Below are 288,358 nucleotides of genomic sequence, written 5' to 3' on the forward strand. Positions count from 1 at the left end.
AAAACTCCCTAATGTGATATTGAGGATCAGATTTTCCATCGTATTTGTCATATTTAGGAATCTCACAATGTTGCGGAAATGGTATCATATTCAGATTTTTATCAAACGGATGTGGGCATATATCTTCTAATGAATACTTCTTGGAGCTTGTCCCATTTTGCATGTCTTGCATTTGTTGTTGTAGAGTTTGTATTTGTTGAGTAAGGTTTGACAATGGATTATCCACATAGTTTCTCCTTGTTTCTTCGTGAGTTCTCTTATCACTACGTTCTTTTCTTATGTCATCCCTTTCTTTCCTTGTTTCTTCATGACTTTCTTTGTTCATGTCCTCATTATTTGGATCATATGTGTTTTGGGTGTTACTTGTCTCAGCATCTTGTTTCAAGCTTTCTATGTTAAAGTCTTGTGGTAGTTTAGCTCCAGATTTTGCCAACATCAAGAGATATTTTTCTTTTTGTTTTGCCAACAATTTTTCCATCAGCCTATCAAATTTGAAATCTTGCTCAAGGTCTCTAATGGTGCTATTGACTGCTTCTTCGTTAACAATGGTAAATCCAAAAGTGTGGAATACAAGAGTATCTTCTTCCTCCATTTGTTGTTGTTTTCTAAGTTGTTCGTGTTGGGCTCTAGTCCAAACTGGCATGTGATTATTTCAAAGTTGTTGAAAGTTCCAAAGGATAAAGTCAATAAGTGATTATTGGTTTAGGAAGATATGCCTTGTTGATTTTACCGCTATTGTTTGTCCACTGGGATAAAGCGTCTCTTTGTTGAAAAGCACGTCTTTGCAAAATTTCACCGTCAAATTCTGTACCGCAGCCACGTAGGTAGTGACGAAAATGGTGTAGGAATGTCCTATGTTTCAATAAGATCTTGCGATTGATATACAAGAATCTTATCCTTTTCTGAGTAGCTTTATAACCAGGTTTTCTTTTCTTAATGTGATACTTAAAAGTCATATAAGCATTAGGCAATTCACAAGTTTGTTTGATTCCAATGTTGGTGCGATTGTGGTTTTGATATAACCTAGGTTCAAAATAGGAAAGATATATCCAAGATTAGGAACCTAGTTTAGATTGATCAAGCTTCGTGATAGAGGATTTGATTATCCTGATGAGAAACTTGACAAGGATGTTGATTTTTGTGCACTTAAGATGTTTGAATCAATAGCTTGTTGAATATTGATGTTTGTAGAACCTTTTGGATATAACCTGTTGGATTAGTGACCTAGTTGTTTAAGCTAGTTTGAAAATACGTGATGGTTTAGAGACAAATCTGTTTCAAGAATTATTTTGATATTGATGTTTTGACACTTTGATTTTGATCTGGTGTTTCAAGTGTTGGAATGCCTTTTGCATTACCCTTTTGATCACACTTTTTCAGTAATTTGTTGGATTTTTTCTCTCTTGTAGATGATAATTTTCTTCAATTTTTGACCATTTGGAAAATGTTACAGACACAGAAGACACAATGTTTAATAAACAAAATGCACAAGCAAGTAAAATCCCTATGGCAGACCGAGACAATAGTTGTTGACACATGGGGTTTCCCCCGAGGCTACGCTATTCAAAGTGGATATTTAGATGTTTGACCGCATTGGCTCCACCCTCAACACTCACTTCTTCGAGGCAACCAAGCACCAGTTTCCATGAAAACTCCCCATGGCAAACTTTATATCTCTACTAGAAACCGTATGTATGTGAGCCGCTTCAGAGGTCCGACCTCCTGCGCCAACAACTAGAAGGATTTTGGCAACTAGTACAAGTGGTTTTTAGTAAAGGCTTTCGGTCATGTGGCCATACATGCAGCACTTTTAGCTCTGTAAATACATAAGGTTCCCAACCTATAGAGGTTACGCTCCATAGGGTTTATGGGGAAACATAGTATCGTTATGAACTTATCAACACATGTTGTTTGGGACTTTCGTCACAAACACGATTTATTTATAGTAGATCGGAAGGACTCGGTATTAGCCCGTTTCTACTTTAGGTCGTTCTCTTCTCACTGGCCCCCTCAAGCCAGCTCGGGAAGGCATGCCCTCTAAAGGATTTTAATTGCTTGAAAGTAAAGAAGGCGTAAAAGAGTGGGTTTGGCTTTTTGGTCACCCAATTAAGGGGAGATCATATACCTACCACTTTCGAGACACGAGATACAAGTGTTCTTTTTAACGTTTTTAAAGCAATTGTTGGCTAAGTCCTATTTGGAGATGTTGCTCCAACAAGCATGGTGTTTATTTTAGCCCTCTTAAAAGTCTATGTGCAACTATTTTAGAGAAAATATTAAAAATGCAAGTTGCATGCTATCAATTTGTCCTTTTAGTTAGATTAAATGAATAAAATATGATATATTACTTCCCAAAATAAGACTTTTAATTAACTAGATGAGGAAATGCATAAAATTTGCCTTAAACACCATCCTGCACATGCATGTTAGTAGTTTGAAAAATCTGATTTCTTGGACATTTAGACCTGCAAGGAATTTTGTTAGTTTGTAAATAGAAGCGCTAATTTAACACATGCACTATCTTTTTGCTCAAAATCGCTAACCTGTAGGTCAAAAGTGTTAACCTAGGCTGCAAAAGCGTTGCTCTGTGGATACAAAAGCGTGATTTCTTTGACAAATGTGCTAACCTAGGATACAAATGCATGAACCTATAATGCAAATGCGCAGACTTTAAGACAAAAGCGCTAACCTAAAATGCTCATGCACTAACCTATGGTGCAAATGCGCTAACCTAGAAGGCAAATGAGCTAACCTAGGATGCAAATGCACTAACCTGTGGAACAAAAGCGCTGTTAGAATTCACACATGCGTGAATCAGCATTACAAATGCGTTAATTTTACTATTTGCGAGATTTTTAAAGGTATATGCGAGGTCTATGTGCCCCACGGTGGGTGCCAAAATGTGTCGACTTGAATTTCATCCTCAGAATGCTACTTGCAACAAGTTAGTTTCACAAAATACAAATAGAAATGCTATAGGAAATCCAAACTCAACCAATGAAACTACATGAAATACATATGAAATAAAAATACTAATATTACCTTCATGGTTTATGTCTCATTGTGTCCTAACTCCATTGTTCCGGGTTGCAGATGGTGTGCTCTCAGACAATGCATTGATGGCTTCCAAGATGGCATATGAAGAATGGACTGATAACTTGTAGTTAATTGATACTATGATATGCAAATACTACATGATTATGCTAAAATGATTATGCTATATGATAATTTCTATATGATAGTTGGTATTACTATTACTATTTGCTTCGAAAACTCACGGATGCATATGATTGATTTGAAGACTAACTCTCTCTCAACTAAAGCTCTTGATTTTATAGACCTTTAGAGGATTAGATGATGTGGCTCAGATCAATAGTCTTGATCAGATCTGCAGTTTTGGATGGTTGTGAGCAAAGGTGAAGGTTGAGAGAAAGGGAGAAGGAGAAGACAAGTGTCACTCATCTCACCTTGACTGGGTTGCTGACTGAGAGAATCTAGGGATGGTTGGAGAATATTTAGGTATGATAGGACAAGTGGACTCAAGTCCTTCCTAATATGTAGGGGGTGTTGGAGAGAATATAGGAAATGGTTATGAAATATGTGTATGTACACAATATTCATTAATTTTGGAAGTTGGAGATAAATGATGAATTAATATTTAAGAAATATTAATTTCCTTAGCCACATGTTGGATGAGTTGGCAAAGGTAAGATGAAGTGGAGATGGAAGGTGAGTTGGAAAAGGGATTAAATAATTTAGGAAATTATTTAATATTTGGGACTATAGGATAGGAGAATAATCATTAAATATTAGATATTTAATCAACTAGAGGAATAGTATAAATGAATGAAGTAATAAAATATTAATTAATAGAAAGATACGAAAATGAATTAAATTAATTAATCTTTTCAAATTAACTATTTAATAGAAGAATAATCATTAAATAAATATAAAATATTTATTTAATTGCTCATAACCATTTTTATGTGTATACAAAAAGCACACATCATCCATGAACTATCAATAGCAAAGCTACGAGCTCATGAAAAGAAGGAAAGAGAGACCAGAGATACACACCAAGTGATCTACAAGAAGAATGATGAGAAAGGACATGGATACCTTGCCCCTAGATGTGTTTTTCTAGGTGATCCATGTTGGGGAGCAGAATAGGAATAGTCAATCTTTTTTTTAGCTAGTTCCAATCATCCTCGTGCATGTGTGCAAGTGATGTCTAGTTTCAAGTATATAGAACCTCGTATTGAGTGTGCATCAACCTATTTAAGACATGCAGTGTAAATACAAATGCCAAGTGGTGAATGTGTAAATACAAAGGGGCGATTGTCTGGCTTCAGGAATATCTCGCTCTAACAATTTCCTCAGGTTCCGAGAATGTGTAACCCCAATTTCAAAAGCTACATGTTTGATTTCAAGGACATTCCAAGTAACAATTTTCTCTAGTTTCGGTGATGTATTACCCCACTTAAGACATATATCAATGTCGTGCTTGGTTTCGGGTGTGAAGCATCTCGCTCTAAGAGTTTATTTATTTTGGTTCCAAGGATGAACACCCTGTTTAAGACATGCAAAGATATGGTACAATATGGTACAAAGGGAGCGATATGGGTCCCTTCCGCTTAAGATGTCAACATAGCCCTATGTTTATGTCTTAAGGAAGCTTAAAGACAAGGATACCTAACCTTCAACACCAAGGAGATATCTTTTAGGCAACAATGTCATAAATCCAAGATAAAGAAGAAATACTCTTATAAGAAAGGATAAGATAGTTGAAAAAGAGATATCTTACAACAAGTGTAAAGGATATCCTTGGAGGAGAAGAGATATTTTCTCAAAAGACATATGCCTCCAAGAGGAGTTTCTTGAACAAATATAGCATCTTCTACCAAAAGAAAGGAAGGAGAACAAAAATGCATACCTTCCTCCTATTTCTAGGTGAAAATAGATTCTTGATGAAGGATGATACACTTTTGACCCAATGTGAAGGGGTAAGTTTATAATAAGATATACATTGCCAAGTGAAGAAGAGGTTGTAGCCAAGGACTTATACCTCTTGCATAAGAGATAATCCTTGAGAAAAAAACAACTTCACACAAGGAATGACATCAAATCATAATCCAACACTACTCACAAAGGAAAAGTAGATCCTTAGAAAGGAGAGAGAAATAATTGCCCCCCGTGTAAGGACAATGATAATAATTACACAACCTCTAAGAAGAGATAAGAAAATGCACATTATAGTCACATGAATAAATATCCAGTGCAAGAAAAGACATTGGTAACGTAAAATAGAACTCCAAAGAAGTGGTAATATTCAAAAAGAAAGAGAGAGAAAAAAAGATCACAGATTCCCTTAAGGAGGGCTTACTCATACTAGATATTTTGTTCCATGCAAGAAACGATATCAACACATGAAAAATGAAACCCCTAAAGGGAATAGTGATACCTTAGATAGAAAGAGAGAGAGGGAAAAATCCTTCCTTTCCCCCCAATCAAGAGGACAAGGAAGAATTAGGGAGAAGGATCACACATTCCTTAAGGAGAGATTATTCATAAGAGACATGTTGTTCCAAACAAAGGATAAGTCTTAACCAAGGAATACACATGCATTCACATGAAGGATAATTCTACGCAAGAAAGGACATCAAGTTATGAAGAATGCAATCCATGAAGGAAATGGTGAAACCTTAAAGATGAGAGATAGGATTGAGGTAAAAGAGAATCATGTTGCTACCCCAAGATGTTTGAAATTGAAAAAGAACCACCTCTAATGAAAAATAGATCCCAATTAAGTTAACTAATTGTGTCATACAGTGAGGAGAAAAATAAGGGTAAGAGGAGTGCTAAGGCACTACCTTTTCACCAAGAACGAGAGCAAGATCTATTGAAAGACATATATGAGCAAGATCGTATTGTTCTTGAACAAATTCCTTAAATGCTTTACACTTTACAAGAGAATGAGAACCACCGTGATGAAAAAGGAAATACCCACTACCTTCTTTATGCTTAGTGCTAAACTTCACAAAGTGAAAAACAACATTCTTCTCATACTTCAATTTCCAAAAGATTCTAGTAGCTAATTGTTCTTGATCAATAGTAGGTGTATACTCTTTATTTTGAGATGTAGGATTATGATTGTTAGAAAAACAAGGTTTGTCATCCATGATTTTAAATTTTCCACTGTCAAAATATTCTTTCATTGCATTATAAAAATCAGGACAATCATTAGCATGATGATCATGAGTTTAATGAAATGAACAAAAATGAATCTTTGAAGAAGAAGCACTTTTACAAGAGTGAATGACTTTTTGTCTTGCAAGATGGTCTTTGAAGTCTTGAATCCTAAGGAGGTCATCCATAGGAGATTTATTATAATGTCCTAGGCCTTTTGTACTAATTTGTTCAAGAGGGTTTATAGGGATGCTAATTCCTTGTTCAAATTTTCCAAGTCCTTGTCCTCTAACACCTTGTTTTGATATCATGTTAAAGCCACTCCTATAAGAATATTTTAATTAATAAGGCAGAGGAACATTATAATAAATTTCTTGTAAGTTTATAGTGTAAGGATGTTTAGAAGGAACAAAAATTTTAGTAGATGAAGAAGGAATATCTTGTGAAGGAAGATTTTCCTTTCTTTCATCATGCATATCCTCTTTGGTAAATTGGGAAGGAAGATCCTTATCATCTAAGGCCTCATATTTACTTAATGTTATGTGGAGAGAGAGAACATGAATGAAATGCATAACATCATCTTCTCTACAAATTTTTTCATGATTAAGATAGGCTCTAGGAGACTAAGGAGGATCTAGAGAGATGGAAACACATAAATTTTCATCTTGGTCCCCTTGCACTAGGGTATGTGTATGAGAAGAAGATGGGGCCATGTTGATATTCAATTCCTTCTTTCCATTAGAGATATAATTGATAGGAGTATTATCTCTTTCTTCATTCACTTTAGATACCCTAGGAGAGGTACAAGTATTAGGTTTTCCATTAGCATATCTAGGATTGGGATCTACATATGAAATGCACTTTCCTAAAACCATTACCATAAAACAACAGGAACTATAAATGAAAGCTTTGAGATCAAATTGATTGAAAGGAAGAAATTTTGAAACTCTAAAAACATAATATGCCAAAGTGATATGAATGAAAACAAGCAAGGTGAAATGAAAGAAGCTATAAACATCTAAAATTAATTTAAGCCTTTCCGCATAATTAATTAATTTATTTGTGTTATTCCTGTTCTTCTTAAAATCAATTAAATCAAATTTAATTAATTTTATCACTATAGTTAATTTACCAAAATTAATTATTCCCCATTTTTCTAAAGTCATCTCAATCATTCTTTTTTCTAAATCTCTATTAGTTAATTAACTTCAATTAACTAAGCTAACCATGTGATTCCTATAAATCACCTTTCCTAATCCTATCATCTAGCCTAATTAATCACCCTCAAACCATGCTTGCCATTATCCCCCAATTTTATATTCCTCCACTCAGTATCTCTCCTCATGCCACATCCTCCTAACTTTCCCACATGTACTCTAATCCTTCATTAAGCCACCTAATTAGTACCCTTAATCATTTGCACATTCCTAATCACCTTGATTAGGGATGGGTAAACTCTTTGCTATAAATGGATTTCCCATCTCATCCTCCAGCCTTAAATGCTACCCAATTTGATACTTAGAAGGAAATTAAAATTCTTTGAATCTCCCCATGCATCCTCTTCTCAAGGAATTTTTAATTCCTTTTCTCATTTAGTCTTCCCACACATCCTCTTATTTTTGACTTTTAATTCCTCTCCCCTTTCTCCAAAGAATTTTTAATTCTATTTTCTCTTCCCAATGTACTTGGGAGCTCTTCCCCATGTACCTTGAGGGGCGTGGAGACAAGAAATTAATTTATACCATATCCCACACCTTGTCCTCTCAATCCTCTCTCCCACTTTCTTTTAATCCTATCCCTTCACTTTGAATCAATCTTGGCCCTCCATTTTGGCCTCCTCTAATCTGTAAATTGGAGTCTCCTCCATTTATAAATCATCCACTTCCATCATATTCTTATCCTGACCATTTGATCCCTCTATCCACCTTTCATACCTTGTCTTGCCGTCTATTTGAGAATCAAAATCCATCCATTACACACTCATAATGCCAAAATCATGCCATAGCAAATCCCTCATCAAATCTTGTTGTGTAGTGGAGAGAAATCTACATATCATCCATCAAAGGAGCAAATCAAGTGGAGAACATGGTCGCTTCTACTTCATCAAGCTCAATCAAAGGAAGAAGTGAGAAATAAAGGTATAGTGGTTGATTTGTGTATTTGAATGCATTGTTTCTATGTTTTATTTGATAATACACTAACCATTAGGCCCAATTTTTTTCCCTCTTCAGAAACCATTATCCAACACATGATTTTGATAAATATAAGTGAAAATAAAGGTAATCATATATAAAATATAAAATAAATCAGACCTACTAAGTGCCATAATGAGTGTTTTAAAATTAGATCTGAAAATTGATGTGAAAAATGAAGCAAGCCAAAAATCAAATTAACCAAAATAAATTAGGGTTTTTCTAAATTAAACCTCTAAATTTATATAATTTGATTAAAATGAGATCTATGAATTTGAAATAGAATTCTGCAATGTTTCCAAATTAAATCTGGAATAATTAATCCAAATTAGGGAAATCACAAGCTCAATTTTAGAATTTAAAAATTGGGTTTTTTTTGTGAAATTAACCTCTAAATTTTTTAAGTTCAATTGGAAATTAAATTTGTTAATGCAAATTTGAATTTTAAATTGCATAAACACTCAGATCTGAGAACATAAATTATAATTAAAGGTGTAAGGAGTCAGGTTCACCATAATGTAATGGGTGAAAGAATTAGGGTTTCCACCACAAGAAGGATGAAAACCACTATTTTTGCTTCGGTACCTATTACATTCAAAAGAGGGTTGAATCCAATACATTTACTCACAAAATAGCAAAGATAAGGACTGAATATACTAATTGGATTCAAGGGGTGGATTTGTTTGCCCTCTTTTGTAAGTTGAATTGTTGAAATTAGGGTGAAGTATTGAAAATGAAGTATGGAAACGCAGAAACAATGAACTACAGTCGTCGGATTGAGGCACACACCTGGATTTGAGAAATATAAGAAGATTCAAATTTGATCCTCGAAAGAGATCCTAAAATGTTGGGACCGTGGTAAACTTCACCCTGGTCCTCTGAACTTTTCGCACACTAAAGGGGGATTGATTCATCTATGTAATTAATGTTGATTGTGAAGATCGTAACTTCGTACTTGTTTCCTCAAATCTACAATGACTGATAATGATACTTTGCTTCTTGAATGTAGTCACATATGATGTAGGAAATGGTATGAACATGACAAAACCCTAATCACGCACACATGCTTGCATATGGATGATGTAATGTTGCTCCACAATTGATGAATGAGGAATGCAGCCTTGAAGACCTGTAGAAATGTTAGATGTTAAATACTTCAATGATTGAAGGGAAATATTACTTGAATGAGCACCTTGATCTCCTATTATACTTCTTGTTATCCAAAATGAGAGGGGAAAGCCTACTTATATACTTGGCCATCAAAAAACATGTTAATTTTTTTACATAGGCCAACACGGGGTTGGGTTTTCTGGCTCAAATTTGAAATAGCAAAAAGGGGTTTGAAGAGGGGCTCAAATAGGGAGGACTAAAGCGCAACTCCCTGGTCCCAATGAGGACCAAGGCACCACACCCTAGTCTTACCCCATTTCAAGGCTAGGATGAGGGGGCTATGACTTCTTCTTATTACTAAAATCAAATATTACAAGGCCTTGTTTACAAAATCAAAGCAATTTTCTAATTCTCCAATTCACACACAACATAAGAGAAGAGCATACAATTGCTTAGACACATTAAGGCTTAGGATGTTGATTGAATCCTTTGAAGTCTTATCTATATATCCTAAATGACCTATTGATCCAGTGACTCCGATTCTTACCTAGAATATCAGGTAAACTAGTGAATGTGAATGGTGGAGTATCATACAATAATGGTCAATATTGTTAGTCAATCACATGTTGCAAGTTTATTTTAATTATTTACTATAGAGATGATATTCATCATTACTACTGGAAGATAAAGATTTCATATAAGTGTATGGGAATGAACACATAGTTAAATTCGACAAGTTTTGAAGGAAAGAGGAGATGATACATGTTTAATGCTAGCATGTGGTCAACCTTCCAAACAAACACAAAATGATCTAGCTCTTGCTCTCCTCGTCGTTCACATGACAAATTAGTTGAACACTTGTCAAAACATTTTTTTTATCATGTTGGAGTTTTTTTTATGGTGTTAGGAAAGGAAATCACTTGTTTAAGTAGAAATGTTCAGTAGTAGTCGTCCATACACCTATTTTATTATTATATGTATCAAAAAACCACCTTAAAAAAAAGTTGCTAAAATGCTTAAACACCCGTCTGAATTAATTGTTATATAAAAGATTGAAGATGATGTGGGTGTCTAAACTGGTCAAGACAACTCTCCCTACAACCATGTTCGCACCTATGTTAACTTGCCAATAAATGTCTTGAACAACACTACCTCCTAGAAACCTTTAAATACAATGTGTTGAAAGGTAAACAGAGCAAGACAAAGCACATAAATGATCTTGGCTGATGTTTTCAAGAAATTGGTTTGAGTTTTTACTGTTATTTTCCCTCTCCTTTGTGAACATCTCACTTGGTATGCCACCTACTAGAAATTTTGGTGCTTGTTTTTACATTTTTATTTTTAAATTGTCATTTTTCCTAATGCAAATTTGAGATTCTCTCTTATTTAATTTCTTTGAATATGTGCAACAACAATAATGGAGGACACTGTAAATTTGGACAAACAATTATCTCCAATTTTTATTGTGCTCGATTCTTGTTCAAGTTTTCCTTACGTTTCCTTAATAGATTTTTTTTCTATGTTTGATTTTTGTTTTCATCTGAAAAAATTAGCTCTTTTTTGGGGAATTTTTCTTTGAATTCACCAAAAAATTGTTGTTTTGGCTATGGATAAAATAAATTACCAGCCATGACAACTATAGAAGTTTCAAATTTAAACTCCTTCCCATTATGAAATTGTAATGGTGAAAAATTAGGGTTTCCACCATAGAAGGAGAAAACTGCTAATTTTTACTTGGCGACCATTAAATTCAAAAGAGGGAAAGAGATCCAATAGATTTAGTCAAACCAAAAATGATAAGGATTAAAAAACTAATTGGATTCAAGGGGTGGATTTTGTTTTCCCTCTTTTGTAAGTTGAATTGCTGAAATTAGGGTAAAGTGCTGAAAATGAAGGATGGAAACACAAAAACAGTGAGATATAGTCGTTGGATTGAAGCACACACCCAGATCTAATAAATATAAGAAGATTCAGATCTGATCCCCAAAAGAGCTCCTAAAATGTTGAGATCATGGTGAGCTTCACCCTAAACCTCTGAACTTTTCACACACCAAAGGGGGATCAATTTATCTCTGTAAATAATGTCAATTCTGAATATCACATCTCTATACCTATTTCATCAGATCTCTAATGATTGATAATGATTCTTTACTTCTTGAATTTAGTCACATATGTTGTATGAAATGGTATGAACATGACGGAACCCTAATCACGCACACATGCTTGCATATGAATGATGTAATGTTGCTCCATAATTGATGAATGAATAATGCAACCTTGAAGACCTATAGAAATGGTTGATGATGAATAATATAATGCTTGAATGAAAATATTGCTTGAATGAGTGCCTTATGATATCCTATTGTCCTCCTTGTTATCCAAAATGAGAGGGGAAAGCCTCTTTATATACTTGCCTGTCGAAAAACATATTAATTTTCCAACATAGGCCGACATGGGGTTGGGTTCCCCACTCAAATTTGAAATAACAAAAAGGGTTTGAAGAGGGGCCCAAATAGGGAAGACCAAGGCACGGTGTCTTGGTCCCAATGAGCTTTTTGGTTCCATACCTTGGTCCTACCCCATTTTAGGGTCATGACAAGGGGGCCATGTGGTGTATAAAGTGAAAACAAGACCATATTTGCATGATGTAAGCATAATCGGGTTGTAATTAAGAATTTGGAGATGAACACTAAGGCAAGGGACCAAAATGTGGACTAAATTGTAAGGGAGTACAATTTAGGATGCTACATTTAGCTCCCACTTTAGCGGGAGTATGAGCCTATGCAAATACTCATGGTAGAGTAGACAAAAGAGAGATGAAAAAGAGGAGCAATGAGGAGAAAAATCACAAGGACTATAAGACATCACTAATTTTGAGGAACATACCCCCTAGATTAGGATCTTAACTTGCTCAAATATATGTAAGGGCACACAAAAACAAGACAAAAACAAAAATCCAAACAAATATAAAAAGACAAATGAAAGCAAAAGACACACACAAAAGCTAAAGACCAAAAACAAGACCTTAAGTCATCTAGTTGAAGAGACCTCGATATCAAAATGTCTCAACCACTAATATCATTCCTGAAAAAAGCCATCTCAAGAACCTAAGCAATCACATAAAAGAGAAAAGCACACATCATCCATGAACTATCAATAGAAAAGCTATGAGTTCATGAGAAGAAGGAAAGAGGGAGCACAGATACACGCCAAGTGATCCACAAGAAGAATGATGAGAAAGGACATGGATACCTTGCCCCTAGATGATTTTTTCTAGGCGATCCATGTTGGGGAGGAGAATAGGAATAGTCTATCTTTTTTAATTAGTTCAAATCATCCTCGTGCATGAGTGCAAGTTATGTCTAGTTTCAAGTATATAGCACCTCCTATTGAGTGTACATCAACCTATTTAAGACGTGTAGTGTAAATACAAATGCCCAATGTGTAAATACGAAGGGACGAATGTCTGGCTTCAGGAACATCTCGCTCTAAGAGTTTCCTCGAGTTTCAAGAATGTGTAACCCCAATTTCAAAAGATACATGTCTGGTTCCAAGGACATCTCATGTAAGAGTTTTCTCTAGTTTCGGTGATGTATTACCCCACTTAAGATATATATCAATGTTGTGCTTGCTTTCGGGTATGAAGCATTTCGCTCTAAGAGTTTATTTATTTTGGTTCCAAGGATGAACACCCTCTTTTTGACATACAAAGATATGGCACAATATGGTACAAAGGGAGCGATATGGGTGCATTCCGCTTAAGATGTCAATATAGCCCTATGTTTATGTCTTAAGGAAGCTTAAAGACAATGATACCTAACATTTGAAATACCAAGGAGATATCTTTTCGGCAATAATGTCATAAATCCAAGCTAAAGAAGAAATACTCTTATAAGAAAAGATAAGATAGTTGAAAAAGAGATATCTTGCAACAAGTTTAAAGCATATCCTTGGAGGAGAAGAGATATTTGCTCAAAAGACATATGCCTCCAAGAGGAGTTTCTTGAAAAAATATAGCATCTTCTACCAAAAGAAAGGAAGGAGAACAAGAATGTGTACCATCCTCCTATTGCTAGGTGAAAATAGATTCTTGATGAATTATGACATACTTTTGACCCAATGTGAAGGGGTAAGTTTATAATAAGATATACATTGCCAAGTGAAGAAGAGGTTGTAGCCAGGGACTTACACCTCTTGCATAAGAGATAATCCTTGAGTAAACAACAAATTCACACAAGGAATGACATCAAATCATAAGCCAACTCTACTCACAAAGGAAAAGTAGATCCTTAGAAAGGAGAGAGAAAAATTGCCCCCCAAGTGTAAGGACAATGAGAATAATTACACAACCTATAAGGAGAGACAAAACATAAGAAAATTCACATTATAGTCACATGAATAAATATCCAATGCAAGAAAAGATATTGGTTATGTAAAATAGAACTCTAAAGAAGTGGTAATCTTCAAAGAGAAAGAGAGAGAAAAAAAGATCACAAATTCCCCTAAGGAGGGATTACTCATAATATAAATTTTGTTCCATGCAAGAAAAGATATCAAAACATGAAAAATGCAATGCCTAAAGGGAATAGTGATACCTTAGATAGAAAGAGAGAGAGTAAAAAATCCTTCCTTGCCCCCCAAGCAATAAGACCAGGAAGAATTAGGGAGAAGGATCACACATTCCCTAAGGAGAGATTATTCATAAGAGACATGTCATTCCAAATGAAGGATAAGTCCTAACCAAGGAACACACATGAATTCACATGAAGGATAAATCTACGCAAGAAAGGACATCAAGTTATGAAGAATGCAATCCATGGAGGAAATGGTGAAACCTTAAAGATGAGAGATAGGATTGAGGTAAAAGAGAATCATGTTGCTACCCCAAGATGTTTGAAATTGAAAAAGAACCACCTCTAATGAAAAAGAGATCCCAATTAAGTTAACTAATTCTGTCATACAGTGAGGAGAAAAATAAGGGTGAGAGGAGTGCTAAGCCACTACCTTTTCAACAAGAAAGAGAGCAAGATCTATTGAAAGACATATGTGAGCAAGATCATATTGTTCTTGAACAAATTCCTTAAATGCTTTACACTTTCCAAGAGAATGAGAACCACCATGATGAAAAAGGCAATGCCCAGTACCTTATTTATACTTAGTGCTAAACTTCACAAAGTGAAAAACAACATTCTTGTCATACTTCAATTTCCAAAAGATTCTAGTAGCTAATTGTTCTTGATCATTAGTAGGTGTATGCTTTTTCTTTTGAGATGCAGGATTAGGATTGTTAGAAGAAGAATTTTTTTCATCCATGATTTTAACTTTGCCACTATCAAAATGTTCATTCATTGCATTATAAAAATTAGGACAATCATTAGCATGATGATCATGAGTTTAATGAAATGAGCAAAAAGGATTTTTTGAAGAAGAAGCACTTTTACAAGAGCGAATGACTTTTGTCTTGCAAGATGGTCTTTGAAGTCTTGAATCCCCAGGAGGTCATCCTTAGAAGATTTATTATCATGTCCTAGGCCTTTTTTACTAATTTTTTCAAGAGGGTTTATAGGGATGTTGATTCCTTGTTCAAATTTTCCAAGTTCTTGTCCTCTAACACCTTGTTTTGATATCATGTTAAAGCCACTCCTATAAGAATCTTTTAATTGATAAGGTAGAGGAACATTATAATAAATTTATTTTAGGTTTATAGTGTAAGGATGTTTAGAAGTAACAAAGGGATTGGCAGATGAAGAAGGAATACCTTGTGAAGGAAGAATTTCCTTTCTTTCATCATGCATATCCTCTTTGGTAAATTGGGAAGGAAGATCCTTATCATCTAAGGCCTCATCTTTACTTAATGTTATGTGAGGAGAGAGATCATGAGGGAAATGCATAACATCATCTTTTCTACAAATGTTTTGATGATTAAGATAGGCTCTAGGAGTATAAGGAGGATCTAGAGAGATGGAAACACCAAAATTTTCATCTTGCTCCCCTTGCGCTAGGATATGTGTATGAGGAGAAGATGGGGCCATGTTTCTCTTCAATTCCTTCTTTCCATTAGAGATATAATTGATAGGAGTATTATCTCTTTCTTCATTCACTTTAGATACCCTAGGAGAGGTACAAGTATTAGGTTTTCCATTAACATCTCTAGGATTGGGGTCTACATATGAAATGCACTTTCCTAAAACCATTACCATAAAACAACATGCACTATAAATGAAAGATTTGAGATCAAATTGATTGAAAGGAAGGAATTTTGAAACTCTAAAAACACAATATGCCAAAGTGATATGAATGAAAACGATCAAGGTGAAATGAAAGAAGATGTAAACATCTAAAATTAATTAAATTAATATTTAATTAATTTAAGCCTTTCCGCATAATTAATTAATTTAATTGTGTTATTCCTGTTCTTCTTGAAATTAATTAAATCAAATTTAATTAATTTTATCACTATATTTAATTTACCAAAATTAATTATTCCCCATTCTTCTAAAGTCATCTCAATCATTATTTTTTCTAAATCTCTATTAGTTAATTAACTTCAATTAACTAAGCTAACCATGTGATTCCTACAAATCACCTTTCCTAATGCTATCATCTAGCCTAATTAATCACCCTCAAACCATGCTTGCCATTATCCCCCAATTTTATATTCCTCCACTTAGTATCTCTCCTCATGTCACATCCTCCTAACTTTCCCACTTGCACTCTAATCCCTCATTAAGCCACCTAAGCAGTACCCTTAATCACTTGCACATTCCTAATCACCTTGATTAGGGATGTGTCAACTCTTTGCCATAAATGGCTTTCCCATCTCATCGTCCAACCTTAAATGCTACCCACTTTGATCCTTTGAAGGAAATTCAAATTCTTTGAATCTCCCCATGCATCCTCTTCTCAAGGAATTTTTAATTCCTTTTCTCATTTAGTCTTCCCACACATCCTCTTATTTTGGAATTTTAATTCCTCTCCACATTCTCCAAAGAATTTTTAATTCCATTTGCTCTTCCCAATGTACTTGGGAGGTCTTCCCCATGTACCTTGAGGGGCGTGGAGACAAGAACTTTCTTTATAGCATATCTCTTGAATCCCACACCTTGTCCTCTCAATCCTCTCTCCCAGTTTCTTTCAATCCTATCCCTTCACTTCGAATCAATCTTGGCCCTCCATTTTGGCCTCCTCTAATCTATAAATTGGAGTCTCCTCCTGTCATAAATCATCCACTTCCATCATATTCTTATCCTTTCCATTTGATCCCTTGATCCACCTTTCATACATTGTCTTGTTGTCCATTTGAGAATCAAAATCCATCCATCACACATTCATAATGCCAAAATCATGCCATAGCAAATCCCTCATCCATCACTCTTAACTAATATCCCTCATCAAATCTTGTTGTGTAGTGGAGAGAAATATACATATCATTCATCAAAGGAGAAAAGCAAGTGGAGCACGTCGGCACTTCTACTTCTTCAAGCTCAATTAGAGGAAGAAGTGAGAAATAAAGGTATAGTGGTTGATTTGTGTATTTGAATGCATTGTTTCTATGTTTTATTTGATATTACACTAACCATTAGGCCCAATTTTTTCCCCCTCTTCAGAAACCATTATCCAAAAAATGAATTTGATAAATATAAGTGAAAATAAAGGTAATAATATATAAAATAGCAAATAAATCAGATCTACTAAGTGACATAATGAGTGTTTTGAAATCAGATCTGAAAATCGATGTGAAAAATGAAGCAATCCAAAAATCAAATTAGGTTTTTTATGAATTAAACCTCTAAATTTATATAATTTGATTAAAATGAGATCTATGAATTTGAAATTGAATTGTGCTATGTTTCCAAATCAAATCTGAAACAATTAATCCAAATTAGGGAAATCACAAGCTCAATTTTAGAATTTAAAAATTAGGGTTTTTGTGAAATTAACGTCTAAATTTTTTAAGTTCAATTGAAAATTAAACTTGTAAATGAAATTTTGAATTTTAAATTACATAAACACTCAGATCTGAGAACATAAATAATAAATAAAGGTGTAAGGAGATGGGTTCACCATAATGTAATGGGTGAAAAAATTAGGGTTTCCACCACGAGAAGGATGAAAACTGCTAATTTTTGCTTAGGGACCTATTAGATTCAAAAGAGGGTCGAATCCAATAGATTTACTCACAAAATAGCAAACATAAGGACTAAATATACTGATTGGATTCAAGGGGTGGATTTGTTTTCCCTCTTTTGTAAGTTGAATTATTGAAATTAGGGTAAAGTACTGAAAATGAAGGATGGAAACACAGAAACAATGAACTACAGTTGTCAGATTGAGGCACACACCTGGATTTGAGAAATATAAGAAGATTCAAGTTTGATCCTCAAAAGAGATCCTAAAATGTTGGTACCATGGGAAACTTTGCCTTGGTCCTCTGAACTTTTCGCACACAAAAGGGGTATTGATTCTTCTCTATAAATAATGTTGATTATGAATATCGCAACTTCGTACTTGTTTCCTCAAATCTACAATGTCTGATAATAATACTTTGCTTCTTGAATGTAGTCAAATATGTTGTAGGAAATGGTATGAACATGACAAAATCCTAATCACACACACATGCTTGCATATGGATGATGTAATGTTGCTCCACAATTGATGAATGAGGAATGCAACCTTGAAGACCTCTAGAAATGTTAGATGTTAAATACTTCAATGATTGAATGCAAATATTGCTGGAAACCTTGATCTCCTATTATACTTCTTATTATTCTAAATGAGAGGGGAAAGCCTCCTTATATACTTTCCCATCAAAAAACATGTTAATTTTTTTAGATAGGCCAACACGGGGCTAGGTTTTCTGGCTCAAAATTGAAATAGTAAAAACGGTTTGAAGAGGCGCCCAAATAGGGAGGACTAAGGTGCAATGCCTTGGTCCCAATGAGGACCAAGGCACCACACCTTATTCCTACCCCATTTCAAGGCTAGGACGAGGGGGCCATGTGGTGTATAAAGTGAAAATAAGGCCATATTTGTATGATGTAAGCATAATCATGTCTTAATTAAGCATTGGGAGATGAACACTAAGGCAAGGACTCAGAATTTGGAATAAACTGTAAGGGAGTACATTTTAGGATGCTATAGGAATATATGAATTTAACATATGAGTTTGAAGAGGTGACCTATAATTGAGTATAGTGAGTAAAACTTCTTTTTTTAAAAGGGGGTAAAAATTTATTTTGAGAAAACAAGAATACAAAGCCAAGGGCACCCAACCCAAACCAACAACCAATGACTAAAAGGAAAAGGGGTCCAGAGGGACAAATCTTTCCAAATAAACACTAAATCCTCCATCATACCTAATTAAGCTTACAAGAAAGGCAGAATAATCTAGGGTTAAAGAACCCAATCCTCAACATCCAACCTACCAGGATTCTTTGAGGCCCACTTTGCCATGTAATCCGCAACTCTATTCCATTCCAGAGGGATATGCCTAAGGAAATATACTCCAGAGACAGGATTAAGTTTAAAATATACCTAATTACAAAGGCTAGTTGCTAGTTAAAATCTCCCCAATCACTTTAACATATCAATAACAACCAGTGAGTCCGACTCATAGATATAATCTTCTTCCACCCTAGAGAAAGACCTTTTTCAATAGCATGGAAAATAGCAAGAGCCTCAATAAGATTATTAGAGTGAAGCTCTTGAAAAGAAGAGAAAAATAACACAACTCTACCATCAATATCTTTGCCAATACCTCTGATTCCTACCTATCTAGGATTACCTCTCAAAGATCCATCCATGTTTACTTTTAAAACTCCCTCTGGAGGAGGGAGCCTTCTCCCTTCTCACTAGATTTTTTTCCTAGTCCTTCCCCTCCTTCTACCAATAAGATTTTTCAAACCATTATCAACAAGATTCAACTTCTTTAAAATATCCATATCAGCTGGATCCACCTCAACCAAAAGATCACACTTGGCCACTATAGTTTCCTTAAGCTTTTGAATGATTTTATGCCACAAGAGTCTATTCTCAAGATCCATCCCTTAAAATATTATTTGATTTCTTTCCAACCAAAGATTCCAAATGATGAGAGAGGAACCAATACAACTCGCAATATGGAGAGAGGGATTTAGGGCTGGAGGTCTACCCAAGCTTTCCCAAAACTCCACTAAAGAGGTGGCAAAAATACAAGACCGGTTCCATAATCTCCACCAAAAATGCCAAATAGCCTTTTAATAGGGGCATTGAAAGAAAATATGAGACACCTCCTCAACATTATTTTTATAAAGGACACACATAGAAGGTCCCTAAAACCCTTGATTACTAAGATTATCCCAAGTCAGACACTTGTTCTGGGTTACCAACCATAGAAAAAAATTGCACTTGGGCCAAGAAAATATATTCCAAACTTGTTTTCACCAAGAGATGTCTCTGTTGCCATAACACTTCCTATACAACTCAAGATATCTTGAGGATGCCGAAAATCTTCCTTTTGGATTAGGACTCTAGGCCAAAGTATCACTCTTCCTAAGGGAACTGCATAGTCTTTCAACAAGAATACCAACCAATTCTTGTCAATCCTCTTCAGAACCACCCAACGACCATTCCTAGGGATCTTTCCAGCAACAAACCCCCATTTGATCCTAGGAATTAACTTTCTTGAAATCCTAAACCTTACACCACTCACTTTCAACAAAGATGTTGCATAGAGTCTAGAGATAAGGGTACTGAGACAAAATTGGGGGATGCCCATCCCAAGAGTCATACAAAAAAAAGGCATCAAAACCACTATTACATATCCAAAAAAGGCCATCTTTAATAAGCTTGGCCCATTTCTTCAGCGTCCCAAATAATTGACCCCTTCCCCTCAAGAGGACATCTAGGCACCTCACCACCACTCACTCCCCTCAGATACTTATGGGAAAGAATCTTGGCCAGTATAGTGTGTAAAACTAAAGAGAAGAAGTGGATAGCATTTACAATAATACAAACCTTGTTAGTTAACTAGCCTTTTTCAATAGATTTTTTTTTTTTAATTTCAAAATTTAGTGAGTATGTTATTCAAACTTTGATAAAGTGAAATTGTAGTGAAGTGCATAATGCTCTTTTAAGTAACGATTTACGATAGGCTAATAAAAGTTATAAGGGAAAAGGGCTAGAACTATGCATTATTATTAAGGACAACATGATCGAATAAATTAGAGAACAAGATGATCGAATAAAATGAGTCTTTCAATTTTACCTTATTTTTCTTGCTTTTTTTCCAATCTTTTTTGTTTCCTTAGTAATGAAATTCAATACAAAATAAAAATTTTTAATTTAGCATGGACAACCTTGAACAATAGAGGGGTTTGATTTTATTCATAATTTATTGCATAGAGCAAAAGGCAAAGTAATTATTCCTATTTATTTTATACTTTATATTTGAAACAGATAATATCTACTTCAAAACTAAAGTAATTTTTTGAAAATTTTATCAACATTATCTATTAAAGTTAATTAAACTGTAAATTATTTTAACAATAAATTTTTAAGTAAATTATTATGCTCAAAATTAATTATTATTTTTCATTCTTTAACGATAAAAATATTTTTGCATAATTTTTTTCAAAAATCAAGCAAAATACATAGTATGAATGAAGGATTGGTTTAAAATATCAAATCATAAAATTTTACATTCCTTGTTGACATATTAAACATTTTTACTATTGATAATAATTTAATTTAGTGAAAAAAAAATTTTTAAAAATTAATTTAGTTTTACAAATTATTAATACTTATTCAAAATAAAAAATTAATTAATTTAGTTTTACAAATTATTAATACTTATTCACTATTTATTTTTTACTTTTAATTTGAAAACATATAATATCTACTTCAAAATTAAAACAATTTAAAAAAAATTAATCAACATTATTTATTAAAGTTAATTAAGTCGTAAATTATTTTTAATCAATTTAAAGTAAATTATTATGTTCAAAATTAATTAATAATTTGTATTCTTTAATGATGAAAACATTTTTGCATAAAAAAATCTAAAATTAACAGAATGCATAGGATAAACAAAGGATTGGTTTAAAATATCAAATCATAACAATTTATATTCCTTGTTGACATATTAAACATTTTTAAGATTAGTTTCATTGAAAAAATATTTTTAAAACATATTTCTCACTTTCAATTATTAACAACTTGAGAAATTTATAAATACATCAGTAAGAATAAAGTAACAAATAATGACTTTAGAAACTGTTGACTACTAATTTTGCATTAAACGCTAATAACCTTATGAGAAATTCAGTGATGGGGGACCTTTGCGCGAAGTTCACTGAATAACCTCCAGGTTTAAGAAGTTGACTCTTCATACAATGGGGGGAGAAAAGGGAGAAAGAAAAACGTAAAAGCTACACTAATTAGGCAATGCGACAAAATATTTTTAAGACATTTGCAACACAAAAAAACCCAAGAATGTGCAGTTTTAAGGCACGTTCAACAATCTACATGCCCAATACAATTTGAAAAGATAATTAAACAAGGCTCATTTAATATAATATGACAGACACCATTCATCTGACAAATAACAAGTCACATAACATAGTTTAATCTGTAGAGTCTCACAACGCATATCATAGAAGTTACTCATTTAAAACATAGCACAAAAGTTCATCTATTAAGCTTCAAACAAACAACCATAAAGGCCATAGTCACAGTCTGATATATTTATCATTCAAAAAATATAATTAACATAAAGGCTTGCTTCACAAAACCTAAGTCTAATAATCTTTTCTCAAAGTTTGAACCTCTAAAACAATAGAGGGAAGGCCAATAAATAGCCCAACAACAGGAAAGCACAAGAAAAATCCTAGTAACTGCTCTCTGTTAGGAAAATTCTTGTGTGGCGTCCATAGAGACACATGCAATCAAAAAGGCAAAAAATCGTCTTTTGATATGATTATGCAAACTTCATCATGGCAATCTCTACACTTGCCAAAACAAGAAAATCATGATGCCAACAACATTCTGGTTCATGAATCATCGAAGGGACATGCAACAACTCGGAGGAGACCCAAAGTCGAATGCAAAATGAGGACCAGGACATCGAACGCGAAGATGCCAAGTGTCACTATTATCATACAAAGAATGGTGGGGCTGAGAGAATGTACGCCGAGGAAAAACCTATGCCACGCGGCAGCTCCGCGCTTTCTCAACGCAAGGCGAGAAAGGTGAGTTGCTTAACGCAACGTCGTGGCACCATGCTACATGCACGAATGAATAGAAGAGCGGTCCAAGGAGAAAAGGAGGATACTAAACACTCGACCAAAATGTTGCTTGTGAACGATTTTGAAAGAATATTAACATTTCTTGGCAACTAAATGGGGAATTATGCCTATGGAATGCTAGGACCCAAAACTGCTGGTTCAGAGACCAGACTTTAAGCTTGAATTGGGAAAAGCAAATCAAAGACCTACTGCAACAAAATCCAATCATCTTCAGAGGGCAATACCCGAGCTTCTAGGATCTGGCAACTCTGGTCCAAACAGATAACTTCATCAAATGGCAAGATCATTGGTTCTTCATGGACCATCTTCATAAGCGCATAGAGATGAGCTAGGGGATGTAAAAGCTAGTCAACTTCCTCTGCTGAAATAGGACTACTGAGGCGCTATTAGGAAGTTTGATCTTGCTGCAGCTACTTGATTTGACTCATAATTTGTTCAATCCCCAAAATAACATCATCTGCAAGAAAAGGTGAAGGCAGAGCAAGGTACACAAATTTCTCCACATGTTTCTTGATATCTAGGACCGAAATCCTTAAGGAATTAAGTGTTACCGATGCTTGCGTGGCTGCCTTGTGATGATTGATAAAACGATTGGCCCTTCTGATCAACTGCTTATGATCTGCAACTCCCTTTTCTATCAAATCCTCATCGGAAGTGACATACTGCCACTTAATCAACCTCTGGGCTATGGGGATCTTAGGACCAATTAAGAGCGTAACTTTGTCAGTAAGAACGCTCACTTCAACACAAAGAGATTGTGCTTCACCTAGGAACCTCAACATGAGCTACAACAAAGGGCAATACTACTTAATCTTCTCCCAATGAGAAACATACAACTCTTCCACAATCGGGGAGAGATCTTGAAAAGCTTCCAAAGGGGGGGAAGCTGAAATAAGCATGCTATTTCATCATCCTTCGCTCTTATCTCATTTTGTAGATCTTTATTTTTATATTGTTCATGAGTGGCTTGATGCTCCAAAGCGAGGATCTTGGTGCCTCAATCCTGAAAAGCTTCTTGAAGTCGCGCTATGCGATCTTGCTCTTGCTGTAATAATCCCCTGGCATTCTAGAGTTCCTTCTTAGCTTGCTCCAGGCTATTCTGCATTTCGCATGTGGTTGTTTCAAACTTCTCTCTTTCCTTAGAATGAGTGATCTGCACATTGCTCAAATATTTAGAGTATTCTTCTTTTAGGCAACCTCTTCTCGCAGCTAAGCTTGAATCTGGGTAGCATCTCTGGAAGCTTCTTTCAGTTGTTGCACCTCTTGTTCTTTCTCTTGCAATTCCTTCAGTGCTACATTCCTTGTCGCCTCTTGCCCCTTCAATTGGGAACTCACATTATTCAAGGTGGATTGCAACTTCTCTTTTTCAGAATTTGCTTGAGCTAACAAGCCTTGCAAACAGTTGATTTCAGCACTTCTAGCTTTGTCCTCCTTCCTCTGATGGACTGAGGCGAATGAGCTCTTCTTGCATCTTGTCTAGGCGGCATCTTTTCTTGATGAAATCTAAAGACACGACCTTCGAAGTTTCTTCCATCATTTCCACCTTATCCATTATGGTAGCGTTCATTAGATCAACCCTGACAACATGCAGAGAGTAGTTATCTGGCTTCATTTGGGCCTCCGTCTTGTTGACTTTTGGGAACATGGTTGCAAAGAAGAGACTTTGATTCTCCTCGTTGAAATGTGTCTACACATGTGGTCCGGCGGGCTTCAGTCCATCCTTTTCCTTCCTCTCATGAGCCCGGTTAAGATGCACAATCTTAGAGTAGGAGACTTTTTGATGATAAGTATCTGGGCTGAAATAACTTGACCCACAAACGCTGAACCAGGTGGAACAACATAGGGAAAAGAAGAAATGGAGCCACCAAAAATTGTTTGAATGGGTTGGGCAAGCGTGGTCGGGGAGAACAACGATACAAAGGGAGATGCTCCTAAAAAAGCTGGATCAGTGGAGGCTGAGCAGACATTGGGGGGGAGGAGTGGAATCTCCAAAACCTAGCATACATGCAACGGAGGTTGTAGTAGAAGTCTACAAGAAGAACGTTGCAGGGAAAATGACATTAGGGGTGGGGAATGAGGAAGCGACCTACAACAACATAACCTGAGGCTCAACCAGATGTGTGGTAGGTGCTAATGTAAGAGTAGGGAGTTGGGTGGACATAGGTGTAACTTGGGGAACTGAGGAAACTAAAGACTGAGAAGAGAGGAAGGAAGGAGTAGTGCATACCTGAACCGTAGAAGTCACCGCTTGCTGGGAGGCTAAAAGAACCATAGGAACTCGATAAGATGGACCCTTCTTTGTAGAACCTATGTGATGCTCTGCAAAAAGGATTAGAAAATCTATTTGATGGCAACACACACAAGAGCACAAGAAACAAACGTTAGTGTTAGCAACAAAAGATTATCCTAAACAGGCATATCAAGAGAGATATTAAGCATGAAATAGAAAGCATATAAACATAGAATAAAATAGCTAATCAAGATGCTCATAGTTGCTCCTCCCTTGTTCCTCTCCTCTCCAAGTCCCAAATGAGTGCAGCTCTCAGCTTTTAGCACTAGCCATGGATGCCATATGGAGATTCAAGATGGTTGAATATGATAAGCAAATGCTATGCAAGTGTAGATAGTGATGCTATGAAAAAGCTCTATGCTAATGCCAGTATAACAACAATACTCTAATGCTTCCTTTTTTGCTTGAGGAGAAGGGTTCTATTTATAGAAGAAATGGGGAAATGAAGGGTTAAGATTGAATGGTTTAATCAAGGGCCAAGTTTGAAAGTTGGGGATCCATGTGCACAATTGACACCAATAAAATGGTGACAAGTGTCAACATAGGATTGGGTTGAGAGAAGAGGTTGGAGGCATTAAAGGCCTGAGAAGACCTCATGGTTATCTAGAGGCTAAGGGGTTAGGTTATTTAGAAGTGATTAGAAAATTCTAGAAGGGGTTTAGGCATGCAAGTGGATTTTGTAGGAAAATGCAAGTGGGAGAAATTTTGGTATTTTCAATTAAAATAAAATCATTTATTTCAATTAAATGGTGTAATTTGCATTTGGATAAATATTCAAATAAATATTAATTAATTTAAATGAGAAAAATGAAGATAAAGCATTAAAATGCTTGAAGACTTTGAGGGAAACCATTAAAGGCTTGAAGACTTTAAGGAAAACCATTAAAGTCTTAAGAAGACTATAGAAGGAAGCCATCAAGTTTGAAGACTTTAAAGCCATCAAGTTTGAATACTTTAAGGGAAACCATTAAAGGTTTCAAGTGGGTGAGGATAAATAGGATTTTAAATAAATAATTTATTTAAAATAGTTGTGCAACTTGCTTTTGTAGGAAAATACAAGTGGGTGGAGGATAAAGGTGATTTAAATAAATTATTTATTTAAAATAATTGTGCAACTTGCTTTTGTAGGAAAATACAAGTGGGTAGAGGATAAAGGTGATTTAAATAAATGTTAATTTATTTAAATGTGAGAGGTGGGATTTTGGGGGATTTAAATAAATATTAATTTATTTAAATGTGAGAGAAGATTTAATTAAACAAATATGATTTATTTATTTAATTAATGGTCTGAATTTGGTTAAGTGAATTAAATCAAATAAATTGAATAATTTATTTAATTAATAGGAGAAGAGGGTTAAAATGAATTAATTAAATATTAATTTAATTAATTATTAATTGATGGTTAAATAATCAAATAAATACTAAGTATTCATTTAATTAAGTGGATAGATTTATGTGACTACATTTGCCCCTCTTTGAGATGGTGCGGTTTATCGCGTCGTTTCAAAGAAAGAAAAATAGGTGTGAAGAAATGCCCCATAAAATGTAAATTTAATGGGTGGTATGCCCCCTCGAGAGATGGACTGAATTTTTTTGAAAAATCGGGCGATCTCTCGAAAAAGAATGAAAAGTGGAGGGGAGGTAGAATAGAAGAAATTAGAACTAATGATGAAAGAATGGGAGAAAATGGAGTGAATATGAAGAAACAACAAGCCAGTGGGTACCTTGAGGTCATGCAAGAGATACATAGCAAATGTAGTGTGGGGTTTGGATTGATGCTATACAATTGATCAAAATTGGTTAGACAATCTGGTGCAATCGGTTTAATTGCCCCGGTCAAGTCAAAGCGTGACAGTTGATGTCAGTTGGTCGCTTGGACATGATAAAGTCTGAGTAAGTGAATCAAAGTGACCTGATGTGACTTAGACAATTGATGTAATTGCCCGATGAAGTCAAAGTATATGAAGCAAAATACTCGTTGAGACGTAGACAATTGATGTAATTGTCCGATGTGATTGTGTTTGATTGGTTTGATCAATTGATAATGTGTGTGTGTGATGGATGGTTGTGGGGAATCATGGCAGCCCTGTTGAGACTAGGTCATTATGATAAATGCCTGATGTAGTCTAGGATTACCATGATCGATTACCTGTTGAGACCCGAAGATACTTGATCAGAGTATCTGTTGATAGTCTAGGTGTGTGGGAGTCGATGTATCTGTGTAGACAGAGTAACTGGCTTAATTTTTTTGGATGAGTGAGGATGGGAAGCGATGAAGGGATTAGGATGATGTTGATGATCAAGATAGGGAGGGTGAGGGGGGGGTTCGATGTTAGATAGAAGAAATGGAGGACCTATTACATTCCTATGGAAGAAGAGGAAAATAGAGTATCCATTGTCATTACTATGTATGAATGATATGCAGCTATTTATGAATGTATGGATGGATGGAATGCAATATATACAAATGAGATGGAATGATGATCCATGGTGCTTTATTTTTCATCATTGAGCTTTAAAATGTTGTAAGAAAATACAAGCAACTTGACATAAAGATTCAAGATGACCAGAGTATTTCTTACATGGATTTTGATATAGCAAGTTAATACAAGCAACTTGATATAATGGATCAAGTTGACCAGAGTATTGCTTGTGGAACAGACAAGGATTATCTCCTTTCATGCATGACTTGGAACGTCCTCCTTGATCTTAGACTGATCATATCCTGAGACAAGTGCATACCGTAATAAGAGATAAAACCTTTATCCAGTTTGGATGAGGTAGGAGGAACCAAAGAAAGAGCATTGTACCTGCAAACAAACAATATATACATAAAGAATAAAGAATATGGATCCTTGGTAATAGTTCATGCTCATATGGTCGAGGTATACGCTGTAGTCAGCAAGCCGTAGTGATCTATGACTGCATTTTGCATAAGATCACGTAGCTTGGTGAACTTCCCACATAGACACCATTAGTACATGCCCTAGTACTTCATCGGAAATAATGCGCAAACGATACAAAACAATGCTGCAAGATCCTGATACAGATAAACAAACGATTGTACTCACAAATCAACCAAGTATTTGATAGCTTAACATAATTTTCTTGTCAAAGAAAACGTCACTTTTGTCTTTGTTTTGGTAAGGAAGGATGCATCCTTGTTGAAGACAGTTTGATTGTTGATGTTGATTGTGTGGTTCATTGGTAAATGGTCATTGTGTGAGTAGTTTGTCAATGTTTATTTTGGTATCTGCATGGATGGGTATGTACAAGGTGTTGCCATGTTTTTGTGTGATTTTTCAATGGTTTTGTCGATGTTTTTGGATTTTGAATTATTTTGAATGTTTTTGGTATTTTTGTGAGATATTTTTGAATGTTTTTGGATTTTTGATGATTGTTTGAATGAAGAACTTAATGAATCATAAGACAATGTAGAATCCACTTCCATCAATAGGTTAAAGGCATTGCCCCCAGTTTTAGACATGACTATGAAAAAGCGGGATGCAAGATGTATGGAGTACTATCATAATTGCAGAGGAATAAAAAGCCATGTTTTTTGGATGGATGGATGTATGTATGTATGAAGTAGATGTGATCGCAACAAGTCTGAAAGACAATGGAGCCATAGCCTTTACGAGTGGTGCCTGTTTGCCAGGTTTTCACCACCGTACTTACCCAAGGTGCCACCGGAGTGGTTGTTCACCGTTTGGATGCATGATTTTTCTTTACTTTTTTTGAATGTTTTTTTATTTTCTTCAGGACATTTTTCTGAATGTTTTTGGTATTTTCTGGTATGTAGGGGAGCCTGATGCTCTGTACAGCTTAGGTATAAAACTGTTTGAGGTGCATGCTGTTGATTGGATCTGCAAGCGGTTCTCCTTCTGATGTAGCCAACTGATATGCCCCGGACCCGAACACAGTAGTGACAACATATGGGCCCAGCCAGTTTGATTCAAACTTGCCCTGATGTTCTCGGTTTGGTTGGTTGCGAGGATTCTCTCATAGAACAAGATCACCTACCTCAAATGTACGAGGTCTAACTCGGTGATTGTAGCTTCTGCTCATGCGCTGCTGATAGGCTTTGAGATGGTTGTATGCAGTTTGTCGCTTCTCATCAAGTAACTCTAAGTCCTGAAGATGGGATACTCTGTAGGCTTCGTCATCGATGAGATTGTGCAAGGAAACCCGTAATGATGGTATCTCGACCTCAATAGGCAAGATAGCTTCTGCACCATAGACCAATGAATAAGGAGTTGCACTTATAGGGTTCGAATGCTAGTTCGATATGCCCATAGTGCCAGATTTAGTTGAACATGCCAATCACGACCGGCATCATTGACTGTCTTTTTGAGGATTCTTAATATGTTTTTATTGGATGCTTCGGCCTGACCATTGCCTTGTGGGTAATAGGGGGTGGAAAAGCAGTGTTGGATATGAAATTTCTCACAAAGTTCACGGACATCCTGATTTTTGAAAGGGAGACCGTTATCTGTGATGATGGACATGGGCACACCATATCGACAGATGATGTAGTTGAGGATGAATGAGGCGATCTGCTTGTCGGTGACTTGGGTAAGTGGAACAGCTTCGATCCACTTTGTGAAATATTCGGTGGCGGTAATAATGAATTTATGGCCATTGGATGAAGATGGATGGATTTTACCCACAAGATCAAGGCCCCATTGACAGAAAGGCCATGGTGTTGTGATTGGTTGCAGTTCCTGGGCTGGTGCATGTATCAGGTCACCATGAACTTGACATTTCTTGCATTTTCTGACAAAGTAGTAGGAATCCTTTTCCATAGATGGCCAATAATATCCAGCTCGCATGAGTTTCTTGGCTAGTGACGGACCACTTGAATGATTCCCACAAATTCCTTCATGTACCTCTTCCAAAGCCTTTGTTATCTCACCTTGTTCCAGACATCAAAGGAGAGTACCATCAAGACCGCGTCGGTATAGGGTTTCGGCAATAATGGTATATCGAGCAGTTTGGGGAATGAAGGTTTTTCGTTGGTTATTCGATTGGTTGGGAGGAAGGGTGTGATCGCAGAGATAGGTGTAGAACTCACCATACCATGGGGATTCAGAACCGACAAGGCGACATATCGTTTCGGATTCAGGGATATCATAAGCGGGGATCCAAAGCTGTTCGACCAAGAACTCGTAGCGTGTTGAATTCTATGGAAGATCTAGTAGAGATGCGATGGTAGCCATGGCGTCAGCAGCTCGATTCTGATCTCTTGGTATCTGCTCAAAAGTGATAGTAGTAAATGATGTCTTTAGAGTGTCCACCATTTGCTTATATGGCATGAGTTTATCATCTTTGGTCTGATATTCATCTGTTGCTTGTTGAATGACTAGTTGGGAATCACCATATACTTGCAGTTCTTGTAATTTCCATTGGATGGCTAACCTAAGTCCTGTGATCAAGGCCTCATAATCTGCTATGTTGTTTGTGCATGGAAATGTGAGCCTGTAAGACTTCGGGATGCTATCACCCTGAGGTGTGATAAACAGAATGCTTGCCCCCGAGCCGTGCCTAGTGTATGAACCATCAAAATATAGTTTCCATGGTTGTGTTGTTGTGATCATGAATATCTCTTCATCTGGAAAATTGGAAATGAGAGGATGATTGCCTATGAGTGGTGCATCGGCCAATTGATCTGCAATAACTTGCCCTTTGATAGCTTTACAGTCCACATACTCGATGTCAAATTCACTTAGAATCATCACCCATTTGGCTAAGCGACCTGTCAATGCTGCTTTGCTAAGTAAATACTTGAGTGGATCAATCTTTGCAATGAGTTGTACTTTGTGTGTTAACAGATAGTGCCTTAGTTTAGTGGCTGCTAAGATTACTGTTAGGCAAGCTCGCTCAATAGGCGTATAATTGAGTTCATAGCCCACTTGTGTGTGAGAGATGTAGTAAACAGTACACTCTTTTCCTTCTGCATTATGTTGTGCCAGTAATACACCCAATGCTGTACTTGTTGCTGAGATATAAAGTAACAATGGTCTACTTGGATCTGGTGGCATCAACAATGGTGGATTCATGAGATAGTTTTTAAGCGTCTAAAATGCTTGCTGGCATCGGGCATCCCACTGAAAGCGGATGTTCTCGTGTAGCAGATGTGTGAATGGGTGACACTTATCAGCCAATTATGCAATGAATCTTCGGATGGATTGAAGTCGGCCTTGTAATGTCCTTAGCTGGCTGATATTCTTTGGTGGTGGCATATCCATGACTGCCTTAACCTTTGCTGGATCGACCTCAATACCTTTGCTTGAGACAATGTATCCTAGAAGTTTCCCAGAGGTTACTCCTAAGACACATTTCTTTGGGTTGAGTCAAACATGGTATTGTTCCAGTCTATCAAAGATTTTATCTAAGATGTGGAGATGCCCTTCTCTGGTGAGTGATTTTGCTAGTAAGTCATCCACATAATCTTCCATCATAGTATGCATCATGTCATGGAAGATGGTGGTCATTGCTCTTTGATAGGTTGCTCCTGCATTTTTGAGACCGAAGGGCATTACATTCCAGCAATATGTGCCCCATGGACATGTGAAGGTTGTCTTATGTTGATCTTCTGGTGCGATCTTTATCTGATTGTATCCTGAAAAGCCATCCATGAGTGAAAGCATGGCATGTCCCGCTGTTAGATCCACTATGATGTCGATATTTGGTAGGGGGAAGTCATCCTTAGGACAGGCCTTATTTAGATCTCTGAAGTCAGTACAAATGTGGATGCCCCCTTTTGGTTTGCCAACTAGCACAATATTGGAGATCCATTCTGCATAATCAATTGGTCTAATGAAACCAACATCTAGGAGTTTCTTGAGTTTTGTTTTGACTAGAACTGCAATCTTGGGATGCATCTTACGAAGCTTCTGCTTGACAGGTTTGGCTCCTTCTGCGACGGTGAGGTGATGCATGACTAAATCAGGATCAAGCCCAGGCATGTCTGCATATGACCATGCAAAGTTGATTTGACGCTTCTGGAAGAACTCTATAAATTTAGGTTGTTCCTCTGGAGTGAGAAGAGATGCCAGATGTATGATATGAGGATTTTCAGGAGTCCCCACATTGTACTCTTTGGTTTCCTCGATGAGAATTGTTGATCGTTCCTGTTGTGTATTATCAGGGAGAATGTCAAACCCTTCATCCTCAGGCGCCTCAGAGAGGTTTTCACCATTGGATACACTCTTTCTTTTTACTTTTGTCGGATCAAACAGTGCCACAGTGTGGTTTTCACTGGAAGATCCATGTTTTAGTGTTATATTTTTGCAGCTGAAAGGTTTGGCATCCGCCCCGAAGTATGCTGCGCTATTAAGTTCAATGGCGAATCCAGCTTTGTGATCCCCGCTTGGTAGGTTATCCCTTAATTCCAAAAAGTCAATGACAACCTCATCGTTTTGGAAGAAGTCAAGACATGGGGGATTTGGTTGGTTCCATTCGATGAGTTCAGGGTGGATAATGGGCATTACTTCATCGATTAGGTTAAGTGTGTTAGATGTATCAGTGAGGGTTAAGACATTATGGTGAAGGTCATTAATGGTACTCTCCCTGTCAGAATCAGGCGTAGGATGAAACGTAGGGTCTGTGGAAGACGTTTCTAGCTCAGGAACCCAAGTGGTCTTTATCTGTGCTTCTCCGTAAACAGGGATATCTTTGTGTGGTGGAGGTGGTGATGTGTCTTCCTCATCTGAAGTGTTAAGCTGTACAGAATCAAATTCCCACTCATGTGAGTCAGTCTCTGAATCACTTTCTAGCATCCGATTACTATACCATACTGGGATGTCCTTTGAGTTAAATACCACAGGTGTGATTGGTTGATGTACCTTTGTAATGATCGGTGTTGCAGGGCGATTGAGGGGGATCAAGGAATCTATTATAGGGAGTATTGGTAATATTGATTCCGTTGCTTCTGCTAGGACTGCTGGTGTTATAGATGTTGCTGCGGGTGCTGATACAGTTACTGCTGCTAATGGTGCGACTGATGAGATGACGAGTTCGTTTGATGGGATGAGTGGCATTGGTGATAGTTGTGTTGGGGTTTTGAGCCTCAGTGGGGTTGTTGGGATGGTGCTTGAGGGTGCTTTGATTATGAAAGGTTCCCGCTTTGCAGTAGGTGGACAAAATGGTTTGCTGGGTTTTCCTTTGAACTTGAGTTTAGGAAAGATCTCTTTTTCAAAGCCAAGGCCTGTATTACCTTTGGGCTTGAATTCCGGCAGCAGGGGTTCATGTCGTCCTTGTTTGCAATATCCCAAAGCACTTTGACCATCATACCCCATTCTTTGCATAATGAGGAGACCTTTGCCATACTGTTCTATAGGAAGTGTAACTCGTGGTTTATCAGTGGTGATGGGATCTTTATAGATCCATTCCGCCAAGTCCTCATCTTGTGTTTCTTCCTCTTGACTCTTTCCAAGAACGAAAGGTGTCAAAGCACATGCTGGTATGTTTAGTGGTTGCTGGAGTACCTGTTGTGGTTTACCATGAGTTCTAGGAGAAGTGGGCATTTGTCCCACACAAAAGAGTTGACTCAAGTTGTATTCCCCAGGACCTTCCTCTGCTATCTTCATCTTAAGCTTTTCTTGCTTGGGTATAATGGTGTTTGAACGGGCAAGAGAGGTGGGACTTATATATGATGTGGAGGAAATGGCTTCTCTATTATTAGGAACGGTAATCTCTAGTTGATGGTTGATATTATGGCAAAATGCAAAGGGATTTGCATCACCCAGGATTGTGATCTCTACACCATTATGTGGGAACTTGATACATTGATGGTAGGTAGATGGAATGGCTTGCATGGCATGTATCCAAGGTCTTCCTAACAATAGATTGTATGGCAGAGGAAGGTCCAGAACCTGACAAATGATGTGCTTTACCACGGGGCCCACTCGGATTGGTAGTACCATAGCTCCTTTGGATGAACGCTCTGCATCGTCATAGGCTTTGATTGTGATCTTCTGATGAGGATCCACTGATTCGACCGCATATCCCAATGCTGTGACCAACTGTAGTGTGCAAATATTCAGGCCGGCTCCATTATCGATCAAGACTCGCTTGATCCTATGCTAGTTAATAAATCCTTCGATGTGGAGTGAGGCATTATGTGGTTGTTGGAAGGAAGAGTTGTCACTTTCAGAAAAAGTGAGACAAGGTGATGACTTTAGACTTCCAACCATGGCTTGAAATTGGTCCGTATTTAGATTTGCGGGGACTGACGCTTCTTGGAGTGCTTGATCCAAGATAGTTTTATGAGATGGCGATAGACGCAAAAGCTCTAAAATGGATATAAGTGCAGGGGTTTTGTCTAATTGTTCCACAAGATTGTACTGCTTTGGGATGGAGGTGGTGCCTTGTGGAGCTGCCTTTATGGTAACTTTGCCGCGGCGTGTAACAACATTGCAATTTGAGTTGGGATTTTTGAAGGTTATAGTTGCAACTTGTTCATTGGCATCATACAGATGATTTACAGCGTAATTATACGCAGCCTGTGTATAATCAGTGGTATCAGTGCCTCGCCTAGAAGTGGAAGGACCCCTTTGATCTTGTGATGGAAGTGGATTAGAAAATCTGTTTGATGGAAACACACACAAGAGCACAAGAAACAAACGTTAGTGTTAGCAACAAAAGATTATCCTAAACAGGCATATCAAGAGAGATATTAAGCATGAAATAGAAAGCATATAAACATAGAATAAAATAGCTAATCAAGATGCTCATAGTTGCTCCTCCCTTTTTCCTCTCCTCTCCAAGTCCCAAATGAGTGTAGCTCTCAGCTTTTAGCACTAGCCATGGATGCCATATGGAGATTCAAGATGGTTGAATATGATAAGCAAATGCTATGCAAGTGTAGATAGTGATGCTATGAAAAAGCTCTATGCTAATGCCAGTATAACAACAATACTCTAATGCTTCCTTTTTTGCTTGAGGAGAAGGGTTCTATTTATAGAAGAAATGGGGAAATGAAGGGTTAAGATTGAATGGTTTAATCAAGGGCCAAGTTTGAAAGTTGGGGATCCATGTGCACAATTGACACCAATAAAATGGTGACAAGTGTCAACATAGGATTGGGTTGAGAGAAGAGGTTGGAGGCATTAAAGGCCTGAGAAGACCTCATGGTTATCTAGAGGCTAAGGGGTTAGGTTATTTAGAAGTGATTAGAAAATTCTAGAAGGGGTTTAGGCATGCAAGTGGATTTTGTAGGAAAATGCAAGTGGGAGAAATTTTGGTATTTTCAATTAAAATAAAATCATTTATTTCAATTAAATGGTGTAATTTGCATTTGGATAAATATTCAAATAAATATTAATTAATTTAAATGAGAAAAATGAAGATAAAGCATTAAAATGCTTGAAGACTTTGAGGGAAACCATTAAAGGCTTGAAGACTTTAAGGAAAACCATTAAAGTCTTAAGAAGACTATAGAAGGAAGCCATCAAGTTTGAAGACTTTAAAGCCATCAAGTTTGAATACTTTAAGGGAAACCATTAAAGGTTTCAAGTGGGTGAGGATAAATAGGATTTTAAATAAATAATTTATTTAAAATAGTTGTGCAACTTGCTTTTGTAGGAAAATACAAGTGGGTGGAGGATAAAGGTGATTTAAATAAATTATTTATTTAAAATAATTGTGCAACTTGCTTTTGTAGGAAAATACAAGTGGGTAGAGGATAAAGGTGATTTAAATAAATGTTAATTTATTTAAATGTGAGAGGTGGGATTTTGGGGGATTTAAATAAATATTAATTTATTTAAATGTGAGAGAAGATTTAATTAAACAAATATGATTTATTTATTTAATTAATGGTCTGAATTTGGTTAAGTGAATTAAATCAAATAAATTGAATAATTTATTTAATTAATAGGAGAAGAGGGTTAAAATGAATTAATTAAATATTAATTTAATTAATTATTAATTGATGGTTAAATAATCAAATAAATACTAAGTATTCATTTAATTAAGTGGACAGATTTATGTGACTACACTATGTATTGTTTCTTTCTGGATGGGGGGTCAGAGATCTTCTTATCAGTTGGTCTTTTTGAAGATTGGGAGCGTAATTCTCGAGTTGGGATGGCGAAAGGAACCGAAATGTCAGCTTCAATACCTTTCTCTTCTACACTTATAATTTCTACTTCTTGTTGTTAAGCCTCCTCGGGAGATGAGTCATCATGTGGGGATTCATCACTCGCCTCTTCCTCATCATCATTGTGCTTTTTCCATTCATCCTCAAAATACCTGTCCAAGGGAGAGTTGCCCAAGTTAGCCCTGGGTTGTTGAGTTTCTTGACGGTAGATCCATAAATGCTCTCTCTTCTTTCTAGCTGACAAAAATCATCCTTCATGGCCTGCAACATATTTTGAGGAAACTCAATCATGGGGGGCTCTCAACTAAGGGAAAATCACCAAGATCAATATAGAGGCTTGGGTCATTTACTGGAGGATTGGTGCAGCCTTCCCATGAGCTCCGTGGAACATGCTTAATAGCATTTCTTCTATATTTATTGGACAAGAACCCATCTAGGTAATAACTCCATACATCATCAATTACTACCAATCTGAGTTGCACCAGCTTGGAGGTCAAGAACTTCTTCATGATACTCTTCCACTCAAGAATGATGGGGCCAATAGCCCTATGGTCCTTAGTTATTGGTGTGTCATGCTTCCCTAACCCTATAGCCTTCTCAATTTCCACCAACTGCCTGAATATTTCAAGGGCCAAGGTTCTTTCAGTGACATATGTAGGTAGGCGGAATGGTTCTTTAGAAAAACCATGTATCCGAATAAAAGAAAAATCTCTACCCAAGAACCAGCCACAATGAGGGCATTCATTACTCATCCAATTTACATGAATCTGGGAAAATCGGGCAAGTGGCTCTTGAGGAATAATACCAAAATCTTGAAAGATGGGAGCTAGAAAATAGTCTGAAAGCTGATATGCGTCATAAGTGGCTGACAAGATAGCCATCCAGGCATATACAGACATCCTGCTTCCTTGCTCATCATGGGTAGCAAATCGCATGAATTGATTAAAGAAAGAGCAATTCTGGTGTACAAATAGATGAACTAGGAACGAGGCAAACCTGAATCATCGCGATTTATCAAACTCAGCCAACTGCCTTATCATTTATTTGGCTATCAATACAAAGAAGTAAAAATGAAATGTCTCTTTTTGTTTTTGGCACTTGAAAAGAAACCTCATCATGGGAGCTGAGATCTCCCAGTCATCTTGCTTTAGGTCATTGTAGGGCACTGGAAGCTTGGGAGGCTCAACCAACGAACTCCGATTTAGCACGGTTTGATAAAAGGGGATGATGTCTCACCTGGAGTACCAATAATCTTCCATAGCATCTTTGTCAAAAACCTTTGTGATGTCAATCTTAGGGAAACAGAACATGTCCCGAATAGCATATGGGGTTATGAGAACCTGCAAAGAAAAGCCTTGTATTGAAGGAGGTTCGTGCACACTGCAACAAATTTTGGACAATGTGGAACCATTGGGACCAAGAATTGGGGAATGCCACTATTCTAGAATTTGAATTTCGTAGATTGCGACTCATTCCTATGGTTTTAGATCCTTGCGCATGTGGCCTCCCTAAGACCCTTTGGTTGTTTGTGCAGGTTCGGCTCCATGACATCTTCAAATGGGTCGATTACTACCATGGGGTCGCAGGTGTGTGTCTTTGACTTGGGCTTAGTCTTGGGGTACTCTGGCTTCGGAGGCATAGCATGAGATGCATATGATATTTCTCCATACACATCCACCCACATCTCGCCCTAGGAAGGGTTAGAGGTCTTTGCTACTATCTCCATTTCTCTGCAGACAAGCTTCCTGACACTTCTGGAGGATTTTGGCTCTTGAAATGCAAAATGAAAATGTTGCATGCACTTTTGAGGTTTAAATGCATCACATACCTAGACTTGTGTGTGAAAAGGGAGCATTTATGATAGGTGTTTGTCAACACGTATGCCACCTCATTTTCCAAGCAACATTAATGCTAAAATGTGAAGAAGCGCCACCATCTGCATTTTTTTTCAAAATATATCAACTCACTGCACCATCATTCCAATCCACTTGGAATGATTTGCTTGTCAGGACAGATCTCCTCATTAAAGAGAATGTTCACGTCCAGCAAAGCTAACACGAACCAAAAATGTCTTGTGATTTACTGGGTTTGGGTAGGACGTACTTGAAGATACACGTGGTGTTTGAGAATGCTGCTACTCCTTTCGAGGCTCTAAACATGACATATGCAATTCTCAGGCCCAACTTCATCCACTTGCGCGAGTAATGAGAAAGGACAACCACATCAAAGATTGAGGGCATTGGCTATTAATTTTTATTTATTACTCAAGGCTAGAAATCAACTATAAATATGTCTTTTCAAACATTATTTTGCACAGTAGCTAGCTTAATGATAGAGTTTCTAGAGTTATGGATACTCTTATTAGGCTTACCAGCAGCAAAGCACAAGTCGCTTTCCTAGGAAATATTTCAAACCGGAGGTTGCAGAGTATGACGCAACAAAAAAACCCTTTGATTATTGTTGCTATTAAATGGGTGCTAGGGGAGGACTTAATTGATGATGTAGATAGATACCATGTCAACACAAAAATCTTCTCCTGCTTCATGGCCTCATTGTTGGACGTTGAGATGAATGATTATCTAGCGATGGAGCTGACTCAGATACTCTCCTCATTAGAGTATTTAGGTGGTCTTGAGGACATTGTGGAATATTTTGTTCCTTTCAGAGGTTTGCCCTTGGGCTCAGACCTACAACGCTTCATAGCCTTCAGAGAAGATGTGGACTGGCATCCGCTTATATGTGGTTTAAAGACTATGTCATTGTCTGCTCATTGCTTCCGTGTAGAGCATGCCGCTGAATTTCTCCTCTGAGTCCATTTGATAGTGCCTACTCCGGCTGACACAACTAATTTTTGGGACTATATCTTCCCGTGGATCTTAACACCAGACATTCTTCCACATCTAGTGCTTGTATCAATATTCGAGGAGTCAGACATTGACTCAAGCCGTGAATGGATGGAGGAAGAAGATGATGAGGATGACGACTCTGAGTTCCTTATGGAAGAGGAAGAGGATGAAGAGAATGACTGAAGAACTACACATCCTACCTCAAAAACCTGCCACCCTATTTTGACAAACCCACATGCTACAAGCCTTTTCAGTGCATTGTAAAAAAGATACTACTATATAATATAATGACTCTCTTTTTCTTGTTCATAGCGTATCTTATGGTTTAATTTTTTTTCCTTAAAATGTGTGAAGAATCATAATTAAATAATTAAAGGCACACTAAAAATACATTATTTACATGGGAATACAAATGCTTAATAGAAAGGTTTAAAGTGAGACTCGTTAACTGGGATTTCAAGGGACTCTCCTTGCATGTTTTCGAGGTCGAATGCATTAACCCCCTTGAAATTGGTTATGCGGAATGGTCCCTCTCATAAGCCATCAAATTTTTCATGCTGACCTGGCCTAGCTATTCTCATTATATTTCAAGACAAGATCTCCCTGCTTGAATCCTAGGTCAGAACTCGTCTTATTGTCAAACAATCTCTTGATAGTTTGCTGATAGTTTTGAAGTGATTTGAACACTGCTTCTCTTGCCTCCTATAATTCCGTGAGTTTCACTAACCTTACTTCCATAGGCTCATTTTACTCCACTTCGATGGATTTGAGGAGTTAGAAGGCAGGGATCTCCATTGATATGGGGAATAAGGTGTGCTTGCCATAAACCAGCTTGTACAGAGAGTTCTTGAGGACTTGATTAGGTGTGATCCGGTCCGCCCATAATGCACTTCTCAGGTGATGATGACACTCCCTTTTGTATTCAGACCCGATCCTTTTGCTGAGTTTTATCAAGTTCTTGTTAGTGGACTAAGCCAGGCCATTCCCCTGTGGATAATAGTTTGAGGAAGTTTTTAGGTACAAACCTTGGCTAAGAGAAAATTGAGTTACCTAGGAACCTGTGAATGCTCATGCATTATCTAATATTATGGTCTTCAGCGAGCCATACCGGCATACTAGCTCCTCGAGAATTGCCAGGATTTCCGTTTCTGTTGCATTTCTTAGGGGTATAGCTTCAGACCATTTGGTAAAGTAATCGGTGGTAGTGAGGATCCACTTGTGTTCAACTCAACTTGGTGGATTAACCATCCCTATGAATTCCAAACCCCATTGAGCGAAGGGCTCTTCGACCATTATTGGTCTAAGCGGCATTGTTGCATTCCTGCGTCTGCCACTGTAATATTGACATTCCTTGCATTTCATTACCAGAGCATGCACATCTTTAAACATCAAGGGCCAAAAATACCCAGCATGGGTAATCTTAATGATAGTGGTTTGTGCTGAGTAGCGGCCTCCCAAGAGTCCATGATGAAATTAGTGCAATATCTTATGGGCTTGATCTTTGTCTACACAACGGAGTAGAATCCCATCAAAATTTCTTTTGAAAAGCACCCCTTTGACCAAGCGGTATATGCTATTTTGCATGTTGTAGAACCTCCTCTTTTCAGGGGAGATGTGTGTTGGGAAGATCCTAGTCATCATGAAATGCTTTTGGTCTGTGACCCAACATGCTTTCATCAGCTCGGAGGTGACTATCATGACTTCCTCCGCAGTAGTCTCGACTTCTTGAGGGCTTGAGTCCTGAGCTATGTACTCAAAAAGGCCCTTTTCATGGATTATCTTAGTAGGTATGACATCAATGTCATACTCTAGGATTTTGGTAATTTAGTTGGCTGTTTTTTCCGTAATGTCACCTTCCATTGTATACTCTTAGACTGAAGGATGAGAGACATATACAATAGTTTTATTACAGGCAATAAAATGCTGAAATTTTTTAAGGCCTTTGACAATGTCCAAGGCTTGCTTCTCAACAAAGTTGTACTTAGCCTCATATTCTTTTAGTGTTTTGGAATGGAAGTATATCGGGTGTTCACTCTTTTGATCTGCATCCTTCTAGGTTAAAACCACGACAATGTTGTAATTGTTGGAGAAGACATACATTATGAAATCCCTAGACATGTCAGGATTTGAAAGGACTGGGGCTAATGAAATGGCATCTTTGATTTTCTCAAACGCTTCTTTTGCTTCAGGGGTCCATTTAAAATGTGTGTCCTTTTTGAGAATAAGCGTGATACGCCTTACCATTATGGTGAAGTCAGAGATGAAACGGCTAACAAAATTAACCTTGCCCAAGAACGACTGAATGCCCTTCTTGTTGATAGGAAGAGGGAGCTCATTTATTGCTTTCACATGATCGAGATCAATTGAGACTCCTTCTTTAGACACTACATGCCCCAACGATTTCCCTTGTGGGACTCCAAAGATACATTTATTTGGGTTGAAAGAAATATCGAATTCCAAGCACTTTTGGAAGACTAGCTCAAGATGATCAAAATGATCTTCTTTGTGTTTTGAGAACACAGTCAAATCATCCAAGTAGATCAGGATAATTTTGTTGATCAACTCTTTAGAAGCCAAGTCCATGGCCCTCTGAAAGGCTGCAGCCACGTTTGACAATCCAAACAACATTTTATGGTGAGCAAATGTCCTCCATTTGGTGGTGAACATGGTCTTATGTTGGTCTTCTAGCTTGACTAACACTTGGTTATCTCCCAAGAATCCATCCAACATTGAAAACATTTCAGACCTATCTACAGTTCTTAACAACAATTCCATTGGTGGAAAAGGGTAGTGATCTTTTAGAGAGGCTTGATTTAAGTCATGAAAATCCACACAGCTAGATATCCCCATTCTTCTTCCTGATCGGTACCAAATTTGATACCCATGTACTGTGCTTGATGGGATAAACAATCTTAGAATCTATTAACTTTTTCAATTCTTGTGCCATGAGATTCTTAATCTTTGGATTAACTGGCTTTTGTTTCTGTCAGACTGGCTTAACACCATCAACAAGCTCAATGGTATGTTGGATGATGCTGAAGTTGTAACCTTTCTGTAGCATCATAAATTTTCAACCCTTGCAATTTTGACCGCATTTTAGGCCCTCACCTTTGTGACTGCATCTTCCTATCCAATTGGGACCCCTCTCTGCATCATCATTCCAGGTTTCCTCCTATTTTAGCCCTGGTATCACCTTGTGACCTTGTTAAGGCCACAAAATAGGGTAGGACAGGGGCATGGTGCCCCTGTCCTCCCTCTTAGGTGGCCCTAAGATGGGTCAATCTAGCCCTTGAACCTAGTTTTCTCTTTGGGATTCAAATCTCTCTATGTCTGCCTTCGGTGAGATGAAAACTAATTCTCCCAGGCTAGTATAAAAAGGGATTTCATCCTCTCATTTTGATATACAAGAACAAGCGAAGATAAGAAAAAATCAAGAGGAGGACTTCATTATCATCATCAAGCGTTCAAGTCTTCAAGTCTTCAAACATCTCCTTCTTCATGTGTCTTCTTAATTCATCCATTGGAGCAATATTACAACATTCATTTGCAAGCATGTGTGTGTTAGGGTTTTTTCATGTTACATGCCATTTCATGCAACACTTGTGATTACATTCAAGAAGAAAAGAAACTATCATCGACAAATTGAAGATCTACAAGGTATACATTTCCATTATTCACATTTAAACATTTTCTATTACTTTCTTTCAAGGTTGATTCCTCAATTGGGGTTTGACTACGGGAAACCCCTATCCCCAACCATTCTTCCCTTATTTTTTGTGTGTAGGTTGCAGGTGCGCGACTATAATTGCAGGTTTGGGCTTCATTTTCAGAGATGGATAAACCCTTTTCGATGTGCAGATTTTTCAGAGGACCAGGTGTAACTTCAACCTAGTCCTGATGACTTTTCCCTAAATTTATAGGGCAGATCTATATCAGTCTAAATATCTCATATTCAAAGTTACAGCGTGATCCCAAATCGGTAGCTCCTTATTTCACCCATTTTGTCTTCATTTTCTGCATAGTCAACAAGTCAACATTTCTCTTTACAAAAGAGGGCAAATTGCATCCCAATCCTTGCAATTCACTTGGCATTTACATCCTTATTCCCCTTGGATATGGATCTAGTAGATTCAAGCCCCTCTTTTGATTGTAAAGTATCTCCCAAGTGAAAATCATCCTAGTTGTTTCCTTTCTCTCTCCTAGGTGGGGAACCACTAGGATCCAATTTTACACTTTACATTTTGGTAAAACCAACGTCTTACATCTTAATGTTGGTTCCTTATTGTTAGATTTGAATAATTGCAAGTTGAATTTCAAATTTTCATTTTCAAGTTTGATCTTTTTGCCAATTTTAGAGGTTAATTTAAAAACCCTAATTTTTTTATTTTAAGGAAATTAAGCTTGTGAAGTGTAGCATTTTAATTGCTTATTTCAGATCTGATTTCTATTTCAAAATCGCAATTCAAATCTGTCTTTTCACTCTGCAAATTAAGTGGTTAAAAAGCAAAACCCTAATTTTTAAGAATCTCCTATTTTGACCTTTGATTGCTAATTTGACCAATCTAGACATTTCCAAATCAACTATTTTTTTGGATTTTGTAATAAAATCATAATTTCAATAATCTCTGAAAATTTCAGAAAAAGTTGGTCGAACCAGGTACACTTTGCACTCGGTCCCTATCTTTTTTCCTAAAATTTTTAGAGTCGGAATTGACTGTATTTTTTTTCTTAAATCCAGGAAATTGGCATACTTTATCAATTTTAACACCTCTTAAGGTCAAAAACAAGTTCAAATTTCAATAAAAAGGTCCTAATTTTAGATCTTCTTTTTTAATATTTTAATTAAGAGACTTTCAATGGCAATCAATGGACTAGATTTATTTGCTATTTCACATATGAATACATTGTTTTCAACATATATTTATTACAATCATTTGTTGGATAATGGCTTCTTTCATTTCTTGTTGCTTCTTTTCATTTATAACACTTGGTCATATTGTGTTGTTAGGATTTCAAGTTCATTTTATTTTCAATTAGATCTCAAAGCTTTCATGTATCATTTATGTTGCATTATGGGGATGTTATTAACAAAATGTATTTCATATGTTAATAACCTTAAGGCTTTTGTAGATCCCAATCTTAGAGATCGTAATCCTGGTACTTCTCCTAGTAATAAGATGAGAGATAATGTTTCAACCAATGATCTTTTTAAAAGGGAACAAGCATTGGAAAGCAACATGAGCCCATCGTCTTCTCATATAGACAACCTTGAGCAAGGGGGGCAACATCAAACTATTAACATTCTTACATCTTTAGACCTTCCTTATTCTCCTAGGGCCTATCTTCAACATCAAAATATATGTAAAGAGGATGATGTTATGCATTTTATTCATGATCTTTCCCCTCATATAGAAATAAGTAAAAATGAGCCTTTAGATGATGAAGATGTTCATTCCCAATCTCCCAAAAAGGATAAGCCTGATAAAGGAAAGAAGACTATCCTTTCACACGATATTCCATCTTCATCTACAAATCCTTTTATTCCTCCTTACACATCTGATTTCAAAGAAATTAATGATCTTATTCCCCCACCTACTCATTTGCAACATTCTTATAGTCTTGGCTTTCATATAATAACAAAACAAGGTCTTAGAGGACAAGGACTTAGAAAGTTTTTACAAGGAATTTGTGTCCCTATAAACCATCCCACACAACCTACTATAGAAGGCCTAGGAAATGAGACTCCTCTCCCCATGGATGAACTCCTTAGGCTCCAAAAATTTCAAAATCATCTCCAAAGGCAACAAATAAAAAATGCCCGCAAGAATGCTTCTTCTTCAAAACGTCCTTTTTGCTCATTTCATCAAACACATGATCATAATGCTAACGATTGCCCTAATTTTTAAAAATCTATTCAAGAAGGCATAAACAATGGAAAAATTAGAATCGTCGATAATGATCCTTCTTCTTCTAATAATTCTTCTCCTCCATGTCAAGAAAATAAAATAAAACATATTTATCATCCTCAAAGGCTAGCTACAAGAATCTATTGGAGATTGAAATATGATAAGAACATTTCCTTTCCTCCTGGAACACCAATCTTAAGCAAGTGAAAGGTGATCAATATTGTGTTTTTCATGATTCATATTCACATTCTCTTGGAAACTGTCATGCATTTAATAAATTTGTTCAAAAGAAATATAGTCTTGCACGAATTTGTCTTACAATAGATATAGTTGTCTTTCTTGGAAAAAACATAGTGCCTTAGCACTTCTTTTCCCTTTATGTTGCTCTTCATCCTATGACATAACTAGCCAACTTAATTGGGGGCTCTCTATCATTTGTGGTGGTACTATTTAAATTTTAAACACCTTAGGGTAGCAACATGAAGTTCACTTTTCTTCTTCTTTTCATGGATTTATCTCTATCTTTGTGCATTTTTAATATCTCCTTTCTTGCATAGAGTTATTCTTATGTGATCATATAATTGTTCTTTGGTTTTCCTCTTTTCTTGAATGGGAGCATCTTTAATGAGTAATCCACTTCTTCTCTTGCCTTCAGTCCATTGGAAAACTTACCTTTTCTATGGTTTCAGTTATTAACAAGTATGACATGCCTCCTAGAATGGAATGATCTCTTGTGAAGTACATGTCCCTTCCTTGAGAGAATTTGTTCCATTAGGAAGGTATATCACTTGAAAATAATTACCATTAGAAGATGTGTAACACTTCTCCTCGTTCTTCTCACTTGGGGGGCAAGGATTTTGCTCCTTTCTCTTTCTTTCTATCTCATTTCTCATTATTTCCTTTAGGGGCTGCATTTTTAATATGTGATTATCATTTCTTACAATGGTATGTTCTTATGACTAATACCCCTTGGGGAATATGTGATGCTCTTTATCTCTTCTCTTAGAAGATTATCACTTCTTGAGACGTGTTTTTTACATATACTAATGTCTTTTCTTGTATGCGTTCATTGTGCATTTCCTTGTGTTCTCTCTAGAAGATTGTGTAATCTCTTCTCATTGTCCCTACACTTGGGGGAAATGATCTCTCTCTCTCTTTCTCTAAGGATCCACTCTTTACTATTTTGTGGACGGTGTGAGTTTTATTACTTGATGTCATTCCTTGTGTGAAATTATTGTTGTTTGCTCAAGGGTTCTCTCTTATACAAGAGGTGTAAGTCCTTGAATACAACCTCTTTCACACTTGGTTATTTACATCTATAATAAATTCACCCATCCCCATTGGGATAAAAGTGAGACATCCTTCCTCAAGAATCCCTTTCACCTAGCAATAGGAGGAAGGATTGAATTCTTGTTCTCTTATGCGTGTTCTAGAAGATGTTATATGTGTCTAAGACAACTCCTCTTGGGGGGTAGATGTCTTTTGAACAAAGATATCTTCTCCTCCAAGGATCTCCTTTACACTTACAACACGATATCTCTTTTCAACTATCTTATACTTGCTTGATGAGTATTCCCTCTCTTGTTTGGATTTATGACATTGTTGCATAATGGGTATCTTCTTTGTGTTGAAGGTAGGTATCCTTGTTCTACTTTCCTTAAGATATCAACATTAAAATATGTTGACATCTTAAGGGGGGGCACCCACACTGCTCATTTTGTATTATATTTCTTTCGTGCATTGTGTCTCTTGTACAGTGGGTCATTATCAAAACAAGATGTTGATAACTCAATGATGAACAGATAGTACGAACCCAGTACTGAGAGGGGGGCGTGAATCAGTACAGGCAAAAATACAGTCCTAAACCGGTTTGACAGCAGACACTTCAAATGACTAGCAAACAGTGACACCGGTTTGAAACAGAGTGCAACCGGTAAAGCTAAGAATGACTGAGACAAGCATTAACCGGTTACTCACTTATCTTTTCACTCAACTCAAGACTACACTGCCAATTCACCCTTATGCATAAACAGGTAATCTATCATCAGATTATAATAACAGCTAGTTCAACATGTTTTATTGACAAGCATAAAACACGGAACCATCATATGCTTGAGAGACAATAGGAAAGCATCACAAGATAAAAGCATCACACATGACACACATATTTTTCATGTGGAAACCCAACTAGGAAAAACCACGATGGGGATGAATACCCACAAGCTGTTTTTGAACTCTTTAGAAGTCCGCTCTGTTAGGAGCCTTGTCCGGTTAGAGACATTACAATAGGTTTTGCTAGGAACCGATCCTGTTAAAGATCGCCGCCCGGTTAAGGGATGGCTACAATATCCGGTTAAGGGTTAAACCATGTTAAAGGTTACCTTGTTAGAGGATTTCAAGAACTCAATAGCTAAAGCATTTCAAACTCAATAGCTTTGAATTACCCTGTTAAAGGATTTACAGCAAGCCGGTTAAGGCTACCCTGTTAAGGGATTTTCCAACTATTGAGGTGGTTAGAGATCAACAAGTATTACAATGATCTGGTAACAACACTCAATGCCAATGCAGATCCGCTTAAGCTCCTCTTCACCTTCTGCACTTACACTCTGCAGGTATCACTTCTCTTCTTTTGGTCTGGCAAGAATCACGTATCCCTTCTCTTGGATACACACACACAACTTTTGCCAACAACCTCAGAAAGAGACACAACATCGACCTTATAGGAAAATAGATAGGTCGATAGCATAAACCCTAAACCCTAAACCTATTAGGTTAAGGAATTTAAACGATTCAATCATGATCGTTGAGAACACTCCATTAATTGCAACAGTCTTGATCCAATCTCAAGATATTCTCCATCATCCATTTTCACCGATTTCATGGCAGCTGATAACCCATCACACGTTATCACCATTTTACAGACTTCGCACATTCCCAAGGTAGATAGGAACAATTTCCTTAATGCAAGATCCTTCACGCACACAAGGCTAACGTGGCAACATGATATGTTCTTCATTACAATGCTAACTCATCACACAATGTCACCAGTTGAGCCACATAGGCTTGAAGCACTTAAACCAGAAACCTTGAAGTTGAGACTACCAACCGGTAGTCATACAACGCTTTCATGTGCCATTTCCCATTACCATATGCTGGTTCACCTTGAACAAGCACACCGCTTCACTTTGGCACTAGTGTCGGTTCACAGTGTTCTACTAGTTCTCTCATATGCTGGTTCTCACTTCTTCAGCATATTGACATCAATGACAACATACAATATCATTATGTCCACATACCGGTTCACATAATGCCAGCAATCTCCCCCTTTGGCATTGATGGCAATAAACAAAGATATCTTCTCCACTTCACATCTTCTCCCCATTCTCTGTAGATATCTTCTCCACTTCACATCTTCTCCCCCTTTGACAACAATGCCAAAGTGGAGGCACAAGCTTCCTTGTTCCATTATGTTGCTCCCCCTGAGGAGTAGCATCCTTCAACACATCAATCCAAAATAAATTTGACAGTGCACTACCTGACTGATGCGGAGCATATGCTTTTAGTTTACCTCCTGAAGGGGCAACACCCCTAATACACCTCTTAAGTACATAAATGTAGTCTTTGGGAGAGGCTTGGTGAATATGTCTGCTAACTGCTCCTTACTGGAAACATGTTCTAGTGCAATCTCTTTGTTTTGAACCTTTTCCCTTAAGAAATGATACTTAAGCTCAAAGTGCTTGGTTCTAGAATGTAAAACTGGATTTGGAGATGTTAATTGCACTAGTATTGTCACAAAATATACTTACTGGTTTAGATACAGGAACTTTGAAGCCATTTAATACATGCTTCATCCAAATTGTCTGAGTGAAGTTCATGAAAGCTGCAACATACTCTGCTTCCACTATAGACTGAGAGATACAACTCTACTTCTTACTCATCCATGAGACTAGTCTACCACCGAGGAAGAATGCACCACCGGTTGTACTCTTCCGGTCATCTATATTACCAGTCCAATCAGCATCTGTGAACACTTTCAAGTTGAAATCCTTGCTATATGGATACCACAATCCATAGTCAACAGTTCCCTTCAAATACCTATGAATTCGCTTGACTACAACCAAGTGGGATTCTCTTGGGCTTTTTTGGAACCTTGCAGTAATGCCAACTACATGTGCAATATCCGGTCTGCTATGCACTACATAATGCAATTTACCAATCATTGATCGGTATTCCTTCTCATCAACCAATGATGAGTCATCCTCTTTGGATAGTTTACAACCGGTCACCATCGGTGTACCAACTAGTTTTATATTCTCCATGCCAAAGGTCTTCAACACCTCTTTGGCATACTTGGACTGAGTGATAAAGATTCCATCCTTCATCCGCTGGATCTGTAGTCCAATGAAGAATTTAATCTCCCCTATGAGTGACATTTCAAACTCTTTCTTCATCTCATCTGCAACTCATGACTCATCTTTTCATCTCCACCAAAGATAATGTCATCAACAAATACCTCATAGATCAGGATCTGATCTCCTTCAGACTTCAAGTAGATATTGCTATCTTCACTTGTTCTCTCAAATCCAATCTTCACAAGATGGAATTGCAGACGTTCATACCATGCCCTAGGTGCCTTCTTTAGTCCATATAGGGCTTTATGTAGCCTACATACCATGTCACTATCTTCAGATAGGGCAAACCCATTTGGTTGCTCAATATACACCTCCTCTTCAAGTACACCATTTAGGAATGCAGATTTTACATCCATTTGATATACTTTGAAACCTTTAAAAGTTGCATATGCAAGAAGCATACGGACCCCTTCCAATCTGGCTACAGGAGAAAAGGTTTCTCCATAGTCTTCTCCTTCTTCTTGAGCATATCCTTTGCATACCAATCTGGTTTTAATCACTGTGCCATCCTCATTCAGCTTATTTCTAAAGACCCATTTGGTACCAATGACATTTTTATGCTCCGGTCTGGGTACCAAAGACCATGTACCATTTTTCTCTATCTGGTCAAGTTCCTCTTCCATTGCCTTGATCTAGTCTTCATCTTTATGTGCCTCTTTGAATGATTTAGGCTCAAATTTAGAGATCGTACATGAGTTTTCTCTGACCTTTCTTCTTGTAAGGATTCCTACATCCTTATCTCCTATGATCTGATTAGGATCATGATTCAGCTTGACATACCGAGGAATGGTCTTGATGGATTCCTCTTGCTTTTCTTCTTCATCCTCATCTCCATCAGTATCAGCATCTATATTTGCCGGTGTAGGAACATTGTTACTAGTACTCGGTTGGCTGTCAACCGGTTCCCAGAAGGTTGCAACCGGTTCATTCACCGCTTGCTCACTGCAGGTTTCCTCAATTTTCTCAGAGGTTTCATCAACTCTTACATTGATGCTTTCCATAATTCTCTCAGTCTTATTGTTGAAACACTTGAGAGCTTTGCTCTTGGTGGAATATCCTAGGAATATTCCCTCATCACATTTCGCATCAAATTTGCTCTGGTGTTCACTCCTCTTAATGTAACATTTGCTACCAAACACTCTAAAGTAGCTGACCACAAGTGTCTTACCGGTCCAATACTCATAAGGAGTTTTATCCTTACCTTTCTTGATGAGTACCCGGTTCATTGTGTAGACTGCAGTGCTCACCGCTTCTCTAAAAAAGGTGTGAGCTACCTTTCCTTGAATCAACATGGTTCTAGCTGCTTCAACCATAGTCTGGTTATTCCTCTCTGCTAGGCCATTCTATTGTGGAGTCCGAGGGGCAGACAATTGCCTCTTGATGCCATGTTCTTCACAGTACTTTTTGAATTCACTGGAAGTGAATTCCCCTCCTTGATCAGTTCTCAGGCACTTGATCCTCTTACCACTTTCCTTCTCCACTAATGCTCTAAAAGCTTTGAACTTTACAAAGGCTTCAGACTTGTCTTTCAAGAATGTGACCCACATCATTCTTGAGCAGTCATCAGTGAGAATCATGAAGTACCCATCACCCTGCACACTTCTAGTTTTCATAGGACCACACAAATCAGTATGCACAAGGTCAAGTAAGTTGTCAGCAGTGAAAGATTTACCTTTAAAGGTTGAGGAAGACATTTTACCCAATTGACACTCTCTGCACAAGGTATTATCCAGTTTTCTTAGCACTGGCAGCCCTCTAACTGCCTTGATCTTACTAGCTTTCACAATGTTATCAAATTTTACATGGCAAATTCTCCTATGCCATATCTAGCTATCATCAAATTTAGCCATAAAACATGTACTTATATTTGCATTCAGATGAAATAGGTTACCTTTGGTCTACATGCTGGTGGCCACCAATTCACCATTCTTTCCTTTGATTCTGCAAACTCCATTCTTGAATTCCAGAGTGAGGCCACTGTCATTTAGCTGGGCAACACTCAGAAGGTTGTGTCTAAGACCATCAACCCAATACACATTGTCAGCACTACTCTTTCCACTCAGAGAGATGGACCCTCTGCCTTTGATCATGCATGGTGTATCATTTCCAAAGCGAACCACACCACCATCATACTCCTCCAATGATAGAAACTTGCTCCAGTCACCAGTCATATGGTGAGAACAGCCACTGTCAATGGTCCACTCATTGGAATTATCAAACTGGGAGACAAGAGCCTTCTTGTCTGACACATCTTCCTTGACAACAACAAACACAATATCTTTATTTTCTTCATCCTCTGATTCTTCATTTGTGACACCTTCATCAACTACCACAAAACAGTTTCTCTGGTTTCCTCCTTTGAATTTCTTGAACCTTTCTGGTTTGTCCTTGTTGTCGCCATTAGGATAGTTTATAGCAATATGTCCTATCCGATTACAAGAGAAGCATTTCAAAGGTAGCTTACCTCTGTATTTGCCGGTTCCTTTTGGAAGTTTCCTGGAAAGGAGAGCTTCAAATGCCCTTAGAATCTCCTCATCATCCATTTCTCTGCCATGTCTTGGTTCACCACTAGTGCTAGCTTCTTTTCCTTTTCTGGATGGTACTGCAGAATCTTTAAAAGCTGATTCAGGCTTTTGAACACTGCCATCGAAAATATTTAGCTCATAGGTTGTCAACTTTGCAATGATGGAGTCTAGGGATACCTTAGTCTTGTCTATTGATCTTAGCTCTTGAATAGCAGCAACCCTTATTGCATAGACCGGCAATAGGGATCTCAGGACTTTGCTTACCACAGTGACATCTTCTATTTTACCACCTGCACTCTTGATATCTCCAACAACAGTTTTGATTCTTATTCCATACTGTTGAATGGTCTCACCTTCAACCATCCGCATATCTTCAAACTTCCCTCTAAGGCTTTCTTCCTTAGCCTGTTTTACATGTTCATCACCGCCATAGATATTTTCAAGAGTATCCCATACCTCTTTGGGATTTACCTTATCCTGAACATCAATAAACTCAATGTCAAATAAACTACTAATTAGGGCTTCCATGACTTGCCCATTCTCCTACATCTCTCTCTTTTGGTCATCGGTAAGGGTACCGGTAGGAGCAACATAGACAGTCTCAACATAGCTCCAGCATTGAGCACCCATGCTTCTGATGAATATCTCCATTTTGTCTTTCCATATACTAAAATTTTCTCTTTTAAACTTTGGACCTTCCCTCTTCATCATTAGATTGGGATCTTTACCTCAAGCGGTTAAGCTTATAGCACAGAGGACCTGGAGGATGCTCTGATACCAATTGATAACTCAATGATGAACGAATAGTACTAACCCGATACTGAGAGGGGGGGGTGAATCAGTACAAGCAAAAATACAGTCCTAAACCAGTTTGACAATAGACACTTCAAATGATTGGCAAACAGTGACACCAGTTTGAAACAGAGTGCAACCAGTAAAGCTAAGAATGACTCAGACAAGCATTAACCGGTTACTCACTTAGCTTTTCACTCAACTCAAGACTACACTACCATTTCACCCTTATGCATAAACAGGTAATCTATCATCAGATTATAATAACAACTAGTTCAACATGTTTTATTGACAGGAATAAAACATAGAACCATCATATGCTTGACAGACAATAGGAAAGCATCACAAGATAAAAGCATCACACATGACACACATATTTTTCATGTGGAAACCCAACTAGGAAAAACCACGGTGGGGATGAATACCCACAAGCTGTTTTTGAACTCTTTAGAAGTCTGCTCTGTTAGGAGGCTTGTCCGGTTAGAGACATTACAATAGGTTCTCCTAGGAACCGATCTTGTTAAAGATCACCTGATTAAGGGATGGCTACAATACCTGGTTAAGGGTTAAACCCTATTAAAGGTTACCTTGTTAGAGGATTTCAAGAACTCAATAGCTAAAAGATTTCGAACTCAGTAGCTTTGAATTACCCTGTTAAAGGATTTACAGCAAGTCGGTTAAGGCTACCCTGTTAAGGGATTTTCCAATTGTTGAGGTGGTTAGAGATCAACAGGTATTACAATGATCTAGTAATAGCACTTAATGCCAATGCAGATCCACTTAAGCTCCTCTTCACCTTCTGCACTTACACTCTGCAGGTATCACTTCTCTTCTTCTGGTCTGGCGAGAATCATGTATCCCTTCTCTTGGATACACACACACAACTTTTGCCAACAACCTCAGAAAGAGACACAACATCGACCTTATAGGAAAATAGATAGGTCGATAGCATAAACCCTAAACCCTAAACATGTTAGGTTAATGAATTCAAACGGTTCAATCTTGACCATTGAGAACACTCCATTAATTGCAACAGTCTTGATCCAATCTCAATATATTCTCCATCGTCCATTTTCACCGATTTCATGGCAGCTGATAACCCATCACACGTTATCACCATTTTACAGACTTCACACATTCCTAAGGTAGATAGGAACAATCTCCTTCATGCAAGATCCTTCACGCGCACAAGGCTAACATGGCAACATGATCTGTTCTTCATTATAATGCTAACTCATCACACAATATCATTAGTTGAGCCACACAGGCTTGAAGCACTTAAACCGGAAACCCTAAATTTGAGACTACCAATTGGAAGTCATACCACACTTCCATGTGCCAGTTCCCATAACCATATGTCGGTTCACCTTGAACAAGCACACTGCTTCACTTTGGCACTAGTGTCGGTTCACAGTGTTCTACCGGTTCTCTCATATGCCAGTTCTCACTTCTTCAACATATTGACATCAATCACAACATACAATATTATTATGTCCACATATTGGTTCACATAATGCCAACAGATGTTGCCACTTTTCTCTTATACAGTAGGTCATTCTCAGAACGAGAAGTTGTCACTTTTCTCTTATACAGTGGGATATTCTCGGAATCAGAGGGAAGCCTCTTAGAGCAAAATGTCTCTAGTTTTCTCTTATATAGTGGGATATTTTCAAAACTAGAGGGGAACCTCTTAGAGTGAGATGACGTCACTTTTCTCTTATACAGTGGGCTATTCTCGAAATCAAAGAGCAACCTCTTAGAGAGAGATGTTGCCACTTTTCTCTTATACAGTGGGATATTCTCGGAACCAGAGGGAAGCCTCTTAAAGCAAGATGTCACCACTTTTATTTTATACAGTAGGTTATTCTCAGAACTAGATGGCAACCTCTTAGAGCGAGATGTTGCCACTTTTCTTTTATACAGTGGTTCATTCTCAGAACCAAAGGGCAACCTCTTAGAGTGAGATGCCACCACTTTCTTGACATTTGTACTATACAAGTTGTATCATACTCAAGCATAGACTCCTATGAGGTGCTTATAGCCTCACTTACACACACACGCACGAGGCTGAGTGGAACTAACGGTGTTCTCATCCTCCTCCCTTACATGGATCACCTAGACAAAATCTGGGGGCTAGTTTTCCATGTCCCGTTTTCTCCATGGATCACCTAATTCTAGGGGTGAGATGTCCATGGTTCCTTTTGGTCACCTTTCTTCTCATGAATCACCAAAGTGTGTATTCATGTTCTTTCTCTTCTTCCTCTCATGAACTCATAGTGTTACAATTGGTGGTTCATGGATGATGTCAGCTTTTCTCTTTTATGTGATTATTGGTGTTTATGTGATGACATTTGTCTTTGTGTTTCAATTAGTTGATGAGACATTTGAGTATCGAGGTCTCTTCGGCTAGTTGATTTGTGGTCTCATGTTTTGTTTTAGTCATGTGTCTCTTGTGCTTGGTCTTGTTTTTGTTTGGCTTGTTCTTTTTGTTTTGTGTGCTCTTGCATATGTTCAAGCGAGTCAAGATCCTAAGATTGGGGGCTTTGTTCCTCAAGATTAGTGATGTCTTATACTCCTTGTGGTATTTCTTTGCATGTCTCATCTTTATCTCTCTCTCTCTCTCTTCTACTTTACTGGAAGTATTGGCATAACCCATACTCCCGCTAAAGTGGGGGCTAAATGTACCTTTGTGACTGCATCTTCCTATCCAATTGGGACCCCTATTTGCATCATCATTCAAAATTTTCTCGGCTGTAATATCTGGTCAAACAACCACATGGACCGCCTGAGGGTTGGTAAGCAAATCCGCAGCAGGGTCAAATTGTGACCCAATAGTGGCCATCCGATCAGCGGTTGCATTTTCCTTGTGGGGAATCCTTTGGATGTTGAAAGCATCAAAGCTCTCTATCAAATCCCATGTCCTGTGGCGATATGACCTCATGCGGACATGCTTAGCACTTGAGATCCCTCGGACTTGGTGCACTATTAGCTCAGAATCTCCTAAGACTTTCAACTATTTAATCCCCATCCGTTCTACTAAGCTTAGGCCTTGAATTAGTACCTCAAACTATGCTTCATTGTTTGAACAAGCAAACTGCAAGCAAAAAGTTCTCATGACTTGTTCGCCAGAGGGAGACGTAAGGCAAACTCCAGCGCCTAAACCTATTTTGCATATGACACCATCAAAGTGCAAGGTATAGAGCGCATAAGACAATTCCTCCTTGGTTAGTGGTTCTTTAGTCAATTTTGGAATAATATGATTGTCATAAAAAATACAATAGGTACCAAGACCTGTAGCATGGTAATCGACATATGGGTTAGAATTTATGAAATCGTTAAGGAAGACCTCTTGTTCTGGTGTAATGTCACCAGTCACTTCTTCATCCTCTAGAAGCTCTACATTTTTTCTCTCCTCATTAGAGATGTAGGTATGGGTTGGCTCAAATTTGATCATAGCTTGATCAACTACATGCTCGGTATGTAGGGGCTCTGAAAGAATTTTGAGTTTGGCACCATGTTGGGTCTGGAGGATGAGATGGGACCAATCTAGGGATAGGTAACCTCCTATCTTAGCAGTAAAGTCGTGAGAGAGGAATAGGCCGAAAACATGGGGATATCAATAATCACTACCTCCTGGGATATGGTGATGCTAGGACTTGTGAACAGTGTCAACGAAAGACTTTTAATGAGACCCACGGTCTGAACTTTGTTTCCATCTAGCTGCATAATGCCCCTACTAAGAGGTTCATATTTGATGTTCAAAACATTGGCTATCTGCTTTGGCATGATGGTGGTGCTAGCACCAGAGTCTATCATGGAATTATGCAAAAGCTTGTCTCCTATGATGAGAGTCAAATAAAATGGATTTGGTTTAGGCTTACCCTCTATTGGGGACCTGGGTGGTTCGACCTCATTTGTTAGTACATCTGGCAAGCACTGTTGCATTGCGAGGGTCAGAAATATTTCTTCATTAGCTTGCTAATAATTTTCCGCATTCCTGTTGGCAGGTCTCTTTGTTGGATATCATTGGCATATGATGAATCAACATGTTGATATGATGATAATGTATGTTGTCATTGATGTCAATAAGTGTAAGTGAACCGGTATGCAGATTGAAAGAAGTTGGTGAACCAGTATGAAGAGGCATGAAGAGATGTAGTGAATCGGTGTCAGGGTTTCACTAAGTGTGACAACTAGTTGGTAGTCTCATCTCTATGGTTATCAGTTTGGCAACCCAGCTTGTGCGATGCAACCGATGATACTCTGTGATGAGTTAGCTAAAAGATGTGAATGAGATCGAGGTGCCACATTAGCCTTATGCGCTTGAAGGATTGAGGTATGAAGAAGATCGACTGCGTTTGAAGTTTACCTCGGGAATGATCATTCTTCTTAGTGGTATGAGAAGAAAGAGTGTTGGTTTACTGATTCCCATGTGCGGTGATGAATGAACGATGCAGATTGTCTTGTGAATTGTTTGAAATTGTAATACTCTATGCAATGTGTTTGGATGGTCACGAATGGACCACCTGTGTTGTAAACCTAAGATGCTTAGGGTTTAGGGTTTATGCTACCGACCTGACTGATGTCTATAAGGTTGATGATGTTGTTATTGTAAGTTGTTGGTAAATGTTGTTTGTATCCGAGTGATGATATACTTTCCAGACCAATAAGAGGAAAACTGCAGAGTGTGATTGCAGAGTAGAGGAAATGAAAAGGATCTGCCTTGGCATGTAGTGTTGTTATCAGATCAAAAGTTTTTCCTATTGTCTTCTAATCATTTCAACAGATGGAAAATCCCTTTACCGGGTAGCTTTAACAGGCTTATTATAAAACTTGTAACCAGGTGACTCAAGATCATTGAGTTCTTCAAATCCTCTAGCGAGGTAACCCCTAACAGGGTTTCAACCTTTAACAGGGTATATAGCCATCCCTTAACTGGGTGATCTCTAACAGGATTGGTTCCTGGCAGAACCTTATTGTAAAGTCTTTAACCGGACTAGGCTCCTAACAGGGCAAGCTTCAAAAGAGTTCAAAAACAAGCTTGTGGGTATTCATCCCCACCGTGGTTTTTCCCATTTGGGTTTCCACGTAAAAAAATTGTGTGTTATGTGTTATGCATTTTTCATGTGATCTTTATGAAGTATTTGATTGAGAGATTATGCATGCAGAGTTAATAGGTTATGTAATTTCTAGTATACCACATGCATATGTTTATGGGTGAAGTTGTTATCAAGTATTGATCGTATTTGAAATGTTCAAACTTATCAGTTTATGGTATCTGATGTCTTACCATGTTTAACTGGTTTGCCATGGTTAAGTTCAGTAATAGTGACAACCAGTCGGTATTGCGTTAACTAGATAAGTTGTTGAGAAAGTTTTTGTTTTCCCTATACTGATTCACCCCCCCCCCTCTCAGTACCGATTGGGGTATCTATTGTTCATCATTACTCATCACTCTCCACCTCTACTAGAGCTTCTTTTAATCAATTTTTTTCTCTCGGATGCTAAGGATGTCCCATAAAGAGACATTAGTCGGGGCTTTCTTCAACTGTTCCAGCACGTCTAATACTGATGGCATGAACACTTTTGTTTCTCTTGGCTTATAGGGGATACACTGTTTCCTTTGGTATGCGGTAGCAACCGCGGGTTGTTCAGGAGTATTTTCTGAGATGAACCTCCATTGCGTGCCTACAAGCTCTCCTGTGAACCATCTTTTTGACCGAAGGTTGTAATCTGACTATGCTTGGGGAGCTCCCGAACTCAATGCAATTGCATCATTTGTGAGTACGACATCTTCATCTTTCATCCAAGAGAATAAAGCATGATTTGGGGCTATCTCAGTTTCTTGCTCCATTGACATGTCTTGCATCTGAACAATGAGGGTTGCATTGTCCATGCCAGGGGAAGTATAAACCTTTGTATCTGAGGTAGCACCTTGACTTCGTTGATCTGCAATTTTTTGTTGCAAATTACCTCTCAAATAATTTCTTGGTGTTGAAATGTGGCAACTGATCAACAAAGTACTATACACTCAGCACGTATCCTCGTCGGGGTCCAGGGCCAGGCCGGGCCTCGGGTAGGGGTTCGGAGGCGATAGCCCCCGAGAAAAAAAATTTTGGGTATTTTTTTTGGATGAAAACCGACATTGTAATAAAACCCTAAAAAGGCCGACTTTGTTTTTGCCCTAAAAACACATGTTATAAGCGGCTGGGATGCTTAAGGCATTGTAAGGTTGATGTACTGTTTTTGCTGGATAATAAGAAAGATTGGATGACTGTGTATGGTGGATGTAACCCATTCTGGGTGAACCACGTTAAATCTCTGTGTTATTTGTGTCCTGTTTTATTTCTTTATCTTTTGTATTTAAATCTGCATATAATTGTTAGTTCATATTTGCTTCGAATCTACTTAAAACCCTAACAATTGGTATCAGAGCGAGGTATTCTGTAAATTGGTAGGACTCTCAGATTTGAGTGGGAGCAATGGAGGATTCCAAATTCAAGGTCGAAAAGTTTAATGGCCAGAATTATCAGTTATGGAAAATGCAGATGGAGGATTACCTGTATCAAAAGGATTTGTGGCGGCCATTGGAAGGAAAGGCAAAGAAACCAACCATAATGTCAGATGAAGAGTGGGACATTTTAGATAGAAAGGCACTGGGATCCATTTGATTGTGCCTTATGCCGTCTGTAGCATTCAATATAACAGAAGCAAAAATGGCTGTAAATTTGATGGCAACATTGGCTAAGTTGTATGAGAAACCCTCGGCTTCGAATAAGGTATTTCTTATGAAGCGTTTGTTTAATTTGAAAATGAGTGAGGGAAGATTTGTAGCGGAGCACTTAAATGAATTTAATACAATTACCAGTCAATTGTCTTCAGTAAAAATTACCTTTTCAGAAGAGGTTAGGGCTCTCTTGATTTTATGTTCTTTGTCAGAAAGTTGGAATAGCTTGGTCATGGCTGTAAGTAACTCTGTCTTTGGTAAAAATACTTTGGTATTTGATGATATTGTTGGTGTTATCCTAAGCGAGGAAATGCGAAGGAAAAGCACAGGTGAGACTCCAACATCATCGGGTAGTGTTTTGAATGTGAAGAACAAAGGAAGATCAAAGGAAAGAGGAAAAGGCCCTTGGAATGAAAAGTCATGAGGAAAGTCAAAGAAAGGACGCTCTCAAGATAGAGGAAAGAAAGATTGTTGGTACTGCAGAAAGCCTGGTCATCTAAAGAAAGACTGTTGGTCTCGAAAAAATAAAGAAGGAGACAAAAATGAAAATAATAGTAAGGAAGCTAATATTGCAAGTAATACTTTACAAGATGCTTTAATCTTATGTTTGGATAATGTTAATGATTCCTGGATAATAGATTCTAGGGCTTCATTTCATGCTACACCCCATAGAAAATATTTTCTAGATTATGTTCAAGGTGATTTTGGATAGGTATATTTGGGTGATGATGAGCCCTATCAAATTGTTGGAAAAGGAAAGATAAAGATCAAGTTGCAGAATGGAAATGACTGGTTTCTACAGGAGGTAAGACATGTTCCTAATTTAAGAAGAAATTTAATTTCTGCAGGGCAACTAGGTAGTGAAGGTTGCGTAGTTACCCTCTCAGACAGTATGTGGAAGGTCACTAAAGGATCATTAGTAATAGCTAAAGGTGTGAAGGTAGGCACATTATATCTGTGTATAGGTAACACTTACTCTACCCTAGCTACAGATAAAGTTACTGCAGGGACAACAACAATAAATGTTGCAAGAATAGATTCGATAATGTGGCACCATAGGCTTGGGCACATGAGTGAGAAAGGGATGAAAACCCTTCACTCCAAAAATCTATTGCTAGGACTAAACAAGGTTGATTTAGAGTTCTGTGAAAACTGTGTTTATAGTAAACAGAAAAGAGTTAGATTTCTCAAGGTTGGGAAAGAGAAGAAGAGTGAGAAGTTAGAGCTTGTACATTCAGATGTATGGGGACCGACTCAGGTATCATCTCTTGGTGTCTCTTGTTATTATGTTATTTTTATTGATGAATCAAATAGAAAAACATGGGTATATTTCCTAAAACAAAAATCAGATGTTTTTGAAACTTTTAAGAAATGGAAAGCTTTGGTTGAGAATGAGACAGGAAAAAAGTTGAAGTGTCTCAGATCGGATAATGGAGGTGAGTATTGCAGCAAAGCATTTGAAGATTACTGCTCCTTAAATGGGATTCGAAAGTAGAAGACAGTTCCAGGAACTCCACAGGAAAATGGTGTGTCAGAGAGAATGAATAGGACTATCATGGAACGCGCGAGGAGCATGAGATTGCATGCTGGATTGCCCTTAAATTTTTGGGCAGATGTTGTACATACTGCTGTCTATTTGATAAATAGAGGACCTTCAACCCCTTTGGATGGTGGTATTCCAGAGGAGGCATGGACTGGTAAAAAGGTAAATTATCCTTTTCTAAAAACTTTTGGTTGCAAAGCTTTTGTCCATGTTGATAAAGAAAACATAACCAAGCTTGATGCTAAATCTCATAAATGTACCTTCATTGGATATGGGATAGATGAATATGGCTATCGGTTATGGGATTTTGAAAATAAGAAAATAACTAGAAGTAGAGATGTTATATTCAATGAGAAGGTTATGTATAAAAAGCAGATGTAGGAAAAGAAGCATGAACAGGACAAACAAGAATATGTGGTGTTGGATGAGATTCCTGAAAATGAAATGCCATAGGTACCTGATGCTCAGCAACAACATATTGTCCCACAAACTCCTGCAAGTGTTAGATGTTCTACGAGGACAAGTAGACCCCTTGAAAGATTTTCTCCTTCTTTGTATTCTATTTTATTAACGGATTCTGGTGAACCAGAAGAATATGAAGAAGCAATGCAGGTAGATGCCAAACAACAATGGGAGCTACGCATGATAGAGGAGATGGACTCCTTGATGAAAAATAAGACTTGGGACTTAGTCCCTTTACCTGTAGAAAAAAAGAGCCTTGCCTAACAAATGGGTTTATCAGCTAAAGGAGGAGGAAGGAGGTCAGAAAAGATATAAGGCCAGACTTGTGGTAAAAGGTTTTGCATAGAAAAAGGGTATAGATTATGATGAAATATTTTCTCCAGTTGTAAAAATGACTTCAATTAGAACTGTACTTAGTCTTGTGGCTGCAAATGATTTACATCTTGAACAATTAGATGTCAAAACAGCTTTTCTCCATGGAGATTTGGAGGAGGAAATTTACATGTTGCAACCACAGGGATATGAGGTCAAAGGTAAGGAGAACTTGGTGTGCAGGTTGAAGAAAAGTCTATACGACCTAAAGCAAGCACCCCGACAATGGTATTTAAAATTTGATAGTTTCATGGCTGAACACGGTTATCATAGATGTCATTCTGATCATTGTGTATATTTTAAGAGGTTTGATAATGGCAGTTATATTATCCTGTTGCTTTATGTTGATGACATGCTTGTTGTTGGGTCTAACATGCAACATATAAATGATCTTAAATAGAAATTAGCCAGGTCATTTGCTATGAAGGATTTGGGTGTAGCTAAGCAAATTCTTGGTATGAGGATTACACGGGACAGGAAAAATAGAACCTTGAATTTGTCCCAAAGTGAGTATATAAAGAAGGTGTTGAAAAGATTTAACATGCAGGATGCAAAAGCAGTTAGTACACCTTTGGCTAGTCATTTCAAATTGACTAAGGAGATGTGCCCAAAGGCACAGGAAGAGGTTAATAAAATGTTTAAGATCCCGTATTCATCATTTATTGGCAGTCTGATGTATGCAATGGTATGCACAAGGCCAGATATTGCACATACAGTGGGAGTTGTGAGCAGGTTTATGAGTAATTCGACTATGGAACATTGGAATGTTGTGAAATGGATTCTTCGGTATTTGAAAGGAACTACTACGAAGGCATTATGTTTCAAAGGATCTAATGCTGCTCTGAGTGGATTTGTTGACTCTGATCTGGCAGGTGATATTGATTCACGGAGGAGTACTACAGGGTATGTTTTTACTATAGGGGGAACTGCAGTCAGTTGGATTTCTAGGCTGCAAAAGGTTGTTGCACTTTCAACCACTAAAGTTGAGTATGTTGCTGCTATAGAAGCCAACAAGGAGATGATTTGGTTGCAATGTTTTCCGGAGGAATTGGGTCAGACACAAGAGGATAGCCCATTGCATACTGATAGCTAGAGTGCCATTCATCTTGCGAAGAACTCTGTTTTTCATTCAAGGACAAAGCACATTCAGCTCAGGTACCACTTCATCCGGACTGTTTTGGAGGAGGGTCAGTTATGGCTTGAGAAGATTCACACAAGTGAGAATCTTGCTGATGTGTTCATGAAGGCAGTTCCACAGGAGAAGCTGATTTCTTCATCAATTTCTATTGGTCTTCTTGATTGATAATTGTGGAATTTATACCAGTCAAGTCCTAGTGTTTTATCCTGTGGATGTTGCATGTACAGTGGTGTCATGTAGTATAAGTCTCCAAGTGGGAGATTGTTCGGTGTGGAGCCTGATCAGTCTCCAAGTGGGAGATTGTTGAAATGTGGCGATTGATCAACAAAGTACTGTACACTCAGCACGTATCCTCGCCTTTTTGGGGGTATTTTTTTTTATGAAAACCGACATTGTAATAAAACCCTAAAAAGGCCGACTTTGTTTTTGCCCTAAAAATGCATGTTATAAGCAGCTAGGATGCTTACGACATTGTAAGGTTGATGTACTATTTTTGCGGGATAATAAGAAAGATTGGACAGTTGTGTATGGTGGACGTAACCCATTCTGGGTGAACCACATTAAATCTCTATGTTATCTGTCTTGTTTTATTTCTTTATCTTTTGTATTTAAATCTGCATATAATTGTTAGTTCATATTTGCTTCGGATCTGCTTAAAACCCTAACACTTGGGGCATGCGCATTGTTACATGGGAAACACCAATAATTGGTGTCATCTGCTAGATTATTCTATCCTACAGTCAATTCTTTGTTGGTACTAGGATAAACGATTTGTAGCGGATTAGGTACTGGAACTATCTGGCAATTTGTTTAACTTGAGGAAGCTCGGTTATTCACATATTCATTTTGTTGATATGGGGGTCTATTTCCTTGGAAATTTTGTTGGAAAGAAGTCTAGCAGAGGGGATTTGGGATCTTTTCAAGTTAATGATCTCATTGGAAGAAAGTCTCAGCAAATTTTTAATATCATTGACTTCCGCAGCCATAGTTGAAGAAGAGGATGTGTTGGCTTGTTGGGATCTGGGGTATACATACATGGATTGGGGTGTAGAAGTACTAGGTGTGACAAGCTCAGGAACTTAATTTGATATTTCAGGGAAGACCGATATGAGCGGTCGTGGTGCAAGCTTCCCGACATTAATTAGATTAATCTCTACTCAGACTTCCAAATCATATGCATCTGGAAGAGTGCTGCCTCTAAGAGATTGGATCATCACAGATATATCTAAATTGAAAGCTTTCAAATAAAAGATGAATGCCATATCTGCGGGTGGACGAGCGGATAAAGGTATCCTTTGCCAGATTATTTGAAACCTCATATTGAAGTTTGTCACTGCCTCATGAGGAGCTCTCTTGATAGTAATCAGATGCTGCATTAGAGATGATCTATCCGCCTTACCAGAAAATCTGTCAAAGAAGCGATCACCAAGCTGATCCCAATCAGCTATTGAGTTAGGTGCAAGAGATCTATACCAATCTAAAGCTCTTCCTTTAAATGAAGTTGCAAGCAATCTCAGAGCTACATTTTACTCCATGACATTATGGACTATGCAAACATCCACAGCTTGTAGGTGTTCCCTCGACATCTTGGAATCTTCTCCAATGAATTTAGGGACAAATTTTAGCGCAAAAGTAGGAATAGGGCCCCATACTGCAGGTGGAACAAGAGGAATAAGGGGATTGCCATTGTTCCAAGTCACAAAATTTATGGGAGGAACTTGAGCCATCACTACGAGAACAGTTGTCGCAGGGATAACAGGTGGATTTTTTGAGGAAGCAGCTACAGATGACTAGATGTTTACCAGGGATGGCAGAAGCAAACTGGGATATGAAGTTGTTTGACTCCTGGTAACAGGTCTGTGGTTCATAAACCTGCTTAGGCTTTAAGCACCAATTAGGTCCCACCAAGCGTGCCATAAAAATAACTATTGAGTACTAATTTTGCATTAAATGTTAATAGCCCTATGGGAAATTCCGTGATGGGGGACCTTTGCACGAAGTTCACTGAATAATCTTCGGGTTTAAGAAGCTAACTCTTCATACAATGGGGGGAGAAAAGGGAGAAAAAAAGTGTAAAAGCTACACTAATTAGGCGATGCACTAAAATATTTTAAGACATTTGTAGCACATAAAACCCAAAAATTTGTAGTTTTAAGGCCCGTTCAACAATCTACATGCCCAATACAATTTGAAAAGATAATTAAACAAGGCTCATTTAATATAATATGATAGACACCATTCATCTAATAGATAACATGTCATATAACATAGTTTAATCTGTAGAGTCTCACAACGCATATCATAGAAGTTACTCATTTAAAACATAGCACAAAAGTTCATCTATTAAGCTTCAAAGAAAACAACCATAAAGGCCACAGGCATAGTCTGATATGTATATCATTCAGAAAATTGTAGTGTCATAAAATTGTGACCCTAGCAATTTTCGACTGCATTAGGGTCCTCACATGTGCGAGTTCGAATCCTCTAGCCTGATCAGAGATTGGAGATTGCTCATCCTGCAGAAACAACTTCTTCCTTGGCCTCTGCATCACCCTGTCCACACTCTACCCTAAAGAAAGGGGTAGGGTAGGGGCATGGCACCACTGTCCCCCCTTGGATAGGGTTGTGGCACTCATGTCCTCCTAGGATAGGGGCATGACACACCTATCCCTACCCTATTTTGGGGTAGGACCCTTCCTAGGGTTGCATTGTTGGTTTTGCATCAGGCGGAAAACTCCCTCGATGTCGGCCCATGACAAAATTCAAATCCACTGACATGTATTTAAGGGGAAATTCTTACTCTCATTTGTAGGGATAAGTGGGATAGGTTGAAGTTGGATATGTTCAAGTTGCATAAGTGATCAAGAATTCAAGCATTCTTTTCTAGCATTGAACATTCTCAAGTCTCCCTTCAAGGCTAGGTGTTGCATTCAAGTCAAGGATTCAACCATTGAAGAGGAGATTGATTTCAACATTCAATTCCACACAATAAATTATATCAACATTGCTACTACAACCTCCCTTGAGGTGATCTACAATTCAACCTTCAATTTACATCTACTTGCAAGTACTTTCTTTCATTACTTGGTTAATTCCAAAACTGGGGTTTGACCTAAAGGAAACCCCCAATCCCAACCCATTTTTCTCTCTTTTTTGTGTGTAGGTTGTAGGTGTGCAACTGTACTTTCAGATTTGGGCTTCATTTGCAGAGGTGGAAAAACCCTTTTCGTTTCGTGGCTTTTTCAGAGGACTGTGTACATTCCCGCCACGGTCCAAGTAACTTTTCCTCAAATTCGCAAAGCAACTTCATCTCGACATATTTCTGCTAGAGCCAGGTGCACAACTTCATCCCATATTCCGATCTCAAGTTATAATCCATTCTTTGTCACTTTTGGACTACATAATTCAATCAATTTCCTTTCCATTTCAAACAAGGAAGAGGGGATCAACTTAACATTCCCAATTCATTCAGAATTCAATCTACCATCTTCATGTGGAGATATTGAATCTAGTGAATTATCCTCTCCTCTTCCTAATGTAACATGGTGAAAAGTGTTTTAAGGGTAATTAATATCGAAACTCTCATCTCTCTTTAAGGGAAAGGGTAGTTTCCTTCTTGATCTATCATTCACCATTTTTCCACCATTACAAAAATACAATTAACATAAAGGCTTGCTTCACAAAACCAAAGTATAATAATCTTTTCTCAAAGTTTGAACCTCTAAAACAACAAAGGGAAGACCAATAAATAGCCCAACAACATGAAAGCACAATAAAAATATCAGCAACCGCTTCCTATCAGGAAAATCCTTGTGTGGCGTCCATAGAGACGCATGCAATCAAAAAGGCAAAAATGACCTTTTGATATCATTATGAAAACTTCATCATGGTGATCTCTACACCTGCCAAAACAAGAAAATCATGATGCCAATAGCATTCTGGTTCATGATCATCGAAGGAACACATAGAAACTCAAAGGATACCCAAAGTCGAACACAAAATGGGGACCAGGACATGGAATGCGGAGACGCCAAGTGTCACTGCCAGCACACAAAGAATGATGGGGTCGGGAGAATGTACACCAAGGAAAAACCTGCGCCATGTGGCAGCTCCGTGCTTTCTCAATGTAAGGTGAGAAAGGCGAGCTGCTTAACACAACGTGGCACACACAAACGAACAAAAGAGGGGGCCGAAGAGCAAAGGGAGATGCTAAACACTCAACCAAAATGTCGCTTGTGAACAATTTCAAAAGAAATTAACAGAAATATTTATTAGAAAAAAAAGTAACTTTAGAAACACTCACAATAAAACAAAATATGTTATTTAGACAAGTGGGTCAATCAATTAAGATTTCAGGGTTAAGTTTAAATAAAAAGAATTGAAAAATAACCCACTTTACAATTTTGTCATGAAATGTGTAATTTACTTCTTTCAATATTTAATGATCATTTATATCATATTTGTGTCGAGTACATCTGATTAGAAGAATAGTAACAAATGTATATGTTTATTTACATCCATCTCTTCCAACATTGCATATTTCAATTATATTTTATTAATCTCATATACATTTTTGTTTTAGTACTTTATTCTTATGATTATCAATAATTTAACCTAACATTTCAAAAATATAGATGATGGACTATTGCAATAAGAAAAGTCAATATGATCCCCAAGAAATAGATCTCGAAAGACTACAAAGCCAAAAAAGAAGTTGGGCTTACTATGCCCACCATAAAGACGAAATAGTTGTCCATAACCATATTAAAAAAATAGAACAAAGTCAAACTGACCCTCAACAAATAGAATCCTAAAGGTTACAAAATCATATAACATGCCAAGACTATCATGATCACCATAGAGAGGAAATAAAAACATAGATTCACATTAGAAACTTATAAAAACAAACATGTCAGGCTCAATGTACCCAAAAACTACAATAGACAAAACCTGCAACACCATTCAATGATAATGCTAACTTCATGACAACATTGAAAATATTTCGACAAAGAATTGACACATTATCCAACCTACAAACATGCAATATATGCAAGGAATGTTACCCAAGCATGCTCATAAGAACATGATTAACTCACACTATTGGAGGTCAACACAAATACAATGGTCACATGCTTAACTTTCCACAAGACATAAAGAACATTGCAAAAGTGCTTTCATGTAGAATAGATGACTTAGATATGTTCATAATTTGAATACTACATACACAAGGACAATATTATAAATGTTATGTAATTAGAAGTAATGTTAGAGATGCATTGAAATACAAAGTCAAATATGACCCATAATATAGTGATGTTGCCATAAATGTTGACTACTTAACACAAATCCGTGAAACAATATCATACATTTCAAACATGCTTCGCACCATTGAAACTTATGAAGAAATAATGGTACCAGATAACGAAGCAGACACTGATTTTTAGACCTGACCAAAAATAGCACAACAAACACATCATCATTTATGGCTAAGTTGCCGAATAAATATCTTTAACTAGGAATTATTAAAGAAACACTAGAACTTAAGGACAACAAAAAATAACATTATTGACTAGCCTGAAATTAATTCGTCTCCAATAAATGAATACAATATTCAAGGCCTACTTGATATGAAATTTACCACTTTGTTTTCAAATGGAATTGCACTACAAATACAACCACAAACTAGGTAAGTACAAATGCATGAGTATGCATTGCACTTGATGAAATTTCGTGACCAAATATTCAAGAGTTTGAGATTTCAATATTTTATTTTTAATCTTATGATGCATCATCGTAGTCAAGGAATTGAAAGGTTTTCATTAAAAAAATATAGAGGAAAATGTTCCAACCACTATTAAAAACCTTCATGCACACCTAAAAAATCTTTTCAACACACAATTAGCTGAGGATCTTATGTACTTTGGATCTTCCATGAGAGGTAAAAGACCATATTGGAATAAGTGTCATGCTAAACTATCAAACATGACCAACCAAACATGGTTGTCCACTCTTTTTTTCACTTTAAGTGTGCAATAGACACAAAGTAGCCAGATCTACAACAACTACTCCCAAATAACATGACACTAGGTAAGCAAAAAAATAAACATTGGTCAAATAATGTGATTAATAACCTCCATACCACATCATTATACATACATCAATGATTCACAACTTCTATGAGGAAGTCATTGGGAAACTCCTTGGTGCAAAAGATTACTAGTATAGATATGAGTGATAACATAGATGAATTGCACATGTACATGTATTCCTTTGGCTCCAAAATGCACCAGACATGGAGAAAATTGATTGGAAAAACAATGTAGAAGTCGAGATAGAAAGAAAATTATTTGATATGTATGTCAACGTTTGGAACCTCCATGATGCATCATGCAAAAACAAACAATACATTTGATCTCCACTCGATGATCATGCTTACTAAACACGACTGAGATATTCACCACAAATCCCTCTAATGACTATGAAGACATAATCAATTTTGTCCAAAGCCATACAAATTGCAAAGAGGGAGCATACTTACGTAAGAAGAGGAAAAAAATAGCATCGATACAAAGCTCCATGGAAAGAAAAAATTATATCCACCTTATCATGTGATAATACTGGTAAGATGATGTATGAACTTGTAATAAATGTCGATAGATTAAACATACACAACCCATAAATAATTTCAATATAGAGATCCAAAATAGATTGCCAACTTGTCTCATGAGCACTTATTCTGAAATGCATTGCCAAGTATGCATTGAAAGCGGAGAGAACATCTGAGAGTTGTATTGATATGCTAACAACAATATCTACAACAACAAAAATATGACCCAACCTTGACAATACATTAAAAATCCATGACATAAATTATGGTAGGATGTGAAATAGGAGCACAAGAAACATGTCGTATGCTCTAAAAATTGCACCTTGTTATTTGTAATAGACATTTTACATATTGGAATGTTGGAGAAAACATTTTCCATTGACTAACAAGAACAAAAGGTGAAAGCAAACTCCAATCTAGCTATTTACATTCCTACGTTAAATGACCTATAGAGATAGAAACAATAACATTACTTGAATCTACAAGATATTTCTCATATGTTGTAGGTCATAAAGGATTCAAATGGAAAGAGACAAAGGTAAAATCCATTGTCAATGTTTACCTAAAATTCTACAATATCCCAAAGGAAGACTCAAAACACTTTGAAACATTTTGTTGAAGTGAGCTACTCTTATATAAATATTTTTGAAACATTGAAATCAACATAGGAATTACTAAAGATATAAAAATCACAAATTGGAATCAAATGAACACAAACAAATGTGATGTATGGCATGTTAATCGCAGCACCAAAGTGGAGGCTAACTCCAAAGAGGAAGAAGATAGTAATAAGAATTGAACAAGGGACACAATATAAATGAACAAATGAAAATTATTTTCACAAATGAGACTTTCAAGCAATGTCAACCTAGATGAAACTCAAAATGCTTGGTAGGTGTAATTTTGATAATAATAATAGATGGGATCAACTTACAATACCCAAAATTTACATGACACTACCACATAATTCATAAACATGGAAGAAACATGCAACCAAGATGAACATGTGCCAATTAACCTCGACGTCACAATCCATACACTCACCAAAATAAAAATAACACTTATAATAATTATAAACCATAACAAAGGTCTCTCAGATAAATTGTTGCACATGAACATTCAAGGAACAAGAAAATTCTACCTAATCACTTGCATAAAGAATGGACTTCAGAGTAATACATTGCAACAAAAGAGCCAAATACTCACATTGGATCCTACAAGAATTTTTGCATTTAATAGACATGCATCAATTATACATTCAACTCTTAGGATTCCTATCAAATAAATGCAACTACTGCAGGGACAAACACTAACAATATTCCAAGAAGACATGAAACACACAAGATACATCCTCATTGATGAGATGAGCTTCATAGGACTGAAAATATTGGTTAAAATATACACTAAGCTAAGTGAAGCCTTTCGCCATCAACGACATGTATACTTCGAAGGAGTACTTATAATTCTAATTGGTGACCTTGCACAATTGACACCTATCATGGACAAACCTATCTACACATCACTTTCGAACGGTAAAACATTGTGGAACCGATTTATGATAGTTTGTCACCTTGCAAACAATGTTTTGTCAACAAGGTGAAATTCCAACACAAACACAATTTCGTCAAATATTACAAAATATACACAATGTTGAACCACCACAAGAAGATTGACAATTGTTAATGACACACACAAACAAACAACTTATAACAAGTGAAAACAAACAATTTGACAATTCAATGCACTTGTTTGCAACTAATGATTTAGTATGACTAAACAATATAAGAAAGTTAAAACTATTGAACTGCCTAATTGTGATAACTACTGCAACAAGCACCAAAAGAAAAATAGATATCAGAGCTAATGATGACCAACTTGAAAAACATGTCCTACTATGTAGAGGCCACTGAATCATGCTAACAACCAACATATAAACACGAGGTCTTGTAATTGGAGGTCTTAGTGAAGTTGTTGGTATTGTTTACAATCATGGTTCCAAACCACCATATGTTCCAATGTATGATGGAGTAAAGATTGATAATTACAATGAAGCACTATGGAACCAAGATGACACAAAAACTATACCAATAATACCTATATCACTAGGTAATCATAGGCAAATAACACTCACAATGAGCTATTACCATACACAAATCCCAAGGTCTAACACTGCAAAAAACAATAATTGATGTTGGAAAAATAGAAGGACAAGGGTTGGCATTTACAACTATATCTTGAGTCAAATCATTAGATGGCCTTTACATTCAATCAACATTCTCCTTTAAGCGGTGCTTTAAAAATAAAAACAATCCATCCTCGATTATAAGAAAAGAAGAGGAAGCCCAATTACAACAAATGTCCTTCTAAAATAAAAGGTAGACAATTTTGACCCCAATCTCTGTCACACTTTTTTCAATTATTCATGAAGCATGAATTTCACTTTTACAAATTTTTATTTTGTAGACATTTACTCCAAGGTACTACAAACTCATCTACAAGAAGTTGATGTGAAAAATGAAAAATACATATCAATGGCCAACATCAACTGCAATCTGCTCCTTATCTAAACTATTTTTACTTCAAACGATTTTTAATACAAAAGTTTCAATTATATACAATACATAAATTTAACTCTTTTAAACTTTAATTTTGCAAATACCAAACAGGGTCATGTTCAAAATATCGACATCAACAACAAAGAAGATATCTCAGCAACCAACAAAAAATATATCCAAAGCAATAAATTTCTTGAGTTAATTATTTTCATAGAATTCAAAAACATTTTGTACAACTTAGAGATTTAAATCAATTCACTAACAACGATAATTTCTACATTCTATGATTTTGTACCCTCTCAAAATACATTCCAAAATATATTTTACTATACCTGTGACCATTGCACTTCCTTTTGATGCAAATACTAATTCTAGAATCATATGACACTCAACAAAAACCTCAAAGCTAGCTAGTTCCAATATAAGACTCTCTGCCCTATGTAGACATTATCTCATATATTTTCATTTTTACCTTACCATTTTCTGCAAAAGCATTATCTCATACATTGACAAATTAGAGGAGTGGATGGATAAGTTTGATGGTGGAGGGGTTTACTTGACCAACTATGTTATAAAGCTACTTTTGTATGCTAATGGTCTTATTCTAACGATAAAAACAATACAAGATTTGAAGGTGTATGCCAGAAAAGTGGTTTTCCACCTGCGAGAGGGAAAACACTTCAAACAATGAAGCATTGCATTAGATGTTAGAAATCAAAACACATGAATAGATTAAAAACTCTAAAATCACCTCATTATCCTCTATCTCTAAAGATCTCTAAGATTCAAGGTGGCCCTCATTTAGAAGAACACTCGTTCCTCTAGATGACAACCTAGAGAATGAGTTATATGAAAAATGCTACTAGAAATGAAATGGATGCAACTAGGATTCTAGTGAGTGCCAAGAGCTGAAGATGAAAATGAAGGATGCGAGCTAGGTGATTAGGAGGAAAAGTATATTCCAAATTGAAAGATAAGTATTCTATGTGAGTTAATTAAACTAAGATGAGAATGCAAAACTTATAAAAGAAGTGAAATTAAGCTAGGATGGAAGATTAAAATGCAACTAAATGAAGCTAAACTATGTGCTATGGATTCTTGAGGATGACATTGATGTTTGGTGATGACAAAGAGAGCTCCTTAACCTACGATGTGACTATAATTTTGATGCACAAAAGACTTGATGAATTGAAGAAGGAATGGGCTCTATTTATAGGGAAAATAGAGAAATGGATGGTTGAGATTAAGTAATCTGAACAAGGCTAAGATTGAAAGTTATCAATCCATGGGAGAGATTCAATCCAATATCAAGTTGACAAATGTCACCTTGAGAGGGCTTGAGAGGATGCTAAACACACATTAGATGCTAAGCAAGCAATTAGGGTTAACCTCAAGGAGTGACATCATTGGATAATGTCATTAACTAGGGAGGCATGATATTACCCAAGAGGTAAACTCAATAGATAAATGGATGGTTGAGATTGAATAATCTCAACAAGGGCTAGGATTGAAAGTTCTCAATCCATGTGAGAGATTCAATCCAATCCCAAGTTGATAAATGTCACCTAGAGAGGGCTTGAGAGGATGCTAACCAAGCATTAGAAGCTAAGCAAGCAATTAGGGATAACCTCAAGGAGTGATATCATTGGATAATGTCATTAACTAGGGACGCATGCTATTACCCAAGAGGTAAACTCTTGTGCAACATGGGAAAATGGTTAAAGGGACAACCATCATGGCTAAGGGGTGTGGGTTTGTAAGAGGCATTAAATTCCTTTTGAAGACTTTGGAGTCTAACTTGCCCAAAGAGGAAAACCATTAGTGGTTTATGTAAGAGCCTTACATGTTTGGAAGACTCAACAAGTTAACTTGTTGAAATAGACAAAGTCTTAAATGCATTTGGAAGACTTTCTTCCAAATTTGGAGAAGTGACTCCCCCAAATTTAGGGAAAGGACATGATTAGAATATTTAGGCATGATTAAGGTGGATTAGGAGGTTTTTAGAAGGAATTAGGATGCAAGTGGGAGATGTAGGAGAATGCAAGTGGGTGAGGAAAATAGGTATATTTAATTAAAATAAAATGATTTAATTTAGCCAAAAGGGATGCAACTTGCATTTGTAAGATTTTGCAAGTGGGGGGGGGGACTATTCACAAATAAATAATTTTTTATTTATTTGCAAAGTGGATTTTCAATTAAATGTGAATTTAATCAAAAGGGGAAAAGGGATTTTAATCAAATAAATAAGATTTATTCAATTAGATGGCTAAGGGTGCTTAATCAAACCTTAGTTTAATTAATAGATTAGCTAGAAGAAGGAGATAAAATCAAATCTTTAATTTGATTAAAAGGTCAATTAGAAGAATAGGGATATTAATTAAATCATAATTTAATTAATTGGAAGAATTAGGGATAATAAGTTTCACTTAATTCATTGTGCAAGTTTTAGGTGTCTACATTTTGCCCCTCTTTGATGTGATGTGTGACCACAAGTTGATTCAAAGAAAAAAGCTCAATTTGTCGTCAAATTTTTTCGATATGATGTTGTCGCCAAAATTGTCGATATGATTTACTAGATATGAAAAATTGATTTTGATATGATACACTGATATGATTCTGATCGGTTGATATGATATTGATGTAAGACTGATAGAATTTTGATATGATACAATGATATGAAATTGATTGGTCGATATGGAGCTAATATGCGACCGATATGGAGATTCGATATGATACGCTGATATGGAATTCGATATGATATGCTGATATGGAATTGATTGGTCGATATGGAGCTGATATGAGACTAATATGGAGATCCGATATGATATGTTGATATAAAATTCGATATAATAATGTTGTCGGTAAAATTGTCAATATGATGTCACATATATGAAAAATTGATTCGATATGAAAAGTCGATATGATTTTATCGCTATGAAGCTGATATGAGACTGATATGAAATTGATATGGAGATTCGATATGAAAAGTTGATATGATTTTGTCGCTATGAATTTTATATGAGACTGATATGTAATTGATATGGAGATTCGATGTGATAATGCCCCCTTGAGAGGTCATTCGTGCACTAAAGGCATGAATGATCTCTTGAAAGAAGAAGAATGTTATCTGAAAGATAGAAGAGTGGATAGTTGATGACATGCATGGGTTTGATAAGATTGATTAGATTGATTGGATTGAGAAGAATGAGACTAAGTCTGGTTTTAGGAACGACACCTCCTGTATAAGACAAAGATGATCAAAACGTCTGGTTTCAAGAACGATATATTATGTATAAGACTTGATCAAAATGTTTGGTTTCAGGAAAGATACATCCCGTATAAGACATGTCGAATGGATCATATGAAATGGATTGATAGAATTGATAAGATTGAGATCAAGTCTGGTTTCAGGAATGACACCTCCTGTATAGGACAAAGATGATCAAAACGTCTGGTTTCATGAACGATATATCCTGTATAAGACTTGATCAAAACATCTGGTTTTAGGAAAGATACATCCTGTATAAGACATGATGGATGAGAGTTGGATGAATGATGAAGATATGAAAGTGAAGAAAGATTCCATGATGATGTGATAGATATGCATGCGAGGGATGCAATGATGAATATGACTAGATGATGATGATGAGATGTATCTTGAAAATGAGATGTATGATGTGAGATGTATCTTGAAAAAGTGATGTATGATGTATGATATGAGATGTATGATGATAATGATATGTATGATGCAAGATGTAAGATTTTAAAATGATGTGACGATGATAATAATAATGATATGAAACCTAATGCGATCTTAATATGATATGACAATGATAGTGAGAATGCACCTACATGCATGATTAATATGATAATGATGTGCAACCTAATGCATTTTTAAGATGACAATGATAATGAAATGATACTAATGCAAAAATGATATGCAACCTTATGCAAGATTTATAATGATAATGAAATGATACTAATGCATTCTCATTCCCAAATGTTTCCATCTGTTTTGATCAAAGTGCCAGTGCTTCCTTTGTTTTCATCATTGGGCCTTGGTTTGTTGAAAGTTGATACAAGCATCATGGTGTAATTAAACCATAATGACCGAAGTATAACTTACATGGATTTTGATATTGCAAGATGACACAAGCATGACGACCTACGTGTTGCTTGCATAAAATAGACAAGAGTTAACCTTTGTCCCATACAAATCCGAAATGTCTTTAGTGATATTCTACCCGATCACATTGTAAGACAAATTGGTATAGTAGAAGGCTTCACTTCCAAACAACAAATAAAGAAAACATCACATTCCTTCCTTGCTTCTCTAGTCGTTGAGACGTTCTTGAGTCACTTAGGAGATATAATAAAAAAAATTAACAACCATAAGTGAGCATGTATGCTATCAGAAATGTATTCTTGTCAAATAAAATATCTTGCAAATAGATCTTTTGTTCAGTTCAAGTCAGTTCAATTCCTTGATGTCTAGCCTCTTGCATTGTCGTTGTGGTCACTGTTGGTTGATCTAATACTTGTTGTCTTGCTACGGGTTCGGTCTGATGTCTAAAACCCTCAAGGCAAAATGCCTCCAGCGAGGTCAAGATTTTGCCCCTTGCCATGGATACTACCTTGATATGGATATTTACACTCATCACCAAGCCATGATGGGATATGAGTCGGATAACTGATTCAGATAATCAAGGACAGTGACTACGCTAAGTATGTCCAGGATAATGATGCGTGTATAAGTGTTTTGTAATTGCTATTGGCTTAGAAAAGATGGAGCCAAAGATATGATATAAGTAGTAATAGATAGAGGAGATTATCTCTCACAAATAGCGCCCATTGCCAGGTTTTCACCACTTGTTTTTATTGCACTTTTTGATTTGTTTTTCATTTTTATTTTTTTGTGTCACAGCGCGCCCGTTTGCCAGGTTTTCACCCTAGTGATGATTTTTTATACTTCTTTTTTTTATTTTTTTTGTTTTTTTGCTTGATCCGTACATTGGATGACTCAAAGTGTAGAATTTCTTTAGATGGATGTTGTTGGTTGGCTCATCAAGCATGTCCCCTTCCAAAGTTGATAACTGATATGCTCCCGATCAATAAACTGATATGATGACAAAGGGTCCCAACCGGTTGGGTTCAAATTTCCCTTTCTTTTCTTGATCTTGCTGATTCTAGGGATTTTTCTTTAGGATTAGGTCACCAATTTTGAAGGCCCTTGGGATGACCTTGTGGTTGTAGCTTCTGCAAATTCTTTGTTGATATGCCTTGACATGATCAAAGGCACATTGGCGATGTTCATCTAGCAGCTCAAGTTCTTGCAACCTGTTGACTCAACATTCCTCATCTGGAATGAGGCATTTTAATGACACCTGGAGTGATGGAATCTCTACCTCAATAGGCAGGATAGCTTCTGATCCATACACCAATGAGTATGGTGTAGCTCCCATAGGTGTGCAGATACTCATTTTGTAGGTCCAAAGTGCAGGATTAAACTGGACATGCCAGTCTTTACGAGCATCATTTACTATCTTTTTGAGGATTTTCAAGATTGTCGTGTTTGAGGCCTCTTCTTGGCCATTCCCTTGTGGATAATAAGGTGTCAAAAAGCGATGTTGGATATGGAATCGCTCACAAAGCTCTTGAACATCTTTATTTTTGAGCTAAGGATGTCGTACCGACAAATAAGGTAATTTAGAATGAAGGAAGCTATCTGTTTGATGGTCACTGTAGTCAATGGAACTGCCTTAATCCATTTGGTGAAGTACTCGGTGGCTGTGGTCATGAACTTGTGTCCATTCAACGATGAAGGATGAATCTTTCCCACTAGGTCAAGTCCCCATTGACAGAAAGGCCAAGATGTAGTGAATGGTTGAACTCTTGTGTCGTCACATGTATGAGATTGCCATGAATTTGGCACTTAGGGCATTTCTGAGCAAACTGATAGGACTCTTTCTCCATTGTCAGCCAATAATATCTCATCCTTAGTAGTTTCTTGGCAAGATTAGGACCACTTGAATGCATACCACAAATACCTTTGTGAAGCTCATGTGAGGTGGAGTCAGATTCGTTATGATCGAGGCATCGAGGAAGAGTACCATCAAGACCTCGACGACAAAGTGTATCAGCGGTTAAGGTATAGCGGGCTTCTTGTCGGATAAATTTTCATTTTTGGTTATAAGATAGGTCTGGTGGGAGGGTATTGTCTTTGAGGTATGCATAAATCTTCTCGTATAGGGGTGAACCAGAACCGTTTAGGGCACAAATGACTTGGGATTCTGAATTGTCATAAGTGGGGGAAAGCAATTGCTCCACCAAGAATTCATAGCAATTTTGTTTATCTAGAATTTGTAGAAGTGAGGCAATAGTGGCCATTGCATCAAAAACTCTATTGTTTAGCCTTGAAATCTGTTCAAATGTGATGTGTACAAAGTATTTCTTATAATCCCCCACCATGAATTTGTACGACATCAACTTATCATCTTGTGTCTGATAGTCATCATTGATCTGATTGATAACTAATTGAGAGTCCCCATAGACTCTCAATTCTCTGATTTTTCATTCCACAACTTCTTTGATACCTGTCACTAGAGATTCATACTTAATGATATTATTGGTGCATGGGAACATCAGTCTATAGGATCACAGAATTGTGTGTCCTTCTGGAGTGATGGCACCCGATCCATGCTGTGCATAAGATCCATTAAAGTATAGGGTCCATTGCTTTGCCGCAACAGTGAGCACATCTATATCTAGAAATTCCACCTGTAGTGGGTGTTTGTCTGGTAGAGGTGCTTCTACCAATTGATCTACTATTGCTTGTCCTTTGATAGCCCGTCGTTCTGTGTACTAAATGTTGAAATCACTTGGGATCATGACCCATTTTTCTAACCTCCCTATGAGAGTGGCTTTGCTAAGGAGATATTTTAGTGAGTCGATCTTTGCCACTAGCTTGATAGTATGAGCTAACATATAGTGTCGCAGCTTTTGGGAAGCGAACACTATAACTAAGAAAGACTTTTTGATGAAAGTGTAATTGAGTTCATAGCCATTCAGTGTCCTACTAATATAATAGATGGATTTTTCCTTTCATGTTGAGTCCTCTTGTGCTAGTAATGCCCACAGTGACACTTACATTGCTGATATGTAGAGGATGAGGAACTTTCCCGCTATTAGTGGTACTAAAATAGGTGGATTCATGAGATATTGCTTCAGCTGATGGAATGATTTTGTACAGTTGTCCTCCCATCTGAAAGGTACATTTTTATGAAGTAGATGGTTGAATGGGAGACATTTGTCTGCTAATTGAGAGATGAACCTTCTGATAGATTATATCCTACCTTGAAGAGATCATAGCTGACTAATGTTCCTGGGAGGTGGAATTTTCATGATAGCTTGAACCTTTGCGGGGTCCACCTCGATGCCTTTTTTATGATATAATGTAGCCCAAGAGTTTTCCGGATGTGACCCCGAAAACACACTTTTTAGGATTCAATCTGACATTGAATTTCTCTAGTCTTTGAAAGATTTTATCCAGGATGTCTAGTTGTTTTACTCTTGTGAATGATTTGGCTAGCAATTCATCCACATAATCTTCCATAAAAGTATGCATCATGTCATGGAAGATAGTTGTCATTGCTCTCTGATAGGTTGCACCAGCATTTTTCAAGCCAAAAGGCATGATGTTCCAGCAGTATGTACCCCATGGATATGTGAATGCAGTTTTATCTTGATCTTCTGGAGCTATCTTGATTTGGTTATAGCCAGAAAAACCATCCATGAGGGATAACATTGCATGCCTTTTTCGTTAGATCAACAATGGTGTCGATGCTTGGTAAAGGAATGTCATCCTTCGGACAAGCCTTTTTGAGATCCCTTAAGTCTGTACAAATCCTAAAGCTTTTATCTGGTTTATAGACTGGCAAAATATTAGAAATCCATTCCGCATAATCAATGGGTTGGATGAATCCTACATCAAGTAACTTATTCAATGCTGCTTTGACCAATATGGCGACATGTGGGTTCATCATCCTTAATTTTTGTTTGACCGGTTTAGCTCCAGGAGCAATGGCCAAGTGATGCATGATGAGATTTGGATCTATCCCTGGCATGTCTGCATAAGACCAAACAAAGTTGATTTTCTTCTACTTGAAGAATTTGACAAAGTTAAGTTTTTCTTTCTCCATTAGTGATTCCGCCAGATGTATGGTTCTTGCTCCTGCTTCAGTGTTGATATTTATTGATTGATTTGGCTCAATAAAAATGGGTGATCTCTCCTGGTAATGTTTAGGAAGAGTGTCAAGTCTCCCATCTTTAGGTGCCTCAAAGAGGTTTTCACCATTAGATGCGTCCTTTGTTTTTGCTTTTTTGTGATCTAATACTGCCATTAGATGGTTTTCACCATTAGATCTATTATTCATTTTGTTCATTTTGTGCCTAAGAGACTTGGCACTCCATTGATTGCAGATATCGTTATGTGATTCGCTGGTGGAGCATGTTTACGGGTTGACTGAGCAAAGGTATTGAACAATGGCCTCATCATTTTGGAATATTGGTATGTTGTGCTCAGGTTCTTCCCAGTCTATAAGGTCAGGATATATGAGAGGTAGGGAATCATTTGGCATGAATCATTTGGCGGGTCAGGATATCCATGGTTACCCCACTGAATCGGACATGAATGTTGTATGGCAAAAAGAGTTCATTGATAATCGATACCAGTTGGGTAGCTTGTTCTGATTTAGGATCTGTACTTGTTTGTACTCTTTGGATTTGCTCATACACAGTTTCCCTTCTTTGAATAGCAATCTCATCAAGTTGTGGCTCGCATTCAGTTTGATCAGGTGCTTGTACATGATGTACTTTTTTTATAAGAAGGCTCCTCTCTTTGGATAGCGAGTTCTTCTTGTCACTTCTCATTTTCTTTATGCTCTTGTTCTTTTCTTGTCTTTTCTGTTTCTTGGTGTATCACCTCTTGCCATGAGTCGTCGTTATGTGTTATCTTTTCTCTCCATTGGGGTTTTTGATGGTGATCTTGATTTTGTACAAGTTGAAAATGTTGGCCATACCAAGTCCTATTTTATCTTTTGCAAGTTGTGAATGGGGTTGTATGGGTTCTAGGATTCCCTCTTGATGCTTGCCAATAGGTACTTTTCCTTTTTATCCCATTATTTTGAACCCATTTCCATACTTTTCTGTGGGAACAACTACTTCTAAGGTAGTAGCTCTTATTTCTTCCTCATCCTTGTATAGCCAGCTGAGGATATCCTTGTCGTCCGATTCTTCAGCTAGTGTGCCCATTTGGATAAATTTACCATCAAACTTCTTGATGGGTTGTGCTTCTTGATGTCTTGATGTGGAAGGTTGTCCATAAGATTTTGGCAAAGTTGGCAACTTAGATAGACACAGGGGTTCAAAAGAGTATTCCCCCATACCTTGGTCCTTTATCTTCATCTTTTGCTCAAAGTTCATGGACAACGACTTGAGTTTTTCTTGATTGTTGAATGATGAGGAATATTGGGCCTCCTTGTTGTGCAGAACCAGAACATCTTGTGTTTCCCTCATAGCGTTGCAGTACTAAAAGGGGTTAGTGTCTACTGGTATTGAAATCTCTTGTCCATTGTAGGGGAATTTGAGACATTGATGGTACATGGAAGGTACTGCTTGCATTTCATGGATCCAAGGACGACCCAATAGTATGTTGTATGTCAAGTCTATGTCCAAGACTTGGCACAATGTGTCTCTTTGCATAGGTCCTACCTGAATGGGTAGTACCACTGTTCCTTTGGATGACCTTTCTTCAGCATCATAGGCTTTGATAGTGATCTTCTTTTTAGGGTCAATAACTTGCTTGGAGAATCCCAATGCACAGATAAGCTTTAAGGTAAATATATTGAGACCGACTCCTCCATCTATTAGCACTCATTTCGCTCGATGTTTGTAGACCAGGACTTCGATATGGAGTGGGGTGTTATGCGGATGACTCAAGGTGACATCATCGTGTTTTGAAAAGGATATGTTATGTGGCACCATCATATGTGCCACCATGGCTCGGAACAAATTGATATTCAGATTATTTGGAACTATTATTTCTACAAGAGCTTGCTCTAAGATATCCTTATGATTCGATGAGAGTTTAAGCAATTCAAGTATTCATATCTGAGCAGGTGTCCTTTGTAGTTGATCGACCAAGTTATATTGAGTCTTCGGGATAGTTCTTGCTTTATATGTGTTCCCCTTCAAGACATATTTCTGAGCCCTCGTTGTCATGTTTACTGACACATGCTCTTGTTTATCTTTGATCTTTATGATATTTACTTGATTGTCGCATGTCAATATGTGATTTATGGTATTTTCGTATATGTGATTGATGCGGGATCCTCTGTTGTTGTTTGACGTTGATGCTTCTCCCTTGTCATAATTGGGAAGAGGATTTTTGAAAGCCTCATGATCACCATTGGTTTTATGATCATCGACTGTTATGTCTACCTTATCTATCATATCTTGAACTAGGTTTTTCAACCTCATGCAATCGTTTATTCTATGCCCCTTGTTTCGATGATAATCACAATAATTTGAGTCATTCCACCATGGTAGTTTGACTTGGGGTTCAAAGTTTCTTATGAATGGAAATGTGATAACCTTGTTTGCCAATAGCTCTCAAAATGTAGATTCTAGGGTTTGTCCCAATGGTGTATATGTTCTTCGATACGGGGGAGGTGGAGTGTTAGCGTTACCTCCTTGGTTGTTGTTGTTCCCTTGATTGTTGTTGTTATTCCCTCGGTAGTTATTGTTTCCTTGGTTGTTGTTGTTGTTGTTTTCTTGGTTGGGAGTGTGTTGATAATTGTTGGTGCCTTGATTGGCACTTCTTTGATCATTGTTGGATGGTGTATTACTTGATAAAGTCAGCACTAGTTTTTTAGACTTTACATTGTTGGCATCGACGATACCATCATTAACGACATTTTTGTTTCTAGTCCAAAACTTGGACTTGTCTGAGATGTTATTATTTTGATTGCTATAGTTGTTATTGCTTGACTAACTAACACCTTCCTTGGAGAACTTTAAGGTCCCTTTCTTGATTGAGGCTTCTTCTACTTGGATGCCATCCTCGATCAACTTTGCAAAAGTAGGTAGACATTGTAGTTTGAGTTGATAACTCATTTCATCATTCAAATTGTCTATGAAGATTTTCATCTTTTCCTTTTCGGGTACATCTCGTGGGTACCTTGAGACCATACGTCTCCATCATTGTAAGAATACCATGAAGGTTTCATTGTTCTTTTTCTTCGTATTGCATATGTCAAGCATGGTGATCTCATGTTGGATATTGTAGGAATATTGCGTGATGAATTTTTCACCAACTCATCAAATGATCTGATGGGAGGTGTGACTTTTGACAACCACTCCATTGTTTGCCCTCCCAGACTTCTTGGGAATAGCCTCATCATGTATGCATTGTTATGAGCAAACTCCAAGATCATAATATAGAATTCCCTGGCGTGATCATGGGGATCACTCTTACCATCGTATTTATCATACTTTGGTATATTTGAATTTGGCGGGGAAGGTATCATGTTTAGCCTCCTATCAAAAGGGTAAGGACAAATTTCCTCCAAAGAATGCCTCGTTGTAGACCCTTGTTGTAGATCTTGCATTTGTCGTTGGAGTGCTCGAAGTTGTTGCGTAATGTTAGCTAAGGGAACATTTTCTTCATTGGACCTTCGATGACAAATATCTCCTTGTTCACTAACATTGTCATAATTATGGGTATCATCTCGGTTGCGGGTGTTGTCTTGGTCATGTGTGTCCTTTCCTCTCAAATTCTCTTGATTCTGAGTATTATATGTGTAGGTCCTTGCCCTTGTTCGTGAGATTCTTTCATCAATATTCCTTAATTTTCCTATGTCAAAATCTTTAGGAATCCTGACTCCTTTACTAGTTAGCATGAGGAGATATTTTTGTTTATTTGTGTCTATAAGCCTTTCCATGAGTTTTTGGAAAGCGACATTTTATTGAAATTGTTGGATAAGCTCCTCAGTGATCTCTTCTTCTTCCATGTTTGTATTAAAAGGATTTAACTCCATTTGACTCATACTTGATTCTAGTTGTGGATCCTTTCCTTTGTTTTTCTGAGATTGAGTGACAATGGGCATCAATAGATTTCTATAGTAGTGAATTCCTCCTCTTCTAACGGGGTTCTTGGTGGAGTTGGTGGCTCAGGGCGAGTGTCATGGTAGGTGATGTAATTTATTGGAAACAAAGCGGGATTGATCCTTCCCACACTGTTAAGGCGTTGAGTGAATGCTGCTTTCTGAATGTAAGCTTCAAAATCGTTAGATTTTCCTTGGAGATATAATTACATATGACACAAGAAAACACGATGTGATTTAAAGAGTTGACAGTTGATGTGGATAAATTTACTCCTCTTGATAAGTACCTTAGGACTAGGTTGTCTCTTCTTCAACTTAGTCTTTTGATGAAGACTTCTTCTCAAAATATGAGGAGTGGTCATACAAATGATCAAAGAATGTTGATATTGATGGTTGATATGGATACTTTATTTCGAATACTCAAGCTTACTAAGTCGAATAGAGGGTTTGTTTGATAGGCACCTATGACAAAGTGCTTCAAATAATATGGATAAAGTCTCTTGATATAGAAACTTGATTTGACTAACTTGAATACCTAGCTAGGTATTGTTGCTAAGATAGTTGGATGATAAACTCTTGACCACTTGCTTTTGATACTCCTCTATGTTGATTGGATGAAAATATTACCTAAAGATATTTGAAATGTTGATAACCACCTCCAAAGGTGATTGGTTGGATTCAAAAAATTCTCACCTATGATTTTTCCTTGTTTTTGAACTGATTTTTGAGTTTGATTTTGGATGTTTTTGCAAGATATTTTAGCATTTGTGACAAGAATAAATGACACACATGAAGACAATGGTCATCCTAATGCTAAACATTGAGTGTATGTGTCTTTTGAGGATGTGTTCAAATCCCTGATGTTTTCACTACTTTGGATCGCAATAAATACACATCGGGTAGACTCTTTATTCAAGGGTTATTGACAATATCATAGCCCACTAGTCTCGATACTCCGTCAGCTCAAACAACCTTGTCACCCCTTAGAGGGCGCCTGTTTTTTTGCCTTTTTTCAAAAATTAACCCAAAGTAAATTGCTTCACAATTGGGTAGTTATCTTGGGAGATATATGGTGAGTAATCTTGGGGGCGGATTCTTCCCCACGTTTGCACTATGATATTGTCAATGTTTGACAACTAACTCGGCTCAAAGTCTCTATCGCTATGTCTTTTAGTAAAGGCTTATGTTCGAAGATACCCTTTGAAGTCGTGCAAATGCAATTGAGACCTATAGCCCAACAAAGTACCAAACAAGATGTAATCACATAAACGTGATTGAGACCTCATGGCCCTACAAAGTGCTCGATATGAGATAACTCAAATATGTTTCATCCCCCAAGATTTTTGTCTCAAAAGATGATTTGATTATAGTGAGTTAGAATACTTAGCTTTAGCCGTACTCACTTGGGTCGTTCTCTTCTCAGTAGCCCCCTCAAGGCTTCAGGAAGGCAGACCCTCTAAAGGATTTAATTGCTTGAAAAACATAAATAGAGTGGGTTTGGCTTTTTGGTCACCCAATTAAGGGGAGAGCATATAACTACCACTTTCGAGACACGAAATACAATTGTTCTTTTTAACCTTCAAAGCAATGATTTTCTAACTTCTATTTGGAGATGTTGCTTCAAACAAGCACAATGTGGATTGTTCTCTTTAATCTTGCAAGTAAATGTTGATTGTGAAATTTAACCTTTACAAGAAAATAGAAGGTTTGTCTTGTTCTTTTTAGAACCCAAATTGAAATGTGAACTTTAACTTGCAAAATAAATGTTTGAAGTTTGTTGTAAATTTTATCTTTGTAAGTGTGGTTCTTTTTAATTTCCCAAATGAAAAGATGTGGTTCTTTTTAGAGCACCAATTGAAGGTTGTGAGGTTCTTTTTACCTTGAAAAAAAAATGAGTTCAATTTTAACCAACTTTAGAAAAAATGGTAGAAAAACTAAAATTAAATCCTAATTTAACTCCTTCAAACCTATATCAAATTGTTAAAACCTGCAAGAAGAAAAAGTTAGCGAAATATCAAATCTTTTGGTGGGATTCCGCAAGCCTAATTTCAAACTCGGGTTACAATTTTCTGTCTTTGTCTCATATGCATGAAAACAAAGATCATATGCGCCATTTCAGATGCACAAAAATACATGTCAAATGTGCTAAAATAACAATTAAATGTGCGACATAAACAATCATATGCATGAAAACATATATGAAATGGGCTAAAATAACAGTCAAATGTGCTAAAATAACAGTCAAATGTGTGATAGCAATAGTCAGATGCGCGAAAAGAACAGTCAGATGCATGATAAAAAACGTCAAAGGCACAAGACTGTGGTGAAATTTTTCTGGGCGTGAACCTGCAAAAAAAATTAGAAATTTTGAATTTCCAGGGATCTAGCCCCATGATGGGCGCCAATTTATGTATGCTATAAATGTGGTCTTCCACCTGCAAGAGGGAAAACAATTCAAACACACCAATAAATCATTTCATTAGATGTTAGAAATCAAAACACGTGAATAGATTAAAAACTCTAAAATCGCCTCATTGTCCTCTATCTCTAAAGATCTTTAAGATTCAAGGTGGCCCTCACTTGGAAGAGCACTTGATCCTCAAGATGACAACCTAGAGAACGAGTTAAATGAAAAATGCTACTAGAATCGAAATGGATGCAACTAGGATTCTAGCGAGTGCTAAGAGATGAAGATGAAGATGAAGATGAAGGATGCAAGCTAGGTGAGTAGGAGGCAAAGTATATTTCAAATTGAAAGCTAAGTCTGCTATGTGAGTTAATTTAAACTAAGATGAGAATGCAAAACTTATAAAAGAAGTGAAATTAAGCCAAGATGGAAGATTAAAATGCAACTAAATGAAGCTAAACTATGTGCTATGGATGCTTGAGGATGATGTTGATGCTTGGTGATGACAAAGATAGCTCCTTAACCTGCAATGTGACTATAATTTTGATGCACAAAAGACTTGATGAATTGAAGAAGGAATGGACTTTATTTATAGGGAAAATAGAGAAATAGATGGTTGAGATTGAATTATCTCAACAAGGGCTAGGATTGAAAGTTATCAATCCATGTGAGAGATTCAATCCAATCCCAAGTTGATAAATGTCACTTGGAGAGGGCTTGAGAGGATGCTAACTAAGCATTAGAAGCTAAGAAAACAATTAGGGATAACCTCAAGGAGTGACATCATTGGATAATGTCATTAACTAGGGACACATGCTATTACCCAAGAGGTAAACTCTTGTGCAACATGGGAAAATGGTTAAAGGGACAACCATCATGGCTAAGGGGTGTGGGTTTGTAAGAGACATTAAATGCCTTTTGAAGACTTTGGAGGCTAACTTGCCCAAAGAGGAAAACCACTAGTGGTTTATGTAAGAGCCTTACATGTTTGGAAGACTCAACAAGTTAACTTATTGAAATAGATAAAGTCTTAAATGCATTTGGAAGACTTTCTTCCAAATTTGGAGAAGTGACTCCCCCAAATTTAGGGAAAGGACATGATTAGAAGATTTAGGCATGATTAAGGTGGATTAGGAGGTTTCTAGAAGGAATTAGGATGCAAGTGGGAGATGTAAGAGAATGCAAGTGGGTGAGGAAAATAGGTATTTTTAGTTAAATTGAAATGATTTAATTTAGTCAAAAGGGATGCAACTTGCATTTGTAGGATTTTGCAAGTGAGGGGGGCTATTCACAAATAAATAATGATTTATTTATTTTTAAAGGAGATTTTCAATTAAATGTGAATTTAATCAAAAGGGGAAAAATTGATTGTAATCAAATAAATAAGATTTATTCAATCAAATAGCTAAGAGTACTTAATCAAACCTTAGTTTAATTAATATGTTAGGTTAGAAGAAGGAGATTTAATCAAATATTTAATTTGATTAAAAGGTCAATTAGAAGAGTAAGGATATTAATTAAATTTTAATTTAATTAATTGAAATAATTAGGGATAATAAGTTTCACTTAATTCATTGTGCAACTTTTAGGTGTCTATAGAAGGAACAGTTAAAAACTCTATAGCTTTTTAGTCATCAGGTGGGGATGCAGGTGAACACTGGCAAAACTAAGGTCATGGTTTTTACCTTGAAGAGAAAGAAGGTTCATAGGGAATTCGTTTTTGAAAGCAAATCCTTGCAGGTGGTGAATGAATATAAGTACCTAGGACTTGATTTACAAAACAACCTCAACTGAGAAACATGTAGAGCTAAAAGGATACAAGGGGGATGAAAAAAAATATACGCATTGCAAAATAGATGCAGAAGAGCTAAGCTATGGGATTGGAAGACAAAGAAAACTCTTTTTGGGCTTTTAGTAGTTCCATTGGTACTATACAGATGCAAAGTCTTGGGTAGCAACACCTCAACAAGAAAGTGGAGACAAATAGAGAGATTACAAAAACATTTAATTACAAATAGCCTTAAAGGTTAAATCTATTATTCCATATGAGATTGTCCTGATAGAGGCCGAGGCTTTCCCCGTTGAAGCATCAACTATGTTTCAGTTGTTAAGCTATCTAAGAAGATTAGATAACATGGAGACTCATCGTTGGCAAAAAATGGAAGCTAGTGAAAAATTAGATAGAAGGAAGAGCACATCGATGAAACAAACATCAAATGGATGAACAAGTGGGGTATTAGCATAAGTGAATATCTAAATAACAATGGAGAAATAAAAAAGTATGTGCAAGGAAAATTCAAAGAAAGCATGTGGAAATGACCACTTGGGAGGAAAGAGGAATACTATATCAAATATTTTAATTCTACATATGACCATACACAAAAGACCTACATAGGGATGAAAATGAGATGGAAAGCAAAAATGCTAATCGCTCAAATAAGAACAAATTCGCACCAACTTAGATGTGAGACTGGAAGATGGATGATACCTAAAGAGAGGGTGTAGATATTGTATTCAAGAAGTGGTTGAGATAGAATGACATTACATTGTGGAATGTTCAACTTACAAGGATAACCAAATCAATTATATTGAGACATTAAAAATGGACAGGCTTGATTAATTTGTTTGAAGAAAAGAAGATAATAAGGATTGCAGATTTTTTGGTCAAGATACACAATAGAATATCCAAGATGTAGAAAGAAAAGGAAATATAGGTGTCGTATTTTGGGTGTACAATTTTTTCTTTGCTGACTATCTTAGGTCCGATAGACTGCTTGACCTTGTAGACGTGATTAAAAATATTCATTCATTCATTCAACCTTATGATCACATAAAAAAACGTTTAATCCACAAACCCATTGAATCATCATAACGGGCTACAACTATTCTAGCTCCAACTGAAAAAATCACAGCCATAAATCGCGAAATTAAAGGTCAAAAACGTGCATATATCCTTTGTGTTATTGACAAAATGTATTTTTAATTTTTTTTTTTAAAGCCAAAATAGCTGCGTCCTAACCAATGACGACAAATTGCCCTGATACTATCGGGGTCCCTTTAATGTTAACAAATGTTGAAGACTAACAGCTCGTACCCAAAACCGTATCACACATCTTTTCTATAAATATACACCACACTACCCGAAGAAGGGTACCTCATTATCTCTTGACTTCTATCCACTCAAACACCTGAAAAACACAAAAAAGTCAGAAAAAAGAGGACCATCCAGTACTTACAATGGTGTTGTCAGTCTAATCTTACTCAACTGCAGGGAACCAGAAAAGCTTTAGAAAAGCTGCCCATTAGCAATTGAGTATACGTGTACATTTTCTCTTTTCCTGCAGATTGAGTATCAGCCTACATCTTTATCTCTGTCTAGCTGCGGTGTCAGAAATGGGTGTTCTCAAAACCAGATTGTGAGACTCAAAGTTCTTTAGTTCATGGTGAATAAAAAGAAGGAAGATCTAGATCCATTTCATTGTAGATAGGAAACACAGGGAAACGATGCATCAGGATCAGCGCAGAAAAGTAAGTTTGTCTTAAGTTTCTTCCTTTCTGATTCATTGAATTTCAAATTGTTTGTTAGGCATAACTCATACGTCTTATTAACCTTGGCGGGTAGCTTTCCATTTGGGATCAAAGTTGGAAACTTTGAATTGATAACACTTATAAGAATTGAGTTAGCTTAACCGGTATGCCTCAAATCACTTAATAGGTATGTGCTAACTTTGGTGGGCAGGTCCCTGTTCAGAATTCAAGTTAAACAATCTGTTTTTCTTTTCTTAAGAAATGTGTGTTTTATTCATCTGGGATTAAAAGTATTATGTCAGCAAGACAAAAACAGATATATAGTTTAAAAAGAAGAAGATCAGAACATCAGCTGAACAACATGACTAAGGGAAATCCTTCCCTAGAATGCCAAGGAAATAGAACACTTGGGCGTGAGTGCCAATTGGCAATGATTCAGCTTTCTAGACGACTTAGTTGATCTGACTTCGACAAGTAGAGCTACTTCCTGCTTAAACAATCTCGAATCCGCTGAACTTTTTTGGGGGTTATGCCCCGCTGCAAAGTTGCTTTAGACTTTGTTTTCCACCAAAAAGAAAAATTTAATAGCAATCAATCTTAATTTTACGTCAGAATATGTAGAGCTGTCCTTAGTCGTGCAGGTGTTATCCAAAATGGAAAAATATCCTTCACCAAGCAAGAGGAGAAACAAATAAAGTTGAATTAAGCATAGAATCCCTTCAGCAAGATTTGGCAGCAGAACACGTGACTGATTTATTCCTCTCTACCACAAACATTGCATAAAGAATTGGCAATACTTGCTTTATGAAGTTTTGACTAGACTGTTAAACCTTATTGTTTAGGCATCCATTTCACTGATTGATTGAAATATTGCATTAAATTTTGATTTACTATGTGTTGGTTGAAAATTTTGTACACTTGGGGAAATATACAAAATTGTGGTTTCAACCACAGTGTGTGAGTAAAACTCAATTAAGGGAAGGCTCCCCCTATCTAACTACAACTTTAAAAATAAAATAGGATGGGACAACAATCTTTCTTCTTCTTTCAAGAAAGACAATATCCTTTTCTCTTCACAGAAAAGTGATAGCGATTTGATATAAAACAATAGTAACAACTTTCAAAATGAAATGAGAGAAAGGAAATGAAGTTTCCTAAAAGCTCAAAGACTTCCGTCACTTCCTTTGGGATGAGACAACAATATCAAGCTCAAAGACTTGATTATGTGAAGTCCTATCTACCCTTTTCTATACTAATTTGATTAAGAACAAATTATAACATCACAAAGACTGAAATATCTTATTCTTTCTACATAAAACAATGGGAAGTAGTATAAGCTCAAAGACTCTCAGCTATTTCTCACAAAATCTACTTACTTCTAAATTCTGTTAAGAACAAGTGTAAGAACAAAGTCTTACAACTTTTTCCCAATAGAACTTCTACTTTAACTAAATTAATTTCCAATACTTGCAGCTCAAAGACTGCAAATCAGATTCGATTAAGTTCTCAAAGAAACACTTACAAGAAAGGAAATATGGAACACAAACTCAAGAATGTAGCACAAAGACTCAAAGATTGAGCAATTTTCTTCTTATTCCTTTCAATTCTTCAATTTACACATAAAAGCTCAAAAACTTCTTTGCTGCAAATTTGACAGAGTTTTTACTTGCTTTCAAAAAGATAAAGATTAAAATAGACCCCTCAAGAATTTATAGAAGAGGAGCCTTGAGAAAAAGGTGGGAGGATCCTAACTAACTTGACAGAGTCTCTCAACCACCAAGACTTATTCAATAACCAACTAAGACTTATTCCAACTACAGTCCTAACTGAACTGAATTTGTAGTTGCTTTGCATGTAATTACAAAAGTGCAAGTAATGACTTATCTTGCAATTTACAGAAAGGCTTTTACATGTAACTTGTCAAAAGAAAAAATACAGCTAAAAGATTACAAAGCAGGAAAAATACAACTAAGTGTTGAAAAACACTTAAGCTGCAGTATGTGAAGACATGAATCCTTCAAACTTCTGGATGATCATTCGTCGTTCATCAGGATCCGGTTCATGGGTGTTCTTGCCCACAATCATGGTTTTCACGACAATATCGCTACAACGAGGGATTGTGGCATTATTTCTCTCAAAGGAAGACTAAATTTCCCGCAAGTAACCTTGATAAGTCACTAAGGCTTGAATGGATGATGCTGAAAATGGTTCACTTTTCCACTCTTGACGGATCTTCAACTGTAGATCAGAAAGAATCTTTTCTTCTATCAACAATTCTCCATCATGACCCATGATGGTGCAAGAAGCTTTCTGACAATGAGAGACCATATCCTGAAAAACTTCCATTCGCAGCCTCATAGAATCATCAATGTCTTCAATAAGTGACTTAAGAACAAGGGCTTTGTTCTCCAAGAGCTCCTGATATTCCAAGTACACAACTCTTGAAGGAATTACCTGACATTCTAGAAGAACGCTTAACTTTTGCTGAGAAATTTTAAGCCAAATAGTCAAGCTGTCTTCTACCTTTTCCAAGTTCCGTTTGAAAGTATCAAAAACTTGGTTCAATTGTTCTTCAATGGTTTTCAACTTGGCCATCATTTGGAAAACCTCCTTCAAGACTTGTGCAGATAGATTATGAAGCTGATCAACCCAAGATTCCAGTGCTTGTATCTTTTGAGCAGCTCTCTCAACTCCCTGGATTGATTCTTGTGCCTCGGAAGAACTTGTAGGATTACTCACTTCACCAGTCGGTTTTGTGATTTTACGAACAGCTGCAACAAGTTGCCGGTTGTCCTCTTCTAGCTTATCTTTCTTAGCTAGAAGTTCATCATATCGTTGCACTAGTGAGGCTACATAATATTGGACATCATGTTTAACCACTTCATGCTTTTGCTTGCCCAATTCTACCCTTGTGACTTTGTAATCAACAATTAATATCTCTTCAAGTGGCTTATCTGCTAGAGGTTCAACAATTTCAGCCACTTTCATCTTGTTGCTATCAACAGTTACTCTTGAGATAGTCTTGGCCTTTTTAGCAACCTTGAGTCTAGACTGTTTAAGTTGCTGATAATCAAAGGCATCAGGCGAAATTTCTTGCTTCTTCCTCTTTGGGGTAAAAGAACTAAGCGATGGAGGTAAAGCCATCAACTCTCCTTCAGTAGCAACTGTGAGTAAAGGAGAAGCAGTTTCTGTTTGAACAGTCATGGTCACCCTGGGAGGAGTATCTGTTTGGATGGCGACCATGGTTTTCTCAGTAACCAATGGGCATGAAGATTGCATCATAAATTTTTCAAAACTAGAAGTGGAGGTATCAATCTCTGACAACTGAATACATGCAGGAGTATCCTCAGGAATTTCCAGCACACCCTCTTGTTGATGATCAGGAGGCGGCTCGTATGCTGAAATAGGAACGACATTCTGAGGAGACTCTTCCACCATTATGTCAAGAGGAGAAAGAGGCGACTCAATGGAATTGAGGAAGGAATCTCATGAGGTGAGTCCGAAGCTAGAGACTTAGGAGCATCAGCAGATTGCTGTCCTTCTTCTGGATTATCAAGATCGATCACCTGAACATGAAACCGTGACTTTTCCTTTCTACGAACTGTCACCTCCTCAGGAGAAAGCACTACTGCCCGACTAACTCGCAATTTGATCTTGGTGCCAGAAGATGATGCACCTTCCTTATTGTCAATCTGAATCTCAGACTTACATCCAAGAGGCCCCGTAGAGTCATCTTCTTTCCCAACCTTGATCTTGATGAGTCTAACACCATTACTTTTGAGCCAAGTATTGGTGTTAGCCAAGATAGGCTGAAATATTTCAAGAATGGACGTGCATTCTTTATGCGACCATTGGATTAAAGGAAGTGGAGCTTCCTCAACCCTTTGTGAAATATATTCAGGATCATGTACATGCCCATCATCAATCATCCCTTGTGGAATATCCACCAAGTTCAAATCAATAACCTGCTCAACAGTAAGTCTTCTGTAATCCATCTTGAGAATCTCCACTTTTGTGCGGAGATCTACCTAGATATCCTCAATACGATGCACGTGCACGAAGGACTTTTTGATCTTTTCCTTCATACCCCGGTAATCAAAGTCAGCTCTGGACTTAAACCTTTTGAGTTTAATTTCCTGCATCTCAGTCTCCATAGCTTTGGCTTTGACGGAAGTGACAAGAGAATACCGACCAATTTTCAATGGGTTTGTTGTAGAAATCCCCATTCCGACCTTATGTCTGACAGACTGATGAACGTGCACAACCATGATCTGTCTTTCCAACTCCATAAGTATGATTTTATCAGTCGGGTATCTAGGGAGCATATATGGCTGCCCACTATAGCATCCGACTCTCATATAGGTAAAGGTTGGGAATTGAAGAAACAAGCACCCATATTCATTTACTCTTTCCCATGCCTCATCTGACACCCTTTTGTTCTTTAGAGTTCTGTCAAATTGGCACATGAAGTAACTGAAGATGCATCTTGAATTCTTCTAAAATGCAATCTGCTAGGTCTCAAAGGCAGCTGATCATAATATTCCTATACAGGTATAAGCGAGCGGTCACCCTTGGTAGAAAGACCAGGGAAATGTCTGAGTGACGCTGCCAAATACACTAAGTCTGAATTCATGTAGAAAGTCATGGTGGAAGGAACTGTTGCAAGTTGCTCACACAAAGCATCGCTGATAATCTCTCCCCATGATACATGATGGGATTGCCTTATGAACATGGTAAACTAATACATCCAGGGTTCAAAAACATTGGAGTGTTCAAGACCCAGCATCCCGCTGAGGAGAGTTATGATGTCTCCAATTTCCCACTTGAAGTCACAGCGGTACAACTTATCCCATCTTGAGAAGGCGGCTCATGGCTCATGAATCCACCTGTTAATACGACGTTTGCAGTCCTTTTCCCTTTTGACATAGTACTCAACTGCACTATCTTTGGAAATCTCCATATAAACAGGTGCTGGTGGTATTTTGAAGACTTTCTCAATTGTATCTGCATCAAGGCAGATTATTGCTTCACCATCATCATTTTTAATGGTTCTTGTCTCCTTGTCAAAGCGATGGGCGCAAATGAGAACAAATTCAGGTTTTAGGGCAGCCATTGGAAAAGAAGATGCGTGATGGATATGGCTGTCCAACAGCTGCTGCATATTTCTATCCTGCGGATCCTCCATCCTCTTGACAAATTTTGACATGTCCACATGCCCTATCTCCGTATCTTTTATGTGATCCAAAGGAGAGGAAACTTGAGAAGGTGAAAAATCATTTTGGTACTTGTCATATTTATACTTCATCTTCTTTGGAATTGGAGATGACGACAAATCTGACATTGAAGGACAACTTGGTATATTGAGATGAAGACTTAAAAGTGTTAAAGCAACATCATAATCAGTTGCAACTAACATTTTTCCTTCTTCAAATGGGAAGAACTCCAACCCTTGCACTTCACATTTTTGTGAGAGAAAGATGGGAAATAAATGGGAAATGCTAGGAATCTTGACTTTGACCAATTTCGGATCTTGGGGAAAATTTTACAAGTATACAAGTTTGGGAAAAATGCACATGCAATCGGATTTTTAAAACCCGAATGCAAGTATACTTGTAAAATGGAAAATGGAGAAATGAGTGAAAAATAAGAATTAGACTTGCAGGAAATGATGTGAACGGAAAGTATGGATATAGGCGATATGGATGAATAAAAATGGAAAGATTTTGGGAATGACATTTTCATGAAAATGGGAAGAACTTTGAACATGCAATCCGGTTCTAAAAACCCGATTTTGGAAGGATGGGTATTTTTCATCTTTGCAACTTGGAATTTCAATAAAAGATGGTTAAATTTTTTTAACTGGAAGGGAAGAACAATGATTTTCATCCAACTTGTAATCGGGATTTAAAATCCCAAATACAAGTAAAGAGGGAAAATGGGGAAGAACAATGCAATTCAAAAATTGCTTTACAAAGGGGAAAATCTCTCTCACAAAACCGATTTTTGGGGCAAAATATATACACAAATTTACAACTAGAAAGGAAAAACAAGAAAACAAGAAAACAAGAAAATGAAACAAAGAAAGGAAAGAAACCATACCTTGCTTCAAACTGAAAATGCCTCTTCAAAAGATGATTAGTCTTTGTAAGAAGAAATGATAGCTCTTAAATAGAGACTAAACCGCATTCAAAAACCCTTGCCACGTTTTTACTAAAACGCCATAAGCAACAAAACATGGCACCAAATGTAAGTTAAATGGCACAAGAAGTGGGCCAAATCTCCCTCCAACTTCAACGCCTTGGTGAAGGAAGGCAAAACGACCTAGGAGATTGCCACTTTGTATAGTTTGAATCCCCCAAAACGTGGGTTTTAGGAATCACGTGGAAACGGTTTTTGCAGAAACAAGGGTTGAATCATTCACCAAAACAAATGCAACGTGTTCTTCAACTCACATAAATTGCCTTGCAACAATATCGCCTCCTTGCTCCTTGAATTTCTCCACAAAAAATTGGGAAGAATTTGTGGCAAAATTGGCTTAGGAGAGGAAAATCGGGTTTTTGGAAGAAAAATGCAAGTTTTAATTTACATGCAATAGAGAAAATTGGGTTTTATTTCCCATATAGCAAGTTTTAAATGTCACTTTTCTCTCAACAAGGCAAAATCGGGTTTTAGAAATGAAATTACAAGTTGAAAATTCCCCAATTTGCACTTTATGGAGAAAATCGGATTTTTTGGGCAAAATAGCAAGTTTAAAATGTCACTTTATTTCATTTCTAGGCAAAATAGGGTTTTGGAGAGAGATGTGCAAGTTACAAAGTTACTTGTAAAGGGAAAATAAAATCCCTACAACACGTTTTAATAACTTGCACATATGTAATAGGGGTTTAAAATCCCTATTACAAGCAAAAGACATTAAAATAGGGGTTTTAAAAAAGAATTACAAGTTATTTATAAATATGCAATTTAAAATTAACTTGTAACTTATCCAAAAAGTCCCTATCATAACTTAAAAAGCCAAAAGGATCAAGGGGGAAATAAAAGGTAAGTTACAAGTTCTTTTTTCAATAAAGTGCACTTGTAATTAGCCAAAAATTTCCTTACAAAGACCAAAACAAAAGAAATCATGAAACTTGCAATTCAAGGAAAATTTCCCACCCGCAGTCAGGGAGAAAAAACCTGAAATTGAAGGAAAGACATAGCAAACGAACCTAGAATGTGACGAAATTTGAAACGTGGTTTGAGGATGGATTGAGGATTAAGCCAGTCCAAGGATTAGGTGAAATTATGCCTCGAGAAGCGTGCCATAGAGAATTTTTATCATTTTTTGACAAAAATTTAATGTAATGGTTCTTCATTTTTGAAAACAAAAATGAGGACAACACTATGTAACTCAGACTCGAGACTCTCCAAAAACTTGGAAAATAAAAAATTACATAAATACACAAAACAAACTTAAATGCATGAGACACATACAAAGTGAATTTAGATAAATGGATTTCAATTACTTGGGAGAATAAGAACAGCCAAAAATCTCGTAAAAATAGGGCAAAAATGCAGTTTTTGTTATTTCAATCTAAATAAAGGGAAAAACTATGCTTTTCCTTTCGGCACAGCCAGAAACAATTTTTGTGATTTGCTTTTCAAAACCAGATCAGGGGTCTGGGGGTGGCAGCCCCCAGTGGGTTTGAGTTGTAGCATCTCTTATAGGGTTCATGGCAGTGCCCTTGGCTCAATCCTTGTCACTACATAGGTTGGGGTTGAGAGGCAGAGTCTGTGCCACCAGGCCCAAATTAAGGCCTTTTAGGCCACTAGATCTTGATGGCGCACATATTTTTTTCATAATATTATCACTTTTAGACCTTTAGTTTTAAGTATTTAACCAACTGTTGATAAATCCTATCAATCACTCGGCAATCAATTCACATTGCAGAGAATGTAATCACTGATGATGAAAATGACAATAAAACACAAAAAATCAATGTTTTATAAGGTTCTGGAATTTGTTTTGGTAGTCGAGACTGCATATAAAACTTGTGAGAATCTACAAGTTTCTCTGCAAGTCTTGATGCTTGAGTCTCTAGCGAGTTACTCAATGAGTAGGAAAGCTTGTGAGTTCAGTGAGAGCTTGCTGATTGCAAACTATGCTTTCAAGTTTCAACAAATTATATGTATGCATTAATGTTGATGGGCAGGCCTTCATTTCATTTATTGTGATTAAAATTGAAATATATTTACTTTTTTTGATAAAATATCTGGGGAAATCTATAGTGGCTCCTGCCTGAGAAATATATAAGAAAGTACAATGAAACAATGACTAAGTCGAAGTCAAAAATAGAGTAGAAATACAAAGAAAGGCAGAAACTGCCAACACCCATTAAAATGCCTCACCTCCTTCACGACCAAAGTTTAAAATCATCAATCCTACTACCACAACAAAATAGATAGCTTTGCCAAACTGAAAGTTTTCATGCACAATAGTGCTGCAGTGCACCAAAAACAAACCAAAACCCTATTTTTCTGGTTCTTCACAAAAGCCCCTTAAATCAGGCTACAATCGGCTCTTGGTTCTGATCTGGGTGCAGTTCAGCAACAAAGTGGGCTAGGGCTCTACTTTTTTCTTTTGGGTTCCTCTTTGATGACCAGGGTGAACCCACTTTGATCCCGATTGTTTTTTTTTTTTAGAATCCCCAACAAACCTGACAGAAATTTGATCCTTCTAAAATTCTTTTGATTATTTTCTCCTTGCACTATTTTTTCTAACAAAATGTCAAAAACCAATAGTGATTTTGTTGCAATTCTGATGGTAAAGAACACTGGTGAGAACATCAAATAACTCAACAAAAAAGTGGTTGCTTACTAAGAAAACTGCCTTCCAGTGTGGGCTTTGAGGAAACATTCACTTCATTTTCCAGATTGTAATCATCTTTGGCTGAGATAGAAACCAATCGTTTAAACTTGGGTTGCAAAGTGAATGTAATCTCAGAAATTGAATAAACCATAAACAAATACTGAAGCACATGCATACTTATTCTTGCAACCACCTGTATGTAAGCCATTCACTTATCATCTATGCCTTGTTCAAGCTGCTCACCCGACTGCTCAGTCTAGGATTTGCCATTCCAAGGTCAATCTGCCCATCGTACTATTAGTATATACTATAAACAAGTCTATCTGTGGTTGATCTCTTGCCATAGCTATTCCATGGATGTGTTTTTATTTATAGGTTTGGAATCATAATATACTTAAATTTGAATAATTTAAATTTTGAAATAGTATGCTTAAATTTTAATAATTTTAATTTAAAAAAATAAAGATTATATGTCTATTACTAAGAAGAAGAAAACAGGTACTATATATGGTGAAAGATTCACAAGTCTAGTTGAAAGAGTTTGCTAAGGGGCTCAAACCCAAAAAGTTACAAACCATCACTACCAACAAAATTCAAAAAACAAAATACCAAAGCTTATCCCATCAGTATAAAAGATTAAAGATTATCCCAGCAGCACTTTGTTGCTGCTGTAATGTCCCCTTTTGTAAATGCCCTAGTTTTTGCCCTAAAATCACAATTCCAAGTAAAACAAGAAATGGAATAGAGCTAGCGATATCATTTACCCGGTTGAGATTCTGCAAGCATGTTAAGTAATCATTGAAACATAATCCATAAAATAGATCTTCCCTACTAGAAACATTTTTTTAAATCAAAAGCAGAGTTCTTACTAGGGTTTAGGAACATTAATTAACCATAAGGTATATCTAATTCGTTAACAGAATTCAATCATAGGAGAGTTAGGATAAGGAGGCATGATAGGGTGTGTTAAACCATTTGTAATGTCCCCAAACGAATAAATTAAGAAAATGACATAATAATAACATAATATTAATTAATTTTCTATATTAATATTCTAATTGGAAGATTAATATAAATAATTAATAATATTCTAATTGGAAGATTAATATAAATAATTAATATTGTTAAGTCTTAATGAATAAAAGTAGTTTAGAAAACTACTTCGACGGTGAATAAAAGGGCATGACGGAAGATTTTGAACGGAAGCTGGAAAAAAGAATTATATTCATGAGTGACAGAATTTGAGCTGGAACAATTCCCCTTTTCGTCAGGATAATCTGACCTATTGGAGGAGACGTGAGGCATAAAACAGTAGGATGGAGTCTGGTTGGTGTACGTCGTGAATTACTGCTTTGTGAGTCCCAGAATTTATGCATAAACTTTATGATCATGATAGGATATGTATTTCCGAGCATAGTGAATTTCAGAACGTAGGGCAGGTATTATTACCGGGCGCTATATTGGGTATAAGTCGGAGCGCAGTGCTGGTGTGACAGAGCGCAATGCTGGTGTGACTCCCGAGTGTAATGACGGGGTGCCTTCTGATCGCAGAGTGAAGACACAAGTACAATACGAACCCGTGGCAAAAGATCGATATCTGGAAATGATAAAAATCGCGTGAAGTGACCAGACTCGTGTTTGTTGACTTTACCATAAAGGATTAGTGAAGACGAAGTTCGGGAGGGATAACAACAGCTCTTTGGCATCACAAGAGTCTTCACGTTGCCCACCACGATAACAACAACACATTGGCATCACAGGAGTCTTCATGTTGCCTACCACGATAACGTTGGAAGACCACAGCAACAAGTTTGGCACTACACTACTGCGTATTACAGGTGCACCTTGAAAACAATAATCATACAATATTGAATATGTGTAAAAATGATTGCTAAATTAATGCAATGTTGGTCAGTAAGCTTGAAGGTTAATTCTGGAATGCATGAATTTTACTATTGAATGAAAGTCATAATCAATCAATTAAATTCAATGCCATTTCTCTGCAAATCTGGAAATACACATTTATCTATGCTCAGTCCTAGACAGGAAATTTACAGTTTACACATTTATTTACAATCAGTCCTAGTCAGGAATTTTACAGTGGTATCAGAGCTCTGAATCCTGCCAGCCTGTAGGGTATTGAAACCTTATGAAAACTTAATGCACAGTTGAGTATGGACCAGGGAAATTATAATTTCCGAAGTACTAGGGCCCATCAAAACAGATTTCCAAACTCTCCTTTAGCACAGAGTAGTTCATCTATTCTGTTTGAAATTGAGAATAGCCACACAGAAACTGACGAGGAATTTATTTTTGAAAACAACATGGGAGACCCGGATAATAATAGGGACCTATTGGCTGCATTGATCAGAAGTCAGCAAGATATGCAAGATAATGTTAACAGAATGACCAACTTGATGACCCAGTTTATGGCTAATAATATAAATTAGCACCAAAATAATGGAAGACAGAATAATCAACATCAAAATAATGGGGGAAACAATGGGGGTAGAGATGAATTGTCAGTCAACAATTAGCCAGAAAGAACAGGAACAACCAGACCATTTATGCCCACATTTACTGCTAGAAACCAGCCACCTAAACATGAACCTACAATAAGAGAAATACAGGAAGAAATACATCAGGATTGGTTAGGTTCAAGAGAAGAATTCAGGTCAACAATGACATTTAGGGAATATTTAGATGTCAGAATGAAACATAGGCCAAGAGGACAGTGAGGAAACAACAGTGAATTGCAAAGGAAAATTGGAAAAATGTCTATTCCTTATTTTGATGGTTCAGGAAGACAACTGCTCGGGCTTGGGTGCAAAAACTAGACACATACTTCCAATTAAACCCTATGATTGAAGAGGAGGCAATTAAATATGCTGCGTTACATCTTGACGGTGTAGTACATGAATGGTGGCATCATGGGCAAAAAACCTTGGGTCATAATTTGATAGGTACTTATGTTGAGTTCACTGAGAAACTTATTGATAGGTTTGATTCTAAAGATCCTGAATTACATCTTAAAGATTTGACTCAGCTTAAGCAAACTAGAACTGTTGAGCAGTATATTTCTGAATTTGAAAAATTGGCAATCTTAGTTACTGAAATTTAAAAAAGACATAAGATTGTAATATTTATAGGTGGATTGTCTGATTCTCTTAAAGGTTGGGTTAAGTCCTTAAACCCCCTTACTTTACAAACAACTGTCAAAAGAGCAAGAGAATTAGAACCATCTTCAAAAGGGAAAATTTTTAATAAAGGACCACCTCCTAAACCAGAAAAGGACAAACAACCTTTCAACAAAGATAATCTCCCTAAAAACAGGTTAGATAAGGAGGAGAGGGAAGAACTCCGAAGGAAAAAACTATGTTTCAGTTGTAGGGAAGCATGGCAGCCTGGACATAGATGTTCAGGGAAGGGAAAAATTCATTATATTGAGGTTATGTCTAACAGTGAGGATGAAGAGAATGTTGATCCTAATATAGAACGAGCATCACAGAACACAGAGTCAGAAACAAGTACTAAACAAGGAGAAGGAGTAATAGCATCCATGACAGGAACTCCACATTATAATATCTTCAGAGTTAGAGGAGTTTGGAATGGACAACGTGTAATTGTTATGCTTGATAGTGGTTCTACTCATAATTTTATAGATGCAGCACTTGTGGAAAAACGTGGTTTGCAGACTGAAAAACATGAGGGATTTGATGTTAGAGTAGTAGGTGGAACTAATTTATCTAGTACTCATAAAGTTCCTAAGTTGAATATTACTCTTGGCAATTATACTATTACTGATGATTTTTATGTGATTGATTTGGCTAACACTAATGTTGTCCTGGGCATACAGTGGATGGAAACACTAGATGAATATACACAGAGTTTTAAAAGAATGGAATTCTCTTTTAAAATTGATGATAAAAAGGTAGTCCTTCGTGGTATGTCTAACAATGGTCCCAGGATCGTCAGTGCTAAAAGAATGGAGGCCATTTTCAAACATGGAGATGTGGCATGGTCAGCACAATGTTTAATCTCCAACAAGGTATCGGGCTTTGAATCTAAATCTTATCAAAATGATTTGTTAACAATATTAGATTCACATCATGTGGTTTTTAGTGATAACCCTCCAGGAGTCCCACCTGATAGAGGATTTGAACATACTATTGAATTAGAAGAGGGTGCTAAACCAGTTATCACTACTCCTTATAGACACCCTAAAACATTCAGGGATGAAATAGAAAAAACAATTAAAGAATTATTGGATATGGGGCACATCAGACCTAGTTCTAGTCCTTTTGCATCATCTGTAGTGTTGGTCAAAAAGAAGGATGGAACTCTTCGTATGTGTATTGATTACAAAGCTCTTAACAAGAAAACAATCAAAAACAGGTATCCAATTCCTTGAATTGATGAATTGTTAGATGAATTGCACGGTGCTGTTTATTTTTCTTAAATTGATTTGAGATCAGGGTATCATCAGATTAAGTTAAGAGAACAAGACATTCATAAAACTGCTTTCCGCTGTCATTATGGTCATTATGAATTATTGGTTATGCCGTTTGGTCTAACAAATGCTCTGGCAACATTTCAGTCCTGTATGAATCCTATTTTTAAACAGTTAAGGAAATTTTTGCTAGTATTCTTTGATGATATATTGATTTATAGCAAAATTTGGGAAGAGCATTTAAAACATATTGATATAGTTCTTGGTATTATGGAAACACAATCATTGTATGCAAAGGCGTCTAAATGTAAATTCGGAATGACTGAAATTTTGTATTTAGGGCATATGATCAGTGCAACAGGGGTACAGGTTCATCAAGAAAAGATAAGAGCCATCTTGGACTGGCCACCACCACGGAATCTTATAGAATTAAGAGGGTTCTTTGGTCTATGCAGTTATTACAGGAGGTTTGTCAGAGGTTTTTCACAGCTTGGGGCACCCTTGACAGATCTTACCAAAAAAGGTGCTTTTCAATGGACTGAGGAAACGCAACAGGTATTTGAGAAACTCAAAGAGGTAATGAGTTCTTGCCCAGTACTTGCTCTTCCAGATTTTAATCGGCCTTTTGTGTTGGAATGTGATGCTTCGGGTGATGGAATAGGGGCAATTTTAATGCAAAACAAACACCCTATAGTTTATAAAAGTAGGAAACTTAATCACCATGAGAAATTGTATTCTATCTATGATAAGGAAATGTTGGCAATCATGCATGCATTGACAAAATTTAGACAATATTTCGTTGGTAGCAGATTTGTAGTGAAAACTGACCATAACAGTTTGAGATATTTCTTGGGACAAAAAGATTTAAATGACAGCCAACAGAAATGGGTCAGTAAGATCCAAGCTTATGACTTTGAAATTGAATATGTGAAAGGTAAAAACAATGTTGTCGCGGATGCACTATCTAGAAGGCCTGAAATAAATGCATTCTCTGAAGTAGCAACTGATTGGAAATCTTTATTGCTAGTCGAATATTCAAAGGATTCTTTTGCTTGTGATTTGCTAGATGATAATATACAAGATGACAAATATAAGGTGGTAAATGATGTTATCTATTACAAAGACAAAATTTATTTGATTCCAGGATCGAAGTTGAAAGAGAAAATCCTCCAATCAGTGCATGATGTTCCTTTAGTAGGACATCCAGGCTACTTCAAAACTTACCGGCAGATAAGAGAAAGATTCACTTGGAAAGGACTAAAGAATGATGTCCTTCGCTATGTCAAAGAATGCATCACTTGTCAACAAAATAAAGCAGAGCATACTTATCCTGCAAGTTTATTGCAACCTTTGCCTATACCGGAACGGAAATGGGAAAGTATATCTATGGATTTCATTATAGGCTTACCACGATCTCAAGGTAAAGATTGCATTTTTGTCGTGGTTGATAGATTAACTAAATTTGCACATTTCTTATCTATCACTACAGAATTCACAACTGTCCAGCTTGCAGAACTATTCTTTCGAGAGGTGTTCCGTCTACATGGTTTACCAAAAAATATCATCAGTGACCGTGATAGCAGATTTTTTAGTATTTTTTGGGGGGAACTTTTCAAGTTGGCAGGTACTGAGTTAAACCACAACACGAGTTATCACCCGCAATCCGATGGATAGACTGAAATAGTAAATAAGTGGATTGAGGGTTATCTTCGTAATTATGTGTTTGGTCATCAGAAAGCTTGGGTCTGTTGGTTGTATTTGGGTGAATACTGCTATAATACTACATATCATATATCTATCGATATGACTCCTTTCAAAGCTCTATATGGGTATGATGCACTTTCTTTTATTGATCTAGTTTTTGATTAGAGCAATGTTCCCAAATCTCATGACATGCTTCAGGAAAGTCAAGATATATTGAAAGCACTTAAGGAAAATTTGCAATGTGCTCAAAATCAACAAAAAATTTATGCAGACAAGAAGCGTATTGAACGCCATTTTGAAATTGGGGAATTGGTGTACCTCAGACTACAACCCTGTAGGCAGTCATCTCTCAAGCGGAGCGGGGCCGAAAAAATGAAGCATCGATTTTATGGGCCATACCTGGTGATTCGGAAAGTTGGCGCAATAGCATATGAATTGAATTTACCTGAAGGAAGCAGAATACATAATGTATTCCATGTATCATGTCTCAAAAAGGCTCTGGGTCAGCAGGTGACAGTATCAGAGAACCTCCCACCACTGAATGAAGAAGGCAAATTAGAAATGATACCCGAAGTGATTCTGGACACTCGAGACAGGCATTTGCGGAATAGGACAATCAGGGAATATCTCATTAAATGGCAGAATTTACCATTGGATGATGCTACTTGGGAAAATGAGCAAGTTCTTCAATATCCTGGATTGCAGTTGCTTGTGGGCAAGCAACATTGGGCAGGGGAGACTGTAATGTCCCCAAATGAATAAATTAAGAAAATAACATAATAATAACATAATATTAATTAATTTTTTATATTAATATTCTAATTGGAAGATTAATATAAATAATTAAGATTGTTAAGTCTTAATGAATAAAAGTAGTTTAGAAAACTACTTCGACGGTGAATAAAAGGGCATGGCGGAAGCTGGAAAAAAGAATTATATTCATGAGTGACAGATTTTGAATTGGAACAATTCCCCTTTCGTCAGGATAATCTGACCTATTGGAGGAGACGTGAGGCGTAAAATAGTAGGATGGAGTCTAGCTGGTGTACATCGTGAATTACTGCTTTGTGAGTCCCAAAATTTATGCATAAACTTTATGATCATTATGGGATATGTATTTCCGAGCATAGTGAATTTCAGAATGTAGGGCGGGTATTATTACCGGGCGCTATATTGGGTATAAGTCGGAGCACAGTGCTGGTGTGACGGAGCGCAATGCTGGTGTGACTCCCGAGTGCAATGACGGGGTACCTTCCGATCGCAGAGTGAAGACACAAGTACAATACGAACCCGTGGCAAAAGACCGATATCTGGAAATGATAAAAATCGCGTGAAGTGACCAGACCCGTGTTTGTTGACTATACCATAAAGGATCAGTGAAGACGAAGTTCAAGAGGGATAACAACAACACTTTGGCATCACAAGAGTCTTCACGTTGCCTACCACTATAACAACAACACATTGGCATCACAGGAGTCTTCACGCTGCCCACCACGATAACAACAACACATTGGCATCACAAGAGTCTTCACGCTGCCTACCACGATAACGTTGGAAGACCACAGCAATGAGTTTGGCACTACACTACTGCGCATTACAGGTGCACCTTGAAAACATTAATCATACAATATTGAATATGTGTAAAAATGACTGCTAAATTAATGCAATGTTGGTTAGTAAGCTTGAAGGTTAATTCTGGAATGCATGAATTTTACTATTGAATGAAAGTCATAATCAATCAATTAAATTCAATGCCATTTCTCTGCAAATCTGGAAATACACATTTATCTATGCTCAGTCCTAGACAGGAAATTTACAGTTTACACATTTATTTACAATCAGTCCTAGTCAAGAATTTTACACCATCCTCTACCCAAGGCCCAAGAGCGGGTATACCACCATCTTGGCCTCATGTGGCCCTTTGCCATCTATATGAGAGGGTGTACCTAGTGAGGAATCCTATGCTTGTTCCCCCTCTTCTTGCCACCATTATTCTCCTCACTAAGATTGGGATTCCCTAATCCAATAGTCAACCATGGTAGAGGTTTGGGAGAAACTACAATAGGGTGTCTGGAACATCCTTCCTTTCTAAGCTCAAGGGCGGGGCACTCCTTGCACCCCCTTGGCCTCATGGGACTATTAGTCGCCACCATGAGGTGGTGTGCTTAAAAGAGGACCTCATAGCTGTTTCCCCTCCTTGTATTTTCTCACTCACCTTGTCTTGATTGGTTGTTGCTTATTTGAAATCATATTACTACTCATTTCAAATATACATGGTGTTAAATGCATAGATATATTAGTATATTGCTGTAATCATCAGGTATATATAAGGGTATCACTGACTGTTGATTAATACGGTTCAGATCTGGTTGATTTCTATATTAAAAACTGCCGATGTCCTTCGATGCCTTTTCTGATTTGATCTTCCTTGCAGGTTATATGTATCTGTACATAGGGGTTTCTGATTTATTCCATCTGCTATTTCTGCTTCTATTTAATGTGATCTGATTCTACTTCCTATTCTTACGGTCTGATCCTCAAGTCTGTTCTGATTGAAAGGATCTCTTATTTTTTTCCTCCTTTGATGATCCTCAAAGACTTTTCTTTTATACTATACAATGTGCCCTTTCACCTAATGGTTGCCTTACTTCAAGTGCAGGTCGGCCAGGTATAGAGAGTTGTTAATTAATTATTAATTCTTTCTTGTAATCCTGATTTAGGTTTTTGCTCCTACATCTTCTTTTAATGGCCCATATATTTCTCTTTTTTTCTTTTCTGATCCCCTTTACAAAATTGAATTGATCTCTCTTTATATCCCTCATGATGGAGTGGATAGTCACAACCTTATTAACATCCCACCCTTTCAAAGGGATGCACCTCCTCTCAACACAAGCTCTGCTTGGCTTAAAATAAATTACATGCCAAAAAGTTGACTTTGTTTAGTTCCAAGTCGGTCCATTTTTATTAATTATATTCCTTAATTTTCAGTCGGCCTCTGTTTGCTGATAAATGTAATCTTAACCCTAGTTTGGCCCCCTATATAGAATGCTGGAATATATCCTTTGCCTGAGTTTGGTATAAAAAGGGCTGCGATTGCTTTCAGATTGGTGGGGCATGACAGCGGCTGTTCTTGTATGTATCAACTTCAATGTTACCAAGAGCTGGGTGAGCCATGTCATTCGGATTTAAATCTTTAACCATTGGTTCACAATTTGGATTATTAACCACATTCAACTTCTCAACTTTGTTAGGTTTGCCAATATTATGCGCTTTCATATAGACATTCGAGGCACAAATTGATCATATCCCAAATCTATTGCCCTCCTTATCAGTAATCACCCAAACCACCTTGTTACAAGGAGAAGAACCACTATCAACAACTAGGGAATCCCATTTAACCTTAATTAAAATAACAGCCCCTCCTTTGCCTTTAACCATGCCAAGCAGAGAAAAACTTGGATCCTTTCTAGAGAAAATTCAATATAGATTCTAGATAGAAACCAACAGCTTTAGTATCTTGTAGATAAAGAAGATTCAACTTAGTACAATAGGACCTAAGGATACATTTCTCGTCAAGTACCTAAGGATACATTTCTTGTTAAGGGTTTCCAACCCTTTGACATTCTAGCTAGAGCAATTTAGAATTAAAATAGCAGCCCCTCCTTGCTATTGCTAATTGGTTGGTGATGATATGCCCTTTTGATTGCTTTTTGGTAAACATAGTCAATTTCAAATTCACTTAGGAGTACCATCCATTTTGCCATACGACTTGTTAATGGTGTTTTAGAGAGAAGATATTTTAGAGGATTGATCTTTTGAAATGAACTGAGTAGAATGTGAGAGCATGTAGTGTTTGAATTTTTGTGAAGCAAATACCATATCTAGACAAACCCTTTCAGTGGGGTGTATTGACATTCATGGCCAACTAGAGTTTGGCTAAGATAGTACATGGCACATTGCTTACCCTGTTCATCATGTTGTGCAAAGAGTGCCCTGATATATAGTGTTGTGCTTTGCATTGCACACCTCGTCGTTGATAGGGGACCCCCGTTTTTGTGTCGTCTGCCCGTAAGAGAGAGAGAGAGGGTCGTTGAGAGGTTCAGGCTTTCAAAGCCACCAAAAATCCCGAGTTTGCCCAAAGCAATCTTCTGATAGCCCCAACTTTGCAAAAGGGAAGAAGGCCTGAGTTTTCCAAATTGTTTAAGAGCCTGAGTTTGGGCATAAAAGCAAACCCTGCAACTTTGTAATGAAGGCGAAGTTTGCATCTCGCCTCACATAGCCAAAGCTCCTGAATTCGGCTTGGAAGGCCAAAATGCGAAATTTCATTTTAGAGGGGCAAAATTTCAAAATGCCTCTCAAAGCTGTGAAAATACCCCCCTTTCCTTCTCCATTCCCTAAAAATTGCGAATTCAGCCCATTAGCCGAAAATTGTTCACTGGTCATATTCGCACAAAAGGCTTCTTTTAATCGACAATGTCACCCAAACAACTCTCAAATCGCATTTGAAGGCCAAATTTCGAAGATAAAAAAACTCTCAGATAAGTCGAAAATGAACAAAGGAGTTTAAATTTGCACAAAACTTCTCATTTGGCCGAACTTCTTAAAACAAGAAATTGTGCAAAACAACCGATATTGCCGAATTTGCAGGTGAGAACGAAACAAAGGTTCTAAAGGCCGAAAATGCCAAAATGGTTAAAATCGCACATTTTAATCATTTCGCCCGAAGTTTGCAAATGAAGAGCTAGTCGTTTACAATAAACCCTAAGTCGTGCAATACCACCAAATCACTCGAAAAGTTGAACTCCAAAATCGTGCAAATAGGCTTTCTGAGCCGAAATTAGAAGTCAAAAACTCCTTAAGTCTAAAATCGCGCAAATAACACTCATTTGCCCGAAAATCTTAAAGAAAGAAGAAATTGTGCAAAGGACCCCATTAAGGCTGAAGTTGGAAAACAATGAAATCTCACATTTCGGTCTGGAGACCCGATATTTAGAAAGGGCATTCAAACATTGAAATCGTGCGAAATCTCCTTGGAGGCCGAAAACCAAATTGTTAAAGGGCATTTGAACCAAGTTTGAAAATTGCACAAACACTCTTTCTAGGCCGAAAATCAAAACTCCACATTCAAAACTGCATTATTTCCCATTTTAGGCTGAAAATCAATAAGTATAAAATCGCACAAAATGGGCTCATAAGCCGAAATAGATGGAGAACGGCTAAAACTCACATAACATTGTTTTAGGCCGAAAAGGAAGCAAGCAACAAAAGTTTGTAAAATCGCTCTCCAACACAAATTTCGCATTTTGACCATTCTGGCCGAAGTTGGCCAAATCTCCCAAAATCAGCTTGTAAGCCGAAAAGTGGCAAAATGGTTTCAATTCGCCCAAGAGTCCGAATTTCATTTTAGAGGGGCATTTTAACTTTTAAAAGGTTAAATTCAAGATCGCGAAAGAAGGGCGAAATAGCCAAAGTTCTTTCAAAATATAAATCGCACCATCTTCCAATTTTGACCGAGTTCTTTCCTAACGTGGACTCAGCATAGGCGTATAAGAAAGTCGGTGATTTTAATCATTTTGTAGAGGGCAAACAATAGAAGTTCTAAATCGCGCAATTCCTTCCAAAGGCCTGAATTTCTTGCAAAGGGTGGTTTTGGCGAAAATCTCTCAAAATGGAGTAGTTGGCCGAAAGTGAAGGCGAAGACATTTTATAAATTTAGAAACATCTCGCAGTTTACCTCTCAGGCCTGAATTTTGTCTAAGTTGGAGAGCGAATCAAGACGAAGGCCCAAATTTCACGAGAAGCATTTAAAAAATACATTTCACAAAGACCTTCTCAAGCCCAAACTCCACCGAGACGAAGCTTGACATCGCGTAAAATTTAATGTTTGTTAAATTAATTTAATTAATTTTTCAAATTGATTTATTAAAGTGAAATTGATTGTTTGTAGGACGTCATCGGAATGAATCAGGAGAAAGCTTGAAACGCCAAGGAGATAGAGTGACGACTTAACACAAGATCAAAGCCAAGCGCTAGAAGCTGGAGAAGAGGATGTAGGAGCGTGAGTTCGGAACCAGACATTGGGAAGCATGCCGTCGGACCTCAAGTTGAAGTCCACCACCGAGACCAAAGACCGAAGAACATTCAGATTGCAGCAAGTATGCATTCTCAGAAATGCACAGCTAAAAGATATTCCAGAAATTTAGTTTTTGAAAATTGAAGTTGTTTATTGTAAAAGAACTGCCTATGGGCCTGTTGTGACGTTTTCACACATCGCCCCATTGCAAATGGGGACCCCTGTTTTTTGCTTTTTAGGGTTTTTTTTTTTAGGTCTTTTAGGGTTTTGTCAGTTGGCTTTTGCATTTTTGAGTGCTGTCGGGGAGATCAATAGGATAGCAGGTCCTGCTGGAGTGAAGTCCTGATCCTGAAAATTTGGCTAAGTTTGAAAGTCCTGATCCTCAAATTTGTCTAAGTCTGGAATGTCCTGATCCTGAAATTTGACTAAGTTTGGAAACTGAAAAACCTCAAAAAAACTAGATTTTGCAATATAACTCCTGGAGGTCTGAAACCACTCTCAAACATCCTGAAAGTATATATGGAATATAACTTAAAGTATAAGTTTCTTATACTTAAATGTTATATTCCATAAAAATTATCCTGATAGAGAGTTCAAAAAGTCAAATTTCGCTCCTGTCCTTCACTGAGGATCCAGAGCGAATTTCGCTCCTATCCCTCTCCAAGGGACCAAGGCAAAGCGCTCCTGTCCCTCACCAAGGGACCAGGGCGAAAGGGGCTTATTTGAGTCATTCCTGGCCTTGTTTGGTCAGATTGAAACATCAAAGGCATGGTGAAGGACGAAATGAGCATGATAGAGCATCTAGACTTGATCAAAGACAATGAAATGATGGAGTTTTTGTCTACAAAGGTAAAAGCGCTCCTGTCCCTCACCAAGGGACCAGAGCGATTTTCTTTATATACACATTTTTAGACCTTTCTTAGACTTGAACTCTTATTCATGGCGTGTAACAAGATGATATCTTCCTTAGCCAAGACATTTCATGGTGAAAAGTGAAGCATTTTGGCCTAGAAGACAAAATTCGCTCCTGTCCCTCACTGAAGGACCGGAGCTTGAATTTCAAATTTGCACTGTTCTTGCAGGATCAAGACAATTTTATGATTTGAAGAGACCAAGGAAAACATGATTTATCCATTGAATATAATTTGGAAGGCTAACAAAGGACAGATAAGCTTGGATTTGCAAAATCGCTCCTGTCCCTCTCCAAGGGACCAGGGCGAAAAACCTAATATCCAGTCCTTCTCGCCAAGTTTGGACAAATCTAAGCCAAGGCGCGAATTTGAAATGATGTTTAAAATGCCTTGAGGTTGATATGATCAAGAATTTGCGCAATGGATGCAAAAGGCGCTCTTGTCCCTCACTAAAGGACCAGGGCGATTTTTATAAAATCAACAATTTCCCTCCGAGATTATGCTAAGGCAAAGTTGAGCAAGATTGGAAAGGTCTTCTAAATCATGATGAACATAGGTTTGACTCCAAAAACTTGATGATCCTAGGCCAAATGCAAAAGGCGCTCCTGTCCCTCACTGAAGGACCAGGGCGAAAATCTCTAGAACATCAATTTTGCCTTGAAAAAAATGAGTTGAACATGCACTGAAGGGACGAAAGGGATCATTGCTAGCCCCACAACGTGAATTGGCAATTAAAAAATGAAGGATTGAGGACAAAAGTGAAAAGGCGCTCCTGTCCCTCTCCAAGGGACCAGAGCGAAGTTATTGGCATTTACTATTTTCTACTTGGGCGTTAATATCCTCCAAATCGCATGAAATGCCAAAATCATCAACTTCGAAATATTTGAAAAAATTAAATTAAATTGGCATTTAATAAATTGATTTTAGGCCTTAAAAAAATCGAACTTTTATTGTGAAGGCATTTAAAATTAATTTTTATTAAATTAAAATTGAAAATGGGGCGCTTGAGGTATCATGTTTTATTATTTTATTAGGTTGGCCTCTTGTTTTTGCAAATTTATTTATTTTTTGGCCTATTTTGCCAAGTCGGCCTATGGAGAGATGTAGAAGGTGAGCGCTCTATATATTGGAGGTGTTGTTTCACAATTCAAATCATTCAATCATCCTTTCAAGTGTGAAATTGGAGAGCAATTTGAGGAGCGAAATCCAGAGGAGTGGAGCGAATTTCTACTAAGTGTGGAGAAGCTAGTAGAGGGCGAAATTCATCTTGAAAGCTATTGGAGAGGAGAATTTCTTGCTAGATTGGAGGATAAATTCCAGATGTTTTGAAGGTATTTGAAGACGAATTTCCAGATTTTTGAAGAGGAAGGTGGAGTTCTTTTCGAAGCTAAAGGAGGCGCATTTTGCTAAAGGGAGTCTTGATCTACCTTTTGCCTAGCAAATTCACCTTATTTTTGCATCATTTTTTAGAATTAATTCTCAAGTGGAGGTATGGCGAGATCATCCTAGTCCCAATGTTGAAATTTTGAATTTTGAACTTCAAGTTTTGAAAATTGCGTAGTTAATTAGGAAATGATAACTCAAGATTTATCATGAAGTTTCCTAATTAAAATCTTGAGTCTTCCTTTTAAAGTTTAATTTTTAGATTTCAAGATATATTACTAATTTTGAAATGTTGTGTAGGTATCAAGATGGCGACTCCAAAGCCCGGAGGATCTACAAGTCGGCAGGTTCTCATCAAGGACGATCAAGCAAGGACAAGGGCGACCTCCTCCAGCCTAGCATCGACAAGGACGGCCTTCTTTGGACTAACGTCATCAAGGGCGACTTCTCCAATCCAGTATTCCTAGGCGAGGTACATCAATCATCCTGCACATCAAGGACACAAGAAGTTAGAACAAGGGTTCGTTGAAGAAGCAGATAGTTCCAGATGAATTAATTAAAGCTAGCTTCTCAACAACATCAAGTTGAATATTTACTAAGTTACAAGTGTCAGACGAGGTGGCATCCTAGTCATCACTTCTCCAGTCAGTGTGGTCCACCTCAACATTTTCAGATTCAATGTACCTAACTCATGGAAGGTGGCACAAACTCCGATGTACCTACCCCAGCTATCCATTGGTGGAATTTTCTAGAGAGGACATGTGTCCAAGCAATACAATTTTATCATTGGTCAAGCATTAAATGTTATGTAATGGTTGTAACAAACCCTAATTAGGGTTTTCATTGTTGAATCTTGGCCATTGATCTTGAATTGATCTAAGCCATCGAATTGTATTGAGGGCACTCTATAAGCCCTGGCATTTCATTTTGTAAAGGCAGCAGTTAGAATATAGTTAGAAAGCAATAGAAAGGAGTTAGTGAATAGAGAGTAGTTAGAAGGTGATTAGAATAGCAATTAGAGTAGAGTAGAGAGAGAAGGCAAAGATTGTTGCCAAGATGTTGTTGTAAAAGACTTGTAACTTCATTGAAGAAATGGTGAAATTTATGGGTCGATTCGACAATTTGCATGGTCTCTATACTTCTCGTATTTGATTTCATGTTATTAGATGAGTGGAAGAAATGTGCTTGATTGATGGTGGAATTCGTATATCCATACTACTAGCAGTTTGTTGATTGCAGACTTGCCTTGTGTAGTCAACTGGAATCATTCAGCTTAAGCTTAACTTCAATTGTCGCTTCTTCATTGATATGCATCAACCTGATGGTGTCTATGCCTGCAGTGATGATTTGAACATCATAAAGCTTTCCTTCGAAGATCGCACTAACCTTGTGGAGATGGTCCTGGGATGTCAAAACAAGATTTAGTTAGAATTTCATCAAAGATCAATCATTGCTCCTACATTCCTTAGTATTAGGATTAGATTCTTTCCTCGCCCTCATCTTTTTTCCTTTTTCAAGTCAAAGCTAGTAAAATCCTGTGTTCCAGCAATATTCAAAGCAAATCAGGAAGTTCAGTCATCAAATGTAAGTCCCCTTGTGATTCCAGCAAATAACATCATACCACAGATAGCTTATCCACACGTAGAGACCCTACATACAAGAACCTTGAAGTCATCCCGATTGATCCTTTTCGCGACATCTTCAGCAGTCAGAGGCTTTATTCAAGAGAGGATAAGGTACCCTTGGGTATTTTATTCTGTGTTTGATTGTGTACAAAATACACATCAACAGGGCCCTACCTAATAAATTCAAAGTGGAACACAGATCAGTTATTTCCAACTACCGGATAGACCCAAATTGAAGCCAAACAATGATAGGTAGTTGAGAACTTGAGATAGTGGTTGGGTGGATAGCTGAGAATTGAGTGGGCATGGGTTAAAGCTGCCAACTTCTGGAAGGCAGATTGCAACCCTTGGATGTAGTCCATCCTGGCCAGTGGTTCGAATTGTAAAATCTATAAAAGGCAGAGGCCTTTCTTTTGTATAGGGTTAGACTCTAGTTAGATTATTGTTAGATTTTTATGCAGTTAGGCTGCTAGATTTCAGTTAGAATAGGTTAGTGTTTTGTAGATGGTTAAATTTTAGTAGTAGCATAGAGATGTTGCAGAAATTGTTGAAATGGAAGCTGAAGCAAATATATGAACATTGAAATATGGTGTTTATTGTCTTTGTATTCTTCTGTTTGCATGGTTTCCTTCAGCAATTTAGATAGATCTTTCTTTTTTGGGTGTGCAGGTATCTGATGGATTTAGGCTCATACCATTGAGGATATGCTGATTGTGTATCCTTGTGTATGGTTAGCTTGAGCCTTTAAATTGTGCTTAGTTCAATTATAGGTGTCTGTCTGAGCTGCGCTAGAATTGGGTGCTTAGCCATGCTCCTGCAGTCTGAAAATCTTCCAAGTCCCCTTGATGATTGCACCGTTCCTGCGAGGTTGTGAGCTATTCTGGCCAATCAGGGATTGTTTATGTTGAATTTGTCTACCCGCATACCAGCTTGGCTAATCTTAGGTCTCTTAACCCTTCTCTTTTTCTTTTATTTCCCAGTTCGAGAATCGCAGCAGACCAACTTGTTGTAAAACGTAAGTCCCCTTGTACTCCCAGCAAAACACATCGACTGTTGAGTTATCCCGCAGTCAAGAACTGACATTTGGAACCTTGAGGTTGTCCCCACATGATCAAACCAAATAGCATTAGGGCTTCCTTATACAAGAGAGGATAGGATACTCGGTGAGATTATTTTATTCTGCGTTGGCCGGATAGAGTTGTAGCAATGCGACTTAGCCACGTCAACATATAGGAGTAGTGGTCGATCAACTTTAGGTCATATAAGCATTGGTCGGTTGGCAAGTTATTGTCTAATGCTATCAAAAGATTTTTCACACAAATCCCCAATTGAATTTTTTATATGCTTTTTGAGAAGATGAGTGAATGGTTGACACTTGTTTGCAAGCTAAGTAATTAATTGTCTGCTAGACTACAATTTGCCCTTGTGAGGTTTTCTGGTGAAGGCATCACTAAGGGAAAACTTTTGAGGTTTTGGGCTTTTCACTTTGGTGGTTGTAATCTTTGGTGAAAATTTTGATTGAACCCTTAGCGAGTAATGCCTTCTCAATTTGAACACCCTTTTTGATGATCTCATCAAAGGTAGACATAAAGTGGATTTGCAAATGGAAGGCCATTTCAGCATTAAGGTTCATAACAAAAACATGCACAAGTTGCTTTTGATGTGCAAATGCAAGGCCATTTCAGCATTAAGTCTCATAACAAAAAACATACACAAGGTGCTTTTGAGGTATAGGACACGTAAACCTAGTAGCTAGGCTTTGACATCATTCAAGGAAAGTAGAAAAAACCTTGTCATACTTTTGTTTTGCATTGCAGAGATTGAGCATCATTTGTTCATGCTTGACATTGTACAAAATTTGTTTTAACTTGTCCCCCTAGGCTGTGAGGGAAGAAGCAACATGGATATTCATCATTGTATGACACCCATTGGAATGGAGAATCAAATGATGATGTAATGATAGTCTACACAACCATAGTGATAATACTGGCAAGAACTCAATTGCTTAGTCCAGAATGACAAATCTCCCTTCCATTGGGCGAGTCTTTTGATTCTTCCCAAAATTTATATACCCTGCCAAAACATGAGGGTCTGGGTTGTTCTATTAGGTCATGAAATCCTAGTATTGGCTGGCTAAAAATTAAAAAATTTAAAAAAGAGTGAATTAGATCACATTTGATCCTCAAGATCACCTAAAAAGAACAAGAGGAGAGCATACATGAATCCAATCACTAAAAAAGCACACTAATCTAGCCAAAGAAAACACAACAAATATGTTCAACTGGAGCACCAAAATAAAGTGTGAAAGATTCGTTCTAAATTAACCAAAAAAAAATGAGATTTTGGTTTGAAATTTATGTGTTTGACTATTGAACCGGCACAAAGATTGTTAGTAGTTTGCAAAAAGGGATTCTTCAAACTCCATCTTGTAGATGAAAATTGTCAATATTCTTTGAAATTTATGTGTTTGACTATTGAACCTGCACAAAGATTGTTAGTAGTTTGCAAAAAGGGATTCTTCAAACTCCATCTTGTAGATGAAAATTGTCAGTATTCTTATGAAAAAGTCTTCAAATTCTACTTACAAAAAGGAAAAAGAAAAGGACTTGCACAAAACATGACGAGCTCAAATAAAAAAAAGTGAAATGTTAGACAATTTTTTTTAGTTTGTCCAATTTTCAAAATTTTAAACTTTTTAATTTTTAATTTTTTAAAGGTTTGCCACATTAGATTCAGCAATAAATAACTAAAACAAAATTCACAATGGACAAGGAGATAGTCAACATGCATGATACATAAAACAACTTGAACTAAACTTTCGGCATATAGAGTTTGAATTCTCTACCATATTGGACAAACAATTTTGATAGGTTATTGACTCAAGAGGCTGAATGTTTTGGGATGGTGAATAAAATAACTATAGATTCAGAAGAAACTACATCAATAGTTCAGCATGCACTAATAAGCAAAAGCAATGAAAATTACATACAAAATGATAACTTGGGAGATGGTTCAGTTTTTAGTCAATGTCATATTCTTATACTTAAAGGCTATGGATAAAGTGATATGAATCAGATTATACAAGATGCATTTCATGAACAGAGAAAAACATTCATGCCTTAACACCTATGCTTAGATGGAAGCTTTGGATCATGTATAAACATCCATTAAAGTGTTTTGATTAGGAATGGTAAAAAATGCGAAATACTGAGTAAAATGCTGTAGGAAAACTTGAAGACTAACAAAACTTGTAGATATGAGCCAAAATCCCTGAAACAATTGTGAAATGAGCATGATGAGCAGAAAATTCATCATAATGCCTCAAAAGAATGATGTTTAAGGAAAAATGCATAGCAATTCATCGAAATGCCCTTGGGAATACCCTAACAAGAAAAAAATGTGAATTTTTGATTAAAACGCCTTAATGGAATCTAAATGTGTAGTAATGCCACACCAATTTTTTTTAATTTTTCAATATAGAAAATGCAAATACAAGTCTGCATTTTCTAATCACGAAGTTCTTAGTGTGGGCAAGGTGAGAGCATATGGTGTTTGCACAACACACACTCTATCAAGATGAATGCATTGCTGAAATGTAAGGATGGCAAGAAAACCAAAGCATGTAGGTGGCAAAGCTGACCCAAATCAACACCGCTTTGGCGGACAAGCATGTGTAGAGAATGCAAAGCTATAGGCAGATTACAACGGAATATGATCAAGCAAAAATGGCTGATTACATGTGGATCCAATCAATGCCAAAATGGGCTTGAAAAGCAGAGGGGTTTAGCAATAATTGACCAAGATTTTCAATGATAAATGCATTAATTGGTGGTATACCATTTGGTTTTACAATATATTGATCATGAAATGCACAACCCTTGTGGTACTACTATCCAAAGTTACAATAATATGAGCATGGAATGCACTAGGTACAATTGAGAATGATATTGATAAGAGAAACTAGTTGCACACACTAATTATGTTATTCAAAGTAATGAATAGATTTCTGCATATACATAAGTTAACTCATAAAATCATAGGTTGATGTTATACCATTCATGTGGACTCAATAAACTAAAGTGCATTACCAAAGAGGGCAGAAGGATGATGTAGAATTTTGATTGTAGACTTCCACATTCATTGAACATTACTCATAACTGTGATATTGGACTTTTTGGGTCTGAAAAATGCCTTCAATCAACTAAAGTGCATTACCAAAGAGGGCAGAAGGATGATGTAGAATTTTGATTGTAGACTTCCACATTCATTGAACATTACTCATAACTGTGATATTGGACTGTTTGGGTCTGAAAAATGCCTTCAATCCACCATACTTAATACCCCAAATCACTGTATAACAACTATTTAACTGTAGGATAACCACACTGCTGTACAACCCAATATGAAGACAAAAATCTCTTTGAAATGATTGTAATTATTGCTGTAGCCAAAAACATAACATGAAAGTTACTCCTAAATTCAAACCAGACTTAGGACAGTAAACACCAATGAAACTTGCATACCAAAATCTCTTAAAACACACAACAAATATTCATTATCAACAACAAATTGGAAAGACTTAACATTTAGCACAATGGTGATTTCATCCAAATTGGAAAGAGTATTCCTCTCCAAAATTGGATTCACCAAAGGGTTTTCGTTCTTAGGCAAATAGGGATAACTCATGTTTTTTCACCAGAGCAAATGAAATGAATAAGCAGTAACCCTTATTCTCAAGACCCAACCTCCTTTCATAACCTTTTTAGAGTTATTTTAGGAAAGAATTGTTTTTTTCTTTTTCATTGCCTTTTTTTGAATAAGTGCTTTCATACTTTTTCATTGCTTTTTCAAAAAATGTATTTTTTGTTTTTCCATTGCTTTTCTAAAAAATGTTTTTTGCTTTTTCATTGCTTTTTTTGGAAAAAGGTGATTTTCCTTGATAAAACAATATAAAGTGTCCTCATGAATACTTTTCAGCACCTTGAGCCTAGTGACACTTTATTTGTACACTTAAAACACCTTTTCAAATAATAAAAAATGAGCTGTCATTTAATTTTTCTTTTTCAACAATTTTAATATTTAATTAATTTTTCCCTTTTAAATCTTCCAAGGTCTCAAAAAAATAAATAAAATAAGCCTATTAAATTGTCTTGATAATTCCACCAGCTCCTTAAGTGCATAGGACTTTAATCCAGAGAAAGTTGGCGTTATTTAAGGATGATGGACTTCTTCGAGAAGTTTGGAGTGCTGCCAAAATGTTGGATTCACACATGAAAAGTACTGTTGTGCTCGTCTTGGCTCTAGGAACTTGTTGCTACAATTCAAATTTCTTTCCAAAAAAGATGACACTTTCCAAGAAAGTTGGAGTTTCCAAGAATGTTGGAATGGATCAGAAAATGAGACATTACAGAAAGCAATAAGAAAACATGATTAGTCTATCAAAATGTGTCATATAAATTTGGAAATAAGTGAAAAGCCTGAAATATAAAGCAAAAAAGAAGAAGAATGAAATAAAAATGTGAGCTAAGAGTTCAAAATGCCATTTGTTATTTATTGTTTGAAATCTCACTTAGCTGTGTACAGCTGAACTCCAAGATATTAGTGACAAACACATAAATGTCTATCTACCTTGTTGGAAGAAAACAAACCACACTTCAAACCGGAAAGAAGCTAGGAACCATTACAAACATCTGATGTAGACGCTACAGTAGAGGCTGATCCTATTGAGTAAGCTGATCAAAAAGTTAGGAGTTTAAAAAGGAGGGTTAAAGGAAATAAAAGTTTAGTGCCTTTAATTACTCTGAAACTTTTGCTTTCAAACCTTTAAACTCGAGTAAATTCAATCCTAAATGTGAATCAAACTTCGAATATCAGTAGCACAAAGGATTAAAAAGCCTAAAATCTCCACCTTCTGGAAAATGCTTTGAACCTAAAAATTCCATCCTACAAACGAAAGATCAGCTTGGAATAGAGTCCCAGCTCAGAATAAAGTCCCACTGGGTGTGCCAACGTGAGGATGCAAAATCAGAACAAGACAAATAATTAACAAACAAAGATTTTATAACTACTTATTCCAAGTCAACTCACAACCTCCGCTAGAGCGATATGAATATGCTCTTGATTTTAATGTATGTTTGTTGCTTGTTTCAGCAACATCTGTTTGCTCAAACTGGGATCTTGATTGTGTAAAATGAAGGATTTAATCTCAATTTATAGGGCTTTGAGGATTATGGATCAATGGCTAGGATTTGATCTCAGATTGAGAGCTTATCCCATGAAAGGTGGAGTGGATGAGGATAAATGATTACCATTATTAGTCAATTAACTAATTTAATGATTTGATGGATTTTATTTACTTATTTTTCTCAAACATTTAACTAATTTGATTTATTAACCCTTTTGATCAATCAGTTAATCGATTGATTTATTTTGTTTGATTTATCATGATTTATTAAATTAGTTGTCAATATTTCTGAGGAAAATGAATTACTTAAATTAATTAAATAATAAAGATTATTTAATCAATTTAATTTTAATAAAGCGGAGTGAGGATTATTTTGTGGGTTAATTAATGTGAGATGAACTGTTTTAATGAATAGATGTTGTTAGGCATTGAGATGGAGGTGATTGTATGAAATTAGTGTTGGAAAGATTTCAGTGTCTACAATATGCATAAAAATATTCTTAGCAATATGATGTCTGAAGAACTAGAGATTGCATCCTTTGCAAAAATGAAAGCTATGATCTTTTTCTTATCCTTTTGTATTTGAGTTTTAGAATTAGACACAAATGTCTAGTATAAACAGAAAACCCTGTTGGAAGATATGAATAAATCTTGAAGATAAAACATAAAACAATAAATTGACATATGTTAAATAAAGACACAGTATATGCAAATTCACAAATGAGGTTAAAGTGAAATAACTGATCTAATTTAGAGAACTTGGAAAACTGAAAATGAGTATGAACTTTATCCTATTTACATGTGTGATTGTATACAATAAATGGAAAATAAAGTAAAAATATATGTTGACGTGGGTAAAGTTTAAACAAATTAGTATGATGAATCCTTTTTAAGAAAACCTAAGCTATTTGGGAACATGGGATGATTTAAATCTATTTCTTCAGTACTTGGCTATCTTCCATTTGAACCCCATCTGGCTTACTGGAATAAATTATTGAGTAAATGCAGGGATTATTTGCCTGCCACATATGATAAATATTTTAAGTTGTGGGTTATGTTCTTTTTCAACAGAAAATTGCAGTATGAGTTTAGTCTTATTGTGTAAGCCACATGAATGTTCAACAATTGTTTCATCATTTTTTTGTTAGCAATATTGATCATATTTGTTTTTAACTTTTTTGAGATTCCTTACTAAATGACATATTCTGATTAAAATAGCGGTGTACAATTTTCATTCTTTGTTTTACCCCATTAACTTTTTAGTTTTACTGCTAAGCTCTTTAACCTTTTTCTGTTTTTTCTCCCTTCAGCTTACAAATGAAGTGGAAGATTTTGAACTGATTGATATGTTATGATTCTGATGCAGACTGCCGTTGAAGCGGATTTTTTCACAGAATATGGGGAAGCTAATCGTTATAAAATACAGGAAGTCATAGGAAAAGGAAGCTATGGTGTTGTCTGCTCTGCAATCGATACTCATACTGGGGAGAAAGTGGCAATAAAGAAAATAAATGACATTTTTGAGCATGTGTCTGATGCAACTCGAATCCTTCGCGAGATAAAACTTCTCAGGCTTTTACGACATCCTGATATTGTGGAAATCAAGCACATTATGTTACCACCCTCTAGAAGGGAATTCAAAGATATTTATGTAGTATTTGAACTTATGGAGTCCGACTTACACCAAGTTATAAAGGCCAATGATGACTTGACACTAGAACATTATCAATTTTTCTTATACCAGCTTCTTCGAGCTTTGAAATACATTCACACAGGTAATTATATCATCCATTTGTCACTGAGCAGTTAAAGTTGATAAGGTCCAGGGAAAAGTTTATACATAGGATCTATTAAATTCAGTTGTCCTCATTCGATTTTGTCTGTACATACTGAATTTCTTCTCAGAACAAATATTGTGTTTTGTATCAATGTCTTATAAAGTTTTATACCTATTCCCCATTAGTTTGCCAGTCAGTTTGTTCTTTCTTAAAAGTTATGCACCCAATCCAAAGTTCATATGTGCGTTCCACATCAACTTTGTTTCTCTGTGTTTTCTTGAGAGACAAATGCAAATATAAATTCCTCAGTGAGTTCATAGATTTGTACCTGACTTTGTTTTTTAGCAATCTGATCGAGCTTGCAACTGAAACCTGTGTGTTCAAAGGCTAATTAAAGCGTAACATGCACTGGTAAGGTTATATTAACCTGGTATCTTCATCCATTTCTTGACTTTGATTTGATTAAAATTTTAATTAGATAACTGATGGGGTGTATCTAACATCAAAAGTCATCCACAGTAGCATGATTGTTTCTACTTTATGTGCCTTTAACTATTTGAAATATATGTATGTGAGCTTTTAATCTTGGACTTCTATTGTCATCCATACATTTTAAAATTCAGGTGTTATCTGGTTGTTTTAGTACTGCCATTCACAATCCTGTACAAAAACATGATTATGATGTAGATTCTGTTATTCTGGATCCAAATAACATTTTCCACAAATGTGGTGACCAGAATTAATTTGTTTCTAAACTACTTTATAATCCATTTTCATATTGATTGTGTAGCAAATGTCTTTCATCGGGATCTAAAGCCAAAGAATGTCCTTGCAAATTCAGACTGCAAACTTAAAATTTGTGACTTTGGCTTAGCAAGAGCAGCCTTCAATGATACACCCACAGCAATCTTCTGGACGGTATGGTCCTTGATTAGCATTGTTTTTTAGAATATGCATTATGCATGGAAGCATTTTTCAGTAAATTACAATATTACTTTTCCAAGATAGTATAATGCTGACTTTACACCTAAGGCATATATTCTCTTGTTTTCAGGATTATGTTGCTACAAGATGGTATAGGGCTCCTGAATTGTGTGGATCCTTCTTCTCCAAGGTATGCTATAAGCTACGTTTGTGTGGCTACAATGATGAGATTCTCTCTCATATATTTATGTAAATAGGCCTTAAGCTTCTAGGTTTGCTTTCTACTTTTTGCTTGACCTTATGCAGCAAGTACACATGCTTGTCATTGTATATCTTATTTATGCATGAATAGTGTAAACATACATATTTGGAGGCAATCTCTGTCTTTATGTGTGTCCTTTACTTTTTGTTTTGGTTCTGCAACATGTATCAATTGGTATCAAAGTTTGACAATTGGGCGCTGTTGACATATTGGGTTCTGATTTTGCTTCTCATAAATGTCCCGCTGATGGATTTTTCCCTGAGCAGAAGTTTTCAGCTTGTAGGCTGACCTAATTATGCTGGTTTTGGATCCTGTTCTGGTGAGGGATTAATAGGTCCACTTAGCTGCTTGATGTTTTTGTTTGCTTGGATTATATCTCTCTGTAGACCGAGCAAGGGATACTGCTGAAACAATTAGAAAGATTATCTTAGTATCAGGTTCTGCTAGACATTGCAAATGATCAAAACTGACAGTATTTCCACAGGCTTCAATCCTTGTCACTCTGCTGTCTAATTTCTTCTTGTGGTTTGTAAACTGTTGTTGTTTAAAGGTCATTTATTTCCTGTAGACCTTCAGCGAATCTGTAATGTCCTATGCCTTGTAGCAGTTTTATGCTTTTCCCACTCTCACCTGCTTCTTGTGCTTTCCTGCTTTCCCTGCTTTCCCTGTTTTTCTTCTTTTTCTCTGTACTTTTAAAAGCTAATTCAAGTCTCTTTTCTTGTATAGGAGATCACTCTCTTAAATCTTAGGGGACATGTGCCTATGAGCGCTTCGCTAATATTTTTTTCTTCATGATAAATAAGAAAAAAAGTGAAGAGAATTTACCCTCACGTGTGAGAAGACCTTGGCATGGTCCAGCTCATTGCACGCAAATTACATGGTCAACAACCAGCAATAGAATGAATTTCAACTCAAGCTCATGCAATTGATGATGAACTTGTTTCAAAAACTTAGGGGACAACAAGAAGCCACCAACACCGTGCTGTCACCCATCTTGATTGCCCAACCTGATTTCAAGCTGGACACCGAGATATCCATTGCCCATTTTGAAGATACAATCAACAGGGACAAGGTGGATATTTAAATTTGTAGTTTGGAGGTGTATTTCAATACTTAGGAAACCCTCTATGAGCCACAATGCATTACGGTCAATGAGATTTATGTTAATGATCTTGCTCTTGCCTTGTGACAATCTCATGTTAAATTTATAGGCTCGATAAAGCAGCCCACCAAAGACAGTCAGAGTGCTTTTACTCCCTCAGGTATAAAGAGGAGTTATTGGAACTTTGGTTGCATCTTCATCAGGCATCTGGATGCTTTGTTCAACAACACATTGACCATTTTCTGATTTCATTGCCTCTCCATCAAATTAGAGTTACTAGACAATGATGTGGTTCTTCATGTGTTTTTCTCTCATTTACTTGTAATGTTAGATATTTTCACATGCACTTTATAGAAGCATCCTTTCCAACAGGTGGAAACCAAATACCACAAGTTGCTTTTGAAGCTTAACCAATCTTTTCCATCTACAATTTCCAACATAATAAAATTTATATTTTAATTATCAACCAATCATTGTATTAAAGTTTAGTATTACTATTTAGTTTTGTAAACAACATTATTTATTCTACTTAAATAGGCACAATTTTGTTAATGATAATGTAGCTATGGTCGGATTCCTTCAGGCCGACATAGACTACATAAATGTCTAATTGGCCTAATCAGCCTTAGACATTTATATTTTATATAAACCAATTCATTAAACATATGATGCCGACTTTACACATTTATATTTGCAAATAGATAAAACGCTTTGTTAAGGAAATATAACTACTTGTTAAGTTCGCCACCTTTGGGAAGATTGTCTTGTTTGCAAATAAACCCGACCCTTAATGAAGACGTGTTATTTGGCATTAACTCGATCCTTGGAGAAGTCGTGATGATTGGAGTAGAGCCGACTTTTGGTATAAGTCATGTTGCTTGGAATAGACGTGTTGGTTGGATGCACACATGTATGGATATATATATAGTTTGTCTCCCTCTCTCCATAAGCATCGAATGAATACATAGTGAAGCAGATCGAATCATCTACAGCTGTCCGTGTTTACCTTCAGCAGTTTGATATCCATCTACAGCAGATCAAATACCATTCATAGCAGTTTGGATACACACAAGCAGATTGAATACTATCTCCAGCAGATCGAACATATCTTCTGCAATTCGTGGTTTGTATTGTGATCATCAATCAACACTTTCAGATCGGGTTGTGTTATCAAGTGTTTGAGTCTAGCTTCAAGGAGTGAAGCGAACCTATTGTAAAGACAACTTGTAAATATAATAAGAAACATTTATTGCTGGGTTTTTCACCTTCAAGTTGGAGGTGTTTGAATTATCTTATATCTGCTTTCTCCTAATCTGATCTTAAATTTAACAAATTTAGGGATACTTAATTTGTTGACACATTGAGAGGATTACTCATAATTTTTTTCAATATAATTTTTTACTATAATTAATAAATTTTGAAATAATTATTGTACATAATTTTAATAATTTAAACTCTCATTGTGATCGAATAACAGTATAAAGTTAAATCTTATATCCACTACAATGTCTCCCTTTGTTGGCATGCAAAAACAATTCGCTTCTTCTCAATGACCTACCTCCCTTGTGGATTTCATCATTTTGAAGGGATTGAGACATTCATTGGCGCCTGAAGGGGTTTTCACTCTTAATAATAAATATCCTAGCTCCTTGGTTGTGTGGGTAGTGGGAAGCTTTCACAGCCATGTCTTGGAATACTAGTGATGTAGGGGATTTGGCTCCATTGAAGGAGGCTTTCATAGGCATTAAGAAGGATTTATCTTGCAAGGTTCTTTCTGTCTTGTTTGCCCTTCTCCAAATTCCACCGTTGTCTATGGGCTATATAGGCTTCCTAGTGGGGACATAGTTTTCAACTTGTGACCCTTCCCCCTTGACCAAGTTGGAAAACAGATTGGGATTCAACCAATATTTTTCTTGCTCTATCAATAGTGGTGCAACCACTAAAGCCTCCTTTTTTTTAAGATGTGCTCCTCGTTGTAGGGCACGACACTAAGTATTCCAATTTGAAATCTAAAAAAATTGGCAAAGATTTGGTAGTGAAATGAGATTCTCATTCTCTAGAAGTTATAATGTATTCAAGTGTGGCGGAGGAGTATTTTTAGCTGCAAAATCCCCAATGTTTGGCCCAAAATAGTTGATCTTCATGAGTGGATATCCATGTCCTAGAAAGCATCCTTGGAGAGTGAGATGTATATATATCCATGTGCCAAAGGTTATTTTATCCTTGAGTTTGAATTTGGTAAGGGTAGAGGATTTATTTTGCACTTATGCCCATGGGTTATGAAAGTGTATGAAAACCTTGCTCTCCTTCTTTGATAACGTAAGGATTCTTGCATTGCATATATTTGGGTTTGATTGCCATATTTTCTTTGGAATGTTAATGACCTTTTGGTTTGATAGCTATTGGGGATGCCCTTGATAAGTTTGTGAGGATTGTAGATTAGGCAAACAATAAAACTTGTACCACTTTGATTGACCATAGAAATGGAGCTCTTGAAGAAATATCTTGAAGAAATTTCTTAAGATTGGTGATATATATTGGAGACAATTTGTAAATTATGAGAAAATCACCTTCAGATGTAGAAGATATTATGCTTGTGGTCATATTGCTTCTCAATGTAGTTAAAATGTTATGAAAAATTAGGATCTGACCTTGATTCTAAAGGTTTTAAGACTCCTCTTAAAATCATTTTGTGGGCTGGGAAAAATCCTTGGAGAGATATATATATTTATCCATGTGCCGAAGGTTATTTTATCCTTGAGTTTGAATTTGGTAAGGGTAGGGGTTTATTTTGTACTCATGTCCATGAGAAACAAAAGAGAATCTTTTGTGTATCAAACCTTGCTCTCCTTTCTTTGATCCTCGTAAGGACTCCTGCATTACATATATTTGGGTTAGATTTCCATATGTGTCATTGTGATATTAATGACCTTTTGGCTTGATAGCTATTGGGGATGCCCTTGATAAGTTTGTAAGGATTGTAGAATAGGCAAACGATAATACTTGTACCACTTTGACTGACCATAGAAATGGGTCTTTTGAAGGTATATCTCGAAGAAATTATTCTTAAGATTGGTGATAAATATCGGAGACAAATTTGAAATTATGAGAAAGTCACCTTCAAATGTAGAAGATGTTATGCTTGTGGTCATATTGGTTCTCAATGTAGTTGAAATGTTATGAAAAACTAGGAACTAACCTTGATTCTAAAGGTTTGAAGGATCCCTTTAAACTCATTTGGTGGGCTAGTCTAGAACCTCACCATCATTTAATTGATAGAAATGAATTGGTTGGTGATGTTTCTGCCTCCTCTTCTATATTTCAAGAATTCATGGATTCTCATCTAGAAGCTTTTGCCTCCTTTTCAATGGTGCCAAATGCTCAAGGTGCCCCTGATCTTTCTTTGAATAAGGCTTCACCTATTTTTGAGGTTGGTAAAAAAAGGATTGAAGGCAATGGATTCGTTTAAGCATGATGAAAAAATCAATTCATGTGAGGGAGACTCTTTGAGGGGAGACAATGCCTTCGATAGTCTCTAAGAATAAAACCTTAAACACTTAAAAGGAACAATGGATTGAGGTTAAAAGGAAGAAGGATTCTTCTTAAAATAGGCATCAAATATTCCCTAGATCTTCCAATTTAAAGAACTCTCCGACACTTTAGTGAAGTTAAGAAAGTTTTCTTTAATTTGCTAGGATCAAGATGAGAAATTTTGGTTTTTTGCATTATTGATGAGGTTGTTTAGTAGGATAATCTGTTGGGAATTAGTTTGAATTTGGTGAACTTTGGTTTACCAAAATCCATGTTGTGACAACTTTCTTTGGTGGTTTGCAGCCCTTGGGTACCCAACCTAGGTATATGAAGCAAAAAAAACCTTATAACTAGTATAGCAATTATGAAAAATTCAAAAATAAATTAATATTACTTTTAGTTTTTAACTTAATTATTATGTTATTTATTATTTTGTTTTTGAATACTCAATAAGTAGTTTTAGAATTAATCACCATTAACCTTTCAAATCCATGTTGACAAGCTTCCTAGGTCTTTTTCTTCTCTTAATCATTTATCTACTGAATTAGTTCCCATCCTCTTCCTTCTTTGTAGGTTTGTATATCATCCTTGGCATCGTTTGACTTTTTATTTATGACCACTTCTACATTCCTATAATCATTTTCTTTCATCCAGAAGATGGATCATAGAGTGTGATCTGAAATGTTGATGTAAACAAAACATTTATGGATCCATGTACAATATGATAGAAGTTACAATAGATCCATGTACAATATGATTGTATCAAGACAAATTTATGCCAAGATTCATGGCCCTTTCTAATGTTTGATCTTGAATTTGCTTTATCTCTTGCTCTACTAACTTCTTTCTACTTATTTGCCATCCTTTTATAGGGATATCTTGATGTAAAAGGGTGGCATCAACCACAACTTGGTATTATGCCTTATTAACCTCCTTAGGACCGATATACAATTAGGTGGCCTTGCAATTGACATTAAATTAAAATACATTGGTTCATTGGCCATAGAATAAATCTCTACGAGGTAACATTGTATTGTGCCAAGGGGGTCCTCAGCATCTAGTCAACTAGTCTCAATAGAAATCCCCTCCGACTCATCCTCACTTGACCCCTCCTCTCTTGAGGGGTCAGCCTAAGGTAGCTATGGGCCCCCCAAAGGTGGTCACGAGTCTGTCTTTCGTATCGTCTCCATGACAACCTTTGAAGGTGGCTATGGGACCATCTCTGGTGTCACCTCTTTGACAATCTTCAAAGGTGTTTGGATTGATTGTGAGGGCTCTGAAGGGCCGGATTGAGTGTCAACTACCAGGGCGGCAACCTTTGTCTCTTGTGGCTTAAGTCCCTTGGTCAAGAGCCTTGGTGGGGGTACATCCATTGGTAAACCCAACATGCCAAGCCAATCATCAATCTTGGTGGCTTCTTCAGTAACCATAGTGTCTTCAATTGAAGGTTGGCATTGTGATGGGTTATGGAACTATGGCCGATAGTGGTATTGTTGCTAGTGGTGGTGGTGGGACTACGACCGATGGTGGTAACGAAGCATTATGCATAGGGATGTCCTCCTCAACATCCACTTGGGAATAGGCATTTTCTGCAAGTGATATCTCCTTTGTAGTCGCCTCCATCGATGAAGATAGTTCAATGGGATCGTAGTCATCTCCACTCTTTGAATCATCTCTCTGCTTCCTCTTCTTCTTGGCAGGTGGTACCCCTAACTGTGTTGTCTCCTCCTCGATTGCTTGTATGTGTAAGTTTGCCCAATAAAATGTGGTTGGCCAAGAAGTGTCTAATTGGCCTACTGGCTGAAATCTTCTCCACTTATTAGGGGGTACTTGTGTGTATAGCATCCAATAGAAGCTTGATGGCATGCTGTATCATATGGAATGCTTTATGCTTAATGCACAAGAACTCTCAAATCCTTTCAAACAACATACTTACCGAATCATTGACCTTCCCTATTCTTAACTTGATCATAAAGTTGATCATCCATATCACTATGTCAAATGCATTGCTTGCTCTAGTCAATCGACACTTGATCAAATCTAAAATGCACTCCCATTCAAGGGTGGCAAGGAAATTCTTTCGGAGTCCTCTATTGCTTGCACTCCAAATGTTGTCCCTCTATTGTTGGGTAAGGTCTGATTAACAAAATCGCTTCAAAATGGATTCCTTGTGTTGGTGTGTAATCTTTCCTGTTGCCTTACTGATGCTCCCTTGGAGGATATCACCCTAGTAAATTCTGTTGGCTAGAAGGATACTGTCACTTGGCAACCCTTGTAGTCAATAATCAACTTGTGAGAGTGTTGGTTGTTGTGCACTATCATGGCTCATAGATAGGGTTCAAAGTCTCGTGAGCTGAAAAATGGAAGCTAGGCGGCCTTGTCCACTTACGCATGTTGAAGTGCTATTTTCAGCATATGATCATCTTGCATTCCATGCCACCATGTCTACATTCGTTTTCAGTGAGACTCTCCCAAGTGATTGTATCCGCTATAATGTTATCATCTTTTCCTTTAGCCGTCTTCCCTGTTGCAATACGAGGTCTGTAAGATGCTGGCCTCTTCCCCTTATTACTGTTGGTATCCATGAATAGAAAATGTGCTTGCAGGAAGTATAGTTTTGGAATTATATGATAAACTTTAAATATAAAACACCTTACAGGAAAGTGGTTTTGATAATGGTCTCGGGATGAATTGCCAGAAGATTGATGCACAAGACGCTAAGAATGAAATCTAGACTCACACCATCCACCCCGTACATTTAGTATAAATCTTGCCCATCGTCAGATTTGAATGACTATGCAATGTATAGGCTATATGCTAGAGGTTTGGAGGATTGACTGTATGGTGGATAAACTACTGAATGAGGTTTGATGTATAATGAAATTGTTTCTAGGTCGTACAATGTAGTAGAGGGAAGGTCATATGCTTGAAGCAAGAGAACACCGTATGATTGAAGTAAGAGAACACCACATGATTGAAGCGAGAGATCACCATACAATAGTTGTCCGTAGGATGGGCCATATGGTGGGGTTTGATTGTCGTACACTAGAGGATGGAGTTGACTTTATGATGGATGAAGGGTGTCATGTGTTGTAGGAAGGATGTGCTCATGCCAATAATGGCCGTACAACCAAGGGTCTTGTGTGAATAAAATGTGATCATTGTTCCTCTTGGTAAAATACCTTGATGGTTGTATGATGATAAGTCTCCTTGATTTTTCTTTATAGTCGGTGATTTCATAACATTTTGGTGGTTTTTCCTTTATAAGGTTCACTTTGTAATTTATTCTTCCCTTATGTCATACCATAGAACAAATATGTTGTCATACTAAATGCTTTTTAAAGGCCAAATTTTTAATAGTTGCCACCTTTAATATTTTCATAATCCTCATCTTTGTTTTTTCCTTTAATTTTTTAATACTTATCAGCTTAATACTCCTATGTCTTGGCCTTGATGGTTTAATAATTTTCCTCTTAAATAATTTAATATTTTTTATTCCTTAATTTTTAAATATTTTCTGCTTCCATTACTTTTTTCTTTTTCTTTTCATTTTGCATCCCACCTAATTTTCTCTTTTGCCCTTGTATACTTTTATCTTTTATTTTTGTGTCGTGCCTCCACAAACACCACTTATATAGCCATTTGCAACATTTGTTTTTGCAAGTACCCATATGTTCCAATTCTTTTTATTTACGATTATACTTTTTTCATGTTCTTTCAACCGCCTAGTAATCTTTCACCTCGTCGTTGATACCATGTAACAATTTATCCTTGTACGACTATGTTGACGTGTATTTTGTACACAATCATACACAGAATAAAATACCGACAGGCATCTTATCCTCTCTTGAGAAAATAGTCTCTAACTGCTGAAGATCTGCAAAAAGGATCAGTTAGATGGACTCCAAGGTTCTTTTAGTGGGGTCTCCACGTGTGGACAAGCTTTTAGTGGTATGATGTGATTTGCTGTTTCCTTCAAGGCTTCTCACGGATTCAATAGTTCGAAGATTTCACTAATCTAAAAAGAACTTTCAAAAAATGGAAAAAGATAGGGTTTAAGGGGTCTAATCTAGCCTAACCCTATGAACGACTTAGCATGAATGAGATTTGGCAAGACTCAACCAACTTCAATTTTGCCATAAGACAACAACTCAACTGAAATTAGTGCGATCTTCTAAGGTAATAATGATGTTCAATGCATCAAAGACCAAGGACACTACTACGAAGGTACATATCCTAGATACGAAAATGCTTGAAGGTTAAGGACTCAAGGTGTTTTCCAGTCGACCACACAAGGCGTTCCTACAATCAGCAAGAAGCTAGTGGTTTGGATTGCGAATCCTACCAAATATCAAATCTCACACTTAGTCTTTCTAATTAACAAACTACTTTGATTGAGCGAGATTCAAGTACATCCAACAACCATGAAGATAACTTAAGAAATTTGCAACAAAACACCATAACTTCAATATTTTATTGATTTCCAAGTCATCATATACAACAATTGCTTGAACTTCTCTCTTCAAGACTCAATCTTGCTACAAAATAAAAATTGCTTACAACTCTAATTTCTCAACTCTATTCTCTATTTCTCTATTGACTATTCTGTTACAAATGAAATGAAAAAATGGGGGTATAAATAGCATCCCTAGTTACAATGAAAGGTCCAGATTGAAAGTAAATCAATGGACAAGATCATGACACCTAAACCCTAATTAGGGTTTGTTACAAATGACCTCCCTTTTACTGAACAATATTAAATACATAGCCAAATATTAAATTTGGCACAAAAATCTAGGAGGTATCAGCCAATGAGAAATAAGATGTCATGTCATCTGTAACAACCTTTCATCTAGAATCTTATTCCCTTTCCAATTCTCTTTCTTAGCATATGCAATGAATTTTGTCACGATTCCTTCGATTTCTGTGCTTGGAATCTCGGGAAGATTCTTGATACTCTCTTCTAAGTGGATAACCTGATCAAATGCATCTAGAAGAGCTGTGTCCCAGGTAGGTTCAAGTTCCTTTGTTCTATCAATTAGGAGCATGGTGGCATACATTTGATCATACTGCTCATCTGTAACATCTGCGTCCTTGCGGAAGATGATCTTGATTCTATCTTCAAATTCTTGTAAATCCACATCTGTCTCGACCTCGATCCTTCTGCCAAGAATGGTACGAAGTACCTCAAATACTCTGTCCTGGATCGGATTGATCACCTCCTCAACTTGACCACATCTAATACTGATGTCCTCAAAGAGAACACTCTTTATATGGAGTAAGGTTGACCACTGAAACAAACTGTGAGAATCGCCTTCCAAGATCTTCTCTTGTGCTAAAATTCTTCTGGATGTATGTCTTATAACTTTCAAGACAGGAATGACAACGTCCTTGGTATGGGCAAATGCAGCTACTGTTGCCATCAATCTGTGGATTATCTCAAGAACTTGGATAGCCTGGTGGGTGATCTTCGACATCCTTGTAATAAACTCAATGGCCACCGTGTGAGATCTATCCATCCAATTACATGTACGCTGGACCATATTCCTGAATCTTTCTGCTTCATTGATTGATTGAAGGGGCAATGCCTGCAATGGTGATCTAACTGGATCCTGACGTCCCAAAGGTTCATTGATGTGACTGAAATATGTTCTCCATGCACCGACCTCTTTCTCAAGCTTTCTATTCTTCTCTACTTCTTCTCTAAATTTATCCTTCAATGCCTCAAATGTGTCGGTGGCATCATCTAAAGTCTGCTCTGCTGTGGATGGTCCTAACTCAACAGTCTGTATATGATAGTCTTCTGCTAGGATCTCACCCTCATATTTGTCTGCCGCCGGTGTAGCTATCTGCAGTTTTCTAGATCCAGTCTCATCTCGAATCATCTTGGACATCTTTGTAGCCTTCTTCTTCTCTGTTGTCATATGTGAGCGTCCAACAAGGCTCTCTAGATCGATTGCACTGTCCTCGTCCTCAATTACGATCACCTTAGTCAATCTTTCCTTCAACCAATCTGGGATATTTGATCTTGTCTCTTGAACTTGAATTTCTTTGTGTACTACTTCTTCTTGTCTGGGAGGAGATGTTACTTCATTATCATTATCTAAATCATAGTCTTGGAGAGATCCATCGGATGAAACATGCTGTGCCTGTTCTTCCTCTTGTCTATCATTCTGTACCATCGATTCCATGGATTCTTCCACTCGAACTGTTCTATCTTCTGGCCTGGAAGAAGTACCTGGTGTTTGATCTTTGTTAGCACCTTGCTTTTTCTTGGAAGGCTCTTTCTTTTCTGATCTTTCCTTTCTCTTTGAACCTCTCGGATGGAGATTGCCCTCACTGGCACATCGAAGGTTACCTTCTCCTGAATTCCTAGGATTAGGATTGCCTTCACTAACACTGGCTCCACCTTCGGCTGGCTTTTCTTCCAAAGTAAAAGACATGGCTATGCCTTGTTCTCTCAACTTCTGATGTTGAATGTCTACCCATCTGCGAGTACAAGACAAGACTGGTGCCATCAATTCATCTAAATCCACGGCCTCGGGCTCATTCCAATTCAAACTAATTGTTTTGCTCTCTCTATCATATGAAGATTGGATGTGCCTGCCGTTGTCCTGAGCTTGGTCGGCCACTCTGTAAATCTTACATTTCCTGATGAAATCCAAAGGCAATCTAGAATGTATCTTTCGTTTCACTTCGAGATCATCTAGGAGATTCATCATAAAATCTTCAATCTGGTACTCATGTCTAAATCTTCTACCGACTGTCTCCTCTAAATGTCCATGAGGATCAAAACTATTCCTCCAAGCAAAAGATGAAAAAGGATACAAGGCTAACTCCCTCTCTGCGTCATCCATGGCTGAGACATTGGGACATACCTCAACTGAATTACCCAAAATAATAGGTACCTGAACTCCATTCTGATGTCTGTGTCTGAATGCCTTCACATATGCTGCCAACTGCCTTGTTACTTCAAGTAACACAATCCTGTCTGTCGGGTATCTCGGCAACATATATGGAGGTAAAGGACATCCATACACTCTAATGTAAGTGAACTTGGGAAACTGAATGAACCAAGCACCGTACCTCTTGATTAATTCCTGGGCATCCTGAGATAATCTATTGTGAATCCCTCCTTGCAACGTCCTTGTGATGTTCATCGTGAAAGTATCATTGATTAACTTGTAGTTCTTCCCTGGTGGATGATGCAAGTGGGTATAGGATTCACAAACTCTGACCTCGCCGGGTCCTCTTCCAATCACTCCTCTGTGAGGTAGTCCTGCGTACTCAACGCTCCTGATTAAGGCATAGATGACATATGAACTCATGTGGAAGGACTTAGTAGCCCTGAGTCTTCTCAACTGTACGTCTAAGCAATGGCTAATTATCCTAGCCCAATGTATTGTACCCTTTCCTTGAACAATCACCTGGATGAAATAAAACATCCATTTCTCAAAATAGAAGGCATGAGGTGCTCCTGTAACTCTGTTGAGCATGGTAATCAAATCTCTGTACTCCTCTTGGAAATCGATCCGGTGTGGTGTGTTCGGTACTTTGCTCAGACGGGGACGACTCTTGAGTAGCCAGTTCTTGTTGATTATGCTTAGACAAGCATCTGGATCGTCATCGTACATTGATCTGGCTCCTTCAATGCTCTTGTATATCATGTCCCTGTGCTCTGGAAGATGGAAGGCTTCACTTATGGCCTCCTCTGAAAGGTACGCCAAAATGTTTCCCTCATTGGACACAATTGTCCTGGACTGTGGATTGTAATGACGGGCACACTCGATCATCAACTCGTGGCACTGAATAGCTGGAGGAAAACCGGCCGCCTTGATAATGCCACTCTCTATTATTCTCCGGGCGACAGGTGATGGCTTGCCGATGTAAGGGACCTCTCGGAACTTCTTCGTACTAAAGTTCCCCAAGTTTGTATCTCCAATGTTGCTCCACTTGGACACGATCTTGGTCTCCACTTCTTCAGTCTTCTGATCTTCTTTCATGAGAGCCGAGCGACTGGTGGATGCTCCCGCCTTTGGGGTCGCCATACCTACACAACATTTCATTATAAGAAATAGATTTTGCAATAAATAACGTAGATAAGAGAGATAGATTTTAGGAAACCTCATGATAAGTCCCTAGAGTTATCATTTCCTAAAATACAACGATTGAGCTAAGAGATTTTAAAATTCAAAATTTGAAATATGACGATGAATGAATAAAACAATAATAATTAAATCGCCATACCTCGATAGAGAGCTAACTCTAGAATGCAAAAACAAAATTTGCCTAAGCAAAATTGAGGTATAAAGATAATCTTCAATATGATCCCCTCAAATTTGATTTCGCCACCTCTGGAGAGAATGTGATCTTCAATTTCGCACAAATAAATCACCAAGTCCTTAGCAAATTCGCCTTAGGCGTGGTCTTGGATGGATCTTCAAATTCGCTCTACCTTTGATCTTCAATGCAATTCACACCTCTTCCAACACACTTCGCACGCCTCACACCACCTTGGGAATGTCTACGCCACCTTTGGTTTGAAGTCGCACCACCTTTGGTTTGAAGTCGCACCACCTTTGGAATGTCTAAGCGCGCCACCCTTGGTCTTCAATGCAATTCGCACCACCTTTGGAGTGTCTTTGCCACCTTGGATAAATAAAACTCGCACTATATTCGCCTCTTGTCAACTCGCATAAAGGAAGGTAAAAATAATGATGTAGAAAATGATAATTCTACCCCCCTTATATAGCGCTTGCATCCTTTACCCCTTAGGCCGACTTAATAAAAACAAAACCATTTTTTAAATGATTTGCAATGAAATAACAAGGCCGACCTCCATATATGAGCGCTCAAATCGATTTTTTTTTTTTATTAATTAATTAATTAATTACTAATGCCTTGCGTTTTTTAATTGCAAATTTCGATTTTTAAATAAGGCAAAAATAATTAATAAATGTTAACGCCACATTAAATGCCAATAAAAATGGATTTTTTTAATTTTTAAATTGATTTAGCATTTAAAGTAAATTCGAATTGTTTAATTTGGCGCCAAAAAATATGTAAATAGAGGGACGTACCTCATCGCTCTGGTCCCTTGATGAGGGACAGGAGCGATTCACCATCTTTGGCATGATTCTTGCGTTTTCGACGTTAAATTCCTTCATTTCCACGTCCCAAATCGATCATCTGGTGGTCTTTCGAACTTGAATTTCTTCCTTGTGCGAGCAAGTGCATCCTATGACCATTATCGCCCTGGTCCCTTGGAGAGGGACAGGAGCGATCTCCATGTTTTTATGTTCATCTTGTATCTTTGACCTTCGAAAAATCATTGCTTGTGTCCTTTGCGCTTATTCCCATTCGCTTCATTATGTGTTTGGACGTATTTAAAGGGACCATCGCCCTTGTCCCTTGGAGAGGGACAGGAGCGATCCATGTTTTCTCCTTGACCTTGGCAACTTTACACTTTGATCTCCTTTGCAATGTCCTCCAAATGTCGTCCTTCGCATTTCCTATCCTCATGTCGCCTTGATCTTTGAAGGAACGTGAGTGTTTTTAATGATATCGCCCTGGTCCTTGTCCAAAGGACAGGAGCGATGGGAGACTTTTACCTCGATTAGCAATGTTTGGACGTTAAAAACTCTTGCAAATTGTCTTCAAACGATGCCTTGGACCATATGCTATCTTAAGACGTCTTGACTTAGCTTGATCTTGAAGCAAAACAAGGAATCCAAAGCAAATCGCCCTGGTCCCTTGGAGAGGGACAGGAGCGATCTAGTCTCCATGCTCAAAATGATGCTCATTTCACGTTCAAAACTCTTGTTTATCATCTTTTTACCATATCATGGACCTTCCAAAACATTGCAATGTCTTGTCCTTACGTAAATTTTGCATGGATTAATCTAATATATCAATATCGCTCTAGTCCCTTCCTGAGGGACAGGAGCGAAGTTCATCATAACATGCTTGTTCTTGTTTGTACCGACTTGCAATCATCTTCATTGCGTGGAATGATGTCCTTTCGACCCTCTTGGTAGCTTGAAACTTGCTTGTCTTTTGAAATCGATGCTTTAATAGAAATATCGCTCTGGTCCCTTGGAGAGGGACAGGAGCGATCTAGGTCTTTATAGTGCAAATCCTTCCATGTGATGACCTTTGCAACGTTGCGCTTGATGGAAATGCCTTGAAATGTCCTCGCCACCCTTCGTCCTAACTTGGATCGGCCTTGAACCTTGGAGGGACGACCTTGAACTCTGGAGGGACGCATCATTACCATTGTATCGCCCTGGTCCCTTGGAGAGGGACAGGAGCGATCCTTCCTTTGTGGCCTTCATCTTACTTTGCCAGGTTCCAAGTTTATATTCAACGGAGTCGTCCTTCTTCACTCTATCCGCCCATGCCTTGACATTGTTTGTAATTTTGCAACAAAGGCAATTATATCAAAAATCGCTCTGGTCCCTTGGAGAGGGACAGGAGCGAACTAGGCATTTAATGCTGGTATGGACGTCCAAAAAATCTTCAATTTATATTCAATGCATTCATCTCATGTTCTCCTTCGTTTTTGAACGTAAACTTGCCTTGACCCTTGTCTGGATTTTGCAAAATGGAGGAAATCGCTCTGGTCCCTGGGAGAGGGACGAGAGCTACAAGGTACCTCGCCCTGGTCCCTTGGAGAGGGACAGGAGCGATTTAGTCAATATAGGTCATTTTCCTTCGTTTTTTGCATCTCAAATTATATTCATTTGGCAAAGTATCTTCCTTCGGACGTCCTCAAATCATTAAGTTTTCAAAATCTTGCAAGGACAAGGCGAAATTTGAATTGTAGCTCCGGTCCTTCACTGAGGGACAGGGGCGATTTTCCTCCTGGAGGCATTTCTGTGCTCATGAAAATCTTCAATTTATATTCAAATGAAAGATCTTGTCGTTCTTTATCATTTCAAACGTAAAATTTGTCTGGACTCTGTAGGGACGATGAGATATTTGAAATTGAGCTCCCGTCCTTCACTGAGGGACAGGAGCGATTTTGCTCCTACAGGCCAAAATAACAAGATTTTTCACATTTTAACACTTCACGAGGCAAAAACAAATCAATTCCGATGCCCAGGATCAAACTTCAAAAAAGTCAAAATTTGGTCAAAATATTCAGTCAGACAAAAATTCATATTGACGGTCAACACTTAGACAAGTTTAAGCTCTGCATGAACATTCCAATTGAAAATTAGACCATTTTGGCGAAATCATTGCATTCAAAATTTGCATTCTAGAAAAGAAGCTCAAAAAAAACTCTCAAAAGTGACTGGATTTTGGCTTGAAAAGGCAATATTTACAACCCTAAGGCTTAGCCCTAAATCCAGACAACTAACGGACTAACAAAACCCTAAAAACGAAAGCGAAAACAAGCGAAAAACAAGCAAAAAGAGGGGGTCCCCATTTGCGATGGGGCGATGTGTGAAATGGTCACAACATCTGGCGACACCACTAAGAAATGTTGCAAAACATTTGGGAATCAATCTTTCTCAAGGAAGATCCAGAAAACCTCCCTCAACAAATCCAGGAGTTAAGAAACACTTACAAGAAGAGACCATCACATTGAGACAAAGTATCAAGTCCACAGTTACCCATGTGTGTGCAAATGCGTTAATTCCCCTCAACAAGACAATCATGATCTCCAGGTTCCCCTGTGATAAGCTACATAGTTTGTCTAAACTCCAAAAGCATCCTGGATAGAGCCTCGCTGCCAGTCAGACGTCCATAGTCCCGACGAGGTTATCGCCGCAAGCTCACGAACATTGCTCCATTGCCAGCCAGGCGTCTATAGCCCCGATGGAGTTACTCGCATATTCCCTTTAGCCAATTTGATATTTCCTCTTAGCTCATTTCTTTTCTTTTGATTTTTCTCATTTTTTCATCTTTTCTTTTGATACTGCTTTTCAGTTCTGTCAATTCTTTGGCTCGTGAGTAGTGAAACCCACTAGGGTTTGAGGATTGCGGTGGCGCTGAAGCTAGACTTTAGATTTTTCACTGATCACAGCTTCGCCTGTAAACCATAATGACTCGGAGATTATAAGTGTGTGAAAATATAATAACTGAAGGACAAAAATACGTGAGTTCAATAAGCTAATCTACTTCAATGCAAATATGTCCTGACTCAAAGCTTCATTAAAAGAAACTCCCTTAGTAATTCCAAAAGACCTCATGATTTTCCAAATGCATCCAACAATCCGGCAGGAAGTCAGAGCGTTATATAACAGAATCACCCAATGTCAAATGGATACCCCTCAGGACAAAAACAACTAACCTAAAAAAAACAAAAGCACCTAAACTAAGAAAAACAAAAGGCAAATCAACGCGAGAAAAACAAACAAACGGAAAACGACGAAAGCAAACTAAACTAGCTATGTACAAGGGAAGGCCTTGGCATTTTAGGATTGGAAATAGTGTTTGAGATATCTCCCATTGACAGGCAACGGGATGTCTTCTCCAGTTAAAGTCTGCAATCTAAATGCGTTTTCTCCCAATATCTCTGAAATTTGATAAGGGCCTTTCCAAAGCTTATCAAACTTATCATGTTCTCCTCTTTTCTCATGTGCTTTGTCCCAATACAGGACGAGATCTGAAATTCGGAACGCCTTGACTCTTGCTTGTCGATCAAACCATCTCTTCACCACTCCTTGGTGTTTAGCAAAGGTCTCTAGTGCTTGATCTCGTTTCTCTTCTAAATTCATCAATTGTGTCAACCTGGCTTGCACTGCATCAGTGTCTTCCATGTACTCCTGAATGAATCTCAAGGTTGGAATCCTGAGTTGCATGGGGAAGACTGGGTCTTGGCCATAAACTAGAAAATAAGGCGAAATGCCTAATGCGTTCTTTGTTCTGATTCTGTCTGCCCATAAAGCAAATCTCAACTGGGTGTGCCATTCTCTTGGACTTCTCTCTAATAATTTCTTGATAACACTGAGCAAATTTTTGTTGGTGGATTCTGCTAATCCATTACCCTGAGGATAATAATTCGATGAGAATTTGAGGGTTATTCCGTACTCAAAAGCCCAATTTGAGAATCTCAATGATGTGAATGCCGATCCATTGTCGCAAACCAACGCATAAGGGCATCCAAACCTCGTGATTATGTTCTCCTCTAGAAACTTGATTACAACTTCAGTAGAACAAACCTTAAGTGCCTGTGCCTCTGACCATCTGGTACAATAATCTGTAGCTGTAATGATGTACTTGTGTTGTGCTGAGGATGCGGGGTTAATAACACCAATAAAGTCCATTCCCCATTTAGCAAATGGTCTGGCTTCAATCACTGGATTTAGTGGCATGGCAGGATTTCTTTCTCTAATAGCTGCGACTTGACATGTGTGGCATGTCTTAATGTGAATGAATGTATCTTTAAAAAGCGTAGGCCAGTAATATCCTGCTCTTAGGATCTGGTGAGCTGTGGCGAGGTTGGCTCCATGTCCGGTTCCAAACTTGGAATGGAAATGTTCAATTATCTGCTTTGCTTCGTCTTTGCCAACACATCTCAGGTACACTCCTTCATAATTTTTCCGGTATAGGACAGATCCTTGAAGCACGTAATGTTGACACTTTAGTCTTAATGCTCTCTTTTGTGTGGGTGCCATATGAGCGGGACATCTGTGATTAAGCAAATATGTCACAATGTCTTTGTACCATTCATCAGGCGTGACATCTTCTAATTCATAAATTTGTTGGACTAATCCTGGCCCATCTATTGCTAATGTCTGTGCCAAAGCTTGTCCTCGAACAAGTTTCATGGGCTGAATCTCAATGTCAAATTCTTGGATAATGGCGACCCACTTTCCTCTTCTTTCACCTAATTCATTTTGCATGAGAAGAGTCTTGACTGCCGCATCAGGCACTATTGCATAAATCTTGGCTCTCAGGAGGTAATGTCTGAACTTCTTTACTGCCTTTACTAATGCGTATGCTTGCTTTTCAATGTTTGGATATCTCAATTCTGCATCCTTCAATGGGGTACTCATGAAAGCAATGGGATTTTCATCCCTCTCTTCACTTCTTTGGGTGAGAATGGCGGCACAAGTGTAATCAGAAGCGAAGGAATATAAATAAAATGGTTTGAGATAATCAGGGCTAATCAAAACTGGTGCCTCCATGATTGCGGTCTTTATTTCTTCAAATGCCCTTCTGGCTTGTGGAGTCCACTCAACCTTTGCATCTTTCTTTAACATCTCATTCAATGGTCTGACAATCTCGGCAAATCCAGTAATGAATTTTTGGACGAAGTTGATCTTTCCGAAAAATGATTTGAGCTCTTTCTTGCTTGCTGGCAAATTGATAGTAGATATGGCCCTCACCCTTTCAGGATCAATAGATATTCCTTTCTCTGAAATGACATGTCCTAAAAGCTTTCCTTCTGTGACTCCAAATATGCATTTCTTCGGATTAAGGGAGACACCGTATCTTCTACATCTTTGGAAGACTCTTCTCAAATCGTCCACATGATCTTCTCTCTGCCTAGAGAAAACTGTGATATCATCCATATATATAATAATGCTTTTACCAATTAAATCTCTGAAAGCGATATCCATAGCTCTCTGGAATGTGGCCCCGGCGTTTATGAGTCCAAAAGACATTCTCTTATAGGCAAATGTTCCCCATTTGGTGGTGAAAGCAGTCTTTATTCGATCTTCAGGTTCGACTAGGACTTGATTGTATCCTGAATATCCGTCTAGGAAGGACATCATCTGCGATCCATTGACGATCTGCAGTACTTCATCCAATGATGGGAGCGGATAGTTATCTTTCTCTGACGCTCTATTAAGATTTCTGAAATCCACACACAATCTGATCTCTCCGTTTTTCTTTCTAACAGGCACCAGGTTGGCGACCCACGTCGAATGTCTTACTGGGAAGATGATTTTAGCAGTGAGTAACTTCTTCACTTCTTGGTATATCAGCGGTTCTAACAAAGGATTGACGGGTCTTTGTCTTTGCCTGAATGGCTTGCTTCCTGGTTTCAACGGGATTGTGTGAGTGATAATCGTAGTGTCGTAGGTCTTGAGATCTTCATAGCTCCATGCAATGACATCTGGGAAGTCCCTCATGTTTTTTAGGATTCCTTCTTTTTCAATTGCTGTGCAGGACTTTCCAATGAAAACATTTTTAACTTGTGTCTCATCACCTAGATTGATCGCGTCACACATATTGCCTTCTACACTGTGATTCTTCTTTTCTTTCAACTTGTCAGGATCAAAAATCCTTTCTAATTCAACCATTCCTTTCGGAATAGTGTTTGTCTTTAAGTTCAGAACTCCTTCGGCATCGAACTCAGCTTCACCTACTTCATCTTCATCTATGATCTGTGTTAAGAAAACGTCCGTGCTGGTTAGGAAGTCTAGAATGTGCTTGTCGTCTTCGAAAACTTGGAAATTGGTAATGTTATCTGGGACTGAAGGGACTGATATTAACTCGATTGTAAACTTCTTTAATCCTTCCATTGCTAATGGAATCAATGAGCTCGCGGCCTGTGCAAGTGAATTGGCCACTTGATTCTGATGTCTATAAATTGAATTGATATTGAAAGCATCAAAACTTTCAATTAGATCCCAGACTCGATTTCTATACTTGGTTGGCCTTTTGTCATGACAGACATATTGCTTCCTGATTTGCCTTATTGCGATTTCTGAGTCTCCGTATACTTGCAGTATCTTTGCCCCCTTTTGGATGGCCAACAGTAATCCATGAACCAAAGATTCATATTCTGCTACGTTGTTGGTGCAAGGGAACTGTAATCTGTGAGCGGCAAGGTATGTTTCTCCTTTAGGACTAATTAATTCATATCCGGCTCCGGATCCTTGTTTGGACTTAGATCCGTCGAACCTTAGCGTCCATATCTGATTTTCTTGATTGTCTGTTTCTGGACTTTCATGACTTTCATCTGTTGTATCGGACGAAACTTCATCTTCTACAGAACTCTCGGTGTCTGTAGAGCTTTCATTCTCTGAATCTTGAGCTTCCTCTACAATTAGTGTCTGCGGGATTCTTTTGTTTACTTGCTCCAATGCGGTCTGGCATAAAGCACAAGATAATTCTGAGTGGACGGCATTGTGAATTCTACACCAATTCGGAAGGAGCAACTCTCGAACAGATGCTAGATTGCCAAGTTGCACACTTTGCTGGATGTTTCTTTGTACAAATCTTCTGAAGTTTTCAAACATCCCTTCGTCCTCTTGGTCGGATCCTTGATCGCTTTCAATGACGATCTCAGTTGACTCCATGACCTCTTGTTGGGTATTCTCATCTTGTATATCTTGTATCATCAAGATCTCCTCTACTTTTGGTTTATATGTTCCTAGGTCGGACTCTAAAAATAGGACTTCATTGTCCTCTCCATATTCAGTTATCATCAATCTCAACCTTGGGGTGCTATCAATTTTAATCTGGTTTGGAACTCCTCTCCATGGTAGCCACATGTGTGCGAAATCGGTCGATACATATCCATTCAACTTTCGGGACCAATCTCGACTCAGGAGCATTCCATATGAATCTGGAATATCCACTACTGATATATCTATAAAATTCTGGACTCTTGGGTCTGCGGCCAATTGCATGTGAATGTTGTTCAATTCTCCCATGACTGGAACTTCTGTCTTGTCAAGCTGAGTGACTTTCCTCTTGGTAGGTGCGGGAGTTATTCCAAGTCTTTGACAAACGGCTAAAGGCATGACATTGCTTGAGGCTCCGGAATCATAAAGGCAATTGTGCAATAATTTTCCAAATATTCTGACTGATAGCAGGAACGGGGCCGGTTCGTCCTTTCCTTGAGAAGGTACTGAATTCTCTTCACTTGGTTCTTGATGTTTAATTTGATTGATCTTTGAGTGATCTTCCTTCGCTGGGCTCTCCTCTTTTGATTGACTGGCTTGGCTTGCAGATTTTCCTTTTTTAACCACCTCTTTCTTGATTGTAACTTCCTTCTCGGGTAGAACCAAGTTAGTGGTGAGGTTCTCTTTGACTGTAGGCTGAGCTTTCTTTGCTTCGCCTCTTTTGAGTAATACTTTTCCTTCCAACATATCTTCCTTTTTAGCTGGGAAGGTTATAGTTTGAACCATGCACTCATTTTGCTCGAGTTGTTCTTGAGAATCGGCTTCCTCTTGAGTCACATTGATAGTGGCTTGAACATTTGTCCTTGTTGCACTAGGTTCACTCAAACTATTGATCACTGCCTCTTTAATTTCAGACACTTTGAGCAACTCATAGAGTGGTAAACTTACCTTGACTTTCTTGAGTTCATCTAACACCAAGGCGGCCAATCTTTTCATTTCATTTCCCGCAGGAGGTGAAATATTTCTTTGTCTGTATTCTTGAGTGTTTTGTGGATATTCAGGGACGTTGCTGGCTTGGGGATCCGGCGGAGTTGAAAAATTGTTTGGAGGAATCGATGTTGTTAATGGTTCAGGATTTCTCTGATTCCTGTGATAAACTCTTTGGTTTGCACCTCCTGATGATTGGTGGAACACTTCCTTGATTCCCTCTACTAGGACACTGTCGTTTAATGGTGGGAAATAGTATTCTAAATCCTCTACAGGTCCATTTGCAGATGCTGGCGGAAATTGAGATCCTGGTGGTACCATCGGTCCATTGGCCGATTCTGGAGGAAATCTCCCATTTTGTTCTTGACTAGTTTCTTCTTGTGAATACCTGCAGGTTTCAACGATCATGGCTTGACCATACTGCGTGGTTGGAACAATTTCGTACCCTGTGGTGGGAGGGTTTTCAGGCGGATTGGTAGTACGCATCTCTTGTTGGAAAATGTCGGCCGCAATCTTGAACTCAGGACACTGCAACTCGGAATGTTGGTTCGTGTTGTGGAGTCTGCACCAACTGGACAAGGCCGCTTCGGCTAAAAACACTTTGCCCGAAGAGGGGTTCTCTTGACTTTGCGCATTTGGTGGATTGTCCAAAGGCGTCACCACATTTCCATTGTTCGGAGCTGTATTCCATGGTCTTCTTTGGAAGCCTTGATTGTTATTTCCTTGATAATTGTTTCTGAATCCTTGATTATTATTGCCTTGGAAATTCTGGTTGTTCGCGTGTTGGCCGTGGTTGGCCCTCTGCATGCTCTGGAGTTGATTATTCTGGTTCCTCAGGTGGGTGACCTCAGTTGATAACTTCTTGACTTGCTCAATCAGCTCTTTCATTTCATCTTTCTCTTCTTGTGTCCTTGACGAATTTGTAGCATTTTGCAGGTACACAGGTTGAGCGGGTGGGGCTTGAGAAATTGGAGCTCCTGGGTGAAGGACCAACTGATTCGCTGGCTGTACATTGGGATATGTCGCTTGCGGAATTGGATTCATGACTGGAGTTTGGTTGGCCAAAGCGGTGCCAACTGCCTGCATCTGGTTAGGTGCTGCGACGGGTCCCATATGTAGTAGTGGTCCAGTGATGTTTTGTCCCATGTGCTTACTCACTTCAATGGCTCTTGTATATGCCGCATTTAGATCATTCGGAGTTGGATGTGTCCTTACGAACATCGCTGTGAGATGATCTAAGGCTCCATAGTAAATTTCCCTTGGATCTGCAATAAGATAAGGAGGACGTAGCATTGTGTATGCTCGGTGAAATCTGTCGTTGAAAGAAGTAATAGGTTCATGTTCTCTCCTTCGAACCTCAACAAATTGTCTATATAACTCTGCTGGCGTAGTTGGGATGCCAAATTTAGCAATGAACGCGTCTTTCATCGCATCCCAAGTCCTGATGGATCCTGTAGGCAAATGAATAAACCAAAAGTATGCCTCTTCTCCCAATGAGTAGGGAAAAAGCCTACATGCCACATCTCCATATTCAATTTGTCTGTTACGAAGAAGGTCCTCGAACATCTTGATGTGATCTTCTGCCGTGCGATGGAAATCACTAACATTGAACTTGGAACAAAAGTGTTCTGGATTCTTCAGCATATCATGATAAACTGCAAATTCCAACGGTGATGGATTGTTGACTAGCCACGTCGCACCATTAAGTACATGAGGAGGAGGAGGTGGTGGTGGAGCACGATGAGCCATTGTATTCCTTGAAACTGAACTTGATGAACTAGCTTGGCTCTTTGTTTGTGAAATTGCTTGGATACTAGATTGGATCGCTGCTTGGACTTGTTCTTGGAGAACTTGTGATGACTCAGGAGATCCTTCCAATCTTAGTTCGAACTCTTTGGGGGTGTCCTCTCTCTTAACTCGCTTTGCTTTGGAAGTGAACTGAAGTTCGCTTAGATCTTTGATGCCTGGTGTAGACCTTAACAACCTTTGATGTTTCTCGGGCGAGAATGAACCAATGCGATCCAGCGTGAAGTCTCTGCAGGGATTATTGTGGATTCCTTTGATTGCGAAGATTCCTAGCTATGACCCTTTGATGTTCTTCGGCTATATCTTCCTCTTGCTCTAAGATGATTCTGACTCTGTTATATTCGACTTGACTTCTCCTTGCGTTCCAAGCTACTTGATTCAATTCGGAAATGATGTCTTCTTGGGTATTGCCTATTTGCAAATTGGGTTGCACCACTTGATTCCGTCCTTCATCTGGCAACACCATCGTACTTCATGATCATGTTCGCAATGTTTTTCTCTTTTCAAAATCTTCGGACTTCGAACTTTGAAACTAAAGAGAGCCCTCCTTCTAGCGCCAATTCTGTTGACGTGTATTTTGTACACAATCATACACAGAATAAAATACCGACAGGCATCTTATCCTCTCTTGAGAAAATAGTCTCTAACTGCTGAAGATCTGCAAAAAGGATCAGTTAGATGGACTCCAAGGTTCTTTTAGTGGGGTCTCCACGTGTGGACAAGCTTTTAGTGGTATGATGTGATTTGCTGTTTCCTTCAAGGCTTCTTACGGATTCAATAGTTCGAAGATTTCACTAATCTAAAAAGAACTTTCAAAAAATGGAAAAAGATAGGGTTTAAGGGGTCTAATCTAGCCTAACCCTATGAACGACTTAGCATGAATGAGATTTGGCAAGACTCAACCAACTTCAATTTTGCCATAAGACAACAACTCAACTGAAATTAGTGCGATCTTCTAAGGTAATAATGATGTTCAATGCATCAAAGACCAAGGACACTACTACGAAGGTACATATCCTAGATACGAAAATGCTTGAAGGTTAAGGACTCAAGGTGTTTTCCAGTCGACCACACAAGGCGTTCCTACAATCAGCAAGAAGCTAGTGGTTTGGATTGCGAATCCTACCAAATATCAAATCTCACACTTAGTCTTTCTAATTAACAAACTACTTTGATTGAGCGAGATTCAAGTACATCCAACAACCATGAAGATAACTTAAGAAATTTGCAACAAAACACCATAACTTCAATATTTTATTGATTTCCAAGTCATCATATACAACAATTGCTTGAACTTCTCTCTTCAAGACTCAATCTTGCTACAAAATAAAAATTGCTTACAACTCTAATTTCTCAACTCTATTCTCTATTTCTCTATTGACTATTCTGTTACAAATGAAATGAAAAAATGGGGGTATAAATAGCATCCCTAGTTACAATGAAAGGTCCAGATTGAAAGTAAATCAATGGACAAGATCATGACACCTAAACCCTAATTAGGGTTTGTTACAAATGACCTCCCTTTTACTGAACAATATTAAATACATAGCCAAATATTAAATTTGGCACAAAAATCTAGGAGGTATCAGCCAATGAGAAATAAGATGTCATGTCATCTGTAACAACCTTTCATCTAGAATCTTATTCCCTTTCCAATTCTCTTTCTTAGCATATGCAATGAATTTTGTCACGATTCCTTCGATTTCTGTGCTTGGAATCTCGGGAAGATTCTTGATACTCTCTTCTAAGTGGATAACCTGATCAAATGCATCTAGAAGAGCTGTGTCCCAGGTAGGTTCAAGTTCCTTTGTTCTATCAATTAGGAGCATGGTGGCATACATTTGATCATACTGCTCATCTGTAACATCTGCGTCCTTGCGGAAGATGATCTTGATTCTATCTTCAAATTCTTGTAAATCCACATCTGTCTCGACCTCGATCCTTCTGCCAAGAATGGTACGAAGTACCTCAAATACTCTGTCCTGGATCGGATTGATCACCTCCTCAACTTGACCACATCTAATACTGATGTCCTCAAAGAGAACACTCTTTATATGGAGTAAGGTTGACCACTGAAACAAACTGTGAGAATCGCCTTCCAAGATCTTCTCTTGTGCTAAAATTCTTCTGGATGTATGTCTTATAACTTTCAAGACAGGAATGACAACGTCCTTGGTATGGGCAAATGCAGCTACTGTTGCCATCAATCTGTGGATTATCTCAAGAACTTGGATAGCCTGGTGGGTGATCTTCGACATCCTTGTAATAAACTCAATGGCCACCGTGTGAGATCTATCCATCCAATTACATGTACGCTGGACCATATTCCTGAATCTTTCTGCTTCATTGATTGATTGAAGGGGCAATGCCTGCAATGGTGATCTAACTGGATCCTGACGTCCCAAAGGTTCATTGATGTGACTGAAATATGTTCTCCATGCACCGACCTCTTTCTCAAGCTTTCTATTCTTCTCTACTTCTTCTCTAAATTTATCCTTCAATGCCTCAAATGTGTCGGTGGCATCATCTAAAGTCTGCTCTGCTGTGGATGGTCCTAACTCAACAGTCTGTATATGATAGTCTTCTGCTAGGATCTCACCCTCATATTTGTCTGCCGCCGGTGTAGCTATCTGCAGTTTTCTAGATCCAGTCTCATCTCGAATCATCTTGGACATCTTTGTAGCCTTCTTCTTCTCTGTTGTCATATGTGAGCGTCCAACAAGGCTCTCTAGATCGATTGCACTGTCCTCGTCCTCAATTACGATCACCTTAGTCAATCTTTCCTTCAACCAATCTGGGATATTTGATCTTGTCTCTTGAACTTGAATTTCTTTGTGTACTACTTCTTCTTGTCTGGGAGGAGATGTTACTTCATTATCATTATCTAAATCATAGTCTTGGAGAGATCCATCGGATGAAACATGCTGTGCCTGTTCTTCCTCTTGTCTATCATTCTGTACCATCGATTCCATGGATTCTTCCACTCGAACTGTTCTATCTTCTGGCCTGGAAGAAGTACCTGGTGTTTGATCTTTGTTAGCACCTTGCTTTTTCTTGGAAGGCTCTTTCTTTTCTGATCTTTCCTTTCTCTTTGAACCTCTCGGATGGAGATTGCCCTCACTGGCACATCGAAGGTTACCTTCTCCTGAATTCCTAGGATTAGGATTGCCTTCACTAACACTGGCTCCACCTTCGGCTGGCTTTTCTTCCAAAGTAAAAGACATGGCTATGCCTTGTTCTCTCAACTTCTGATGTTGAATGTCTACCCATCTGCGAGTACAAGACAAGACTGGTGCCATCAATTCATCTAAATCCACGGCCTCGGGCTCATTCCAATTCAAACTAATTGTTTTGCTCTCTCTATCATATGAAGATTGGATGTGCCTGCCGTTGTCCTGAGCTTGGTCGGCCACTCTGTAAATCTTACATTTCCTGATGAAATCCAAAGGCAATCTAGAATGTATCTTTCGTTTCACTTCGAGATCATCTAGGAGATTCATCATAAAATCTTCAATCTGGTACTCATGTCTAAATCTTCTACCGACTGTCTCCTCTAAATGTCCATGAGGATCAAAACTATTCCTCCAAGCAAAAGATGAAAAAGGATACAAGGCTAACTCCCTCTCTGCGTCATCCATGGCTGAGACATTGGGACATACCTCAACTGAATTACCCAAAATAATAGGTACCTGAACTCCATTCTGATGTCTGTGTCTGAATGCCTTCACATATGCTGCCAACTGCCTTGTTACTTCAAGTAACACAATCCTGTCTGTCGGGTATCTCGGCAACATATATGGAGGTAAAGGACATCCATACACTCTAATGTAAGTGAACTTGGGAAACTGAATGAACCAAGCACCGTACCTCTTGATTAATTCCTGGGCATCCTGAGATAATCTATTGTGAATCCCTCCTTGCAACGTCCTTGTGATGTTCATCGTGAAAGTATCATTGATTAACTTGTAGTTCTTCCCTGGTGGATGATGCAAGTGGGTATAGGATTCACAAACTCTGACCTCGCCGGGTCCTCTTCCAATCACTCCTCTGTGAGGTAGTCCTGCGTACTCAACGCTCCTGATTAAGGCATAGATGACATATGAACTCATGTGGAAGGACTTAGTAGCCCTGAGTCTTCTCAACTGTACGTCTAAGCAATGGCTAATTATCCTAGCCCAATGTATTGTACCCTTTCCTTGAACAATCACCTGGATGAAATAAAACATCCATTTCTCAAAATAGAAGGCATGAGGTGCTCCTGTAACTCTGTTGAGCATGGTAATCAAATCTCTGTACTCCTCTTGGAAATCGATCCGGTGTGGTGTGTTCGGTACTTTGCTCAGACGGGGACGACTCTTGAGTAGCCAGTTCTTGTTGATTATGCTTAGACAAGCATCTGGATCGTCATCGTACATTGATCTGGCTCCTTCAATGCTCTTGTATATCATGTCCCTGTGCTCTGGAAGATGGAAGGCTTCACTTATGGCCTCCTCTGAAAGGTACGCCAAAATGTTTCCCTCATTGGACACAATTGTCCTGGACTGTGGATTGTAATGACGGGCACACTCGATCATCAACTCGTGGCACTGAATAGCTGGAGGAAAACCGGCCGCCTTGATAATGCCACTCTCTATTATTCTCCGGGCGACAGGTGATGGCTTGCCGATGTAAGGGACCTCTCGGAACTTCTTCGTACTAAAGTTCCCCAAGTTTGTATCTCCAATGTTGCTCCACTTGGACACGATCTTGGTCTCCACTTCTTCAGTCTTCTGATCTTCTTTCATGAGAGCCGAGCGACTGGTGGATGCTCCCGCCTTTGGGGTCGCCATACCTACACAACATTTCATTATAAGAAATAGATTTTGCAATAAATAACGTAGATAAGAGAGATAGATTTTAGGAAACCTCATGATAAGTCCCTAGAGTTATCATTTCCTAAAATACAACGATTGAGCTAAGAGATTTTAAAATTCAAAATTTGAAATATGACGATGAATGAATAAAACAATAATAATTAAATCGCCATACCTCGATAGAGAGCTAACTCTAGAATGCAAAAACAAAATTTGCCTAAGCAAAATTGAGGTATAAAGATAATCTTCAATATGATCCCCTCAAATTTGATTTCGCCACCTCTGGAGAGAATGTGATCTTCAATTTCGCACAAATAAATCACCAAGTCCTTAGCAAATTCGCCTTAGGCGTGGTCTTGGATGGATCTTCAAATTCGCTCTACCTTTGATCTTCAATGCAATTCACACCTCTTCCAACACACTTCGCACGCCTCACACCACCTTGGGAATGTCTACGCCACCTTTGGTTTGAAGTCGCACCACCTTTGGTTTGAAGTCGCACCACCTTTGGAATGTCTAAGCGCGCCACCCTTGGTCTTCAATGCAATTCGCACCACCTTTGGAGTGTCTTTGCCACCTTGGATAAATAAAACTCGCACTATATTCGCCTCTTGTCAACTCGCATAAAGGAAGGTAAAAATAATGATGTAGAAAATGATAATTCTACCCCCCTTATATAGCGCTTGCATCCTTTACCCCTTAGGCCGACTTAATAAAAACAAAACCATTTTTTAAATGATTTGCAATGAAATAACAAGGCCGACCTCCATATATGAGCGCTCAAATCGATTTTTTTTTTTTATTAATTAATTAATTAATTACTAATGCCTTGCGTTTTTTAATTGCAAATTTCGATTTTTAAATAAGGCAAAAATAATTAATAAATGTTAACGCCACATTAAATGCCAATAAAAATGGATTTTTTTAATTTTTAAATTGATTTAGCATTTAAAGTAAATTCGAATTGTTTAATTTGGCGCCAAAAAATATGTAAATAGAGGGACGTACCTCATCGCTCTGGTCCCTTGATGAGGGACAGGAGCGATTCACCATCTTTGGCATGATTCTTGCGTTTTCGACGTTAAATTCCTTCATTTCCACGTCCCAAATCGATCATCTGGTGGTCTTTCGAACTTGAATTTCTTCCTTGTGCGAGCAAGTGCATCCTATGACCATTATCGCCCTGGTCCCTTGGAGAGGGACAGGAGCGATCTCCATGTTTTTATGTTCATCTTGTATCTTTGACCTTCGAAAAATCATTGCTTGTGTCCTTTGCGCTTATTCCCATTCGCTTCATTATGTGTTTGGACGTATTTAAAGGGACCATCGCCCTTGTCCCTTGGAGAGGGACAGGAGCGATCCATGTTTTCTCCTTGACCTTGGCAACTTTACACTTTGATCTCCTTTGCAATGTCCTCCAAATGTCGTCCTTCGCATTTCCTATCCTCATGTCGCCTTGATCTTTGAAGGAACGTGAGTGTTTTTAATGATATCGCCCTGGTCCTTGTCCAAAGGACAGGAGCGATGGGAGACTTTTACCTCGATTAGCAATGTTTGGACGTTAAAAACTCTTGCAAATTGTCTTCAAACGATGCCTTGGACCATATGCTATCTTAAGACGTCTTGACTTAGCTTGATCTTGAAGCAAAACAAGGAATCCAAAGCAAATCGCCCTGGTCCCTTGGAGAGGGACAGGAGCGATCTAGTCTCCATGCTCAAAATGATGCTCATTTCACGTTCAAAACTCTTGTTTATCATCTTTTTACCATATCATGGACCTTCCAAAACATTGCAATGTCTTGTCCTTACGTAAATTTTGCATGGATTAATCTAATATATCAATATCGCTCTAGTCCCTTCCTGAGGGACAGGAGCGAAGTTCATCATAACATGCTTGTTCTTGTTTGTACCGACTTGCAATCATCTTCATTGCGTGGAATGATGTCCTTTCGACCCTCTTGGTAGCTTGAAACTTGCTTGTCTTTTGAAATCGATGCTTTAATAGAAATATCGCTCTGGTCCCTTGGAGAGGGACAGGAGCGATCTAGGTCTTTATAGTGCAAATCCTTCCATGTGATGACCTTTGCAACGTTGCGCTTGATGGAAATGCCTTGAAATGTCCTCGCCACCCTTCGTCCTAACTTGGATCGGCCTTGAACCTTGGAGGGACGACCTTGAACTCTGGAGGGACGCATCATTACCATTGTATCGCCCTGGTCCCTTGGAGAGGGACAGGAGCGATCCTTCCTTTGTGGCCTTCATCTTACTTTGCCAGGTTCCAAGTTTATATTCAACGGAGTCGTCCTTCTTCACTCTATCCGCCCATGCCTTGACATTGTTTGTAATTTTGCAACAAAGGCAATTATATCAAAAATCGCTCTGGTCCCTTGGAGAGGGACAGGAGCGAACTAGGCATTTAATGCTGGTATGGACGTCCAAAAAATCTTCAATTTATATTCAATGCATTCATCTCATGTTCTCCTTCGTTTTTGAACGTAAACTTGCCTTGACCCTTGTCTGGATTTTGCAAAATGGAGGAAATCGCTCTGGTCCCTGGGAGAGGGACGAGAGCTACAAGGTACCTCGCCCTGGTCCCTTGGAGAGGGACAGGAGCGATTTAGTCAATATAGGTCATTTTCCTTCGTTTTTTGCATCTCAAATTATATTCATTTGGCAAAGTATCTTCCTTCGGACGTCCTCAAATCATTAAGTTTTCAAAATCTTGCAAGGACAAGGCGAAATTTGAATTGTAGCTCCGGTCCTTCACTGAGGGACAGGGGCGATTTTCCTCCTGGAGGCATTTCTGTGCTCATGAAAATCTTCAATTTATATTCAAATGAAAGATCTTGTCGTTCTTTATCATTTCAAACGTAAAATTTGTCTGGACTCTGTAGGGACGATGAGATATTTGAAATTGAGCTCCCGTCCTTCACTGAGGGACAGGAGCGATTTTGCTCCTACAGGCCAAAATAACAAGATTTTTCACATTTTAACACTTCACGAGGCAAAAACAAATCAATTCCGATGCCCAGGATCAAACTTCAAAAAAGTCAAAATTTGGTCAAAATATTCAGTCAGACAAAAATTCATATTGACGGTCAACACTTAGACAAGTTTAAGCTCTGCATGAACATTCCAATTGAAAATTAGACCATTTTGGCGAAATCATTGCATTCAAAATTTGCATTCTAGAAAAGAAGCTCAAAAAAAACTCTCAAAAGTGACTGGATTTTGGCTTGAAAAGGCAATATTTACAACCCTAAGGCTTAGCCCTAAATCCAGACAACTAACGGACTAACAAAACCCTAAAAACGAAAGCGAAAACAAGCGAAAAACAAGCAAAAAGAGGGGGTCCCCATTTGCGATGGGGCGATGTGTGAAATGGTCACAACATCTGGCGACACCACTAAGAAATGTTGCAAAACATTTGGGAATCAATCTTTCTCAAGGAAGATCCAGAAAACCTCCCTCAACAAATCCAGGAGTTAAGAAACACTTACAAGAAGAGACCATCACATTGAGACAAAGTATCAAGTCCACAGTTACCCATGTGTGTGCAAATGCGTTAATTCCCCTCAACAAGACAATCATGATCTCCAGGTTCCCCTGTGATAAGCTACATAGTTTGTCTAAACTCCAAAAGCATCCTGGATAGAGCCTCGCTGCCAGTCAGACGTCCATAGTCCCGACGAGGTTATCGCCGCAAGCTCACGAACATTGCTCCATTGCCAGCCAGGCGTCTATAGCCCCGATGGAGTTACTCGCATATTCCCTTTAGCCAATTTGATATTTCCTCTTAGCTCATTTCTTTTCTTTTGATTTTTCTCATTTTTTCATCTTTTCTTTTGATACTGCTTTTCAGTTCTGTCAATTCTTTGGCTCGTGAGTAGTGAAACCCACTAGGGTTTGAGGATTGCGGTGGCGCTGAAGCTAGACTTTAGATTTTTCACTGATCACAGCTTCGCCTGTAAACCATAATGACTCGGAGATTATAAGTGTGTGAAAATATAATAACTGAAGGACAAAAATACGTGAGTTCAATAAGCTAATCTACTTCAATGCAAATATGTCCTGACTCAAAGCTTCATTAAAAGAAACTCCCTTAGTAATTCCAAAAGACCTCATGATTTTCCAAATGCATCCAACAATCCGGCAGGAAGTCAGAGCGTTATATAACAGAATCACCCAATGTCAAATGGATACCCCTCAGGACAAAAACAACTAACCTAAAAAAAACAAAAGCACCTAAACTAAGAAAAACAAAAGGCAAATCAACGCGAGAAAAACAAACAAACGGAAAACGACGAAAGCAAACTAAACTAGCTATGTACAAGGGAAGGCCTTGGCATTTTAGGATTGGAAATAGTGTTTGAGATATCTCCCATTGACAGGCAACGGGATGTCTTCTCCAGTTAAAGTCTGCAATCTAAATGCGTTTTCTCCCAATATCTCTGAAATTTGATAAGGGCCTTTCCAAAGCTTATCAAACTTATCATGTTCTCCTCTTTTCTCATGTGCTTTGTCCCAATACAGGACGAGATCTGAAATTCGGAACGCCTTGACTCTTGCTTGTCGATCAAACCATCTCTTCACCACTCCTTGGTGTTTAGCAAAGGTCTCTAGTGCTTGATCTCGTTTCTCTTCTAAATTCATCAATTGTGTCAACCTGGCTTGCACTGCATCAGTGTCTTCCATGTACTCCTGAATGAATCTCAAGGTTGGAATCCTGAGTTGCATGGGGAAGACTGGGTCTTGGCCATAAACTAGAAAATAAGGCGAAATGCCTAATGCGTTCTTTGTTCTGATTCTGTCTGCCCATAAAGCAAATCTCAACTGGGTGTGCCATTCTCTTGGACTTCTCTCTAATAATTTCTTGATAACACTGAGCAAATTTTTGTTGGTGGATTCTGCTAATCCATTACCCTGAGGATAATAATTCGATGAGAATTTGAGGGTTATTCCGTACTCAAAAGCCCAATTTGAGAATCTCAATGATGTGAATGCCGATCCATTGTCGCAAACCAACGCATAAGGGCATCCAAACCTCGTGATTATGTTCTCCTCTAGAAACTTGATTACAACTTCAGTAGAACAAACCTTAAGTGCCTGTGCCTCTGACCATCTGGTACAATAATCTGTAGCTGTAATGATGTACTTGTGTTGTGCTGAGGATGCGGGGTTAATAACACCAATAAAGTCCATTCCCCATTTAGCAAATGGTCTGGCTTCAATCACTGGATTTAGTGGCATGGCAGGATTTCTTTCTCTAATAGCTGCGACTTGACATGTGTGGCATGTCTTAATGTGAATGAATGTATCTTTAAAAAGCGTAGGCCAGTAATATCCTGCTCTTAGGATCTGGTGAGCTGTGGCGAGGTTGGCTCCATGTCCGGTTCCAAACTTGGAATGGAAATGTTCAATTATCTGCTTTGCTTCGTCTTTGCCAACACATCTCAGGTACACTCCTTCATAATTTTTCCGGTATAGGACAGATCCTTGAAGCACGTAATGTTGACACTTTAGTCTTAATGCTCTCTTTTGTGTGGGTGCCATATGAGCGGGACATCTGTGATTAAGCAAATATGTCACAATGTCTTTGTACCATTCATCAGGCGTGACATCTTCTAATTCATAAATTTGTTGGACTAATCCTGGCCCATCTATTGCTAATGTCTGTGCCAAAGCTTGTCCTCGAACAAGTTTCATGGGCTGAATCTCAATGTCAAATTCTTGGATAATGGCGACCCACTTTCCTCTTCTTTCACCTAATTCATTTTGCATGAGAAGAGTCTTGACTGCCGCATCAGGCACTATTGCATAAATCTTGGCTCTCAGGAGGTAATGTCTGAACTTCTTTACTGCCTTTACTAATGCGTATGCTTGCTTTTCAATGTTTGGATATCTCAATTCTGCATCCTTCAATGGGGTACTCATGAAAGCAATGGGATTTTCATCCCTCTCTTCACTTCTTTGGGTGAGAATGGCGGCACAAGTGTAATCAGAAGCGAAGGAATATAAATAAAATGGTTTGAGATAATCAGGGCTAATCAAAACTGGTGCCTCCATGATTGCGGTCTTTATTTCTTCAAATGCCCTTCTGGCTTGTGGAGTCCACTCAACCTTTGCATCTTTCTTTAACATCTCATTCAATGGTCTGACAATCTCGGCAAATCCAGTAATGAATTTTTGGACGAAGTTGATCTTTCCGAAAAATGATTTGAGCTCTTTCTTGCTTGCTGGCAAATTGATAGTAGATATGGCCCTCACCCTTTCAGGATCAATAGATATTCCTTTCTCTGAAATGACATGTCCTAAAAGCTTTCCTTCTGTGACTCCAAATATGCATTTCTTCGGATTAAGGGAGACACCGTATCTTCTACATCTTTGGAAGACTCTTCTCAAATCGTCCACATGATCTTCTCTCTGCCTAGAGAAAACTGTGATATCATCCATATATATAATAATGCTTTTACCAATTAAATCTCTGAAAGCGATATCCATAGCTCTCTGGAATGTGGCCCCGGCGTTTATGAGTCCAAAAGACATTCTCTTATAGGCAAATGTTCCCCATTTGGTGGTGAAAGCAGTCTTTATTCGATCTTCAGGTTCGACTAGGACTTGATTGTATCCTGAATATCCGTCTAGGAAGGACATCATCTGCGATCCATTGACGATCTGCAGTACTTCATCCAATGATGGGAGCGGATAGTTATCTTTCTCTGACGCTCTATTAAGATTTCTGAAATCCACACACAATCTGATCTCTCCGTTTTTCTTTCTAACAGGCACCAGGTTGGCGACCCACGTCGAATGTCTTACTGGGAAGATGATTTTAGCAGTGAGTAACTTCTTCACTTCTTGGTATATCAGCGGTTCTAACAAAGGATTGACGGGTCTTTGTCTTTGCCTGAATGGCTTGCTTCCTGGTTTCAACGGGATTGTGTGAGTGATAATCGTAGTGTCGTAGGTCTTGAGATCTTCATAGCTCCATGCAATGACATCTGGGAAGTCCCTCATGTTTTTTAGGATTCCTTCTTTTTCAATTGCTGTGCAGGACTTTCCAATGAAAACATTTTTAACTTGTGTCTCATCACCTAGATTGATCGCGTCACACATATTGCCTTCTACACTGTGATTCTTCTTTTCTTTCAACTTGTCAGGATCAAAAATCCTTTCTAATTCAACCATTCCTTTCGGAATAGTGTTTGTCTTTAAGTTCAGAACTCCTTCGGCATCGAACTCAGCTTCACCTACTTCATCTTCATCTATGATCTGTGTTAAGAAAACGTCCGTGCTGGTTAGGAAGTCTAGAATGTGCTTGTCGTCTTCGAAAACTTGGAAATTGGTAATGTTATCTGGGACTGAAGGGACTGATATTAACTCGATTGTAAACTTCTTTAATCCTTCCATTGCTAATGGAATCAATGAGCTCGCGGCCTGTGCAAGTGAATTGGCCACTTGATTCTGATGTCTATAAATTGAATTGATATTGAAAGCATCAAAACTTTCAATTAGATCCCAGACTCGATTTCTATACTTGGTTGGCCTTTTGTCATGACAGACATATTGCTTCCTGATTTGCCTTATTGCGATTTCTGAGTCTCCGTATACTTGCAGTATCTTTGCCCCCTTTTGGATGGCCAACAGTAATCCATGAACCAAAGATTCATATTCTGCTACGTTGTTGGTGCAAGGGAACTGTAATCTGTGAGCGGCAAGGTATGTTTCTCCTTTAGGACTAATTAATTCATATCCGGCTCCGGATCCTTGTTTGGACTTAGATCCGTCGAACCTTAGCGTCCATATCTGATTTTCTTGATTGTCTGTTTCTGGACTTTCATGACTTTCATCTGTTGTATCGGACGAAACTTCATCTTCTACAGAACTCTCGGTGTCTGTAGAGCTTTCATTCTCTGAATCTTGAGCTTCCTCTACAATTAGTGTCTGCGGGATTCTTTTGTTTACTTGCTCCAATGCGGTCTGGCATAAAGCACAAGATAATTCTGAGTGGACGGCATTGTGAATTCTACACCAATTCGGAAGGAGCAACTCTCGAACAGATGCTAGATTGCCAAGTTGCACACTTTGCTGGATGTTTCTTTGTACAAATCTTCTGAAGTTTTCAAACATCCCTTCGTCCTCTTGGTCGGATCCTTGATCGCTTTCAATGACGATCTCAGTTGACTCCATGACCTCTTGTTGGGTATTCTCATCTTGTATATCTTGTATCATCAAGATCTCCTCTACTTTTGGTTTATATGTTCCTAGGTCGGACTCTAAAAATAGGACTTCATTGTCCTCTCCATATTCAGTTATCATCAATCTCAACCTTGGGGTGCTATCAATTTTAATCTGGTTTGGAACTCCTCTCCATGGTAGCCACATGTGTGCGAAATCGGTCGATACATATCCATTCAACTTTCGGGACCAATCTCGACTCAGGAGCATTCCATATGAATCTGGAATATCCACTACTGATATATCTATAAAATTCTGGACTCTTGGGTCTGCGGCCAATTGCATGTGAATGTTGTTCAATTCTCCCATGACTGGAACTTCTGTCTTGTCAAGCTGAGTGACTTTCCTCTTGGTAGGTGCGGGAGTTATTCCAAGTCTTTGACAAACGGCTAAAGGCATGACATTGCTTGAGGCTCCGGAATCATAAAGGCAATTGTGCAATAATTTTCCAAATATTCTGACTGATAGCAGGAACGGGGCCGGTTCGTCCTTTCCTTGAGAAGGTACTGAATTCTCTTCACTTGGTTCTTGATGTTTAATTTGATTGATCTTTGAGTGATCTTCCTTCGCTGGGCTCTCCTCTTTTGATTGACTGGCTTGGCTTGCAGATTTTCCTTTTTTAACCACCTCTTTCTTGATTGTAACTTCCTTCTCGGGTAGAACCAAGTTAGTGGTGAGGTTCTCTTTGACTGTAGGCTGAGCTTTCTTTGCTTCGCCTCTTTTGAGTAATACTTTTCCTTCCAACATATCTTCCTTTTTAGCTGGGAAGGTTATAGTTTGAACCATGCACTCATTTTGCTCGAGTTGTTCTTGAGAATCGGCTTCCTCTTGAGTCACATTGATAGTGGCTTGAACATTTGTCCTTGTTGCACTAGGTTCACTCAAACTATTGATCACTGCCTCTTTAATTTCAGACACTTTGAGCAACTCATAGAGTGGTAAACTTACCTTGACTTTCTTGAGTTCATCTAACACCAAGGCGGCCAATCTTTTCATTTCATTTCCCGCAGGAGGTGAAATATTTCTTTGTCTGTATTCTTGAGTGTTTTGTGGATATTCAGGGACGTTGCTGGCTTGGGGATCCGGCGGAGTTGAAAAATTGTTTGGAGGAATCGATGTTGTTAATGGTTCAGGATTTCTCTGATTCCTGTGATAAACTCTTTGGTTTGCACCTCCTGATGATTGGTGGAACACTTCCTTGATTCCCTCTACTAGGACACTGTCGTTTAATGGTGGGAAATAGTATTCTAAATCCTCTACAGGTCCATTTGCAGATGCTGGCGGAAATTGAGATCCTGGTGGTACCATCGGTCCATTGGCCGATTCTGGAGGAAATCTCCCATTTTGTTCTTGACTAGTTTCTTCTTGTGAATACCTGCAGGTTTCAACGATCATGGCTTGACCATACTGCGTGGTTGGAACAATTTCGTACCCTGTGGTGGGAGGGTTTTCAGGCGGATTGGTAGTACGCATCTCTTGTTGGAAAATGTCGGCCGCAATCTTGAACTCAGGACACTGCAACTCGGAATGTTGGTTCGTGTTGTGGAGTCTGCACCAACTGGACAAGGCCGCTTCGGCTAAAAACACTTTGCCCGAAGAGGGGTTCTCTTGACTTTGCGCATTTGGTGGATTGTCCAAAGGCGTCACCACATTTCCATTGTTCGGAGCTGTATTCCATGGTCTTCTTTGGAAGCCTTGATTGTTATTTCCTTGATAATTGTTTCTGAATCCTTGATTATTATTGCCTTGGAAATTCTGGTTGTTCGCGTGTTGGCCGTGGTTGGCCCTCTGCATGCTCTGGAGTTGATTATTCTGGTTCCTCAGGTGGGTGACCTCAGTTGATAACTTCTTGACTTGCTCAATCAGCTCTTTCATTTCATCTTTCTCTTCTTGTGTCCTTGACGAATTTGTAGCATTTTGCAGGTACACAGGTTGAGCGGGTGGGGCTTGAGAAATTGGAGCTCCTGGGTGAAGGACCAACTGATTCGCTGGCTGTACGTTGGGATATGTCGCTTGCGGAATTGGATTCATGACTGGAGTTTGGTTGGCCAAAGCGGTGCCAACTGCCTGCATCTGGTTAGGTGCTGCGACGGGTCCCATATGTAGTAGTGGTCCAGTGATGTTTTGTCCCATGTGCTTACTCACTTCAATGGCTCTTGTATATGCCGCATTTAGATCATTCGGAGTTGGATGTGTCCTTACGAACATCGCTGTGAGATGATCTAAGGCTCCATAGTAAATTTCCCTTGGATCTGCAATAAGATAAGGAGGACGTAGCATTGTGTATGCTCGGTGAAATCTGTCGTTGAAAGAAGTAATAGGTTCATGTTCTCTCCTTCGAACCTCAACAAATTGTCTATATAACTCTGCTGGCGTAGTTGGGATGCCAAATTTAGCAATGAACGCGTCTTTCATCGCATCCCAAGTCCTGATGGATCCTGTAGGCAAATGAATAAACCAAAAGTATGCCTCTTCTCCCAATGAGTAGGGAAAAAGCCTACATGCCACATCTCCATATTCAATTTGTCTGTTACGAAGAAGGTCCTCGAACATCTTGATGTGATCTTCTGCCGTGCGATGGAAATCACTAACATTGAACTTGGAACAAAAGTGTTCTGGATTCTTCAGCATATCATGATAAACTGCAAATTCCAACGGTGATGGATTGTTGACTAGCCACGTCGCACCATTAAGTACATGAGGAGGAGGAGGTGGTGGTGGAGCACGATGAGCCATTGTATTCCTTGAAACTGAACTTGATGAACTAGCTTGGCTCTTTGTTTGTGAAATTGCTTGGATACTAGATTGGATCGCTGCTTGGACTTGTTCTTGGAGAACTTGTGATGACTCAGGAGATCCTTCCAATCTTAGTTCGAACTCTTTGGGGGTGTCCTCTCTCTTAACTCGCTTTGCTTTGGAAGTGAACTGAAGTTCGCTTAGATCTTTGATGCCTGGTGTAGACCTTAACAACCTTTGATGTTTCTCGGGCGAGAATGAACCAATGCGATCCAGCGTGAAGTCTCTGCAGGGATTATTGTGGATTCCTTTGATTGCGAAGATTCCTAGCTATGACCCTTTGATGTTCTTCGGCTATATCTTCCTCTTGCTCTAAGATGATTCTGACTCTGTTATATTCGACTTGACTTCTCCTTGCGTTCCAAGCTACTTGATTCAATTCGGAAATGATGTCTTCTTGGGTATTGCCTATTTGCAAATTGGGTTGCACCACTTGATTCCGTCCTTCATCTGGCAACACCATCGTACTTCATGATCATGTTCGCAATGTTTTTCTCTTTTCAAAATCTTCGGACTTCGAACTTTGAAACTAAAGAGAGCCCTCCTTCTAGCGCCAATTCTGTTGACGTGTATTTTGTACACAATCATACACAGAATAAAATACCGACAGGCATCTTATCCTCTCTTGAGAAAATAGTCTCTAACTGCTGAAGATCTGCAAAAAGGATCAGTTAGATGGACTCCAAGGTTCTTTTAGTGGGGTCTCCACGTGTGGACAAGCTTTTAGTGGTATGATGTGATTTGCTGTTTCCTTCAAGGCTTCTTACGGATTCAATAGTTCGAAGATTTCACTAATCTAAAAAGAACTTTCAAAAAATGGAAAAAGATAGGGTTTAAGGGGTCTAATCTAGCCTAACCCTATGAACGACTTAGCATGAATGAGATTTGGCAAGACTCAACCAACTTCAATTTTGCCATAAGACAACAACTCAACTGAAATTAGTGCGATCTTCTAAGGTAATAATGATGTTCAATGCATCAAAGACCAAGGACACTACTACGAAGGTACATATCCTAGATACGAAAATGCTTGAAGGTTAAGGACTCAAGGTGTTTTCCAGTCGACCACACAAGGCGTTCCTACAATCAGCAAGAAGCTAGTGGTTTGGATTGCGAATCCTACCAAATATCAAATCTCACACTTAGTCTTTCTAATTAACAAACTACTTTGATTGAGCGAGATTCAAGTACATCCAACAACCATGAAGATAACTTAAGAAATTTGCAACAAAACACCATAACTTCAATATTTTATTGATTTCCAAGTCATCATATACAACAATTGCTTGAACTTCTCTCTTCAAGACTCAATCTTGCTACAAAATAAAAATTGCTTACAACTCTAATTTCTCAACTCTATTCTCTATTTCTCTATTGACTATTCTGTTACAAATGAAATGAAAAAATGGGGGTATAAATAGCATCCCTAGTTACAATGAAAGGTCCAGATTGAAAGTAAATCAATGGACAAGATCATGACACCTAAACCCTAATTAGGGTTTGTTACAAATGACCTCCCTTTTACTGAACAATATTAAATACATAGCCAAATATTAAATTTGGCACAAAAATCTAGGAGGTATCAGCCAATGAGAAATAAGATGTCATGTCATCTGTAACAACCTTTCATCTAGAATCTTATTCCCTTTCCAATTCTCTTTCTTAGCATATGCAATGAATTTTGTCACGATTCCTTCGATTTCTGTGCTTGGAATCTCGGGAAGATTCTTGATACTCTCTTCTAAGTGGATAACCTGATCAAATGCATCTAGAAGAGCTGTGTCCCAGGTAGGTTCAAGTTCCTTTGTTCTATCAATTAGGAGCATGGTGGCATACATTTGATCATACTGCTCATCTGTAACATCTGCGTCCTTGCGGAAGATGATCTTGATTCTATCTTCAAATTCTTGTAAATCCACATCTGTCTCGACCTCGATCCTTCTGCCAAGAATGGTACGAAGTACCTCAAATACTCTGTCCTGGATCGGATTGATCACCTCCTCAACTTGACCACATCTAATACTGATGTCCTCAAAGAGAACACTCTTTATATGGAGTAAGGTTGACCACTGAAACAAACTGTGAGAATCGCCTTCCAAGATCTTCTCTTGTGCTAAAATTCTTCTGGATGTATGTCTTATAACTTTCAAGACAGGAATGACAACGTCCTTGGTATGGGCAAATGCAGCTACTGTTGCCATCAATCTGTGGATTATCTCAAGAACTTGGATAGCCTGGTGGGTGATCTTCGACATCCTTGTAATAAACTCAATGGCCACCGTGTGAGATCTATCCATCCAATTACATGTACGCTGGACCATATTCCTGAATCTTTCTGCTTCATTGATTGATTGAAGGGGCAATGCCTGCAATGGTGATCTAACTGGATCCTGACGTCCCAAAGGTTCATTGATGTGACTGAAATATGTTCTCCATGCACCGACCTCTTTCTCAAGCTTTCTATTCTTCTCTACTTCTTCTCTAAATTTATCCTTCAATGCCTCAAATGTGTCGGTGGCATCATCTAAAGTCTGCTCTGCTGTGGATGGTCCTAACTCAACAGTCTGTATATGATAGTCTTCTGCTAGGATCTCACCCTCATATTTGTCTGCCGCCGGTGTAGCTATCTGCAGTTTTCTAGATCCAGTCTCATCTCGAATCATCTTGGACATCTTTGTAGCCTTCTTCTTCTCTGTTGTCATATGTGAGCGTCCAACAAGGCTCTCTAGATCGATTGCACTGTCCTCGTCCTCAATTACGATCACCTTAGTCAATCTTTCCTTCAACCAATCTGGGATATTTGATCTTGTCTCTTGAACTTGAATTTCTTTGTGTACTACTTCTTCTTGTCTGGGAGGAGATGTTACTTCATTATCATTATCTAAATCATAGTCTTGGAGAGATCCATCGGATGAAACATGCTGTGCCTGTTCTTCCTCTTGTCTATCATTCTGTACCATCGATTCCATGGATTCTTCCACTCGAACTGTTCTATCTTCTGGCCTGGAAGAAGTACCTGGTGTTTGATCTTTGTTAGCACCTTGCTTTTTCTTGGAAGGCTCTTTCTTTTCTGATCTTTCCTTTCTCTTTGAACCTCTCGGATGGAGATTGCCCTCACTGGCACATCGAAGGTTACCTTCTCCTGAATTCCTAGGATTAGGATTGCCTTCACTAACACTGGCTCCACCTTCGGCTGGCTTTTCTTCCAAAGTAAAAGACATGGCTATGCCTTGTTCTCTCAACTTCTGATGTTGAATGTCTACCCATCTGCGAGTACAAGACAAGACTGGTGCCATCAATTCATCTAAATCCACGGCCTCGGGCTCATTCCAATTCAAACTAATTGTTTTGCTCTCTCTATCATATGAAGATTGGATGTGCCTGCCGTTGTCCTGAGCTTGGTCGGCCACTCTGTAAATCTTACATTTCCTGATGAAATCCAAAGGCAATCTAGAATGTATCTTTCGTTTCACTTCGAGATCATCTAGGAGATTCATCATAAAATCTTCAATCTGGTACTCATGTCTAAATCTTCTACCGACTGTCTCCTCTAAATGTCCATGAGGATCAAAACTATTCCTCCAAGCAAAAGATGAAAAAGGATACAAGGCTAACTCCCTCTCTGCGTCATCCATGGCTGAGACATTGGGACATACCTCAACTGAATTACCCAAAATAATAGGTACCTGAACTCCATTCTGATGTCTGTGTCTGAATGCCTTCACATATGCTGCCAACTGCCTTGTTACTTCAAGTAACACAATCCTGTCTGTCGGGTATCTCGGCAACATATATGGAGGTAAAGGACATCCATACACTCTAATGTAAGTGAACTTGGGAAACTGAATGAACCAAGCACCGTACCTCTTGATTAATTCCTGGGCATCCTGAGATAATCTATTGTGAATCCCTCCTTGCAACGTCCTTGTGATGTTCATCGTGAAAGTATCATTGATTAACTTGTAGTTCTTCCCTGGTGGATGATGCAAGTGGGTATAGGATTCACAAACTCTGACCTCGCCGGGTCCTCTTCCAATCACTCCTCTGTGAGGTAGTCCTGCGTACTCAACGCTCCTGATTAAGGCATAGATGACATATGAACTCATGTGGAAGGACTTAGTAGCCCTGAGTCTTCTCAACTGTACGTCTAAGCAATGGCTAATTATCCTAGCCCAATGTATTGTACCCTTTCCTTGAACAATCACCTGGATGAAATAAAACATCCATTTCTCAAAATAGAAGGCATGAGGTGCTCCTGTAACTCTGTTGAGCATGGTAATCAAATCTCTGTACTCCTCTTGGAAATCGATCCGGTGTGGTGTGTTCGGTACTTTGCTCAGACGGGGACGACTCTTGAGTAGCCAGTTCTTGTTGATTATGCTTAGACAAGCATCTGGATCGTCATCGTACATTGATCTGGCTCCTTCAATGCTCTTGTATATCATGTCCCTGTGCTCTGGAAGATGGAAGGCTTCACTTATGGCCTCCTCTGAAAGGTACGCCAAAATGTTTCCCTCATTGGACACAATTGTCCTGGACTGTGGATTGTAATGACGGGCACACTCGATCATCAACTCGTGGCACTGAATAGCTGGAGGAAAACCGGCCGCCTTGATAATGCCACTCTCTATTATTCTCCGGGCGACAGGTGATGGCTTGCCGATGTAAGGGACCTCTCGGAACTTCTTCGTACTAAAGTTCCCCAAGTTTGTATCTCCAATGTTGCTCCACTTGGACACGATCTTGGTCTCCACTTCTTCAGTCTTCTGATCTTCTTTCATGAGAGCCGAGCGACTGGTGGATGCTCCCGCCTTTGGGGTCGCCATACCTACACAACATTTCATTATAAGAAATAGATTTTGCAATAAATAACGTAGATAAGAGAGATAGATTTTAGGAAACCTCATGATAAGTCCCTAGAGTTATCATTTCCTAAAATACAACGATTGAGCTAAGAGATTTTAAAATTCAAAATTTGAAATATGACGATGAATGAATAAAACAATAATAATTAAATCGCCATACCTCGATAGAGAGCTAACTCTAGAATGCAAAAACAAAATTTGCCTAAGCAAAATTGAGGTATAAAGATAATCTTCAATATGATCCCCTCAAATTTGATTTCGCCACCTCTGGAGAGAATGTGATCTTCAATTTCGCACAAATAAATCACCAAGTCCTTAGCAAATTCGCCTTAGGCGTGGTCTTGGATGGATCTTCAAATTCGCTCTACCTTTGATCTTCAATGCAATTCACACCTCTTCCAACACACTTCGCACGCCTCACACCACCTTGGGAATGTCTACGCCACCTTTGGTTTGAAGTCGCACCACCTTTGGTTTGAAGTCGCACCACCTTTGGAATGTCTAAGCGCGCCACCCTTGGTCTTCAATGCAATTCGCACCACCTTTGGAGTGTCTTTGCCACCTTGGATAAATAAAACTCGCACTATATTCGCCTCTTGTCAACTCGCATAAAGGAAGGTAAAAATAATGATGTAGAAAATGATAATTCTACCCCCCTTATATAGCGCTTGCATCCTTTACCCCTTAGGCCGACTTAATAAAAACAAAACCATTTTTTAAATGATTTGCAATGAAATAACAAGGCCGACCTCCATATATGAGCGCTCAAATCGATTTTTTTTTTTTATTAATTAATTAATTAATTACTAATGCCTTGCGTTTTTTAATTGCAAATTTCGATTTTTAAATAAGGCAAAAATAATTAATAAATGTTAACGCCACATTAAATGCCAATAAAAATGGATTTTTTTAATTTTTAAATTGATTTAGCATTTAAAGTAAATTCGAATTGTTTAATTTGGCGCCAAAAAATATGTAAATAGAGGGACGTACCTCATCGCTCTGGTCCCTTGATGAGGGACAGGAGCGATTCACCATCTTTGGCATGATTCTTGCGTTTTCGACGTTAAATTCCTTCATTTCCACGTCCCAAATCGATCATCTGGTGGTCTTTCGAACTTGAATTTCTTCCTTGTGCGAGCAAGTGCATCCTATGACCATTATCGCCCTGGTCCCTTGGAGAGGGACAGGAGCGATCTCCATGTTTTTATGTTCATCTTGTATCTTTGACCTTCGAAAAATCATTGCTTGTGTCCTTTGCGCTTATTCCCATTCGCTTCATTATGTGTTTGGACGTATTTAAAGGGACCATCGCCCTTGTCCCTTGGAGAGGGACAGGAGCGATCCATGTTTTCTCCTTGACCTTGGCAACTTTACACTTTGATCTCCTTTGCAATGTCCTCCAAATGTCGTCCTTCGCATTTCCTATCCTCATGTCGCCTTGATCTTTGAAGGAACGTGAGTGTTTTTAATGATATTGCCCTGGTCCTTGTCCAAAGGACAGGAGCGATGGGAGACTTTTACCTCGATTAGCAATGTTTGGACGTTAAAAACTCTTGCAAATTGTCTTCAAACGATGCCTTGGACCATATGCTATCTTAAGACGTCTTGACTTAGCTTGATCTTGAAGCAAAACAAGGAATCCAAAGCAAATCGCCCTGGTCCCTTGGAGAGGGACAGGAGCGATCTAGTCTCCATGCTCAAAATGATGCTCATTTCACGTTCAAAACTCTTGTTTATCATCTTTTTACCATATCATGGACCTTCCAAAACATTGCAATGTCTTGTCCTTACGTAAATTTTGCATGGATTAATCTAATATATCAATATCGCTCTAGTCCCTTCCTGAGGGACAGGAGCGAAGTTCATCATAACATGCTTGTTCTTGTTTGTACCGACTTGCAATCATCTTCATTGCGTGGAATGATGTCCTTTCGACCCTCTTGGTAGCTTGAAACTTGCTTGTCTTTTGAAATCGATGCTTTAATAGAAATATCGCTCTGGTCCCTTGGAGAGGGACAGGAGCGATCTAGGTCTTTATAGTGCAAATCCTTCCATGTGATGACCTTTGCAACGTTGCGCTTGATGGAAATGCCTTGAAATGTCCTCGCCACCCTTCGTCCTAACTTGGATCGGCCTTGAACCTTGGAGGGACGACCTTGAACTCTGGAGGGACGCATCATTACCATTGTATCGCCCTGGTCCCTTGGAGAGGGACAGGAGCGATCCTTCCTTTGTGGCCTTCATCTTACTTTGCCAGGTTCCAAGTTTATATTCAACGGAGTCGTCCTTCTTCACTCTATCCGCCCATGCCTTGACATTGTTTGTAATTTTGCAACAAAGGCAATTATATCAAAAATCGCTCTGGTCCCTTGGAGAGGGACAGGAGCGAACTAGGCATTTAATGCTGGTATGGACGTTCAAAAAATCTTCAATTTATATTCAATGCATTCATCTCATGTTCTCCTTCGTTTTTGAACGTAAACTTGCCTTGACCCTTGTCTGGATTTTGCAAAATGGAGGAAATCGCTCTGGTCCCTGGGAGAGGGACGAGAGCTACAAGGTACCTCGCCCTGGTCCCTTGGAGAGGGACAGGAGCGATTTAGTCAATATAGGTCATTTTCCTTCGTTTTTTGCATCTCAAATTATATTCATTTGGCAAAGTATCTTCCTTCGGACGTCCTCAAATCATTAAGTTTTCAAAATCTTGCAAGGACAAGGCGAAATTTGAATTGTAGCTCCGGTCCTTCACTGAGGGACAGGGGCGATTTTCCTCCTGGAGGCATTTCTGTGCTCATGAAAATCTTCAATTTATATTCAAATGAAAGATCTTGTCGTTCTTTATCATTTCAAACGTAAAATTTGTCTGGACTCTGTAGGGACGATGAGATATTTGAAATTGAGCTCCCGTCCTTCACTGAGGGACAGGAGCGATTTTGCTCCTACAGGCCAAAATAACAAGATTTTTCACATTTTAACACTTCACGAGGCAAAAACAAATCAATTCCGATGCCCAGGATCAAACTTCAAAAAAGTCAAAATTTGGTCAAAATATTCAGTCAGACAAAAATTCATATTGACGGTCAACACTTAGACAAGTTTAAGCTCTGCATGAACATTCCAATTGAAAATTAGACCATTTTGGCGAAATCATTGCATTCAAAATTTGCATTCTAGAAAAGAAGCTCAAAAAAAACTCTCAAAAGTGACTGGATTTTGGCTTGAAAAGGCAATATTTACAACCCTAAGGCTTAGCCCTAAATCCAGACAACTAACGGACTAACAAAACCCTAAAAACGAAAGCGAAAACAAGCGAAAAACAAGCAAAAAGAGGGGGTCCCCATTTGCGATGGGGCGATGTGTGAAATGGTCACAACAGACTAGAGTCCCAATGGGTTTATTCAGTGCTCACTACATTCTGTTACGAGTGCAAGGTAGTGGTGGTGATGGTGTACCATTATCTTTTGTGTATTGAATCACCATCTAATTGTACCCTGACCTTTCTTCTATTAGAAAAGGTTCAACCATTAATATCGGTCGTAGCTTCGAGCCTTCTTCTTTGGCAAAATCGGGCCATTCCAATTCTTCCTCTCTTCCTTCTTGTTTTATGTTTGTTTATTTGTGTGTCCATCTCATAACTTACGTATCCGGTTCTTCTACTTGAATAAGGGACACACATTATTTGAGTACTGTTATCACAAAAGCTTGCACCCTTGCTAAGCTATTGACTCAGCAACCTTGTGAAACATGGAAACAACTCCGAAGTGTGGGACCTTGCGCATGGGGGTTGAATCTCCGGAGAATGCCGGCTTCCTTCGTCAAATAGGTGCAGGCGTTGAACCAACTCAACACTTCAAAACTTACTACTAAACCTATCCTAACAACTTGCAGAGGAAAGGGAAGAGAGAATTTCTTTAAATGAAAGGAGGTGATGCACCAAGAAGAGATGGTTTCTCTCCTCACTCGAAATGACACAAGGAATCAACTAAAATACCCAAGAGATGCACAAACTTCAATTGTATGAGTGACCCAAACGCATGTATGGAGGTTAGAATTTGCTAAGTGTCAAGAGGGGAGAAGGATTCCCACAAGTCACACTCAGAAAAACAAGTTAACTTAGCATATATGGAGAGAAGAAAACCACAAACATACACTTATAATGGAGGTAAGAACACATACACAGCATGCATAAGTTGAAGTAAGGCAAGAATGGTAGTTTCAATTCATTCAAAGGCCAAAGGCCAGACTTACAGTTGCAGAAATGCAAAAATAATTACAAGTCTTCAAGAGAAGAGAAGAGCATAAGAAAGCTCAAGGCAGCAGGGAGAGAACCCTTTACAATGAGGCTTAACAACCTTTATATAGAAAAAAATGGGTTAAAATGGTGATCATGACCCCTGCATGTCAGTCTGGAAGTGCAGGGAAGTGCATGCACTTGGCTTGTACATGCAAGCAACCTAGCCATACCTCCAAAGGCAATGTTGAGGAAGATAGATTGACTGACCTTCCAAAGTCAGACATGACAGCCATGACACAAGCATGGCCCCGTACCTCCTTGATGGAAACCTTGCCAAAACATTTAATGCACCCTTGTGGCTCCACAAAAAAATGCATAAGTCACCAAAATTGTCAGAGCATTTAAAGCCTTGAGTGTCGATCATGCCATCCGGAAGTGTCGCTAGTCGGAAGGAAGCCCGGAGACTTCAGAAGTTCGGACTCTCGAAGTGAGGAAGACAAGGGAAGGAGCAAGGAACCTCGGAACCTCGAGGTTTTGGAGTTCCGGGATAAGAGAAAGGAGGGCTAGGAAAGGAACTTCGGAACCTCAGGGTTCCGGAGTTCCGGAGGAACTAGGGAGAGAAGGCAAAAGGGGAAGGAACTTCGGAACCTTGGGGTTCCGGAGTTCCTTGATAGAAAGGGAAAGGGTTAAAGAGAGAAGGAGAACTTCGGAGACTTGGGTCACCGTAGTTGGGGAACTTCGGAGAACGGGGTCTTTGTAGTTGGGGAACTTCGGAGAACGGGGTCTCCGTAGTTGGACAAGGAACTTACCTGGGGGTTCCGGAGTTCTGGGGTTGAAGACTAAGGAACTTCAGAACCTGGGGGTTTCGGAGTTCTGGGGTTGAAGGAACAAGGAACTTCAGAACCTGGGGGTTCCGGGGTAACTTCGGAGACCGGAGTCACCGTAGTTGGACAAGGAACTTCAGAACCTGGGGGTTCCGGAGTTCCGGGGTAACTTCAGAGACCGGAGTCACCGCAGTTGGACAAGGAACTTCGGAACCCTGGGGTTCCGGAGTTCCGGGGTTGAAAACTAAGGAACTTCGGAACCTGGGGGTTCCAGAGTTCCGGGGTTGAAGGACAAGGAACTTGGGAACCTGGGGGTTCCAGAGTTCCGGGGTAGAGGGAACAAAAGAAAAGATAAGGGAAGGAAGGGAACTTCGGAAACTTGGAGTTCCGGAATTTCGAAGCAAGAAAGAAAGAGGCTAAGGCAAAGAAACTCGGAACCTCAGGGTTCCGGAGTTCCGGAGAAGAGAAAGAGAGGACCAAGGAACTTCCGACAAGGCAACACTTCAAACCATGATTTCACCGCTTTTCTCCTTGATCAACTGGGCAGCACTGGTCCATGAAACATATCTCTGATCAGTTCTCACTGATGGACCAAGGGTGTCATAAAATGACAACAGGTACCATTGTAAAATCTTACTTGGGTTGGTGGTGGCCCACACATACAAGTGACCAAATGTGGTTTTGTAGTTGGTACAACTGTACAACAATTCCTGCAATTTCCCTTTGTTCCTCAATAGGATACTCTCCAATTATTGCCCCTAATTTATTGTTGGCATCTTCTGCTTAGGGTGTTCAATTCACCTTAGTAATTGCTATTGGGGTCTCTTTCCTTTCTTTTTATAATTTTAATTTCGAGCCATTGATACTGTCCTTCAACAAGGTGCCATACAAGTTATCCAATCTGATAGCTCCATTATCACATACTTATTGGAATTTAAAGGGACCAAGTCATCTTGCCTTGAACTTCCTTGGTTTTATTTCGTTATGACCATTATACTTTAGAACTAATTGTCCTGGTTGAAAGTCCATTCTTCATAGGTGCTTGTCATGCCAATACTTCCTTTGCTCTGCATGGCTTCGATGGCCCACTGAGCAAGCACCCTTCATTTGTCCAACTTATTCAACATGAAGAGTCGTTCTCTTAAACTCTTTGTATTGCCAAGTCAGTTCTCCATAGTAATCCTCAAGCTTGGGACCATATACTCGACGAGGACCACTACTTCTTGGTTGTACATTAGTTGGAATGATGTATGTCTAGTTCTTACTCTGTACGTTGTACGATATGCCCATAGTATGGCTAGTGGCTTCTCCTCCTAGTTTGCTTCTTTGATTCCACATGACTTGTAAATGACCGAGACCAATACCTTATTTGTTGACTCTACCTAGCCATTTGGTCTCAGGTAGTTTGGTCCCATATGTCCTTTGGCGAGGCCTTGATGTGCTTCCTTTAGTACGCCTAGTATCTTCCCCTGCATGACACATCGCCCCAAGACTTGGTCATACCCGTTTTGTACAATATTCCATTTATGAGTTGGAAGGTTTTACTCTTCAAAGCTAGTTTCCTCCTTTCTCTTGGTGGCATCTCCTTTGGAAAGGTAGAGGTAGATGAATATTCTCCGATACTCTCATACCATGGAGGTGGTGTTGTGATTTGAAACAAGCGGGCATTTAGGAAGTCTTCATTCTCTCCTTCAGGTGATTGCCCGACATGATTCTCGACAACTAATCAACAATGACATGGCTTTTCCTTTGCTAAGAAATGATAGTAAATGTGATTTCTTGCAATAGTAAAAGCCACCTACTTACTTGACCTTGGATGATAGGTTTGTTTACCAAGTACATTAATGCTTGGCGATCAATGTAAAATGTGAATGGTGTTGCTAGCAAATAGTGTTTGAACTTTTTCACCGGATACACCATACCCAGTGCTTCTCTCTCGGTTGTATTGTAATTCTTCTCTGCCTTTGACAATTACCGACTAGTGAAGATTTCTGGGTATTCCAATCCTTGGGGTCTCACTTGTGCGAGTGTGGCTCTGATTGCATAATTTGATGCATCCACATGCACATGGAACTCCCTACCCCAGTCCGAATATGCCGAGATTGGTGCATTAATTAATCTTGACTTCACTTCATTTGAAGCCTTCTCTTGGTCCCCAGTCCATGTAAATGATTGGATTTTTTTTGTCTGTATGTCCAATGGAGGAGATCTAAGCAAAGTTTTTATTAAATCTTCTATAATATTGGACATGCCCAAGAAATGATTTAACCCTTGTGATGTTCTTTGGTCCTTCCATCTGTACAATCACCCTTATTTTATTGGGTTTGATATACAGTCCTGCTTTATACACTATGTGGCTTAGTAATTTTCTTGAGGTGCCATGAATCTGCTCTTCTTTGGATTCAACACTAATCATGCTCTTCAACACCTTTCCATGCATTCCTTGAGTGCTCTTAGGTGGATCTCCCGATTACTGTGGATTGACTAATCATCCAAAAATGCTTTGAAATTCTCCATTGACATTTTGTTGAAGATGTGTAGGACGATTCTCTAGAAGGTCGTTGGAGCATTGCATAGACCAAACGACATTTGGTTGTATGCATATACTCCATTTTGGGCCACAAATGTCGTCTTTAGCTTATCTTCTTTGGTGATGCTAGTGTGTCATCCACCCTTGCCACTGCCTTGTATTCTTTGTATTTGAGAGGAAATGTTTGTCTTATTGTAGCTTTGTCTTCTTCCTCGATTTCCTTGATTTGTAACATATTGCAGTCGGGTTGGAACACTTTGAAGTATTCCATTTGCCAATGGAACAAACCATTGAGAGAATTTATCTCGTCCTGAGTGCAATTCTCAAGATCAAGTACCCCTTTGTCATTTAGTTCCATGAATTTTCTTTGTCTACTTTTGATTCTCCTCCTTTCGACTTTGACTGAAGGATGCCAGTTCTTCGCTCACCGCTTGATTCTTTAGGGCAATGACGTACTTCCTCCCATTGCTCTCGATGGAAAAGGTGTTTTGTTACCAATTATGGTTTGCCTTTGTTGCAATCAGCCATCCTCTCCCTAGTGGTTCGTTGTATGCTTCTTTTGCAACGGGATAACCACCGAGTTCAATAGGAATTGCTATGTCTTGATTATCGTCGTCTCTACCATCAACATTCCCAATGGCATGATACCATGCGGGTGGGCACCTACTAAATGAATTGTTGGTTTCCTGAGGCACTTCTAGGTATCTTTGGGCAATACGTTGACTCTTGAGCCTCTGTTAACGATGGTTTTTGTTCGGTTCTTCCTCATGATTTCCATCTGAATGATAGTTAGCTTCCTTCAGATGTTCACCATCAGGAGCATTGGATCAATAACTCGTTTTCCCTTTCACCCTTTTGCCCTTAGGGCTGTGCTACTATCATGTCCTTACTTAGGCTTTCCTGTTGCCTAGTTTGGTTGTCATCGTCCATGTTTGTGTTGGCATATGTTGGATTTGGTTTAGTGTTGTCATTGATGTCAACACTGTATCCCGGTTGGACCTATCCCAGTTAGTCTTGGTGATCATCTTGGTTTTGGCTATGATTCTGATTCAGTATGATCAAATCTCTAGAATCGGTTTTGAAAGCTTACTCTGGATGGTTATATGTTTGCTACATCCTATTGGTTCATGATTTGCTGCTCCGGTTGTGTTGTGACGTATTCACACATCGCCCCATTGCAAATGGGGACCCCTTCTTTTTTGCTTTCTAGGGTTTGCTTTCTAGGTCTTTTAGGGTTTTGTTTGTTGGCCTTTGGAGGATGAGTGCTGTCGAGGGGATTATTGAATGGCAGGCTCTGCTTGAGCCAGGGTGAGTCCACAGGGTCCCAGAATTAGGGTTTCCTTGAGAGTCTTCCTTAGGGCCTGGTTTTGCTCTTGTTGTTAATTGTGTCTTGCTTGGTGGGTGAGTATCATTCTTGGAGGTCCGAGCTAGGTCAAGCTGGTGAGTGATAAAGTCTGGAATGTCATCCTGATCTTCAAATGCCCTGAAATTTGGCTAAGGCTGGAATGTCCTGATCCTGAAATTTGACTAAGTCTGGAAAACTGAAGAATCCTCCAAAAACTAGATTTTGCAATATAACTCCTAGAGGTCCGAAACCACTCTCAAACATCCTGAAAGTATATATGGAATATAACTTAAAGTATAAGAAAGAAGAAAGATTCTTATACTTAAATGTTATATTCCATAAAATGATCCTGACGGAGAGTTCAAAAAGTCAAATTTCGCTCCTGACCCTTCCAAAGGGTCCAGAGCAAAATTCTCCATAGGACATTCTACTTTGACCAAAACCTAGAACTAACGCATTCCCAGGCTAGAATGAAGGTAAAAAACACTTGTTTGAATGAAGAAATGTGAAAATGAAGTCAAGATCTTGGCCAAGATTAGGAATTTCGCTCCTGACCCTTCCAAAGGGTCCAGAGCGAAAATATTTATAACTCTTGTTTTCCTCCTTATTTTGGCTAGGCGTTGGCTTGATGGAAGAAGAATAGCTTGTTTTTGCCTCCTGAAGAAGTTTCAACTTTGAAGAATGAAGGATTTTGCTTAAAACCTAATTTTCGCTCCTGACCCTTCCAAAGGGTCCAGAGCGAAAACCTCTATGAGGGATATTTCTTGCCTTGTTTGGTCAAATTGAGGAGTCTAAGGCATCATGAAAGGAAGAATGAGCATATTCAAACCCTTAGGCATGTTTAGAAGTCATGAAAATGAAGGATTCTGGCCAGGAAAGGCAATTTCGCTCCTGAACCTTCCAAAGGGTCCAGAGCGAAATTCCTTATAAACACATTTTTTAGCCTTTCTTGGACATGAAATTCTATTCCTAGCACAATGAAAGATGAAATCCCACTTGGCAAAGAGGTTTCAAAGTGAAAAATGAAGGATTTTGGTCAAGATTGAGAATTTCGCTCCTGACCCTTCCAAAGGGTCCAGAGCGATATTCCTAAAAACACCTATTTTCTTTGCAAGGTCAAAACAATTTTTTGGTTTTTATGGCTTGAATGGGTGTGAGGAAGTGTGTTTTTGCCTTTTGAAGATGATTGAGGTTGAAAGGATGAAGGAATTGAGCCCAAGAGAGAATTTCGCTCCTGACCCTTCCAAAGGGTCCAGGGCGAAAATCCTAAAACTATCTTTTCTTCCAAAGATTGGACTAGACCAAGCTTAGACATGGGTTTGAGAGGACTTTGAATTGCCTTGAAGTGGAATTGGATTGCTAAGAATGAAAATTTTGAAGCCAAGAGGGAAATTCGCTCCTGACCCTTCCAAAGGGTCTAGAGCGAAATTTCCAAATTCTCCCTTTTTCTTGCAAATTTAAGACAAGATTTTGCTATTCATGACTTGGATAGGAGCAAGGCATGATGTTCCATGCCTTGGAAATGAATTGAAGATGAAAGGATGAAGGAAATTGCCCTAAAACCTAAAAATCGCTCCTGACCCTTCCAAAGGGTCCAGAGCGAAAAAATCCAAAACCAGTGCATTCCTTTCAAGTTTGTGCTAAGACAAGGCTAAACCAAGCTGGAAATTGCCCTTGAGACCACCTTTGAGTGGATGTTTGTTCCAAAAAATGATGATTCTAGGTCAGAGAAGGATTTTCGCTCCTGACCCTTCCAAAGGGTCTAGAGCGAAAATCTCAAAATCCCCTATTTTGCCTTGCAGGAACAAACCAAGCTTGGATTGAGTGAATGAAGAAGACCATTGCCTAGCCTTGGGAGGTGGATTGAAGACAGAATGATGGAGGAGTAAGCCTAAGCAAGGAAAATCGCTCCTGACCCTTCCAAAGGGTCCAGGGCGAAAAACATCAAAGTCACCTTTTCCTCCAAAATTCATGTGAAACTAGGCCTGGGCTACAGTAAAAGATGCCATTTGGAATGCCTTGAAGAAATTTATTGAAGAAATTTAGATCTTCACAAAATGCGAATTTTGAGCTCAGGAGAGAATTTCACTCCTGACCCTTCCAAAGGGTCTAGAGCGAAATTCCCAAAAATGCAATATTTCCTTCAAAGTTTTGATGAGCTAACCCAGTAATGGAGATAAATGAACCCTGGAGATTGCCTTGGAGGAGGTCAACGATCAAACTAAGGTGAATTTTGACCTAATAAGCAAAAATCGCTCTTGACCCTTCCTAAGGGTCCAGGGCGAAATTTACATTTTCACCTAATTTCCTCATGTGAAATGATAAAAGTTTGAAATGCAAGACTTTGATTAGGTCAAAACAAACATAAGCTCGCCTTCCGGGAGATTTTGGAGTCGAAAAACAAGGTATTCAGGACCTAATTTGAAAAATCGCTCCTGACCCTTCCAAAGGGTCCAGGGCGAAATTCTTGAAAACACCTATTATTCACCTTGTTTAGGCTAAGTTGAAGGCAAAATGCAAAATTGTGATGGCAAACCTAGGTTGTGAAGATTTTGATTCATGAAGCAAACTAGCCTAGATGAGAATTCAAACAAGTCTTGAAATAATTTTGGCCTTCATCACTTTGGATATTTCAGTGCCTAAGAAGCAAAGAGCCTTCATTAAGCCTTGATCAAACCTTGATATTCCTCAATTTTCACTAAATTAGCCAAATTCAAGACATTTGGGGAGTCTAAATCAAGTTCACATGAATTAAGGCATTTGCAATTTAATTAATTAATTTCTAGGCCTTGAAATAATTGAAAAAATCCACCTTTGAGCTTTGGAATTAATTTAAAAAATTAAAACATTATGCTTGAGCGCTCAAAAATCATTATTGTGCCTTGACAAACAAGTCGGCCATCTTTTGAGAGGAGTTTTATTTTATTTTATTCCCTATTTGCCAAGTCGGCCTTGAGGGAAATCAAGGTGAGCGCCCTATATAAGGGAGGTGTATTGTAGCATATTCAAATCATTCTTTCATTATCTCTCATGCGAACTTGAAGAGCATATTTGGAGGTGGGAAATTGAGCAAGTTGGAGGATAATTTCCAGATTTTGGAAGGTGTTTGAAGGCGAATTTCCAGATTTTGAGAAGCTAGTGGAAGGCGAAGCTTTTTGAAGGCTAATTGAGGCGTAATTCATCCAAAGGAAGACCACAATTCAATCCTTATCCAGCAAAATCTGATCTTCTTTCTTCATTTTTCAAGGTTCATAGTTAGGCTTTCAAAGGAGAAGGTATGAAGAATCCTTTTTGAAGTTCTTATTCAAGACTTGTTTTGATTTCATAGCAATCTTTTAAAGTCTAAGTCTTGAAAAATCTAATTTCTATTCATAATTAATTTGAAAATTTAGAACTCTTGAATTTATTTTGTCATTTTCAAATTAATGTCTAATATGTTCCCTTGAAAGGTCTTAGATCCTATGCTATAAGATATTATACTCAAAGACTAACTTTAATCTTTTGTGTAGGCATCAAATGACGACCCCCAAAGCCGGAGGATCAACTACTTGGCAGACCCTCATCAAAGAAGATCAAGTCAGGACAAGGATGATCTTCTCCAGCCCAGCATCAACAAGGACGACCTTCTCCAGCCCAGCCTCATCAAGGACGACCTCTTCCAGTCCAACATTTGAAGGAAAGATAAGGTGGCATCCCAGTCATCACTCATCCAGTCGGGTTGGTCCACTTCAGCATGTCCAGATTCAATGTACCTGACTCATCAAAGATGGCACTAACTTCGATGTACCTACCTTGGCTATCCATTGGTCGAATATTCCAGAGAAGACATGTGTCCAAATAATGCAATTATTTCATTGGCCAAAATTGAGTTTGTTGTAACAAACCCTAATTAGGGTTTTCATTGTAAAATCTCGGCCATTGATCTCAAGTTGATCTGAGCCATCGAATTGTATTAAGGGCGCCATATAAGCCCTGGCTCCTCATTTTGTAAGGGCTAATAATAGTTAGTCAATAGTTGATAGTAGGTGAATAGTTAGCTAATAGTGAATAGCTAGTTGATAGAATAGCAATTAGAGTAGAATAGTAAGAGAAGGCAAAGATTGTTGCCAAGATGTTGTTGTAAAAGACTTGTAAAACTTCATTAAAGAAATGGTGAAATCTATGGGTCGATTCAACAATTTCCATGGTCTTTATACTTCGCAGTTTTGATTTCATGTTATTAGATGAGTGGAAGAAATGTGTTTAATTGATGGTGAAATTTGTATATCCATACTACTAGCAGTTTGCTGATTGCAGACTTGCCTTGTGTAGTCAACTGGAATCATTCAGCTTAAGCTTAACTTCAATTGTCGCTTCTTCATTGATATGCATCAGCCTGATGGTGTCTATGCCTGTAGCGATGATCTGAACATCATAAAGCTTTCCTCCGAAGATCGCACTAACCTTGTGGAGATGGTCCTGGGATGTCAAGACAAGACTTAGTTAGAATTTCATCAAAGATCATTCATTGCTCCTACATTCTTAGTGTCAGAATTAGATCCTTTCCTCACCCTCATCCTTTTTTCCTTTTTTTCAAAAAATCTAGGCTAGTGAAATCCCATGTTCCAGCAATATTCAAAGCAAATCAGACGTTCAGTCATCAAGTGTAAGTCCCCTTGTGATTCCAGCAAAAATCACATCATACCACAAAGAGCTTATCCACGAGTAGAGAACCTACATACAAAAACCTTGGAGTTGCCTCGACTGATCCTTCGGCGAGATCTTCAGCAGTCAGGAAACTTTGCTCAAGAGAGGATAAGGTACCTTTAGGTATTTTATTCTGTGTTCGCATGTGCATGAAAAACACATCAACAGGTTGCTATCGCTTTTGTTCCCGCTTGGTATTTCCTGGTACTGGTTAGCTTTACCGGTAAGTGATATTTGATGTTTTGGTCTGACGATTTTGGTCCGGCTTATGGGAACGATTTCTATCATGCGGAAGGTGCTTCTTGATCGTGTCCGAACTGTTTGGTGGCGTTGCATTGGCTGGCGTGTTGTTATGGTGGTCTTATTTGGATCCAGTTAGACTTTCTGTTATTTCGCTAAGGGTTTCTACCGGTTGGTGAAGCGTGTTGGATTTTGGTCTTAGCGGAATTTCCGACGGATGGAATTGTTTGGTTACTTGATTTAGGTCCATGCTATTTAATGTAAATCATAATATTGGTCCGGTGGTATCATGTGATGTAATTTTTGTAATAATGGGTTTATGGGTTTAGGGTTTAGCCGACCTTGTCAATAAGGTTGATGATTTGTATTTATAGTTGACTTATTCATGTAATTGGTATGGATGGTTATGGGATGGTTATGTCTGCATTATCAGAGAGTGGTTTATGTGCGAACAAGGTTATATCATTCAACGAAGTTTTGAGAAGGTTTTGTATTGTAGGGTAGACATTTGTGCTTAATCGAAACTGTATCAAGCATTAGTAGATGCTACTTTCACAGTTCATTCTTTCCGGATTGTAGTCCGATGCTTTGTAAGTCAGTGAGACTTCCCTTTGTGATGAGCAGTGCGCTTTAGGCGGTTGGCCTGATTGCAAGTGCAATCTCCATTGTAATTATTTCACATACTGTTGTAGAAGTATTATCTGATTGTGGGTAGGGTTTCCCACTGTGGTTTTTCCCTTTACCGGGTTTTCCACATCAAAATTTTTGGTGTTGTGTGTAGTGTGCTTACATGTTTTATCTTTCATGGTGTTGGTTTCTTTGTGCTCCGGTTCAAAGGTTTTGATATGCAATAGTTCTGATTTCTGATAGTAAACTGATTTACCCCCCGCCCCCTTCTCAGTTTACTCTTGGTATCAGATTTGTCTAACAGTTTGTGATTGGCACCCTCAGTTGTAGCATGGTTTGTGGGAGCTCCGTCACCTTAATGGGTATGGTTGTCTAGAGCATCTGTCGTTGAATGTTCTTTTATGACTCCGATTGCAATGAGGTACTTGTTGCTTTGTTGGAGGTTCTCTTTTCTTTGGCTATCACTTGTTCTACTTCTTCTTTGGCCTCTTCGAGTCGTTCTTTCTCCGTACAAGGGTTTAGATAGGCTGCTTTCTTTGTTTGTGATCTAGTAATTGCCAAAACATCCTCGTCTTGCTCCTCCACGTCTAGCATTTTGATACCTTTTTGTTTCACACATTCAGTGTCTTCGTGATTGCTTGGACCACACAATTTACACAACATTCCTCTTTTGTTTTGGTTACTTTGGTATTTTTTGGCAAAGTGACCCCATTTACTACATTTTCTACACTGGATCCATGATCTTCTGTTGGAATCATATTGGATTCTGCTTCTTGGCTCACTGTTGTCACACCAATTGTTATTCCCTTGTATGTTGCGATACCTGCCGAGAGATGCGTTATTGTTATTATTCTGTGGTTTAGGTGTGGTCGGAAGGGTTGATTGTTCCCCCTAGGTGAAGAGCACTTGTGTGCTTGTTTTCAAATTGTATGGACATTCCTTGATGGAATGCCCCATTACAAATGTCGTAGAACAACTTTTTTGGGCAATTTGCCTTAGTGTGACTTTCCACCTTACAATTAGTGCACCATAGTTCTTTAGTTCCTTTTCAATTTTCTTTCTTGTCTTTTAGTTCTTTCATCATTCACATCATGTCCTATTGTAAGGCTTGGATTGTCTTTGATTCTTCATCGCTACTCTCTTGTGTGCTATCGTTGTCGTCCGTCTTCCTCTTCCCTTGGGAGGATGTTTTGTTTTCATTCTCGGTGTCCATCGCTCGATTGTAAGCATCGGTGTATGAGGATAGAGGCATTATTTTCATCTTTTTGTGTTGCAAGGGAATCAATTCCTTGATGAACATGGCTTCTTCAGTCTTGTTGATTTTATGCACATGCGAACACAGAATAAAATACCAAAGTATCTTATCCTCTCTTGAACAAAGTTTCCCCGAATGCGGAAGATTTCGCCTAAGGATCAATCGAGGCAACTCCAAGGTTCTTATATGTAGGGTCTCTACGTGTGGATAAGCTTTTGTGGTGTGATGTGATTATGCTGGATTAACAAAGGGACTTACATTCGACTGCCTGAGCGTTTAATTTGCTGGAACTTGAATCCTATCTACTAGCTGGAAGATAAAGAAATATCAAAAGATATAGGGTTTGGAGAATCTAATCTAAGACCTAGAATGCAAGAAGATGGATGAACAACTAGGTAGAGTCCTACTGGGCTGGGTCTCATCATCAGGTTGAACAATCCGACACCAACTCAGTGCGATCTTCTAAGGGATGCTTCGAATATATTCAAATCGTACACCATCGGACACTGATCACCATTCAAGTTAATGCATGAACAATAGACGTGTAACGACTTGAGATTAAGCTCATTCTATGCGAGTTGACCACGCAGGGAGCACTTACAATCAGCAAGAGGCTAGTGGTTTGGACTAAGCGGATTCCACGCAAGTGCATTCAATAACTTCCTTCATTCAATCTAATTATTTACCATCTAAAACGAAGATTCAACAAAAGACCATGCATATTGCAAAGAAGCGACACATTTCACCATAACTTCAATGAAAATGGAGTTCATTTACAATTTAGGCAACAATTTCTTTCCTTTTCCTCCTATTCTACTCTATTGCTATTCTATTTGCTATTTTATTTTACTGACTGTTCACTAACTCTTATTAGCTAACTCTTAACTATTAACCTTTACAAATGAAGAGCCAGAGCCCTATATAGAGAGCTCTTTACATCTCAATGGCTCAAATTGATTTACAATCAATGGCTAGGATTACAAGATAGAAACCCTAATTAGGGTTTGTTACAACAAAACCTCCTTAGCCAATGAGAAAATTACATTTAAAATTTGAGAACCAATAGATGTCAGGGGTAGGTGCCTTGAAGTTTGTGCCATCACTGGTGAGTCAGGTACATTGAATCTAGACATGCTGATGTGGACCTATCTGACTGGAGGAACAGTGACTGGGATGCCACCTTGTCCTACACTTGCTTAGTCAAGGAACGTCGTATCTCTTTTGATACTCAATGTGGTGACGATGAGAAGCTAACTTTGATTTACTCTTTTGAAACTGTCTGCTTCTTCAAAGTACCCTTGCACTGACCTTGGTTGATCCTCCTTCGTCCTTGATGTACTTGATGGATGACGTACTTTTCCTGGACCGTCATGTGTTTGATGAAGCCTCTTCACGGTCGAGTCACTCCTCTGGTGGCATTTCTCTCTTTGAAGTGTTTGTAGGATCCTTCTTTTGACATCCTATGATTTCTCCTTGTGGTAGAATGAAGATCTTGAGGATAGCTTGCAACTCCTTGAACACTTGAAGTCTTCCAACACTTTAGAAGCACCTTGAGTCCCCCTCCATGCATTTGAAGTGTCCTTAATGATGATGAAATTCAACGAGGTCGCCCTTGTTCTGGCCTGATCTTTCTTCTAGCCCGGTCTTGTTGATCTGCAAAACAAACAAAGGATGATTAAGTATACATGATATATTCATTCTAACATAGCATTTCTTACCTTAAATCATCAATAAGAAGATATTAAGATCAACTCACTTTGGACCCTCTCCAAGGACATGACCTATAATGAAAATGCGCTCTAGATCCTCTCCAGGGACAGGACCTATAATGAGATTCGCTCTGGACCCTCTGGAAGGGTCAGGAGTGAAAATTGACAAAGTTGCTCAATTAGACCTCATTTTCAACATTACCTTACCAAGATCAAGTCACTTGCCTTCAAAATTGCTTAGGAATAGGTTTTGCTCAAGGACCTAGGCAAAACATTAGACCTCCTAGGAATTTCGCTCTGGACCCTCTGGAAGGGTCAAGAGCGAAATTTGCATTTTAGCCCAAATTTCATCATTTCTTTGCCTCAAATCTCTTCTCAAGGCAAGAATACATCAATCTTCCCTCAACTATACCATAGTGTTGTGCGAATCGCACACCCATCCCCGTCTTGGACAGGGACCCCCCAGTTTGTGCCTTTCTGTCCTGACCCTGAAATTTGGCTAAGTCTGGAATTTCCTGATCCTGAAATTTGGCTAACTCTGAAAAACTGAGGAAACCTCCAAAAGCTAGAATTTGCAATATAACTCCTGGAGGGCCGAAACCACTCTCAAACATCCTGAAAGTATATATGGAATATAACTTAAAGTATAAGAACATATGTCTTTCTCCTTTCTTATACTTAAATGTTATATTCCATATGCTCAATTTCGGACCCAGAAGCCAAAGGTTGAAAAAGTTAAAAGTTGCCAAACGACCTTCAAGGTCCGAGATTCACTTTAAACATCATTTTCGGACCCTAGGGCCGAAATTTCTAAATATGACAAAATCGCAAAAAAGTGTTTCAAGGTCCGAAAAACACTTTAAGAGTCCATTTTCGGACCCTGAGGCGAAATGTTAAAAAACGCGATTTTGCAAAAGCGCCTCCAGGTCCGAAAATCACTTAAGTCCCTCTTTTCGGACCCTTAGAAGAAAATAAAAGAAAGCGCGAAGTTTTAAAACGGACGCTTCAGGTCCGAAAACCCGAAATGTTTATTTTTGGACCCCTGGGTTTAAAAAACGCGAAATATAAAAGGACGCACTAGGTCCGAAAACTGACGAAAGCGCTTCAAGCCCCGAAAAACACTTAAACGCCCAATTTCGGACCCTACCTCCGAAGTTCGCATTAAAATCGCGAAATTTCCAAACGCGCTTTTAGGTCCGAAATCTGGGTAAATTCGCTAAAAGACGTTTAGCGTCCGAAACTCCGAGGTTCATTTTAAAATCGCGAAAACTCAGAAATTTGTAAAAACGCCTTCAAACTCCGATTTTGTAAACATGTTTAGGTCCGAAATTCGCCTTAAGTCCTCATTTTCGGACCCTGGGGCGAAATGTGAAATATGTGAAAAGCGTCGAAAGTTGCAAAACTCCTCCAGGTCCGAAATTCATATTAAATCCTCAAAATCGGACCTAGGAGCCAAAAGTGAAAGGTTTTGAAAACTTGCAAAAAACGTTCAATGCTCCGAGTTTGCAAAATCTTACAAAGGATCCGAAGTTGTCTTTAATTTGCAGAAGTGTTCAAGGTCCGAAAATTACCCTTCAGTTTGCATAAACTCCCCATGTTCCGAAAATATCTCTAGTTCAAAATGTCTAAGTTCTCCAAAATTCGCCAGAAAGCATGAGTTAGAGTTTTAAAATCTGCAGAAGTTCTCCAAACCTCCAGAATCACGCCATAAACCCATTTAAAACGTCCAAGACTCGAAAGGTAAAAACGCGTAGAAGTAAATCGCCCGAACACCATCAAAACCAAGGATCAGATTTCACAATCGAAGAGAAAGAGAAGCATTTTCAAGATACATCCCACAAAGAGCTTCTCAAGCCAGACGTCGTAATTAAATTTAATATTTGTTAAAATTAAAATATTTAATTTTTCAAATTGATTTAATAAGTGAAATTGATTGATCGCAGGACGTCATCAAAGAACCAGGAGAAAGACTTGAAACGCAAATCGAGGAAGGATCGCAATTCAAGGCCAGGCGTTGAAGATTGGAAAGAAAAGATACAGGTGCGCAAGAGCAACCAAACATTGGGAATCGTGCCGCTGAACAAAGATGAAGTCCACCATCGGGACCACAGACCAAAGAACACTGAATGCTGCAAAGTTTATGCCTTCTCGTGAAAGGAGACACAGATGGATTTAAGTCCAGAAATTTAGTTTTAAAGCTGAAATTGCTTTATTGTAAACTGCCTATGGGTCCCGTGCAAGATATTTTTGTGGATAACTATTCCCAACCACCAAGAAGATTGGATAGACCTGAATTTAAGCCAAATAGTGGCAGGTAGTTGAGATAGTTGCTGGTTGGATAACTGAGAATTAATTCGGCATTGGTCAAGGCTGTCAGCTTCTGGAAGACAGATCAGGACCCTTGGATGCAGTCCATCCTGGCCTCTGATTCAAAATTGTAATATCTATAAAAGGCAGAGGCCTTTCTTTTGTAAAGGGTTAGAGAGAGAGATTGTTAGAAATTGCTAGATAGTTAGATTTTAGAGTTAGAATAGGTTAGATCTTAGCAGTAGCATAGAGATGCTGCAGGAATTGTTGTAATAGGCAGTTGAGATCAATATATGAACATTGATTTGGTGTTTATTGTCTTGTTTTCATCCTGTTTGCATGGTTTCTTTTAGCATTTTAGATAGATCTTTCTATTTTGGGTGTGCAGGTATTTGATAGATTCAGGCTCATACCACTGAGGATATGCTGATTGTGTATCTTTTTGTGTGGTTAACCTGAGCCTTTGATTGTGCTTAGTTCAATTGCAGGTGTCCGTCTGAGCTGCGCCAGAATTGGGTGCTTAGCCGTGCGTCTCTAGTCTGAAAATCTTCCAAGTTCCTTTGAAGATTGCACCGTTCCTGCAAGGTTGTGAGCCATTCTGGCCAAGCAGGAATTGGTTATGTGGAATCCGTCTACCCGCATACCCGTGTTGTTAGTTTTAGATCTCCTAACCCTTTCCTTTTGCTCTTTATTGCATAATTCGAGAATCACAACAGACTAGCTTGTTGCCAGTTAAACGTAAGTCCCCCTTGTGTTTCCAGCATAAACACATCAAGCCACTGAGAGATCCCGCAGTCAAGACCTGACAAAAGAAACCTTGAGGTAGTCTCCTTTGATCAAACTTAGAAAACAGCATTAGAGACTTCCTTATCTCAAGAGAGAGTAGGATAATCAGTCGGCTATTCTATTCTGCGTTGGCTGTATGGAGTTTGCAGCAATGCGATTTCGTCCACATCAACACATAGGAACAAAAACCTTGGTTTCAAACATGGAGCAAAATAGAGGTTTTAGGAATTTCACTCTGGACCCTTTGGAAGGGTCAGGAGCGAAAGTTGTATTTGCACTCAACCTTTCATCATTTCTTTGAACTTTCATCCTAGGCTAGGCCTTTGGGTCCTCCCCCCATACTATCAAGCCCATCTACCTTAAAAGTGATGTCCAATTCAACATTTTTAGCAAGAAATTAGGCTATCCTAAGGATTTCACTCTGGACCCTTTGCAAGGGTCAGGAGCAAAATTTGCATTTTAGGCCCAAATCCTCCACCTTTTCACCTCTCAATTGCTTCCAAGGCATGACGACATCCTAGATAAGTCTTCAAGGCACAAAATTAGTTCAAATTTGAAGCAAAGGGAGGATTCTATAAAATTTCGCTCTGGACCCTTTGGAAGGGTCAGGAGCGAATTTTGTCTTTTACCCCCAAAGGGTCAGGAGCGAATTTTGTCTTTTACCCTCAAATCCATCATTGCCTTTAGTTCCATTCACTTCTTTAGGCAAGTATATATCCATCTTCTCTCAACCATGCCTTAGGAACTAAGATTTTGACCTCAAACAAGGAGAAAATAGGTGTTTAAGAAATTTCGCTCTGGACCCTTTGGAAGGGTCAGGAGCGAAATTTGTCTTTAGGCTCAATTCACACTTCTTTTCCTCTCAACTCACCTCAAACTTGACTTGTCAAATCTCCTCTTACCATAATCAAGTCAATTCGCCATCTATTTAGCTTAAAACAAGGTCCTTCTAGTGCATTAGGCAAAATATAGAGTCTTGCTAGGAATTTCGCTCTGGACCCTTTGGAAGGGTCAGGAGCTTAAAAGGAATTTTAAGCTCCCCTGCTTGGAAGCTGTCATATTTCCAACAATTATTATACATTACTGAATGCATTACCAAGTTATTGTGCCTTTTTTGCAATTAATTCTACATTTTATAATTCAAAGCCTTCTATATTATGATCTAACCTTGTTACTACTAAACCCTAAGGGAGGAAGGGGTGATTATGTTGCCAGGGTGCTGAGATAATAAACTACAATAGGCTCCCTCCAGGTTTACGGATGCAGACCCTTACCCCATCTTGGGATTATACCCTCAAGGTTTACGGAATCTGATCCTTACACCATCTAGTGACTACCTAATTGGTTGGAATTAGACTGCCTCTCCCTGAGCACAAATCTAGCCCATCCTTTATAGGCATTAGCAGAAGTCTAAGGACTGGGCTATATATAATAGTCTTTCATGTACTATGAATGTTTCTGAAATTAAGTAGTACTGTCATACACATTGCAGCCTATATTAATATTACTACTAAATTCTGCATAAGAATATTATCAGGCTTCATATATTAAGCATACATATTCAGCACATCCCCATGCATACCACCAAGAACAAGGATGTTACTGCCTGTAACTTAATAACAGTTCTGATCTGATTTGATTGATGGTGATGTTTGTTGATGGGTGTTTTATGACCATACCAACACAGAATAAAAATGCCAAAGACACTTTATGCTCTCTTGAACAAAGACTCCTCGTGTGCTAAGATTGCAAAAAAGTTCACTGAGGCAACTCCAAGGTTTCTACTGTGTACATGCGACTTAATGTTGGATATGAGCTCTTTTGGCTGATGTATGCTGGTAATCCAAGGGGGACTTGCGCTTTTGTTGTTCTTCACTTCTCTTGATGCTATGGCTGGAACTTCATCATTGGATATTGCAGGATTGTGATGCTTCTTCCTTGAACGAACTTAAATGGAATTGAAAAAAAAAAGAACAAAAGGGAAAAGGTTGGATAATAAGGGTAATGGATCATGCTCCAATGGACGAATTCCCAGTAACTGAGTCCTTCTGTGCCATGCTTAGCTACCACTCCACAAGAACTAGTGCAATCTTCCAGGGACCATGCAAAGAGTTTTCATATCACAATGAACACCATCATAACGAACAATTTACATTCCATGATAGAAGTTAAGTATCCATACAAAAAAGGCTCAGGCTAACTTTACACTGCAAATAGAAATCATCTAAGTGCAAAATGTATGAACCATTGAAATTCATCAAACATTGTCACATTCTCCATTAACATCAATGCACTTCTAACAATTTGAGAAATTGAAGGAACCCCATGCAACAAGCTGAAATAAACATGAATCCACCTTATCTTCAATGAAATCAAATTTTTATTTCTCCAAGTCTTACAACAATGTCTTCTCCTTCTCCTTCTCTACTTCTACTCTAAAGATCAAGAGCTCTCTATTTCTAATTAGCTATCTAATAATTTACAAATGAGAAGGCATGGGCCTTTTGTAGAGATCCTTCCACAAATGAATGACCAAGATTGATTTGCAATCAAGGGCCGAGATTACAAGATGGAACCCTAATTAGGGCTTCAAAGTAAATGACCACCTTTTATGTAAAAGAACTAGAGTAAAGAACCAATAACTAGATGTCAACTAAGCATCAAACAACTCATCATCTAGAAGTAAGCGTCCTGTTGTGACCTAATCACACATCATCCCATTCAAAATGGGGACCTGTTGGTGTACGTTTTATCATATACCGAACATTAGAATAAAATATCCAAGGATACTCTATCCTCTCCTGAACAAAATCACTACTTGTGCCAAGATTGCGAGAGAGACCACAAAGCGACTCCAAGGTCTATATGTGCGAAAAAGAGACTTTATGTTGGATAGCTTCCTTGGTGATGTATGCTGAAATACAAGGGGGAACTTACGCTCAATTATGTTGATCACAAGTTAGGACTTAGACGAATTTAACAATGAATGCTCTCTATTTTTTTTTTCGATTTTCAGATTTTGGACATCCTCAAAAAAAGGATAAAAAGCTAAGTTACCGGTTCGGGTTCGGGTTCAGGTTCGGGTTCAGAGACACGAACCTAGTTCATGGGTTTGGGAAAATTTTTTTTTGCCTTTTGGGTTCATGGGTTGGGTTCGTCCGTATTATATGCAAACATTTAAAGAAATATACAAAATTCCAAATCTAAATACATTTAATAGTATGCTACTTCATCATTGATCAATGCCAAATGCCAATTAGCAAGGGCAGATTAGGGTTTTTGGCCCCAAAAAGGCGAAAGAAAATTAGTTTTTCAATATTAAAAAGTCACTTTTTGGTGACTTGATTGGCCCAGCCCGTGGGTTCACTTGGGTCTGCACCTGGGTTCGCCTGGGTCCGGCCAGGGTTCGCCATTTTGACTGTGGGTTCATCCTGGGTTCGCCTTGACGAATCCACAGTCAAAATGGCGAACCTTGGCCGGACCTAGGGCGAACCCAACACGGACCCAGATCCGCATGAACCCTGTTCGCGTTTGGGCCCCAAAACAAGCCGACCCGGTAACTCAGATAAAAAGGATAAGGGTTCAGAAGTTCTATGCTACTTCTAAGCTATTCCTATGAACTCAAGAGACGGTAAAGACTAGGTGAAACCAATAACAATACTTTGTTTCGCCACACTAGGACAACTATGCAAAGGAAGTGCAATCTTCCAAGGGTGTGCTCAAGATTTTTATACTTGAATAATACCATCAATCGAGCAATATTTACTCGAAGCTGAAGTTAAGCATCCACATTATAAGCTTAGACTACCTTTACTCATTGAACGAAAATCATCCATCCAAAGAAAGTATGAGCAAGATTTCACCAATCTATACTATCAAATCCTTCATTCATCTAACAAACTTTGAAAGCAAATTTACTTTAAGCAAAAGTATTCTATTATTGAAGAAAGATATGCAACCATGCAACCACTTAATAACAATAAGATTTCAAAGCAAACACTTGCAAATGAACTTTTATTATTCAAGTAGCTCTAAGCAACAATTTCATAAATCTCTCCACAATAATGAAAATGAGAGAATGAGAGTTTATATAGAGTTTCTGAAAACAAATGAATGGTCGAGATCGATCTAAGATCAATGGCTGAGATCAAGACAACACAACCCTAGATAAAGTTTCCAAAAATAAAACTAGAGACAAATGCATGCGAAACAAGTGGCATGAGATGAATGGGCATCCTTATCTTCATGGGCAGCATTGTGTTTGATGAATCTGGACACAATTTAGTCGACCTCTTCTATGGTGACATGTGGCAACATGTTGATCCTATATTCCCATCTGTCCAAATCATCTGCGCAAGCAGCAAAAACAAACTCCCACTCCAGCTCCTGTTTCTGGAAGGCATCTCGGATGGACAAGAATTCTAATGCCTTAGTTAAATTCTGCCTTAGGAGTGGTCAAAGCGTGGTTGAGTGTATTCTACATTATCTTCCAACTGATCAGGCACACGAAAAAGTTCAGTTATTCTGATCAAGCTTATTGGTAGTCTGGACCAAAGTCTCTTCCTGATGTCAAATTCATTGGCAGCATCTGCCCAAAAATCTTCTATGTCCACTATATGCTTGTATCTCTCTCCATTTACTGTCCCAATATTGCTGTGAGGATCATAGTTAGCTCTGGATCAATAGAGTGTGAAGGGATACCATTGCATCTCTAGCTTGACACTTTCAGCTGCCTGTGCCGTTGGACAAGACTCCAACTTATCTTCGATAAAGAATGGGAAGGGAATAGTTGTCTTTTGTTTTGCTCTTTGGAAGCTTTGATAAGTCTCCAACTGTCTAAGGACCTCAAGTAGGACCATTCTATTGATGGGATGGATCGAAAGTCGGTAAGGACAACCAGTAAAACCTTGAATTCTTATGTATGTGAATTTCGAAAACTGGATAAACCAAGATCCATACTTGTTGATTAAACTCTTAGCTTCAGGAGATATGCTTTGATGAGTTCCCCCTTGTAGTGTCCTTGTGATATACATCAGGAATGCATCATTTACTCGCTTGAAATGGCTCTTCTCACTAAGTTGCAACTGCGGGTAACAATCATAAGACTTGAATCCATTTTCACCATTGCCAACCATGCCTCTGCAAATCAGTCTGGAATATCTATAATTTTTGGCCAACAGGTAGACAATGTAAGAGCTCATGTAAAATGACTTTGTCCTTTCTAAATTTGTCAATTGTTCATGAAGATTGTTACTAATTATGTGGGACCAATTGAACATCTTGACTCCCAAGGTGATTTCATCAATGAAGTAATACATCCATGTCTTGAATGGCGCACCTTGAGGGCTGCCCATCACTCTATTCAGCAGTAGGATAATGTCACCATATTCCTCTTTGAAGTATGGGTGTAGCAGCTTCTTTGACATTTTCTTTTGAGAAGGTCTTGTCTTTTCCAACCATGACTTGTTGATATTTACCGCACAGAGTTCAGACTGGTCATCATAGATCTTTTGGGTATCTTCTTTAGTTTTATATGAGGTTTTGTTGTAGTTTGGTATTCCAAATGCTTCTTGAATGGCTAATTCTGAAAGATTAGCTAATACCCTTCCATCAGGTGCAATGATCGCTCTTTCTTGTGCATCATAGTGCATAGCACATTCAACCATCAACTCAGCACATTCTTTAGTTGGTGGAAATCCAACTGCTTGAACGATGCCATTCCTCATCATCAGATGAACAATGGGTGTAGGCAGGTATCCATCATGGCCATACATTCTCTTTTTGAAGTCTTCGAAATCCACATGTCCAAGGTCAGCATCTGTGACATTCTTCCACTTGGATTTGATCTTTGATTTCGGCTGCAATCCTTTGCTGGCGAACTTCATCTTGAGTTTTCCTGGAAGGAACTCCTTTGGTGGTCTTTAACCTGCAAAACACATGGAAATTATCATTATTTATTGAGAAAATTCATAGTTTTAATTCTGATTTTGAACGTTTTAACTTAGAAATTTCACTTTCAGCTTGTTAAAAAAGCTAAATATCTATGAAAAAGTAGACTGAAAGTGGATGAAATTGGTCAAGTACTTAGTAAATTCTGAGAAATAAACAGTTTAGACAGAAGAAATCAGTCAAGAATATGAATTTCTTGAACCTCTGAAGTTTTCTTTGACTGATTTTGATGAAAATTTGCCTTAGATTCTGAAAATTCTGTCTAAAACTCAGAAAAAGCACTTATTTTCTTCTTTCCAACACAGAGAAAAATTTAAAGTCTTCAAAATTCCTCCTTGAAAATCGATTTTCCACAAAATCTGAGAGGGAGAAAACTTCTTCTCAATTTTACTCCAATCTTCCAACTTGATAATGAATTTGAAAGTGACTGGTTGAATAGATATAGAGTTTGGAGCTCTGTGTTTTTTTTTATTTTTTTATTTATTTTTTTTGTTTTAATGTTTTAAATCTTTCCAAAATGGAAAGTTTTATTTCTCTTCCAAATTTCATCCTCAACTAAAAAGGAAAGGAATCTTCTAGAACTTTCTCTCAGATTCCAAAATTTTCTTGAATTTTTGAAAATCTTTGTAAGTGTTGACATTATTTTCCTTTTGAAAATAATTGTAAGTGTTGAAAAATAATAAAAAATATTCATCTGTTATGTTTTATTTTCCAACCCGTTCATTTGATTGACCCTTGATTTCATGTGTTTCTTGGTCGAAATTGTTATTCCTCTAGCCATTTTTCTTCCTTGGCCATGACAAGTTGATGATCTTCATGTCTTATCTTTAAATCATGGGCAAATTTTTATCTTGTTTAGGCATCTTTACATATTCCATTTATGCCTAGGCGAACTTGGTTAGTGTCTTGCCAAGTTGTGTTTGTTTGTGCCATCTATCTTGGAAATTTTTATTATTTTCATGTCTTAAGCCGGCTAGCAAACTTTGTGCAATTTATCCTTTTAGTAAGTCAGACTTCATGAATGTTTGGACATCCATCTTAACTTCTTCTCATAAGTCTTACTTGGCAAATTTTGTTTTTTATCCCTTGCTTGTATTTTCCAAGTTGGGTGGAGTTCACGTCTTGCTTGCCACTTAGGTTTCCTAGTCTTTCATCCTTGTCTTTGCCAACTTTATTTTTACTTTCATCATGTCAAGTCTGGGCGGACTTGGCTAAGCATAAGACATTCTTGTCTTTGGTGGACTTCATACACATTTGTGCCATGTCCTTAGGCGGACTTGAGCTCTCATAGGCATGCTTTTCATGTGCCTAGATCGGATTTGACACATAGTTTGGATATCTTTCACATTTGTCTTGAAACTTCATATGTCAAAGTGGACTTGGCACATGTCCATCCTAACCTCTTTCCATGTGCATTGCTTGGTAAACTTTGTTTTATTTTATTTTGCTTTTCCCTTAAGCGAACTTGGAGTCTTTCTTGCCATGCCACCTCTTGCTTTTCCTTTTAATTATGTCTTGCTTTTATGATTGTCTTGTTTGTCTACATGGCGGACTTGATGGACAGCTTGCTAGGGCAGACTTTGATCATGTGTTGCCATCCTTCCAACATGCTGGGTGGAGTTTGAAGGTGTCTTGATCTGCTTTCTATCTCTTTGAGGGCGGACTTTGAATTGGATTAGATATGTTTTGTTTTTGCTTTATTTGCTTTAATCCTTCCCATTTCAACCTTGTCTTCATGGCGGACTTGGAGTCTTTAATGCCAAGTCGGACTTGGCCAATGTTTAGCCAACATTGTTTAGCTTTAATCCTTTTTCCATGCCTAGCGGACTTGGATGAAGTCTTGCCATGCTTTTATGCTTTCATTTTGGCCTAGGCGGACTTTGGAGTGCATTAGACATGTCTTTGTCTTAATTTTGCTTTTGCTTTTCCACGCGCTTTAGGAGGGCGGAGTTGGAAGTTTGTTTGCCATCTTTGTTTGTGCTTTTCCAAGTGTTTTCTTTTCTCCTTTATACCATGGCGGACTTGAGCTCTTGTTTCCATCCTTGTTTGATACTTTGCTTGGCGGACTTCATGTCTTGTTTGCCAAGTTTGTTTAGGAGGGCGGAGTTCAAGGAAACTTGGACAATGCTTTTTTTTTTTCCTTTCTTCCAACTTAGGTGAACTTTATGAGTTTTATGCCATGTCTATGCTTCCATACCCCTTGGGTGGAGTTCATGTCTGCCTTGCCATCTTGCTTCTTGGTTTAGGCGAACTTGGATCATGTTAGGACATTGCTTTTCTTTTATCTTTATCTCCTTTATGTCTTGTGAACTTCAAGTCTACTTGGATATTGTTTTGTTTCCTCTTTAACTATGAGTAGGGGTTAGCTTAACCCTTGCTGTGCTACTTAACTGAAGGTAGGAGTTTAGGAATGTCATGCACCAATTGCTAAGTGCTAGGGCGGAGTTTACAAGTGCTTTGCCATCCATCCCATATGCTTGGCTGACTTTGAGAACCTTTTGCCATCTTCCAACTGACCAAGGCAAACTTCAAGCATTTTTGGACATCATGTTAAGGCGGACTTTGCTTTGTGTTAGAACCTTTTCAATATGGGCGGACTTTACCTCCTTCTTGGCACCTTATCTACTTCCTTGGCGGACTTTGATGATGTGTGGACCATGTTTAGAGGGCGGAATTGATTGCTTCCATGCCATGGCAGACTTTGAGTTGGACAAGACATGGCGGACTTCAAGAAAGTCTAGCCAAGGTGGACTTGGCACATCATTGGCCTTGTCTTTCTTGCATGGGCGGATTCGGAGAAGTCTTGGACATGGGTTGACTTTAAGAGGTTGTCTTGCCATTGCTTCTTTTGGGCGAATTTCCCCTTTATGCCATCCATTCCTTCCAAATCATATTCGTTTGAGCTGCTATGTCCATATCTAGTATGCCATGTCAATGCTTGATCTTCTGGAACAAAACCCTAGATTAGGGTTTTCATCCTGCTTTTTACACTTGGAGACAAAAATTTTCAATTTTGAGAACATGGGCATTGATGATATGACTTGAGGAATCAAACCCTAATCTCACTTCCAAAAAAGCAAAAAAAAGCAAAAAGCAAGCCAAAAAAGTTGCTTCTCGGATTGGGCCCAAAGTGCCAAAAACAAAAAAAATTAAATATAGAAAAAAGCAAAAAAGCAGAAATTCCTAAAAATAGAAAGTTGTCAGAAATGATCCAAAGTAATTGTGATCCCTTGTCCTTCAGGCCTTCTAAGCACTTTGACAATGTTCAAACACAATTCTGAGCATGAACTCTCTACTTGGCTCGGGATGACTTCTCAAAAACTCTGACTCAAAAACCCTCAATGAAAAGACTAATGAAATTGCAGAGATAAGACCCAAAAAAAAACGCTAGAAAGAAAATTACTAGGGGGTCCCCATTTGCAATGGGGTGATGTGTGAAATAGGTCACAACAGGACCCCCTACTTTTTAGGCCCTCTCGGTCTTTTGGTTTTCGTTTTTGGGTCTTTTTGTGGCAGTCTCGTCAGTCTCTTTGAGTTTGCTAGTGAGTGGGGTCAGTTTGATCAAGCCTACTTTTCGTTTGAGCAATTTTGACTAAGTCTAGGGCTCGTTTTGTCAGTTTTAGGGTTTTTTCATTCAGTCCTAGATTTTAGGGTTTCTTTTAGGGTTTTCAAAAAACTAAACATTGCACTGGAATTAAGACCCTCTAAGAAACCTCCCAGTGAAATTTGAGCGAATTCTGAGTTACTTTCTATTTTTAGAAAGTTCCTATTATTTAGGGATTTCACTGCCTCATGGAATGTCTTCATTTTACCGAAAATCAAACTTACTATTTTAGTAATTTCTATTTTTAGTAAGTTTCTATTTATATTAAGTCACCTTGCATCTTGTTTTGGCTCTAACTCTGACATTTGAAGCACTTTCTATTTTTGGAAAGTCTATTTGTGGCAGGGTCCTTGTAGGAAGACATTGAAGATTGAGCTTTCACAATCATTTCTAAATCTGGAAAAGTCAAAGAGCATGCAGAGTGAAGAAAATGACAGTCTGGAAAATCCATCTCTATTCCTGAAATGGCATCTTGAATTTGGAGACATCCAAAATTGGCTAAGTCCAGAGTGGATATTGTCAAATTCCATCACAAGGTGAAAATGGCGCTCGAATCAAGGTCAAGGCGCCAAATGAGACAAGGCATAGAAAACTTCAAGGTGGCGAAATTCCATCACAAAGTGTTTTTAGCACCCAAGAAGGAAGTTTGGCGTCAAAATAACAAGGTCAAGGAAGGATAAAAATGTTAAAATTCCCTCTTCAAGCCCAAACAATGCCCAAGGAAGAGATAGGGCACCAAATCCATGTTGACATGGAAAATGCAAAATGTTGAAATTCCATGCCTAAGTCAAAATAGCGCCTAGGGGACGGAGTAGGGCGCCAAATCTAAGTGCTCATGGAAATCTTCAAAAACTTCAAAATTCCCTCTTCAAGTTCAAATAGTGCCCAAGGATGGAGTAAGGTGCTAAAACCTCGAAGCTAGGGAAAAGTCAAAAAATGACAAAATTCCTCTTCATCATGGAAATAGCACCCAAGTTTGGGCAAGGGCGCTAAAATAAGGTACCCATGGAAAACTAAAAAGTGCCAAATTCCGTAAGGAAGAGAATTCAATGCCCACTCAAGTGAAGAAGGTGCTAAAACCTCAAGACCTTGGAAAATGTTGAAATGTTGAGATTGCTGCTAGCGCCCAAGTAAGGATTGAGGCGCCAAACAAGGGGAGTCATGGAAAAGGATGAAAACCAAAGATTCCATGCTTAAGTCAAAATTCCGCCCAGGTGAAGTAGTAGGGCATCAAAACTATAATATCATGGAAAATATTGAAAATGGAAAATTCCAAGCCAAGTTGAAAACAACGCCCATGTTAGAGAAAGGGCGCCAAATTAGCAAGGGCATGGAAAAATAAAAAAAATTGTGAATTCCTTGCCAGGGTGGAAACAATGCCCAAGTGTTGAGGAGGGCTCCGAAATGACTAAGGCATGGAAATGATGAATTCCATTACAAAGTGGAATTATCGCCTAAGTCAAGGAATTCAAAATTTTCCAAGGCAGAGGGCAAATTGAGGGTCAGGAATGGAATGAAAGCAAGAATTCCGCTTGGAAAAATTTTGAAAAATCTATTTTTAGACACCAAATCTCATCAGAATTTCAAAATTTTTGCAGATTTGGACTTGTAAGAGAATTCTCTCTCCTGGACCCAAGTCCTAAATTTTAGGAAAGTTCTTAAAAAAATAGGAGATGATGGAAAAGTGTTGAAAATCTCCTCCAAGGTGTGAAAAGGTCAAAAGGTCGAAAGAAAATTCTTCCCAAGTCAAAAAATTCTCTCTTAAGATTTTCTCTCTCCTAGGGTTTTGGGTGCCAAGTGGACGGATAAGAAGGAAAATCAAGTCAAACTTCCAAAAAATCCCTCCAAAATTCGAAGAATGGAAGTTGGTGAGTTGGCGACGGAATCTTGTAAATCATGATGCACAACTCAATGCAATGAAAGAAGTTTCCAATTTTGAACTCAACTACGAAGATGGGGCCCATTTGCATGGCATCTTGGAGAGGAAAGTATGATGCACAATTAAAACAATTGCCAAATTTGATTCCTCCAGACTTTGAAAGTATGAAGCATGTTGGAGAAACTCTATATAAGCATGAAAGTACAATTCATTTCTCATGCAAGCATTTCAAGAAAGAAGAGTTGGAGAGAAAGTAAAGAAAGTCAAACTTAGAGAATTTTTTCATCCTTTTCAAGAAGCTTGGTTTGTTGGAAGTGTTGATTTATTCCCAGGATGGCAGAATCAAGCAAGGCGGCAACCATCACCAAGCAGGTGCAGATAAAGGCTAAGAATGAGATGAAAGGATTCCTTTTGGAATCCAAGATGGTGTCCAGGTGGAAAGAAATCAGTGATACAAATTTAGGAATGTTCAACATGGCTGCCTTCAAAATTAGGATGTTTGGGACAGCGAGGCACATTCCATCTCCCACTACTGCCAGAATTGTCAAAAGTGGAATTGTTGCGGCAGTTAGTTTTCCCCCTGCTATCCAATGTCCAGATTTGATCCTAGAGTGTGCGAAGTATTACAATCCGGAGAGGAGGACAATTTCAACATCAAGTGGCAAGCTGTTAGCCACCTTGACTCTGGAAGCAATTGGGGAAGCCTTTGGAATTCCCTCTCATCATACCATGACCTACAGGACCATGAATGGAGCTAAGGCAGTATATGAGGCGGGTCCTGACAGATGTGCAAATATTATTAACAAGAGTTGGTTGCAGAAACCTAGATTGCACATCTCCAAAATGCCTAAGACTCTCATCATATTCGAATTCAAGCAGGATTATGTGGACCTAATAATGATGTTGAGCAGGATAATGGGATGTTCACATGCTATAAATTTCGAACCATGGATGTTTTTCGACATTGGCGAAGTCATGAATACCAATGGGTTGGTAGACTGGGCCAGATTAATTAGCCATTACATGCATGAGCAGCTGAAAGATTTGAAAGAAAAGAAGTCCCAATCCTTCTATATGAGCTCCTATGTAATTTATATGCTTGCAAGGATGGGTGGCTTTGATGGTTTGTCGGGAAAAGGAGTCATGGGTTGCAGACCGACACAGCTGAAAGTTCATGAATGTTATCCTCAACTGCACCTCTACAATATTGATTCTTTCAAGCTGGCGAATGACACTTTCACCATGTACTTGAACAGATTTATGCAGAATGAGCTCTACACAAGAGTGTCACCACATGCTAGGGCATTGGTTCGGAAATTTGGAGCCATGTTCCTGCAATTTCCAAAGTTCACCTACATCAGGACACAGGGTTTCAACTTCTAGCCGTATAAACTACCACGGTATCCATTTGACAAACTGATACTGCTAGAACTTAGTAGGCAGTTGACAGCTTATGACCAAATTCAGAAGAAGAAAAAGAAGTTGTTTATTGAATTTCTAGTTGTCCTAGGTGATTATGTTGAAGTGTGCCCGAAATTGGCAGTAGCTGAGAAAGCGGCAGAGGAATTGGCATTCTACTGCCTGGTGTTCTACACATCCAAATCTCACTACGATCGATATTGTAAGATCAGAAAGGTTACCAAATTGAAATTTGTACACAAGTTTCACCTAGAAGACTATTGGGTAGGTGCCAAGGATGACCTTGAGGTCAGAAAGAAAATGTTTTCCCGGCTACCCCTTGACACAATTAGGATAGGTGAAATAATGCAGGTGCCGGATCAAGTGAAGGAGGATTTAGACTTAGTGCAACCTGAATTTGAAAAGGTGAAGGATCAACCCATCCAACTTCTAGATTAGTCAGAGCCCGAAATTGATGATTTGGACATTTTGGCCAGACCTGTACTGAAATTCACCAAACATTGGGTAGATTGGCATATTAGGAGGTTGAGAGAAGGAAATGTCCACCTGACTGTAATATCCCAGTTCTTTTTTTTTTTTTAGGCCAATAATAATCATCCACAAACAGATAACCCGTTAAGGTTAGAAAGCATAAGCTGAAAAATTGCTGGAAAATGCAACCCTTCCACTTTCTGATCACCAAGTGCCCAATGTGGGAAGGTGAGAGCATACGGTGTTGAGGGGATTGTTAGCTTCAAAAAATTGGAAACAATACAATGCTTGGGCGGCAAGCCAACCCCTTCCGCTTATCCAGCGGGAATGCAAGAAACTTGGCGGTGAACCAGCCAAGAGAAACATACAAAGGCACAAATCACTCAACCGCGATATTTTAGTGGGAGGATTGAAATTACAAAACAATCTCAACTCAACCGCTTATGCAGTAGGGGGACCATTACACTCAGACATCACTCGACCACTTATGCAATGGGAGGACTGAATTACAATTTACTTGAAAATAGGTGGCAAGCCAGCCTCTTCCACTTTTCAGCGGGGTGAGAGTTACAAACCAGAATTGGTTAGTAGTACTACTACTTAACCTTACAATAATCAAGATAATGTGAGAAGAGAGTAATGTTGAATATCCAAATAAGAACATGAAATTTCTGCTAACATCAAAATCTGATGGCTGGAATTGCAAAACCAGCAGCTTATGGATTCACTAAAACGCTCATAACTCTCTCATTACTCACCCAATTCACCCAAAATCTGTTCTAAATAATTGCTATACCCACTACAATGAAAACAAACCCAAGGAAAGCCATCGAAACACCCATATTTATTTTGCACACTTCCCAATGCATTCACAAAACCCAATGCCTAACCTGGGAAGTTCGATTTGCAATATAAAAATCAACACTCAAAATAAGATGCTAAAAACTTACAATATGCATCGCCAGTGGTAGGAAGGAAGGATGAGCCGGTACCTAGAATGATGGAATCGCTTGGTCAAGAGGTGTGAGCAAAATACACTTTCAGTAGTCCCGCGACCAGCAACCAGAAAACACTCCAATCCCAAATAGAACACTCCACAATCTGCAACTCACTCACCAACAGCACGGGGAATACATGGACACAGCTAGGTACTATCTTGCAAGTACGAAACTGAGACTTAGCTAGGAAGCCACACTTCAAAGCTCAGATTTTCAGTCGCCAATTCGGCAGCATAACGATGCAAATTCATTTGATACCAAACGAGAGCCCAAGCACCTATATTTATAGATTTTTCCCTTTGAAATTCAAATGCAAATGGCACCCAAAACCATTGAAATTCAATTTCATTTCATGTCACAGCCTCCCCTAGACATGGCATTAATTTTCCCAAATTCCCCAGGCAAAGTTCGAACTTTTTCCTAGGTGACAACTTTGCGATATAAAATAATAAAAACATGAAATATTTTATCTTTCTCAACGCCACCTTTTTTTAATGCCATTGACTTGGGAAAATAACAATATTGCTAGCAGATAGATATTTTTCCTAAGTTGCCCCATAACACAATTAATCAGTAATAAAAATAATTAAATATCAAACCTTAGGATAAGGAATTAATATTTAATTAAATAACTTATAACTCCAATATTGATTAATACCAAAATCAAGGATGAAGCTATGCGATGAAGACCACTGAACTTTGCTGAGTCAGGACCCTATCCGAGATTGCTAAAAATAGAAATGCTCAACACAGCCACTTACTAAAAATAGTAAGTCAAGAAATACTACTCCGAAAAACATAATCTTCGCGCCCAAAGAAAGAGCTTGGTAAGCTCAGTAGAACTGCATCAACCAAACAGCCGAACCCTAACTTACTAAAAATAGTAAGTTCTGACTTCACCAAATAATCAAATGCATGTTATGCCACCCTGGAGTTCATGGAAAACCCAAAAGGAAACCATAAGCAGAACTGAAGAATTCCCTCCTGACAAACCCTAAAAAGCTCGTGTAGAACTCCACAAAGGTTGGAAACCCTAATTCTCTCTACTAAATAGCCTACGGGTCTTTGGAATAGGCCAATGGACCACTGAACTAATCACTGCGGAGAAGGGGACATTACACTGACTTACTAGTTGATGGGGAATTTGGATTCCCATAGTGAAGCTACAGGAGGCTCTTCACAAGCTCAGGGTTAAGAGGGAGAAGTTCGACAAAAAGAAGTTGAGCGTGACAAAGGAAAGAGTGCTCCAAAGAGGCCGAGAACAGCAAAGAAGAAGGAATCCCAGAAGGAAGTCGAGTAGGAAGTTCAACAGGAAGCCCAGCGGGAAGTTCAGCAGGAAGAACCACTGTAGAAAAGAGCAAGAGTGGAAAGGATGCAATCGCCGGTTAGCTCTTCCAACGCACAGGAGATAGAAATGTTTACGCAAGAAGACCCATTAAATCTACCTCAAGGCAATGTTCCCTACAACGCTCCAGCACAAGATGTTCTCAGCATCAGCGCTTCACACAGGCCAAATCATCCAACGATGCAAAGACAAGAACTTTCCTCTCATCCTGAAGAGCCTCGCCAAGATAGTTTCGTAGAAGCCATCCTTGGCGAAATGGAAGAAGTTTCACAAGAGCATGAGTAGATGGAGATTCAAAATCAACCAATTTCTGCTCCTAATTGGTTGAAGGATAGATTGAGGAAGGAACCGGAAAACGAAGTAGATCCAACACGAGAGTTGGAAGAACTCCTGAAGAGGATGGATAAACCAGTAGCAAAGAAGGCATCTCAGAAATTCTCCAAGGTCATGAGAGATGAGTCTGGATCCCGAACTTTGCATTTAGCTGAGCCTGTAGCAGATAAGGGCAGGAATTAATTCATGCCAGATGACTACGTAATCAGACAAGTTGATCTAGGGCGTGCTTCCACAAGGCAGGTGATAGAAGACTTTGAATGGTCCTCCTTGGCAATGAGAGAGAATATAGAAATTGAAGGAAAAATATAGAAGGTTGAAAACTGAAAATAGGGCCTTTTGCGACTATGTCAAGGGTTTTAAACAACCACTCAGGGAAGCTGATCCTTCATTCATTCCTCCTCTTCCTTAAGAGGACATTGATGAAGCTGACACAATTAGGAAAATTGCCCATGATGCTAAGGAATGGGTAGAGGATGTCTTTGTTGCCGCTGGGAAGTTCATTGAGGACTTGGCTCATCTTCATTCCAGATTTGTTGGCCTTTTGAACAGATTGGAAGTAGCGGATCGTCTTTGGGAGGATGTTCACATTTATCAAGACCTCCCAATTCCGCGACTTAGAGCTTTGATGAAGATTCTGAAGCAAATATTGATTGATGGGAAAGTAATCCAGGAGAACAAAATCTACGACTTCTTGCGGTGGTTTTGCACTGTTTGCTCTGGAAAAATTATCTTTGAAAGATTAGCATGGAGTCTTTAGCTTTGAAAGACTCAATCAGGAGGGTGCAAGAGGAAATCATCAGCGTGATTGAAGCATTGTTCGCGAAGAAGCTGAATGAGAACGGAGTGATGATGAACTTCTTGAGGGATCAATTGCATGAATTCTTCTTTGTCGGATCATTTTCCAAACAACACTTTGAAAATGTTTCTTCATTTTCCAGCACTATGAAGAAAGCATAGGAAATGGTGGTAGAGTGGGAGAACTTTTTCTCCAAGAGTGAAGAGGAAATCACACTGATGGAGTACCAGATTGAGAGTGCGCTAAGTGTCGCCGTGGGTGAATTGGAAGCCGTCATCTCCAAATTCATCACATATACAATTAATGAACACGACAGTGGTTGTCCATTCTTGGACGAGAATCTTTTGACCGAGTAGTGGTGGCGCACTTATTACAAGAATATTTTGACCAAGTGGTGGACCAGTCAATGCATGGTGAATTTATGGAACATCTTTTGCATGCAGCCGCCATATTTATGATTGTATGACAGATTTCTTATGCATGTTGTCGTCGCATGGAGTGGTGGGCATTTAGGAACATTCTTTGCATGAGGAATATTCATTGCATGATGGACATACTTGATGAAATGGTGCATTTAATGCACAAATGGATGCCATTTTTGGGCATTTTTTGAATTAATTGTATATGGGCTTAATGGGCATTAATTGCTGATCCCACCTTGTTGCATCTCGAGTGGAGAATCTTTTGGGTAAAACCCTAATTAGGGTTTGCATGTTCTCAGGATATGGGGCCTATATAAAGGGGTGACCCCACTCATTTGTAAGGGAGAAGAGATTTCAGAGATTGTTGCTGTAAGTTTTGAAGCAAATCACTTAATACATTGTTCAATTGTTGGTGTATTCTTGTGTTGTCTTAAGGCTTGCATGGTCTCACTCTCTTCGTTTATAATAGATTTTATTTTAAGTTATTAGATGAACGGGATTTGATAGGATTGCTTGTTGTAAAATCTGAGCTCATACCTTTTGTTTGCAGCTGATTGTTGCCTAATTTGGAAGGTTAGTCTGAGCCTATTTTATGTGTGGACTTAACTTCGATTATCGGGTGGATGTTGTTCGAATTGATGGCATTCATTGGTAATTTGAAAAATTATTTCACAATCCTTGAAGATTGCACCGCCTTTGTGTAGTTGTGTTATGTTGGCAAAGCGATGCGTGGTTTGATTTTGCAGAAGCAATCCCGTCTCTTTGATCTTAGGATTAGATTAGACTTAGCATAGTTCTCTCAACCCTTCCTCTTTACTCTCCACATATTTCATCAAAAATCCAAAAAAAAGAGCACTCTTATTGCAAATCATTCACAAAGTTGTCCTTGAATCTGCAAATTTGTCAGAATCTTCTTTGAAAATATGCAAAGCCCCTTGGATTACCAGTAAAACACATCAGTCGACCGAGTCATGTCTGTGCATGAAGGAACCTTGGAGTTAGCCATTTGATCTTATTGTAATCTTAGCATACGGTTTAACTTTGTTCAATAGAGAGTAAGGTGACAGTTGGTAACTTTATTCCATGTTACACACTATCCTAAAAAACATGTCAACACGTCCCTTATCTCTTTCTTTGTTGGCAAATTCAATGAACCTAGACATCACTCGCTGAGTGCAAGGATTAGAATCTCTCCCAAGTTTTCACTAGATTAGGAAAGAGGAAGATGTCAAATGTTGTAATATGCAATTTATGAATGATGATGATGATGATTTTCAAAGACAATCATCATAAATCATATTAGTTGTAGCTAACTATTATGTCAAGATTTTGCATGATGATGCAATTTTGTATTCAATTTGTATTCAAATGAGTCAAATTTAGTAGAAAACACTTTTGTACTCATTGGATACATTTTGCCATTGAATTTTGCAAAAAAATACGTTTTCAAAGATACTTGAGCAATTTTTAAAGTTGCTGAGCTTTTTCATGATTCACAAATTTCAGGTCTGTCGAATTTTCATCAAGTCAAAGTCTGCCAACTATGGTTTTGCTAGTGTTATCATATATATGCACTCACAAGAAACGGAAAGTTTTTAATGATGGTGTTTCCTGAAGATTAAGAAAGTAAAACAATTAATAAATTTAAAATATACATCGTCTGAGGCAATGGAGCTCCAATAAGAAATTATAATAATTTAGATGGATGACCACAATTAGGTCAATGGGTCTCAAGAGTATATATATATGCTGGAAGAAATGGAAAGGAAAGTTGAAAGGCAGTAATACATCTCTGAAATAGCAAAGTAACTGGTGAAGAAGCTCCAAAAAATATAGAACTTCTTCCAAAAACTAGGACATGGAAGAAGATATCATTTCTCACATTTATAACTTGCATTTTGAACTTCAAAATATTTATGAAACTGGCTTTGCTAGAAGAATATACGCTGGCTGTCAAAATTGGCAAAAATAACAGTGCAGCAAAGTCATGCTTAAACTGGACCAGAAATCATATTTAACACTCAAGGCCATTAATGGGCTATTATATTTGTGGGGAGGCACAAGGATATTCCATGATGTTTTAAAAATTTAAAGGAAAGATATGTACAAGGTTATCCATGAAAACTAAACTTGGATATTGGCTAAGATGGCAACTTGCAAGTGGCGACATTTGATGGCACAAGAGAGACTCTTCTTTGATTGAAGTAAATACTCTCTTCTTGGGTGTGCGCTACAGATTCCTATTGCATTCATACTTGGCATTGAAGAGATTGTCAGACGTTATAAAACTTGTAAAATTAATATAACATAATGTACATTCCCATTGCAACAATTTGCTGTATAGTAGATACTAGATAGAACATTGTCTTATGTTTACATGTTATAACATTATTGAACCGGGCAACATTAAATTGCAAATCAATATAAGATAAATTTCTTCAAGCTATTAATCTATTTTATAAATTTCAGACTGTAAGGAGAGTCGAGGATGCCTCATTTTTTAATGCTTGCAAATGAGCTCAAAAGGGTGGAATTGTGTAGTGCACCATGGAAGTACAAATATTTATGTCTTCAAAATTAGATGTGCTGTATCTGTAATGGCATGAGATCATTTGTATGAAGTATTCTGGTTAACCCAAATGTTGAAAACTAGAGGCAGTTTTTGCTAAATCAGGTTCTCTAACAAACGAAATTTTTTTTATGCCTAAATGCATGTGTGTAAGGAAATTGGCAAATATATAAGAAGGCCAACCATAAAGATTCCTTATATTTTCAACGCATATATAGGTTATAGTGAATTTACCAATGAGACCAAACAATGAGAATTGCAACTTATAGAAAGCCAACAATGAGAATGTACGCATTATTTTGATGTACTTTTTGAAGGTTTAACCTGTATGTTGAGACATTTTGACCTTGCTTCTTCAACTTTACTTTGACTTCTCAGTAATTAGATGACCGTTGATGCATTTACAATATTTTCCTCTGATCATATAGCTCATAGAAATTGTTCGTAAGTTCTTGGGTTTTGTTTATATCAGCCCCCTGTTTTTCACATTTTTATGGGGTGTTTCTTGTTTTACTTGCAGTATACTCCTGCCATTGATATTTGGAGCATTGGATGTATATTTGCTGAAATTTTAACTGGGAAACCACTCTTCCCTGGAAAAAATGTGGTTCATCAACTTGATTTGATAACTGATTTGCTTGGCACACCTTCTCTGGAAGCCGTTGCAAGGGTTTGCTTTCTTCCCAAATACTGACCATGTTTTTAGCATTATGGCCTGTCATTAAGAGAGTATAAGTTATATTGAGTTGTTATATCAAGTTTGGTGCAGGTTCGTAATGAAAAAGCTAGAAGATATCTCAGCAGCATGCGGAAGAAGAAACCTATACCATTTGCACATAAATTCCCTAATGCAGATCCTTTAGCACTTAAATTATTAGAGCGGTTATTAGCTTTTGAACCAAAAGATCGTCCAACTGCAGAAGAGGTAATGTTGATGCACTGGGTTTGTTTGGTCTAATAAATTACGGACAGCCTTGTGCTGCTGCCATGTCAATCACACTGTTGTTCAAAAGCTGATCAATGAAACACTTATGGTCCAAGGTCACAGGCTTTGGCTGATCCATATTTCAGGGGATTGGCAAATGTGGAGCGAGAGCCATTGGCTCAGGCAATTACCAAGATGGAGTTTGAGTTTGAGAGGAGAAGGGTAACAAAAGAGGATATGAGGGAACTTATTTACCGGGAAATTCTTGAGTATCACCCACAAATGCTGAAAGAATTTCTGCAGGGAGGAGATAGCACAAACTTCATGTATCCAAGGTATATTGACTTTGAAGTAATATAGTGGATATTTCTGTGGAGATTGATTTTTTGTAAATTCCAAATAAGCTCATTATTTGAAGGGAAATTATTAAAATATTCTACTTGCTGTATACACAGAAGCTACTTTCTAAATTGCCATTTCAATTTTCTTCTTTAATCCCTGCAGCGCCGTTGATCAATTCAAGAAGCAGTTTGCGTACCTTGAAGAACACTATGGAAAAGGTGGTGTTGTGATTCCATTAGAAAGGCAACATGCATCTTTACCAAGGTAGGGATGTGCCATCCCAATAGAATGTGGAAAACTATGCTTTTGGAATGATTTTTGAGTACTTTCAAGTTTTGTGTTAAGTTCTTAAAAAAGGTGACTCTGCAGGCCATGTATCCTTTACTCAAAAAATGCAGCACCCTTGCCTGATCAAACATATTCATGCTCTTCGATGGATCATGCTCTAGAAGCTCATGACAAAGCTTCTAGATTTGTCACAGAAACAAAGCAGCATTACCAAGATAGGAGTAATGGAGATATGATGGAGTTTCCCTTGCAAGTACCACAAAAGTACCTTGAAGGTATCAGCCTCAATTGTCTTTGATGTAGGCCCATTGAAGAATATTTGGGTTTAATATTTATTTTAATGTCCATTTTTGTGCCATCATTTGGATTGAAATCAGCCTCACAGGTTAAGCTGCTTGCAGGTGGATCTGCAAAACCAGGAAAGGTTGTTGGCTCAGTAATTCCAAATGGAAATTGTGGCACTGCAGATGCTTATTATACAAGAAGGTTCAGCAATACATCTTCTCAGTATGTTTCTTCAATCTACTCCCACGAGCAAAGGGAATCTACAGAAAAAATTCAGCAGGATGAGAAAAAGGAAGATGGGGCAGGTCAATCAAATTTCATGCAACTGAAGGCTCAAAATGCTGGAATTGGGGCAAGGAAAAGTTCTACTTCATGTAACGGAATTAATCGTCGGTCCTAAAGGCAGGAAGATTCTTTATAGTTGTATCTTAGATTCTCTTGATCTTAGATTTTATAATTTTTTTATTATCCTGTGACTTCTAACACTGTAAGGCAGATTTTTGGCATATTTGTATTGCAGTCAAGAAAAATTATCAATCATCCTTTGAGAGTTTTTTGGTTTAAATTAAGGTGGTATCATCATAAATTTAAATGAAAAATCCAATAAAGGAACTTGATATGTTTTTTCATAATCTCTTAGTGCTTCAAGGTGGTAAAATTGTATTTTTTCTAATCCTTGTCATTAATTGCCGTCTCTATTTCAAATTTTGTTCAGTCTATCATATTTACTATCAAGGTTAATAGTTTGCTTGTTGATTTCCACATTGCTCCTCTTTTAAAATTTATTCAAGGATCAGTTCCTCAGAATAAGATTGGTTAAAATAAAGCCACAAAAGCAGGATATTTTATATGAATAAATTGTTGTAATCATTGAGTCCCAGAGATCATATTGCTAATGGCTGTTGCGTTTTCTCAAGCAATGCTTCTAAAATGGGACCTAGCAAGTGTAGGCTCAAGGTTAGCATTTGGCTACATGTTTCAGCAGATCAAATTCAAACAAGAACAACCTTACACATGTTAATGGGTGCATTCTAACTGAAGTGTGGGTTGCAGGTGGTTGAGGAGATACTTCATTGCTCAAGGTCTTTGAAAACTTGGCTGGGAGCCTCAGGAAGAAAGAATCTCTCCTTGGTCATGTCATCTTAGGTGAGATGAAATTTTAAAATGTGGCAAGATGGTGCTAGAAACTTGTCGTTAATGGGTTAACTTATGCTTGTTTTATTGCTTTGGGGAGCACAAGCTGTGATTTATCTTGTCAATCTGTTGTTGGTGGGGACCCCTTTGGGATGGGTTTTCTGTCAATCATGATTCTCCTAATTCTGACATCTTTTAGTAACTATATATTAGATTCTTTCTGGAATCAAATGGCAGATCTCTTCAAGGTTGAGAATGGGGCTTCATTGCACCCTGCAAATCTGACTATCTAGACTGTCTGTGGCTCTGCCTCCCAAGCAATGCGTGGATTAACAGCTGTAGCTGCTGGAGAGTATAGATAGATAGAAACCCTTCTCTAAATACAAAATATCCGAGTGGGTAGAGCCATATTTTTTGCTACTACTTCATTGGGTGCAGAAGTCAATCTGAGTGAGAGAGAGTCCAAATTATCTGTGAAATCTTTTTGTAAGCAGCAGCTCATGAAATTGTTGTACAAATGCTATTGAAGCTTCACAGTGGCCACTTTAGAAAGATAGTTCCATCAGTTAGCCTCACCTTCCATCGTCTTTTGAAAGGCCCATCTAGGTGGTCAGGTGGAAATGATGGGCAGCACCCTCTTGGCAGCTCTTAACAATACTGAGGTGCTTCAGGCTTGCAACTGTTTGTTGGCAAATTATCATGTAATTTTTAAATTTTGTATTATATAGAAATATTGTACCATATAAATTATAATAGACAAAGTTGTATATTCTGGTTTTTGGAGTGGTGAATGTCATCTAACTTCATCTCCTCGTTGTCTCCACCCAAATATGGCCTGTGTGGAACATAGTTGTTCATGCACCATTTAACACTAGGTCTTTTTGATTCAAAGTCTTGGGGTGGTCTTTTTCCTTTATTTGGTTACTTAAATAGACCGACCAAGTTAACAACCATTATTGGTGCTCTTGTAGAGAGCACCCTTTGTATCATAGCAGCACGAGAGCACCCTTTGTATCATAGCAGCAAAAATTGTTTGGGAAAAAAATTGGCAAACCAAAAGTATAAGCCATTTTGAAAAAATGAGAAAAAAATTGAATTTAAAAAAAGAAGTAAAAATGTAGAAAGAGGACAAAAACTACTTTATTTAATTAAATCAATTTATTTATTTTAATTTCAGGGCATTTTCATAGCATAGAGATATAAAGAGAAAATAAAATAGAGAGTTTAACCCATAAATTATTGAAATTTGATTCTTGTTCATATTCATATCACTGATTTCAATGCATTGCACAAATCATACTTCATAGAGCATAAATAATAATTGGATGGTAACAATTGCACAAAGTCAACATATAAATTAAATACAGTGTCAAAAACTTAAATGTAGCCAATGACTCTTGCTACTGTTGGCATTTGCATGAAGATTACATTAATGATATGTTATGTTGTCATTGATGTCAATTAAACCGGTAATGATATTGTTGATATTGTTGTAATATTGTTACTGTAACCGGTAGGAAGAATTTGTGGAGTGAACCAGTAACCGGTGTAAACCTTATCTATTGTTCCCTACCTATTGTTTTTGATAAACCCTAACTAATTAAGTTTGGTGAATTGATTATATTGGTTTATGATCTGATGCATGATTATTGTATGAAGACAATCCCAAGAGATTTTGGCAAGTTGTAACGGTTTCTGTCTAGGAAATGAGCAAATGTATTGCATCTAATGCAAAGCGCGTGATGAGTTACTAAGTTCAATGAAGGAGCGATCAAGGTTTTCTTGATTGATGTGCAGAGATTGCTATGTAATCCAATGGTCATACTTGAACAGAATTTGTTTGTAATCTTGATGAGAGTTAGGTTTTTGTTGTGTTACCAACCTGATTGATTTGTATTTAAGGTCGATGAAGTTGTTTAGTTTTATAGAGTTGGGAAAGAGATAGACACAGTTCAGTTGAGTGTGTGGTTGCCGAACCGGATGATGTATCTGCAGTTTGAGTAAAGGCAGATAAGAGCATGAAATGGATTTGATCAAGCAAGTGTAGTGCTATTCAAACAGATTAGCAAACTCTTGTTGTTTTCTAACAATTACAGCAGAATTGAAATCCCCTAACCGGGTAAGCTCTAACAAGCTTGGTGCTATTCAAATCCTATAACAAGGCGGTCCATTAGATTGGATTTTCAAATTCTCTACTGAGGTTACTCCTTACAGGGTATTGCTTCTAACAAGGCATTTGTAGTCAATCCCTTAACCGGGTGATTCCTAACTGGATCAATTCTTAACAAGACTTTTTGTAAAGCTTTAACAGGCTAGGCTCCTAACAGAGCGAACTTTAGAAGAGTTCAGATAGTTATCTTGTGAGTCTCATCTCACCGTGGTTTTTACCTATTTGGGTTTCCACATCAAAAATATTTGTGTCAAGTGGTGAATGTTTTTGTGGTTATGTTTTCATGGTCGATTTATTTAACTACTTATCTATTTTTGATAAGTCATGATAACTGGAAGCATTGAGATATGAAGAAGTTGTTTACTGTTAATTTGTTGTAATAGACAACTGGTTTATCTTATGAGTTTTTATCTTGACAGAGTTATTATTCTAAGTTTACTTTGAGAAATTGATTGGTGAAGTTTATATCAATTTTTCTATCTACTGATTCACCCCCCCCCCCCCCCCCCCCTCTTAGTAGTTGACCGGATACTTATTCTTTCATCATACCATCAATTGGTATCAGAGCATTACAGGTCCTCTAAGGTCTAAGCCTAACAACTTGAGGTAAAGATCTGCTTATCATGATGAAGGAAGGTCCGAAGTTTAATAGAGAGAACTACAGGATATGTAGTGACATAATGAAAATTTATATCAAGAGTCTGGGTAGTCAGTATTGGGAACATGTCGATACTAAGTATGTTGCACCTACTGGGATGTTGATTGATGATTAGAAGAAAGAGCAACAAGAAAATCATCAAGCATTGGAGGCTATTATCAGTTCTTTGTCTGATGTAGAGTATGTAGATGTTCATGGTCTTGAAAGTGCATATGAGGTATGGAAAAAACTTGAAGAGATTTATAGCGGTGATGAACATGTTTAGATTGCTAAAGAGGAGAGTCTAAGAGGAAAGTTTGATGACATGCGGATGGCTGAAGGTGAGAATATCCAGCAGTATGGTCAAAGAATAAAAGAGATAGTTGGTGAAATTAAGAGTTCAAGAGATAAAGTGGAAGATTCCACACTAGTACATTCAGAGCTAATTTCCAATGACCGATTGTCGGAATTGCGACAAATTTTCGTTGGAGTGCCGACAAAAGTAGCCGTTGAAAACTCGTTGTCGGATTTGTCGACAATGCCCTAACTGTCGGAAATACGACAATCCCATGGACTCTGCCGACGGTGAGCATGATCGCTCTTCCGGTCAAAAAAGTCGTCGGACATGCAGCATCCCCGTCGGATGCTTCAGTAGATTTCGTTGCAAAGTTGACGGCAATTTGGAACTTCGCACCGATGGTGATGCTGTTTGTCTGACGCTTGTGTCGTCGGTCCATTCGGAGGCATCGACGACCGTCCGACTACGAAGTGTCATTGCATGTACAACATCCTCGTCGGATGTTTGTGTAGTTTGAGTCGGAAGTGCGATGACTCCACAACCTTTTCAGCGACGAGAACGTTGTATGTCTGTCAATTTCATCGTCGGTGGAAAGCTTGGTATTTGTCGTAATTCCGACAATGATAATATTTTTATCAAAAAAATTATTATTATCCAGTCATTGATATGTACAACGAATGATATTCTATCCCCACCACCTACCAATAGGGGCATAGGTTTGAGGCTAATATGAAGCACATGGTTTCAAGCTAATATGATCAGGCGCACCATGGTTGAGATGGTCCAACTCCCTAGTCTCACTCTAGGACTAAGCTCATGCCATATCTAAATGAAAGACATCTCAAATACATTGTTGGTGGAGAGCTGCAAAATCCATTTTCATACATAAGCAAGACATACACAATTGGGCACAATCACCAAGAGAACGGTAAAAAGTGTGTTTGAGATCATTGTCCTAATTGTGGTGTGGTCACCAAGAGATCACCGTAAATTTGTCAACCTTTCCTTCATTTAAACCAAGTAAACCTTTATGTATATGCATATGCATATGCATATGGATACGCATACATATGCATATGCATATGCATATGTATATGTATATATATATGCATATGTATATAGTTTTGTGTATTCATTAAAGATTTTCATTTTATTTTGAGCATTTTGTGGATGGTATAATCAAGAAACATATCATCACCCTCACCAATTATGCTCAACTAATTTAAGTACAACCATTTGATTGTTAATAATTTTTTAATTAAGGGAGTACTTTTCAAAATACATATCCATATGCATATGCATATACATAAAGGTTTACTTGGTTTAAATGAAGGAAAGATTGACAAATTTCTCCATGTAGTTTTACCTGACTCTAGAATTAGTCAGTTGTTTAAAACAACTCATAACCATTGTAACAAAATTCACACTAATAATATATTTCCTAACAGTTTTTATCCATGAATGATATTTGGGTTTACAATCTCGAATTCAGTACATGCAATATCATTAGAACTTAGACATCAATAAACTTGTTTCAAATCAGAAACACTGTGATCTGAATTGCAAGCAAACTATTTAATGTAATGCCTATTGTTTGTATTTTGGAAAAAAGGGTTGGCTGTATAATTTTGCAGAGCATACTATTTGAGTAATTTACATATCAAGTGTTTGTTATAATATCTGAAAACTAAATCACGAAAAAGTGAAAAAAAAATTGGTTAGCAAATCAGGGGTGCACTTTACATTCTTGTTGTTATCCAATTCTCTTACTTTAGCTCTGTTTCTTTCTTCAGACTTGGGGTCTAGAGCTCCTCCCTAAGCAAAGATTGTTGGTTTTGTCTCCCCTCCTTTGGCTGGAGAGTTTCTTGCTATCTCTGGTAGTTTGCCCTCAGAGTTCAGCTTCTCTACTGGTCGGACTGTTGTTTTCCCTACCTTCTTCTCCAAGTGCTCCTCCTCTTGTTTCCAAGATTTTTACTTTGTCTTCTACTCAATGGCCCTTGGTTGTGCCTTCATGGCCTCTTAATGTCTTCACTGGGTTCTTGTTTCCTTCAAACGATGGCTTCTCTATGTTATGCAATATCTATCTTGGATCTTGCAACATCAAATTCTGGCATGGCTGATGTTGATGTGAGTGATTGGACAATTGTTTTTTTATCACATTTTTTCTTTGAGTAAGAAGATCCTTCTCAAACAGTTTGGTGTTGTCAAAAGATAAATAAGTTGTCAAGAAAGGTGAGGGCTAAAAAGAATCTTTAGATTAATGTTTTTGACTATGTTGGTTATTGTTGATGTGGTTTTTCATTGATTTTCTTTATTTATTCTTCACCAATAGCCTATTTATAACAACTTTATCTGTTTGGAAGTGGGTCCTCTCTAGAACCTACAACCAATCTATCAAAAGAAAATAAATATTGGAACATGTCATCACAAAAATATGTCATTTTTATATGTAAAACTAGAATGTTTAGGTTTTCTTGAAAACAATCAAATTGAAATTCTCATCTTGGTCTTACAAGTATTAGGGTTCTTACCTAGCAGGATGCTCCTCACAAGGACGATTGTATGTTGTCCAGACTGGCTCGCCTTGGAAAAGCCTCAAGATCTGTGATAAAAGTCAAAGAAACAATAATAATATCCTCTAGTTCATATAAGAAATGATTTATAGTGAGTGAGTGTCCTTGAGATAAAAGAGCATTTACATTAATGTAGTTGTTTGTGTTGAGGGTAAATTGATGATAGATTTCTCCTGGGAGGATAATCATATCCCCCTTCTTAACCCATATTCGTATCCATCGATCCTCTTTATCCCTTACATCAAAGGAGCGTATAACAAAAGAAACATAAAACTCAAGCTTCAGTATATGTCATTGACAACTCCTGTTTTATGAATTCTTTCAAATTTGTCTTCGCTAAAGTCAGCTTGCTAATAGGCTATTGCTATATACTAAGAATTAAATTGCTAAAATTCCATGACTTCGACCATAAAGACACATAGACTGGGTTCAAGTAATGTATATGAGAATTAAAGGACAATGGAAACTTTTCCATTGTCTGTAATAGATAGCAAGAAGGAAAGACTATTATCTATGTAACATCTATTTGACAATTTTTGATTCATAACTTTACGTATAAACATATACAACCATGGTGTATTGCAAAATGACATAAAAATTCCATTTCATGTAATCAATAATTTTGTACAAAGGGGAGGATGCTAATCTTGTCACCCTAAATATTCACAAATAGGTATTGAAGGAATGCTGACAATAAATATGATAAAATAATGCTTGGTTTAGAGGATATAGCTAATTCACCCCTCAATTTAAAAGAAATATCAGGTAAAATTTAGTACTTCTTTTAAGTTGATCACATTATGATGTAGCACATTAATCAATACTACAACACTGCCACTGGAAAAAGGCAACAATCTGTCAAAAAGAAATAGTGATAAATGATAGGGATATAAACTGTGCTGAAATGGTTTTGTAATATTTAGCTCTTTTAATATAAATCCAACTTTTATTTAGCAAAAAAATATATTGATGAGTAAAATGGTTAAAAAAACAGTTTTTTTTGTATATTGAACATGGAAGTTTCAATGATGGCATTTTGAGATGGATAATTGGAATCCCACTATTTTCCCTAGATTGTTTTAACCAAAATTTTGGACATGATTCCATTTAGTTTGCACTCCATGGTTCACGGGTTATTAGGATTAATGGCTATGTTTCCATGGTGTTTGGATCCAAGCAAAACAAGTTCAATGAATCAATAAATGTAGTTTACTCGATACAAAATGTTTGTATATAGATATGGTATACGACATACATGGTGCATGGCAGATCACAAGTTCTTTGATGATTGATTGACAAGAAATGGCAGATCTACTAACAAGTTTCTTCTTGTTCTGAATGGTCCACAAGTTTACTGTTTGCAGATTGTGTTTCATAGTCACAGGTTGATGGATCACATAGATCATTAATTATAGATTATTTCAAGTTGTTCATGGTTTATTGTCACCTAGTTTCTTACCTAATTTTGCATTGTTTTCTACTTTATTTCCTAGCATTCATCTGCACTTGAGTCATTCCTGTGTTGCTTCAGATATTTTGTTTATGATTTATCCTCAGCTTCCATGGTTAGTACCGATTTTGCATTTGACTCAACATAATTCCTAGTTGTGTATTGTACTTCACACATCACACAAAAAGGGTTATTTTAGGAATTAGGATACGATATAGTATTTTACAACCCTAATATCTAGGTCATTAAACTTTCACATATTGATGTATCACAGTTAGTTATTTTATAATTCGATGTGTGCTTAATGTACCTAGTTTATGGAGTGATTACATGTTTGTTTGATTGGAGAAAATTAACCAGTGTGCTTAATGTACCTTTTCAACTATGCTTCTTGACAAACAATTTACTTGAATGCTCTACTGCTAATTTTCAGTTTGTCTTTCTTGATTTTGTGAATGCCAATGTTTGTTTGTTGATACTTTTGAGATGGCATTTTGGCAAACATCATGCATGCACTGAAAGGGTTTCAATTTGGAATTGATATTGATAGTGTAGATATCACTTTATAATAATCAAGATTTACATTCACTGAAATGATTTTAATCAACTAAAGAGCAATATTCATGACTTACAAGTAATAAAAAAACTTACAAGGATGAGGCATATTCATGACTTACAAGTAATAAAAAAGCTTACAAGGATGAGGTATATTCATAACTTTTGCAGTCTCGCCTTGGATATCAACACTAGAAGCAACTCATATTGTTCGTGTACAGACAAGACAATATGGGAGTTCATTATACCCAACAACTTGTGGTGCTGTTGTTCGTGTTGGCTCTGTTGGACCCTGCAATTAAGATTCAATATACGTTATTCAATAAGATTAATTGTGCAACATAATGAAATATTGAAAAATGTGTTATCTTGTTGAGCTTTGCTTGGTTTCGAGAATAGTTTAATACTCTCTACTTAATAGGGCCAACCATGTGAAGGTGGAAGCTCATTTGGCCCCTCCCCCCCCTAACATCACTCTAAATTCCCCGTTAACATCTTATAACATTCATTCATTCTTTCTTTCTACCATTAATAAAATATAGCATTCATTCATTAATATCACATAACGCTCATTAACACATAACATTGATTAACATTAATTAACACGCAACATTCATCAATATTAATTAACACATATCATCCATAACCATTAATTAGCACATAATTACATTCACTAACACATAAAAATTAGTCATTATCAAATAAGTTAGATTACAATCATTCCTTTTTTTGTTTTTTCTTTGAAGCTATGAAAAGACTAAGTGGAACAGCTATTTCTTCATCATTCCCCCCTCTGTAGATGTTCCGTCAACTGCTCGTGACCTCGATGTATGCCTAGTCCTATACTGAGGACGAGGACACTGAAGCGAAGGGGGGTCCTCTGCAATAACAAAGAAATGAGTTAAATTCAAAAAAAATAAAATTATTGTTACAAGTATTTCATTAATTTAGAGAACATAACTGTTGCGCTCTTTACCTGATGGGGCCACATCATTTTGTGTAGCCTCAACCTCAACATGTTGAACACCTTCTAGATCATCTGAAGTTGAAATACTAAAGGTTACATTAATGTTGAACACTAATTGCAATTATATTTGTTTAAAGGAATAACAGTGGTCCTCTTTACCTGAGTGGGGAACATCACGTTCCTGATGTTGTGTACCCAAATCATGCTCCACTTGGTCACCACCGACTACATGCTCTAAAATATTAACAAAAAAGGTTACATTAATTACTACTCTAATTACAAATTAAGATGTTTAATTGTATTAATAGCTAAATAAATAAATTTGAATAGAAAATGAATACCTCCACTACTGGGATGCACATTCGGACTTTCATGTGCAGGTGGTGTTTCACGATTAGCAGGCTACGTTCCAATGTCATGCACATTGTTATCATTGCTTTCTTATTTAAAACAAATATAGTCACTTTATGTGGGAACTCGACATCAATTAGATTATTGGTAAAGTATTCAATTTGAAACAATTTCCATTTAGCATATTTACCTGTTTGATGGATGCACTCAAATGTTGTGTATGCCCACTCAATTCTCATAGCCGATCAGCCATGGCTGAATAGCCTTGCTGGTAGGTAATTCTCTTGTCATCTTCTGTGGGTGCTCTTCAGAGCCCTGCATTTTTGCTTGGTACCGTGAATTTTGCTTGCATTGTTTGATAAAAAAAAACGTTTGCAATTTATTAATATTTTGATGCAATATTTCGTTTACATGAGATACTTACAATTCATGCAGCAAGTTTCATGTAATCACTAGAGCCGAGTTTGTGTTGCTCGTGTTTTTCTTGTCCTACCTTGGTTGCCTTTGACGTGTCACTCAATCTATAAAAAGTTTGAAATATGTTAGATTATATAAATATAAAGAGTAATTAATTAGTACATAATTACATTCTTAATAGTATCTATTAGGATTCCCAAAGATACTGAGAGGGGGGGGTGAATCAGTATCTAACCGGTTTGTTAATTTACTTGATTTAAAACATGTAAAGCATATCAATATTGTGTACCGATAAACCAAAAATAATGCAGTAAACAAGAATAACAACAACCGCATGAAAAGAACACCATAACACAGTAGTTTAACGAGGAAACCCGGTGTGGGAAAAACCTCAGTGGGATTTGTGACCCACAATATTCACTTACTGACCAATAAGGAAATATTACTGTTTTACAAGAGGGGCCTGCACATGCAGGAAGGCCAAGTGCCTAGAGCTCAAAGAATCTTTATTCTCAACACTGCACTTTGGTGCTATCATCTTCAAAATTGGTAAAGTGTCATCTATAGCCGTATAGGCTTGTGCATTGCACTCTGTTATTTTCTTTATTGAATCTAACAAGACCTCAGCTACATTAGTAGGTCTGATTTCTATCATGACTGTGCCAGACGTTTGTCCAACAATTTTTACAATATGTAATCCGTTGGTTGTAGTTATAACTTTGCTTTCATCTTCCTTTGGCGAATCTGTTTGAGTTTGTATTTCTACAAACAAAATTTTAGGCTTTTCATTTTGGGTCGGTGGCACTGTCTCTGTCTGTACTTGTGAAGGAGCTTGTTGCTCTACCTGTTTCTCTGTGTTGTCCACTGCCTGTTTTTCCTTTGTGCTGCCTGTTGCCGGTGACTCAGTTGGTTTTTCAGTTTCAGCAGTTGTCGGTGGCTCAGTGGATGCATCAGTATGCACATCTGTGGTTTTTGCCTTTCAAGTGTCTGGGGGTTCACTTGATCCTTCAGTTTGATTTAGTTCCCCAATTTCAATGTTTTCTACTGTAATATTTCCTGCCGGTGGCTCTGTTGCCACATCTGATTTCTCAGTTGATTCCTTATCCACCACAATATTGACTTCCTGAGTGTCAATGTTCATTGTATATAACACCTCAGAATCAGGATTTGTATCCTCATGTGGTGTGTCCATACTCTCAGTTGCTGGTTGATCATCAGTAGTGTCTATCGGTGGAGTATCTAGAGGCGGTGGGGGTAAGTTGTCTATTATCTTTATACTGGGAGGTCCACCTACCTTACCTTTTCCTTTGTCCCTGTCCTTTTGATATACCTTGAAGGTTTTAGGTTTTAGATACTCTTCCTGTTTCTCTTTTTCTACCAGGAATATGTCCCATGCATCTGTTGTTTCCTCTGTTACCTGATTCACTCTTCCTGCCATCAGTGCTACATGTCGGTGAGCAGTTGATAATACTGACCGGTTAGCCTCAGAGATTAATTGATCTATCTCATCAGGTGAGTTAACAGGGTGCACTACAAGTAGTTTTTCAATCTTTATTTTCTTATCTAGCTCAACAATAGCTACTCTTCTAGCTTCTAGTCTATTATATAGATCTGCTGGTATTTCATCAACAACTTGCATAAAAAATTTCTTGAAAATATCTAAGTGTAAGATTACACTATTCTCTACTTTCTCTTTGTCATCAATGGATAGTGTGTCATATAATTTATTGATGTTCTTCAACTTTCCATCCTCTATAATTTCACTGAGAAGTTTATCAATGGGAGCAATAGTTTGTTGTGTCTTCTTCTTAGGAGTCATCTTCTTTTTCTTTGGAGTTAATTTCTTTGCTGGGGGCCTCACTGCCTGTTGCTTCTGTCTTGTCCTCTTTGGTGTAGGAGAAGGTGCCGGTGAAGGTTTTCTTTTCCTTTCGACTCTCCTAAATACAACAGGTATGTCACTTTCTGAAGAAGTTCCAACCGGTGAAAGGTGAGTTTCTTGTTGAAGTGCTTCCAACTCACTTTCAGTTATACCGGTTTGTTTTAGCACATCTTCTTTAATAGCTTTTGCCTGCCGGGTTCCTTTTCTAACAGTTGCCTCAACCTTCTTAACTCTTTTCCTTGATTGAATTTGGCTTTCTATAGTTTCAACACTACCAAATAATTTTTCTTCCGGTTCCTTAGGAGCTTCCAGGAGGACTTTTGCATAAGTTTCTATTATGTTGTCATCAATCTCATACCCCATTTCAGTAACCCAGATGGTTTTAGGAATAACTGCCTCCATCCAAATTTCATCTTTCTTTATCACAAAATAGATTTTCTTTCGGTACTTATCCACAATAGCTTGTGATAGCCTTACTCTTGTTTTCATTCGAGCCTTTAGTGCTTGAAAGTGCTCATTTATGGTTTTCTCCCCGTTCTCTCCCATATTGTTCAACAATTCTGATAGTTGTTTTCCTACCGGTATATCAAATCCAAAATCTTTGGCACCAATACCGGGTACTTGTTTGGTTATGTATAGCATCAGACAAACAAGTAGGTTTCCAAATCTGAATGTTCCTTTCTTTTCCCTTTTGATCTTTCCTAGATTGTCTATTAGGTCATCTTTAAGCCATTCACATATGTCTATCCTTGCATTATCATTTACCATATCATAGGCACTCTGAATACATAGGCTAGAAACTGAGTTTAACCTATTTGCATGTGTAGCCTTGTAACCTAAGATCATACTGATAAATCTGATATTTGTATCCTTTACATCGTTTACCCTTAGTGATATTTTATCAAATGTTGCACCGGTTAGGTTTGTCACTAAGTCATTTGAGACCTTCTTAGTTTTCTCAGGTCTGTTGCCAGTGGAGGGTAACCCTGTTACTGCCCTTACCACTTCTTTTGTGATCTTGTGAATAGAGTCTAACAAGAAAAATTCACCATGTACTCTGCTTAACACAATCCTTATGATATCCTTGGGGAAATCCAGGATACTAAGTATTTCAGTGAAACCTAGGGTTTCTACTATCTTGTGTTCAGGTTTGATATTTTTGGATTCATCACAGATTACAGTCTCATAAATATTTTTAATTTCATCATCACCAAGTTCATCAATATGACAATGTATATACATTCTAGGGTCTTCAACATATACTACTCCTTTAGGGATTTGGGAGAATGCACCTATGCTGTCATCTTTCTTAGCAATTTTGGGAACTAGCTAAAAAATGGGTCTAGGTCGCTTAACAACTTCAACAACAGTAGGGTTTGCAATAAATTTAGGAGTGGATGAAGATGCCATATCTATAAATACCTCAATCTGCCTTAAGGATGAATGCTTTGATAGATTTCTTCACTTATTTTCTTGGAGTACCTTCGCTCAGGAATTTTCGCGCTCTCGAAGATTTGAATGCTCGGTGAATGTAAAAGAGCCAAAACACTTGCTTTATAATGTCATTTTCGCCAACTACCGCATTTAATGCTTGTCGGTTAAGTCACAACTTAAGTCATCTGCCGGTATAGAAGTAATTTCAACTTCTCACCATCAACTGAGGGAATAATAGCATGTTTTTCATTTTGTTGCTAAACCCCCAAAAGAATTTTCTTCAGTTAGATGAGGAGTCTCCTGTCGATGGAGTGTTACTCTGTTCTACCGGTGGAGGAGTATTCACATCAACATTCTGATCTAACTTTCTGATCCATTGTTTTAAAATTTCTTGCTTTATCTCTTCAACTTTTTCTTTACCTTTCAAACTAGGACCTTTGTTATTTGCCAGTGATGCCTTACTTCTGAAAAATTTAGCAATATGTCTGATCTTGTTACAGGCATAACAAGTCACATTGTTCTTTTGAATAGCTTTCCCATATCCTATGTCGGTATGTGTTCTGCATTGATTAGATAAGTGCCCAAATCTTCCACAAACATAACATCTCACATTCATTCTGCAATTTTTTGAATTATGACCAACTTTGTTGCATTTAGAACATTGACCGGTGGGTGTACTAGTGTTTTGATAATTTCTAGATCTACACTGATTTTCTCTATGACCATACTTGTTACAGTTAAAGCTTTTGTCATTAAACTTGTAAGCAGTAGGTTGTCTTACCGGTTTGCTATGATCATGATTGTTTGCAGTATCGGAGGTTTCACCAACTTCAAAGCCAAGGCCATTTGTATCACCATTAGGTTTTTGATTTTTTAGCATGTCGCGAAGTTCTTCTGAACTTTTCTTGAATTTTTCTTTGTGATGATTTGCAGCAGTTAGTTCACTTTCCAAGATTCCTTTCTATCTTATGAGTCCAGTTATGTCATTTTGTGTGTGCATTAGATCTATCTTCGACATATCATTTTCATGACTAAGTCTTGTGTTTTCATTTCCAGCATCATTTAGTCTTTTGGCCAAGTCTTCTTCATTCTTCTTCCTATCTTCAATTTCTTTACAAAATCTCATAGTCATATCCTGCATCTCATTCTGTGTTGTACTGATCTCTTGTCTTAGCTTGTTTACCAGATCATTAAGAGTTTCCTTTTCATCATTCTCATTCTGCATCTTTTCACAAAGTTCTCTTCTCTTATTTCTTGCAATGGTAAGATTTTCTTGAAGCGCTTGAATGAATCCTGAGAAGCCTTTAGATCATCTTCAAGTTTGATATTCTTCACCTTTTCTGCATCATAGTCTGAAAGAGCTATTTTCAATTGTTCTCTCAAGTTTTCCATGTCTATTGGCGACAAGATCTTCCTCAAGCTATTAGGCTTCTGAAAATAGAGGACCAGGCTCTGATACCAATTGTTAGGATTCCCAAAGATACTGAGAGGGGGGGTGAATCAGTATCTAAAAGGTTTGTTAATTTACTTGATTTAAAACATGTAAAGCATATCAATACTGTGTACTGGTAAACCAAAAATAATGCAGTAAACAAGAATAACAAAAACCACATGAAAAACACACCATAACACAGTAGTTTAACGAGGAAACCCAGTGTGGGAAAAACCTCGGCGGGATTTGTGACCCGCAATATTCACTTACTGGCCAATAAGGGAATATTACTGTTTTACAAGAGGGGCTTGCACATGCAGGAAGGCCAAGTGCCTAGAGCTCACTACTCAATTACAAAGGAAGTCACACTGACTTACAAAAATGGATTATACAAATCCAATGTCTTGTACTGCTTCAAATTAGCATCTGCTATGCCAGATTCAATACCGGTTTTAGCTCTGCTTCATACATAAACTCTTAACCTATAATTCACATATTAGGTCTGCATAATTTTGCCTATCACATTATTACTAAATGTTCTATAGTGATCTCATACATATATGAGTCATATTACAACTCGCCATGTCATCTTACAATAATTTTACAATTAATTACAAAATATATTATCAACAAAATTCTTGTCAGCCAGAGTGCCGGTATCCATCCTTTCACTGTCGGTGTTCTGTGTGCCGGTGTAGAGTTTGTCGTTGCAGGTGTCGATATATTTGTCTTGCCGTATCATATGATTGCAAGGTTGCCATCAATGACAAAACCTTCAATCACCTACAATTTCTCATTGGAGTGTGCATTTGCCAACAATATCTCGTACCTTCTTTAGGCATCTGGTGGCGTATTTCTTTTTTTCCTTTCAATTCTCTCCTTGGAATCCAAAATCAGGTCCTTCCACTCCCTCTCTGGAATCATGGGGGGATGCTCATACTTTAGGTTCCTCTCTAAATGGGTCCTGTATTGGTCCCTCACATACTTTAGATATGTGCCAACTTTTTCAAGGAGCTTGGTTTTGTCAAAGGTGTTATTTCCAAACCACTCAACCATTTGGTTTGTCAATTCATCTTTTAACCTTTTTTCTTGGTCATTCCATCTTTCAAAGCAAAAACAAACCTGTTAGATTCAGAAATGAATTGAAGCTACATTTACTACACTTCAAGAAATGGATCAAAGGAAAACTATTCTAGCAATGATATGAAATCAAAATAGTGGATTAGGGTTAGTTCACATATGATGTACCACCTTTTACGTATGGTGGGCCCAAATATCTGCAATGCAATGTCACTAAGATGTTTATAGAAAATATCATTGCCTACAAAAAATTCATGGGATCATTAGTCCAAAACGAGTGATCATAAAGTAAATTACAATTAGAGTATATATAATAATAATTTTAAAGTACCTAGAACCTTTTGTATCTTTAAGGGAATCATTTCTTCATCGCTCACCACCAATGTGGCCTACAACGTTCCCGTACTAGCAATACGAGAAGATCGAGGAAATGATGGTATGTTATCAGTAGTAGTCACCTCTGGCACATCCTCATGTGCATATCCTCCTCAAAAAATGAATCCACTATGAAATGGCATTAGAATTCAAGAAAGAACGCTTGAAGGGAAATAAACACATGACAGAAGATAGAGCAAAAGAGGGATCTACCAATAGTGGGCAGGCCAATATGACGTGCAGTAGAGGATGTCTGCATGTTACGTGTTGCCGACATTGCAGTCGGCAATACAAGTGAGGGTAACCTCTGATGAGGCGACGACGACATTTGTACAGGAACATTGACAACACCTAAAAAATAATACATTAAATATATCAAACATTAAATATATGAAAAGTGCAAGAATTGTAAACAAGGATGAACCTTTATTTTAAAAATTGATAGTATCAAGTATGATGTGTTCTGGGTACTCAGAGTGATAAGCTAAGCAAGCGATAATACAAGAAAATTGTCATCACCTGAAGATCCTACAATACCCTGATCATGGCAATGACTTTCATGAGGACAAATAAATTGCTGTAAAAACAATACGTACATATTTTAGTTAATGACATAAAAGAGAATAAAATATAAACCAATATTGAACTTTTGTTATAATTAAAGCTTTCATTACTGCTTACTTGCAAGTTTTCTGTTGTCCGAAGCAATAATTCCACCCTCTCTCGTATCTCATCGGTAATAAGATGCACGACTGCCAAAGCAACAATCTCTTTTCTAATTTTTCTAAGAGACATTTTAAAGAATTCCATAAGGTGTGTGGAATCTTTAGGGTCATCATCGGTTAACCCTAATGATTCCACATCCCTAGAGAGGTGCTCAGGTACTGCAACTCCCTTTCCCTTTCCCCGAACATCCGTCTGTGTCAAGAATATCATTAACAATTACAAAATTAGTATAAATCACTAAAAAAAGAACATAATAATGTAACAGTTTGCTTCTATCTAATTTGTACAATTACAATGAGGTTTACCTACTCGGTAGAAGTGTCGCAACCTACATCCCTGTCTGCGATATGTGATGGATCCATGTCGCCCTATGACAAAAAATATATATAAAAAACGTCAGCGAAATTAAACCAATAGACTTAGAAAAAAAACTTCATAATAAAATGGTATATTGGATTCATTAATTGGAGGTTGGTTAATTCAAATGGTATATAGTACGTACCACCCCCATGATATTAACTTTGTTTGTATCTATACGATTCAAACTATAATCGATTAAAATCTCTTCGCCTACACTTATTGATTTTATCGCACATACAAATACACTATTTCCCTCGTGCGCCTCAAATATGCAATTGGATTGTTTATTAGTTGACCCAGGTCGCGTACTATTTATAAAACCTGCAATATTCTCTGTTGCTTTTGGCCGACCATCAATGTATACAGCCACTCGTTTACTTTGATCATTATCTTTCTGTTGTATATAATTTGTTGACATTGCATACCTACGCATACTTTTTTTATATTTAACAATCTGCATCCAATTATTGTAATTGTAACAAGGTCCAACAAACTCCATCAATTCAACAACTCTATTGTAATAGACCTTTATGTCATCCATGGAAAATAAGCCTAAACCATGTAACGACGAAGGTGCTATACGATATATCCTATCATTAACACAAAAATCGGTGTTTATTGGAGGAAGTTCCTTGGACACCCATTGTTTCTGTAGATGTTTGTACCTCAGTGACACCTCAATGTTGCCTTTGGTCTCATCATCATAAGAACATGACCCCTCTTGAGAAAGGAAAAATTTCATGCATTTATTGAATTTTCTTCTAATCTTTTGACCTCTTGTTGATCTCCCTATTGTAGACCTACTATATGTGTCACTTTCATTTTCTATTCCTGCATTTTCCTCACTCGACGAAGACAGATCTGACAAATACCTATTTGGGGGTACCTGCACTCCATGAAATGAGAGAGTTAATTGGTAATGAGAGAGAAATTTTGCAAATGAGGGTAATGTTGATGAAGAAGTCAGCCCTAAAGTTGATTTTGGGATTAAAATTGGAATAAGTTCAACTAGGGCCTCAAGTGTTGATAACTGTATTATATTTGCTCCTAATGTCGAGGTTTGAAAAATTGAGGAAGTTTGTTTTCCAAGTAATTTAAAAAAAATAAACTGTTTCTATAGGGTGTATTGACTAGTTATACCTGTCCATCCATGAGACTGTGCAAGATCCTTGTCAAAGGGGTTCAGGGTCCTGTACAATGTAATTCAATTATCTTATGCTAGCTAAAAATTACATAGTACATAACATGAACAACATGAACTTTGTAGACAAAAAGAGTATTAAATAATAAAAAGATGTTGTCATCAAAATCATTGTAAATTTTTTAATTCCTTACCTTTACTTTATGTAGACTATGCAGAATCCTCAACAAAATGGTTGACGATGTCTATAGTCAACGACCTATTCCCACCAAGGGTGACAACATCACATAGGGACTATACCTGAAATCAACACCATCAATTGAGCATCATAAGCATTACTACATTTGTAAGTTGATAAACGATAAATACACACGTATCATAAGCATCATAAGCATCACATGATGTGTCATCATATATGTAATTGAGCATCACAATTAGCATCACATATGTGTCATCATAAACATGTAATCCATCACACATGTATCATAAATCACCATCCATCACATAGGTAATAAACAATCCACATTCTATAAATAAACACAAAGTTCAAAAAATGTCACATGCATCATCATAAACATGTGATCCATCACATATGTATTTTAAGTCAGCATCCATCACATAGCTAATAAACAATCCAATTTCCATAAATAAACACAGTTTAAAAAATGTCACATAAATAGTCACTCTCCCTATCTCCATCTCCATATTAAAAGGTGCATCATGAATTAGTTATGTAATGGCATTAGAATTCAAAACATAATGAATTAATTATGTAAAAAAAATTCTATCAAGAAGTCAATATTAAATAGATAATATACTAATCACATACCTCATACATTTCATTCTTCATCATCATGAACATCAAGGTCATCATCATCATCATCATCATCATCAACAACAACGTCTTCGCCATCATCATCATCACCATCACCATCACCATCACGATCACCACCACCACCACCACCACCACCACCACCACCTCCTCCTCCTCCTCCTCCTCCTCCTCCTCCTCCTCCTTCTTCTTCTTCTTCTTCGACTTCTTCTTCAAGAAACTGTCGATCGTGATCATCATCCACTTCATCTTCTACTTCTTCGGTATCTTCTTCTTCCATCACATTATACTTTATCGTCCTTCCTCTCGGATCATGTCTAACAACAAATGACCAACCCGGTTTATGTGGAACCTCTGAGTAAAATACTTGCTCACATTGGCTTGGAAGAACATAGGGCTCATCCCCAACTGGTTCAAATGACCTTGTATTTAGCATTGTAAAACCATTATCATGTTCAATAATAGTTTTATCAGGATCATTTCTATTCAATCGTAGCTTGTACCATTTGACGACAAACAAAACTAATTTGAAGGAATTAAAGTCACACTCAAGTATATCATCCAAAATGCCATAGTATCGATTTTGAGACTGTTGAGGATGTATGTCATTTCTCGATGAAATATTTGTCACCTCAAAGACTGCAGTGATGTGAGAATCACAAGTTTTCTTCTTGTCATCCAGCTTTTTTATGCGAAATTTATGACCATTGCAGCACATAGCGTTGTGGTGTTTGACCTGCGATGTGTCAAACATGTAAAATTTATTGCATTGTGAGTTGATAAACATATGGGTGATTAATAAATTTATACATACATGTTTATCTCTTAAACCATATGCTAAATCAATTTCCCTTTGCATAATATTGGAATCTCCATTATGACAAGCTTCTTTAACCAATGAAGTCACACCTTCCCATGTTAACGTGCATCCAGAATGTTGACAACGATCAATCCATACTGTCATCCAATCAAGATTGTTTGAAATATATAAATGTAGTGCATCCCACTCTCGACCAACTGTACAAAAAATAAATAGACGTCTTATAATCGATTTATTTTGAAGATTAAGAATTAATTAACTACAATAACATCTTATAATTGCCTCTCACTTTCCTCAATCTACCTTTCCCCGTCAAGTACTCCCCTTTGAATTTATTAATGGGGTTGGGATCCCAAATGCGATCCACGTGGATCTTTTTGCTGCAAACTTAGGAAGATATTCAGAAATGTACACCATAGTCTAGTATACCATATATCCCTCCACCATAGAACCCTCAGGATGTGCTCTTTGTCGAACCAAAATCTTAAAAAATTTCAAGTGCCTCTCAACCATCCACATTGACCTAGTGTGTACAGGGCCACACAATTCAATCTCCTCAACTTGGTGTATGAGGTAGTGTTCTTGTGCATTGAAAAAAGATGGAGGTAGACACTTTTTCATTTCACACATTAAATGAGGAATTTTTCTCTTCCAATATTTTATATCGTCTTTATGGATTTCTTTACATGACAACCACCTACAAGATATTTAGGACACAAAAAAATATATTACATAACAAGTAAAAGAAATAGCAAATATAATATCTATACAATGAACTGAACAAATATCACTACTTACCTCATGTATTTTCCAAGATCATATATGACTTGCTTGACATTATTGTCGAAGTTGTCTGGGAGAGATAGAGGTAGAACGTACTGCAACAATTATAAAATTATCTTTTCATTTTTTTGTAACATAATACAATGAAAAGTACACGTACGCGTAGTACTTAAATACATACTAAAAACACAAGAACATGAATTACCTTAATGAAGGTATGCCAATCATGCATTTTCATCTCTGGCCCAAATTCACTTTTCTTTGATATGAGATTGTTTATGTTCGCAACAAATCCTGTGGGAAATCGAATTTTTCGCATGACTTCTTTTATAGCATTGCTTTGTTGGTCCGTTAATAACCAAGGAAGCTCACTTATATTAATCTGGTCTCCATGGCTATTTGATTAAATGACATTTATCATTGCATGATTGCAATCCTAAATGTCACTACATATTTTGACAATTTTTTCTTTGTCACGCCTTCCATCCAATATTTTCCATACTGTCTCTGTTATATTATTTCCAATATGCATACTATCAAACAAATGAACAATTTGTAACTGCTCGTAGTAGGGCAACCTACTAAATTATCGAGGATAGTTTTTTAGTCCCTTAGGAAGGTGGTCATTTATGCCTTCACGACTTTCATGATCATCAATCGCATCATCAGTAAACAAAACAAAATAGAAAGGATGTTTTATGACAAACCAATAGATGGAATGACATTACCTTGATGATTAATTCTATTATATTCCAACTTCCACAGGTGAGGTGTCATTCTTCGTGGCTTTGATGTATTCTCTTCTTTCCCATTGAATATATGTTTTTTCAATATTTCGATACTTATGATTTTTGTGGAGAAAGTGCCTATACTCATCGAACACCTACTTTCCTAAACTTTTTGAATGACAAGATTTCATCTTTGGACGACAAACAGGACATGCAAATTTTCCCTTTGTTTGAAGACCTACAAGATAATGTATAATTGGATTAAATATGATAATTTTTTGAATTATAATGTTCATGCACAACTTAAACACTATAACATACCACAAAAATGTGTTAGCCCTGGGGCATCATGTATTGTCCATAGAAGCATCGCATGGAATTGAAATTGTCTTTGTCCTATTGGTCTAGAGACGTCATACATAGTGACACCATTTCACAACTCCAGCAACTCGTCGATAAGAGGCTCGATATATACATTCATATCTTTAACTTGGTACTTACCTAATTGAATGAACAAAAACATTACATAATTATTATGACCATTTTACTGCAATATTTATAATTAAATTTAGACGACTATATTTAAATGATAAAATACCTGGAACAATCATTGCCAACATTATGTGCTCCCTCTTTATTGACATCCATGGAGGAATGTTATTGTTGATAACAAAAACAGGCCACAATGAGTAAACAAATCTCATCTCTCCAAATGGATTGACACCGTCCACTGCCAATGAAAGCCTGAGATTACGAGGTTCTTCTTTAAAGTGTGGCCACTTTTCCTCTATGTCCATAAATGTTGAACCATCCACAGGCATTCGAATAATGTCATCTCGACTTCTATTGCGTGCATGGTAATCCATAAATTATGCCAAGCTAGTGCACTTGAATAATCGTTGCATACATGGAATAATGGGAATATAGCGAAGAACCTTGCGAGGAACCCTTTTTGTTATTTGATCTATTCGATATCTACTGATATGACATTCAGGGCATTCGGTTCAAAATTTATGTTGTTTTTGATATATAATATGATCTTTGGGACAAGCATCTATTGCTTGATACTCCTTTCCAATATCTTTCATAACGGCAGATAATTCTCGGTATGAGGGAGGTAGAATATTTGATGGTGGTAACAAAAACTCACCTATCAATCTACAACAAAAAAATATAATTTGTTAATATAAAGAATATTAATGGTACAACATGATTCACAGTTTATTATGACATATATGACATACCTTAACATACATGACATTGTTATGTTGGATAAACCATTCATAACCTTCAAGTTCACCAACAACAATACAATGGAGAGAAGAGTTGTCCGCGAGCCTTCGTAAAGGGCCTCAGATGCCTTCTCAAGTAGAGGGACATCATGAACAACATCAAGGTCATCTTCATCATCATGATCAGTTGCACGAGTACTAAATATGTCATGGATCAATGTATTTGTGCCATCATCTTCAATTGTGTTTTCTAGCTCATGATCGTCATCTTCCATGGGATCATTATCTTCAGCTTTGATATTCACACCTCCATGTTCGTCCACTTCGAAAACCATATTCTCTAAGTTGTGTTGATCCATACCATGTGCTCCGGGGTGCTTGACCTATATAAAATTGATAAAAATAAATAAACCATGATCATGATCTCATCATCACGTGATTTATTATGTATATAAATTGTTAAAACGATATAATGAAAAACTTACCAATGGATGATAATCATGTCCACCTTCAATGTGACCATGCAGCCTACAATGTTTCTTCGCTATTTTGATTAGAATTCTTCTAGTCTTTAACCCCTTACAAATTTTGCACGGACAATAACATTTTCCATCACCTTTTCTTTTCAAGTTAGACCATAATCTAGCAATTCTCTCCTTATTTTGTTGTTCGTTGATATTATCTGACATGGTCTTTCTTCATAGGCAAGAAAATCGGGCTATAGAACTAGTTATATAGAAGTTGAAATGTTAGTTATGAAATCACGTTTCAATATAATATACCAAATTAAATTACTTGAAAATAGAAATTATCATCATTGAACCAGAACCATTTAACTCTTCTTTTTCATCTCAAAACATATCTAATGGCTTTGTGGTATGCAATCCTTGTATAATATATTAAGTTGACTAATGTTTAATTGGGGTAAACCATGAGTGTCTAATGTGAATTCAGTATCCTAAACATTGGAGAGACCTTATCTGACCTACCTAATCAATGTGGTTGTTGTCCTAATATGAAATACCGAGTTCTACCCTTGCCTCTGCATCAAACTTCTCACATCATGTTTCTTCAACAAAACACACTAATATGAATTGAGCCAACACCATGAGGATAGGGTCAAGTATCATGGCAACTAATCATAATACGTGAAGACGGGGTTCACACATAGGTGTTGGCTCTCAACAATGCCACACTTCCAAAATTGTCAGTCTCAAGACTTGTCCTATTGGGTGAGCACTCATTGATGGCCACAAGGCCAAATCAATGTATGTAGGCTTCAAACTCCTAACTCTAGGCTAGGAGGACCCTACAGAAGGTCTATGAACACTCACTTGGTATTACAATAGAAAGAGCCTTCCTCTAGAACTTTGTTTGCAACACACACATCAATATTGGTAATAATTGTTATGATGGATGTCTATTAGGACGGTAAATAAAATGCTTATTCTTTTTCCATCTTTTGAAACTACAACAAGGTATTTGACTTGGCAGGGTCCCCACACATCACTTCAACAACAAACATTAGGCAATTCAACATTTTGCCTTCTCAATGCATTTTTTTTTATCTTTCACTGGTTTTCTCAGTCCGATACATAGGGATATCCGACCTTTCATGGCATCATCACACGCGCCTTCCAATATGCAGTTCTTTCATATTTTAGGTGCCTACACACTATGTTGTTATTAAGTATTGATGTAGTCTTAAGACATCTCATGACTCCATTACATATCCACACTTGGGTTTACAAACACAACTCTATCAAAACAAAAACAATATCAATAGTAAAACTATGACTGTGACAATCAATACCCTTAGGACAATCATAGAAATTTAATCTATTTCATTTGGTTTTGATCGACAAACCCTTACGAAGGTTGCATAGGGTCCCCTCACCCCTCTCTCTATCATCAACCACTTCAAAATACCAATCTCTTGGTCTTCCCACCAAATTCTTCCCTGATATGATACATAACATGAAAAAAGGTCTATCATCAAGCATGATATGAAACATAGCATGAAAAAATGCACATAAAACCCCAATTTCATTAAGCAAAACTCTTGGATGGCATGCAAAAGGCCTATTTATTCCCATCCAAGTGTGTTACAACCTCAAACCACCATAAACTAACTTTCCAACAATATTTTTAAGAAGTTTCTACAAGAAATGCAAAAGTTGTCATGGCAATATGACAACTTTTTTCCCAATGGACCTCAAACTTTCACAATTAGGTCTCTATTTGTTGTTAGAATGCGATCTATGAATAAGTATTAGAGGATCTTGCTAACTTGGGTATCATGCTTTTATGTGTCTCTGACATGACTCCTGGTAACTATATAAGGATCTTACTAGTCCTAGATCTATGCCTTGTCTTTTTGATATGGTTCCTAGTGAGAATATATGAATCTTACTAGTTCTAAATGTCATAACTTTGTGTTTTGCATGCTCCATGTGTGTTACCAATGTTACTCATATTACTCACTTTGTACTTCCCTTTTATCTTAATATTGTAGATTGACAATATCATAAGTCTTGGGAGCTACCACCTTTCTAAACTTGTAGTCATCTTGACTCTTCAATATCTTGGTGAAAGAATATTTGGTTTCTCCATATTTTCCAAAGAGTAAATGAGCATAATTTTATACTCTTGCTAATAGGGGGCTAAATATTGCATCATAAGTTGTATCTCTTTAAAAATATACACTAAGTTTGGACTCAATTTAAGTGGTTGTGCCTTATTTATGCCTAATTGTACTTAGGTTTGACAATGTTTCCATAAATTTGGTTCATTCCCTTATTCATGATGTTCCTCATGGCTCATTTTTATAGGACTAGGGTCTTCAGAACCCTTATTCATGGAAATTGGACCTAAAATTTGAAAGATGAATGTTGGATTCACAAATAGTAGGAATTTCCTCTCCAAATTTGGACTTTTGCAAAAGTTCAATTTGAAAAGGTGCAAGGACCATCCATATAAGGTCCATCTTGAAAATTAAATGATAATACCATCCATGCATATTAAATGATATAGTCAAGTAATAAAGAAGGAAAACCATTTCTTGAAGTTGTCAAATGATTTTAAAGATGCACAATAGTCCACTAAATGCAATTCACTAAAAAAGAAAACAAAGTATGCTACAAGATAGTGGGTAAGATGCAAGAAATGAAGTTAAATAGACAAAGAAAAACCATGAATATTACCAAGTCAAAAGGAGTAGCTATGACCTCTTAGGTGTTTTTTCACTTGCATAAATTAGACTTCTTAAGGATAGAAACACATGTAGATAGTAGTATGAAGTCTTTTTGACGATTTTTGAAGTAGGTGAAGGAATGGCTTATTTTAGTTATATCTAACCCAAGACAATTTCAACTCAAAGTAAGGAATAAAACCATATGTCCTATAAGTTTGGGAAGCTAATTGAGTAGCTGGATAAGGTAGAGCATGACTATAGGGTAGTCTTGAGACTCTTTTAACTCAATTAGAACATGTACCAAGTATCTAGGAGCTTACAAAGACAATTCAACCATATTTCAAGTGAAAATGCAACAAAAGGAGTAAAAGCTTTGAATACACCTCAAAAACCACTCCGGTGGCCAAGTAGGTGGAAATAGTCTTTTCCAACATTTTTTTTCTTCATAGATGCAGCCCTATATTCTCTTTATTATTTGAGATGAGAAATAAATTGTTGGCGGTTCCATTATTACCCAGTCCAGTATCGATCTGATCTTGATACTGTCATAAAACGAGTGACTATCCTAAGTGCTTGATACTGTCACAAAAACTGAGTGTTGCAGCAGTGAATCTTCCTTTGACCTTTGGGTGGGTGGGACGGTAAAGACCCATGGTGGTATATGTTTATTGGTTCTTGTAAGAGTATTCAAAAGTACATTGGTTTTTGGATATCTAGTACATTTTGTGAGTTGAGTACCAGGAGGGATTAGAAGACCCAGTTGAAGGAGGATTTGTGTGAATAAGGGTTGATGGTGTTTGTGGTGATTGAATGTTGGAGAGTTGGATTGTGACTTAGACATGTTTATTTGTCCTATTTGAGTGTGATTCAATGGTTGGGTGAGGGTTGGTGAATATGGGTGTGTTTTGGGGTATTGAATCCTTTTGAGTAACTTGTGGCCTTGTGAGGGGTCTTGTGAGTAAGTGAAGGGTTGACACCTAATTGAATAGGTGAGTTGGGAGAAATATCTCCCTTGTTGGTTGAGTTTATTGGATTCTCTGCATCAGCATGCCTTTTCGCTATCAATCCATTCAAACTTCCACCCAAAGATTCAATCTTGTCAAAGTTCAAAATAAATTTCCTTGTTGTCCTTACTATCTTGCATCAACTTTCATATCACTAGGTAGTCTTTTGCTTAGAACTATCATCTTTCATGGTAGGATACCATCTCAGTCCCTTGAGTTAAGCTAGCTTACCTTTAGAATTTATCATTTCCTAATCAAGTTGTTCAAGGGGAAAATGTCACTAATCAAGTTGAAATGTCGATTTCTCAATCTGCCTAAGCTAAAAGGTTAAAATAAATTGCAAAAGATAGAACAAGGCTACGAGAAAATGAATCATCAATATTACCTAAATCCACATTATCAACAAAATCTAGAAATAACCTTGTATGCAAATAATTTATCATGCCAAAATTGTCAATTCTAACATGAAAATGAGACCAAGGAAAGCTCTAGAACAGCTACTACTATTCATTCACATGTTCCTTATTAACCTCAATCACCACGAAAGATGCACAAATTGATTATAACAAAGAAGATGTTTCATAAATGTAAATATTAATTCAGGACTAAGGAAAATGAAAGAAATAAAATAATAGCAAGCAATCAAAAAAGACTACCAATACCGTTGCAAACTATAACTTCATTTCCATTAATTCTTCAAAATATACTAGCAAAGCACAAGTATTCAATCTACAGACTATTGCTAAATGTATTTTGAAAGAAAACACACTAATGAGTGTTACTAAACTTGGACCTTAAATAATCAATTATTAGACCCTCAAAATGAATTTTGAAATTACATTTATAGGAAACTTTTTACTCAAAATTAGAGATTAAATTCCACCCAAAACCTTATCAAACTAAGAGGTACAATCAACACACAAGATACTAGCCTATAATTGAATTAAGAACTATAAGTTATGAAAATGAAATGTAAGTCAAAAGGAAATTAGAATATGGTGTCAAAGAAGCATGGAGAACAAGAAAAAGAGGATCTATCTAGGCCCCCACCCCCAAGATGACTCCTCCAAAATTTTAAACTTAGGTGCACAAGCAACAAGATGAAGAACAAAGGCCAAAGTAGGTTGTAACTACCATGAACCCGTCCATCCAAAGTGATGAGAATCTAGATGTTCCTAAGTGGCTACAATTCAACTTTGAAAGGATAAAGAAGAGAGTATTGAAGAAAGTAAGTTTGCAAAAGATGATCGTTGAGGTTGAGGCCACAAGGAAGCCAAAGAAGGAAATGACTTTGTATGCCACCTAAAACTATACAAAAGGAGAGATAGTTGCCAATACCCTAAAATAGAGAATATTTATTAAAAACTGTCGATACCCTAAACTAGGGTAACCCGAGATAGTAAGAAAATGGTTCGGGGGTCATATAGAATAGCTATATACTGTATGTTAATTACAAGGTGATAAGTTGTGTGGTTGGAGATTTTTTAGTCCACCCCTTCTAGGTTAGGATTGTGCTGAACTGAACACAATTGTATCTCCCTAGGGCTTCCGGGTCGGGTGTGTTAGGCTAGATGGCAAGAGAAAGAAAGGCTTGCCCAAACAACACTGAATGAAGGTTGCAAATCACTTGAATAATATTCATTCCCATTGTTTTCTTGTGCGTTGGTTTGATCTCCGTTGATTCAGCAGCCAGAGGCAGACACCACCCTATATATTAGCTCGTACAATAATGGTCAATCAACACGTATACGGGAGGAAGGGATTGCTCTGACAAAATTGAACGCTCACTCCTCAATCACAGTTCTATGGTTTTAAGAGGAGTGGATTCCTACAGGGTATTACGCATTCAGGGAACCATACCTTTGACTAGGAGCCATCCGGCCTGAGATTGGATAATCAATATGAATACGAGATTGACCAATTTGCATAAAAAACTAGGGCAATTAACCACCACATGTCTCATTTCCTAACATCTTTTGCATAAAAAAGGAATCTCTCATACTCCAAGAGTTGCTTCCACAATCGGTCAATATCCCACAAGAATGCAGGCATAGCTAGCATGTATAAAAGCAAAAGTTGTAGAATCTCTTGAATGGTATATTTTTTGCAACATGAAATTAAGGTGAAGAATCTACCTCCTGCGCGGGATTGCAAGCAATGCACAAATGCCTTCGACGCGAGTTTTATCTTGTTGGGGGTTGAAGTTGCCACAGACGCCTACGCGGGATTGCAATGCACAAATGACTTGCCCTCTTCTTTTTTTTAAGGAATGGCCGTTGTCATCAGAATTACGACGAACTCGAGCACTTTTTTGAAAAAAAATAAAATTCATTACTAATGCCTTCTTCATTGAAACCAAATGGCAAATTGCCGTCGGAATTCTGACGAATTTGGGCATTTTTTCAAAAAAAAATCAAATTTTGTCACAATATACCTTCTCCATCGGAAACCTTAGTCGGAAATCTAGTCCAAATGTATTAGTGCCACAATGATCAGTAAGGTACTGAGAACCCTGCTACCGGTCTATGCTATCCGAGTTGCAGCTATTCAACAATTGAAGTCCATTAACAAAACTAACGTAACTCTTGACTCCATCATTGGCAAGCTTACTGCTTTTGAATTAAATGGTTATGATGGTAGTGTATAGAAATCTGAGTTTGCATTTAGAGCTTCTGTTTCTAACCCATCTATGAGGAAAAGTAGAGATGCCAGTCACAGTTATGAATCCAAATCCAGCAGAGAAGCTGATGATGAAGACAATTTAGTTGAGCTTGAAGCATTGTTGGCCAAGCGGTCGCCTAGAGGTAAATTACCTTTGAAATGTTTTGCATGTAAAAAGATTGGACACATTGCTGCTAATTGTCCTAATGGTGATAATGAGCACAAATGAGAGAAATTCAAGAAGTACAAGGGTAAAGGCAAAATAGATTGTCTTATTGCTGTTAATGGTGGTATCACTGATGAGGAATCTGATGGTGATGCTAATGAAGACATTGTGTTTGTAGCCATTAAAGAAGAGATGTCAGACCAGAAGGCATTACTATCCAAGATGGATAAATCTAATGATTGGATCATTGATAGTGGTTGTTCACATCACATGACCGGTGATCGGAGCAAATTTCTTTCTCTAAATGAATTTGATGGCGGAGTTATAAGATTTGATAATGACTCACCCTGCATGGTTAAAGGTAAGGGAACTATTTCTCTTAATGGAAAGAGTAGTGCAAATGATGTCTACTGGGTTGAAGGTCTAGAGCACAATCTTTTGAGTGTGACACAACTCAATGACAAAGGATACCCATTGGAATTTAAAAATGGTATGTGCAAGATCTATGACAATAAAGGTGAATTGATTGCAACCAAGAAGCAAACTAAAGGTAACTTGTTTCATCTTAATCCTAAAGTCAACAACTGTTTAATTGAAAAGATAGATGATAGTTGGCTTTGGCATAGGAGATTTTGTCATATAAACATTGATAACATTGTTAAAGTGAGTAAGTCCAAGACAGTGAGAGGTTTGCCTCAGTTAGACAAACCGGTTACTGCTTTGTGCAAAGAATGTCAATTGGGAAAGATGACATCCTCAATTTTCAAGAGCAAATTTTTTTCAATGGAACATTTGTTAGATTTGGTTCATACAGATCTTTGTGGACCAATAAGAACAAAAAGTATTCAAGGGGACAAATATTTCATGATCTTCACTGATGATTGCTCAAGGATGATCTGGGTCACATTCTTGAAGGATAAAAATGGAGCTTTTGGTAAGTTCAAGGCATTTAGGGCCTTAGCTAAGAAAGGGAGCGGTAAGAAGATAAAGTGTCTGAGGACAGATCAGGGTGGTGAATTTACTTATGAGGAATTCACTAGGTATTGTGAAGGAAATGGTATCAAGCGACAAATTTCTATACACCACACCAGAATGGTATCACAAAGAGAAACAACCAGTCAGTTTTTGAAGCTACTAGGATGATGTTGATACAAGGAGGTGTAGCAAAAACTTTCTGGAGAGAAGTTGTTAGCACAACTGTCTACACTATGAACTGGATTTTGATAAAGAGAGGTAAGGACAAGACTCCTTATGAATATTGGTATGGTAGATCACCTGATGTTAGTTATTTCAGAATATTTGGAAGCAAATGTTTTATTAAGAGAGGTGATTATATTAACAAATTTGAAGCTAAAAGTGATGAAGGTATATTTCTTGTATATTCCACCAAGAGTAAGGCCTACAAGTGTTTTAACAACCAGACACAAAGAATTGTTGAGAGTGCTGATGTTCGAGTGGATGAATTCCCTGAAGTCTTTGAGGAAACCATTTCAGAGAAAAAGGATGAAGATCCTTGCATTTTGTTTTTGGAACCATAAACTGTTAAATCTTAAACTGACAAAGCAAATATTGATATACCAGTCCAACTGGAACAGATAAATTCAGAAGAAGATGATGATAATGAAGAAGCTGAACCTGAAGATAATGATCATGTTATTCCAAGATATGTGAGACTAAATCACAATCTTGAACAGGTTATTGGGGATAAGGATGCTAGAGTACTAACCAGAAGAATAATCAAAGAAAATTCTTGCATGATCTCCACTATTGAACCAAAAACTGCTAAGGAAGCATTTGGTGATGATCATTGGGTTCAAGCTATGGAGGAGGAATTAGATCAAATTGAGAAGAACAATACATGGACCCTGGTACCCCGACCGGTAAATAAAAATGTGATAGGAACTAAGTGGGTTTTTAGGAACAAGTTGAATGAAGATGGTGTTGTAGCTCGCAATAAAGCTAGGTTGGTTTGCAAAGGTTATGCACAAAAGGAAGGAGAAGACTATGGTGAGACTTTTGCACTAGTGGAAAGACTGGAAGGTGTCAGAACTTTACTTGTATTTGCAGCACACAAGAAATTCAAGGTATACCGGATGGATGTTAAGTCAACGTTTTTGAATGGGATACTTGAAGAGGAAGTATGCATTGAGAAACCAGATGGTTATGCTCTGACTGATAAGAAAGACATGGTATGCAGATTGCATAAAGCTTTATATGGATTAAAGCAGGCACCTAGAGCATGGTATGAAAGGCTTCATACACATCTGATGAAGATAGACTTTCTAAGAACCAGTGATGATAGTAACATTTATCTCAAATATGAAGGAGATAAAATACTAGTCAGCGAAGTATTTGTTGATGATATCATATTTGGAGGTAATGATGACATGAGCAACAGTTTTGTAGTTGAAATGAAAAATGAGTTTGAAATGTCTTTAGTGGGGGAAATAAAAAATTTCATAGGCTTGCAAATATAACAAATGAAGAATGATATTTTCATCACACAGTCTAAGTATGTGAAAGAGGTCTTGAAGACATTTGGCATGAGTGACTGTAAACCAATTGTGACACCTATGGTTACAGGTTGTAAGTTGTCTAAGGAAGATGAGTCCAAATTTGTTGTTGAGAAGGAATACAGGTCAATGATTGGAAAATTGCACTATGTTGTTCACAGCAGACCAGACATAGCTCATGCAGTTGGCATAGTTTCTAAATTCTAGAAGAATCCTAAGGAAACACATCTGATAGCAACCAAAAGAATTTTTAGATACTTGAAAGGTACTGTTGATTATGGGTTATGGTATCCATATGGAGGAAATTTTGACTTGAAGGTGTACACGGATGCAATTGGGAAGGAAATGTTGATGACCGGAAAAGCACAATTGGTGGAGCATTTTTTCTTGGAGGAAGACTTGTTTCATGGAGTAGTAAGAAGCATTGTACTTCACAGTCTATTGTTGAAGCTAAGTATGTTGCAGCTTACTTGAATTGCACACAAGCTATATGGATGAGGCACATTTTGGAAGGTTTTAAGATGAAGATTTCAGAACCTATAAAGATTTTATGTGATAATACAAGTGCCATAAATATTTCCAAGAATCTTGTATTGCACACATGAACCAAGCATATTGAATTGAAGTATCATTTCTTGAGGAAAAAATTTCAGTGTAAAGATGGTATCTTGGAGCATGTTTCTACCAAGGAGCAACTTGTAGATATTTTTACTAAACCTCTGCCTAAGACTACTTTTGAGTATCTTAGAAGTAAGTTAGGGGTTGTCCCTCTTCATGAAGTCAGTTAAGTATGATGTAGATTACATCAGTCCTAGAGCTACTTGCAGAATTTACAGGAGGATTGGTGTAGAAGTGGATGTATTCCATAAGGGGAGCATCAAGTTGCAGATTGTTGATGATGCATAGTGAAATTTGACATTACATGTTTTACTTTCAATTTGGCATTGCTGTGAAAGGGGGAGAAGAATTATGTGATTATGGGAAGGAGAACCAGCAACAAGATGAAGACATAGTGAGCATGGTGAATACTTGGTAATGTAAACCAAGATTCCTATTCACAATCACGCAACAATCAATGGTATTGATGTTTGTATTGCCATCAATGCCAAAGGGGGAGATTATTGGCATTTGCATGAGGATTGCATTAATGATATGTTATGTTGTCATTGATGTCAATTAAACCAGTAATGATATTGTTGTAATATTGTTACTGTAACCGGTAGGAAGAATTTGTGGAGTGCCGATAACCGGTGTAAACCTTATCTATTGTTGTAACCAGTAAACCCTACCTATTGTTTTTGATAAACCCTAACCGATTAAGTTTGGTGAGTTAATTATACTGGTTTATGATCTGATGATGAGCGGTAATGATGATGACACGCATGATTATTGTATGAAGACAATTCCAAGAGATTTTGGTGAGTTGTAACGATTTTTGTCTAGGGAATGAGCAAATGTATTGCATCTAATGCAAAGCACATGATGAGTTACTAAGTTCAATGAAGCGATGATCAAGGAGCGATCAAGGTTTTCTTGATTGATGTGCAAAGATTGCTATGTAATCCAACAGTCATACTTGAACCGAATTTGTTTGTAATCTCGATGAGAGTTAGGTTTTTGTTGTGTTACCGAACTAATTGATTTGTATTTAAGTTCGATGAAGTTGTTTAGTTTTATAGAGTTGGCAAAGAGATAGACACAATTCAGTTGAGTGTGTGGTTGCCGAACTGGATGATGTATCTGTAGTTTGATTAAAGGAAGATAGGAGCATGAAATGGATTTGATCAAGCAAGTGTAGTGCTATTCACATAGATCAGCAAACTCCTATTGTTTTCTAACAATTACAACAGAATTGAAATCCCCTAACCAATTAAGCTCTAACAAGCTTGGTGCTATTCAAATCCTCTAACAAGGTAGTCCATTAGATTGGATTTTCAAATCCTCTACCGAGGTTACTCCTTACAGGGTATTGCTTCTAACAAGGCATTTGTAGTCAATCCCTTAACCAGGTGATTCCTAACAGGATCAGTTCTTAATAGGAATTTTTGTAAAGCTTTAACATGCTAGGCTCCTAATAGGGAAAACTTCAGAAGAGTTTAGATAGTTACCTTGTGAGTCTCATCTCACCATGGTTTTTACCTATTTGGGTTTCCACATCAAAAATATTTGTGTCAAGTGGTGAATGTTTTTGTTGTTATGTTTTCATGGTTGATTTATTTAACTACTTAACTATTTTTGATAAGTCATGATAACCGAAAGCATTGAGATATGAAGAAGTTGTTTACTATTAATTTGTTGTAACAGACAACCGATTTATCTTATGAGTTTTTATCTTGACAGAGTTATTATTCTAAGTTTACTTTGAGAGATTGATTGGTGAAGTTTATATCAATTTTTTTATCTACTAATTCACCCCCCCTCTCAGTAGTTGACCGGACACTTATTTTTTCATCATACCATCAGCTACTACAAATAGAACTATGCTAGAACTTGGATCATCATCCTCAATAGTTCTTGTTTTTGCCTATGTGGAAATTAGTTTTTGCCATACAAGTGAAAGGCATAATGAATGCAATTTCAATTGATTGCAAGTATATTAAAAGACTCCAAGTACAACCATTCATTCGATAGTGTGTTAGGTAGTTGTGTTTCTTAGAATGTATGTGTTAAAAATATTCCAGGTACGATCATAAGCGGATATGTTGCATGGCTAGCTCAAAATGTGTGATGCTATCCATCTAAGATTTTTGATTTTGTGACCAAATCTCACTAGTGCACTATAAAACATATTATATGGAGATGATATCTTGTAATAATATCTTAAAATCTTAACACATTTAATGACCATGTCTACAAGATAGACAAATTGTCAAAAGTTTATAGTCTCCCTAGTTGGAAGGCATTTCTCCCTTCCACAACAGCCTTGGATAAAATGAAACCCCTTGCTTGCTTGTACATTGGCAACTCTACCATAGCTACATGTAATTGTTTTAAGGTTGGAAACATTTTCTCCATGCAGATGAATAAGCCCTATATGACCTCAACATCATGATGTCTGAATGAAGAGTTATTGAAAAACGTTGGATTGAGAAAGATCTTGCAGGATGGAGAGGAGAGTGAATCTATCGATCCCATCTTCTATCAATTATGTCTCATAATGAAATATATTTGTCCTTGTTATTTTCCATTGTATCCCTCATCACTTTCTCAGTCCTATCCATGGCCTCATACAAATATTTCATGAGAGATTTATCTCCATCCACTAGTCTCAACACTTTTACTAGAGGCTTCAAAATTTGTAATAGTTTAGCTACATCTCAAAAACTAGTAGAATACATGTACTTAGACACTATTATGCCATCTATTTGATTTGTGAAGCCGGACTATCCACTTGTTTGAATCAAACATCAAAACCATATTTTGTTGACAAAGAGTTTGTAGTGCAAGGAAGTGTGTTGTGAATATTGGCACCTCTAGTCGAACTAGCACCTTTCCCTCTGTTAAAGAGTGCATCATACATAAAACCCTTTTGTGATTATAGATAAATTTGGTAAATGTGTGAGCCTTTTTCTATATTTGTTTAACCATTCAAGTTTTCCAATGTCCTCTAGGGTTAGAACAAGGCAATATGTTGCACATGGGGTAAAAAACATGGAGGGGTATTTTTCCTTAAGGATTCTCTTAGCAACAACACAAGAAACAATATTGTTTGTAATAAATTGAACCATATTTTTTTGACCCTACATTGAAGACTATTTGGTCAAACATATTGAACACCGCAATTGCAATTTCAATTGTATCTTATGCTTCCACATATTTATAAAATATCATGCCAATATCACAAGAGACAAGGAAGTTGACAAGGGTTCAATTCTTTATATCTATTCATCCATCTGATATAATCGTGCAACCATTATTACTCCTTTAATTGATGTTCATCAACATCAAAACATCTTGTATTGCATCATTGAGCATACCAACCCTCAAAGTCTTGTAAAATGGGGCTTGAAACTTAAGATCTGTAGTTTCCATAACATCCATCATACCATGCCAATATGGAGACCTAACAATATGAAGTGGCAAGCTAGAGTAGTACAAAAAAATTGCAATCACCTTCTTTGTTGTTTGTGGATATTCTTCCTCTATCATGTACTCTGCAAAGTGGTTTGTGATCTTGACATAGTACGAGGTGCAAACAAATAAATAATGTTTCCTCCATGTGTTTGGGCCATGCGTTGTAGAAGAAGGTGTTGACCCAAATTCTTGAAATACTCATGTGCACCATCTTCCCCATCCAAGTGATTACTTCTAGGATATGTAGAATTAGAATCTATTTCAATCTCGATTCTTGCTTTTCTTGGCTTACCCTTAGAAATCCCTAGGAGAGCATGGTTTGCTTGAAAGGTGACATATGTAGGGCATTCTCTGCAGCTAGTGGTATCCTGCCCTACTTCCTTCAACAAATGCAATTTGAAGCAAAAAATGCCACCAATGATATCTTTCAAACACCAGTTGCATTTTAATTTCGTTATACCTAAAACTGTTGTCTAGTGTGTCCATCCAAAGTCTTCTGGATGTGGCATTATGATCAAATTTGTAGAAGCATTTTAATTTAGTCTTCCATGGTTAGAGCTATGTCATTTCAAAGATTTTATGGTTTAGTTTGACATCAAAAGCCACAATAAATTTTTAAGGCATGAATAATTCTGGGGTTAAAATTATAAATTTCGGTTTAATTCTCTAAATTATGTGTAAAATTTTGTTCAAACCTCTACACACCCCAAAATAAATCAAATTTGGCTACTAAAGTTGTGTTTAGTTGAGTTAATCAGTCAAGAAGTTCAACCCATATTATATCCTAGTTTAAAATTAGATCAAGTGTGCACACACAATCACATTGATAATCAAGTACTTTTAAAATCTAACAAAAGTTACAAATGAAATAAAAACTATTAAGGGTTTTATATTCAGGAATATAAATGTATATAAAATATAAATGTGGCATTATATGTATGTTGCATTGTAGTCTATTGTTAATTTGTTTTGTTGAAAGATTTGTGCTCTAAAAGACATATAAGCTAAGCATAAAGGTATTTTAGTTACAACCTTTTGGAGTATCATTGTGCATAAGAGATTATTGAGGCAAGTGACCAATTTAGTTTATTTATACTATAAAGATCTCCCAAGTATGTTTAGTTTATTTGGCCTAAATAAGTTGTACCTACTCCCTAATACATCACATGACTAATATTAATAGGTTTTTTGTTGCATTTTTAGGATTTCTAGGGCAGAGAGTTCACAAGAAAAAGTTATGCCATTTTTTTGACAATTTAATTGTGATTTTTGACGTGATTTAAAAAAAAAATCAGGAAAAAAATGATGACAATGGGTCAATGATTTTTGCCGAAATCTAGGGAAAACTCAGCAGTATGGGCATTTCTAAAATAATGTGATTTTGTCAAAATTTACATGATTTTTGCTACTATCTTTGTATTATGTTTTTTTCATTGCAAGCAATTTTTCTAAACGTTATATAAGTGTTGTGTTGTACTACCTTTGACTCCTTTAGTTCCACTTACATATTTGGTGTATTTCCTTTTATGGATCTTACCACCTTAGTTGAGTTTGAAATAACTTCTTTTTTGTCATCTTCTTTTTGCCTATATGTCATGTTGAATTGTGTGAGAGGAAAAATATTTTGCTAGAGTTCTAGTTTGGAGGCATTTGAATGGAGTTTGACAAATTTTTGTTGATGTTGACTTGCATTCTCTTGATGACATGTTGTGATTGCAAGCAACTTTTGGTAAGATACTAAAATAGGGTTTCAACTCAATTTTTTATTCTAGTTTCTCTCACATATTTTGCTTCTTTCGATGGATCTTATTGTTGAAATGTTTTCATTGATGATTATGTATGTAGCAATCCATACACATGTTGGAGAAAGTCAAGAGTCAAGATTAATATGAGCAACAATCTTGAAACCAAGGACACCAATCATTACGTATGAGAAGAAGAATGGTTGACTGATTCATAAAGAAGAAACAATAATTAATACACAAAGTGTGATTTATTTAAAGGTTGATAAGGTGCAATTTCTTAAGACAATGGAATGTTTTTAACAACTACTAATAAGTAGCGATTGTTAATGATATGTATTGATTGATTTTAAAAGGACAACGATTAGTTAAGTCAACAAACTGATTCATTATGACAAGAAATGTTGTTAATATAAGGTGTCAAACAAATGATATGTTGACCATTAATCCAAAAAGGTGTGATTTTGATTAAGAAAGTATTCTTCAAAAGGTACGATTTGTCTTAGGATATGTTTTTGTTAAGGAAAAATACTTATAAAAAGAAGTAATTTATAAGTCAACTCTTATGAGTATAAACCAAGACACATGTCCTAAGGAATGCATCCTTTCATGAAAGGACATAAAGAAAGACACAAATGAAGATTGTTTGAGTTGGAGAAGTGTGTGTGTTGAGTGTGAAAAGCAATTATATCAAGCATATGCACCATATGAGGGAGAGAAATATATGAGAAGATTATTTCAAATTTAATGAAGAGAATCTAAGGAGTTCATAGTAGATTTTTATAGAAGATTTTGACTATACCTTCAGATTTATGATCAAGTTATAGCAGAATTGAAGAAGGAATTAGTGCAGAGTAAGAAAAGAGTTGTAACTCTAGTGTCTACATTTTGAATGAGGGGTTTGTGCCTCTAACTGAATGAGGGTTTGTGCCTCTATTAAGTTTGTGCTTATGAATTGAATGTTGTAGCAAGCAAATTTATACAAGCAATATTTTTTCCGTGGTTTTCTCCCATAAGGGTTTCTATGTAAAGCTTGTTGTTGTGTTGCTTATTGTTTTCTCATATGTGCTAATTTAGAATTAAAGTATAATTGGTTTGAACAAGTTTTAAAAATGGTTACAAAGAAAATTATTATACTAACTCACCCCCCTTCTCAGTATAATGTAATGTCCCCTACTAAGTTTAGGCCTATTTTAACCATAATTACTCCATCTCAACAAGCTTATGACTTAAACCAAATTGATTACTAGGAGATAAAACTATCTTAACATGATCCAATAAGTGAAACCATAATCTTCTTTCTGATATTGAATTGATTATTCAATCTGATTTATAATCTTAGATTTACTTGTTTATTCAAATTACTATATACATATATTTAAATATTTTTATTTATTTTTTAAATAGTATTATAATATATATTTTACTACAGATCAGTTCTTATAAATATTATAATAATTATAGTCATTATTACTTCCTATAATTATATTATTATTAAGTTCTGCATAAGAACATTATCATACCTCGTATCTCATATATTTGTTATCAATGACAAATATGATTAATCAACATGATTACCACTTAGATTTGCAGTTTGTTATCCTTCTTGAAGATGATTGTCTCTCTTTGTTTCGATTGCAGTTTGTTATATTCAATTCAACACTTGTTTGACTTCGTTAACATCTAATATGAGTTAAGGGTTATGTCCAATTACTTCAAATCTCTCATATTGCATTCCTCTATCTCATCTTATACTCTTTCTTCGATTTCAATCCTAGGTGGTCTGGGAGACATCACTTAAATGTGTTGTAAGTGTGTGGAAGTCAAATGGAGATGAATCATTAGGAAAAAAAAAACTAGAATTGGAACAAATTGTTTTATTAATCTACAAAGGGTAAAATTTTGTGGTTGTGTATTTAAAATATTTAGCTACTAAATTTGTCCATCTTTTATGTTATAAATATAAATTTATATTCTAAATGACTGTGAAGGAGGTAGTAATGGGCTTCCATGTGTGACTCTTCATCTTCCTATGGTTAGAATTTTGGTTGTGCACTATGCTAAAAAGTGGTATTTCATGAAATTATTCCACAAGATGTGTAGGACTATTGTGCACTACTCTATGATGTTGCATGATGTTTTGAGCCATGCTTTGTATTGCATGTCGTGAGTGTGCATGCAATTGCAAGTGTGGTGTAGAATATATGCAAAGTTGTTGGTAATGTTGTGTGGCATATCCTTATTGTTATGTGGATGACACATGATGCAAAGGGATGCATATAAAGTAGATGATGTTTATTGAGTTGCACAACATGGTTCCAAGTGCCACACAAGTGGTGCATGGAGCAAGGCTCAGATACTCCCTAATACATAATGGCATTTTGTTCTTTCTACAAACATTGCACGATTTCAAATATATGTCAAAATAAAAATATCTCAATCAAAACTACAGTTTTCAGTCATGAAACAACAAAGACTTTGGTTGAGAAAATGGAGGATAGGACAGTGGGATTTCAATTTCTCTTCCACATGTATTAAGTTTCCTTGCACATATCTCAAGATATATGTTATTGTAAACATATTGGTCATTGTTTGTATTCACTATCAAGATATTTTTCAATGAAATATTCATAGAGGATTGTAATATGTTGTGAAGAATATCACCTAATCACCTCTATTTTTGTTACTGAAAACACCACTAAATGATATATTTTACTTTGTAGGAAATAATATTAGAACTCTGACTATTAGTTTTTTAGCATAAAAGGTACCTAAGATGCATCACATTATGGTACCTAAGGTGTGAACTCAAACGGTTATGTCAATTTTAACTTGAGTTAGTGTCATTCTAGCTGATCTAAAATTGTAATATAGGCTACTCTAGGCAATAGCAAGTAAAGTAAATTCATGAACTTGCTTCATTATGTACAAAACAATCACACTTGTTACTACGTTAGGATTAAGTTTGGTTGATGTCAATGGTACCTACTTTCTTCTATGAAATTAAAAAAAACATGTGTAATAGAGCTTTGTTTTGTACAAACAATCATGCTTGTTACTATGTTAGAATTATGCTTGGCTAATGTCACTGACACTTACTCTCTTCTCAATTATTCAAACATGTGAAAATATACTATAAAATCTTGTGGCCATGGGAATCTCAAAATTGCGTGATATGGAAATGGTGAATTAGTTGGCTACATAACGCAAAGTCTGATCCTTGCTAGCTATGGGCAGTGAAGATGGTAAAGCTACCTTGCAACTTGACATGGCTTGAATTTTGGTGTTCTTATAATCTAACACTTTAACAAGTCAACCATGATGCTACTCTAGTATGTTTGAATAACTTTTGAAAACATATTTCTTACTTCATAAGAAAAAGCGGGTGTCTTGCATTGTGATTCAATGTTCTAGAACTTAACTTAGCTCCACCAAGTCCAGATGCTAATCTATGCAATGCAACCTTAACTCTAGCAAATTTTACTAAGTTTATCTCCAAGTTTACACATTACTCATTGATCTCTCAAGCTTATACATTTTTTATTGCTAAATTTCACCTAATCTATCTAAAGTTAGCACATTTTTAACAATTTTGAGTAGGGTGTATTTTCAAAGATTTATCTTTAGAGTTGAATTTACTCACATTGACATGGTGGCGAAGATTTCTTATACAAGAATTTCCACAAGTCTAATAAAAGTGGTTAAATTCCAACTTTTTAAGTTCATTGGAAGCTAGCTATTTACATTTGTGTGTTACTAGAGTCACATAAAAACTAAAATTAAGTAGCCTAAAAACTAAACTTAAATCGCCTATCTTGTGCAACATTGCTCTTGGCGAGTCACGTTGTGTGTGCAAGTCTATGGCTTCTTTATTGTTCCCCTTCGAGTTGTTTGTTACTTCCTTTCGACTTTATCACATCCCGTGTGCATCGCTATTAATCGAAAATATCACGTGACTGATATATTAATACATTTTTTGTTGCATTTTTAGGGTTTCGAGGGCAAAGAGTTCGCAAGAAAAAGTTGTGCCATTTTTTTTTTTTCAATTTAATTGTGATTTTTGGCGTGATTTAAACGTTTTTTTTTTTAAATTAAATCAGGAAAAAAATGATGACAATTGGGTGAATGATTTTTGTTGGAAGTTAGGGAAAACTCAGCAGTATGGGCATTTAAAAGAAAAAAGTGATTCTATCAATTTTTACATATTTTTGCTACTATCTTTGTATTAGTTTTTCCATTGCAAGCAATTTTTCTCAAATATTATATAAGTGTTGTGTTATACTACCTTTGACTCCTCTAGTTCCACCTACATGTTTTGGTGTATTTCCATCTATGGATCTTATCATCTTAGTTGATTTTGAAATCGCTTCTTTTTTGTCATCTTGTTTTCGTCTGTATGTCATGTTGAATTGTGAGGGAGGAAAAATATTTTACTATAGTTCTAGTTTGGAGGCATTTGAAGGGAGTTTGACAAAGTTTTGTTGATGTTCACTTGCATTATTTTGATGACATGTTGTGATTGCAAGCAACTTTTGGTAAGGTACTAAACTAGAGTTTCAACTCAATTTTTTATTCTAGTTTCTTTAAGATATTTTGCTTCTTTTGATGGATCTTATTGTTGAAATGTTGTCAATGATGATTATGTATGCAACAATCCATAAGCATGTTGGAGCAAGTCAAGAGTCAAGATTAATATGAGCAACAATCTTGAAACCAAGGACGACATTAATCATTACGTATGAGAAGAAGAATGGTTGGCTGATTCATAAAGAAGAAATAACAATTAATACACAAAGTGTGATTTATTAAAAGGTTGATAAGGTGCAATTCTTTAAGACAATGCAACGGTTTTGACAACTACTAATAAGTAGCGATTGTTAATGATTTAAATATAGATTGATAATAAAAGAACAACGATTAGTTAAATCAACAAAATGATTCATTAAGACAAGAAACGTAGTTAATGTAAGGTGGAAAACAAAATAAATGTTGACTATTCATCCAAAAAGGTGTGATTTTGATTAAGAAAGTATTCTTAAAAAGGTACGATTTGTCTTAAAATATTTTTTTGTTATGGAAAAATTCTTTTGGAAAGATGTGATTTATAAGTCAACTATTATGAGTATACACCAAGAGACATGTTCTAAAGAATGCATCATTTCATGAAAGGGCATAAGTAAATATATAAATCAAGGTTGTTTGAGAATTGGGGAAGTGTGTGTGTTGAGTATGAAAAGCAATTATATCAAGCATATGCACCAAATTGAGGGAGAGAAATTTATGAGAAGATTATTTCAAATTTAATGAAGAGAATGTAAGGAGTTCATAGTAGATTTTTATAGAAGATTTTGACCATAGCTTTGGCAAATTTATGATCAACTTATAGTAGAATTGAAGAAGGACTTAGTGCAAATAAAGAAGAGAGTTGTAACTCTCATGACTACATTTTGAATGAGGGATTTGTGCCTCTAAGTGAATGAGGGTTTGTGCCTCTAGTAAGTTGGTCCTTATGAATTGAATGTGGGGTTGGTGCCTCTAAAATTTATAACAAGCAAATTAGTATAAGCAATATTTTTGTCATGGTTTTCTCCCATAAGGGTTTATATGTAAACCTTGATGTTGTGTTGCTTATTGTTTTCTCATATGCATTGATTTAGAATTAATCTTTAATTGGATTGAACAAGTTTTAAAAGGGGTTAATTAGAAAATTATTATAGTAGCTCACCCCCCTTTCAGTATAATCATGTTCTCATTACTTACTACCTTAGTTTTCCTCTGAACTAGTTGCTACTCCATCATCTCTTTGTCTATATATACATTGAGTTGTGTTGGAACAAAATCTTGGTATAAATTATTATGATTCAAAACCACACACTTTAGCACATACTTAACATTGCCTTCACATAATTCACAACCACATACATTAGCACATACTTGAAGTTGTCATAGCATAATTCATAATGTTTACCAATTACATGTACACCACACTTAAGACAAGTCGGATCTCCATCCCATTACTTTGTATCTCTCATGTTAGATCCTCTTATTGCATTTCATATTCTTACTCTCTATACCTCATACAATGAATCAAGACTTGCATAAGTTAAAGAAAGTCGACACCACTAGAAGCAAGGTGACACCTAGGCAACAACAACAAAATATAACAATTCTCAATCATCAACTAATAGAAGGATTACTGGATATATTTTTCTTGGTTATAGAATGGATTTAATAGGAACATATATTTAATATTATTCAAGGGTTATGTCCAATTACTTCAAATATTTCATATTGCATTCCTCTATCTCATCTTATACTCTTGCTTTGATTTGGATCCTGGGTGGTTTGGGAGACATCACTCCAAGTGAGCTTAGATGCATTGTAAGTGTGTGGAACTAATATGGAGATGAATCATTAGGGAAAAAAATACAAGAATTGGAACAAATTGTTAAATTATTAATCTACATGTTTTGTAGAGGATAGAATATTGTAGATGTGTATTTAAAATATTTAGCTACTAAATTTGTCCATCTATTATGTTATAAATATAAATTTATATTCTACATGACTGTGAAGGAAGCAGTAATGACCTTCCATTTGTGATTCTTCATCTTCCTATGGTTAGAATTTTGGTTGTGGACTATGCTAACAAGTGGTATTTCATGAAATGATTCTAAAAGATGTGTAGGACTATTGTGCACTACTCTATGATGTTGCATAATATTTTGTGCCATGCTTTGTATTGCATGTCGTGAGTGTGTATGGGATTGCAAGTGTGGTGTAGAATATATGCAAAGTTTTTGGTAATGTTTTGTGGCATATCCTTATTTTTATGTGGATGACACATGATGTAAAGGGATGCATATAAACTAGATGATGTTTATTGAGTTGCACAACATGGTTCCAAGTGCCACACAAGTGTTGCATGGAGCAAGGAGATACTGGTGAGATTGTGCATTGTGGAATTTGTAATGCTCCCTTTTTGTGCATAGTCAATTCATGCAAATTTTAGAAATCTAGTTTACAAGTCTTCTCGGGGCTAATTGGTTAGTCAGGGAAAACTCCAAAATTCCTAGAGAAGCATTTGATTAGTTTTGCAGAGCAATTGTTCTTTGTTTGAGTTTTATTGGTTAGATGGAGCCCTTTGATGCTTTCAAAATCGATTTTTGATGATTTGTTTGCTCTCCAAACTTCTAGGAGTAGGCTATTTTAGATAATAAGTTGCCTCCAATCATTGTCTCTAGTCTTCAAAATCACCTTGTTATAATCAAAATTGCAAAATTATATCATTTGGGCGCTTTCTAGAAATTGGATTAACTATTGAATTATTTAATTAATATTTCACTATTTATCATGCTTTTTAGATTTGGCTCTCAAATCTAAAAAAATATGATAACCCCCACAATTTTTAGCCAATTGTGGATTCTACCATTATTATGAGCAATTTTTGTCCAAAATTTCCTATTAACTTTTAGTCTCTTTTTCCATTTATGTCTTTTTGCCTTAGTTTTATTTTTCTCCTTTTGATGTCAAATCAAGTTCTAGGCCCGATTTTGTCTTTCCCTCTAGTGTTTGGTGTAAATTGGGCCCATGGACCCGAAATGCACCTATTTGATGCAAATCGGGTCCATCAATTATTTCCCATGATCTATATTAATTGAGTTATAATTCTTTTAAAAATAAAACTTTCCAAATTGTTTTTGACCTTTTTGTTTGGTTTTACCCTTATTTCTTTTTATAGTTTACTGGCGTGCCCTAGGGGAAAGGACCCAGTAGTTGAGCATGTTCCAATTGTTGTGAGGGTTGTTGATACCTTTTGTTCCAAAAATTGAACAAATAAAACCTATTGTTTGAAACAAAAAATATCAATTTTTGTTAGGAAATGTACCAACAGTTGTTAGGAAATGTACCAATAGTTGTTAAGAAATGTACTAATATTGTAAAAAGTAACCAATCAGGTGATGCCACATCGGCTGCACAACTATTGGGGTCTCTTTTGCACGCCTATTGGTCTCACTTTTTTTTGGGGCTGTTTTGGACACCTTGGCAAAAAGCATGCTGATGTGGCATCATATTTGATGATGTGGCCCTGAAACCTTAGTTATAAGCAGGGGACTTGCCAAGTAAGCTGCTGTAAAAAAATCGGAGTGATTCTAAATTTCCAAGTAGGATTTTGAGAAGCGTGAAGTTAGGGTGCACGACTACTGGGTCCTTTCCCCTAGCTGAGTAGCGATCTTCCATCTTGGCGACTTCATTGTCACCGATTTTAGGTATGATCTTCGTTTTTTTCTCCTTTCATTTTTATTTTTGATATTAACAATGACTGTTGGTGTCGTTTGAGTCTCTTGGCCTGAATGACATCAAAAGCCATTGTTAATAATTTGCATTTTATTCATGTCCTTTAGCTTTGGTGTTGTTCAAGTTGTTTGACCTGAACACCATCGTGTTTGTAGTATATTGGTGATGGTCGAGCCAAGCAACCCAGACACCACTGGTAATGTTAGAAACCATTGCTTTTAATTTCATGTTGTTTCTTGGTGTCATGCAGGTTTAAAGACCTGAGCAACACCAAGAAATTGGTTTTGTTCGAGCCCTTGAGCCCGAATGACATTGTTGCAAAATTGTAGCCCTTTGTTACAACTTGGTTTCACGCAGGTCCATACACCCAAACAACACCAAGGGATGGTGTTGCTCGGACCTGTGAACCTGAATGTCACCTCTTGTTTTTTTGTTTACCCTAGTGTATGTCTGGCCTATAAACCCAACACACCCACATACACCCAATTCGATTTACCCATTTTTGGTGCTAATCGGATATGTAGACGTGATTCACACCAAAGCCATGTTCTACCCCAGGTGTAAATCAGACCAACACTCATAAACTTTTTGTTACACTCTATTGTGATATTACTATTTACTATTACTTGTTTTAGTTACAATGATTTATCGCATGAATATGTTTTGAATATAAATGTATTTTTGATTAGGAATCAAATGAATGATTATGCAATCAATATAATATTTTGATATGAAATATATGATGAATATATACATATGTTTTAATAACAGCTGATACTGTTGTGATGTGCTAAGTTGGATGTAGGAAACGAACAAGCCTTTAGATGGGAGGAAGACTTGGGAGAGGAATTTGGTTCGGTAATCTTAATATATGTTCCTTATTGAGCTATCACATAATCACAACCTAGTTGGTCAAGTTGAGTTAGATTAGTTGGGTTAGTGGTAAGATGCCTTTTTTCTTTTGAGTAATGTTTAGTAGGGTTTGATTATCCTTGTTTGAAATGTTGGATTGAATTTCCTTGATAGGTTTAAACTCTTGTGCTTTCATATCTATCTATATACTAATAGACGGATATAAATAGGTATATACAATTAATGTATGTACACACACACACATTGACCGATAAATGTAAGTATTATTTGATTATCAAATAATAGATTATATGTGTATTCGATATACTCACATAACATGTTTATTAAGTTTAATATTTTGGTTTAATTCTTGTATATTTGATTTATAATATATATACATATATAATTTATGTTGGCCTGCATGTTCAATTTCCACATAATTGTTTTGGTCTTCACCCCTAATTACCTCTACCTCTACGTGGAGGGAGGGAAGGAAATGGGAGAGGGGATGCTCACCATGGAAGGTGGCACACTCTACTCCAAAGGAGGGTAGTGCGTGTTTAAATCACCATCTCTTCCTTTTCTCATTGCAAGGAAAGTGCTTAAGTATGCAGTGCATTACACATCGACCCCCCACTTTGTGTGGTAAAATGGGAATCGATACTTTGACCAAGCATTGACCCATTTCACAATGCTAATAAGAACAATAAGACTTGGTCAATAGGAAGGTGTTAATTAGGATAGAAGTCTAAGTCGAATAGGTAATAAGTAAGTTAGTTAATCATATTTGACTAGGCATAATATTAAGGATGATTCATAGTAATATTTGATAGGACTATTTATGTGTCGACTTTGTGATTAGTAGAGAAGCCACATAGTCTTAAAGGTGGAGATAAAAGAGAGGTTGGTGGCAATACAAAGAGCTTAATTATAGCATTAAGTCTCTCATACTTTTGTATAAATAGAGGAGCTCTCTTGGAGCATACAACATTCCATCTCATTTCGTCACATCTAATCATTTCATTTCCATAATCATTTGTCATTTTTCTTATTGTTCTTATTTTCATTGTTTTTCATTGAGAGAAGGAAATGGTTTATTACTGTGAGGGAATAGGATAGTTGCTATTATCAAAGGCTTGGGAATTTCTAAGCTAGTGAAATAGTGGTGAAGCTAGCGTCATTGGAGGAAGGAATCAATATTGCGTAATAGCTATGTTACATGCATGAGGATTCTTCCTTTCTTTTATATTGATATGTTATGTATAGATTAAGATGTTGCATAGGTTCAATTGAAGCCATGATAGAAATTGTGTTACTTGAAGTGCATGAATTCTTGAATGATAGGAACTTATAATCTTATGAATCGATTCATGTATGTGAATGCTATTGAAGGAATAGATTTAAAATAGTGCCAAAATTTTACCTTGGTTACTCGAAGAAAACTTGGGTTTAAACTTTAGTCTTGGATTAGCTAGATTGATCTTAATACTTGATTGATATTATTGTTTAAAAACCATATCGTCCATGAATAAATACAATCAACATTAATGCATAGGTTGGACATGTTTTATTGTTATGAGGCAAAATTATGAATGACAATAGAAATATAGAAAACAAATTTGTGATTAAATTTGATATCTCAACTTTATTCTAGAAATGCATTGTAGTATACAACAGTAACAATATTACTTAATCGAATACCTATCACACATTTTCCTAGGTGATTTTATTTGACATCAACCTCTAATCATGTTGAAAAGCATGCAATAGGAGGATCATCTTCAAATGTGAATGTGTATACGCATTTTACTTAAACATCTCGTGAGCTTGAATGCAAAATTATAATTCTTGAAAACTAGTTTGGCATAGAGGTTTATGAACACATGATGCACATCTCTATCATAGAATGTTTATTTGATTATGAAATATTTGGCCAAAATAATGCAAAATCACTACTTGCATTGTTGGTTCACAATGTTTATTCGTTATAATTAGTTAAATGTGTCGTAATTAGTTAGAGGGGGTCTAGAGTTGTATAAAATATTCTTTGTATTTAGACACAATATTAATTCTTAGATGGCATGATGACCTTGATGATTTCCTTGATTTGTTGCCCTCCTCAAGGGTAGGGTCACTTCCTAATGGATGGTATGTAGGGCGCTACTAGTCTATGGTTGGAGGAAATTTTTTCGAGCAATGTTCTCCCTTTTGTTGTTGAGAAATGATGAAGAGTTGGATATTTAGAAATATTATCTAAAATTTACATGACATTTTTGTTATTGATGATTTGTACTTAATAAAATCACAACGACACTTGTAATATGTACTTGAGTAATAATTATTCGGAAATGCTTTGTAAGATACATAATAATTAATAAACCAAAGTATGCTCAAATGATGAAAATGAATTGCATAATATGTTTGAATTTTGCAAATACATCTCTTAGGAGAATTTCTGATGTATCTAATTATGTACATTAAAAAAATTGTGGTGTTTGTTAGAGAAATTTTGTTATGTTTATACAACCAATTCCACCCTAAACAAGACTATGGCCCTGAGAAAGGAATAGGGAATGCCATAAGGACTATAGTGTGACATGCTAGTGTCCATAACTCATGCAGGGGTCCCTAATTCACATTAGTGCCCTCCAGAGATTGGTAATCCACATTGTCGTCCTCTATTCAGGCAAATGTTCAAGGCAATGAACTTACAAGAAGGACAATTTTGACTCCTAGACACAAAAAAATGCATTGGTGAGGTTTAAATATGTTAACAACATCTGAAGACTAAGAAAACAATGAAAAAGTGTGGAGATGGAGTGCGAACTGCACCTTCAATCACTAGGTGACACCTACAAGCATAAAAATGAATTAGGTGGACCCTAAACATATTCAATCCACCCTAAACTTCCCAAGTTTGCTTCCAACACTATCAAACATGTCCCAAAAACAAATACACCTCACTTAGAGGCTTCACAAGACTTTCTGGATTATCTTAGATAGGCTTTGTGATGAGTCTATCTAATGTCCTAGGTCTTATAGTTTGATGTCTCCAGTTTATACCACTTTCAGACTATAGTTAAGACTTGTTTATACTTTATGCATTTAAATGATTGCAATTACTGTTAATTATAATATATACATGTGGCATAATGGTATACACATATTATGTGTTTGATGAATGTTTGGCATTAAATGATTGTGAGGAATGGTTTTTGTGTGTGTTATTACTATCCGTATTAACGTGGCATGGAAGCATGAACCTGAATGAGGAAAGAGAGATTTACGTTGTGCAAGTTATCCTTAACCCAAGGAAAGGAATTGAATGCACATGCACATGGAACTTTTAGGAGCATAAATGGTCAAAGTAGAAGAAGAAGAGTCTTTGTAGACTTTGCCACTATCAAAGTACATTTGTTGTTTGAACCAATTTACTGTTATGCACCATCACTTCCAGAGTGATGGAAGGGATTTCTTTTATGTTTTGTTGTAACCGATCAATAAAGGATTTTCCTCTGTAGTGAACTCCTATAGTTAGTTTTCTGTTGAATAAGTCATTTGCTCATTTTCAACACGAGCGTCAGGTCGTTAGGAGTAAATAAAGGATAGTTAATGTTCAACTTCCTCCTTAGTGTTTAAATAGATATATGCTATCCTATGTAAACAATTAGTCGATAAAAAAGAAAGAGGAGTTATTCAGATAATCTTTAGTTTATTTTGTACTCAGTTATTACCAGATTGTGAGAATGAATAAAATATCTTGATCTAGATTCTCTGCAACTACTTTGACATTACTCCACATATGTGTTATGATGAAGAATTGATGAATGTTTAATAAGTAGTACTGTACTCTCATAGGAGGACCACATTAATCAAGCAGGCCACTTGAGGTAACGTGGAACTCTCCTTTTTATTTTTAGTTGTTTTGTTCACATGCATGAGAAGATTAATTCACATTAATTTGTAGTTTTTTATTACTTTAAGCTTGTTGATAATGAAGTTAGTGTAGTTAGTTAATTCAGTTACAACCATCCTTAGCTGCATAATTGTTCAGTTATTTAGTCTTAGGAAGATTTTTGTACCCACATCCACTTCTATGTTGCTACAAAAGCCATCTGCAACCACTATTGGTTAGTTATTTTTGATTGCTTTAATTTTTTTTATAGGTAATGTACTTTCTTTATGCGATAATAGGAGCTTGAACCCTTCACTACACATATAGTGCCAATGCCATCTTTGAGATATGTCCTTGGTTGATAATTAAAATGAGCCTCCATTTAAGCCAGTTAGTTACCCCTTGAGCACTTCAATCGGGTTGAGTACATGGTAATCTATTCCAACCAATTGAACATAGTGGAGACCTATCATTTTTGGTATTGTTGCTGAGGATGTTACTAAGGTTAAGGGTTTGTGAGTTTAGGATTCTTTCTGGATATTTGTTTTATTTAAAATTCTGCATTTAGCATTAGGTATTAGGTCTTTTAATTTGGAATCAAACAAGTGCAAGAAAGATAACCACGATCTTGGTGTTTCCATTGCATGCATTAGAAAAGGGACGCTAGAGGAAAGTTTCTTCCCTACAATAGTCATGTAGGAGACTCCTCTACTTCAATAAAGAGAGCATAAGAGTCCACAATTACAACATAGACATCAAAAGATCCATTTAGTGTTCATACAAATTCAACATTTTTTGATAACAATAAAGAAGAGCCTACTCATCCACAAGAATAAGTACCGACCATGGGGGATGTTGATGCTACTGTAAAAAATCTTGACACACCGATCACCTTTGCATTCCCAATTTTTGACCAAGAGAGGGGTACATAATTAAAGAATATACCTCTAAATTCCCTTCCTAATTTTAATGGCTTGATCAATGAAGATCCTGATATATTTTTGTTTGATTTTGATGTGCTTTGTAGAAGTTATGATTATGTGATTGATGCTCACTATTTAAACCTATTTCCAACCATCTTAAAATATTTAGCACTAAGATGGTTCATGGGGCTCAGAAGTAATGTTGTCACTAGTTGGGCAGGCATGAATGAGAAACTCTTACAATAGTATCAATATTACTACAATGGTGGAGACACAAGGAAAGAAGACATCTTTATGATGTCTCAGAGGGAGGATGAGCCCCTATAATATTATATACACAAATTCTAGTTTTGTCTCAAGAAGTCTAAACATAATAGACTCACCCCAAACTCTTTGAAACTAGTATTTCTTAGGGGTGTGAATGATGAGTGCATTGATGCACTCAATCTCATGGGTGGAGGTTATATCACACAAGAAAATTTTGATGATATGTGCAGGCTAGCAAGGAAATATTCTAGGTGTACCTTAAGGAAGGACATAGGTTCTGGGTTGCTTCCTAAGACAACCATGGGTGTCTCAAGGGTGGAATTAAGCAACCTATTGTCCAATATGAAGGAAGATATAATAGGTCATCTTGCAACACAACTGGATACTCTGTTGGAATCAATGAACACTAAGAGGGGGGAGGGGGTGACTCAGTGTTTTATAGTTTGCAAACTTATTAAGCTGATTCTTAATCCACCAGATGCACAAGAAAGAAAGTAATATGCAGGAACTTAAAGCAAACAACCAAACAACCATAACACCAAAAAATTTACGTGGTAACCTGGAAAGGGAAAAACCACAGTGGGATTTGAACCCACAATATTATTATACTATGACCAGAAGTATGATAATATTACATTAGGGGAATGCACTTGCATTCATGCACATTGCCTAGAGTTCACTGCTCAATTACAAAAAGGGCTACAAGCTAGAGGAAGGCTCACTGCCTTACAAGCTACTAAAAATGATTATGATGATGAATGAACTGAAGTATAGAATCTACATATGCCAAAATGCGGTTCCGGTTAGGCTCAGATTATCTCCTACGCTTGATCTATCACTCTACTCCGTTTTCCTACTCTAACACTCACTGAACCACCAAAACCTTCAATCACATTCACCAAACTTGCAAATTTGCTCATACAGACTCTCTTCGCTCATAATGCATGCATCAAAATGATCAACCAAATTGATCTTATATATCTTCACCAACAAAAAGAATCATTAACTATGCCGGCTTCACAAAACTACACAATATGAAACGTGTAGTAACTTGTTGGCTCAATCCATCCACAAATGCATACATGGACCCAAAATAGATGATAACAAGATTCACACGCAACGACACAATTACCTTGAACACAAAACCAACCATAAAAAAAAACTCAAGCATTCCAGATCTCACAATACCCAACTGATCAATACATTAGCTCTGTTCTTCCAGAGTCACTAGATACTAGACCTTGAATCTTGCACTAGAATCGACACCAGAGGTTGGAAATTCAAAGTAAGTTACTGTGTGAGTGAAAAAGCGAGACTAGGTTATCATGTCCTAATCCTACCTCTTGTCACACATTACGGAATACGAAAGAGCCTAGAGGTATCACACAATTGGCTACTTCTTTTTGTGAAAGAGAGAGCCACGGGCTACCTATTAGGGTTTCTATTCCTTTGTTGTAATTGAAAGGTAAGATTATGCAAGTTCAATTCCTAACCCTAAAATGCAAGTATGAGCTAACAACAAGATTGCAGAATTGAACTTAAACAATGGAAAGCTGTAAACACAAGGATAAAACAAGAATGCAGATGCGTACCCGGAGTCAAAGTTTGACTGAAAATGTTCGGGACGGGGGCGCGGGCGCCACTGTCCTGATTCTGTCCCGGAACTGCACCTGAAACTGCTGTTTTGCACTCTGGAAAACTATCTGAAATGTTGTCTGTCAGGAGGACCAGGGCGCTCAGCGCCTCTGTTCCAGGGACCAGGGCGCCCAACGCCCCTGTCCTGGTAGGACCAGGGCGCCCCACGCCCCTGTCCTGGTATTCTGCTCTGCAATTTGATGTGGAGTGCTGTCTCGACCTGCTTTTTCCGGATCTGCAACCTGTGGCGTCGTCCGAGTCTCGAAACCTGCACTTATATCTGAAAAAGGTGTTTGGGCGGCTATATAGGGTTTTGCCTTAGTCAAACCCCCGCTTCGGTGATTTCCACCTCCACGAATAGCCAAGTTGTATTGTAAAAGTAATGTGTGTGCAGACCTTGTGTGTGTGCAAGATCTAAAATGCAAGTAAGCAAACTAGAGCAACCTAGAAAGTAAACCCTAATTGCTTGTTAATGATAATGTAAATGCTCTAAATCAAGATGCAAAGTGATCTAAAGCATGAATAAATGAGATATTGAAGCTTATGCAAAGATATGAAAACAACATGAAATCATACCCAACCCTCAAGGGAGGAGTACAAGCCAATCTTCAATCGGTAATCTCCTATTATTCTTCAATGTCTTCCAAGCCCTAAATGGATGAATGGAATTGTTAAATGCTTGATAGAGGGATGTTGAATGTTGTTGAAGTCTTCACAGATCTGCTCTTTCGCTGCATATGAGGTTCCTGAAAACAAAATTCGGATCTCTTCTAATGAAGAAAGAGAGCTCTTATGTATGAAACCCTAGGTCTTAATTCCAATTTTTGGCCGACCTAGAGATTGAATATCCCGCCAATTTCTTGGGGTTAAACTTTATTTTATGATTGGATCACGCTCCTAAAATTTCGGGAAAAATGTCCGGGACCGTGTGCACTCCGGGCGCCACGGTCCCAACAACTTTTCACCAAATTTTCAGGGCCGTCAGATATGATGATTTTAGAGAGAATTCTGAAGTTACAGGTGATTTCGAGATGTTTTGACCCCCGAAATCAAGCCCCCAAGCTCAGAATAGGGCCTAAATAGGGTTTTTGATTAAGTGATGTATTGGAGGAATAAAATGAAAGGGGCACGCTTTAATGAAAGGGCCCAACTTTATGATGTGGAAAATGATGAAATAGAACCTTTAGACCTAATTAATTTGATTAATTAAGTGCTAAAGGGGAAATGTAATGTAAAATGCAACTGCGCCAAGGCGGTTGCTAAACTAGGTGTTAAATTGTACTGCTTTAGCAAGTGCGTACAATTTATGACGTTACATTTAGCCCCCACTTTAGCGGTCATATGAGTACTACGTGCATATGCAAGCTAAAGTACAGAAAGTAAACATCATTTGAAAAAGGATATATCCATAAGTTGTCGGACGAAGCCCCCAGCGGTATCTGCAGTACACAGTTAGGAACCGCACCCTACAAAACACACGTTAGATCACAAAATCACCTAATGCTTACTAAGGAAGGTGATGAAATTTGCGAGTAGCTATATGCCCCCCCTGTTTCGACTTGCTTATTAGGGAGGTGAAACAGGGTAGCATGTTTACTTACGACAAATTGTGTAAGAGAGTATTGATGAGGGATGTTCACTGAAAAGGCTTCATCAGAGCACTTTTTGGAACATCCCGAGAGTAGGGGAACGAAAATACGATTCCTACGCAACAAACGGTTCGAAAATCGCATCTCCCAAACTCAAGTTATGATGAAATGAGTGAAAGAGGAAAATTAGGGTTTTGAAAGCAAAGGTAAAGGAATGAACGTATATACCTTGAAAGAGACATTTACATTTGTCATTTTGTTGATTCTGAGTACTGTTCATTGCAGCGGAGCCCACATAGCCATCATCATGCCTTCACGATGACCGAAGCATCCCACGAGGATTGAGATCATGCGACAGACCGTGATCGACGACGAGCCACTGGATGAGGTGAGTTGACCGAATGTTGACTTTTGATTTTCTGCATTTGACTTTCTGTGATCGTTTGCGGGCCCTGGAACCCGACCGTGGGTCCCACACAGGGCGCCATGGTCCCTGTGGGGCGCCATGGTCCCTGACAGGGCGCCATGGTCCCTTCAAGGCGCCATGGTCCCTGACAAGGCACCATGGCCCCAATCAAGACTTGGCGAGAGATGCCAGGGTTAGCATACGATGTTCGACAGTTTTGCATGAATGATTTTTGATGATTGAGTACTGATTATAGTTTTTTTTTTTGATGCAGGGTCTCCCGTATATGAGAGAGCACACGGCAGGACAGATTCTACGCAGTTTGCGAGATCAAATTCCCCGACTCACTCAGGCAGAGAGAGACACATTGTCGATAGTAGGTTTGTGGTCTATGATTCTTATGCCGGCCATTCGATTTCATCCCGCGATGCTGATGGCATTCATGGAGCGATGGGATCCTGACACATGCACGTTCCAGCTTCCAGTAGGGGAGATGACGGTGACACTTGAAGATGTGTACCGCATTCTTTGCCTACCGATCAGAGGAGCTACCGTGACTTATGCGACCGATCGGTCAGTAGAGGATCATCAGAGGGAGCAGGTATATTGCATAGGGAGAGTCATGCCGAGCGAGACGAGAGGTCGTATCATGGTCAGCTGGCTCTTACATCCTACAGGAGAGGTTCCCCTCATGAGACGTCTTATGATAGCCATCATTACACTAGCTGTCTGCCCTAATGGGCGAGGTACACACATGCATGGGGGTCTCACATGGTGCATTAGGGCTATGGAGAGACACAGGAGAGTATATGCCTAGGGTCGGAGTATGCTTGCACATCTCTATCACGACCTCGAGGAGTATGTTTTCGAACAGGGTTGCAGCTTGATGACATGCACACTTCTGCAGGTGTGGATATTTGAGCACTTTACATGCACCAGGCCTGTCGGCTATCCGATGAGTACGGCTAGCGAGCGACCTAGGGTATTTGCTTATCCACTTACCAGCGAGTGGAGATTTGGAGATCTATTGTATTGGAGAGTGATAGTTGACAGATTGACAGCCGAGGTGACCGTGTGGAGACCATATCTGCGGATGCACAGATGGGATGGGATGGAGAGACAGTTAGCATGCCTACAAAGGAACCGCCTACTGAGAGGACGATATCCACACATCATAGTCCCATTCTACTATGACCAAGTACGAAGGCAGTTCGGGCTAGAGCAGTGTGTCCCAGCCGATGTGCCCATCTACACTTGACACTCACGAGTCCTTCCTAGACCCAGAGCAGTAGCGAGACCGACGATAGATGATATCGAGATCATAGATATAGAGGGGTCCGATCAGGATGTGGTCACTGATTATGCTGCAGACCCCGGGGCACAGTGCAGGTATCATTCTTGGTTTGTGAGATCATACCCAGGGCCTATCTTTCCACCAGATCATCCGACAGGCCATCCAGGTCCATGGAGGCATGGAGACCGAGATGAGGATCAGGGATCCAGGTCAGAGGAGCTAGAGGAGGGAGAGGGTCATGAGGAGGCAGGAGGTCCTGATCCGCCTATAGGAGATCAGCCTAGTGCTGAGGAGGAGGAGGATGAGGGTGATGACGAGGAGGAGAGAGATGATGATGAGGAGAATGAGGATGCAGATGAGGATGAGGATGACGAGGAGGATGGGGATGACAAGGAGGAGGAGGATAGAGATGATGAGGAGGAGTCAGATGCAGCTCCTCACCATTCAGGGGATGATACCGTAGCCTTAGATCCTCCCGTTATTCCCCAAAAGGGGGAACACGAGGCGCTACGAAGACCTGCACCTATCGCGCACAGATCGTTCGAGCGTGGGGAGCCTAGTAGTTCCCAGTCACAGATGCTACCATATCACGATCCCTACTGGCGTGAGGGAGATCCAGGTATAGTAGGTTTATATTGATTGATTGATGTTTTGATGATATAAAATGGTACTAACACAAAATCTGTTCTACTGCTATAGCTAATGTGCAGGAGTGGCGCTCCTTGATCCAGCAAGCAGTGACAGATATCTCCACGACAGCGCAGATCCCTAGTTCCTCACAGGTTGCTTATAGACCTCAAGGGAACGCGGGTCGACATGATGATTTGTTCTCTCCATTTCGAGTACAGGTAGAGATATGGAGGGAGAGAGAGCAGGCTCTATCAGAGGACCTTCAGCGGGCACAACGTGATCTAGCAGTAGCTCAGGCCGAGGCTACCTCGTATCGCGCGATCCTTATGGATAGGGATCGTAGGAGTTCCTCTCGAAGCCATTCATGATCTATATCACGGTATACCCCCATGGGTCCACCTGCACGGCCGAATCAGGAGGGAGCATCTAGTCGTCACTCTCCAGCAACCAGCCCTAGGGATTGGAGATGATTTTATGATGTAGGGTAGGTCACATTTTGGATGTGTAGTGACCTACCTTTGTATATTGATCCACATATATATATATATATATATATATATATATATATATATATATATATATATATATATATATATATATATATATATATATATATATATATATATATATATATATATACATGCTTCTTTGTTTCAAACGTGTTATCTTTAATGCCTAAACAATGTGTATTGTGATTAAAGTTAATACATTTGGTAGATGTACATGTATGTTCTGAATTTAATTTCCATGTGATTGATTTCGCAATGCTCCATGATTAAATTGATACATGTGTGACTTAATTAAAATATTTGATCAAGTACTATATTGATGATAAGGAAGAAAGTATGTATTTGTAAAGCGGAAAATCGCGGTCGAACCCTAGTTGGTCTCCCCTCTTCTAACTCTGAGGAGAGAGAAGGGAGTTTCGCTAGGATTCGATGGGTTTTCACTTAGGGGGAAGACTTTACATTCAAAAGAGGGGTTGAAACTCATAAGATTCAATCCCACACAATGTAAGATTGGATGCTAAATGAATTTCAAGGGTTTGGAAAGCAAAGCTACCCTCTTTTGTAAAGAATGTTGATTAAGGAAATTAAGCTAAGGATGCATAGAAAGTCATAAAGATTCGCTTATAAACTGAGTTTAGGTTATAGGATGAAGCTGCGGACCTGGAATTAGCAGTAGAATGTCGATACGGCGCTGTCCTGCAAATTTGAGAAAAAGTTGTCGGGACGATGGCGCCCGGCGCCACGGTCCTCCGAAAAATCCGCGAAACGAAGGGGGATCTGTTCGTCTCTGCACAAGGATTCCAAATCTTCAATCTCAGCCGCATACCTACAACCTACACACAGAAAAGCGAAGACGATTGGGGGGTTAGGGATTAGCCTTTAGGTCAAACCCCGGTTTTGGAATTAACCAAGAAATGAGCAAGTGCTGTAAATGTAAATGACTGTAATGTAAAACAAGTACTAATACCTTGTTCTAAGGATGTTTGTATCCTTATGTGCAAAGGTTTAGATGTTGTATGTTGTAGTATGTGGCATGTAATAAGTGATCTCCTCTTCAATGGTTGAATCCTTGACTTGAATGCAACACTTAGCCTTGAATGGAGACTTGGAATGATCAATTGCTTGAATGCTTGAATGCTTGAGTATAGTTTCCACGCTTTTTCCGTCATGTATGTCTTCTCTTCTATCCCCAAATGAGAGAGAAAAATGTAGTTTATATACTTGTCAATTAGGGTTGATAGACTGATTTTCCCGACCTTAGGCCGACCAGGGAAGTATATTTCCAAATTGCAATCAAAAAGACCCGATATCACTTAGGAAACCGGGCCCAAAATAGGACCCAGGGACCAGGGCGTTGGGCACCCTGGTCTTGAGGGACCAGGGTGCTGGGCGCTCTGGTCCCACCTCCGGGACAGCGGGGTGCAAGGAGGTTCAGGCCAATGGTGCTTGAAAAATGCAGTTTTCAGTGTCGTGAGCAAGTTTTGGGGTCTCCATTCAGGTTGCGTGTTGCGTCGCCATCGTGAAGACCGAAATGCAGTCGAAATTGCAAGTGTCGCAATTTTAGGACGCTACATTTAGCCCCCACTTTAGCGGGAGTATGTATGCTCATACTTCCGGTAAAGTACAAGGAAACAACGTTGAAAGACTTTCACCACGTCAAGGAGGCAAGACACACCAAGCCCCCAGTGGACTAAGGATCTTACGACTTCGATTGACAAAGTAAAAGGGAAGATCACGAGGGAGAACCATGACTGTCAGTAGTAAGGTTCCCTCACTATGAGTCATGCAAAAGAAATACCAAAAATCTTCAAGACAAAGCTAAGTTTGCCAAGAAATTTTCAAGTATCTTTGAAAGGATAGACAGGGTGTATGCCCCCCTACGTTAAAGCGATCGCACACGCCTCAACGGGGGTGATTGTTTTAACGTAGTGATACACATAAGAAATGAGAAAGGAAAAGGAGCACGTTATCGCAAAGATTTAGCCCCCAAGTGTGAGATAAACCCAAGGATAATAAACACAAAACACAAAGCACGAGGTGACTTCGCTTTCCTCGGGGTCAGTATGCTGTATGATAAGTCATGTATATATCATATGGATGTATGCATAATTGTTCTTCATTCCCCAATCAAGGAAGGTCACCTAGAAGAAGGGAACACATGTGTCTTTTGAGTCAACATGAGAGAGACCAAAGAGATCTCAATGCTTTGCATCGTCCTCAAGTAGACAACACTAAGGACAACAAATAGAAGAATGAGAATAACATATAGAAGAAGTAACAAAAGGGAGGGGGAGAGAATCTACTATGCTAATGTAACTAGTCTAGCACGTCATCTACCCCCCGATCTTGCTGATCAATGTTTCGGGAAGGCAGGGAACACGCTAGAGGAGGAACATCCAACACAGCAGATGGAGCTATCACAAGATCCCAACAAGGGCTATGTTCATGTTCCAAGCCACATTGTTCTTGTCTAGGAGCTAGGATAAGTGCTTTAGAAAATTCATTAGATAAATGGTTATCAACATCAACAAGTTCATATTCGCTATCAGAAGCAAGAGGAGTAACATTTTCATCATGCATAACATTTTCATCTATATCATCATCAAGATTTATAAAAATAGGATCTTTAACTCGCACAGGATCAAGACCATCATGCATCTTATGTTTAGGAGATTTAGGCTCAATATCCGGCTGAGGAGAAAATGGAATAATGCTTGTTGAAGGTGTTTTTAGAGATTGTAAAGTTTGAGAAGCAGCTGCTTGAGCCCTAAGACGACGCTTTCGTCGGCATTCCCGTGCAGAACGATTACGTCTAGTCTTAGTAGGAAGTGTAGAAGGTAGAGGAGGAGGAATGTTCTCATCCTTATCACTTGGGTGTTTAGGTTGTGGTCTCTTAGGCTGGATAATAGGAGAAGAAGAAGGTCTCTTCTCTCTATAAAAGGCAGGAGGAGGAACTGCTCCATATAAAGGAGGAATTCTTGGTTTAGGAAGAAGACCAAGTCCATCATGACAAGGAGGTATAGGTCTACTTTTAGAAGATTTATTAGGCATAGACATAGTCACATCCATGGGGACGGGTTGGGAATCTTCTTGAGGAAAGACATTAGTTTTGTCTTTCAAAGGAAGAATTTCCTTCTCAAGAATGATAGGAATGTCAAGTTTAGGTGTTCTAGGTTCACTTAGAGATAGGATCATATCTGTTTTCCACTTTTGATAAGATTTAAAAAGATGATCACTTCGCGGAGGAAGAGATTGGAATTGTTTGGGCCAAAAGTAATCAATAGGAACACTAGAGGTTCTTTCGGCTGGTTTAAAGAGACTATGATTGACAGTAACAACTTCACCATTATGGGGAAATTTTAAACACTTATGAATAGGAGAAGCAATAGCTTTCATGGAAGATAGCCAAGGATAGCCAAGCTTCACACGAAATTGTTCGGAAGATGGAATAATAGCAAAGTTCACATCAAGAGATTTGTTATGGACCCCAATAGGCAATGTAATAGAACCAATTGCAGGAGAAGAAAATGCATCAAATAGTTTCACAATCACATCTGTTTTGTCATAGATCACTTGATTCAATTGCAAAGTAAAAAAAAAAATTCTTCAGTAATAACATTAACCATGCACGAAGGATCAATAAGCACTCCACGGCAAGGTGTATTTTTGACTTTTGCAACTATGTATAAAGGACCATCAGGTGCTCTAATGGTTTCACTAGAATCAAATGTGATGGAAGGTTCTTTAGGGATTTCTTGCTGCTCTACAAAGTTAATCACATTCGGAGTCATAGACACAAGACCATCAGATGAGAAAGAGGAATCATTAGCCTCAATCGCATTAGAGGTATGAGAGGTATGAGAAGGTAATGGATCAGTAAAAATCTGAAGATTTTGGTTAGGAGGAGCTACAGATGTGTTGCCTTTATCATTCACTCCAGAAACAAAAATAGTATTATTATCAATCAAATCTTGAATTTTATCCTTTAAAGAAAAACATTTTTCAGTATCATGCCCAGGCTGACGATGAAAGTGACAAAAAGATTTGTGATCAAAATAAGGTGAAGTAATCTTTGCAGGATCAATTTGTCGTATAGGAGGAAGAGTAAGCACATTTTGTCCCAATAACTTATTCATAATATCATGCAATGATTCATTCGAAGGAGTATACTTTCTTTCTTTCCTGAAAAATTTAGAAATAGGAGGCACACCTGATGCTGCATTCACATTGTTGTTGATGATGTTTTCATTGAATTTGATGGAATCTCTGTTCGGTTTAAACTTCCCAAATGGTTGTTGACTGCTATCACCCTTATCACTCGGAGCCATAGGATGTGATTGTTCCATTTGACTCACAGTCAGTTGATAATTGTGAAGAGTTGCACACAACTGTTGGAAAGAAGTAAACTCAGAAAACAGAAGTTTGTCTCGAATATCTTTTTGTAAATTAGAAATAAAGATTCTTTGAATATCATTATCAGGCACTGGAAAAGAAATTTGAGCATACAAATGCTTATATCTACCAATGAAATCAGTCACTTTTTCTTTAACACCTTGTTTACAATGCATTAAATCAATCAAAGTAACTTTAGGACTTATATTGTTTTGAAATTGTTGAATGAAAGCATTTGCAAGTTGTTCGAAAGAAGTAATAGAATAAGAAGGCAACGAGCAATACCATTGTAGGGCTTTGTCTCTTAATGTTCTGGTGAATAGTTTTGCAAGCAACCTTTGGTCATAAGCAAAATCAGTACATATTGTTTGAAAAGTCTTAACATGTGTTAGAGGATCTCCTTTACCATTATAAAGCTCCAAATGCGGGATTTCAACATGTTTAAGAGGAATAGCTCGAACAATATCAAGAGAAAGTGGGCTCGCAACATCAAATGTGGGCACACTAAACTTAGATTGATTCATAGAGGCAATTTGTTGCTGTAAAGAAGAGACAGTTTGTGCAAGATTATTAATGGTAGCTTCAGTCGAAGAGTTCATATTAGGTGTGTTAGATTGAGATGGAGGTGTGATGTTATTGAAAGAAGGTAAAGAGTAAGGTGGTGGGACCCTATGATAGTCAACCATAGGAGATGATTGGATAGGAGGAACACTACAAGGAGGAATGGAATGGTTAAATGAATTGCCCCCTTCTGTCATGTTCATTTGTGAAGATGTAATAGGAACACTTATTGAAGGAATAAATGAAGAAGTCGGATTGAATGAAGGAATAGGGTTAATTGAAGAAGGAGGATTGCCCCCATGACTAGTGATCACAGGAGGAATGTCTTGTATAGAAGTAGCCATTATGTTTGATGTAAAGGTAGGTATACTAGCAATAGAAGTGGTCAAAGGAATAGAATGATTGACTTGTGTAGGAGGCTGTGTATAACCTAAAGATTCAGCACAACTCTTCATAGGCATCACATTCGAATCCACAATGTGTGCAATACCACGCAAAACATCAATTCCATTCTTATCACTTTGAAGCATGCGTTTTAGACCCTCAATTAAAGGAAGAGCTTGACTATTGGGATACTCATGAGACATCCATTGGTGAAAATCGTCAAATTGGTTATCCAATTTGGAAAGTTGTTCAACAGAAACTTCATGGAGAGCTTCTTCATCATTCGGAGGATTAGAGGAATTACCCATGTCCTCGTTAAAAAGGCTACTCAAATTAGGTTCCATCTCCTCAGTAGTAAAACCTCGGAAGGACTTAATTCTACGGCTTCGTCTAACGGGAATAGTGTAAGTAGGGCTTCTTGTTGTAAAACTCATGCACTAGAGAGAGAGAAAAGATTTTGATCTTAGAGGTAGCAATTTTCAGTAAAACCAGCCAATCTTCCAGATTTAAGCTGTTAAATGCAATCACGACAGTCTCCCAAAATTTCGGAAAAAATGTCCGGGACCGTGGCGCTCGGAGTGCAACACGGTCCTTGCAACTTTTTTCAAAATTTGCAGGGATGAAAGGTATGATGATTTTAGAGCTAATCTAAAAAAATTGAGTGATTTTACGATCTGTAGATAGGCCAAATTAAAGTTGCAATCTCAAAATTGAACCCTACCAAGATTGTCGAAAAATGCAAAATTTGAATTTTGAAAAAGAGAGGGAAACTGAAATTTTGAATTTTATGATTTTAGAGGGAATGTCAAAAGCAGTGCAAGTTTTGAAATTTTAAAAATTGATTCAATTTCACGCAAAATTCAATTTTGAAAGCGGAAATCAAAGTTGTTGTAATTAGGCACTTAATTTCAAAAGTCACAAAATGCAAGAATTTGAATAAAGCACTGAAATTTTGAATGAATGCAAACACAATTTTCAGATTTAGGACAGTAAGAACACAATTTTGACACAAAATTTCAATTTCAACAATTTTTGAATGATTAGGAGCCTTAAACCAAGCAATCACAAGACCAACTTTGACTGTAATTTTGAAAGTGTTATAATTGACAAAATCAGCCAAAATTCTGGATTTTAGCAGGAAAATACAGCAAGATCTCGCTCCCGAAATTTTGGAAAAAATGTCGGGGACGATGGCGCTCGAAGTGCAACACGGTCCTCGCAACTTTTTTCCAAATTTTCAGGGATGAAAGATATTGTGATTTTATTACAGAATCCAAAGTTACAGCTGATTTGGAGATGTTTTGATCAGTCAAATTGTCAAACAAAGGTTGAATTAAGAGGGTTTCAAAAATTAGGGTTTTGACATTTAACCACTTAATTTTCAAAATTAAAGTACAGATATGAATTGATAATTTATAATAGAAAAGCAGATCTGAAGCAAGCATTAATAATTAAACATTTCGCAAGTTCAATGTTCAAAAAAAGAAAATTTAGGGTTTTTATGCAATCACCTCTAAAATTTTGCAAAAGATCAAACATGGAAATGTAATCAAGGAATCAATTTTCAGATCTAATCATGAATAATCAGAAAGGATGTTCACGTCGGGTTCACCAAAATGTAAAGCGGAAAATCGCGGTCGAACCCTAGTTGGTCTCCCCTCTTCTAACTCCGAGGAGAGAGAGGGGAGGTTCGCTAGGATTCGATGGGTTTTCACTTAGGGGGAAGACTTTACATTCAAAAGAGGGGTTGAAACTCATAAGATTCAATCCCACACAATGTAAGATTGGATGCTAAATGAATTTCAAGGGTTTGGAAAGCAAAGCTACCCTGTTTTGTAAAGAATGTTGATTAAGAAAATTAAGCTAAGGATGCATAGAAAGTCATAAAGATTCGCTTATAAACTGAGTTTAGGTTATAGGATGAAGCTGCGGACCTGGAATTAGCAGTAGAATGTCGATACGGCGCTGTCCTGCAAATTTGAGAAAAAGTTGTCGGGACGATGGCGCCCAGCGCCACGGTCCTCCGAAAAATCCGCAAAACGAAGGGGGATCTGTTCGTCTCTGCACAAGGATTCCAAATCTTCAATCTCAGCCGCATACCTGCAACCTACACACAGAAAAGTGAAGACGATTGGGGGGTTAGGGATTAGGGGTTTGCCTTTAGGTCAAACCCCGGTTTTGGAATTAACCAAGAAATGAGCAAGTGCTGTAAATGTAAATGACTGTAATGTAAAACAAGTACTAATACCTTGTTCTAAGGATGTTTGTATCCTTATGTGCAAAGGTTTAGATGTTGTATGTTGTAGTATGTGGCATGTAATAAGTGATCTCCTCTTCAATGGTTGAATCCTTGACTTGAATGCAACACTTAGCCTTGAATGGAGACTTGGAATGATCAATTGCTTGAATGCTTGAATGCTTGAGTATAGTTTCCACGCTTTTTCCGTCATGTATGTCTTCTCTTCTATCCCCAAATGAGAGAGAAAAATGTAGTTTATATACTTGTCAATTAGGGCTGATAGACTGATTTTCCCGACCTTAGGCCGACCAGGGAAGTATATTTCCAAATTGCAATAAAAAAGACCCGATATCACTTAGGAAACCGGGCCCAAAATAGGACCCAGGGACCAGGGCGCTGGGCGCTCTGGTCCCACCTCCGGGACAGCGGGGTGCAAGGAGGTTCAGGCCAATGGTGCTTGAAAAATGCAGTTTTCAGTGTCGTGAGCAAGTTTTGGGGTCTCCATTCAGGTTGCGTGTTGCGTCGCCATCGTGAAGACCAAAATGCAGTCGAAATTGCAAGTGTCGCAATTTTAGGACGCTACAGTATTAAGCCTACGAATCATATAACCAATGTGATTTAATTTGAATTTAAACACAACATGACATGATTCAACTTAACACATAAAAACATTGTATAATATGTCAACATAACGAAAATGTAAATCTTTTGTAATTTACATAAATGAATTCAAGACAAACCATAAAGTAAAGACACATGCTTGTCAGGAACGAAGCAATATAGATTAAACAAAACATCATTTAATTCTATTTGCTCTAATCAAAGATATGTTAACATATTATCCAATTTTGAAGAAGTGAGAAAGGAAATAGATAAATGATAAGGAATGAGGCATTAAGCATAGTATCTTCGCAAGTGCATAGCGTTTATAGGGTCTTTAAGAGGCGTACCGTCTACATCCGCTATTCTGTAAGCACCTGATCCATAATCTTCAATAACGATATATGGTCCAAGACAATTAGGACTGAATTTTCCCTTTTCTTCAGGTAAGGCATTCACATTGCGCTGATTCTCATAGAGCACTAAATCACCCACTGAGAAGGAACGTTGAATAACCTTATCATTATAGTTTCGTTGTAGAGTTTTGTGATACGCTTGAATATGTTCAAGAGCATTTATACGCTGTTCATCAAGCATCTCAAGCTGTTGAAGTCTTTGTTCTCTATAGGAGTCATCATCTATTATACCTTTGAGAGAAACTCTAAGTGATGGAATCTCTAATTCTAAAGGCATAATAGCATCAGCACCATAAACAAGATTATAAGGAGTAGTTCCTGTGGCAATTCGTACACTCGTTCGGTAGGCCCAAAGAGCATAGATTAGCTGAGTACTCCAGTCCTTACCATGCTTATTCACGGTTTTGCGAAGAATTTGTTCGATTATTTTATTGGATGATTCGGCTTGACCATTTGATTGAGGATAGTATGGTGTAGAAAATCAATGTTTGATATGATATTTCTCGAGGAATTGCTTCACGTCTTTATTCTTAAATGATGTCCCATTATCAGAGATTATAGTGGAAGGTATCCCAAATCGAGAAATAATGTTTTCTAGAAGAAATCGACAAATCACTTCAGCTGTAGTGGAGCGAAGAGGAACAACTTCTACCCACTTTGTAAAGTAATCTGTTGCGGTTATAATGAAAACATGTCCTTGAGATGAAGGAGGAGAGATTTTACCGATGAGATCCAACCCCCATGCAGAGAAAGGCCAAGAAGCTACCTAAGAACGAAGTTCTTGGGCAGGAGCATGAATCAAATTATTGTGTTGTTGGCATTGGTGACATTTCTTAACAAATGAAAAAGAATCCTTCTGCATAGTTTGCCAATAATATCCCATACGAAGTAATCTTTGAACCAAGGATTTACCTCCAAAATGCCCCCCACAGGCACCTGAATGCGCCTCTTCAAGAGCAATAGGGATTTCTGATTTGTTAAGACAGCGAAGGAGAAGACCGTTATAACCCCTTCGGTAAAGAATATTAGAAAGAATGATATACCTAGCAGACAACTTGCGAACTCTAGCCCTGGTGTTCCTATTGGCGAAATCAGGAAAGGTACCATCAGTCAAGTATCTTATGATATGCGAGTACCATTCATTTGAGTCTATGAAGTTGCAACATGTCACCAGGCTAGAATCATCTACAATAGCTGGAGAAGTAAGGTTGTGAATATGTAAAGCGGAAAAATCGAACCCTAGTCGTTCTCCCCTCCCCAACTCCGAGGAGAGAGAAGGGAGAGTCACTGGGGTTGATGGTTTTCACTTAGGGGAGACTTTACATTCAAAAGAGGGGTTGAAACCCACAAGATCCAATCCCACGCAATGCAAGATTAGATTCTAAATGAGTTTCAAGGGTTAAGACATCAAGGATACCCTCTTTTGTAAAGAAATGTAGATAGAAAGATTGAACTAGGAAGGCATGTAAAGTGGGAAATATTCGCTTATAAACAGAGATAGGGATATGGTATGAAGCTGCGGACCTGGAATTAGCAGTAAAATGTCGAGACGGTGCTGTTCTGCAAATTTGAGCGAAAGTTGACGGGACGATGGCGCCCGACGTGCACACGGTCCTCCGAAAAATCCGCGAAACAAAGGGGGATCTGTTCGTCTTTGCACAAGGATTCCAGATCTTCAATTACAACCGCGTACCTGCAACCTACACACAGAAAAGAGAGGACGATTGGGGGGTTAGGGATGAGGGGTTTGCCTTTAGGTCAAACCCCGGTTTTGGAATTAACCAAGAAATGAGAATGCTGTAAATGTAAATGTTTGTAATGTAAACAAGTACTGATACCTTGTTGTAAGAATGTTTGTATCCTTACATGCGAAGGTGTAATGTATGTAGCATGTAATGTGTTGTATGTGATCTCCTCTTCAATGGTTGAATCCTTGTCTTGAATGCAACACTTAGCCTTGAATGGAGACTTAGAATGATCAATTGCTTGAATGAATGCTTGAATGCTTGAATGCTTGAATGTTTGAATATCGTTTCCGTGTCTTTGCACACATATGTCCTCCTCTTTTTAAGAGGGGAAATGTAGTTTATATACTTGTCAATTAGGGTTAAAAGACTGATTTTTCCCGACCTTAGGCCGACCAGGAAATGTTATTTTCCAATTTACAAACATAAAGACCCGAGACCCAAAAGAGACTGGGCCCAAAAATAGGGCCAGGGACCAGGGCGCTGGGCGCCATGGTCCCACCTCCAGGGACAGCGGGGTGCAAGGAGGATCAGGCCAGGGTGCTGAGAAATGCAGTTTTTGACGTCATGAACAAGTTTCGGGGTCTCCATTCAGGTTCCATGTTGCATCGCCATCGTGAAGACCCAAATGCAGTCGAAATTGCAAGTGTCGCAATTTTAGGACGCTACAGAATAACAAATTTAAGATCAACCACGGGGTCCTCTAAAGATACAAGAGAAGCCACACATGCCATTGCGTCCACATGTCGATTATCTTTTCGAGGAACAGGTTCTATGGTGTAAGAATCAAATTTTTGTAACAAAGAGATAGCAAGGTCTTTATATTGTGATAACTTGTCTTGTTTTGCTTGATACAGTCCTGTTACTTGTCTTATAATCAGTTGAGAATCTCCAAAAATATATATGTGTTTTATATTCAAAGCTAAGGCTGCCTTTATTCCTGCTATAAGAGCCTCATACTCAACAATGTTATTGGTACACAGGAAATTGAGACGGTAAGATAAGGGAATAGACTTTTTTGTAGGAGAAATCAGAACAACACCTGCCCCCGATCCCGTACGACACTTAGACCCATCAAAGTATAACTCCCAAGTTTCATCTTTCTCTGTACAAAGGATGAAGTCGTCGGGAAAAGACTCAGGGTTAGGGAAGGAGAAAGGTGAAGGGGCCTCAACTAAGTGATCGGTCAACGGTTGCCCTTTAATTGCCCTTTGTGAAACAAATTTAAGGTCAAATTCAGTTAACACAATAACCCACTTAGCTAGGCGTCCTGATAAATCAGTTTTAGAGAAAAGATGCTTCAACGGATCAAATTTTATCATGACGTGGACTTCTGAGTTTAAGAGATAATGTCTCAATTTCTGAGTCGCAAACACCAAGGCCAAGCATTGTCTTTCTATCGCAGAATATCGGGTCTCATAATCGAGTAAGGTACGACTTATATAATAAACTGGACACTCCTTACCATCTTTATCATGTTGTGCCAATAATGCTGCAAGAGCATGAGAGGACGCAGCTATATAAAGAAGGAAGGGTTTAGAAGGTTCAACCGGTTGAAGGATAGGAGGATTAGCCAAATACATTTTTAAATCTTCTAATGCTTGCTGACAATCCTCATTCCATTGAAAAGTGATATTCTTTTTGAGAAGTTGAGTGAAAGGAAAAGTACGATCCGCAAGTTGAGATACAAACCTACGAATAGCTTGAATTTTTCCTTGTAAGCTTTTGAGTTGAGACACATTTCTAGGAGGTGGCATGTTGACAATAGCATCTATTTTCTTAGTATCCACCTCAATCCCACGATGCGAAACTATGAATCCTAATAGTTTTCCACTATCCACACCAAAAACACATTTTCGGGGATTCAAGCGCATGTGATATTTACAAATCCTTTCAAAGATTTGACGAAGGATCTTAATATGATCTATGCGAAGAATGGATTTGGCTAAAACATCATCAACATAGTCTTCTAGAATCTTATGCATGTAATCGTGAAAGATAAGGGTCATCGCTCGTTGATAAGTTGCACCGGCGTATTTAAGTCCAAAAGGCATCATTATCCAACAAAACGTACCCCAAGGAGTGGTGAAAGAAGTTTTGAATTGATCTTGAGGGTTAATGAAAATTTGATTGTATCCTGAAAAACCATCCATGAAGGATAATAAGGCATGTCCTGTCGTAGAATCAACTATCATGTCAATGTTCGGAAGAGGGAAATCATCTTTTAAAGAAGCCTTATTTAAATCTCGGAAATCGGTACACATTCTTATTTTATTATCTGGTTTAGCCACAGTGACAATATTTGAAATCCATGGGGAATAATCAATAGGGCGGATAAATCCAGCCTCCAATAACTTTTCAATCTCAGCCTTAACAAGCAGAGCCACCTTAGGATTCATTTTTCGAATCTTTTGTTTCACGGGCTTAGCATCAGGGACTAAGACAATATTATGAGTAACAATCTTAGGATCTATACCAGGCATGTCAGAGTATGTCCAAGCAAAGATCTCGGGGAATTCATGCAATAAATCATCATATTGTTTTTGTTCCTCTTCATCCAAACATTTTCCAATTTTAATAACTTTTTCTTCATTGCAAGGATCTATCTTAACATTAGTGGTGTCACTTATGAGAAGATTACTTTTTGAGGAGTATCTTTTAGCTGAGGGAATTCTTTCACAATCTCATCGTTATCCGTCTCTTTTCCAAAATAGGCTTCAGTGTTCAAACAATAAGGGAGTCCCCTATTGTGATGATAACGAGGCAGAGTATCATATGCTCCTAAAAATTCAGCTAAAGCATCATCGGTAGGGAAAACATCAAAAGCACAAGCACACGAAGGATCCTCATCAATGTACTCGGGGTGTTGCATTGATAGAGAGGTAGAAATAGCATTAACACTAATACAGGGTCTTCTAGAAGCTTTAGTGTGCTTACAGGGATTATAGCCAAGTCCAAAGGCATGGTTGTGAAGATTATTCTCTAGAGGAACCTTTATTCCTTGTTCATGAGCGCCACAACCATTTCCATGATACCCATGCTTAGCAAAAATGCAAAAACCACGACCATAATGATCAGCCATTTCAGACAGAGAAGGTAGTTTTTCATAAGACAAAGAATCAAACTCTTCAGAATTAGAGGTGTGGGGAGAAGAAGTTTGAGAAGCAGCCACAAAGTTATTACTCATAGGTTCAGGTAGTGTTGATTGGTTTTTAGCTTCTTCCTTCTTTTCAGCTTTAAGCTCTCTAGAAGGAACCTTATATTCACCTACAAAGATAGGATTAAAATCAAGGGATCCCCAATCGTCGTCTGCGAGAACCTTCTCAGGATCAAAATCCTCCTTATGTGTAGTTTCAAGTCGAGAAGAGTCTTCTTCAGGAGCTCCAAACGCATCCAAAGAATTTTGATCATCAGAGAGTGAGGATTCACCGATAGGTATCTTGTTTAAAGAGTCACCACTAGACGAGGGCGGCTTAGAGGCACCCCCTTTGGAAGTAGATGTTTGCAAACAAGCTTGAAAATTGGTATCACCTATGAAGGTATATGTCTTATTGTTGTAGATAAACTTAACTTGTCTGTGCAATGTAGAGGGGACAGCTTGCATACTGTGAATCCAAGGTCTCCCTAATAACAAGTTGTATGTTAGATTTCCCGACATAACATGGATAGGAGTAGGCAAAGTAACAGGCCCCACTGTGATGGGTAAGGTGATAGTACCTAATGAAGTTTTAGCCACATTATCAAAGCCTCGAATAGGACGAGAGTCCGGCTCAATTAGAGATGTATCCACATTCATCTTATGCAAAAGATTAATGCTACACACATTAAGACCAGAGCCATTATCTACTAGTGTTCGTCTTATAGCAGTGTCTTTCATGATAACCACAATCATCAAGGGATCATATTGATGTTGGATTTCACTAGTAGGCAACTCATCTTGGGTAAACACAATTTGAGCTTTAGGATTCATCACAGAGTTAACCAAAGATGCTATATTACTAGATGTATTCAGTGGAGGAACATTCAAATCTTTCAAGGCATCTTGTAACATTCCATGATGAGCGGAAGAAGTTTGAATCAAATCCCAAAGGGATATCTTAGCAGGGGTAACTTTAAGTTGTTCTATGAGATCATATTCCTTACTTAGAACTTGTGAAATACGTGGAGCTTGCGGAAGAATTGGTTGAGGATTCGGAAGAGAAACTGGAATAACAGGAGGAGGACTAGGCTGCCTATTATTTCTGGTATGATAAGTATGGGCAACCGCATGATAACTCTCTCTAGTTATTTGCTTGGCATAACTATAAGGACTTATAGGTTTTCTTCCTTGCACAGTGATGATTGGTTTATTCAGAGTACGAAAGGAATCATGATCATACCCTCCTTGGACAGTAAGGAGAGGTGATTTAGGACCTTGAAAGGTGGGAGAAGGATAAGCACCTTGGACTTCAAAAAGAGGCTTTTTATGCTCATTCAAGTTTATCATGTTAACCAATTTAGAGGTTTTGTTTTTGTTTAGAGATTTCGATAAAGCCACAAAGTCATCAAGAGCATCATCCAACAAAGCATGATCATATCTATTAAAAGGTTTATCTTTTGATTCAAAAGGAGACATCTCCTCATAGAGGGGATTGTTGAAAACAACCATGTTACTAGATTTAGTGGAAGAGTTGATAGGAATGTACCCTTGAGAGGATTCATTCAACTTATCTTTCTCATCACAACGAAATGGCATAGTAACAAGGTTTATGAGTTTTTGGTAAAATGAGGGTTTGGCATCTTTAGGGTTCAAAAACTCATCTAAAGCTTCATCTAATTCATCTTAGCTATACTCATAATAATAATCATAAGCATGAACATTTTGCAAATAAAAGTCGGACATTTTGAAATAAAAAGTTGCATGAAATTTAAACACACAATGCAAAGAAACACTCTTTTTTTTTTTTTTTTTTTAATAAAAATGAAATGAAAACACACTAGATCTAGATCTAGATCTAACAAATGCAATGCAAGAAGAAACAATGATAGATTCACGTCGGGTTCACCAAAACATGTGAGGGAAAAAGCGAGACTAGGTTATCATGTCCTAATCCTACCTCTTGTCACACATTACGGAATATGAAAGAGCCTAGAGGTATCACACAATTGGCTACTTCTTTTTGTGAAAGAGAGAGCCACGGGCTACCTATTAGGGTTTCTATTCCTTTGTTGTAATTGAAAGGTAAGATTATGCAAGTTCAATTCCTAACCCTAAAATGCAACTATGAGCTAACAACAAGATTGCAGAATTGAACTTAAACAATGGAAAGCTGTAAACACAAGGATAAAACAAGAATGCAGATGCGTACCCGGAGTCAAAGTTTGACTGAAAATGTTCGGGACGGGGGCGCGGGCGCCACTGTCCTGATTCTGTCCCGGAACTGCACCTGAAACTGCTGTTTTGCACTCTGGAAAACTATTTGAAATGCTGTCTGTTAGGAGGACCAAGGCGCCCAGCGCCTCTGTCCCAGGGACCAGGGCGCCCAGCGCCCCTGTCTTGGCAGGACCAGGGCGCCCCACGCCCCTGTCCTGGTATTCTGCTCTGCAATTTGATGTGGGGTGTTGTCTCGACCTGCTTTTTCTGGATCTGCAACCTGCGGCGTCGTCCAAGTCTCGAAACCTGCACTTATATCTGAAAAAGGTGTTTAGGCGGCTATATAGGGTTTTGCCTTAGTCAAACCCCCGCTTTGGTGATTTCCACCTCCACGAATAGCCAAGTTGTATTGTAAAAGTAATGTGTGTGCAGACCTTGTGTGTGTGCAAGATCTAAAATGCAAGTAAGCAAACTAGAGCAACCTAGAAAGTAAACCCTAATTGCTTGTTAATGATAATGTAAATGCTCTAAATCAAGATGCAAAGTGATCTAAAGCATGAATAAATGAGATATTGAAGCTTATGCAAAGACATGAAATCATACCCAACCCTCAAGGGAGGAGTACAAGCCAATCTTCAGTCGGTAATCTCCTATTGTTCTTCAATGTCTTCCAAGCCCTAAATGGATGAATGGAATTGTTAAATGCTTGATAGAGGGATGTTGAATGTTGTTGAAGTCTTCATAGATCTGCTCTTTCGCTGCATATGAGGTTCCTGAAAACAAAATTAGGATCCCTTCTAATGAAGAAAGAGAGCTCTTATGTATGAAACCCTAGGTCTTAATTCCAATTTTTGGCCGACCTAGAGATTGAATATCCCGCCAATTTCTTGGGGTTAAGCTTTATTTTATGATTGGATCACGCTCCTAAAATTTTGGGAAAAATGTCCGGGACCGTGTGCACTCCGGGCGCCACGGCCTCAACAACTTTTCACCAAATTTTCAGGGCCGTTAGATATGATGATTTTAGAGAGAATCCCGAAGTTACAGGTGATTTCGAGATGTTTTGACCCCCGAAATCAAGCCCCTAAGCTCAGAATAGGGCCTAATTAGGGTTTTTGATTAAGTGATGTATTGGAGGAATAAAATGAAAGGGGCACGCTTTAATGAAAGGGCCCGACTTTATGATGTGGAAAATGATGAAATAGAACCTTTAGACCTAATTAATTTGATTAATTAAGTGCTAAAGGGGAAATGTAATGTAAAATGCAACTACGCCAAGGCGGGTGCTAAACTAGGTGTTAAATTGTACTGCTTTAGCAAGTGCGTACAATTTATGACATTACAGTTACCTCAAATCATGAATCAACTACCTTAATCACCGCAATGAAAGTTACATCACCAATAACAAGACATGCACAATGATCTCATGCTCTACCTGTGAGATTATGCTTGAATCAACCAAGATCAAAGAGACCAATAGATAGCACAATGATAAGAGAGATAAAATATGACAAGGATAAACTGTATTCCTATCAAGATGCAAAAGAGATCAACTGGATCATCAAGAAATTCTTACATATAATGTAGATGAGCTTGCTTATAAAGGCAAGGCTAAGAGACAAGAGAGAATACAATGATGGCATGTGCCTCAATGAGATGCAAGGGTAGGTAGGAGAAATAGTAAAATATTCCACATGAGGTGGATCATCCACTGAAGGTGGAATTATCACTCCACAATAAGTGGATATGATAAAGTAACAACAAGATCACACCATAAAAGGTAGAATTTGTCCTACATACACACTCCCAATGTATGCACATCTCCTTAAGTGTCTCATATGAAAACTACAATGTTATGCATGTACCTAAGTAAACTTAAGTAAAGTGTAATTATATCCAACATGAATAAATAATTACACCAACACTACCGGTAACTGTGTTCCACCTTCCAGACTTATGCTTGATAAACAATATGACTTCCAATATATCTAATCTGCATATACCAAATAGAGTTTATGGACTGAGTTGCCATCAATGACAACCCCTAAGCAACCTCCATGCATAAATCTTCACTAGTACAATGTCTCTTGCCAACAATCTCCCCCTTTGGCATTGATGGCAACACTATGAAAAATGAATTGTACATTCAAGACTGCAAAACACCAAAAATTCCTAACTCTCTTGTAATTTGCAAGCTTCCCCTAAGAACATGCATCATTTTTTACTGCACTCCCTCCCCCTTTGACATCAATGGCAAAGGTAGGAATCTGCCAAAATTTATGTACAAAAGAATACATATACAGTGATTTACATGAATTTGAAAATATCAGCATAGGTTATCTTTAAGGACTTTAGATACTCATTCCATCCTCTCAGAAAATAATCCAAAACATTTATCAAGGCGCTAAACATGTAGGTATGTATTTCTACGCACTTAAGGTCTAAGGGGACAACCTTACCTAGAGCATTCACTGAATCTTGCTGGTTGCCAAGCAAAGTGTCTAACCAGGGAGTAATAAGGCTTCTCAGCTCACCTACTCTACTCATAATCCGGTCACTTTCCTTATGCAAGCTCTTAATTTTATCTGTTAGATCCATTACTTGAGCTTCAAGATTGCTAACAAAAACTGAAAGGGGGGCAAAAGATTGTGAAATTGCAGCTAACTGCCCTTCATATTCCGTAATCTTCTTGT

General features: G+C 37.7%; 1 protein-coding gene across 2 annotated transcripts; it reads left to right on the top strand.

The window, feature by feature from the left end:
* The first annotated feature begins 89,726 nt into the window (after positions 1-89,726).
* LOC131051006 (mitogen-activated protein kinase 15) lies at positions 89,727-211,500 on the top strand. 2 transcript variants are annotated; one of them, XM_057985336.2, is made up of 10 exons: positions 89,727-90,146; positions 122,691-123,099; positions 123,893-124,020; positions 124,157-124,216; positions 209,631-209,780; positions 209,880-210,035; positions 210,159-210,370; positions 210,540-210,641; positions 210,747-210,940; positions 211,043-211,500. In XM_057985336.2, the coding sequence occupies exons 1-10, from the start codon at positions 90,123-90,125 to the stop codon at positions 211,348-211,350; spliced, it is 1,743 nt and encodes a 580-aa protein (XP_057841319.2). In that variant the 5' UTR covers positions 89,727-90,122; the 3' UTR covers positions 211,351-211,500. The 2 variants fall into 2 exon arrangements, with proteins under 2 accessions (XP_057841319.2, XP_057841320.2); XM_057985337.2 differs by having other exon boundaries at positions 89,730-90,146; positions 211,067-211,500.
* The last annotated feature ends 76,858 nt before the right edge of the window (positions 211,501-288,358 follow it).

Source organism: Cryptomeria japonica, chromosome 6, assembly GCF_030272615.1.
Source record: "Cryptomeria japonica chromosome 6, Sugi_1.0, whole genome shotgun sequence".
Classification (NCBI taxonomy): Eukaryota; Viridiplantae; Streptophyta; class Pinopsida; order Cupressales; family Cupressaceae; genus Cryptomeria; species Cryptomeria japonica.

What these genes read in the sequence shown, in the direction of transcription:
- LOC131051006 (XM_057985336.2), top strand. Translation starts at nt 90,123, where the DNA reads ATGCATCAGGATCAGCGCAGAAAA. An exon ending in ATCAGGATCAGCGCAGAAAA is followed by an intron (nt 90,147 to 122,690) that starts GTAAGTTTGTCT and finishes ATTCTGATGCAG; the next exon opens with ACTGCCGTTGAAGCGGATTT. An exon ending in CTCTGGAAGCCGTTGCAAGG is followed by an intron (nt 209,781 to 209,879) that starts GTTTGCTTTCTT and finishes AGTTTGGTGCAG; the next exon opens with GTTCGTAATGAAAAAGCTAG.